The sequence below is a fragment of the Macaca fascicularis genome, chromosome 7 (genome assembly GCF_037993035.2).
Source record: "Macaca fascicularis isolate 582-1 chromosome 7, T2T-MFA8v1.1".
In the NCBI taxonomy this organism is placed as follows: domain Eukaryota; kingdom Metazoa; phylum Chordata; class Mammalia; order Primates; family Cercopithecidae; genus Macaca; species Macaca fascicularis.
This window is the reverse complement of record NC_088381.1, coordinates 40,112,298-40,400,655: the sequence shown is the minus strand read 5'-3', so window position 1 is coordinate 40,400,655 and position 288,358 is coordinate 40,112,298. Positions and strand designations below refer to the sequence as shown.

Genomic DNA, 288,358 nt, shown 5'->3' with positions numbered 1-288,358 from the left:
ATGGTGTGAGGCCGGCCCTGCCAGCCACCCTGCCCTGGCCTTTCCTGGCCTCAGGCAGAGCGCAGGCCACTCCTCACAGGCTCAGATCTCACACCTCCTGATTCACTCCTCTGCTCAGGGCATCTTGCCCTGACCCCTCAGGCCTGATCAACATGAGGAGGTCTGTGACTATGACTTCAGGGTACAACTGTCCTCTTCACAGCCCTGCCCTGCTTCCTGACTCCTGCAATCCCAAAACTAGAAATTTTTCTCTTTGATGCTTCCCTGAACATAAAAACATTTTAAGCCTTCTCCGTCACAGGGAGTAGGATGGGAATGATTCAGGAAGGCTTTTTCCCAAGAGCAAGCTTCTGTGGGGCAAGCAAAGAAGGACACGTATCCAGGAAGTGCCCGGAGGTGGGCGGGAAGAAATACAAGTCACAGAAAGGGTTCCTGAGACCCGTCGGCCTCACAGTTGTGCCCAGGGCCAGATCTGAGTCTGCTCTTCCGACTTCCAGAGTGAAAAAATAGAATGCCCTTCAATGCTTCTCTTTTGTCAACTAAAAGATCAGCAAAGTGCCAAAGGAAGGTGTCTCAGACATCGGGGAGAGCGTGAACTTTGTGATGAGACAGTCTTCATTCTCTTAGGACCTGGTTCTGTCACCAGCTCCATATGCGATAGACAAGTGACTTCACGCTGTTAAGCCTCAGTTTCCTCCTCTGTTAGACTGGGCCTAATGAAACCTACCTTGAAATGCTGTTATCAGAATAAATTGAGAGCATGAATGGGAGGTACCTAGCCCAATGCCTGTACATAGCAGGCCTGCACTAAAAGCTGGCTTCCTTTCTTCCTTTCTCTCTCCTGTTCTCCAACCTGAATGGTGAATCACATGGTTCTTTGGTTGAAAGCAGCAGAAACTGACCGGGCCTAACTTAAAGAAGAAAAAAAACAAGTGTTAGGAATTTACCAGGTAATTCACCAAAGCAAAAGAAATGAACAAACCAGCCTTGAGAAGGACAGTAACTAGGAGATCACAGGGAGGACAGGCAGGCTGGTGATTTGGAGACCAGCTCCTCACCTGCTGGTGGGCTCCGGCATGGGCCTGGGTCCTTTACAAGGTGCACCCGGGGGCGGATGCTTCTCTCAGGGAAAGCTTGTCCTCGTTAACTCTCCAAGGTCTTGTCACTCCCCGGAGCCTGGGCTCTGAAGACTGTCAGGGATAAGGAGAGCCTTCACTAGTCTCGGACTGACCACAAACAAAACCCAAACCCTGCTTTCCAGCCCTGAACTCTGACCACTCAGCACACGCTAATTCAGCCTGAAGGTTACGGGCGCCAGAGACCGAGGAGGTTTCTTCTTAAAATATGTTTATTTAAGTTTTTTTTTTGTGGAGAATTTTTTCTCGTTATAAAAGACAAGATAAAGAAAATTTGGAGAACAGAAAAACACACAAAATCCCCCAAATTTCCACAATTAACACTACTCAGACCTAACCACTAGTAATATTTTAGAACATATTCTTTATTTTTTCAACCCAGACACACAGACACACACACACACACACACAGACACACACACACACACACACACACACACACACACTTCCTAGCAACATGAGCTCATACTATCATAACATTGCAGTACATTTTTATTTTTTTATTTTATTTTATTTTAATTTTTTTTGGAGACGGAGTCTCGTTCTGTCACCCAGGCTGGAGTGCAATGGCGTGATCTTGGCTCACTGTAACCTCCGCCTCCCAGGTTCAAGTGATTCTCCCACCTCAGCCTCCCGAGTAGCTGGGACTACAGACGTGCACGCCACCACGCCCGGCTAATTTTTGTATTGTTAGTAGAGACAGGGTTTCACCACGTTGGCCAGGCTGTGTAAATCGAGCTCCTGTGTGGTCAGATTTATTGATCTGTAAGGTGGAGGGGCCGTTCTGCCCACTTTCCCTTGGTGCCTGACAAGCGTTCATTTATATGATCTGAACCTCTCATATTTGTTTCCCAAAACCAACTGGGATGTGTCTGCCTCGTCTGGGTAAAGGATGTTTCTTGAGCTGTAGGGCAGGGCCCAGAGTATAGCCCTAGCTGTCCATCCAGGGGGCACAGCCAGGTGAAGAACCCTCTCCCCACACAGCCTGGGGTCACTGACCTCAAGTTCAAACCCTGCTTGGTGAAGATGATTCTGCTGCTGATGCCAACATTCTGGTCAGCCTCAGCTGTTCAAAGCATGTCTACCCACAGGCCATGCTGTAGCCAATGTGGTCAAGGCCCGCCCCAGATAACCTGCTGGGAACCCCGCTCTGGACTCCAGCTTTGGTATTAGCCAGGGTGCTCAGAGCTCGGCCCAAGGCTCTCGGCACGGTGGCTACTCTCTAGGCCTTGCTGTGGAGCAGCTATGACAGGGGCAGCCCCCCTCAGCCTGCCAGGCCTGAGGTCCTGGGGAAGGGAGGAAGGAAGGAAGGGAAGGAAGGGAGGGACAAAAAAACCCAAGCAAATATTGGGGCTCAGAACACAATATTCCAAAATATGGCGCTCTAGCACTCTGAATTATTGGAACTGGAAGGGATGGGAAGGGCCCCGAAAACCAAGTCTTCCTGACCCTCTCCCGCCTTCCCTTTTCTTTCCCTCCTTTCTCCTTACCCCATATTGCCTCTGAAAGAGGCCATAGAAACTAGAACTCCTCTCCCCAGTGCAAGCCATGGAACTTAGAGAGGCCACTCTAACCTCTTCCCATCTCCCTGGAAGGCCCTCATACGACGGGAGTCCTGCCCCTTAGGAAGGAAAGAACGCTCCGCAGAGAGGCCATGGAGAATCTGAACAAGAGGCCTTGCTGGGTTCCACCTTCAGTCTATCACCATTAGAGCACACCCTCTTTCCAATCGCAATTCTACATGACTGGCTGGTCTTTATTGGACCTAAGCCTAAAAATACACATCGTCCCTTTGTCTCTGGGTCTTCATTTCTGAACGCTCTCGCATCACGTAAAACTTAGGTTAGATAAATGTGTTATGCTTTTCTCTTGTTAATCTGTTTTTTTGTCACGGGGGTATTGGCCGTGGACCTTGGAATGGGTGAGGAAAAGGTACTACACCTCTTTGCCCTACAAAAGCAGGCTGGCAAGTAGGATGGCCCAGCGCCTATTGCATGCCGAGCGTCTTCACTCAGGCAGCTCCATGCGAGGTCTACACAACCTCGCACTTTTCACTTCCGGACTTCGGGGATGAGGAAGCTGAGGCTCGAAGGGGCAGGTTATTCACCTTAAATCGCTCAGCTGGCAAATGGAAGAAATAGTGTTTGAAACCACAATCTGTTGCAGCCTCCCAGATGGGTACCTGTCCACCAGAAGGTCTTCTGCCTAGTGTTCCATTAATGGAATGCTAAGCAGGTGGAAGTTATTTATAGCCTACGGCTCAAGGTCATCACTAAGGCCCGATTTTTCACACATGTCTACAATTCAAATTGTAACCTCTGGGCCGGGCACGGTGGCTCATGTCTGTAATCCCAGCACTTTGGAAGGCTGAGGCAGGTGGATCATTTGAGGTCAGGAGTTTGAGACCAGCCTGGTCAACATGGTGAAACCCTGTCTCTGCTAAAAACACACAAATTAGCGGGGTGTGGTAGCTTGTAATCCCAGCTACTTGGGAGGCTGAGGCAGGAGAATCGCTTGAGCCTGCGAAGTGGAGGTTGCGGTGAGCTGAGACCACTCCACTGCACTCCTATCTGGATAGAAGAGTGAGACCCTGTCAAAAAAAAAAAAAGGAACCTCTTAAGCTCTTTCCTTAGTTTCTGGGAAAAATGAGTGGGGGAGCTCATTCACATTGGAATTCAAATATAGGTTAATAATGTCCTCTTTCCCAGGGGGCTCCAAGATGTGGACCCAAGTCTCACCTTTCTCTATCTCCCTTACAGCCAGTCATGACCATGTGATGGCCTCGGACCGTAGAAAGTAGTTTAACTGAACTGTTTCTTTTGGGAATTTCCCCTAAAGCTGAGGCATTTCCCTGTAAGTCTTACTGGAAAGTTCCCAAGAGCCTCCTTCCCTATCCCTTCTACCTGGTTGGCTCCAGGTTCAGACCAGAGGTCAAGGCAGGGATGCAGCAGTAGTCTGCCTTAGTATTCTGCCCCTCCCATCTCCAACTTGTCTCTGTGGCATCTGTGATGCTTGAGGGCAGGAGATGGGGGAAATGGTTGGTGTGAGGTGGGGATGGGGAGACTCTTTGTCAGCCTTGTTCTAAGGAGCAGGAGTTAAAGGTACCTTATCCCCCAGCCAGGCCCTGCTGTTGATTCTAGTGGTAGGAATGGCGATGGAAACAAGAGATCCTTCCAAAAGCACTGTGGATCTCCCCGGGGCCGCTGCCATGGAACTCATCCCAGGTCTCCAGGCTTGAGCAGGGAGGGGGAATTCAGGCTTTGGATTCTGGCAGACTGGATTTGAATCCTGGTACTGCCACTTGCCACCGAGTGCTTTAGGGGAGGTGACCTAATCTCTCTGAGCCTCAGCTTCCTCATCATAAAAGGAGAACACTACCCCAAATGGGCAAGAAACTGAGAGATTATCCAGCAACTCCGTGGCAACTTCAGGAACTGGTGCTGTCTGCCCAGAGTGGTGTCAACCAGCTCTCTCTACTGGGTGAGAGTGGTGAGTGGACCCTTAGGTGTGACCAGTTAGACCTGGCGAATAGTAGGTATTCAATAACTAGGAATTCCCTTTTCCCCCTGCTTCTGTGAAGTCACCTTCTCCATTTGTCACTCCCTTTCCCATGTGTCCCCTGTTCTTCTCTGCCCCCAGCCACAAACTCATCTGGCCGCTAAGGGTCTGAGGTTTGCACCCCAAGGGAGCCTGGATTCCTAATTGCAGAAACCCTTTCTTCTGTGTTTGCCTCAGGAGGCATGCCACTAAAAGCCTCAGGATGGCTGAGAGATAACTCACTTCCGATCAAGGAACATGTCTAAATGTACATTTAAAAAACCATACTTGGTGGGCGGGGTGGCTCACGCCTGTAATCCCAGCACTTGGGAGGCCGAGGTGAGCGGATTGCCTGAGGTCAGAAGTTCGAGACGAGACTGGCCAACGTGGTGAAACCCATCTCTACTAAAAATACAAAAGATTAGCTGGGCATAGTGGCGGGCACCTATAATCCCAGCTACTTGGGAGGGTGAGGCAGGAGAATCACTTGAACCCAGGAGGTGGATGTTGCCGTGAGCCGAGATCACGCCATTGTACTCCAGACAGGGTGACAGAGTGAGACTCCGTCTCAAAAAAACAAAAACAAAGCAAAAACAAAAACAAAAACATACTTACACCAGGCACAGTGGCTCACACCTGTAAACCTAGTACTTTGAGAGGTTGAGGCGGGAGGGTCGCTTGAGCTCAGGAGTTTGAGACCAGCCTGGGCAAACTGGCAAAACCTCGTCTCTACAAAAAACACAAAAAGTTAGCCAGGTGGCACACACCTGCAGTACCAACTACTCAGGAGGCTGAGGTAGGAGAATCACTTGAGCCCAGGAAGTTGAGGCTGCAGTGAGCTGAGATCACGCCATTGCACTCCAGCCTGTATAATGGAAGTGAGACCCTGTCTCAAAAAAGTAAATAAATAAATAAAAATAAATTAAAAACCATACTTAGCAAATAACTGCAAGTCTACATGCTGAAATAGTAACAGTGGCATTGTATGTATGCTGTGGGTCCATAAAAATATATGCTGTATATACATACATATGCAGTACTTTATTGTCTTTATGTACATTAATGTATTTTTCAATGAACATGTATTATATTTATAATAAAAAAGAAAATAGCCGGGTGCAGTGGCTCACGCTTGTAATCCCAGCATTTTGGGAGTCAGAGGCAGGCAGATCACTTGAGGTCAGGAGTTCAAGACCAGCCTGGCCAACATGGTGAAACCGCATCTCTACTAAAAACACAAAAATTAGCCAGGCCTGGTGTCGCGTGCCTGTAGTCCCAGCTACACAAGAGGCTGAGATGGGAGGATCACTTGAGCCCAGGAGGTCAAGGCTGCAGTGAGTGATATTTGCACCACAGCACTCCAGCTTGGGTGACGGAACAAGATCCTGTCTCAATAAATAGATTAATAAATAAATAAAATAAATAAAGTACTGAAATCTGTATTGGCAGGGGCATCAAGATGTAGAACCTCTCCTTGTTCATTTTGGTTCTGTGAACTTCCAAGTACCTTTGAGAACCCCCAAAGAATCCGACTCGGTTTCTTTCCTTTCAACTTAACCCATTTGCTAAATACTGTGCATCTCGGTTCTGGGCTAAGGCACTTGGATTGTGCTGAAGAAGTCATAATCGCCATCCTTGAGTGACTGGACAAACGAAGTAAAGAAATAAAAGCCTTTTAGTGGATGGTATTTAGAGATGAAGGAATTCTATACAGGAAGGAAAAATGTAGAGCGAGGCTTCCCAGCTGGGCAAAGGACCCTCACAGACTGTAACTTGGGTCCCCCAGTGTCCTCTCGAGTTTTGCTTAGGATTGGGGTTCCCAGGTGTTCTGTGGGGGACTCAGGCCCCATAAGGGCAGCTCTCTAAAGAGGTCCACTTGTCCCTACTGACTCTGAGGGCACAGCTGTTGAGATCTGGGGTGGGCATTTTGGGAGCTGCCTCTAGGCTACCCATCTCTTGGTGTACTCCCTCAGCATTCCTGGAGTCTGGCTGGGGGCTGGCCCTAAGGAGCCCGCCCCTGCCTGTGCAGAGCTGGCCCAGGGGAAAGCGAACGTATCGTGCTCAGGCCTCAGTAAGAGGCAGCCGTGGCAACCAGAATCCTGAGGGAGGGTGTGCCTGGCAGGTCCCCTGTGGACTCAACCAGCTGCTGTCCTCATCACCAAGGGTTGGTTTGGACACTAGCTGCTCCCTGCTACCAACAAGAGATCAAAGAATCATGTCTAGGACATAGAGTCCAGAGACCTGGGCTCTAGTCCTGGCCCTGCCACTAATTCTTGGGGCAAACTTGGTCATATTTGTTACCTCATATGTGCCAGACACTGTGCAAGATACTTCACACACTTAAGGCCGGGCATGGTGGCTCACACCTGTAACCCCAGCACTTTGGGAGGCTGAAGCAAGTGGATCACCTGAGGTCAGGAGTTCAAGATCAGCCTGACCAACATAGTGAAACCCTGTTTGTACTAAAAATACAAAAATTAGCTGGGCATGGTGGCACGCACCTGTAAACCCAGCTACTCGGGAGACTGAAGCGGGAGAATTGCTTGAACTCAGGATGTGGAGGTTGCAGTGAGCTGAGATTGCGCTACTGTACTACAGCCTGGACAACAGAGGGAGACCCCATCTCGAAAAAAAAAAAAAAAAAAAGATACTTTACACACTTTTTTTTTTTTAAAAGCATTTTCTCGGCCGGGCGCGGTGGCTCAAGCCTGTAATCCCAGCAGTTTGGGAGGCCGAGACGGGTGGATCATGAGGTCAGGAGATCGAGACCATCCTGGCTAACACGGTGAAACCCCGTCTCTACTAAAAAATACAAAAAACTAGCCGGGCGAGGTGGCAGGCGCCTGTAGTCCCAACTACTCGGGAGGCTGAGGCAGGAGAATGGCGTGAACCCGGGAGGCGGAGCTTGCAGTGAGCTGAGATCGCGCCACTGCACTCCAGCCTGGGCGACAGAGCGCACTCTGTCTCAAAAAAAAAAAAAAAAAGCATTTTCTCTCTTATCACCTCTGTCTCTGGACCTCCCATCTCTTCACCCTGCAAAGAGGCTGGACTTGGTGAAAGGAGGAGGCAGGAAGGAAGCCCTTTGGCTGAAGGAGCCTACCCCGTGCCCCACCACCACCCTAGGGGCATACAATCATTGCCAGCAGAGCCACCAGGCCCAGGGGTTCCCCACCCTTTGTGGTTGGGTTTGCCTCGAGGTTCCTGGTTCCTGGGGGGTTCTGGCTGCAGAGTGGCCCCATTGGATGCTCTCAGATGCCCCCTCCCACCCACCTTCAATGGCCCCGGTCCACACACTGTGGGCTGTTTTTATTCTTTCCTGCTCTCCTCTCCTCTCATCTTCTCCCCTCCCTTCCTCTCTCTTCCTGTCTTTCTCTCTCTTTCCCTTTCACCAGCTGGGGCTAGAAAATCAACTTAAGGAGGAAAATACAAATAAAGGGCCTTCCTCAGGGAAAACCCTGATCACAGGAGACTGTGCCTGGAGCCTGTTTTCTGCCAGCTGTCAGGGATTCTCTAAGATTGGCCTCTCCCAGCCGGGAGCTCCCCAAAGCCAGGCTCCTTCTCCCTGCCGCTGCCCTTTGGCTTGGAGAGTGGGGACCTGCAAGTCCTGCCTCCTCCGCTTGATCAGGACGACACAGCCTCTTGGGATTCTGAGGGTGAGCGCTCCCTGCAGGGCCATCGCTCTTTCCCGTTTATTACTTCACCATCCTCACAACAACCCTGCGTCGGCAGAGAGGGTTCAATGGCACACAGTTCCATGACCATTTGACCGATGAGAAAACTGAGGTCACACAGCTACTAAGAGACAGGCCTTCCATCTCTGAGTCCTGGCACTTTGCTTAGGTGAGTAACTTCAGCCATTGATCTGGTTATTCTGTGCCCCTCTCTCCAACCTCCCTGAGGTTCTCTTGCTGAAGCCGTCTGAATTGGGAATGCAGCCTGGCTCCATGGGCTTCCTAGGTTCCTGCCAGAAGCACCCAGGCTAGCTTTACTGCAGGAATGGGAGCTACCCTCTGCTCCATTTCTGCTAACAAGAATGCCTCAGATAGACTGGGCACAGTGGCTCACGCCTACAATCCCAGCACTTTGGGAGGCTGAGGAGGGCGGATCACTCGAGGTCAGGAGTTTGAGACCAGCCTGGCCAACATGGCGAAACCCCGTCTCTACTAAAAATACAAAAATTAGCTGGGTGTGGTGGCATATGCACTTGTAATCCCACCTACTCGGGAGGCTGAGGCAGGAGAATCGCTTGAACCCAGGAGGTGGAGGTTGCAGTAAGCCAGGATTGTGCCACTGCACTACAGCCTGGGCAACAGAGCAAGACTCCATCTCAAAAAAAAAAAAAAAAAAAAAAGCCTCAGCTGAAACTAGAAACCTGTGGGTGTCAGAAATTACTTACCAACCACTTGCTCATGCCCCACTATACCCTAAGGCAGAAACAAGTGTATCCTGGGATGCTTGTGGTGAGAGGTTGGCAGTAGGTCCCTGGAACTGGGGCCTGTTGCAGCCCCTGGGACCAGGTGAATCAAGGGAATCAAATACTTCTGTTCCACTTCCAGATAAGATAAAGGTTTCACTTTCTTCTTGTTGGGGAAAGAGCTGACCTTGCCAGGTGACAAAAATGCTAATGAGGCCCCAAGAGAACACCTGCCTGGTAGAAAGGGTACTGAGCTTGGAGTCACAATGCGCTCTGCTCATTTCTAGAGGAGTGAACTTGGGCAAATACGGTTGCCACTGCGCCTGTCTTGTAAGTTGCTGGGAGGGGTGATGAGGCGATGCTGCAATGCTTATGGCCTTAGAAAGATGCTCATGATATGTTGGTATGAAAAAGCAGATTACAAAAAAGGCTCCCGTTGCTGTGAAATATAGAAAAATAGCTAAGAGCTGTATACCAACTATGCTAACAGCACTTATTCTGGGTGGTAGGATCATGAGTGTATTGTTTTTCCCTCTTCACTTACCTATATTTTTAATTTTTTCTACAGTAAATATATATTATATAATTATTAGCTATTGCCACAGTAATAATGCATAACAGACCAGCCCCAAGTCTCAGTAGATTACAACACAAGGATTTATTCTCAAGCTCACAGGTCTGCAGATCTACTGCAATTTGACTGACTTAGGTTGGGCGTGGAAGGGCTGCTCTGTCTCAGCCCTGCCCTGCCCAACCTAAATCAGTCAAATTGCAGTTGGACGGGGCCTGGCTTCTCAGTGCAGGTCAGGCTGTATGTCCCACGTGCCTTCATTCTGGGGCTCTGGCTGAAGGGGCAACAGCTATAAAAGCTTGCTTCGCTTCGCCTTCCAGCTTGTCAGAGCCCAAGAGACAAGCCAAAATGCATAAGCACATATAAAGCCTCTGTTTACCTCATTTCCTAACATTTCCTTGGCTAAAGCAAGTCCTATGGCCAAGCCCAACACCAATGGGGCAGGGAAGTATATGCCACCCACAGTGGGAGTGGGAGGGGAGTGAGTATATGCTGAGCACTAACCCAGTTTGTTGCTTATTACTTGTATAATAAAGCAAACATGATGTGCTTTATGTTTTTATGTTACCCACTAGAGAGTATCCTATGGGGCTCCCCAAGGTTAAGAAAGTGGGGCCATTGTAGAATTTTATAGTTAGAGGATAGAATTAATGTGTTTTGTTTGTTTGTTTGTTGGAAACAGGGTCTCACTCTGTCACCCAGGCTGGAGTGCAGTGGCATAATCCTGGCTCACCACAACCTCTACTTCCCAGGCTCAAATGATCCTCCCATCTCAGCCTCCCAAGTAACTGGGACTACAGGTGTGCACCCCCACACCTGGCTAAGTTTTTGTGTTGTTCGTAGAGATTGGGTTTTGCCATGATGCCCAGGCTGGTCTGGAACTCCTGAGCTCAGGGCTCCACCCACCTCGGCCTCCCAAAGTGCTGGGATTATAGGCATGAGCCACGGCACCCAGGCCTGAGGATAGAAATAATGTGAAAGGGGTAGGCTGACCCTCTCTTCCTTCTTCTCTGTCCCTTTAAGATAACCAGACACGACCATTTATGGCACCTACAGGCTCATAAAGGAAGTTGGAAAACACCCACACAAGCTCATGGGCCATTCTCGCCAGAGGCCTAGGACCTTGCTAGTTCCCATCCAGATCCATCTGAATTCACTTCCTGCTGACTTCCTTTCTCTTGATTTCTCTCAGTTCATCCAGTCATTCATTCAAGTTCTATTTATTGAGCATCTACTATGTGCTGGCACTCTTGTAGCCCTGGGGTTATGTTGGTGAACAAGGCAAGTGTTGATGAACAAGGAAGTCTTTCCTCACAGGGATTACATTCTAGTGGGGAGGTGAGGTGGGTGCCCGGTAGGGGAGAAATGCTAATATCAAGTAGTGTGAATGCTAAGAAGCAAGTAAGATGGGAGAGTGCAACAGAGTGACAGGGCGAGGGATGGCTACTGTGGATAGTGAGGTCAGGAAAGGATTCACTGAAGAGGTGCTTTTGGAAGTTATTGGAAGATGCTTCTTAGGAACTGATGTTTATGTCTGGGCTTTCCAGACCTTGACTCTTAGTCCCTCTCAAGAATTTGGCTTGGGTTTTCCCTACTGTTCGCTCTCCACTTTGGCCGGCCGTGGAGAGCTCTCCTGTCCTAGCTGTCTTCCAACCAGCTTCCCGCTGGCTGCCTGGTGCCCAATTGGCTTAGCCAGTCCTCAACAAAGAGGAGACTCAAAAAACCCTATTAGATCAAGCCAATCACTTACTGCACTCCTATTGTGTACCAAGCTAGTAGGCATTTATTGAGCACTTTCTGTAAACCAAACCAATAGGCATTTATTGAGCATCTGTTGGATGCCAGATCAACAGTCATTTATTGAGTGCTTACTGCATATCTAAACCAACAAGTGTTGATTTACTGTGTTCCTGGAACTGAGAACACAAATCTATTGCTCTCTAGAAACTTGCAATCAAGTTGTGAAGGCAAATGTTACACAAATGCAGACCTCTAGCTATAAAAGGCAGGACTCATAAGTGCCATGTTGTGCAGAACAGCGTCCCGGGAAGCTAGAGACAGCCTAGAGGCCATTGTGGAATGGGGTAGCCACAGACGTCTTCATGGAGGAGGTGAAAATTGAACTGGGCTCTAAGGGATGGATAGGATTTAGATAGAAAAGAAAAACAGGGGCGGGCCACAGTGGCTCACTCCTGTAATCCCAGCACTTTGGGAGGCTGAGGCAGGGAGATCACTTGAGCCCTGGAGTTTGAGACCAGCCTGGGCAACATGGCGAGACCCCATTTCTACAAAAACTACACAAATTAGCCAGGTGTGGTGACATGTGCCTGTAATCCCAACTACTCAGGAGGTTCAGTTGGGAGGATCACCTGAGCTCAGGAGGCTGAGGTTACAGTGAGCCATGTTTGCACCACTGCACTCCAGCCTGGGCAACAGAGTAAGACCCCGTCTTAAAAAAAAAAAAGAAAAGAAAAGAAAAATAGGGACTAGGGTAGCATGGCCCAGACCTGGGGGCAGTTGTGTTTTGGAACCCTTGGATAGAATTCTGAGCAGTCATCATTTGGGCCTGGTGTCCTCTCCTTTCTGGTTTGTCAGCATTCCTGTAACAGCCAGTTACGCTGTGACCCCTTTCTTCTAGGACATGGCTGGATTCCTTGGCAGTCACAATTTGCCTGAACAATCCAGGGCTGACATAATCTGGCTAATGTCTGAATAGGCTGCCCTGCAGAAAGGTGTTTGTGATGCTCTAAGTGGATAAGGGCATAAAAACCATGAAGGTTGGCCTCAGGATATCCAAGTGCAGTGCGTTTTTAGTCCTGGTGTTCTCGCCTCTCCTCCCAGGAGTCCTTAAAAACACTCACATTTGGCCGGGGCGATGGCTCACGCCTGTAATCCCAGCACTTTGGGAGGCCGAGGTGGGCGGATCACCTGAGGTCAGGAGTTCGAGACCAGCCTGAGCAACATGGAGAAACCCCATCTCTACTAAAAATATAAAAAAGTAGCCAGGCATGGTGGCACAAACCTGTAGTCCCAGCAACTTGGGAGGCTGAGGCCGGAGAATCGCTTGAACCCAGGAGGCAGAGGTTGCAGTGAGCCGAAACTGCTCCACTGCACTCCAGCCTGGGTGATAGAGTGAGCCTCCATCTCAAAACAAAACAAAACAAAACAAAAAAACCAAAACACTCATGTTCATTTCTTCAGCCTGGATCCTTGAGACTGCAGCCTGGGCTATTTAGAATTCATAGATTCAAGATATGGACTCAGTGGCCTCTTTATATATTTCTGAAAGCAGGAATAATTTTATATCATTATTTTATTACTTTGATGATTAATAATATTCATATTATTAACCATGTTATAAGTTCAGATTTTCTGCTTTCCAGAAACCGGTCATGAGAAAATCTGAACTTGTAAAATGACTCCATTAAAGATAATCATTTTTTCACACTAAAAATATTTATCCAGTACCACTCTGTATAGTCTGGGTCTGGGGAAAAAAGGGAATAAGCCATAGGTTCAGGATTTTTTGAGATAGGGAGTCCCTCTATCCCTTGACTATAAAGCTTAATTCGATTTGAGGAAAGAGCTATTTATACAGCTTTTCAGGAAGCTTGCTCTTGCTCCTAGTTGGGGGTGTCTGTACCATTTGTAGGGTTACTTTCTATTTCATTTATTTTCAGGTCACAAAGTCTGTGCAGCACTCAGGAAGCTTGGAACGTTGTCATTGTGGAGGGAATTGTTCAGACCTGAGGCAAAATAAAAACTGAAACTGAAGGCCAGGTGTGGTGGCTCACGCCTGTAATCCCAGCACTTTGGGAGGCCAAGGTGGGTGGATCACTTGAGGTCAGTTCAAGACCAGCCTGGCCTACATGGTGAAACCCCGCCTCTACTAAAAATACAAAAATTAACCAGGCATAGTGGTGTGCGCCTGTAATCCCAGCTACTCACGCGGTGAGGCAGGAGGATCGCTTGAACCCAGGAGGCGGAGGTTGCAGTGAGCGGAGATCACGCCACTGCATTCCAGCCTGGGCAACAGAGTGAGACTCTGTCTAAACAAAAAAAACCTAAAACTGAGAGGCAGGTGTAAAACAGGCTTGAGGATTCATTTCAAGATATAAATAAACCTACGTAGACTTTCTTCCCCACTGAAGTCCCAGGGAAAAGTGAGAAGCAGCCAGGCAGGCACAAAGAGATCCCTGAGATTCCAGAGGCAGCTGGTTACTCCCTCTGGAAGGAAGCAAGGGAGGTGTGGGAGGAGGGAGGGCTAAGGAGTTCTGTCCTGTGCTGTTTAAAGAAAACCAGACAGCAGCTCACATTAGTCCCTGACGTTTGCATGTCACGGCAGGTGGCACATGGTGCAGAAGAAGCCCAGCCAGCTACCACTAGCTGTGTGGCTGTGTTAGCCCAGGTCTTCCAAGTAGCAGACACCAAGACAGGGTTAGACTGCAGGAGATTATTCGGTAAGTGTGCAGAACTGGAGAGGGAGCTGGCAAGGCTGAGAGAGCCATCAGGCTTCAATGCAGGTCTGACCCATGTGATGGAGAGCGGGGAGGAAGGAAGCTTACATCAAAGTATCTTACACCGCGGTGCAGTTCTAAGAAAGGTCAAAACAAGGCCAGTGGATGAGGGGGGTCCTTGAGCTAAAGATTTCCTTCAGAGCAGTGCCCTCAATCTCAACTTCCAGGTCTGCCTTAGTATCCCCATAGGTGGATACTAGTGGGAGGTATGGCCTTAGGGCAAACACCTCAGGCAACTTATCTGAGTGTTGGTTTCCTCAATTACAAAGTGAAAGTTTTTGAGAGGATTATATAAAATAGCATACTTAAATTAATGTGTTTACGGCCAGGGTGCTGTGGCTCATGCCTGTAATCCCAGCACTTTGGGAGGCCGAGGCAGGCAGATCACGAGGTCAGGAGATCGAGACCATCCTGGCTAACACAGTGAAACCCCGTCTCTACTAAAAATACAAAAAAATTAGCCGGGCATGGTGGCAGGTGCCTGTAGTCCCAGCTACTCGGGAGGCTGAGACAGGAGAATGGCGTGAACCCGGGAGGCGGAGCTTGCAGTGAGCTGAGATCACCCCACTGCACTCCAGCCTGGGCGACAGAGACTTCGTCTCAAAAAAAAAAAAAAAAAAAGTGTTTAGAATGGAATCAACTGCCTAACAAATGTTCAATGAACATAAATTCCCTCCCTTGTCTTCTTGTACCCATCTTGAGGCAAGTTTGGCACAGCAATATGACTCCTCTCCCCAGCCCTTGCTTCAATCATCCTTCCTCCCTCTCCCCAGCCAGACACACAGGAGGTAAGTATGTGGCCCTAAAGGCCAGGGCCTGAGTGCTTGTGTTTTTGTGTTTTGGTAGCCAGGCCTTGAGCCTTTATCCTAGATGACATGGGGCTTCAGCTAGGCTGGGGTGGAGGAGGGAGACCTCAGAAGGAGATGCCATTTTTTTTTTTTTTCTTTTTTTTTTGAGAGCGCGATAGTCTCTTTCTGTCACCTAGGCTGGAGTACAGTGGCGTGATATCGGCTCACTGTAACCTCCACCTCCTGGGTTCAAGCAATTCTCATGCCTTGGCCTCCCAAGTAGCTGGGTTTACAGAAGCGCACCACCACGCCCAGTTAATTTTTATATTTTTAGTAGAGACGGGATTTCGCCATGTTGGCCAGGCTGGTCTTGAACTCCTGGCCTCAAGTGATCTGCCTGCCTCAGCCTCCCAAAATGCTGGGATTACAGACATGACTCACTGCATCTGGCCAGATACTATTCTTACTTGGGAGAGGTTACTATGTAGTTGGAAGGATGAGCCACACCCCTTGGGAATACCCTCAGGGAGGACACTTAGGGAAGCTCTGTTCCAAAAATTTTCAGGCTGGGGTCCAGAGGATCTGCTGCCCTGGGACTAATGCACATGCTCCCTCAGAGAGAGGCTTTAGGAATGGCTGTGTAAGGCAGTCCCCAGCCCCACTCTGCCCGCTGTCTCCACCGCACCCTCTATCATCCTCCGCATGCCTCGTGCTCCTGCAGTGCTCTTCTCTCTCTGTCTCTCTCTCCCCAACCTCATAAATCTAGGCTTTGTTCCTGCTGGTCCCTCTCCCTACAATGTCTTTCCCCTCCTAGTGAACACCTGCTTCTCTATCCAGCTCAGATGTCCCTTCTTCTGGGCAGCCTTCCCTGGCACACTGTTCTCACAACTGACTCCAGTCCCTAGGCCTGGCACCCTACCTCTCTGTGCCTCACTTTCTGTAGCAGGAAAATAGGGTGATGATGATAGTACTACTATAGCTAATCACAGGGTAGTGGTAAAAATTAAATGAGATGATAAAAGCACCTTGTGAGGGGGCTGTATCAGTGAGTGTCATGGTCAGTGGTAGGTATGTGTCAACAGATGTATACCTCATTGGTGAGCATATAATACTGTATGTTGCCCACGATGTGAGGACATGAGAGAAGCACTGGACTCAGGGTCAGAAGGCCTGAGTCTCCCTGCTGCAGATGGGCTGTGTGTCCCTGAGCCAAGCCTTGTCCTCCCTGGGCCTCAGTTTCCTCCTCTGTACATTTGCGCATGGCCTCCAGGGGCCCTCCTGGCTATCCTAGCTTGGCTCAGAAGCTCTGGGTCCTGGGCTTTGCAGGCATCGCCTGAGCTGAGGCCCTCCCTGCCCAGTTCCTGTTCTCAGTGCTGGCTCCCTAAGCTGGACAGCTCCCGTGCTATTAATATTCCTGGAGACAGCAAAGGCTCCCAACTCTCAGCATCTGGACAGCACCTCAGGCAGGAGCATGGAGGCCCAGGCACACATCGGACCCGGAGCTCCAGAGTGGGGTGTGGGAGAGTGGGGAGCTCCCTCCTGGAAGAGGAGGTTGGCACTGGCAGCGAGGAGCTCCAGTGCTTCAGAGGGGAAGCAGGAGGGGGTTGGGTACATCCTTAGTGGAGGAGCTCAGAAACTGCAGCTTTTGGGTTTTGCCTGCAATCTTTAGGGCCAAGATCACCAAAATCATTTAGACCCCGACATCCTAATTGGTTCTAATCCACATATAGAATATAGGATTCTCACTTGATCCTACGGAAGAGAAAAATTTTCCATTGTGAATGTTAAGAATCTTCTTAGCAATCAAGGCCTCTATCCCACACATAGCAATTTTGTCACATCCTAGACTATAGGAATTTTTTTTAAGTGCTTCAGTGTGTCTTTGATGCTGGATTTGGTAATTGGTTCTTAGGTTTTAAAGACTTGGTATTTCCATGGTGAGTCATCATTGTTCGTTGACATACCTCATTGCCTAATGCCATTTATAGCCCCAAAAGATAACATACATCATATGAAGATTTTTTAAACTGCCCTTCTTTAAACAGATTCTATATTGCACTGTTTGCTAGGTCACTCATCCATCCAGTATCCTCTCTGCTTCCTCATTTCTCCTGTGTGCTGGAGGCTGTGCTCTCACCTTCACACCCTTCATTTTATTTAATCCTCACAACCGTCTTAGCGAGGCAAGAATTATTATCCCCTTTTCAAAAATGAGAAAAATATGACTCAGAAAGTTGAGTGATGTGCCCAGGGCCACACAGTAAGTGACTGAAATTAGAATTTCAACGTAGGACACTGAACTTTTCATCATAGCAAATTGGCCTCCTCTCACCTCCTAGGCTCTCCACTTCTCAGAGCATTCAAGTTGTCCTCACTATTGTGTGTGTGTGTGTGTGTGTGTGTGTGTGTTTTAGACACAAGGTCTTGCTCTGTTACCCAGGCTGGAGTGCAGTGGTGAGATTATAGCTCACTGCAGCCTCAATCTCCTGGGCTCAAATGACCCTCCTACCCCAGCCTCTCAAGTAGCTGGGACTATAGGCACATACCACCACACCTGGCTAATTTAAAAAAAAAATTTTTTTTAGAGATGGGGTCTTGCTCCATTGCCCAGGCTGGTCTCAAACTCCTGGCCTCAGGGGATCCTCCCATTCAGCCTCCTGAGTACCTCCCCACTATTTTGAAGCAGAGAACACTGGGGAGAATGATGAGTTTTTTTGTTTGTTTTTGTTTGATGAGAAGAATATTGTCCAGGTTGATTTTTTTTTTATTCTTGATGAGAAGAATATCATCTAGGTTGATTTTTTTCATGAGCTTATTTATTCATTCAATACATTTTAATGAGAGCTGGCTAAACAGGGACACTTGGTGTTAGCCCAGAGACCTACAGGTCATGGCCACCTATTACATACCAGGACCCACGGGCACTCCATAACCACCCTGCTCCCACCCTAAAAAAAGAGTCGCAAACAATTAGGACCCAGATAGGGGGTGACTGGTCTTGTAGGAGAGGGTCCAAAGAAGTGAGGACAAAACCCTACCAATTAGAAGTCAAGTCTGAACTCCAGGCAGGAAAAAAGAAAAAAAAAACAAACCCATCAACTCAAAAAACCCTCTGTTCCCATTAAGAGCATAAGCTTTAGATCACAATGTCTTACATAGTGGCGAGAGATCCCTGGGAAGAGGTGTTGTGAGGTGGGGAAATAGAGGCACCAATGTTGGCACCCAGAAAATCTGGGGCCGCCTCTCTAGTAAGTGGCTTGATCTCTCTGGCCTATGCTTCTTTATCTGTAAAACAGAAAGATGCTTTCTGTCTCTCGGGACGAGATGAGTAAATGAGCTGATATGTGCAAAGCCCTCCATTCCTGAAATGTGGCAGCTACTTTAAAATTGTTATTTCAATGCCATGAGTTATGTGTGGAGCAGTTGGTCCAGAATAGAGGGGGACCAAAATTTGGATGAAAGTACAGCCCCCTCCCTTAGGGATTAAGTGTTCATATAAGATAGCCATGAATTGTTGCAAAGGCACACCCTTCTTCCCAACGTGCCAATGAGACTTCGACATCCTATCAAGGAGTTAGTCTAAATGGAAGAGAGGTGGGCTCTAGTTCAAGAACTGTAATAGACCAACCATATGCCATTGACAGATGCTAACGATGATTGCAAACAAAGGGGGATGGCTGCATAAATGAAGGGTCCCCTACATGCTCTGGAGGAATGGGAACATCTCTCTGAGACCCCTGGTTGGGGACTATAGGCTTAAGAAGGCCAATGCAATAGGGGAGACAGCATGGTAGAGAGAAAGAAGCTGAACTTAAAGCCAGAAGAGCCAGGTTCAAGTCCCAGCTCTACTTTCCAACAGGCTTTGAGACCCTGGGCAAGCCACCAAGTGTCCTGTCTTGTTTATAAGAACAGTTGTCTTTTTTTTTTTTTTTTTTTTTTGAGACTGAGTCTGGCTCTGTCGCCCAGGCTGGAGTGCAGTGGCCGGATCTCAGCTCACTGCAAGCTCCACCTCCCGGGTTTACGCCATTCTCCTGCCTCAGCCTCCGGAGTAGCTGGGACCACAGGCGCCCGCCACCTCGCCCGGCTAGTTTTTTGTATTTTTTAGTAGAGACGGGGTTTCACCGTGTTAGCCAGGATGGTCTCGATCTCCTGACCTTGTGATCCGCCCGTCTCAGCCTCCCAAAGTGCTGGGATTACAGGCTTGAGCCACCGTGCCCGGCTGAGAACAGTTGTCTTAGTGTCTGCCTTACCTTGGTCGTAAAATTGTCAGAAAAACAGCAGGTCCCTCAAAAAATTAAACATAAAATTACTAGATGATTCAGCAATTCCACTTCTAGGTATATAAAAGAATTGAGGCTGGGCTCAGTGGCTCACACTTGTAATCCTAGAACTTTGGGAGGCTGAAGGGGGAGGACTGCTTGAGGCAGGAGTTCAAGACCAGCCTGGGCAACATAGTGAGACCCCCCCGTCTCTACAAAAAAAATTTTTTTTTAATTAGCGGGCAAGGTAGCATGCACCTCTGATCCTGGCTACTCAGGGGGCTGAGGTGGGAGGATGGCTTGAGCCTGGAAGGTTGAGGCTGCAGTGAGCTGTGATCCCACCACACTGCATTCCAGCCTGACTGATAAAGTGAGATCCTGTCTCAATAAATAAATAAAATAATTTAACATCGTGAGAAAATATAACCTAAAATTTGCCATTGTAACAGTTTTTAAGTCCATAGTTGATTATATTCACAATGTTCTTTTATTTAATCCCTGTGAAGATGCCATTTTACAGATGAGAAAACTGAGGCTAAGTTAATGAATTTACCTATAGCTACTCAACTAGGAAGCGGCCAAGTAGACTTGCAAACTCAATGTCAAGCTGAAGGCTGGGTGCTTCCCAGCAGGCCAGGTTGCCTTCTATGAGGTAGAGAGGCTCCTGGCAGATCAACCGTCCAGAGTAGCCGGAAGGTGGGCTTGTCGTTGCCTAAAGCAGCCAGGGGAAACCTCACAGCATGCTTTGGCCCCTCATGGCTCCTCACTGACCCTCCTAACTTGACTTTGAACCACAGTGACATGTGCTCTCCTTTGTGCCCTGTCACCTGTTCTCCCTAGAGGGCACAGATGGGCTACCTCCTCCTCCTCCTGGCCAAACTTTTTGAAAGAAGGACCCACAGCTCTCTCTGATTCCTCATTCCTTGTTATTCCTCAATCCACTGAGATCCAATCCCGTCATTCCTCTGATACTACCTGCCCCCGTCGGTGTCACTGAGTGGCCTGGTGACCAAATCTAATGGATCCCTCTCTCGGGGCTGTACTGGCTTTTCCAGTGGCTCACTGGCACCCCACTCTCCTGGTTCTCCCAACTCTCACCACTCCTCTGCTTCCCTCACTCTGTCCTTCCCTAAGATGCTGTGTTTCCTCAGAGTCCGGTCTCTCTTTGGACTGCACTTGCTCGCCTTGTCATTCTCCCATCTTCCTTAGATTCAGAACCATCCATGTGTGGCCACTACCAAATCTCTACCTCCTGCCAGGCCAGACCTCTCATCTGAGCTCCAGCCTCAAGTCCTGCCTGGCCACCCTCCCTGGTCATCCCACAGGCACCTCAAGCGAACCATGTCTAATGGACCTCAGCACTTCTTCCAAAGCAGCTTCTCTTTCCACGTCCCTATCTCAGTGACACGCCCCATCATCTACCCAGTCACCAGAAGCAGAAACCTGGGAGTCTGTCTCCGGAATGTGAACTCATAGGGCAGGGAGTTTTTTCTTACTTGTTTAAAGCCTATATTCCAAGCACCCGGAATTGGCTTAGCAGGTGCCTAATAAGTATTTGTTGAATGAATTCCTTTTTATTTTTTATTTTTTTATTTTTATTTTTTTATTTTTTTTTTGAGTCGGAGTCTTTGCTCTGTCGCCCAGGCTGGAGTGCAGTGGCGCCAACTCGGCTCACTACAAGCTCCGCCTCCTGGGTTTACGCCATTCTCCTGGCTCAGCCTCCCGAGTAGCTGGGACTACAGGCGCCCGCCACCTCGCCCGGCTGGTTTTTTGTACTTTTAGTAGAGACGGGGTTTCACCGTGTCAGCCAGGATGGTCTCGATCTCCTGACCTTGTGATCCGCCCGTCTCGGCCTCCCAAAGTGCTGGGATTACAGGCGTGAGCCACCGCGCCCGGCCCCTTTTTATTTTTTTAATAGAGATGGGGTCTCACTATGTTGCCCAGGCTGGTCTTTAACTCCCGGCCTCAATTAATCCTCCCACCTCAGCCTCCCAGCGTGCTGGGATTACAGGCCTGGGCAACCACACCTGGCATTGAATGAATTCTTGCTTTCTCCCACGTACCAAAACCATCGCCAAGACCTGTCCATTTTGCCCTTTAAACATTCTCTTTCCTGGTGTGGTGATGCACACTTGTAGTCCCAGCTACTCCAAAGGCTGAGGTAAGAGGATTACTTAATCCCAGGAGTTCAAGGCCGGCCTACAGAATATAGCGAGACCCATCTTAAAAAAAGAATAAAATGCAAACATTCTCTCACATACTTCTGCATCCTCCAACAACATTGCTGCTCCCCTAGCCTAAGTCCCCCGCATCTCTTGCCAGGACAAGTGCAACAAACTCCTCCCTGGTCTTTCTGCTTTTGCTCTCCCATTCCCTGGGGCACCAGCTGGCGGATGCTTTCTACGGCCCCAGCATGACCTTGCCCTCACCTGCTTAAAACCCTGCAAAGAGTCCCTGTTGATATGAGGACAAACTGTTTTGGCATTGAGGGGGTTAGAGAATAGTTTCAAATAAATGTTTTTCTACTCCCTGCAGCAGACTGAGGACCAGAGCCCTTGGCACGCCCAGCCCAAAACTTTTTTCCTGATGGTTGGCGGGTGTCGAAGAGCCCTCTAAAATCAGAGACTCTCCCAAGGGGAGTGGTGTCGAGCTCTCTAACATCGGGGAGCTCTGCCAGCTCCTTGCCAAGATGCTGGCCTAGCTTAGGGCTCCCTTGGCCTTCTATGCCCTCCCTTTCCCTTTGCTCCTCCCACTCACTATAGAGTCCATTCAGGGCGCATGACCTGGGTGTTGCTACTAGCAGAGGTGAGAGAAAGAGCCAGGGAGACTCAGACCCTTCTCTCCTGGGATCCTTCTTTCTCACCATCCTGAGTCTGCACCCTGATCTACCTGTGGCCACCACTGAGGGTCTCCTAGGGGCTTGGCAGATGGGGACACTAGGCTGCCAGCAAGGGGCAGAGGCCTTTGTCAAAGTATGTCAGAGTAAGCAGGAGAGAGAGAGAGAGAGAGAGAGAGAGAGAGAGAGAGAGAGAGAGAGAGAGAGATACACCTAGTGTCCTCTCTTCCTGAAGGAAAAGACTCCCGGCTTCATGTGCCTTCCTGGCCTTGGGTCTTGGAAACTTAGAGCCTGAGGTTGAGCCTGGAGTGATGGGGACTGGAGGCACAGGGGTTTCCTGGGGGTAGGACACAGAGGGATTCAGCCTGCAGGGAGGTCAAAATGCTTTGAACTCAGGCTACAGGAATCTTTGAGAAGTGCTCAGAACTCAGTTTCTAAGGACACCCTAGCAAAGTGACTGAACTGAGGCTGTGGGACCTTTGTGGGAAATGCACTAAATTTAGGCTGCAGGGACTCACTGAATTCAGGCAGGGGGTTCTTAGGAAATGTGCTGACTCTAACTGTGAGGCTGTCTTGGGAGGCTGATAAACTCATGTCCAACAGGACATTCTTGAAGACTGCATTGAACTCAAGTTGTAGGAGCTTCTTGGAGAGACCCATGAACTGAGTTTATGGACACTTTTTGGGGAGGTCACTGAACTCTCACTGCATGCCTGGAACTTTGCTTGCAGACTCAAAGTCCACGTGGCTGCCCTCTGCTACACAAACTCAGAGGTACAAGACCTACAGACAGACACGGCCATGGACAGCAGTCACCCAGGGATCATTCACAGTCTCTCCTCTCTCCTCTCTCCACACACACACCCTGTCTTTTCGGTCCCCTGTCCTGGTTCTTCCATATTTTCCTAACCTCTGAACACAGGAATGTTCAGGGTTCAGTCCTCAAACCTCCCCACTTGTTTATACTCACTTTTTTTTGAGACAGGGTCTCACTCTGTCACCTAGGCTAGAGCGCAGCGGCCCGATCTCGGCTCCCTGCAACCTCTGCCTCCCGGGTTCAAGCGATTCTCATGCCTCAGCCTCCCAAGTAGCTGGGACTACAGGCACATGCTACCATGCCCAGTTAATTTTTGTATTTTTAGTAGAGACTGGGTTTAACCATGTTGCCCAGGCTGGTCTTGAACTCCTGACCTCAAGCAATCCCAGCAATGTCTATCCGGGCATTCTTCACTCCTTTACCCAGCTTTGTATTTTCTCTGTAGCTCTTATCACAGTCTGATATACTGTAGATGTATTTGCTTATTTGTTCATTGTCCATCTCTTCCCACTTAAATATAAACTCCATTAAGGCAAAGACTTTGTCTTGCTCACTGCTGTATCCCTCCAATTACAACAGTGCTCGGAAAATAGCAGTGCTCAATAGATATTTGTTGAATGAATGAATGAATGAATGAATGAATGAATGAATGCTGGGAGCCAAGTGAGTATTTGTTGAATTGAGGGGAACTAGACCCACTCTTTTTTTTTTTTGCTTTGAGACAGAGTCTCGCTCTGTGCCCAGGCTGGAGTGCAGTGGTTCAATCTTAGCTCACTGCAACCTCTGCCTCCTAGGTTCAAGCGATTTTCCTGCCTCAGCCTCCCAAGTATCTGGGACTACAGGCATGAGCCACTGCTCCTGGCTAATTTTTGTATTTTTAGTAGAGATGGGGTTTCACATGTTGGCCAGGCTGGTCTCAAACTCTTGACCTCAGGTGTTCCACCCACCTTGGCCTCCCAGAGTGCTGGGTTTACAGGCTTGAGCCACTGCACCCATAATACAGGTAACATAGCCTACATGAGTAATATCTAGTCTGAAAACGAATACCGCCTTGAGTATTTAAAACAGAGAGATGTTAATAGACATCACACAAGCAATGGAAGAATCAAGAAAACACTGGAGAGTATGATGCAACTCAGATCAGCAGCAGCAGGAAACCGTTTCTACTCCTAGGCCAGAGGGTGAGAAGGAAGGTATTCAGGGCACAGGGACCAGGGACACCAACAGATACTTTCTCATAATTCTGACAGCTGCTGTAAGGAGAGGAGTCTGGGGCATCTGGCCGGGTTTCCAAATCCGCTCTGCCCTTTTCTTCCAAAGATGATCTGGTTCTGCTCTTTGATCCAGGGCACTGCTTTAAAGAGCCTGTTCGTGTATGACAGGTACCAGACTAGTATTGTCCACTGGTGCGTGCACTCTGATAGCACCCAGAGGATCCACTGTTCCTGTGGCAGTGGAGGATGACAGGACACACCCTGGGTGCAGCTGGTGTCTTTAATTTAGTACAAGCACCTTTCAAAGATTTCATTACACTTGAAAGCCTCACCTCCGGAAGGCAGTGTGTGGGGGAGTAGCTGTTCAGCCGCAGTAGAGATAGGACCAATGGGTGCATTTCTGAGGAAGTAGGCTTCAGCTAAGGAAGAAGTTTTTAACACAGCTGCCAGTAATGGCCTTGGCTCTCTTGTGAAGGAGTGAGCTTTCTGCTCCAGAAGGTATTCTAGCAGTCTGTCAAAAATCTTGCAGTGAGGAAAGCCTACAGCGGCCTACAAAAGCCTGCCGAATGCCTTCTCCATTGCTTCTAACTTTGCCCAACTCTGAATTCTTTTTTTTTTTTTTTTTTTTTTGAGATGTATCACTGGTGTCGCCCAGGCTGGAGTGCAGTGGTGCCATCTCAGCTCACTGCAACCTCCACTTCCTGGGTTCAAGTGATTCTCCTGCCTCAGCCTCCCGAGTAGCTGGGATTACAGTCATGTACCATGACACCTGGCTAATTCTTTTGGTATTTTTAGTAGAGATGGGGTTTCGCCATGTTGGCTAGGCTGGTCTCGAACTCCTGACCTCAAGTGATCTGCCCGCCTCAGCCTCTCAAAGTGTTGAGATTACAGGCATGAGCCACCATGCCCAGCCTGGCCCTCTATTCTTGACACATCCTTCTGCAGACCAACTCCATGTCTGCAAGTTTCATAACCCCAGTGAGAGAGCATCTGAGGGCAGGGTAGGCATGTTCCACTCAATGGGGCTTCCCTCCTGCCTCACTTCTCACTCCTATGACCAACTCATAGCCTAGCTTTTGGGTTGAGGAAACTGGCACTTGTTGAGTGTAGTAGAGCAAATAACAGCCCCCCAAAGATGTCCACATCTTAATTCCTGAACCTACATTATTTTACGTAGCAAAAAGAGGTCTTGCAGATGTGATTAAATTAGAAATCATGGGATGGGGAGATGATCCCGGATTAGCCAGGTAAGCCCAATGCAATCACTAGAGTCCTTATAAAAGAAAGGCAGGCTAGGGAAAAAAGACAGAAGCAAGGGTTGGAGTGATGTTCTTTGTAAAAATGGAAGAAGCAGCATGAGCCAAATAACGCAGGTGACATCAGAAGCTGGAAAAGGCAAGGGAATGGATCTCCCCTAGAGCCTCCAGAAAGAATGCAGCCCTGCTAACATCTTGCTTTTAGCCCCATAAGACTCATTTTTTTTTTCAGGCTTCTGACCTCCAGAACTGCAAGATAATAAACTTGTGTTGTTTTAAGCTACTACATTGGTCATAATTCATTTTCAAAACAGGAAACTAATATAGAGGACTTCTGATCAATTCCCATGACAATCAATATAGTAGCCTGGTAGTTGACAAAAAAAAAAAAAAGGCCAGGCATGGTGGCTCACACCTGAAATCCTAGCACTTTGGGAGGCCAAAGAGGGTGGGTCACTTGAGGTCAGGAGTTCAAGACAAGCCTGGCCAATATGGTGAAACCCCATCTCTACTAAAAACACAAAATTAACCGGGCATGGTGGCAGGCACCTGTAGTCCCAGCTACTCTGGAAGTTGAGGCACGAGAATCACTTGAACCCAGGAGGCAGAGATTGCGATGAGTCGAGATTGCACCACTGCACTCCAGCCTGGGCAACAGAGTAAGACCCTGTCTCAAAAAAATAAACAAAAAACGTTTTCCATAAGAAGGAAGCAAACATGGTAGTTAAAAGTGTGGGCCTTGGAGGCAGACAGACCTGATTCAAATCCAAGCTCTGCTAGGTTGCGTGATAGCTCAGAGCTTCATTTCCTCATCTGTAAAATGGGAGTGTTACAGCCACCTTGCCCAAGGTGGTTGTGAAGATGAAATAAAATAATGCAGTTAAAGCACTCAGCATAGGACCTGGAACACAGGAAAGGCTCAGTTAAATAGTAGTGGCAGCTATTATTACTCCTACCACCATCTCCACCATTGCTACTACTGTTACATTGCTACTACCAATACTACTGCAGTTGCTACTGCTACTACTACTATTACTGCTGCTGCTATTGCTAATATTACTATTGCTATTTACAACAACAATATCTATGCCTGGGGCCAGACACAGTGAAGCACTCCTGTAATCTCAGAACTTTGGGAGGCTGAGGCAGGAAGATTGCTTGAGCACAAGAATTTGAGACCCACCTAGGCGACACAGCAAGACCCCATCTCTACAAAAAATAAAAATGAAAAAAGTAGTCAGGCGTAGTAGCGCATATCTGTAGTCCTAGCTACTTGAGAAGCTGAGGTGGGAGGACTGCTTGAGCCCAGGAGTTTGAGGTTGCTGTGAGCTATGATCGTGCCACTGCACTCCAGCCTGGGTGACAGAGCGAGATACCGTCTCTAAACAAAACAAATCTATGCCTGAAGAGCAGGGGTGAAGTCACAAAAAGGATGAATAGAGACAGCGGCAACAATAAGGGAGGATGTGCTTAGAAGGGGTCAGAGTCTGGAAGTCACAACCTCACACTGCTGTTTGGGATTGAATTTTGCATCTGAAGCTTGGTCTAAGGGCTCTTGAGGCTGAGGAGGTTAACATCTGTATCCACCCACTCATCTCTGCTGGAGTGTCTGTGTCCGGGGTGCAGCCTCCTGGCTAAGAGACCCTGGCTTGGGATCACCAACCAAGGCCTTCCATCTGTGCTTCTGTCTGGCCCAGTGCCCTTAGGCCAGGCCTGGAATTACGGGATGCTGTGGAAATGCAGAGAGGCGACATAGCCAGAATTCAAGGTGCTGGCCTTTTGATCTTAGAGACAAACCAGGATCCTGAACCCAGTTACACACCCATTTCCTCATTGTATTTCCCAGTTGAGAAGACAAATCAGACAGCAAAAGAATGTGTGGGCAAGGTACAAACGCCTCTTCATTATTTCTGTGATTCTTTTCCAAGGCCTCACTGTTGTTTAGGGGCCTACCCTGCTGCTTTTCTTTGAATGTACAGAAAGGCACCAGGTTGCTTTTCCCTAAGACTCTGGGTTTTGATGAGTAACACACTAAGACAGTATGCTGCAGATATTTTTAGCAGCAATACCACCTAATATGTTGTTAAGAATTCTCCTCTGGAGTCAGATACCATCTGGCCTCACATTCTGGCTTTGCTACTTGTTAACTGTGTGGCCTTGGGCAAATTCCTTAAGTTCTCTGAGGCTCAATTTCCTCATTTTATAATGGTTTTATCGTAGATACCTTCTAGAGTTCTTGTAAGGAGAAATGAGATGATTCATATAATCATACTGAGCACAATGCCTGTACTTTAGCCATTACTCAGCAGATGTGGGTCATTGCTATTAGCGCTATTGTGATGTTACCATTTTCAGAGCATAGCCATAACTCAGGACCAGAGGCAGCCACAAGTCTAGATGCTAATATGGCTTTACCTCTCTGTGTTGTCATAGTGGCCTGAGGCTGCATGCTTGGCAAGGTCTGGGAAGTCAGGACGCTTTCCCTTTCAGCATTCAGGAGGATGAGCAGCTTAAGGATCCACCAGGTGGGTTCAGCCAGGCACAGCTCTACAAACAAGGAAGACATGTTGACATGTTCTAGGGATGCTCCACAGCTGTTGTGGCAGGGATTGGTGTTGTTTATTATACTAAACCATAAAAGAGGCCGGACACAGTGGCTCACGCCTGTAAACCCAGCATTTTGGGAGGCCAAGGCAGGCAGATCACCTGAGGTCAGGAGTTCAAAACCAGCCTGGCCAACATGGTGAAACCCCATCTCTACTAAAAATACAAAAATTAGCCAGACGTGGTGGCAGGCACCTGTAATTTCAGCTACCTGGGAGGCTGAGACAGGAGAATCACTTGGACCTCGGAGGCAGAGGTTGCAGGGAGCTGAGATTGTACCATTGCACTCCAGCCTGAGCAACAAGAGCGAAACTCTGTCTCAAAAAATAAATAAATAAAAATTTTTAAAAAGTAAAAGAAATAAAAGAGGCCAGGTGTGGTGGCTCATGCTTGTAATTCCAGCACTTTGGGAGGCCAAGGTGGGCAGATCACGAGGTCAGGAGTTTGAGACCAGGCTGGCCACCATAGTGAAATCCATCTCTACTAAAAATATAAAAATTAGCTAGGCATGGTGGTGTGCGTCTGTAATCCCAGCTGCTCGGAGAGGCTGAGGCAGGAGAATCGCTTGAACCCGGGAGGTGGATGTTGCAGTGGGCCAAGATTGCTCCACTACACTCCAGCCCGGGCGACAGAGTGACAGAGTGAGACTCCGTCTCAAAATTAAAAGAAAAAAAAAAAAAAGAAATCAGAATCATTGCTGGGAAGTTGATTTCTAACTTTACATGTCTTTGGATGAAATGTTGACTTAGTTGACTGGCTAATTCAGTTCTGAGTGATGAAAACATACCCGAGAAATCTTGACACTTCAGGTTTACTGTCAATGTCATAACTTGGGACAAGATGCCTGAGTACAAACAGGATATAGAGAATGAGTCAAATGACATTTGGCAAGGGCTTCGAATTCACTCCCCAGAGTGACAACAACCGATGGGGGGTAGTGAATTAGGCATTCTCCTTTATCACAGATGGCAGTGAAATCACTGCAGTCTTTGGGGATGTAATTTGGCTGTTCACATCAAACTGTTTATTTCTTTAGGCTTGGTAATCCCACCTCTGAGAATCTATTCTAAAGAAATAGTCCACAAATTTAGAAAGAGCTGTATGTGCCGGGCGCGGTGGCTCAAGCCTGTAATCCCAGCACTTTGGGAGGCCGAGACGGGCAGATCACAAGGTCAGGAGATCGAGACCGTCCTGGCTAAAGCGGTGAAACCCCGTCTCTACTAAAAAAATACAAAAAATCTAGCCAGGCGAGGTGGCTGGCGCCTGTAGTCCCAGCTACACGGGAGGCTGAGGCAGGAGAATGGCGTGAACCCGGGAGGCGGAGCTTGCAGTGAGCCAAGATCGCGCCACTGCACTCCAGCCTGGGTGACAGAGCAAGACTCCGTCTCAGGAAAAAAAAAAAAAAAAAAAAAAAAAGCGAGCTGTATGCATATATTTGTTCATTGGCTCGTTATGTATAAGAGTGAAAAGATGGAAACTTACACGTCAACCTAAAGGTCTAACAACAGGGAGTTGGTTAAATAAGTGAGAACATATCCACTCAGTGGCATATTATGCAGCCATTGCTAATGAGTATCATAAAGGCATAGGAAATGGCGTGTGGAAAAAGTTAAAAGTGAAAAAAGTTATCAAGTGAAAAAGTTAAATACAAAATGGTGAAATTGTAACTGTGTGAACGACTGTAAATAGAAAAAAAGATTGGAAAGACCCAAGAAAGATTTTTTTTTTTTTTTTTTTGAGACGGAGTCTCGCTCTGCCGCCCAGGCTGGAGTGCAGTGGCCAGATCTCGGCTCACTGCAAGCTCCACATCCCGGGTTCACGCCATTCTCCTGCTTCAGCCTCCCGAGTATCTGGGACTACAGGCGCCCGCCACCTCGCCCGGCTAGTTTTTTGTATTTTTTAGTAGAGACGGGGTTTCACCGTGTCAGCCAGGATGGTCTCGATCTCCTGACCTCATGATCCGCCCGTCTTGGCCTCCCAAAGTGCTGGGATTACAGGCTTGAGCCACCGCGCCCGGCCCCCAAGAAAGATGTTATTAGTGATTGTGTTTAGGGTGATGGAGAAATTGTGGGTAACTTTTTTGCACATGTTCCAAGTCTTAAATTTTGTAGTTATATAACTTGTGTGGGAGACAGAATGATGACCTTTCAAAGATCGCCTTGTCTTAATCCCTTGCCCCTGTGAATATGTTACCTTGCATGGCAAAGAGGGCTTTGCAGATGTGATTAAGTTAAGGATTTTCAGATGGGGAGAGCATTCTGGATTATCCAGGTGGGTTGAGTAGGATCACAAAGGTCCTTATAAAAGGCAGTTTGGGAGAGTCAGGGTGAGAGAGCAGTTTGAAAATGCTGTGCTTCTGGCTTTGAAGATGGAGGAAGGGGCTATGAGCCAAGAAATGGAGGCAACTTTCAGAAACTGAAAAAAACAGTGTCCCCTAGATCCTCCAGAAGGAACACAGCTCAACCAACACCTTGACTTTAGTCCATTTAGACCTATTTCAAGCTTCTAACTTCCCAGAAATGTAAGATAAAAAATGTTTGTTGTTTTAAGCCATTAAGTTTGTTATGACAGGGTATTGTGATTGTCCAGGCCTGTGTCACATGCCCACTCCTGCAGCCAGGGACTGGGAGGAATAGTGCACACAGCCAGAAAGAGGGCAATTCCTTAAAGGCATGCAAAAGCAGCAGCTATCCTCATTCCATTTTTATTTTCTTTAACATTTATTACATTTTAATTGAATAAAAGTCATATGTATTTACAAACATAATTTTGTAAAAATAATTTCAACTATTTTATTTTATTTTTTGAGATGGAGTCTTGCTCTGTCACCCAGGCTTGAGTGCAGTGGTACAATCTTGGCTCACTGCAACCTCCGCCTCCCGAGTAGCTGGGATTACAGGTACACGCCACCACACCCAGCTAATTTTTGTATTTTTTTTTTTTTTTTTTGAGACGGAGTCTTGCTCTGTCGCCCAGGCTGGAGTGCAGTGGCTGGATCTCGGCTCACTGCAAGCTTCGCCTCCTGGGTTTACGCCATTCTCCTGCCTCAGCCTTCCGAGTAGCTGGGACTACAAGCGCCCGCCACCTCACTCGGCTAGTTTTTTGTATTTTTTAGTAAAGATGGGGTTTCACCGTGTTAGCCAGGATGGTCTCGATCTCCTGACCTCCTGATCTGCCTGTCTCGGCCTCCCAAAGTGCTGGGACCACAGGCTTGAGCCACCGCGCCCGGCCTTAATTTTTGTATTTTTAGCGGAGATGGGATTTCACCATGTTGGCCAGACTGGTCTCGAACTCCTAACCTCAAGTGATCTGCCCACCTTGGCCTCCTAAAGTGCTGGGATTACAGGCGTAAGCCACCATGCCCACAACTTTTATTTTAGATTCACAGCGTACACGTGCAGATTTGTTAACCTGGGTATATTGCATGATGCTGAGATTAGGCGTATGAATGATCTCATCACCCAGGTAGCCAGCATAGTACCCAACAGGTAGTTTTTCAGTCCTCGTTTCTCCCCCTTTTCCCCCCTCTAGTAGCCCCAGTGTCTATTGTTCCCATTTTTATGTCCATATGTACCCAGTGTTTAGCTCCCACTTATAAGTGAGAACATGTGATATTTGGTTTTCCATTCCTGCATTAATTACTTTAGGATAATGGCCTCCAGTCCCATCCATGTTGCTGCAAAGGACATGATTTCATTCTTTCATGTCTGTGTAGTATTCCATGGTGTATATGCACCACATTTTCTTTCCTTTTTGGAGACAGGGTCTTGCTGTGTTACCCAGGTTGGAGTGTTAATGGCCTGATTGCAGCTCACTGCAGTCTCAAACTCCTGGGCTCAAGAGATTCTTCGGCCTCGGCCTCTCAAGTAGCTGGGACTACAGGTGTGTGCCACCACACCTGGCTAATTAGTTTTTTTTTTTTTGGTAGAGACAGGGTCTCATCACCTTGCCCAGGCTGGTCTTGGACTCCTGAGCTCAAGCAATCCTCCCACCTCAACCTCCCAAAAGTCGAGAGTACAGGCATGAACCACTGCACCTGCCTGCACATTTTCTTTGTCCAGTCCACTGTTGATGGGCACCTAGGTTGATTCCATATCTCTACTATTGTCAATTGTGCTGTGATGAATATATGAGTGCATGTATATTTTTTGTAGAAAAATCTGGATATTAGTCCTTTGTTGGATGCAGAGTTTGCAAATATTTTCTCAAGTTTTGCAAATATTTTGTCAATTTTTGTTTTTGTTGCAATTGCTTTTGAGGACTTAGCCATAAATTATTTGCCAAGGCTGAAGTCCAGAATGGTATTTCCTAGGTTTTCTTCTAGGATTTTTATAGTTTGAGATCTTACATTTAAATATTTAATCCATCTTCATTTAATTTTTGTATACAGTGAAAGGCAGGGGTCCAGCTTCATTTTTCTGCATATGGCCAGCCAGTTATTACAGCACCATTTATTAAATAGGGAATCCCTTTCCCATTGCTTGTTTTTGTCAACTTTATCAAAGATCAGATGCTGTCAGTGTATGGCTTTATTTCTGGGTTCTCTATGCTGTTTGGTCTATGTGTCTGTTTTTCTACCAGTATCATGCTGTTTTGATTATTGTAGCTTTATAGTTTGAGGTTGGGTAATGTGATACCTTTGGCTTTGTTCTTTTTGCTTAGGATTGCTTTGGCTATTCAGGCTCTTTTTTTGGTTCTATATGAATTTTAAAAGAGTTTTTCCTAATTCTGTGAAAAATGACATTGGTAGTTTGATAGGAATAGTGTTGAATTTGTAGATTGCTTTACGCAGTATGGCCATTTTAATGATATTAACTCTTCTGGTCCATGAGTATTGAATGTTTTCCCAACTGTTTGTGTCATCTCTGATTTCTTTCAGAACTGTTTTGTAGTTCTCCTTGTAGAGATTGGTCACCTCCTTGGTTAGTTGTATTCCTGGGTACTTTTCATTTTTGTGGCTCTTGTAAATGGCATTGCATTCTTGATTTGGCTCTCAGCATGAATGCTATTGATGTATAAAAATGATATGTCAATTTTGTATTCTGTAACTTTACGGAAGTTGTTAATCAGATCTAGGAGCCTTGTGGCAGAGTCTTTAAGGTTTTCTAGGTATAGAATGACATTGTCAGCAAAGAAAGGTAATTTGTCTTCTTTTTTATTTGGATGCCATTTATTTCTCTTTTGCCTGGTTGTTCCGACTAGGACTTCCAGTATTATTTTGAATAGGAATGATGAAATTGGGCATCCTTGTCTTGTTCTTGTTTTTATTTTTTATTTTTTTAAATTTTTAAAAAAATTTTTTGAGATGGAGTTTTGCTCTTGTCACCCAGGCTGGAGTGCAATGGCGTGATCTCGGATCACTGCAACCTCCACCTCCTGGGTTCAAGCAATTATCCTGCCTCAGCCCCCTGAGTAGCTGGGATTACAGGCATGCACCACCACACCTGGGGAATTTTGTATTTTTAGTAGAGACGTGGTTTCACCATGTTGGCCAGGTTGGTCTCAAACTCCTGACCTCAGATGATCCGCCTGCCTCGGCCTCCCAAAGTGCTGGGATTACAGGCATGAGCCACCACGCCTGGCCAATTTTTTTTTTTTTTTGAGACAGAGTCTTGTTTTTTTGCCCAGGCTGGGGTACGGTAGGCTCACTGCAACCTCTGCCTCCAGAGTACAAGAGATTCTCATGTGTCAGCCTCCCGAGTAGCCAGGATTACAGGCAAGTGCGAACATACCTGACCAATTGTTAGTAGTAGGGACAGGGTTTTGCCATGTTGGCCAGGCTGGTCTCAAACTCCTGGCCTCAAGTGATCTGCCTGCCTCAGCCTCCCAAAGTGCTGGGATTACAGGCATAAGCCACAGCACAGGCCTTGTTTCTGTTTTTAAAAGGCGTGCTTCCAGCTTTTGTCTGTTCATGATGTTGGCTGTGGGTTTGTCATAAATATTTTGAGGTACAACATGATGTTTTGAAATATGTATATATTGTGATATAGGTAAATCAAGTGAATTAACATATGCATACCTTATCTATCCATATTTTATATCATGATTAATTTGCATATCACTCCATAGTCTTCATAATTACCATTTTAATGGATTTAGGATTGCATCATACCATAGCTTGACTATCCCTTGTGTAATATTGTTGGCTACTTAGATTGCTTTTAAAATTTTTCTGTTATAAATAATGCTGTAATGAACATCTTTCTGCATATCGTTTTCTCTGTGAGTTAGATTACTTCTGTCAGATAGATTTCCAGAAGGGGGGTCACTGAACTAAAGGTGAGAACAATGATTTATTTTGGCAAACTGTTTTCCAGAAGGGCTTTATCAGTGCACAGAGAGTGGTGCAGCTGCTGAGGCAGAGGTGGAATTGTGCTGTCAGGCTTTGCAAACTGAGGTGGGTTGAAAGCATATTACAGATTGGTGTGTCCTGAGGCCATGACTAAAGCAACAAACAGGAAACATGTTTATCCTGCAAACTGACTTGTAGTTAGGTAGTGCATACCTTTTTCATCTTTCAGATTGGTAAAACTTGAAAGACTAATAGATAACATACAATGCTTGTAAGACTGAGAAAACATGCCACATCTTACTGGCTATCAAATACAGAAAAAAAAGGTTATTCTGGAGGGCTCTGTCTCATTCTGTTGTCAAAGGACCAAACCTGAGTTTAATACAGTCCTTGGATACAGCTGCAGATTGTAGGAAATATGGGGGACAGAAAAACCCGTTGAACTGCACCGAGTAAAACAGATGCCCTTGTACTTAGGTGACAGAAATGGAAATTACTACAACCTTGTGGAAAAATAATCTGGCCATATGAATTAAAATTTAAAATACATATAATCTTTGACCTGGGAATCCCATTTTTGTGAATTTAACCTATAAAAAGAAGGTATCAGGTCTGTTTCTTGTTGGTGTCATTTTCTCTCTCTTTATAGCTTACAGCTCCCAGCCTGAGTTGAGGCTATCATCTGTCTTTGGCCTTATCTCTAGGAGGTGCCATATTCTTTGTCTTAAACAACTAAGCATTTGATACGGACTGTGGCACAGGCAGCTGTCTCCAGTAGCCATTTTACCTTTCTTCCTTTTAGGAAGAGCCACAGAACCTGTGATCATCCAGTTAGAGGCCATGAAACCCAGCCTCCCTTACAGCTAGACATAGCCACATGAATAAGTTCTGGCCAACAGGACTTGAGTGCAAGGGATATGTGCAGCCTCTGGGGGTGAAACAATCAGATTTATCCATCTGGAAATTTTGGCCTTGAGAAATACTAGTGAATATCTGCTGTCTCTTGAAGTGAAAGACAGAATTGAGAGCTACAGGATGGCTATTTTCTGCCAGGGGAAAAGAGAAGGGAAAAGAAATGTTTTGCAGAGAAAGGAGAATGGAGCACATGCAAAACAGAAAAATTGAGGCTGGGATCCCATAAGGTCCCAGGGTGCTCAGAGCAGCTATTCCAGTCCTGTCCTTGTGTCCTTATTTTATTTTATTGTTTTTGAGACAGAGTTTCTGTTGCTCAGGCTGGAATGCAGTGGCACAATCATAGCTCACTATAGCCTCGACCTCCTGGGCTCAAGCAACCTTCCCATTCCAGCCTCCTGGGCGTGTACCACCACACCCAGCTAATTTTTAAATTTTTGGTAAACACAGAATCTCACCATGTTGCCCAGCCTAGTCTTGAACTCCTGGACGCAAGCAGTTCTCCCATGTCAGCCTGCCAAAGTCCTGGGATTACAGGCGAGAACCACTGTGCCCTGCCTTTTTGGTCCTTTTAATAGATGTCCTATTTTTCCTTCAGTTAATTTAAATGATATTTCTTTCATGTGCAAGAAAAGTGGCCTTCATAAAGATAAAGCCCTCAAGAATAACCTTGTTTTCCTGTATTTGATAGCCAATAAAATGTGGCAGGAAACTGAGATGTTGTGGTTTGCTTTGCTGTTGTGAAAGAATTAGAAAAGGCTGGGCACAGTGGTTCACGCCTGTAATCCCAGCACTTTGGGAGGCTGAGGCAGGCGGATCACTTGAGGTCAGGAGTTTGAGACCAGCCTGGCCCATCTTTACCAAAAATACAAAAATTAGCCGGGCGTGGTGGCGTGCGCCTGTAATCCCAGCTACTGGGGAGGCCGAGGCATGGGAATCACTTGAACCCAGGAGGCGGAGGTCACAGTGAATCAAGATCACGCCACTGCATTCCAGCCTGGGCGATAGAGCAAGACGCAATCTCAAAAGAAAAAAAGAAAAAAAAAAAGAATTAGAAAGGATAACAGCCATTTATTTAGTTAGTTATTCTTGGGGTTTCCCCCAAAGGTACGCAAGTTTTTAAGTTTCCTGCCTCAGAGGAAGTTTGAACTGTAGGCTGACAGAAGGGGTCACCTGAGGTGGTTTGCTCTCCTGGGTTAGGTTTCCAAAAGTTTGAGCTCTTTGAGGGGATTATTCTGGGGGAAGGGGGAGAGGTTAGATGTTCTAAGATAGGGTAGGCACAAGCCATGAAAGTGAAGGGAGAATCTTTGAGACAAAAGGGGATAGAAGTCTGTAGATTCTGTGACTTTGGGGTCCTGTACTCTAACCTGACTAGTCCCAGGGAGATGGCATGACCTCAGAGGGGACCAGCAGCCTGATGTTTCCAGAGACTATGCCTTAGGTCTTGACTTTCCATGCCTGACTGTTGCTTCCTGACCACAACATTTTGCTTATAGAAACAGGGGAATTTTGACAGATTTGGCCTGCAGGCCATAGTTTGCCAACTCTTGAATGAGAATATCATCATTTAGCAACCCTCATGAATTAACAGATATGGGCATTAGGCACTATAACATGTTAACATGGCTGTTAACATCATAAAAAGGGAGATAACCAGGCATGTGTGTTTGCTGTGGTCTTACCTAACACCTCTTACTCTGTTGTCAAAGGACCAAACCTGAGTTTAATCCAGTCCTTGGATACAGCTGCAGATGGCAGGAAACACAGGGGACAGAAAAACCGGTTGAACTGCACCAAGAATATGCAATCAGCAAAATCTAGACCATGGGAAGCTGTGCAGGTCAAAATGATTCTTTAGCAGATTGGGTAAAGAAAAGGGATAGAGGGTGAGTTAGTCTATTTTCACGCTGCTGATAAAGACATACTCGAGACTGGAAAGAAAAAGAAGTTTAATTGGACTTACATTTCCATATGGCTGGGGAGGCCTCAGAATCATGGCGGGAGGCAAAAGGCACTTTTTTTTTTTTTTTTTTTTTTTAGACGGAGTCTCACTCTGTCACCAGGCTGGAGTGCAGTGGCACGAACTTGGCTCACTGCGACCTCCACCTCCCAGGTTCAAGCGATTCTCCTGCCTCAGCCTCCTGAGTAGCTGGGACTACAGGCATGTGCCATCACACCCAGCTAATTTTTGTATTTTTAGTAGAGATGGGGTTTCACCATGTTGGCCAGGTTGGTTTTGAATTCTTGACCTCAGGTGATCCGCCTGCCTTGGCCTCCCAAAGTGCTGGGATTACAGGTGTGAGCCACCGCGCCCAGCCAAAAGGCACTTCTTACGTGGTGGCAAGTGAGAATGAGAAAGATGCAAAAGCGGAAACCCCTGATAAAAGCATCAGATCTCTTGAGACTTATTCACTACCATGAGAACAGTATGGGGGAAACCGGCCCCATGATTCAAATTATCTCCCACAGGGTCCCTCCCACAACATCTGGGAATTATGAGAGTACAATTCAAGATGAGATTTGGGTGGGGACACAGAACCAAACTATATCATTCCACCCCTGGCCCCTCCAAATTTCATGTCTTCATATTTCAAAACCAATCATACCTTCCCAATAGTCCCCTAAATTCTTAACTCATTTCAGCATTAACCAAAAAGTCCACATTCCCAAGTCCATTTGAGACAAGGTAAGTCCCTTCTGCCTATGAGCCTGTAAAATCAAAAGCAAGCTAGTTACTTCCTAGATACAATAAGGGTACAGGTATTGGGTAAACACAGTCATTCCAAATGGAGAAACTGGCCAAAACAAAGGGGTTACAGGGCCCATGCAAGTCCAAAATCCATCACGGCAGTCAAATTCTAAAGCTCCAAAATGATCTCCTTTCACTCCATGTCTCACATCCAGGTCACACTGATGCAAGAGGTAGATTCCCATAGTCTTGGGCAGCTCTACCCCTGTGACTTTGCAGGGTATAGCTCCCCTCCTGGCTGCTTTCACAGGCTGATGTTCAGTGTCTGCAGTTTTCTCAGGTACACAGTGCAAGCTGTCAGTGGATCTACCATTCTGGGGTCTGGAGGATGTTGGCCCTCTTCTCATAGCTCCACAAGACAGTGTCCCAGTAGGGACTCTGTGTGGGAGCTCTGACCCCACATTTCCCTTGTGCACTGCCCTAGCAGAGATTCTCCATGAGGGCCCCACCCCTGTAGCAAACCTCTGCCTGGGCATCTGGGCATTTCCATACATCTTCTGAAATCTAGGTGGAGGTTCCCAAACCTCAATTCTTGACTTCTGTGCGCTCGTGGGCTCAGCATCATGTTGAAGCTGCCAAGGTTTGGGGCTTGCACTCTCTGAAACCATGGGCCAAGCTGTATCCTGCCCCCTTTTAGCAACAGCTAGAGTGGCTAGGACATACGGCACCAAGTCCCTCAGCTGCACACAGCAGGGGACCTTGGGGCTGGCCCACAAAACCATTTTTTCCTCTTAGGCTTCTGAGTCTGTGATGGGAGGGACTGCTGTGAAGATGCCATGGAGACATTTATCCATTGTCTTGGGGATTAACATTCAGCTCCTTGTTTTATGCAAATTTCTATAGCCAGCTTGAATTTCTCCTCAAAAAATGGGTTTTCCTTTTCTACTGCATTGTCAGGCTGCACATTTTATGAACTTATATTCTGTTTCCCTTATAAAACTGAATGTCTTTAACAGCACCCAAGTCACCTCTTGAATGCTTTGCTGCTTAGAAATTTCTTCTGCCAGATACCCTAAATCATCTCTCTCAAGTTCAAATTTCCATAAATCTCTAGGGTAGCAGCAAAATGCTGCCAGTGTCTTTGCTAAAAATGTAACAAGAGTTATCTTTGCTTCAGTTCCCAACAAGTTTCTCATCTCCATCTGAGACCACCTCAGCCTGGACCTTATTGTTCATATCACTATCAGCATTTTTGTCAAAGCCATTCAACAAGTCTCTAGGAGATTTCAAACTTTCCCACATTTTCCTGTCTTCTTCTGAGCCCTCCAAACTGTTCCAACCTCTGCCCGATACCCAGTTTCAAAGTCACTTCCACATTTTTGGGTATCTTTTCAGCAACACCCCCCTATACTCATACAAATTTGCTGTATTAGCCTGTTTTCACACTGCTGATAAAGACATACCCAAGTCTGGGAAGAAAAAGAGGTTTAATTGGACTTTCAGTTCCACATGGCTGTGGAGGCCTCAGAATCATGGTGAGAGGTTAAAGGCACTTCTTACATGGCAGTGGCAAGAGAAAATGAGGAAGATGCAAAAGCAAAAACTCCTTATAGAACCATCAGATCTTGTGACACTTATTCACTACTATGAGAACAGTATAGGGGAAACCCCCCACAATTCAAATTATCTCCCACCAGGTCCCTTCCACAACAAGTGGGAAATATGGGAGTACAATTCGAGGTGAGATTTGGGTGGGGACACAGAGCCAAACCATATCACAGGGGAAGATATGGGTTGAAAGAAACTTAGGGACATACTAGCTTGGAGAAGAATGGGAAAGTCTGAACCCTAGTTTAATAATGCACTTTGGGTGATTAATATAAAACTCAGGATATGAGGAAGGTTACAATTGGGAAGGAGCTCATGGATGGAACTTCTGGGGTAGGTGGCAAGATATTCTATTTCTTGACTTGGTGCTGACAAGAATCTTCACTTTAGATTGAGCTATGCATTTGTTTTGGGTGGGTTTGTTTGTTTATTTATTCTTGAGATGGAGTCTCATTGTATTGTGCAGGCTGGAATGCAGTGCTGTGAACTTGGCTCATTGCAACCTCTGCCTCCTGGGTTCAAGTGATTCTCCTGCCTCAGCCTCCCGAGTAGCTGGGATTACAGGCACTCATCACCGCATCTGGCTAATTTTTGTATTTGTCAGCAGCGTGAAAACAGACTAATACAGTAAAGTGGTAATTTAGTAGAGTCAAGGTTTCATCATGTTGGCCAGGCTGGTCTCGAACTCCTTCCTGACCTCAGGCAATCCGCCCACCTCGGCCTCCCAAAGTGCTGGGATTACAGGCACTGTAATCCGTGGGCTACCACGGTCCTGTTTTGGGTGGGCTTTTAAAAACTTAATTAATTTTCTGATACAGGGGCTTGGTCTGTCTCCCAGGCTGGAGTGCAGTGGCACAATCATGGCCCACTGCAACTTGACCTACTGGGCTCAAGCGATCCTTCCACCTCAGCCTCCCAAGTAGCTGGGACTGGAGGCACATGCCACCATGCCTGGCTAATATTTTATTTTTTGTAGAGACAGGGTCTCACTATGTTGCCCAGGGTGGTCCTAAACTCCTGGGCTGAAGCAATTCTACCACCTCCACCTCCTAAAGTCCTGGGATTACAGGTATGAGCCACTGTGCCCAGTCTGTTTGTTTTGTTTTTCTGTTTTTTGAAATTGTGTTTTATTTTATAGGTTTTTTTTTAAATTCTTTTTTTTTTTTTTTTTTTTTTTTTGAGACAGAGTCTCACTCTGTCATGCAGGCTGGAGTGCAGTGGCGTGATCTCGGCTCACTGCAAGCTTTGCCTCCCAGGTTCACACCATTCTCCTGCCTCAGCCTCCCCAAGTAGCTGGGACTACAGGTGCCCGCCACCACGCCCGGCTAATTTTTTGTATTTTTAGTAGAGATGGGGTTTCACTGTGTTAGCCAGGATGGTCTTGATCTCCTGATCTCGTGATCCGCCCACCTCAGCCTCCCAAAGTGCTGGGATTACACATAGCGAGAGCCACCATGCCTGGCAATAAAAAAGAATTCTAATGACAACATAAGCCTAGAGCTGCTAGATGCCATGATCCTTCTCTATGCAGAGAGAGAGAGAGCTGCTAGGGAATGAAGCCATTCCAAAGGAATGCAGTGCCTGGAGATAGAGTGTGAGACATAAAGGCTGTGATGATCTTGTTTGATTATCTGCATCCAGCCATTTCTGAAGCTGGATATATCATGGAATTTCCAGTGATGTGAACCAGTAATGTTCCCTCTTGCAACCAAGAGAGTCCATCTACATAATCTGTAGATCCTCATAAGGCTAGTGAATGTTTCTCAAGGAACTGCTGGTTTTGCTGAGTTTTTGGTGATTGCTTTGACTGTCTGCAGTAACTCACATTCACCACCACACACAGGCAGACCTGTTTGTCTTCATTCTCTCAGTGCTCTTGAAAGCTTTATCCCATATTTCACAATGATGGGGGTCACTGTCATTCACTGAGGCTTGGTTCTTTCTGACCTTGTTGGAGGGTCAGCAGAGCTCACTAAGAGAGGGGATAGGAAGGGGTGTTTTGCTCAAGATGAATACAAATCCTGTCACCTGGAACAATTGGCCCGTGTGCTGGGTTAGTCTGAGGCCCAGGGAAAATAAAGTGCAGCTGTATATTTCAGGTAGCATTGATTCATAATATATTTATCAATTTCCAGGCACTGAACAAGACAGCCCCAGTTTCAGCTCTCAGGAAACTCACAGCTGGGGGTGTGTGTGTATATGTTTGTGAAGATCTCTATGGTACAACCTGGTGAACTCTCAGAGGCCTACTTCTCTGTAAACAGCTTTGGTTTTATCCATGTCCCTTTTCCAGGTTCTTACATTTCCATCTTTTGAATTATTTCTTAATGTTGTTCAGTACTCCCAGGAAGTCCAACTTAGAATGCAAAAATGTGTGAACTAGAGAGAAAGGCACATCAATTCTTTACAGTGCAGTATCACTATGGTGAAGAGCAGAATAGGACAGATACATTTGGATGAGAAGATAGTCCTTGGGGAAAGTCTCCAGGCCTGGGCAGCCAGGAGGTGCTGTGTAAGGGGGACGAACACAGGAGAAAGGGTAGGAGAAAGACAGGTTAAGAAGGGCCTATTCTTTCATCAGTTTTCTCAGATTTTGGCAGTACTCATGCCTTGAATATCTCACCCTGGTAAGGAAGTAGGACTTATTTTCTAGTCTAGGCTTTGAAGTGAGACAGACCTGTGTCTGAATCCCAGTCTTGCTACTTAATAGCCGGTGACCTGCAGAAAGTCATTTATATTTTCTTTCTTTTTTTTTTTTTTTAGAGACAGAGTGTCACTCTGTCACCCAGGCTAGAGTGCAGTGGTGCAATCATAACTCACTACAGCCTCAAACTCCTGGGCTCAAGCAATCCTCCTGCCTCAGCCTCCTGAGTAGCTGGGACTATAGGTGTGTGCCACCACACTCAGCTAATTTTTAAAATTTTTTGTAAAGTCATTGTCTTGCTATGCTGCCTAGACTGGTCTTGAATTCTTGGCCTCAAGTGATCCCCAGTCCCAGCCTCAAAAAGTGCTGGGATTAAAGGCATGAGCCACTGTGCCCAGCCTCCTTATGATTATCTTTATTATGATTTCTTTTCTCTAGCTTGCTTCATTTTAAGAATACAGTATAAAATACACATAACATACAAAATACATATTAATAGACTTTAATGTTATTAGTAGAGCTTCTGGTCAACAGTAGGCTATCAGTAGTTAAGTTTTGGGGGAATCAAAAGTTATACATTAACTTTTGACTGTAGGGGTGGGGTGTGGTTAGTCCCCCAGCCCTTGTATTGTTTAAGGGTCAACTGTGTATAAAGGGCTCAGCACAGAGCGCAAACACAATGGATTTTGCCAATGAGTGTTAGTTCCTGTCCTTGGTTGAATAATCTGAGTTGTTTGACAGCATTTAGGTCAAAGACATGAGAACTTTAAATGGCTCTGCTTTACTAATGGGCATTTTTTGGAAAGTTCTATCCTGCAAGAAAAAAGAACCAAAAACCTAGGCCACTCTCATTTGCTTGACATTCCACTACCACACTTCTCAATTTCCTACTTTCTGTTTATTTTTTGGTAGCTCTCCTCCTGACTTATTTTAGTCCCTAATAAGACCTACTCTATCTACCCCCTTCTATATTAGAGATAAGGAGTCACAGAGTCTAGAGTCCTTTCCTTCCATTTGTTTTGTTTTTTCAAAGCTTTTGGTTCCCGAAGCAATCAGGAAATGCAGAGAGTGTCCTTTTTTGGACAACAGATCATTAAAAATTATGATGTATTCAGGGTTGGCTGTGCACCAGGCATCGGTCTATGCATCTGTTTTTGTTGTTGTTGTTGTTGTTTTGAGATGGAGTTTCACTATTGCTGCCTAGCCTGGAGTGCAATGGCACGATCTTAGCTAACTGCAACCTCCACCTCCTGGTTTCAAGTGATTCTTCTGCTTCAGCCTCCTGAGGAGCTGGGATTACAGGCGCCCGCCACCATGCCCGGCTTTTTGTATTTTTAGTAGAGATGGGGTTTCAACATGTTGGCCAGGATGGTCTCGAACTCCTGACCTCAAGTGATCCGCCTGCCTTGGCTTCCCAAAGTCCTGGGATTACAGGTGTGAACCACCACACCCAGCCCAGGCCATGCATCTTACATGGTTTTTTTGTTTTTTGAGATGGAGTCTCGCTCTGTCTCCCAGGCAGCAGCGTGATCTTGGCTCACTACAAGCTCCGCCTCCTGGGTTCACGGCATTCTCCTGCCTCAGCCTCCCGAGTAGCTGGCACTACAGGTGACCACCACCACGCCCGGCTGATTTTTTATATTTTTAGTAGAGATGGGGTTTCACCGTGTTAGCCAGGACGGTCTCGATCTCCTGACCTCGTGATCCACCTGCCTCAGCCTCCCAGAGTGTTGGGATTATAGGTGTGAGTCACCGCGCCCTGCTTTGCGTGGGTTTTAATCTTTACAATAATCTTGTGAATGGGGATTATTGTATCAGATTTATAGAGCCTTATAGGTTTGTTTTGAATATTAAATATTTGAAAAGTGCTTAGAACACCAAGACTCAACAGATGTTAGCTATAATTATTACTATTATTTTTCAGTGAGGAAATCAAGGCTCAGGTTGGCTAAGATGTTCACCTAAAGTCATGTGGCTAGATAAGTGATGAAGGATTCCAGGTCCTACTGTCATTAAGCCAGTGTGAGAGATCCATCTAGTTTCACATCTTGACTGAAATGACAAAACATTAATAATTTGAACAATGCCATAAAATATTCCACCTCATTTTAACCTGGTAGTGCAGCAAATGTTACCGTAATTTTGGGCCAACATGTTTCCTCACCTGTTGATATGCTTCTTGTAAAGTTGCAATCTTTCAGTCCTTATCAATTATCCGAACACAGCCTCACAAGACTCTGCTTTCCAGACCCCATCACCCATTTTCTCTTTTACTATGCCCTGCCCCTCCCTTGGGCCCCCTGCGATTGGTCTAAGGATGAGCACTGATCCAAGCCTGGCCAATTAGCATTCTTCCCGCAGGATTTTTTTTCAAACTTAAGAATGTTAGTCCCATTCTAGGAAGGAAATGGTAAGACATAAAGCTAAGGGGTGCCATATATCCAGCTATATGAAGGAAGCCGGTCTGTGTTCAGATAAATTGAAGCCAAGGCAGCAAGGTGAGCAAAGAAGCAACAGAGTTCCCGGCTCCAGAAGTTCCTGAAGCCTTGGCTTGTTGCCCTATCCTAGCTTGACATTTAAACCCTTTTTTGGATCTCTTGAGCTAATTCTTCTTCACTTTTGCCTAAGCAAGTTCAGGTTCGGTTTCTGTCACTTGCAACCAAGAGTTTTGGAAAACATAAGCATCACAGAGCTACAACTAAACTGGACTGCCTGCTGATCCTGAGAATACTTTTGCTTATCCTGTTTCTTGTGCCTAGAATGTGCCCTGTTCCCACTGTCCAAATTTAACCACTCAACCTTTAAGAACCCATTTCTAGCTGGGTGCAGTGGCTCACACCTGTAATCCCAGCACTCTGGGAGGCCGAGACAAGTGGATCATTTGAGATCAGGAGCTCAAGACCAGGCTGGCCAATGTGGTGAAACCCCGTCTCTAATAAAAATACAAAAAAAATTAGCTGGGCCTGGTGGTGCATTCTCCTGCCTCGGGAGGCTGAGGCAGGAATATCGCTTGAACTTGGGAGGTGGAGGTTGCAGTGAGTCAAGATTGCACCACTGCACTCCAGGCTGGGTAACAGGGCGAGACTCTGTCTTAAAAAAAACCAAAAACAAACAAAAAAACCCATTTCTCATTAACTGTCCCTGATCCAACCTGCTGTAATTTAACTATACCTCGTCTAAGCCCCCCAGTCCCTTTCTGAAAGGAGAAAAAGGGATACATACCTCTTATTGTGCTCACAACTTTCTAACTTGTGTTATGATTATTTATATATCCTGAGGCTTGACAGAGTGTGGAAAAAAGGTAAAACTATTTATACATGCTTCTTATTATTTTCTTTCCAGAACAAAGATGTGCCTAGTTCATCTTCTTCTCAATGTGCTACCACAGTGTCTGGCATGGATAGCACTCTATAACTGTTAGTGCCCTTCTTCTTTCCCTTCTCCCTACATAGTAGGCTTTTCCCCCTGTAGCTTCATTTTCTTTCCCCAGAATCAATATTTCATTCCCTACTGCTGATTGAGAAAATGTTCATCTGTGTCCGCCCCAGGGTATTGTGTTTTGATGAAACAACACTAACTGTTGTAAAAATAATTTATCTAAAAATGGTTATTGCATTGTAGGTCTAAGAAACAGCTAGAAAGGGAAGTCTTTAATACTGTTTAGGTGGTGGGTTGTCCTAGTGTATGTAATATTTGATTTTAGGATATGGATTTCAAATAGAAACCTTAGAAGGTTTGCATTTAGCAAGAAAGAACTCTGTTTCCAAAAGAACCAACTGCCAATCTTCTGATCCTATTTTTAGTATCCTACCCTCCCCTCTTCAAACCTCTTTGGCAGATCAATTATCTGTTAGCAAGATAGGAGGCAATAAATGTGTTTTCATATGTAGATACATTTTAACAAAAATTCTAGGCAACTTTTGTGGCTTGGAGGTTGGTGTTTTGAGAATACCTTATTATCAGAATATGTAACTTTTTGTATTTAGCTGTCAGCTACCCTCTCAAATTCTACCACCTGGATGAAATTCTCTCCAGGAGTCTCTTCCGAGTTCTGGGAATATTTGTTTTTTTTCTGTACTTTCTTTTACTTTATATCATATTGCTTTTTATCAAAGGCTATTTTTTCTGCAAGTCTTTGTCTTCCAGAATTAATTTAAATTAGTCTTTAGGTTTCGCCAATTTCAAATTTTACCTATATCAAGAGAAAATTGTCATGGTTGTGCTCTGTTTAAAGGATGAGTTATTCAAGAGGACCTACTAAAATACCTATTATAGATCTATAACTATCAAGTTAAAATCTTGCCCTTCTTTGATATCCTGCTTCTCTGGAAAAGCAGCAGCGTAGAGTGAACAAGTTTCAGAAGTTGGGCACCTAACTTCATAATTTTGCTCATATAACCAATAGGAAATATAGAGAGACAGAATCAACTATAAGGAAAAAAGGATAGAACTGTTTATTATTTAGCTATCTTTTCATGGATATATATCTCCATCTATAGTTTTCAGACCCCTAAAGGGTATGGACATACTTCATACAGCTTATAGTTCTAGCATAATGTCTTACACATGGTAGGCACTCAATAATTGTGAGAAATGATGGACTGATGCACTCTCTTGGAGTTTCTTTGTAGGGAATATGATTATGAATAAAGTGTTAATAGCTATCTCAAAGCCTTTTGTAAAGAAGCAGAGTACAGATGCTTCTCCACATACCATGGGGTTATGTTCCAATAAATCCATCATAAGTCAAATCAGGCCAGGCGTGGTGGATCATGCTTGTGATTCCAGCATTTTGGGAGGCTGAGGCAGGAGGATTGCTTGAGTCCAAGAATTCAAGACCATCCTGGACAACATAGCAGACCTCATCTCTACTAAAAAAAAAAAAAAAAAATTAGCTGAGTGTGATGGCATGTGCCTGCAGTCCCAGCTACTTGGGAGGCTGGGTAGGAGGATTGCTTGAGCCTGGGAGGTAGAGGCTTCAGTGAGCTGTGACTGCAACAACAACAACAACAACAACAAAAGTCTGTCTCAACAACAACAAAAAAGTCAAAAATGCATTTAATAGAATTAACCTATTGAACATCATAGCTTAGCCCACCCTAATTTAAAGTGCTGACAACACTTACATTAGCCTATAGCTGGACAAAATCATCTGGCAAAACAGGACACTGTAGGATTGGTGACTGCGTGGCTGACTGGGAGCTGTAGCTTGCTGCCACTGCCCAAGACTGTAGGAGAATATCCATATTGCCCAGGAAAAGATAAAAATTCAAAATTTGAAGTACAGTTTCTACTGAATGCATATTGCTTTCACACCATTGTAAGGCTGAAAAATCAGAAGTCAGGGACCATCTGTAAAAATAAACCATAAATGAAAATAAGGTATGTGTTATCGTATTTTGGAAATGCCTCTTAGACTCTGATCTGCAATATTACCTGGATCAGAAAGACTGGCTGAAGGGAACTATTGGGTACCAAGTATGTGAGGTGGAATAAATTCTTCTTCTGGTGTTTAAACACAAGCTGTAACAATAAAATATTTCTAATTAAGATACCACTGATTTTTCTCTCCATTAATTTCATCTTTCTTCAAAGCTAATGGGTGTATATAATGACTCCATATCAAAGACTCTTTTCTAATGGTTTAGGAGATACGAGTTTTTATTAGAACCAAGGAGAATTCACAGCCCACAACAAAGCAATTTGTTGAAGTTATTTTGGAGTTGATTTAGGAATCGCTCTTCATGAAATGTGCTGAATCTTCATTATGGATACTTTTTTTTTTTTTTTTTTTTTTTGGAGACAGAATCTCACTCTGTCACCCAAGCTGGAGTTCAGTGGTGTGATTTCCACTCACTGCAACCTCGGCCTCCCAGGTTCAAGCGATTCTCCCTGCCTCAGCCTCCTGAGTACCTGGGATTACAGGTGCCAGCCACCACACCCAGCTAAATTTTGTATTTTTTAAAATAGAGACGGGGTTTTGCCCTGTTGGCCAGACTGGTCTTGAACTCCTGATCTCAGGTAATCTGCCTGCCTCGGCCTCCCAAAGTGCTGGGATTACAGGCGTGAGCCACCATGCCTGGCCCATTACGTATGTTTTCTAAACCTCCTCCAAAAAAGCTTTCAGCTCTTTTTGTACTTCTTCTGGTTTGCTTGCTCCCTCCCACTGTACCTTTATCACTTGCACTCTCCTCATGTGATATTATAATGATCTATTTTCTTCCCTCTCTCCTCCCATTAGACCATAAGCTCCTTGAGGGCAGGTATTTAAGCTTGTTCAATAGTATATTTAGTGCCTTGCACAATGCCTGACTTATGATATGCATTCCACAAAGATCTGTTAAATGAATGAATCAATGAATAATCATACCTCACAGTTAAATAGTGCTACAAATATGGTTACAAGGTACTTTCCTATGTTATTTGACTCCCATGATACTCTCTGGCAGGCAGTGGGTTTTATTATCACCCGTTTACAGATGTGAGACTAGGCTCAGAAAGACTGTGTAATGAGAGGGCAACTAGGCTGCAATTTCTGGAGCTACCAGAACTCATGTCCATGGATTCCTGCTCTGGAGTTCTTTTCTGTTTTCAGAGTGATTTGTTTCCTGAGCCAAGTGCCAAGGGCAACACAAACTTACTCCCAGTGTACGTTTACCCCTGCTGCTCTGCCTCCACACTTTACTGCTCTGCTGGATTTCTTCACTTCCAACTAAGTCCTCTAGGAGCTGCACATTTCCCATATGCAGATGAAAGATGAAAACCATGTATTCTACTGTTGATTCTCCAGTTCCTTTGCCTGGGACCTCCCAGCTGTGGTGTGGTACTGTGAAATATGAGGCATGAAGTGGGGGTGACATGTGTGAGGGGAGGAAGATGTGGCTGACTGGTATGGCCAAGGTGTGCTGCTCAGAGGGCTATCAGACCAAGGGCTTGTGATGCTGAGGACTTGGCTGTGGCTCTGAATCCCTCTATCCACTCCTCCCATCTCCAACATTTTTCTTTAGGGAAATCTGAATAAAACGAACTGGTGGAGTTGGGAGAATAATGCTGACAAGGTTCTAGGATATGCTGATTTGAGTATGAAACAGTGTTTTGGCACAGTGTGGTGGCTCATGCCTGTAATCCCAGCACTTTGGGAGGCGGAGGCAGGTAGATCATTTGAGGTCAGGAGTTCAAGAGCAGCCTGGGCAACATGGTGAAACACTGTCTCTACTAAAAATACAAAAAAATTAGCCGGGCGTGGTGGAGCACACCTGTAATCCCAGCTACTTGGAAGACTGAGGCAGGAGGATCGCTTGAACCCAGGAGACAGAGGTTGCAGTGAGCCAAGATCATGCCACTGCACTCCAGCCTGAGCAGCAGAGTGAGACTCCGCCTCAAAAAGAAAAAAGAAAGAAACAGTTTTTTGGGAAAAAGTGGTGTGGTCAAGGTGATGGTGGCTAGTAGTTAGGGCTCACTTGCTGACACTAATAGTATTTGCTAATTGTATGCAACTGAACACAATTGTATTCAATTCTCTTTTACACACAGCTCTGAGGGTGGAAGCTAAGGAGAGGGTAAAACAGGGAGTCTCTTGATTGGTCTTATAAAGTAAGCAGTCCTTTTCTTGAAATAGAATGGGCAAAACCAGGCCTGGCACAGTGGCTCACGCCTGTAATCCCAGCACTTTGGGAGGCCGAGGCAGGAGGGTCACGAGGTCAGGAGTTCGAGACCAGCCTGGCCAACATGGTGAAACCCCGCCTCTACTAAAAATACAAAAATTAGCCGGGCATGGTGACACACGCCTGTAATCCCAGCTACTTGGGAGGCTGAGGCAGGAGAATCGCTTAAATCTGGGAGGTGGAGGTTGCAGTGAGCCAAGATGTGCCATTACACTCCAGCCTGGCCAACAAGAGCAAAACTCCGTCTCAAAAAAAAAAAAAAAAAAAAAAAAAAAAAAAGAATGGGCAAAACCAGTACAGTTTTACAAATTCAAGAAAAACAGAATGTCATGATATTTGTGAGTGGCATAGATCAGTATATCAATGAGTTAAAAGGTGGACAAGGAGTGCAGTGGCTTGATCTCGGCTCACTGCAAGCTCCGCCTCCGGGTTCACGCCATTCTCCTGCCTCAGCCTCCCAAGTACCTGGGACTACAGGCGTGTGTCACCATGCCTGGCTAATTTTTGTATTTTTAGTAGAGGCGGGGTTTCACCGTGTTAGACAGGATGGTCTCGATATCCTGACCTCGTGATCCGCCCGCCTCAGCCTCCCAAAGTGCTGAGATTACAATCCTGAGCCACCGCATCCGGCCAGCTTGTTGCTTTTGAGTGAGCTTCACACACAATACCGAGATCATAAAGCACTAGCAACAATGACATCACTCCTCATGTAGCTACTCCCTTACATCGTTTACCAGAAATAGATACACATTTTATACATAGAAACTTAAAAGCTACACACGTAAGACCCACCATTTAATGAGTACTTCATATGTGCCGTATGTGAGCTTTACATATATTTCACTCCTCAGAGGAACCTTGTGATAATAAGAACTGGTATAAAAAATTGACACATAAGGAACTGAGGTTCAGAGAGCTCAAGCAACTTGCCCAAGGTCACACACCTGGGATAAGTGGGATTCCAGAATAATTCCCACCAGTGTCTGACAGTGAAGCACATGGCTCCTAACTCTTGGACTAAACTGCCTCATGTGACACACAAACATATATCTAATTTAACCATGGGCAAGCACTCCCTCGTCTGTCTATACCTTAATTTCTTACATTAGTGACACATTCATGGCTCGTATGTTTGTGTGCTTCTTGCACGCCTCCAATTAGATGGCAAACTTCTGGAACGCAGAGGCCAACTCTATTTTTTGTCCCCATGTCATCGGTCAGTTACACATAATTGGTGCTCGTTAGAATATTTGGAAGGAAAGACACCATGAAGGTGGCTGGAAAGGCGGAAGTCCAGGAGCAAAACCAGGTAGAAAGAGGAAGTTGGAGATGGGGTATTCATTCAACAATTTAATGTCCAGTTGGACCTATGTTAGGCACTGGGGATACGGTGAGGACTCAGCCAGTCCGTGTCCTTCCCCTCATGGGGTTTCACTGTGGAGGTCGAGGTCATGATCAAGGATGTAAGTCACCCAAAGGACACTTTACTCAGTGTTCCCAAACAGAAAAGAAAACCTGGGAGCCAGGCCCTGGCATCTGCAGGGTTCTGGCAGTCCCGTAAGGCGCAAAGACACGAACAAAGTGGAAGAGTAGGTCAAGTGAAACGCTTTTATGTGATTGAACTTGGCCGGCCCTCCGCTGCGATGGGAGATAAAGAGCGTGGGGCGCCGGGTGCGCGGCGGAGATAAAGGGGTGTGGCCCTGGCCCTGCCGCCGGCCGTACCACGTGTCCCCGAGCCGCGCCGGGCAACGGAGTCTTCCCTGCCCACCACCAGGAAAACGGGGCGCACCGCATGGCCCCCCACTCCTCACCATCCTTTGTGAAACGCCCCCAATTGTGCTTCATCTGCGGAGTCAGGTCCCCGCAGGCAGTCGGGGCTGCCCGGATTCCGCGAGGGCTGAAAGGTGAGGGCCGCGCGGTGGCAAAGTGCCCCCAGCACCTAGCTTGGCTCCCCTCGCGCCCAAATCCCCTCCCCCCTTTTCGCTCAACCCCCAGCTCCACCTGAGCAGCGTTCCTCTTCGCTCCCCTTTCACCTCCCGCTCTGGGCCTGCTGGGCGGGGCGAGGGCTCCCGGTTGCGCGAGAGTTCCGCTCAAATCTCGCGAGACTCGCCTGCCGCCGCTGCTGCTGCCGCCTCTTACGTCTTTCCCTTTGACAAGTCGCTGCTGCTGCAGCAAAAATAAAGGACGCGACCGCCGCAGCTTCTGCCGAGCCGGGCTCGGGTCGCCGGAGCCGCGCCCCACCCCGCCAGCTCCAGAGCCGCATACGGTAACGCATCATCTTCTGTCCTCCTGGTCCTGTGTGTGTGTGTGTACTTTGCCAGCCGCGCAGGGCCGGCCGGGACCGTTTCGGGACTGCCGCCGAGCGGTGCTGCTGGGGTCCCGGGTGGACGGCAAGCGAGCTGGGGGAGCCCTCTCGGCGCGGCGCGGCCCTCCCGGGTCCCCGGCTCTAGAGGCCTCCTGCCGCCCGGGCGCCTCCGAGCAGCGTAGAAGCCGAGGCGCCCGAGGAGAGGGCCGAGGGACCCGCCCCTCCAGAAGCTTACAGTGTCTGTGCCTTGGCCCCACGGTGGTCGCGTCTCTTTCTGCCTCATTCCTTTCTCCGCTGACCAGCTCCCCTGCTTCGGCTGGGGCTCGGTCCGAGGGCGGCGGCCGACTCCCTCTCAGAGTGCGGGGAGAGCCGCGACCCCGGTGTCCCCAGGCGCCGGCCGCCTTTAGCGGGGTGGAGGCTGGGACGACGTGTCTTCCTCCTCTCTTCTGCCTTTGGGTGGGGGCAACTCATCATCTGCTAAACCTATCTCCAAATCTCCCGCCCCGATAAAACAACAAATTATAAAGCCTTTGCAACCGGGAGGCGAGGCGAGGCGGGGCGCATTGTTTAGTCTTCAGCGTGAGATGAGGATGATGATGGTGATGACAGGAGCTACCCCGGGGAACATGGTGAAGTCTGTTCTGTGATGGGAGGCAGGTTACTGGGAGACACGAGGAAAACAGGAGCTTGTACCACCTTTCCCAGGAGGTTATGTAAAAGACATGTTATCTTAGAGAGCTGTGAAACACAGGGACAGATTTGTTTTAGTTTAAGAAATGTCTATAATACTTAGAATATAGAGATAATCAAATGATAGGAATAACAAATCTGAACAAACTAACCCATGTTTGTGATTACATCTCCAGAGGTGGCATTTCATGGTTAACATTTTGGTGTATTTCCTAACAGACACATTTTTTTTTTTTTTTTTAAATCCTTGCTTGGGACTTCCTCATTCTATATAAGATCCCAAAATGATTTGTTTTATTTGAATCAGTTCTCTGGCCTGCTTGATTAAAACTGGCTAGTTGTTCATTATCACTGGCTGAACTCTGCCATCACTATCTTTTTCATTGGGCCCTTTTCCAAAATGATTGTTAGCTAAGTGGTTTGAAAAACCAAACGTTAAAACATTGTTTATTTGGATCTAGTACATATGTATGTATTATATTTTTACAATGCTGCTAGTGGTGGTTGCTCAAAATGGGGCAGTATTTGTAGAAGGCGAAGAAACTATGATTATTCATAGTGGGAAGAAACCTATTTACCTCAAGGTTTTATGAAATTGATTTCTACTGGATATTTTTAGACCAAAATTGTTCTGTGACATTGTTTGTTTCATAGTGCCTGTTGTGATTAATGTGGGATGAGTATGTCCCTTTAATATATGTGTTTCCAAAGCCTGTGTTTATACAAGCAAAATTGAGTGTCCTAGGTGCCTGTCTTATGCATTAATGTACATATACATATATATACACATACACGGACACATATACATATGTATTATGCACCTATACACATTTATATATCTTGGAAGTGAGTTAAGATGTATTGCTATATTATTTGAGAAAAGGTAGCATTAGGTAGGGCAAAGAACAGTCATAATATTTCCCCCAAATCACATGACAAGAGTGTATGGCAGAATGAGATATCTAGGGAGGTTGGAAATCTGGAGCCTTTTAAAAATAGGATAGATTGTCATCTCGGGTTGTTGTTATTGGAATGGATTAAATGGCCTATTAAGGCCTCTTGTAATTCTAAACTTTTATGAATTTTGCTTTCCCGAAGGTTCTTATCATTTTGCTTCTTAAATTTCCAGTCATGCTGTTTACATGTGACACATCCATTCATTTGCTGGTCATGTATTCCATTTCCAATGCAGGCACCCTGATGGTGCATGGAAGAGAAAGCAAATGTAAATGCGTCACTTAATCTGCTTATTAATATAAACATCTCTTGAAAATCTCACTTAATTTAAAGGAATTTTGGAGGATATGTTGTTGATTGGACTGGATTGGTTAGTAGAGGGTGCAAATAATAAATAGTAATACAATTCCAATGTCCCAAGCATTTTTCCCCCAAAAAAGTCATGCTAAATACTCCCTAATATTTGAAATAGAAAAAGAAAAAAGGGCTGAATTGTATTGAAGGAGCTGATCTTTTAAAATTCAGATTTTCAGATTTTAAAATGATGGTAATGATGACATTGTGGCTTGGAGAGTGAAACGTTTGTGTTAGGATGAAAAGAAACTTGTGGGCCGGGCGCGGTGGCTCACGCCTGTAATCCCAGCACTTTGGGAGGCCGAGATGGGCGGATCACGAGGTCAGGAGATCGAGACCATCCTGACTAACACGGTGAAACCCCGTCTCTACTAAAAATACAAAACTTAGCCGGGCACGGTGGCGGGCGCCTGTAGTCCCAGCTACACGGGAGGCTGAGGCAGGAGAACGGCGTGAACCCGGGAGGCGGAGCTTGCAGTGAGCTGAGATCCCGCCACTGCACCCCAGCCTGGGCGACTGAGCGAGACTCCGTCTCAAAAAAAAAAAAAAAAAAAAAGAAAAGAAACTTGTGAAACAAAACTTGAATGTTATAGTTGGATAACTGTATAATAACAATATACTATAATCTATTGAAGGTATTTTTAAAACTGTAAATAGAACTTTTGGCCAGGCAGAGTAGCTCACACCTGTAATCCCAGCACTTTGGGAGGCCGAGGTGGGAGGATGGCTTGAGCCCAGGAGATCAAGATCAGTCTGGACAACACGGTGAAACCCTGTCTCTATGGTAAATACAAAGATTTGCTGGGCATGGTGGTGCATACCTGCAGTTCCCGCTATTAGGGAGGCTGAGACGGGAAGATCACTTGAGGCTGGGAGGTTGAGGCTGCTGTGAGCTGTGATTGCACCACAGTACTCCAGCCTGGGAGACAGAGTGAGACTCTATCTCAAAAAAAAAAAAAAAAAAAAAAAACCCACCAACCAAACAAAAAAACAAAAAAATCAACAACAAAGCTCTACACAACTTCGGCTTAACATAACGCATAAAATACATTGTTATGAGCACACATTGCAGATTATCATGATGTTGAAAACATAAAAAGTTGGTCAAATCATTTACAGAGAAATTTGCAAAGCCAGTAAAGTCACATCTGTTAGCATTTTCTTTAACTACAAAAAGTGAAAAAGAGCATAAAGTAGTTATTTACTTACTAGATGCCAGATCCGATTTTTATGATTTTAGTTTGTTCTGATGTCTCCTACTGGGCTCTCTAAATTAATGGGACTTAAATTTCAGATGAGATCCTTGAGCAAGAAGATGTGACAGTTGTATCAGATGACTGGTTAATGGATTTTATTTATTTTTAATGGTTTATTTAGAAATAATGTTAGACGTACAGAAAAGTTGCAGAAATAGTACAGAGTTCTTACATACTCTTCACCAAGCACCCCCTAATGTTAACAACTTACATGTAACCATAGTACAATGATCAAAACCAGGAAGTTGGCATTGGTGTAATTCTATTAACTAGACTGTAGATTTTACTTAATTTCACTGGTTTTTCCCATTAATGCCTTTTTTGTTGTTGTTGTTCTAGGATCTAATCTAGGTTCCCACGTTGCATTCAGTTGTTATGTCTTCTTCATCTTCTCCAATCTCTGACAGTTCCTCAGTTTTTGTTTTTCATGACCTTCACATTTTTGATGAGTACTGTTATTTTGTAGAACTTCTTTCATTTTGGGTTTGTCTAATGTTTTTTCTCATGATTTGATTGAGGCTAAGCATGTTTTGCAAGAAAACTACAGAAGTGATGTTGTATCCTTCTCAATGCATCGTATTAGGGGGTACATGGTGTTGACATGTATTTTTGCTAGTGATATTTTAACTTTGAACCCTTAGCGGTATTCTTCATGGTAAAGTTACTATTCTTCCCTTTATTGTTCATACATATCTTGGGGGAGATACTTTGAGACTGTGGATATACAGTTTCTCCTCAAACTTTCTGCCATTGATTTTTAACATCCATTGGTAGATCTTGTCAGCAACAGTTGTTACTGTGGTGTTTGGCTAATTATGATTTTGTATTTCCCTCATTCCTTCTGCATTTATTAATTGGAATTCTTCTGTAAGGGAGAGATGTCACCTTTCTCTCACTTATTTATTCAATTATTTGTTTATATTAGTGTCTTCTTATGGATCTTTATTTTCTATGGGTTATAATCCAATACTATCATTATTTATTTTGTTGTTCGAATTGTTCCAGCTTTGGCCACTGGAAATTCTTTCAGGTTGGCCTCTACCCTTTTTCAAGCACTTCCTTATATTCTGGGGCCACAGGCTGTTCTTTTTATTTTTCGTTGCACCAGTCCTGTAGTCTACTTCTCCAAGGACTTCTGGTTCCTTTTATTGGAGAATAGTATTTAAAATCAAAATCTGTATACTCATTATGTTTAGTGGAGTTTTATTGCTCTTAGGACTTCAATTGACAGAACTAGGAAATATATCAGTATATTATATATTTTTTTGTATATATATAATATGTGCATACACATATTTTATGTATATATGTATAAACATATATGTGCGCGCACATACACACATACTGATATTTCTTTCTTTTTGAGACAGGGCCTCGCTCTGTCACCCAGGCTGGAGTGCTGTGGCGTGATCATAGCTTACTGCAGCCTTGAACTCCTGGTCTTAAGCCATCCTTCCACCTCAGTCTCCCAAGTAGCTGGGACTACAGACATGCACCCACCATGCCCCGCTGAGTTAAAAAAAAAATTTTTAGTGGAGACGAGGTCCTGCTATTTTGCCTATGCTGGCCTTGAGCTCCTGACCTCAAGTGATCCTCCCGCCTTGGCCTCTCAGAGTGTTGGGATTCCATGCGTGAGCCACAGTACCCTGCCTTTATTTCTATATATGTTTAAAACCGTGGGTTCATATTGACACCTATTCTAATCCAACACCACAAAGTTCATCCTAACCTTCTCCCATTCCTTATTTGTAACTTCTGTCTCTGTCAGAAAACTGGCGTTCATGATGTAGAGTAGACTCACTAATTTGTTGACTTCTAGAATACACATGAAGTGGTTACAGATTGCTAACCTGTACCCTAGTGAAAAACGTATTTACTAGAGTATTTGTATGTAGTTATTTTTGTCTTTAGCCTCATAGTATCTAGTCAAAATAGTTTTCCAAAGTTACTTAGATTAGTTATTTTCTTTCTCACTCCCTTTAGTTTAGTTAATCTTATTCATCCCTAATGCATTAGGTTCATTTGTTATTGTTACTATTCCATTTTGGGTTCCCTCCAACCCTAGATGATTTTAATTATTATTACTTTTTGGCATATGAAACATTACAGTTACTAAACACTGCTACTACTAAACACTACTATATAAAAAGGTGTGCTGGGCTGGGTGCAGTGGCTCATGCCTGTAATCCCAGCACTTTGGGAGGCCGAGGCGGGCAGATCGCCTGAGATTGGTAGTTCGAGACCAGCTTGGCCAACATGGAGAAACCCCATCTCTACGAAAAATACAAAATTAGCCGGGCGTAGTGGCGCTTGCCTGTAATCCCAGCTACCCGAGAGGCTGAGGCAGGAGAATCGCTTGAACCTGGGAGGCAGAGGTTGCGGTGAGCCAAAATCTCGCCATTGCACTCCAGTCTGGGCAACAAGGGCGAAACTTTGTCTCAAAAAAAAGAAAAGAAAAAAGTTGTACTGAAAAATGTCACTCTCTCCTTGTTTTTACTATCTCATTTTCATCCCCCCATCTTTGTTTCTACCTCTTGCCCATGCCCTCTGGGTACACAGTCTATTTAGTTTCTGGTTTGTCCCTTCCTTTATTTCTGTTACACAAATGAAAATATATGTGGGTATTCTCTTATATTCGTTTTCTTCTCATATAATTTCTTATTGCCATACGATTGACATACCATACAACTCACCCTTTTAAAGTGTACAATTCAGTGGTTTCTAGTGTTTTCACAAGATGGTGCAACCATCACAACTATCTAATTCTGGAACACTTTCGTCACCCCCAAAAGAAACTCTGTATCCATTAGCAATCACTTCCCAGATCCCCTTCCCAATCTACTTTCTGTCTGTGTGTGTTTGCCTATTCTGGATGTTTTGTGTTAATGGAATCATATAATATGTGGCATTTTGTGCCTGGCGTCTTTCACTTAGCATAATTTTGTCAAGGTTCGTCAGTGTTGTAGCATGTATCAGTACTTCATTCCTTTTGATAACTGAATGTTATTCCATTGTATGAGTATACTACATTATGTTTTCTACTTATTAGCTGTTATAGGACATTTGGTTTTCTACTTATTAGCTGTTATGAATAATGCTGTTTTGTACATTCATGTACAATTTTTTGTGTGGACATATATTTTTAATTCTCAAAGGTATATATACCTAGGAGTGGAATTGCTGGGTCATATGATTACTCTATGTTTAACTTTTTGAGCAACTGCCAGATTGTTTTCCTAGTCCCTTCTTTTTTATGCGAAGAGTATATTACACTCTTTTGCACTTTTCTTTTTTCACTCAATAGTATATCCTGGAAATTACTCCAAATCAGTTCATTCTTTTGAAGAGATATTCCTTTCATTTTCTTTGCGTTTTTTTTTTTTTTTTTTTTTTTTTTTTGACACAGTCTCACTCTGTTGTCCAGGCTGAAGTGCAGTGGTACAATAATGGCTCAAACTGCAACCTTAATCCCCCGGGCTTAAGCGATCCTCCTGCCTCAGCCACCAGAGTAGCTGGGACGACAAGTGTGCACCACTACACCTGGCTAATTTGTTGATTTTTTTGAGATGGGGTTTTGTCGTGTTGCCCAGGCTGGTCTCACTGCACCCAGCCTATTCTTTTTTACAGCTGTGACTTAACTGTGTAGATGTTTCTTAACCTCTTCAACCATTCATCTATGTATGGGCATTTCGGTAATTTCTTATGTAAATAGTCTTGTACATAGTATTTTGGTATTGTTAGAACTGTTTCTTCAAGGCAGATTTCTGTAAGTGTGATTGCTAGTTCAAAAGTTAAGTGCACATGTGGTTTTGTTAGATATTCCCAAATCCCCAAATTTTCCTTCACAAGTGTACCAATTTGCATTCTCACCAGTAATGTGTGAAAGCACCAACAGAATATGTTGTCATACTTTATATATATATATATATACATATATATATATATATATATTTTTTTTTTAACCAGAGATAAGTGATTTAAAAAATAGTAGTCATTCTGGTGACCCCTTGTGGATGGGCACTTAATGCTTGTAGATGATTGGTTCTTACAGCTTGAAAATGAAATACATTATCCACTAATATTGCATTCATACATGTAGCTTATTATGTGCAGGTGAAGTCCGTTAGTTCTGGCCTAGTCAGGATTGCTCATTTTAACATTTTGCATTTAATGGAAGTGCTACATTGATTCATAGTACCTGTGCTCTAAAATACTTGTGGAGTTTGACAAAGGATAACTGAAATTCTAATAATATTTCTTCCTCTAGAATATGTGATACGGTAGTTATTGGTTCACATTGTACATAGTTATTTTGAACAGTGTATACAGTACATATTGATACCCATGGTATGGTAGTTATTTGGACCAGTAATGGCAGTATCTTGGAACCTGTCATTGTTCCATAAGGAAGGAGGGTAGTTGTAATGAAAAACTGCGAGTTTAAAGTCCTGGGTTAGGGCAATCCTATTAGATTTTAGTGGTGCCAAAAAACTAAGACAACATGAAGAAATCGCCATCTTTTAGGGTAACAAGTGCTGCCCAGCAAGACTGGAAATTTAGGTTCATTCCCAGAAAGAGCACTGCTCCAGGTGGTTGGAACACATTAATTCCAACTTGACGAGTTTATATTCTGTTCATTTTCTTTAAAAAAAATTATTATTTGGCCGGGCGTGGTGGCTCACACTTGTAATCCCAGCACTTTGGGAGGCTGAGGTGGGTGGATCACCCGAGGTCAGAAGTTCAAGACCAGCCTGGCCAACATGGTGAAACCCCATCTCTACTAAAAAAAACAAAAATTAACCGAGCATGGTGAAAGGTGCCTGTAATCCCAGCTATTCGGGAGGCTGAAGCAGGAGAATCACTTGAACCCAGGAGGTAGAGGTTGCAGTGAGCTGAGACGCTCCATTATACTCAGCCTGGGCGACAAGAGCGAGACTCTGTTTCAAAAAATATATATATATATATTATTTTTCTTTTTTTTTTTTAAGTGACTTTCTAATGAACTGATGTTTCCAGGAAAATAGATGCTGAGTGCTGATTGTGAATGGAACCAGTAAAGGCCTGGGATAGTCTTAAAGTACAATCACCTTTGCTGCTATAAAAACTTCAAATAATACTTCATTTTACTGATTGCAAAATAAGCCCACAAAAAGTCACAGGATGGTAACATATTGTTCACCAGTCTCTTCTCTCTAGTTTTATTTGTTTATTTCAGGCTTACTTACTTATTTATTGTATAAATTTAATGTGTACACATGATGTTTTGATATTCATAGTGAAATGATTGCTATAGGTAAGCAATTTAACATACCCATCATCTCACATAGTTACTTTTTTTGTGTGCTAGGAACATTTAAAATCTACTTTTAGAAAATTTCTTTTTTTTTTGTTTTGTTTTTTGAGACGGAGTCTCACGCTGTTGCCCAGGCTGGAGTGCAGTGGCGCGATCTCGGCTCACTGCAAGCTCCGCCTCCCGGGTTCCCGCCATTCTCCTGCCTCAGCCTCCTGAGTAGCTGGGACTACAGGCGCCCGCCACCGCGCCCGGCTAATTTTTTGTATTTTTAGTAGAGACGGGGTTTCACTGTGGTCTCGATCTCCTGACCTTGTGATCCGCCCGCCTTGGCCTCCCAAAGTGCTGGGATTACAGGCTTGAGCCACCGCGCCCGGCCCTCTAGAAAATTTCTAGTATATAATATGCTAACATTAGTTATAGTGCTCATAGTATACTTTATTTATTTTTTTGAGACAAAGTCTTGCTCTGTCACCCAGGCTGGGATGCAGTGGTATGATCTCTGTTGATGGTAACCTCCACCTTGGGTTCAGGTGATTCTCATGCCTCAGCCATCGGAGTAGCTGGGTGTGCACTGCCACACCTAGCTAATTTTTTGTATTTTTAATGAGCCGGGGTTTTGCCAAGTTGGCCAGGCTGCTCTCGAACTCCCGGCCTCAGGTGATCTCCCTGCCTCGGCCTCCCACAGTGCTGGGATTGATTACAGGCTTTAGCTACCGCACCCAGCCCTCATGCTATACTTTAGATCTCTAGATTTATTCATCCTATATTACTCCAACTTTGTTCCCTTGACCTACATCTCCCCCACTCTCCCAGCCACAGTTCTAGTCTCTGTTTCTATGTATTGACTTTTTTTTTTTTTTTTTTTTTTTTTTTAAGATTCCACATATAGAAAAGATGATTTAGTTTTTTAGTTTTTTTTTTTCCGCCCTATGTCTGGTTTATGTCACTTAACACAATGTCCTCCAGGTTCATTTGTTTTGTTGTAAATGGCAGGATCTCCTTTTTGAAAGCTGAATAATATTCCAGAGTGTATTTGTATCACAGTTTCTTTATCGAGCCATCCACTGACAGACATGTAGGTTCGTTCCATATCTCAGCTAGTGTGAATAATGCTGCAGTGAACATGGGAATGCATCTCTCTCTCTGAGGTGCTGCTTTTATTTCTTTTGGGTTGAAACCCAGAAGAGAGATTGCTAGATCATCTGGTTGTTTTCTTTTTAATTTTTTTTGTTTTTTGAGACGGAGTCTTGCTGTGTTGCCCAGACTGGAGTGCAGTGGCATGATCTCAGCTCACTGCAACCTCCGCCTTCAGTGTTCAAGTGATTCTCCTGCCTTGGCCTCCTGAGTAGCTGGGACTACAGGCGCCTGCTACCACGCCTAGCTAATTTTTTTGTATTTTTAGTAGAGATGGGGTTACCGTGTTAGCCAGGATGGTCTCCATCTGCTGACCTTGTGATCCGCCCGCCTCGGCCTCCTAAAGTGCTGGGATTATAGGCGTGAGCCACTGCACCTGGCCCTTTTTAATTTTTTGAGAAACCTACATACTGTTTTCCATAATGGCTGTTCCAATTTACATTTCCACCAACAGCGTTCAAGTATTTCCTTTTCTCCACTCCCTGATCAACACTTATCTCTTGTCTCTTTGATAATCGCCATCCTCACAGGTGTGAGGTGATACCTTATTGTGGTTTTGATTTGTGTTTCCCTAATGATTAGCGATGTTGAGCCATTTTTATGTCCTATTTGGAGAAATATCTATTCAAGTCATTTGCCCATTTTAAAAGCAGGTTATTCATTTTTGTTTTTTGCTATTGAGTTGTATGAGTTCCTTACATATTTTGAATATTAACCCTGTATCAGATACATAGTTTGCAAATACTTTCTCCAAATCCATAGGCTACGTTTTCATTTTGTTAATTGTTCTTTTGCTGTGCAGAAATCTCTCTCATTTTAAATGATTCCTAATAGTAGCAATGGAATAATAATAATGGATTAATGGTAGTATAGTATAGTTCTTTCAACTGTGTTTCATAAGAGAATTAAACCCAAATATCCAAAGACATTTAGACATTTGTTATATGTAAAGAATTATCTTCTCTCCAATGTAGGATGGCACTAGTTATGTACCATCCTTGTGAGAATTGAGAAAGTATCCACTCCGACCATTGTCAATGTTCTGAGGTTCAGATAACAAACCCCAGTTGAGAAAGGTCATGGGCATTGTCGTCAGTTAGATCTGTTCTTTCCCCTACCTCCTTCTTTCTTCTGCGAATTAGCAGAATGATGTTAGGCAAGTCTTAATCTCTTAGCCTCAGTTTTCTGATCTATAAAATGGTAATAATTATAGTTGCTACATCATAGGGCTGATGTGAGGATGAAATAAACAAAATCTTCTACATCTATATTTATTTAGTTCTATGGCTTTAAATACTATCTGTATGCCTATTGACTCACATTTATATCTTCAGCCTGAACCCCCTCCCCAAGATTGAGAGTCATAGTTCATCAGATTGTTCTCACTTATAAAGTGGGAGCTAATGATGAGAAAATGTGGACACACAGAGGGGAGCAACAGTCACTGGGGCCTGTTGGAGAGTGGAGAATGGGAGGAGGGAGGGGATCAGGAAAAATAACTAATGGGTACTAGGCTTAATACCTGGGTGATGAAATAATCTGTACAACAAACCCATGACATGAGTTTACTTATATAACAAACTATCTAATAGACATCTCAAACTAAATTTATACAACACAGAAGGTATGATTCCTATTCTCATGATTTCCTCTGAATCTGCTCTTGGTATTAGTAAATGGCAGGACCATTCAACTAGTTGCTCAGGCCGGAATCCTAAGTGATCTATGATTCTTCTTTTTTCTTTGTACCCTTTAACCAGTCTATTAGCAAATCATCTTGGCTCTATTTTCTGAATACATTTCTAATCTGATCACATTTTGTCATCTCTGCCTTATTATGCTGGTTTAAACCACTACCATCTCCTGTGTGGGTAATTATAATAGTCTCTTATCTGATTTCCTTGTTTTCTCACTTGACCTCTTATAGGCTATTTTCTACTTCATAACTAGAATGACCTTTTCAAATGTTAATCACTCCTTTACTTAATACTTTAGATGACTTCTAAATTAAATTATTATTATTATTTTAAAATAATTTTTTTTTGGGGACAGAGTCTTGCTCTGTTGCCCAGGCTGGAGTGCAGTGGCACGATCTCGGCTCACTGCAACTCTGCCTCCTGGATTCAAGCGATTATCCTGCCTCAGCCTCCCGAGTAGCTGGGATTACAGGCACATGCTACCACGCTTGGCTAATTTTTGTCTTTTTAGTAGAGACGGAGTTTCACCATGTTGGTCAGGCTGGTCTCGAACTCCTGGCCTTGAGTGATCTGCCTGCCTCGGCCTCCCAAAGTGTTGAGATTACAGGCATGAGCCACCGTGCCTGGCTATTTTAAAATAACTTAAAATACAGTTATTTTAAATTAAAAGAACAGCCAAATTCCTAGCTATGGCCTGCAAGGTCCTACATGATGTAGTCCCTGCCTCCCTCTTCTTGTTTATTCCACTTCTCCTACATTGAACTAGCCGTATTCCTTGACCGAGCCAGGCACACTCCCAGGGTTTAAAACTTGTTTATCCCTTTTTTCAAGTTTTTGCACTGCTGGTTCGCTCACATAGTTCAGGCCTCTGTTTAAAGAGAGTGCGTCAGACTTCACCCCTGTAGAGAGATCTTCGGTGAATGCAATATAAAACAGTGGTCCCTCCCTACATCCCCTATCTTTCTTGCTTTATTTTTTTTTATGGCACTTATGCTTCCTGATATTGAATTACTTGCCTACCTGGTTGTTATTTGTCTCCCTCACTAGAATGTAAACTCCATGAAAGCAGGAATATTAGATATGTTGTTTATTCCACTGCCTAGAAAAGTCCCTAGCATGTAGTAAACTAGGAGTACGACTACAGGAAGTTGTCTGTGGAGTAAAACTGTCTCTAAATTAGATTAATTTTTGTAAGACAGGGTATCACTCTGTCTCCCACGCTGGAGTGCAGTGGTGGGATCATGGCTTATTGCAGCCCTGACCTCCCAAGACTCAGGTGATCCTCCCACCTCAGCCTCCCAGGTAGCTGTGACTGCAGGCGTGCACAACCACACCTTGCTGAATTTTTTTTTTTTTTTTTTTTTAAATGGAGTCTCACTCTGTTGCCAGGCTGGAGTACAGTGGTACGATCTTGGCTTATTGCAACCTCCTGTCTCCTTGGTTCAAGTGATTCCCCTTTACATTGTGAAATGTTAGGATTTAGGATTTATAACATTATCAAGAGCATATAATTGTTCATAGAGTGTGCTAAATAATATGTAAAAAAACCCCAAAAAAACCAAAAAACCAAAAACTTGTATTTTTAGCTCTTGTTCTGGTTGCAAGTGTTTAAGCTATTTGGTTGTCCCCTAATGATAATGGTAGTAATGTTAATGTAATAGTAATATTTTCTCTTGTTTCTGGTAAGTTATTTTTCCTCACTCTAAACTCCTGATTTAAAATCTCTGTTAAGCTGGGCGTGGTGGAATACCTATAGTCCTAGCTTCTCGGGAGGCCAAGGTCAGAGGATTGCTTGAGCACAGGAGTTCAACACTAGCCTAGGCAACATAGCAAGACCTCTCAAAAGCAAAAAAAAAGGATAACGTCTCTGTTGGTTTTGATTTTTTTTTGAGATACATTGTTGTTTTTTTAAAAATACGGTAGTATTTATGGAAAGCTTTTTAAAGTTTTGCGGTATTTTAAGACCTTAGTCACTATACCATAAAACTCTTCAGTCATGGCCACTTTTATGTGATATAATTCAAAGTAAGCAGCCTTGATAACTGATAGCATTGGAAATAAGTAGTTAACCTAATTTAGAACTAGGAAGATTATATTTCAGTGTTAATATAATTTAGAAGCATCGTGGGCCATTATCTTATTTATGAGATATCATTGAACTTTCATATATAACCAAATATTCAGTCATGTATAATGAAATTTAGTAATATGATCATAGTATCTGCTTTCTCAAATTTGCTCATTCTTTTGGAAAGAATGAGGGATGGAGAATGATGGAAAGATTTGTGTAATTTAATGATGGTGGTGTGGTGGAAGAGTAGACAGACGCACATATAAAGGAATAACACTAGCACATACTGAACATTTACTGTGCAGTCATTGTTCTAAGCAGTTTCATGTATTTTTTATTTTTAAATTGGCAGATAAAATTGTATGTATTTCTTGTGTGCTACATGAAGTTTTGAAGTATATATACATTGCAGAATGACTAAATCTAGCTAATTTACATATACATTACTTCATTTAGTCATCATTTTTGTGGTGAGAACACTTAACATCCACTCTTAGCGTTTTTCCATGTATTATTTAACCCACATTTAAACTTATGAGCTAAAACCTTATTTGCAGATAAGGAATTTAAAGCACAGAGAGGTTAAGTAACTTGCCTAAGCTCATACTCAGCTAGGAAGTGATGCAGACTGGATGAGAATTCAGAAATGAAAAAGTGTTGGTGGAGACTGTGGGGGACAGAGCATAGAAATGGCCAGCCTCAATGACATAGTTTTGGCTGAGGTAAAACCCCATCCAAGTAGTGTCATGTGGGCAAGACCGTGGTATATGGGTGTTCAGGAATTCATGGTGACAATGAGACAGAACTTTAGAGAACCTAATGCTTTGATTTCTTAAAGCATGTTTCTAGTTCTGTTTTGCCAAGGAGAAGAATAGGTGTTAGAAGAGAACGGTAATTGGTGTAAGGATTGGCTTTGCTATTAAAAAGTGAATCTTAGTGAATCTTTATTCCTTGAAATTTGAAGTTTTTCTTGATAGTTCTTGAAACCCAATGATATTAAGGAGCAAGGTTAAGCAAACTGTCTAGAGTACAAACAAATAGAGAATAACAACTTACATTTATTTATAGCTTTTTAGTTTATAAAATACTTTTGTAAACATTTTCTCAATTGATATAAATAACACCTCTGTGAGACAGGCAGGCAGATGTTCTTCTCCCATTTGACAAACTTCCATGGAGGAGAGGAGGGAACTGCCTTAGGAATGAGCCCCTGAATAATCTCAACCTCTAGTTGTTCTTTTTTATGATGCAACCAGAAATGAACTGGTCTGGTTCTGCGACCAAAGCCTAGAAGTTGCTATTTCTTTGTAAAATTGCCAGAGTATGAGTAGTGGGCTTCTGTATTGTATGGTGCTGCAGGTTTGTTCTCTAAAATAAGTGATTGGAGAGCTACTTAATCTGGAAGCAGAAGAGGTACTTGGCATTAAGAATGGATCAAGATGGCTTATGGTAATTGACATGTTCTTAAATAATGTTTGTTATACCAAAAGCCTAGGTGTTTTACATAAATGTCATTTAGATTAAAACTATAATTCTAATGGCAACACTATAGTATCTTTTAAACCAATATTTTAATTAAAACCTACTAGCTGCAGTAATACTGAAGTGGTTTTGATTGTGTCTATGGATTAGCATAGAGGTGGGGCACTTTACTCTTTAGAAGTTGAAAAAGAAAGTCTGGTAGCTTCTAAAAAGGCAGAAGTGTGGCAGTGGTGAAATGTTGATAAAAGTTTGGTATGTCCCATTTCTCTTGTTCTTTTGAGAATAGTTTGAAATACTTTGGCTAATTTAAATTGGTCTAAGATATTAAGAAGGATTTTTCAAAACTCTCAAAGCTATGCCATATAAAGGAATAAAATCCAATACGAATTCACAGAGTCACTTAGCTTTAAAGTAATTGATTAGTGACAAAATGTGACTTTGTTTTGCAAAAATCTAAGAAATTGGTGAATATTTTATATTATTACATTCATATTTAAGATGTCTTTCAGTTCTTTCTGTTATTTTTTCCTGGTGCTGTCTTGTACTGCCTCCTTATCACCTCCCTCTTCCTTTTCGTCTGCCATCTGTCGGTTTGGCTCCTTATTTCAGAGTAGGCAGGCAGGAAAGGGTTTTTGTACACAAGATAAAACTAGTTCTGTTTGGGAGCTCAGTGAGCTGGAGTGCTTATGCAGTAACTCTGCTGACAATAAATTCCAGAAGTACCAAAGGCCCATAGGGCTAGAAAGACAGCAATGACTCTGCAATATTGTCTGCAGTTTTTTTTCTGTGACTGTTGCTTTATTTAATAAAAAAATTTTTTAAAAATAAATAATACTTAAACACTTTTTTTTTCCACAGAGAGCTATAAATTGGTTAGATACTATTAACAGACTTGCAAATAAGAGTAATTACATAGGAGAGCTTAGCATGTTGATTGCTTGTGAAGTTCATATCAAATGATTGCTTATGGTACTCTAGAAATATAATTTGATCTTAGTAAATTAATACTCTCTTGTGCCTGACTCTGGATTAATATATTATGGGAATAGGTAGATACTATGATAATTCAATTCCCATACAGCATTTTTTCTTATCTTTTTATTATAGTATATTTTAAATATATATTAACATAAAAGTAGAGGGAATAGTATAAAGAGCTCCCATGTACCCAGTATTGAAGTTCAAGAATTGTCAACTCATAGGCAGTCTTGTTTCATCTATATTTCTGTCTAGCACCCCTCATCCCCAATCCTTGGATTGTTGTTGTTATTATTACTTGAGACAGAGTCTCACTCCATCACCCACACTGGAGTGCAGTGGTGCGACCTTGGCTGACTGCAACCTCCGCCTCCTGAGTTCAAGCGATTCTTATGCCTCAGCCTCCCAGGTAGCTGGGATTACAGGCATGTGCTGCCACACCTGGCTAATTTTTGTATTTTTAGTAGAGATGGGGTTTTGCCATGTTGGCCAGGTTGGTCTTGAACTCCTTGCCTCCGGTGATCCATCTGCCTCGGCCACCCAAAGTGTTTGGATTACAGGTGTGAGCCACCACACCTGGCCCCTGGATTGTTTTAAATAAAATCCTTGACATACATAATATTTACCTTTCAGATATTTCAATATGTTGAGTTTTAAAAGATAGAGTCTGTCTCTCTTTTTATACCATAACCATAATAACATTATCATACCAAAAAATGTATAGCAAGTTCTTAATATCAAATATGAATCAGGCTTCATATTTCTCTGCTTTATAGATAAATATAGATCTATAGTTTATTTGCTTGAAGTGACATCCAAATAGGGTTCATATTTTACAACAATTTGGCATGTTTATTACATCATTTAAAGTCTTTAGACTCTCTTCATCTCTTTTTTTTCTTAATTTTTAAATTAAAGAAACCGGGTTGTTTGCCCTGATAAGTTTCCCTTAGTCTCATTTTGCTGATTGCATCTCTGTAATGTCACTTAACGTGTTCCTCCTGTCTCCTGAATTTGTGTACATTGATAGGTTGGTTTGTATTTTTTTTTCTCTCAGTAAGAATACTTCATAGGAGTGATTTGTGTTTCCATCAGGAGATATGTAAGGTCTTATGTCTCTTAGTGGTGTTAGCAGCTATTGATGATAATTGCTTAGACTTCGTAATTCATCAGGGATTGCAAAATAGTGAAATTCTATTGTTCCTTCTTCATTCATGTGTTAGATGGCGCGTTTTCTTTTTTTAGTATTTCTTCAACACTGTAAGTTGTATGGTTAGGACACTATATGCCAGCACTGGTACTGGGTTGATTGGCAAGGTTCTGTGGTGGAATTCCTTTCAAGGAAGAGTGCAAGTCCCCATTATTGAAAATTTGGGAATGTTGAATAAATAGACTTTATTTAAAAGATGTTGGTAAATAGGTTAAAATCTCATCATGAAATAAATACCTTATGACTTAGAATGTGGAACTGGTCACTGATGTTTGTTCTTTTTAAGAGGACAATGTTGATATTCAGAAATTTCAAAAGTAATTTATGCAGGGCAGTAGTTATTAGTTTCTTGAGTCAGATTTCTCAGCATGAACTTGAGAACAGACCTGTTGTGTGAATCAGATTAATAAAATATTGACTTTACATAAGACAGCATATTTTTATTAAAGGTTGTCAAAGAACTGGAATAGCAACATTTCCCAATGTGACTCCTTGACAAAAGGGCTCTGGGGTCAAATAAACTTGGGAAACAATGTGTACTTTATTCTCTCTTGGAATGTCAAGTACATATTAACATGTAAAAGACTTACAGTAAAGAAGCCTGTTTAACATTAAACTCAATATTTTCCAAATTTATTTGATCTCTGAACCTTTTTTCCTCCTTATAACATCTTGAGGAACTAGTGATTTGAGGAACAAATTTTGGGAAATGTTAGGTGATATGGTTTGGCTGTGTCCCCACCCAAATCTCTTCTTCAATTGTAGTTCCCATAATCCCTACGTGTGAGGGGAGGGACCCAGTGGGAGGTAAATTAATCATGGGGATGGTTACCCTCATGCTGTTCTGATAGTGATTTCTCATGAGATCTGATGGTTTTAAAAGGGGCTTTCCCTCCTTTTGCTAGGCACTCTTCTTCTTGCCCCCATGTGAAGAAGCATGTGTTTGCTAACATCTTCCGTCATGATTATAAGTTTTCTGAGGTCTCCCCAGCCCTGTGGAACTGTGAGGCAATTAAACCTCTTTCCTTTATAAATTACGCAGTCTTGGGTATTTCTTCATAGCAGCATGAGACCGGACTAACATGTTAGGTTAGAGGATTTGAACAGAGTAAAAAAAAAAATACCCAACCATGAAGAGTGTGTTTTCCTTCATTACAGTGATGTCGAGAAACTTTTGATAGGTAAATAATAGGACATTTTTCAGTGAGAAAAAGCCAGAGGCAAATGTTAGTTCGTTGTTCCATCTTAGCCTGTAAGCATTACCCTTATAGGCTAAGTAAGTGTGATATAATATACATTCATAGAAATGTATGTGTAGTAAGTGTGCAGCTTCATAAGTTCCACAGGGACTTTGGAAGATCACAAATGCCTCTAATAAGATCATAATCATAGCTCACATTGGATTTATTTTCATATTCTGCTTATTTTTTGTCAACCTGAGAGATTCTCAGGAGGGAGTTAGATACAGTTCAAGATGAGGAAACAAGAAAAACTTCCCATTTTCTTTTGAATCAGATCTTTATAGTGTGACTTCAGTGTGTTGTATGAAAGTGAATTCTCAAGGCAATAGATGTATTCAAAGAAAAGTAAGCACATACGCATTTCCAAAACAGTTTGGCCTTTTAGATTTTCCCTACTAAAACTTACCTGCAGTCATGTTACAATGCAGATTTGCCTAGATGTTTTCTAACATAGGAATTAATACTGTTTTGAAACAATGAAAATGTGGGTTGAAGATTTAAGAGATGGAAGGTTCTGTCTTCCTATAATTTTTGGTGAACCAGGCTATTCGCTGCCCTTTAGCTTCCTTCTGTGTAATTTGTACAAAGGACAAGCCTAAGTAAACTTGTCATCTTGCCGTCTGGATTTTCTCTTACTTGTAGGAAGGGTAGGCAACTTAGTGTCTGTGTTTATGGGAACAATGTTTTTCTGCCAGCTCATTTTTGAGCGAGAGTTACAAATCTAGCTCTAAATTTATAGAGATGGATTCAATGTAATTACTTAAAGAAAAATGATTATGTTGTAAGGAAATTAAAAGTGAAATTTGTTTAATACAGATACTCCTGGGAATGAATGAGTTTATTACATATGCTCCATCAGGAAAAACATGGTTAGTAATGGAAAAACCATGTTTATCATTTAATTCCTAAATATGCTTTTATTGTAAAAGATAACTTTTGGTTTTTCCTTTCCTCTTTTATGTTATGGGGGCTCAGCTGTGCCTGATTTAGCTGTTTCTATACTTCTCCCCAAATTCTGATTTTGAAAATTTCTCAAATTTATAGAAAAAATGAAGAATAGCGCTTTTCACCTAGATTCACAAATTGCGACATTTTGCTACAACTGCTTTTTTCCTCTCCTCTAAATATACATACATTTTGCTTTAAGTGAGAATAAGTTGTGGTCATCATTATACTCCCCATCCTCTCCCAGTACATTGGCATGTATCCCCTAAGAAGGACATTCTCCAGCATAACCACAATACTTTTACCACACCAAAGGAAAATAACATTAATTCATTATCACCTAATATGCAACATATGTGTTTAAATCTTTTTCATTTCCCACTTATATTTTATAATTGCTTTTTGTTTTCTTCGGTTCCAGGATCCAATCACACTCACATACTGCTTTTGGTGTTTATGTTTCTTTAAATCTAGAATAATCCTCAGCCTTTTTTTCCCCAAATGACATTAACTTTATTGAAGAATCTAGGCCAGTTGTCTTATACAATGTCCTACCATGTGAATTTGCCTCTTGGTTCTTTAATATTATATATTCAAGTTAAACATTTACTTCATTAACACTATGTAGGTGATGTTACGTACTCCTTAAATCACCTCAGGAGGCACTTAATGCCATTTTCCTTTATAGGTGACACTAAGTTTGATTGCTTGTTTAAGGTGGTAACTATTGCCAGATTATTTCTTTGCAAATGTACGCATTTTTCCCCTTTGTAATTAATAGGCAATTAGGCAGTGGTATTTTGAGATCACGTGAAAATTGTCTCTCCTACAACCCTTTTCCACTGGTTTTAGCATCCATGGAAAACTATCCTTGCCCTTTTTTTAAAATAAAAAAAAAATTAAGCAATATATACAAATGATAAGAAACTTACGTAGTATAAAAAAGTTTGTAGCAAAAGATATAGCTCCCTTTCATTCATTCATACTGTATCTTCATTTTCCTAGTTTTTCCCAGAGTTAACTGTCATTGGTTTCTTATGTGTCTTCCAGAGATTTTCGACCACTCTAGTAATGCATTCATCTATATAGCCCTTCTTTTTTTTATTTTTACACAAATGGTTTATTTCATGAAACATAATAGTTTAAAGATCTACTCATAGTATATATCAAAATTTCATTTCTTTTTATGGCTGAGTACTGTTTCAGTGTATGCATATATACCATATTTTGTTTATCCATTCATCCGTTGATGGACAGTTGGTCTATTTCTGCCTTTTGATTATTGTGAATAATGCTGCTATTAACATTGGTGTACAAATATGTGTTTGAGTCTCTACTTTTAATTCTTTTGTATATATGCCTTGATGTGGGCGCTTGGTCTGCATCTTAATGTATTTTTAACTTAGTATATCGTAGTTATCATTTTACAACTTAATACATTCCAAATAATTGTAGATCTTCCTCATTCATTTTAATGATTGCCTTGAATTCTAGTTTATAATTTATTTAATCAGTTTATTGTTTGTGGACTTTAGATCGTTTCCTGGCTGGGTGCAGTAGCTCGCACCTGTAATCACAGCGCTTTGGGAGTCTGAGGCAGGAGGACTGCTTGAACCCAGGGGTTCGAGACCAGTCTGGGCAACATAGTGATGAGACTTATCTCTTTTTTTAAAAAGCAAAAAACAAAAAACATCATTTCCCCTTTTCATTGCTTTTATTACTTTTTTTTTTTTTTTTTTTGCTATTCTGAACAAGGCTGCGATGAATAGGGTATTTCTTAGTTTAAACAGTACTTTGTTTCTTGATTAAAACTACACTATGAAAATGTTGACTGAGCCTAGTCCCGCTGAGTATACCTTCTAAATGTCCTTAAAATTCATCTCCTTACAAGCTCAATATATTGTTGCTCTTTTATTTTAGGCCTATATTTCTCAACTCAACTTTTGCAGTGGCCCAGGATTGGTCTGTTGTGTGGTGGCCATTCTTTCCCTTCATTGTCTTAGTGTTATCGACACAGCTCCTGATGTGTAGCCTTGTTATGGGAACATTACCATGTTGTATTGTAATTGCTTATATATCTTTATATGCTTTGAGGTTCTGAGTCTTTTAGGAACACTGCTTTGTATACAGTGGAATTTATTATGGATAAATTTTGCACATTCTTGTTAAGATCTTTGTAGTGGTAAGTCAGAATACCTCTATTAAAATTAACACGTAATTGCAGATTTAGAAAAATGCACAAATAGGACTGACCCTTGGTTCATTAGAATATACTGGGGGTTCATGCCTTTATTTTTGTTTATTTTTTGATAAAGAGGTTAAAGGTAACTTTGAAGCCAGTCAGTGGTTGATACTATTGTGTCTTCCTCCTCCTTCCATATTTCTTTTGATACCATTAACTCTTTCAGATAATCTTTTGAATTTTATTTTTTCTCCTTAAAATCATACTCATATATAAGTATTCTGTGACTATTTGAGGAGCTAGCCAGAGTACCTACTTCTGATATTTTTGCTGTTTCTTCATTTTTTATTTAGGGAGGGCGTAAGAATGAGTTCTTGAAGTATCAATTGGATATAACATTGGGAGTTCTGTGAGGATAAATTTACTAAAAATGTTGATTGTCATGATGTAGGCTTTCCTTTATAGTTGCTAACAGATTTATAGTTCTAAAGAAGTGGGAGGTGATTTTTTTTCTATAGACAATATGATAAGGACCCTCAGGATCTTCACTGCTCTAGAAAGTATACTTCTGTTGACATGTAGTGTCTGCTTCATGGCCACTGGTCAGCTGCAAATTAAGGTATTTGCATGTGCTGATATTTCTGTTTGCATTTCTGGATTAATTGTATCTATTACTATAATAGACTGTTGAACTTGACAAATGGATAACTTACTTTACTCTTTTTTTTTTTTTTCCCAAAGATTCTTTCATTAAGAAGTGCATTGGTGAACAGTGTACAGTGGCTCATGCCTGTAATTCCAGCACTTTGGGAAGCTGGGACAGGAGGATTGCTTGAGGCCAGGAATTTGAGACCAGCCTTGGCAACATAGTGAGACCTTGTCTCTGGAAAAAAAGAAAAAAATTAGCTGAGTGGTAGCATGTGCTTGTAGTCCTAGCTACTCAGGATGCTGAGGCAGGAGGATCACTTGGGCCCAGGAGTTCAAGGCTCCAGTGAGCTATGATTGTGCCACTGCAGTCTAATCTAGGCAACAGAGCAAGACCCTGTTTCTGAGGGAAAAAAAAGTACATTGATGTTCTAAAAAAGAAACACCCAAGTTTGATAGCAGCCATTATTCAGAATCATTACATTGAAAACAAAATCATTAAAAACATAATAAATTTGCTTATAGCTGCTTGTCACAAACTTTTTGTACTAGAACATTGTAGTGATGTATTTTTTTTTTTTTTTTGGTCAACTAGAGTTACTATAATGCTATGCTAAACTTCTATAAAGGAATACAAAAGAAGAAACTTAAAATAACTGATGTTACTTACCTTTACGGGATATATGATGAACAATTAGAGACCATATAGGGCAATAGCTAATATTTATTTTCATAGTTTTCAAAGTAGTTTGTTGTGACAGATACAGAAATTCCAAGATGAGAAAGATAATTGAGGGTTAAGGTTGTTCAAGCAGGATTAATTTGGGCAGGGGGCGGGGGAGGTAGGATTTGAATTAGTAACTGTAGAAAATATAAGTGGAAAGGAAGGTGTGGGCATTACAGAGGACAACAGCATGAGTAAAGGCACAAAGATAGGAGTGAACATATCTCAACTGAGTGTTGTAGGGATTGGTAGGAATTCCTACCTGACTAGAGCAGGGACAATTGGGGAGCATGGGGTGGTAAAATTTATTAGGTTGGTGGGGACAGTTGATTGTGAGCCGTAAGCAGACTAAGTGATTTTAAGCCTGGGGAGCTATCTATATCAGTGAGGGTCCTGGCAGGAAATAAATGTACTAGTTGTAGAGATTTGGATAGGGTTAAGGAGAGCAACAGAGTATTGTCATGTTGCCAAGGCCTAACACTATTGGGAAGCCGTTAATATACTTTTAAGTCTGATGAGAGCTGGAGCAATGGAAGCCAAGCTTGTGGTCAGGACATGTAGCCCTAGAGGAAATGGCTTTGTGAGGTGGGAAGGGAGCTAGAGAAATAAAACCCCCAATTTCTTTTACTTCTCATCCTCCCATTTCCTCTATGTGTGCCTCTCAATGGCCCAGTGCAACTGGAAGTAAGAAGAAAACTTGGGCAGTGTAATCCCAGAGGTCAGCCTCAAAGGGTGCAAAGCAAAGCTTGGAAGGGTAGAGAATAGGCTTGATTTGAGGAGGTTGGGGGCAAATAGAGAATGCCTAGTCCAGCACCCATTTTAAATTATTGCAAATTTATAAAGTAGGGGAGTGTTATAATGAAAATGCTCTTGGAGGAAGATTTGGTTTAGTGGATTTTGAGCCTTAAAAAAATCACTCAGGCCAGGTGCAGTGGCTCACGCCTGTAATCCCAGCACTTTGGGAGGCCGAGGTGGGTGGATCACAAGGTCAGGAGTTTGAGACCAGTCTGGCCAACATGGTGAAACCCTGTCTCTACTAAAAATATAAAAATTAGCTGGGCACGGTGGCGTATGCCTGTAATCCCAGCTGTTAGGGAGGCTGAGGCAGGAGAATTACTTGAACCCAAGAGTGAGCTGAGATCACACCACTGCACTCCAGCCTGGGTGACAGAGCGAGACTCCATCTCGGAGGGGGTGGGGGGAATCTCTCTCTAGGCAGAGTTCCAACTTACAACAACAAAGGCAGAATACAATCTATTATCTGATTTATCCTTATAGCCCCCACCGTAGCTTATTTTGTTATTTCTCTGTAGACTTGTTAGATCAGAATTAATTCCTCTTCCACAATGTTCTGAGCCCTTGCAGTGAGAAAGCTGGGGTGCCAGTGGCTGAAAGGGATAAAAGAGTAGGGCAGAGTACCAGCCTTTCATAGCATGAGTCTGGTTGTGGGGTGGATGGAGCAGTAGTGATGAAGACAGGTACACGAATAATAACAAACCAGGCAGAATATGATAAATGTACATATGTGTAAGCAAAAGAGAGAGGAGAAAGTGATTAAATCTGTGTTGGTGAGCGTAGGGTGATTTCAACATGAAAAACTTCATGGAAGAAGTCACCTTTGAGATAGGCCTTTGAAGGAGAAGTGTGGATTTTGACAGGTAAAGATTACGTAGGTGAGGTGGAAAGATTGCTTGAGCCTAGGAGCTTGAGGGTGCACTGAGCTATGACTGTACCCGTGAATAGCAGCTGCACTCCAGCCTGGGCAACAGAGTAAGACTCTAGCTCAAAGCAAAAACAAAAAACAAAAAACAAAAACAAAACAAAACAAAACAAACCGCTTGTGTTCTGCAGAAATGCTCATCAGAGGTGATTTGGGAGGTATCTGTAGTGATGATGAGTTAAGCTTTAGCAATGAACAGGAAGTGGTTGATGTTAAGAAAACAAATATACTGAGAAGAAAAAGGAGGTTCTAGAACTTTTGGGAATACCAGCATTGGGTGGACAAGAGGCAGGGCCTGCAAGTAATTGGGTTTTGTTTTTTTTTGTTTGTTTGTTTTGAGACAGGGTCTTGCTCTGTTGCCTAGGCTGGATGTGGAGTGCAGTGACATGATCATGGCTCACTGCAGCTTTGACCTCCCAGGCTCAGGCAATCCTCCTGCCTCAGCTTCCCAAGTACCTAGGACCACAGAAGCATACCACTATACATGGCTAACTTATTTTTTGTAGAAATGGGGTCTCCCTGTGTTGCCCAGGGTGGTCTTGAACTCCTGGCCTCAAGCAGTCCTGCTGCCTCAGCCTCCAAAAGTGCTGGGATTACAGGCATCAGCCATAGTGTCTGACCTTTTGTTTGTTTTTGGTCAGCTTTGATGAGGTATAGTTAACACACAGTAAATTCACCATTTTAAGTCAACAGTTTGATGAATGTCAATACAATTATGTAACTACCACCACAATCGTGATATAGTCTCTTTTCATCATACCCAGAAAGTTCTCTTTTACCTCTTGGCTGTAATCTTCTCCACCTGTTCCTTAGCCACTGGCAACAACTGGATGTGCTTCTTATCACTGTGGTTTTTACTCTAGAATTTCATGTAGCTAGAACCATAGTTATGTAGTCTTTGTGTCTGGCTTATTTTGCTTAGCATATGCTTTTGAGATTCATCCATGTTAAATCTCCAAATAATGAATAATAATGCTTATTCATTTTGTTTATAATGAATAAGCAAAGTCAGTAGTTCATTTTTGTTATTGAGTAGTTTGCCATCGTATGCATATATTATGATGTGTACCTATTCATTCATCAGATGATGGACAGTTGAGTTTCCAGTTTTTGGCTCTTATGAATAAAGATGCTATAAATACTCATGACCAGGTCTTTATGTAATCATGTGTTCTCATTTTTCTGGGCAAATACCTAAGGAGTAGAATTGTTGCATATGTGGTACAGCAGTTTCCCACGTCACATTTCTACCAGCAGTGTATGAGAGTTCTACACACTGGTGGTGACATCCTCACCAGTACCTAGTATTATCTGTATCTTTAAATTGAGCCATTTATTGAATTTGTAATAGTGTCTTGTTGTGGTTTTAATTTCCATTTCACTACTGACTAATGGCGTTGAACATCTTTTCATGTGCTTATTTGGCTGTTTATATATCTTTGGTGAAGTGTCTGTTCAGATATTTTGCTCATTTAAAAAATTGAGTTTTCTTATTGAGTTGTAAGGGTTGTTTTTTTATATATTCTTGATACAAGTCTCATTGGATATGTTTTACAAAATATTTTCTTTCATCTTGGGGCTTGCCGTTTCATTTTATTTATGTATGTGTTCATCATATCTAAGCCTTTTCATTTTAACAGTGCCTTTTTTTTTTTTTTTTTTTTTTGAGACAGAGTTTTGCTCTTGTTGCCCAGGCTGGAGTGCAATGGCACGATCTCGACTCACTGCAACTTCCACCTCCTGGGTTCACGTGATTCTCCTGCCTCAGCCTTCCAAGTAGCTGGGATTACAGGCGCCGGCCACCATGCCCAGCTAATTTTTTGTATTTTTAGTAGAGACAGGGGTTTCACCATGTTGGCCAGGCTGGTTTTGAACTCCTGACCTCAGATGATCCACCTGCCTCAGCCTCCCAAAGTGTTGGGATTACAGGCATGAGCCACTGTGCCCGGCCAGCAATGCTTTTTGAAAGACAAAAGTTTTTAATTTAGATCAGGTCTAGCTTATGAATTTTTTGTATGCTATTTTAGAAATCTTACCCAGGATTGCTAAGATTTTCTCCTATGTTTTCTTCTAGAGATTTTTTAGTTTTAGCTCTTAAGTTTAGGTCTGTGAATCAGTTCAAGTTGATTTTTGTATATGGTATGAAATTAGGGTCAAGGTTTATTTTTCCTATTTGCATATTCAGTTGGTCCAGCACCTTTTGTTGAAAAGATTATCCTTTCCCTATTAAACTGCCTTGACACCTTAGATAAGCATCAGTTGGCCATATATATGTGGGTCTATTTCTGTACCCTCAGTTCTATTCTGTTGATCTAGCTTGATGAAAGTACCACTATCTTGTTGTCAATACCGTGTCTTGATTGCTAGTTACTAGTTTTATGTTAATAATAAGCTTTAAAGTCAGATAATATACATCTTTAATGTTTTCTCTATCAATTAGAATTGTTTTGCTCTTCTCAGTCCATTGCCTTTCTGCCTTGCAAGTTTCTATGAAGACTGTGAAAAGTGTTTTGCTTTGTTTTTTTGTTACCCAATTGAAATAATTTAATAATCTTGAAAGAGTGGTTAGGAGGAACGTATTTTATCATAGCAACAAGACTTTTAAGAAGGAACTGAATTGGCAGTTGGTTCATTAAAACCTTCTGAGGTTTTAATTTTTAAAAAGTTAGTGTGGGGCTGGGCGTGTTGGCTCATGCCTATAATCCTAGCACTTTGGGAGGCAGAGGTGGGAGGACAGCTTGAGCCCAGCAGTTCAAGGCTTCAGTGAATTATGGTTGTGTCACTGCCCCTCCAGCCTGAGCGTCAGAAGCAGACCCTGTCTCCAAAAAAAAAAAAAGCATGATATACACCACGATGTTGATAAGAAGCAGCATAATTTAGTGGTTAAGGGGTTACCCGGCAGACTAGCCTGGTTTGAATCCTTACTCTATCAATTACTGGCACTGTGACCTTGGTCAAACTATTTAGCCTCCGTGTACCTCCATTTCCTTTCCTGGAAAATGGGGATAATACAAGTACTTTTTTCTTTTTATTAGTTTTTTTAAATTTAAATTTTATTTTATATTTTGAGACAGGGTTGCTCACTTTGTTGCCCAGGGGCACAATTATGGCTCACTGCAGCCTCTACCTCCTATGCTTAAACAATCCTCCCACCTCAGCCTCCCAAGTAGCTGAGACTATAGGGGTGCACCACCATGCCTGGCTAATTATGTTTTGTAGAGATAGGGTTTCATTATGTCACCAGTCTCAAACTCCTGGGCTCAAGTGAGCCTCCCATCTTGGCCTCCCAAAGTGTTGGGATTACAGGCATGAGCCACTGTACGCAGCCCCTATTTTATTGAGTTGCTCTGAAGAGTAAATAATACATGTATCTTCTGCCACATAGGAAGTGCTTCAGTGAATGTTAACTTCTATTATTGCTTTGTTCACCTAGAGAATGCTAAAAACTTCAGAATTCGGTAAGCTCACTTATAGGAACTTAAACTTACTTTCAGTAACTTATTTCAGTTTTAGAAAGATAGTTGTAGTGCTGATTGGTTTTTTCCCCAGTTCCTTAGTAGTTTTCTAACCTTTTCATTGATGAATTTATTAATTTATGTATGTATATCAGTTTGGATTTGTGCATTGCACCAGGAGTGGAAAAAAGAACAATTGGCTTTTAGTGGTATAAATTTTTACTGTAAATTAATAAACAAAACTGCAGTTTTCCTTTGTCAGTATTTAGCTGGTTCATCAGGATTGTGAACTGGTGGTTCTAGAATACAAGTGAAAACCCATTAGTTTGATTTGATTTTGTCTGTAGTTCTTTACTCACTGAATAGGCACATCTGTTTCTAGGTTTATTTGACTGGTTCTCATTATTGATGTAGCAAAAACAATTTGCCAGCGAACTCATTAAATCTTTTCCTTTTCTAAGTGTACTTTCTTAAATAGCAATAATAACAATGAAAAAGTTTTTTTCTTTTTTATCAGGAGTTTAATTTTGCACAGCTAACCATTGATAATTTGTGTGGTTAATGAATAAGAGTGCCAACATCAATCATTCAGCCTGATGAAGCCTTCTAGAAGTACATGTGGCAGGAGTGGGGAGACCTGGACCACAGTATACATTTAAGTTTCAGTTATAGAACTTTGCAAATGGGCTCTTCCTCCTGCACTTTCAGAAATGCCCTTGAGAAGTCTTTATTGACACTTTCTCTTATGATTCTCTAAGCACTGTGTATGGGGAGAGGCATGGGATGGTAGATGTCGAGAGTTCAGTTTTAAACATGGTATGTTTGAGATTCCTTTGGTATATCTGAGTGGGTGTATCATGCTGGCAGTGGATGTCCAGGTCTGGAGCTCAGGAGAGGTTTCGACTGGAGTCATTAGCATATGAGATAGGTAAAAGCCTTGGGAGTTGCTGGGATCCAAAAATGTATGTACATTAAGAGGAAGAGACTGAAGTGGACTACAGATAGAATCCCTAGGATATATCCACTGTGGTACCACCACACTTGGACTTGCTCACATTAGGTTAGTTCAGAGTAAGATAATATGTGAGATTAACTTATATTCAATATGCGTAATGGACTACCTGGATTCAGATTGCTCAGCTTAATTCAGGAAATATTTATTGAGCTCCCTCTATGCTTTACCTATGCTAATAAACACTAGGGATATAAGCAAAATTGACACTGCCTCTGCCCTCATAGTCTTTATAGACTAGTGTGAGAGATAGTCTTTGCTGTTTTTACTCATGGCACTTCTGACAACACGTCCGTGAGTTTTTACTCACACCAATCAGTTCTTCAACTTTCCAGATACCAACTGTATCTGGAAATGAACCTGCAGTTCATTTCCATTCTGACACTAACTATCTAGAGTTAGCATCAGACTCCACAGGTTTAAGGGCTCAGTCCCACAAGACTACCAGTACTTCAGATGCCAGTTGCATGTATTGAATCCCACACTTCTGACTTGCCTACAAACAGGGGAGTTGCTACACCTACCCCCTCACCTTTGAGTAATTTGCTAGAATGGCTCACAGAACGCAGAGAAACATCCTATTTACAATGACTGGTTTATTATAAATGATACAACTCAGGAAAAACCAAATGGGAGAGATGCGTAGGGCAAGATACAAGGGTAGAGGCTTGGAGTTTCTATGCCTTTTCCTGACATGTCACCCTCCCAGCATCTTGATGTGTTCATCAACCTGAAAGCTTTCCGAACCCTGTCTAGGGGTGTTTTCCGAAGCTCCATTACATAGGCTTGATTGGTTAAATCATTGGCCATTGATAATTAACTTGATCTCCACCCCTTTTCCTCTCCCTTGAGGTCTGGTGGTGGAACTGAAAGTTCCATCCCTTTTATCACTTGGTTGGTTTCTCTGGCGATCAGCCTTCATCCTGAAGCTGTCTAGGGACCCACTAAGAGTCACCTCATTAGCATAAACTCAGGTATGGTTGAAAGGGGCTTGTTATGAATAACAAAAGATGCTCCTTTTCTCCTATCACAAAGGAAATTACAAACACCAAATACATATTTCTTATGCCACAAATGAACATTAAACAAATCGCACAAATTATATGTAATTGCAAACCATGCAAGGTGCTATGAAGGTAAAGTACTGGATGCTGTGTGAACATTTTGGGAGAGACCTAATCTCACATGGATACAGCCAGGGATACCTTCCCAGAGGAAGTGACGTTTAATTCAACTAGTGATACTGTTACTGAGTACCTAATTAATATCTCTGGCATGGTACTATTTAAACTGATATCTTGTGATTAAACATTAACTGGGTGAAAGAGGGTGGAATGGAGAAGGCAGGCTCTAAATAGAGAGAACTACCTGTGCAAAGTTCCTGAAATACAAAGGAGCATAGTGCCTTCCAGGAGTTAAGGATCTCAGGCGTCTATAGAAGAGAGAGCAAGGGGAGAGGTCAGTTCTTGGCCTTCTTGTCAGAGCAGAGATTTTGTTCTTTAGAGTAAACCTATTCAGAAAAATTTTGAACTCTTTTCCCCTTTGAAATAGACTTTATAACTTTTTATTACAGAAAAATGTTAACAAATGCATCAGTGGAGAGAATATTTCCCCCATACCCCAGTTTCTTTCTTCTTCTTCTTTTTTTTTTTTTTCTCTTAAGAGACAAGGTCTCACTGTCACCCAGACTGAAATGCAGTGGCACGATCATAGCTCACTGTAGCCTTGACCTCCTGGGGCTTAAGGGATCCTCCTGCCTCAGCTCCCCAGTAGCTAGGACTGCAGGCCCATACCACCACATCTGGCTAATTAAAAATATATTTTTTTTCTGTAGAGATGGAGTTTCACACTATTGTGCGGCATCAGGCTGGTCTCAAACTCCTAGCCTCAAATGATCCTCCCAAAATGCTGGGATTATGGATGGTAGCCACTGCACCTGGCCATGTTTTAGAGTATCTTGAGTCTGATTTAGGAATGGCTCCTGAAACCTGCTCACAGAATTTCCCTGACCCCCTTTCTGGGTTCTCTGCAATTTTAGTTTTGCTTGCAGCTATCCTTGTTAAGTGTTTACCATTAGTTTTTGGCATTTTATTGTCCCATCATCTTCCATCTTCTGTCTTTTCCTCAAATTCCATATTTTTCTTTGCTTTCAAAGGCTAGTTCCTTAATAACTGATCTCCACTACTACTCATGGAGATGATAATTTTCTTCCCGAAGTTTTGTAGATCATTGCCTCCTTTGGATACTGGCAGAAAGGATCAATATTTGTATTTTTGTTTTTCATTTTTTTTTTTTTTTTTTAGAGACAGAGTCTTGCTCCGTCACCCAGGCTAGAGTGCAGTGGCATGATCATAGCTCACTGCAGCCTTGACCTCCTGGGCTCAAGTGATCCTCCCACCTCAGCCTCCTGAGTAGCTGGGACTACAGGTGCAAGCCACCATGCCTGGCTAATTTTTTAATTTTTGGAGAGACAGGATTTTACCATATTTCCCAAGCTGGTCTCAAAGTCCTGGGCTCAACTGATACTTCTACCTCAGCTTCCCAAAATGCTGTGATTACAGATGTGAGCCACTGTGCCTGGCCAATAGCTACTTTTTGTTAAAGCCTTAAGCATCAGAACTGAGCTGAGGAAAGAGAGGCAGAAGAAGGTGTCCCTGCTAAGCTACACAGTTTATAATTTTGTTGAACAACACTCCATGTCATTGACTGATTTGAAGTTAACTTGTCTGAAAATTAAATGTGCAATTATGACCTATTTCTGAAACGTATCTTAAAAAGTAAGCTCAGAGATGATGCTTTAAAAAAGTCTTCTTTTTTAAAAAAGAAATTATTAGGCCGGGCGCGGTGGCTCAAGCCTGTAATCCCAGCACTTTGGGAGGCCGAGACGGGCGGATCACAAGGTCAGGAGATCGAGACCATCCTGGTTAACACGATGAAACCCCGTCTCTACTAAAAATTACAAAAAACTAGTCGGGTGAGGTGGCGGGCGCCTGTAGTCCCAGCTACTCGGGAGGCTGAGGCAGGAGAATGGCGTAAACCCGGGAGGCGGAGCTTGCAGTGAGCTGAGATCTGGCCACTGCACTCCAGCCTGGGCTACAGAGCAAGACTCTGTCTCAAAAAAGAAAAAAAAAATTATTTGTGCCCTTTTTGCTTTGAGTTTGGAATTGGGACCCCCCAAATCTGATGGTAAAATGTTTTATTTATAAATCCACTGAAGTAAGAAATAGTATGCAACCACTAAATGCTTAGGGCTTATAAAAAACTGACGTTAATATATCTATGAGTTACCATTTTGGTAGCCAAAAATATTTAAATGTAGAAAGTAGTAGTAATTAATTAATTTAACAAACACTATGATGGTCTAGCTTGTATGGCAGAGAATTAAAATAAGGTGGAATCCATCCCTAACAGTGAGGAGTGCGTTATCTATTAGGGGAGTAACAATCCTAAATAATTGTATTTCAAAGTCAGAGGTATCCTATTAGAGAGAATCAGAAAGCACTAGTTTTCAAGTTCTGAAAAGCCCTGTAAAGTTTTTTTTTTTTTTTTTTTTTGTAAAGTTTGAAGATTGAAGAGGAAGGACTTTAGTAAGTGAAGGAGAAGATAGAAGCAATGGTTTGAAGACTTGGAATGACTTGGTGGTTTTAAGAACCTGTAAGATTTTCTTAAGTGGCTGTTATGTCAAGGAGCTGAATAAGGAAGCTACAGCAAGGAGAGAATTTTCAATTAAATTTTATCCTAAAGCACTGATTCTGGGGTTGAAGGGAGAAGTAACAGGTTGCAGTGTCATACTTCTCTAAGTGCTTTAGTGAGGTTGGGTGGGGCTGGGGACTTGGACATGTGTGTTTTGACAAGTTCTAACACTTGATTCTCATTCACATCAACTCAACCTTTAGAGTTAATTTTTACAGGGAGTGATACTATGGGGCAGTGAAAATAGCACTGGACTTCAGAATCTGGGAACTTATATTCAAATCCTGACTCTGCCATTCACCTTGTGTGTAATCTTGTCATACTATTTAATTTTTTGAAAATTGTTTCATGTTATTAATAACTATCTTAGGGATTTTTGTGATAATTCAGTTGAAGTTCTGAAATGTCGTAGGTATACGGTAAAAGTTTTGTAATCTGACAGGTTTTCCCTGCCTGCTGCACAGACAAAATCAATTAACAGAGACCACTACGTTGCAGTAAAGGAAGAGTTTAATTGACAGGAGGCTGGCCATGCCATGCATGAGACAGAGTTATTATTCAAATTGATGTATTTCCCCAAAGGCTTGGAGTTTAGGGTTTTCAAGGATAATTTGGTGGGTGGGGGACTAGGGAATGGGGAATGTTGATTGGCCAGAGAAAAAAATGACTGGAGTGTGAAAAACAATCCTGGTGTGATGAGTCTGCCTCTGGATGGGGCCACAGGATGTTAAGTCTTGAGGCAGGAGTCCAGGTGGAGTCATTCTGAAAGATAACACAAAAGAACCAATCTTAGGTTCTATAATAATGATTTTCTCTATAAGAGTAATTGAGGAAGTCACTAATATTGTGACCCCTGCCCACACGACTCCTAAACAGTAAGGAATGGTAGAAGCTATACCTGTCTCGTGACCTCTAGCCATATGACTCCTGAGCAGTAAGGGATGATAGAAACTATGCCTACATCTTAGCAGAATTCAGGCCTCTCTCATAATCCTAACCTTGTGGCCTTTCATTAGTTTTATGAAGGTGGTTTAGTTTTGGGAAAGGTTATTATCATCCTTGCTTTTAGGTTAAACTATAGATTTCTCTGAAAATCAGCTTGGTCTTGTAAACCAAAAATAAAATTCTAAGCTCTCTAACCATCTGAATGCCCCCCTCCTCTCAGCAAGGGCATTCCTGATAAACTAGTTCCAGTCATGATGGAAAGGGGGATTCAGATATGCCTCATAATACCCTCCTCTCTTTTGGAATTACTGATAGAACAAGACTCTTTAAGTCTGATAAGAAACATTTAAAATCTATTCTCTGAAGCCTGCTACCTGGAGGCCTCATCTGCATGATAAAACCTTGGTCTCCATAACCCTTTATTGTAACACAGACATTTCTTTCTTTAGATAATAATTCTTTCAACCAATTGCCTATCTGAAAATCTTTCAGTGTGTCTATGACCTGAAAGCCTCTGCTTCAAGTTGTCCCGCCTTTCTGGACTGAACTAATGGACATTTTACAAGTGTTGATTGATATCTCGTGTCTCCCTAAAATATATAAAACCAAGCTGTCCCCAACCACCTTGGGTACATGTCATCAAGACCTCCTGAGGCTGATCACAGGCATGTCCTTAACCTTGGCAAAATAAACTTTCTAAATTGATTGAGACCTGTCTCAGCTACTTTTGGTTTACAGTCTACACCCAGGAATGATCAAGGATAGCTTTGCAGTTAGAAGCAAAATGGACTTAACTGTGTCAGATTTCTCTTACTGTCATAATTTTGCAAAGGTGGTTTCAGTTTTGTGAGTTTAAGTTTTAATTTAGAATTTACCTTAGAAACTACCTTAGAAACTACCGAATGAAATAGAAACTTATTAAAAGTTGCAGAAGATGTAACTGTTGGAAAATATGTTTGTTGGCATATGGACTTCGTGACACCCCTTAGTAGTGGACTAAATTTAGTTTTAAAAATATAATTAATTTATTATACTTGTAAAAAATAAAGGTTCCTCTTTGAAGATTTTCCTCCCCATTTAACTAGGAATAAATAGTAACTTCTCTTAGAAGCAAAATTTATTTAAAGACCTGTGCTAACATTCTTAAAAATCTGCTAGCTGTGATAAAGAAATTAATGTACTTTATGTTCTTAGCTCCCACAATTTAGCCTATTTGCCCTGGCATGCTTATACTGGTCCAAGCAAGCATTAGGTCATAGCCTGTTCCTCTTCCTTATTTAAAGATGTTTTTACCTTTCTCAGCATTTCGCAAGTTAACTTCCTCCTTCCTTTATTCTCCTCTACCTTTGCCTCTTTTAAAAAGTTTTGAGTTGCTAGCCAATCGGGACAAATAGAGAATGTGAGGTCCTGTTCCAGTCAACAGAAACCGGATACAGCAGTAGGGTGGACACGTCAGGTTATAAATGACCCTGTCTCCTTTGTTCGGTGTACTCTCGTGTCAGAACTGCTGGTGAGTGTACCCTTTCTGCAGAAAGTATAAAAATGGCCTTGCTGAGTCAATTAAATTTATGTTCAAGTGCTGTTTCTTTATGGCACCAGGAAACAAGCGTTTCAAACATACTGCTGGTTTGCATGGGCAAACATGAAATATCTTCAGATTAATTCAAAATAGGAACCTTTTATATCAGAGCTTTTCTATTTGATTGAAAATAAAATCAACCCACTTTAAATTCCAATTAAATGTTAATTTTCCTATATTAAACTGATATTTTTTCTCTCAATTTTATCTCTACTTCTGTAATCTTAGGTGCTATCAACATCTCTCATTCACATTTCTGAAATATGTTTTTATTGGTTATTTTATTTTAAAAGTATCATTACTGTTTATCTACTTTGAACTCTTATTTCCAATTGATAGATGCAAGCAGAACATTTTAATAAAACCATTGTAAAAGGCAAGCTTTAGTGATTAAGACAATTGACCCACTTTTTCCTTCCTCAAAATTTTAAGATCTTTAAAGCAGAAACTTGTGCTTTAAAACTGTATTGCTATATTTTAAAATGATATAATTTGTATGTCATTTAAATGTTCAATTAGGGAAAAGGATGATTATTCCTTTTTTTTTTTTTTTTTTGAGACGGAGTCTTGCTCTGTCACCCATGCTGGAATGCAGTGGCGTGATCTTGGCTCGCTGCAACCCCCGCCCCCCGGGTTCAAGCAATTCTCCTGCCTCAGCAGCCCGAATAGCTGGGTCTACAAGTATGCGCCACCATACCTGGTTAATTTTTGTATTTTTAGTAGAGAGAAGATTTTGCCATTTTGGCTAGGATGGACTTGAACTCCTGACCTCAGGTGATCTGCCCTCCTTGGCCTCCCAAAGTGCTGGGATTACAGGTGTGAGCCATCGCACCCTTTATGAGTTTTTCTTAAACTGCTCCGGTACGGGGAGTGGGAAAGTAGGGATCTTAGCTGTGCTAATATGAAAGAGTAGCATCTCCTGCTAGAGTCCCAGTTTTAATGGATGGTAGGTGAGATATTGTAAAATATATATTTGGTCTTCCTCATGTCTCCTGGAGTGTAACTCCAAAAATCCTTGGAATCTCCAAAGTGATCTGTGTCTTTGTATGCTAATGAATTGACTGATGGCTGGTCACCTCTGGTTAGCTTCAGGATTGGGGCTGGTCACTGGAAAGACTGACACATGATTAGAGGGTAGTACTTTCAGCGCCATCCCCAACCTCTGGGGAGGGGAGGAAAGAAGGGCCAAAGATTGAGTTGATCACTCAGTGATTCGACCAGTAATACCTAGTAATGAAGCTTCCATAAAACCACAAAAAGACCAGGTTCAGGTGTTACAGGAATGGGGTTCTGATCCAGAGCCCAAGAGAGGATTCTTGGATCTCACGCAATAAAGAATTCAGCGCGAGTCTGTAGAGCAAAGTGAAAGCAAGTTTATTAGGAAAGTAAAAGAATAAAAGAATGGCTACTCCATAGACAGAGCAGCCCCAAGGGCTGCTGGTTGCTCATTTTTATGGTTATTTCTTGGTGATATGCTAAACAAAGGGTGGATTTTTCATGCCTCCCCTTTTTACACCATATAGGGTGACTTCTTGACGTTGCCATGGCATTTGTAAACTGTCGTGGCGCTGATGGGAGTATAGCAGTGAGGACAACCAGAGGTCACTCTCGTGGCCATCGCGGTTTTGATGAGTTTTAGCCAGCTCCTTTACTGTAACCTATTTTATCCAAAGGTCTTTATGACCTGTATTTTGTGCCGACCTCCTGTCTCATCCTGTGACTTAGAATGCATTAACCATCTGGGAAGGCAGCCCAGTAGGTCTCAGCCTCATTTTACCCAGCTCCTACTCAAGGTGGAGTTGCTTTGGTTCACACGCTTCTAACATAGGAAACTTCCAGATAGCTGAACCCATAGAGGTTCTATACTGGAAAGGGGTCCCTATCCAGACACCAAGAGAGGGTTCTTGGATCTCACGCGAGAAAGAATTCGGGGCGAGTCCACAGAGTAAAGTGAAAGCGAGTTTATTAAGAAACTAAAGGAATAAAGAATGTCTGCTCCATAGGCAGAGCAGCAGCAAGGGCTGCTCCACTAAGCATAGTTATAGTTATTTCTTGATTATATACTAAACAAGCGGTGAATTATTCATGAGTTTTCTGGGAGGGGGGTGGGCAATCCTGAAACTGAGGGTTCCTTCCCCTTTTAGACCATATAGGGTAACTTCCTGACATTGCCAGGGCATTTGTAAACTGTCCTGGCACTGGTGGGAGTGTCTTTTAGCATGCTAATGCATTATAATTACTGTGTAATGAGCAGTATGGACTACAAGAGGCCACTTTTGTGGCCATCTTGGTTTTGATGGGTTTGGGCCAGCTTCTTTACTGCAACCAGTTTTATCAGTGTGGTCTTTATGACCTGTGTCTTGTGCCGACCTCCTGTCTCATCCTGTGATTTAGAATGCCTAACCTTCTGGGAGTTGAGCCTGGTAGGTCCCAGCCTTATTTTACACAGCCCCTATTCAAGGTGGAGTTGCTCTGGTTCAGACACCTCTGGCAGTTCCTGGAGCGTGGCATCCCCAGAGACGGCATGAAAGCCCTGGGCCCCTTGCCCCATATCTTGCCCTATCCTTCTCTTCATCTGGTGTTCATTGATACCCTTTGTAATAGTCTTTATTATAAACCCATAAATGTATGTATGAGTGTTTTCCTGAGTTCTGTGAACTGCTTCTAGAAATTAATCAAATCCAAGGAGTGCAGTGTGGGAACCCTGCTCTATAGCTAATTGGTCAGAAGCACACATAAAACAACCTGGGGCTTGCAATTGGAATCAGAAGTGGGAGACAGTTTTCTAGGACTGAGCCCTCAACCTGTGAGATCTGTTGCTATCTCCTGGTAGGTAGTGTCATAACTGAATTGAATTAGAAGACACCCAGCTGGTGTCTGCTGCAAGACTGCTTGCTTGGTGTGTGGAGAAAATCTCCCACACATTTGGTCATAGAAGTGTTCTGTGTTGTGAGAGTCTAATAGGAAGAAACTGAGTTCTTTTGTTCTATATCATCAGAGAAGGTAATATGAAATATTATTTTACATTAAAACCACACCATGTATTATGAAGAAAAATGCCAAAATTGTAGGAGTTTAATTTCTTGCTTAAAAGGGAACAATTAGTTGGGGATACTCCAAACTCCTGGAAGCATGCATTCATTCTGCTTTGCTGATAGGGTTATATCTGGAAAGGGTTTTGAAAAGTCAGTAATATCTTCTGCACTTGAAGTTATTTATATTCTTTTTGTATTCCTTCCAGAGGTGGATAGAATGTAGTAAGAACCAATTTTGTGTATTGAACATTTGGGTTTCATTTTCATATTTTAGAAGTGGAAGGGATTTTGGAGATTATTTTATTCAAATCCCTTATTTTTTAGATGGGGCCTGGAGAAGAGGGTAAGTGTTCTTGCCCAAGATCATTTCTTGGGTATTAGAACCTTAATTTCCTGATTCCATCTAATGTTATTGAATCGCACTGGTCTCTTTGTAGCTAAGGTAAGAGATTATAAACTAGTTTAAGACATTAAGGTTTGAGAATATTGGTCAATTGAATATAAAGCTATCAGTCAGTGAACCTACTATATACTTTATTAGAGTTTTAGGGAAAATGAAAAATTAAGTCAGTTACCAGTTATTACACTTTGCCCCAACTCAGACAGTTGCTGAGAACAAGAATTACACTGGAAAGTAGTTGATTAAATCGATGATTTTGTTTTTGAACAATTGTGTGGGGCATCAACATAGGAGATGCTACTGCCAACAGATAATTAATTAGCTTTGAAATAAATAGTTTGAAAACTTGCTTTTGAAAAATATTTGAAGAAATATCAACTTCTTTATTCTTAGTAAGGAAAAAATTCATTCTAAATTTTCATATTTAGAGAGGGACTGCTGATTATAGTTCATGTGAATGAGCTTACAGCTTAAAACATTTAGACATCGAATTGATTTTAGTTTAAGTGTTTTAGAGCTGAAGGAACCTGGATTTGCAGTTTGAACTCCCTCGATGAATTGTTTTTTACTTTCACTTGCCTAGAGCATAATGTGTTAAAGAAAGAACTAAGCAGAATTTATCCAGTAACTAAAAGTTTTATTGGAAATGTTACTAGTTTGATGTTCTATTTTGTTCTTTAAACTTCCCTCTGCTGATACTGTTTTGAAAAGGATCATCCCTTTATCTTTGGCAAATCTTGCTGCATTGATGATTCATCTTTCTGTTTGTACAAGGCGTCTTCAGAATATACATAACGCTTGTATTTGTAATATATATGTACAGTACATATATACATATAAATCTGAAAATTTTTGAGAAAAATGATGTTTGTAAAAACAATCCTTCTATAAAGATATTTTTCAGTTTTTATATACTCAAAACAGTAATAGGATAGAGATTATAACTTTTGATTATATTGCAATTGAAAACAATATGGTCATACAAACTTTTTTTGTTTTTCCTTTTCTTGAGAAAAATTTAAGACTGAAGAGAAGTACAGATAATTAAAAAAAAGAAACCCCCCCTGTGTTTCTTCTGCCAGCATTTAGCAAGTGTTTGTGCAGTCGTTTTTAAAATTAGAAAAAGGGAAACATAACACAAAGTTGATACCCGCCAACCCCTTGGGCAATCACTATCCTGAGTTTGGGTGTCTATCATTCTAGTATTTAAAAAGTACTTTTTTTTTTTTTTTTTGAGGGTCTCGCTCTGGCGCCCAGGCTGGAGTGCAGTGGCGTGATGTCAGCGCATTGCAAGCTCCGCCTCCCGGGTTCACACCATTCTCCTCCCTCAGCCCCCTGAGTAGCTGGGACTACAGGCACCCGCCACCACCCCCAGCTAAGTTTTTGTATTTTTAGTAGAGACGGGGTTTCACTGTGTTAGCCAGGATGGTGTTGATCTCCTGACCTCGTGATCCGCCTGCCTCGGCCTCCCAAAGTGCTGGGATTACAGGTTTGAGCCACTGCACCCGGTCTAAAAAGTACTTTTATATAAATCTCCATTTATATCTACAACCAGTATTAGTGGTAGAGATAGCAATAATAAAATACTAATGATCATAATAGCAGCATATGTTTGTTGAGTGTGTACTGAGTTCCAGGCGTTGATTCCAAGAACTTTATATGTGTTATATCATTTAGTCCTCATGGCAATGATAGAGGTTCTTTTATTATCCATTATGTTACAGATAAGGAAATTTTACCGATAAGAAAATTGAGCCCTGGGGAAATTAAGTAACTTGCCCCAGTCATCTAGTAAATGGTGTAGCCTAGATTCAAACCTAGCTGTTTTGACAGACTTTTGGGGTTTTCCTTTTAACTTATGTAGTTTGGTTCCTCTAATATTGTTTGTGTGTGTGTGTTTCCTAAACACTAAATGTTGTTTTGAACATTTAAAAATTACACAAACACCAAAAGCATTGTAACAAAAACAAAAATTGATAAATGGGACCTAATTAAAGAGCTTCTGCACAGCAAAAGAAACTCTCAATAGTAAACAGACAATCTAATAGTAAACAGATAATCCTATTATTGTTTTAATTTGGGTATATAAAAACTGAAAGATATCTTTATAGAAGGCTTTTTTTTTACAAACATCATTTTAACAACCAAAAATCCTAAAAAAGTTTTTCAAAGGGTTGATAGAATCTATCACGCTTCTAACTAGAACACATAAAGTTGAAAAAAAATAAAGTAGGTTTAATGGGTTTGTCCTTTCCTTGGACATATAGAAATTTGCAGTTTGGGGATAACTCCCATAGAATGGGAGAAAATAGTTGGAAACTATGCAACTGACAAAAGTCTAATATCCAGATTCTATAAGGAACTTAAATTTATAAGCAAAAAACACCCCATCAAAAAGTGGGCAAAGGACATGAACAGTTTTCACAAAAAGATACATGCAACCAAGAAGGATATAAAAAAATGCTCAGCATCATTAATCATTAGAGAAATGCAAATCAAAATCACATTGAGAAGCCATCTGACAACAATCAGTGACTATTATTTAAAAGTCAAAAAATAACAGATGCCAGGTGAGGTTGTGGAGAAAAGGAAATGCTTATGCACTGCTGGTGGGAATGTAAATTAGTTCAGCCATTGTGGAAAGCATTTTGACGATTTCTCAAAGAACTTGAAACAGAATTATTTGACCCAGTAATTCCATTATTGGGTATATACCCAAAGGAATATAAATCATTCTACCATAAAGATAAATGCATGTGTATGTTTATCACAGCACTGTGCACACTAGCAAAGACATGGAATCAACTTTAATGCTCATCAATGGTAGACGAGATAAAGAAAATGTGGTACATATACACCTTGAAATACAATGCAGCCATAAAAATTAATGGGATCACGTCATTTGCTGCAACATAGGTGGAGCTAGAGGCCATTATCCTAAGCAAACTAACACAGGAGCAGAAAACCAAATACTGCATGTTCTCACTTAAAAGTGGAAACTAAACATTGAGTACTTAACGGAGACAAAGAAGGAAACAACAGGCACGAGGGCCTACTTGAAGTTTGAGAATGGGAGGAGGGTGAGGATCAAAAAACTACCTATCCGGGCTGGGAGCGGTGGCTCATGCCTGTAATCCCAGCACTTTGGGAGGCCAAGGTGGGCGAATCACCTGAGGTCCGGAGTTCGAGACCAGCCTGACCAACGAGCCTGACCAACATGGTGAAACCCGTCTCTACTAAAAATACATAAATTATCTAGAAGTGGTGGTGCGCGCCTGTAATCCCAGCAACTTTGGAGGCTGAGACAGGAGAATTGCTTGAACCGGTTGCAGTGAGCTGACATCACATCACTACACTCCAGCCTGGGTGACAGAGTGAGACTGTCTCAAAAAAACAAAACAAAACTGAAACACAAAAAACTATCTATCGGGTACTATGCTTATTACCTGGGTGAGAAAACAATCTGTATACTGAACCCCTGTGACATGTAATTTACCTGTATAACAAACCTGTACAAGTACCCCCGAACCTAAAATGAAAGAAAAAAAATGGAGCTGTGGAATTATTAAAAAAAAAAAAAAATTCACATTGTTTTTGTTGATTTGCGTGTGGTTTCTTTATAGTGTAAAGTGTATACTTTGGTATCGTGTGAATATATCACATTAGTTGTTTCTTACCTATTGGTGAATATATAGGTCGTTTTTCTATTATAGAGAAAATGCAGTGAACATCCTTAAACAAGTCTTCTTGTACATTTTGGGTTTCTGTGTTAGGTGTAGAACATACACATTCATTTGGAATAGTACCTTTATGATATGTGACATTCATCATATACTAACTTCCTATATGTCTTAGATTTCCATCTGGAATCTTAGTTTTTTTCTATTGATATTGTGTAATGTAAGCTGCCTCTTCTTGTGCCTGAATCACATTGTTTTATTCTGGCATTATAATTTTTAGTATCTGTCAAGCTAGGACTTCTCTCAGTTTGTAATTTTTTTTTTTTTTTTTGAGATAGGGTCTTACTCTGTTGACCGGGCTGGAGTGCAGTGGCACAATCTCGGCTCACTGCATCCTCCGCCTCCCAGGTTCAAGCGATTCTCCTGCCTTAGCTTTCTGAATGGTTGGGATTACAGGTGCGCACCTCCACACCCAGCTAATTTTTTTGTATTTTTGGTAGAGATGGGGTTTCACCATGTTGGTTAGGCTGGTCTTGAACTCCTGGCCTCAAGTGATCCGCCTGCCTTGGCCTCTCAAAGTGCTGGGATTACAGGTGTGTGCTCAGTTTGTAAATTTTTTTTCCCTCACAATTTCTATGTATTTATAGATAATCTTAAGAAACAATTTACCAAATCCAGGTTGATATTAATTTTATACATTAACTGAAGGAGAACTAACTCCCGAAAATGTGGATTCTTTTCAACAAGAGCATTGTTTAGCTCTCCATTTATTACAAATTTTCTTTTGTTCTCTAGCAGGATTTTATTTCCAATAAAATTTCTGCACATTTCTTGTTCAGTTTTTTCTAAGGTATTTTATGTTCTTTGTTGCAACTCTAAATGGAAATTTTGGGGGCTTTGTATATAATTCCTGGTTATTATAGTTGTGTGTAGAAACTTGAATTTTTTTTTTTTTTTGTAATAAGCTACCTCACTGTGCTTCTTTCTAGTATTTAGCTGGATTCTTCTGATGGGTTTTCGAGGTGTTCAGTATCATGTGTAAATAATAAAAATGTCTAGAATACATAACACTTTGTTGTTCAATTTCTTTCCTCTCCTCTCCTCTCCTCTCCTCTCCTCTCCCCTCCCTCCCTTGTCCTCCCCTCCCTCCCCTCTCCTCCCCTCCCCTCCCTCTTTCATTCGTTCATTCATTTGTTTGTTCCCTCCCTCCCTCCCTCCCTGCCTTCCTTTTCTTCTTTCTTTTTTTTTTTTTTTTTGAAACAGGGCTGGCTTGGTCACCCAGGCTGGAGCGACCTGGGTGGCATCATCGTGGCTTACTGCAACCTCCACCTCCTGGGTTCAAGCGATTCTCCTGCCTCAGCCTTCCAAGTAGCTGGGATTACAGGCATGTGCCACCACGCCTGGCTAATTTTTGTATTTTTAGTAGAGATGGGTTTCACCATGTTGGCCAGACTGGTCTTGAACTCCTGACCTTGGGTGATCTGCCCGCCTCTGCCTCCCAAAGTGCTGGGATTATAGGCGTAAGCCACCATGCTGGACCTCAATTTCATTATTGATAATAGTGGTGACAAGTGGGCACTCTTACCTTCTACTTGACTCTAGAGTCAATGCTACTGATGGTTTTGTTTTGTGATATGTAGTTTTAAGTCATTTTAAAAAACCTTTTATTCCTGCTTTATTAGTAGATTTTTTATTAAGAATGGATGTTGCATTTTATCAAGTGTATTTTTAACATCTCAACATAATATGAAATTGGTTAATGTTAGTAGATTTTTCTATGTTGAGCCATCATTATATTCCTGGAATGAACCCCTATTAATGTACTTTCTCGTTTTCCTTGCTAATTTTTTTTTTTTTTGAGACGGAGTCTTGCTGTGTTGCCCAGGCTGGAGTGCAGTGGCATGATCTCCTGCCTCAGCCTCCCAAGTAGCTGGGATTAAGTCACTTGCCACCACACCCAGCTAATTTTTGTATTTTTAGTAGAGATGGGGGTTTTACCATGTTGGTCAGGCTGGTCTCGAACTCCTGACCTCAGGTGATCCACCTGCCTCAGCCTCCCAAAGTGCTGGGATTACAGGCGTGAACCACTGCACCCGGCTGCTAATATTTTTAATTGCAGATTTTAATTAATTGTAGATTATGAAATCCACAATTGTGGTAGTATTACAGTTGTACTTTTTGTGCTTCGTTGAGTTTTGGTATTGTTAGTTTATTGACTGCTTAAAAAGAACTGAGACTCTTTGCTCTATGCCCTAAAACATTTAAAGTAGCTTAGGAATTATCTGTTGAAGTCATAATATATAGAATTCTTCCTTAAAACAATCAGAGCTTTGTTTTGTTGCAAGTATAGTTTCTTTAAATCTCATTACTGATTTATTTCAGTAGTATCCCAACTATATTATCCCCATTCTCCAATTTACAGTAAACAACTGTCAAATTGGGGTTTTTTGAAATGCATCCTTCGTTGAGGGCATATAGGTATCAGATGCTGTGTTAGGTGCAGATAACACTTTTGTTCCCCAAATCAGTCTGACTTGTAATAGATTATAGAATAAAAATCAAAATTCATTTGTTTGTTAACTTTTTCACATTCTGAACTGCTTTCATTTTCTACAATTTTATATTAATGTCTTTACGTATTCTAGCTATTCTGATCTACTTCCTATTCTTTAAATGCACTTGAACTTTCTTTCTTTTGAATTCAATTTGATGAAACTGGCTTGTAAGGTTTTTTTTGTTTGTTTGTTTGAGACAGGATCTCACTCTGTCGCCAAGACTGGAGTGCAGTGGCACAATATTGGCTCATGCAGCCTTGACCTTCTGGGCTCAGGTGGCCTCCCCAGTAGCTGGGACCACAGGCATGCACCACCACGCCTGGTTAATTTTTTGTATTATTTGTAGAGTCAGGATTTTGCCATATTGTCCAGGTTAGTAAGTTTTTTTTTTTTTTTTTTAAAGAGATGGAGTCTTGCTGTATTATCCAGGAGTGATAATAGTGCACTACAGCCTTGAACTCCTGGCCTCAAGTGATCCTCCTGCCTCAGCCTCCCAAGTAGCTGGGACTGTAGACGTGTGCCACCAAGTCTGGCTCTGTAATATTTTGACTCATCAGAGTCATTCTTGATGTAACCAACTTTTTTTATTTGTTTACCCACCATTAATTCTCTCTTCTTTTAGTAACATAACCCTCAGTTCATTTTGGGGAAGCATTAATCTGCCATATATATATATTTTTAATTTAAATGATTTATTGGTCGGCCATCGTGGCTTATGTCTGTAATCCTAGCACTTCGGTAGGCTGAGGTGGGTGGATTACCTGAGGTCAGGCATTTGAGACCAGCCTAGCCAACATGGCGAAACCCCCTTCTCTACTAAAAATACAAAAATTAGCCGGGTGTGGTGGTGCACACCTGTAGTCCCAGCTCCTCAGGAAGCTGAGGCAGGAGAATCTCTTGAATCCTGGAGGTGGAGGCTGCAGTGAGCCAAGATCGTGCCACTGCACTCCATCCTTCGTGACAGAGTGAGACTCCATCTCAAAAATAATAATATAATAATAATAACTTATTGAGGCTGGGGATGGTGGCTCATGCCTGTAATCCCAGCACTTTGGGAGGCCAAGGTGGACGGATCACTTGAGGTCAGGACTTCAAGACCAGCCTGGCCAACATGGTGAAACTCTGTCTCTACTAAAAATGCAAAAATTAGCCGGGCATGTTGGTGGGCGCCTGTAATCCCAGCTACTTGGGAGGCTGAGGCAGGAGAATTGCTTGAATCTGGGAGGCAGAGGTTTGCAGTGAGCTGAGACCATGCCATTATACTCCAGACTGGGCAACAAGAGTGAAACTCTGTCTCAATCAGTCAATCAATCAGTCAATAATCGAGTTGAAATTCACATCGCGTACCATTAACCATCTTAAAATGAGCGATTTAGTGGCATTTAGTACTTTCACAGTATTGTGCAACTACCATCTCTATCTAGTTCCAAAACATTTTCATAATTCCAAAGTAAAATACTCACTAACCAGTTTCTCCATTTTCCCTTCCTATCTAGCCTCTGGCAACTACTATTCTACTTTCTATCTGTATGCATTTGGCCATCCTGTACATTTCTTATAAATAGAATCATACAGTATGTAGCCTTTTATGTCTGACATCTTTCAATTGGCAGAATGTTTACAAGGCTCAAAGTATAGCATTTATCAGTATTTCATTCCTGTTTATGGCTGATTAATATTCCACTGTATAGATTATACGACATTTTGTTTATTCATTCATATCTTGATGGTCATTTGTGTTGTTTCCACTTTTTGGCTATTACGAGTAATGCTCCAATGACTGTGTACAAGTTTTCAGTTTACTTGGGTATAGATCTGGGAGTCGAATTGTTGGGCCATATGGAAACTCTATTTTGAATTTTTTGAGGTAACACCACCAAACTGCTCTTCATAGCTGTCTTTCCATTCTTCCTTTTTTTTAAATTAAAAAAAAAAAAATAGAAACAGGATCTTGCTGTGTTGCCTAGCCTGGAGTGTAGTGGCTATTCTCAGGCACAATCATAGCATACTGCAGCCTCGAACTCCTGGCCTCCAGCAATCCTCTCACTTTAACCTGCTAAGTAGCTGGGACTACAGGCACTCTGCAGTGCATCCAGCTTATCTTTCCATTCTTATTTATAATATTGAGTACCTTATGTTTTGTCTTTTTTTTTTCCCTTAATTTTGTTAGCTAATTGTTTTCATTTTTTCCACTAAAGAATTATCTCTTGGGCCGGGCCTGGTGGCTCACACCTGTAATCCCAGCACTTTGGGAGGCCAAAGTGGGGATTGTCTAAGTCCAGGAGTTCAAGACCAGCCTGGACAACACGGTGAGACCCCAGTCTCTAAAAAAGAAAAAGAAAAATCATCTCTCTGAGATATCCATCCTGTTGTTTTTGAATTTTTCTAATTTACCAATTTCCCTTTTCTTCCCCTTCTGCTTCCCTATTTATTTATTTAGAGACAGGGTATCACTCTGTGCCCAGGCTGGAGTGTAGTGGCATGATCTTGACTCACTGCAGCCTTGACCTCCTGAGCTCAAGGGATCATCCCACCTCATCCTCCCGAGTAGTTGGGACCACATCATGCCTTGCCATGCCTGACTAATTTTTTGTATTTTTTGTAGAGATGGGGTTTCTCCATATTGTGCAGGCTGGTCTTGAACTCCTGAGCTCAAGTGATTCACCCACCATGGCCTCCCAAAGCGTTGGGATTACAGGTGTTAGCCAGCATGCCCAGCTTAATGTTCTTATTTTGTTTTTCTATTTTTGAATTGAATTATTAATATATTTAAATTTTTTTAAAGAGACTTGGCCTCATCCTGTCGCCCAGAGTGGAGTGCAGTGGTGCAATCATAGCTCATAGCTTTGAACTTCTGAGCTCAAGTGATCCTCCCTCCCAAGCCTAAGTTGCTGGGACCACAGTCGTGTACCACCATACGCCCAGATAATTTTTAAACATTTTGTCGAGACAGTGTCTTGCTACGTTGCTCAGTCTGGTCTTGAACTCCTGGCCTAAAGCTTCCTCCCACCTCGGCCTCTTAAAATGTTTGGATTATAGGAGTGAGCCACCACACCTGACTTTCATTTAATTCTTACTTTTAAATGGAGCATTTAAGTCTTTATATATTTATTTGAGTCAACTTTGACTACATTCCCTTTATTTTGATAAATGTTTCCTTTATGTAACTTTCTAGATAATTTGTAACTCCTTTCCCCTTCCTCTCTTTGTCTAAGAAACTTAGTTTCCAAATATTTAGCTTTTGCCTTGTTTTGGATTTCTTTAAAAATGTTTTTTTTTTTTTTTTTTTTTTTTTTTTTTTGAGACGGAGTCTCGCTCTGTCACCCAGGCTGGAGTACAGTGGCCAGATCTCAGCTCACTGCAAGCTCCGTCTCCCAGGTTTATGCCATTCTCCTGCCTCAGCCTCCCGAGTAGCTGGGACTACAGGCGCCCGCCACCTCGCCCGGCTAGTTTTTTGTATTTTTTTAGTAGAGACGGGGTTTCACCGTGTTAGCCAGGATGGTCTCGATCTCCTGACCTCGTGATCCACCCGTCTCGGCCTCCCAAAGTGCTGGGATTACAGGCTTGAGCCACCGCGCCCGGCCTAAAAATGTTTTTTAAAAATTTGCACTGATAGGCCAGGCGCAGTGGCTCACGCCTGTAATCCCAGCACTTTGGGAAGCCAAGGTGGGTGGATCACCTGAGGTCAGGAGAGGGAGACCATCCTGGCCTACACAGTGAAACCCCGACTCTCCTAAAAGTACAAAAAAAATTAGCTGGGCTTGGTGGCAGGCGCTTGTAGTCCTAGCTACTTGGGAGGCTGAGGCACAAGAGTCGCTTGAACCCGGGAGGCGGAGGTTGTAGTGAGCCGAGATTGCGCCACTGCACTCCAGCCTGGGTGACAAGAGTGAGACTCCATCTCAAAAAGAAAAAAAAAATTTGCACTGATAATACATGCACATATAAGAAATTCAAGTTTTTGCAGTGAAGAGCAGATATCTTTCCTACCCCAGCTCCCAGTAACCCAGTTCTCCTTCCCTGAGAGGCAACTAGTGTTCCTAGGTTTTAAAAAAATGTTTTCAGCTTTTATTCCATGCATTTATGAACATGATATATGAATATATAAACCCTTTTCAATATGGTTGTATTACTGTATATGAACTATTACAGTATACAGAAACTGCATATTTTTCTTTTTTAACAGTGTGTCTTGAAGATTGCTTCCTTTTACTTGTTTTGTAAATACTTTTTGGTTTCACTACTTTCTGGCTAGAACTGTGGTCTAAATTATGTGTATATTTTTGAATTATTTGTTGTATAATGGTCAATTTGAAAATATTTTCCACTGGTACATAAAAAGAACATATTTTAGGATATGCATGATATTTTAGATTAGATTTATCATTTTGGATTACATAGATGACTTCAGGACATCCAGGAAACCTTTGGAAATTTGCTCATTTTTATGAGTATGAGCATGAGTTTTATTCTTTGGGGAGTCGGGGTCCACAACTTTTATCAGATTCTCAAAGGAATTCATGGTCTACCAATAGATTTAAGGACTGGTAAGTTTATATACTGTTGTACTTTGCCTTATTTGTCAAGTACTGGCATATACCTTAGAGATACTGTGGTTTAGTTCCAGACCACTGCAATAAAACGAAAAGTACAGCATAGCAAATAAATCACAGTAAAGCCAATGTCATAGTAAAGCAAGTCACACAGTTTTTTTGGTTTCTCAGTGTATATAAAGGTTATGTGTAGCGTACACTGTAGTCTGTTAAGTGTACAATAGTATTATGTCTAAAAAATGTACGTACCTAAATTAAAAAGTACTTTTCTTTTTTTGGCTGAAAAGTGCTGAGAGTCCTCTGAGCCTTCAAAGAGTTGTAATGTTTTTTCTCGTGGAGGGTCTTGCCTTGATGTTGATGGCTGCTGACTGATCAGGATGGTGGTTGCTGAAAGGTTGGGATTACTTTGGCAATTTCTAAAAATAAGACAACAGTGAAGTTTGCTGCATTGATTGGCTCCTCCTTTCATGAATGATTTCTTTGTAGCATGCATTGTTTGATAGCATTTTACCCACAGTAGAACTTCTTTCAAAATTCAAAAGGAGTCAGTCCTCTCTAACTCTGCTACTGCATTATCAGTTAAATTTATGTAATATTCTATTCCTTTGTTGTCATTTCAGTAATATTCACAGCATCTTCACCAGGAATATATTTCATTTCAATGAACTACTTTCTTTGCTCATCCATAAGAAGCACCTCATCCGTTAAAGTTTTATCATGAGATTGCTGCATTCAGTCACATCTTCGGTCTCCACTTCTAATTCTACTTCTCTTGCTATTTCCATGATGTCTGCAGTTACTTCCTCCACTGAAGTATTGAACCTCTCAAAGTCATCCGTGGGGGTTAGAATCAACTTCTTCCAAACTCTTGTTAATATTGATACTTTGGCCTTTTCCCCATGAACCATGGATGCTCTTAATGGCATCTACAATGGTGAATCCTTCCCGGAACATTTTCTATTGACTTTACCCAGATCTCAGAGGAATCACTATCTATGGCAGCTGTAGCCTTACAAGATGTATTTCTTAAATAATAAGACTTGAAAATCAAAATGACTTCTTTATCCATGTGCTGCAGAATGGATGTTGTGTTTAGTAGGCATGAACACAACGTGAATCTGCTTGTACATCTCCAGTAGAGCTCTTGAGTGACTGGGTGCATTGTCAGTGAACAGTAATGTTTTGAAAGGAAACTTTTTTCTGAGCTGTAGGTCTTAACAGTGGGCTTAAAATATTTAGTAAACTGTATAGTAAACAGATGTGCTGTCATCCGGGCTTCGTTGTTGCATTTATAGAGCACAGGGAGAGTAGATTTATAATACTTCTTAGGTGCCCTAGGTTTTTCAGAATGTAAAAGAGCATTGGCTTCAACTTTAAGTCCACCAGCTTCATTAGCCCTTAGCAAGAGACTCAACCTGTCCTTTGAAGGCAGGTATTGAATTATTTCTAGCTGTGAAAGTCCTAGATGGCATCTTCCAATAGAAGGCTATTTTGTCCACATTGAAAATCTGTTGTTGAATGTAACTACTTTCATCAATTACCTTAGGTAGATATTCTGGATAACTTTCTGCAGCTTCTACATCAGCACTTGCTGCTTCACCTTGCACTTTTATGTTGTGGAGACAGGTTCTTTCCTTAAGCCTCATGAGTGAACCTCTGCTAACTTCAAACAATTCTTCATCTTCCTTACCTCTCTCAGCCTTCATAGAGTTGAAGAGAGGGCCTTGCTCTGGCTTAGGCTTTGGTTTAAGGGCATGTTGTGGCTGGTTTGATATTCTATCCAGACCACTTAAACTTTCCCCATATCAGGAAAAAGGCGATTTCACTTCTTTATCATTTATGTATTCATTGGAGTGGCTCTTCTGGTTTCTTTAAGAACTTTCCCTTTGCATTGCAACTTGGGTAACTGGCGAAAGAGGCTTAGCTTTTGGCCTGCCTTCCTCACTAAACTTAATCATTTCTGGCCTTTGATTTAAAGGGACATGGTGTCTTCCTTTGTCTTGAACACTTAGAGGTGATTGTAGGGTTATTAGTTGGCCTAATTTCAATATTGTTGTGTCTTAGGCAATAGGGACTCCCAAGGATAGGGAGACTGGGGAATGGTTGATTGGTGGGGCAGTCAGAACACATGCAATTTATCGATTAAGTTTGCCGTCTTATATGGGTGTGCTTTGTGGCACCCCCACACAATTACAATAGTAACAATCAAAGCTTACTGATTACAGGTTACCATAACAGTTATAATAATAATGAAAAGTTTGGGCCGGGCGCGGTGGCTCAAGCCTGTAATCCCAGCACTTTGGGAGGCCGAGATGGGCGGATCACGAGGTCAGGAGATTGAGACCATCCTGGCTAACCCGGTGAAACCCCGTCTCTACTAAAAATACAAGAAAATTAGCCGGGTGAGGTGGCGGGCGCCTGTAGTCCCAGCTACTCGGGAGGCTGAGGCAGGAGAATGGCGTGAAACCGGCGGGGCGGAGCTTGCAGTGAGCCGAGATCGCGCCACTGCACTCCAGCCTGGGGCACAGCAAGACTCCGTCTCAAAAAAAAAAAAAAAAAAAAGAAAAGTTTGATATATTGTAAGAATTACCAAAATGTGACACAGTTACATGAAGTGAACATATATTTTTGGAAAAATGACACCAATACACTTGCTCAAATCAGGGTTGTCATAAACCTTCAATTTATAAAAAAAAAAAAAAAATGCAGTGTCTGTACAGCACAGTAAAGTCAAGTGCCATAATTGAGGTATGGCTGTATTTAAGTTTCTATTACTGTGGTTGCCATTTTTCCTGTGTTTTCTGTGGTTTCCGCTTCATTGTTTTATTACTCTGCTTGTACATAAAGGTTTGTGATAGTTTTATCTTATTAGTGATTATACTGTTCATCGTTACTAAGTAACCCTTTTTGTCCTATTTATTACCTAATAGATGATACTCTTTTTGGTTGCATTTGTTTGTTATATCATTACCCTACATTTTATCTTCAACATTTTGAAATCACTTGTTTTAGATCCATTGCTTATAGATAAGTAAATCATTTTTAAAATGTATACCCTATTAGATTTATAGTTATATACATTTAATTTATAGCAGAGATTATAAATTTTGGGCCATAACTACTTTCATGTATGTTTTGTTCAGTTAGCATATAGATTATTGTTATTATTTTGTATCAATCTTTGTCTTTTGGTTTTAATAGGTGAATTTTACAGATGTTGATGTAGTAGCTGTGCTTGGTCTTATAGCTGACCTTTAGTATCTGTTTTACCATTTTAATACTTGCTTGTTTTCTTCCTTTGTTTCCTGTTGTTAGATGGCCTCTGTTTCTTTGATTCATTTCCTGTTCTATTTTTGTATAATTTTGGAAAATATATGGATTTACCCAGATGACTATATAGCAGTAATTAGCCAGAAATGGAAATGAGGAAATTCCATTCATAGTAATCACAAAATCAGAAATACTTAAGAATCAACAGAAGAGCACAGGACTTACATGAAGAAAATCTAAAATAGGATAGGAACAAATAGGCACACTTTGTCCTTGGATGAACAAATTTCATAAAAATGTCTATTTTCTGAAAATACATAAATCTAATGCAATTCAGATTAGAACCTCAGTAGTGTGTTGGAAGGGATGGCATATAATTGAATAAAATAATCTTATGTTTGTTTGTTTGTTTGTTTGTTTGAAACGGAGTCTCCCTCTGTCACCAGGCTGGAGTGCAGTGGTGTGATCTTGGCTTTCAGGCAATTCTCCTGCCTCTGCCTTCCAAGTAGCTGGGACCCCAGGCGCGCACCACCATGACCAGCTAATTTTTGTATTTTTAGTAGAGGCGGGATTTCACCATGTTGGCAAGGATGGTCTCCATCTCTTGACCTCGTGATCCGCCCGCCTCGACCTCCCAAAGTGCTGGGATTACAGGCGTGAGCTACCACGCCTGGCCTGAATAAAATAATCTTAAACTTTTGAGACTTTCCTTACCAGTCATCAGAACATTTATACGTTTATAAAGGTATTTTAATCAAGTCGCTGTTGTTGTAAGAATAGACAGGTGGACTGGAATAGAGAATCCAGAAATAGATCCTATTAGTGGTGAAGTGAATTATTTTGTTGTTTAGATCTTCTGTTTTCTTATTTTTGTTCACTTGATCCATGTTGTACTGAGAGTGGTATATTCATGTCTCATGTTATTAGCATTTCTATTTATGTTTCCTTGCATCTCCTGTAGTTTTTGCTTTATAAAAGCTGTTGCTGTGCTATTTTGTTTTAGAATAATGCCTGGCTAATTCTTTTGCTTTTTAAAGTCATTTCATCTCTTTGCTTGGAGGTCTTTAGGATTTTATCTTTATCTTTGAAATCTAATAGTTTTACTAGGCTATTTCTTGGAGTTGATTGTTTGGGTTAATTTTCCCAAGTACTGTATTGATTCAGATATTTTTTTCTATTTTAGAAAGTTTTCTTGCATTATAGCTATAAAACCAGCTCTGTTTTTGTTTGGTTTGGTTTGTGTTTTTCTTCCTCACGTAATCCAATAATGTGAATATTACTCTTTTTTTCTTATCTTCTGTTTCCACTTATTTCTCTCTGATCCTTTTTATTTTTCTTTATGTCATTGAGTCTACTCTTCCTTGAATGCTTTTATAATTCATTCTTCATTGCTGAGATAATTTTGACTTTTTCTTCATATTTCTTTTCTGAGTTCAGTTACCTCTTTCCCTTTCTTCTTTCCTTTCCTTTTCTTCTTTTTCTTCCTTTTTGTCTATTTCTGCTTTCAGTTTTTGAATTTTCGATTCAGGGTTTTTCATATCATCATATGTTTCAGTTTATTTAATTTTGTTTGGATTGTTAACTTAAACTTTCTTTTGCTTTGTTGTTATCAGGGAATTTCCTTCAATTGATAAATGTGAAATTTAATTTTTTTTTTGTTTTCTGCAATAGCTCTGTATGCACTTGAGTTTTCTTATGTTCATTTTTATGGTATTGAGTATTTTATAATATTCTTAATTGCATTATCTTCAGTAAATGTAGCAAAGTCCAAATACAATAGCAGAAATGTTGTTTGTTTTACTTGAGGAAAGGGTTGTTCTGTCTTCAATTTTATGGGTCTATTTTGTCTTGCAGGACACTAAGTATTTCCCCTTTTTCTTCTTTTACCCTTCACCGCTCAGTTATTAAAGCATGCTTCTCTCTTCATTTTTGCTTTTTCTTTCCTCTGCATTTCAACAAATGCTTATTTAACACTCGTCTTTTTAAATTGCACCTGCTCTTTTAAACCATGCCTTCTGCTTTAAATTAAAGGTACTTGAAACCTCTTCCCTGTAGCCTGTGCTCTGATCTGCCCAGATACTTTTCCAGTGTTTTCAGATACGGTGTGGATTTAATCTTTCTGGGAGTCACTACAAATCATTTTTAGGTGCCTTCACTAGCCTTTCTCCTCTGTCTTTTCTGCAGTTTTTCTTAGTCTGCCTTTGCTTGCCACAAAGCCTTGTGGGTGGATGGAGGTGAAAGCATGTACCCTAAATTGGTTGACTTTTTCTCTTTTTATTTGCAATTATTTGCAATTTGGCATTCTATGTCTTCAAGTTATGCTACAGGTGTGGTTTGGTATAGAATTTAATTTTTCCTTCTTGTTTTTTTTTACTGTTTGGGGATGAAATTTTGGGCAGATAGCTGTGCAGCTGCCATTGCCTTCAACTATGTAGAAGTCCTGGATTACTTAATAAATGGTGGTGGCATAACTAGCCTTCTACCTGGAAACAATAAAATTGGACTCAGCCTGTGCCATATAGAGTGTATTAAACTTCCAGATGAATGTAGAATTTATTTTAATTCCAGATGGACTAAAGACTCAGGTGTTTTCTTAAAAAAAAAAACTCTCAAGAATATCAAGGTGGTTTTTATGTAGGTGATGATAATCTAGAATTCATGTGGAATCTGGGTGTGAGAGTGGGGCAGGGATACTCTTGACCAAGAATGGAAAACAGAAGCTATAAAATAAAAGATGTGTGTGTTTGTAAAAGATAGATTTAGAAGAAATATTTTCAATGTTGAGGACAGACTGTGATAAAATACAAAAAACTTTTACAAGTTGACAAGATAACAAAATAGGAAAATGCATGAATAAGTATTTCCCAGAAGAGCATATCCAGATGACCAACAAATTTAAGATGTTCAGATTTATTAGTAATTAGGGAAATACAAATTAGAATAACAACATATCCCTGTACAGCTATTAAACCTTCCAAATTTAAAAGAGCACAATTACATATGGCTTATGTGGGAAGGGATGGAGGTAAATAAGGCACTTTTATGTCCTCTGCACAATGCTGGTGTTTAATACCAAATGAAGTCAGGGTGGGGTGGAGGATCATGATTTCCCCCCTCCTCAGTGCATACTTTCCGAGTATCTTAGGAACATGAATTAAGCATAGTAATCATAAACTTGTGAAGGCAAGTGTCATCAGATTTTATATTTAGAATTTAACAGGACATATTGAGAAATAAGAAACTCCTTTTAATTACTGTAGTCTGGAATCTTTATCACTGGAGTGCTTTCTTGATGATCTGCCTATATCATGAAAATTAAATTCCCTTCAGTGATTGAGGATCTTTCTCTATTACCAGCTATCATAAGTGACATTCTAGGGACTTGCTTGAGAGACACTTTCCCTGCAATATTTTGTAATTAAAAATTTTGTGTATATATAAAAAATATGTATCAATGCATCTTATTTCTGATGCATTTCAAAATAAATTACAGATGTCTATTTACTTCCCTCAAGTATACTTCAGCTTGCATGTCATTAACTATTCAGTATTTGTTGAGGTAAAGTTTACATGCAATGCAATGTAAAAATCTCAAGTGCACTTTCACTGATTTTTTTATTTTTGTTTTCTTATGTAGAGACGAGATCTCACTGTGTTGTCCAGGCTGGTCTCGAACTCCTGAGCTCAAGCAGTCCTCCTACCTCGGCCTCCCTCAGTGTTAGGATTAAAGACGTGAGCCACCATGCCCAGCCCACTAGGTTTTAACAAATGTACAACCTGTGTATTCCACACCACTATTGAGACACAGAATATAACCTCAAGAAGTTTCCTCAAGCTCCTCACAGGCAGTTCATGCTGTCACCCTCTGGAGGCAGCCACTATTTTGATTGAAGTATTTTTATGGACTTGTGTTTTGTTTTGGATAAATCTTTAGGAGAGGAATTTTTGGGTCATAGGGTTAGATATATGTTTCGTTTTATGAGAAACTGCCAGACACCTTTCCAAAGTGGGTGTTCCATTCTACAATTATGAGTCCCAAAGTTTGGCCTAGGGAAGTAGAAGGATGGAGTTACCATTTATTGAGAGGAAGAAGTCTATAGGAAGGACAGGTTTGGGTGGGGTGGTGGTAGTGGTAGATTAGGAGCTCAGTTTTGGATATGTTAATTTTGAGATATCCAGCCATAACCGAAACAGATAGCCATGTGGAGGGGCGAAGTAGGCAACTGTGTATATGAATTTGGAGTTAGGGAGAAGGCCTGGGTTGGAGATAAAAATTTGGGAGTCATCAGCGTGTAGAACCCACTGTTACACTGACAGTGGAATCAGAACTGAATGGAAAAGGTACATCTAAAGAAATTACTGTTTTTTAAAATAAACTTTGTGTTTTGGAATTTTAGATTTACAGAAAAGTTGCAAAGATGGTACGGTTTCCATATACCCTTCACCCATTTATCCCTAATGTTAATATCTTAGTAGATAACCATAGTACATTTATCAAAGCTAAAATGGTAACATTCGTACAGTGCCATGAACTTCCAGACTTTTTTTTTTTTTTTTTGAGAGAGAGAGCCTTGCTCTGTTGCCCAGGCTAGAGTGCAGTGGTGCAATCTCGGCTCACTGCAACCTCCACGTCCCAGGTTCAAGCGATTCTCCTGCCTCAGCCTCCCAAGTAGCTGGGACTAGAGGTATGTGCCACCATGCCTGGCTAATTTTCATATTTTTAGAGATGGGGTTTCATCATGTTGGCCAGGAACATCTTGAACTCTTGGCCTCAAGTGATCAGCCTGCTTCGGCCTCCCAAAGTGTTGGGATTACAGGCATGAGCCACCGCATCCGGTCGCATTTCACCAGTTTGAAATAATTAATTGTAATGTAAGATGAAATTTTAGAACATTTTATGAATCCTCTGTATGTTTTTGACTGTTTTCTCTTCTCCCTTTGCAGGACTAATGGCTGAAGGATAAATCAACATGGCAACTATGATTCCACCAGTGAAGCTGAAATGGCTTGAACACTTGAACAGCTCCTGGATTACAGAGGACAGTGAATCTATTGCTACAAGAGAGGGAGTTGCTGTTCTGTATTCTAAACTGGTTAGCAATAAGGAAGTAGTACCTTTGCCCCAACAAGTTTTATGCCTCAAAGGACCACAGTTGCCAGACTTTGAACGTGAGTCTCTTTCAAGTGATGAGCAGGACCACTATTTGGATGCCCTTCTTAGCAGCCAGCTAGCATTGGCAAAGATGGTGTGTTCGGATTCCCCATTTGCTGGGGCACTTAGAAAACGACTGCTTGTACTCCAGCGTGTCTTTTATGCACTTTCTAATAAATACCATGACAAAGGCAAGGTGAAGCAGCAGCAGCATTCTCCAGAGAGCAGTTCTGGGTCAGCAGATGTCCATTCTGTTAGTGAACGCCCCCGGTCAAGCACTGATGCACTTATAGAAATGGGTGTTCGAACTGGTCTAAGTTTATTATTTGCACTTCTAAGACAAAGTTGGATGATGCCTGTGTCAGGACCTGGTCTCAGTCTTTGCAACGATGTTATTCATACTGCAATTGAAGTTGTGAGCTCTTTACCACCATTATCATTAGCAAATGAAAGCAAGATTCCTCCTATGGGCTTGGACTGCTTATCGCAAGTAACAACATTTCTTAAAGGAGTAACTATTCCTAATTCTGGGGCAGACACTTTAGGTCGTAGATTAGCTTCTGAGTTGCTGCTTGGTTTGGCAGCTCAACGAGGCTCATTGCGGTATCTTCTTGAATGGATAGAAATGGCTTTGGGAGCTTCGGCAGTTGTACATACCATGGAGAAAAGCAAACTACTCTCAAGCCAGGAAGGAATGATCAGCTTTGACTGCTTTATGACCATATTAATGCAGATGAGGCGTTCTTTGGTACGTACTATAAAAATCTCAACTTTAAAGCTCATAACAGTTTTAGGAAAAGTTAATGAAGTTTTTAATGAATTGGTGGTAACAGTGAATGATTTGAGACTTCGGTGGTTGTTGAGTTAAATATTTCATATACTTGGAGTGAAGAAACTTTTATGCATGTTAATATATGTGGTTGGTACAGTGTTGAGACTACTGCATCAGGAGTCAGGTTTGTAGTTTTAGCTTTCTGAATTCTCATATGAACTAGGAAATTCATCTAACTTTATGTTTTAGCAGACTTATGAAAAATGAGATATTTTGGCTAGTGATCAGGAGGTCTTTAGGAAAAAAACCTCTTATTTTCATCTTTCCCAGTTTATATTAAACATTTACTATATGCCAAGTACTATTCTAGGCCCTGGGGCTACAACACTGGGGATACAGTTTCTGCCTCCATGGAGCTAACAGCCTAGTAGAGGAGTCAGATAATAAATATTTAATTTCAGGTAGTGAAAATTTCTAAGAAGAGAAGTAAAAGAGGGAAAGGGAATAGAGACTGGTAGACTTAGGACAGAGGTTGGGAGGTGAAAAGTTGCTGTTTAGTTAATGTGGTCAGGGAATTGACTGAGTTGTGACATTAAAGTAGAGACCTGAATGAAGGGAAGTGATGAGCTAAGCAAAGCTCTGTGAAGAGCGTGTTGTCAGAGGAAATTGTTTGACTATCATAACCTTGGATACTACATTAAAGAATAAATAATAAAATAGTAGAGTGTAATCAATGTCAAGAATTTGTAAGACTGAAAAACCGAGAATAAAAATTCAAATGTTAAAATACAAATTTAGATTGGGTACGGTGGCTCATGCCTGTAATCTCAGCACTTTGGGAAGCTGAGGAGGGTGGATCACTTGAGGCCAGGAGTTCAAACCCAGCCTGGCCAGCATGGTGAAACCCCATCTCTACTAAAAATACAAAGATTAGCCAGGTGTGGTGTTGCGTGCCTATAATCCTAGCTACTTGGGAGGCTGAGGCAGGAGAATCACTTGAACCCAGGAGACGGAGGTCGCAGTGATCAGAGATCATGCCGCAGCATTCCTGGGCAATACAGCGAGAATCTGTCTCAAAAACAAAAAATAAAATACAAATTTAAAATATTAAGACTCAAACACTTAAAAGCTGACTTGTTTTTAATTAGGTTACATTGATCAGTCTTTTTTTTTTTTTTTTTCCGAGATGGAGTTTCGCTCTTGTTGCCCAGGCTGGAGTGCAATGGCATGATCTCGGCTCACTGCAACCTCTGCCTCCCAGGTTGAAGCGATTCTCCTGCCTCAGCCTCCCAAGTAGCTCAGATTACAGGCATGCACCACCACGCCCAGCTAATTTTTGTACTTTTAGTAGAGATGGCGTTTTACCATGTTGGCCTTGGCTCGTCTCGAACTCCTGACATCAGGTGATCTGCCCACCTTGGCCTCCCAAACTGCTAGGATTACAGGTGTGAGTCACCACGCCTGGCTTACATTGATTAGTCTTTAAGGTATCCTTTGTTACCAGATATCAACCAACAAATCTATTTAGTTAAAATAACTAAAAATGTCACTTATAAATGATATATATGTATTTCAAGTCTCCCCCTACCCCCAATAAGTAGAAAGCTTTTGGACAGGAGTGTCCATAAAAACCAATTATGTTGAATTTATTTTCAAACCAGGGACATTTAAGTTTTCACTTACTTTGCTTTTTGCATTTATGAACTGAATGGTAAATATTGGGTCATTTTTTACCATTTTATCATAGGTAAGTACTTGGGGTTTTTAGATCATAAGATCTATGAAAATTTGAATTTCTTACTGTTACATAAAAATTTTTTTTTTTTTTTTTTTTTTTGAGATGGAGTCTTGCTCTGTCACCCAGGCTGGAGTGCAGTGACGCGATCTCGGGCTCACTGCAAGCTCTGCCTCCCCAGTTCACGCCATTCTCCTGCCTCAGCCTCCTGAGTAGCTGGGACTGCAGGCGTCCGCCACCTCGCCCGGCTAGTTTTTTGTACTTTTTAGTAGAGACGAGGTTTCACCGGGTTAGCCAGGATGGTCTCGATCTCCTGACCTCGTGATCCGCCCACCTCGGCCTCCCAAAGTGCTGGGATTACAGGCGTGAGCCACCACGCCCGGCAAAAAAAAAAAAAATAAAATACCGCGGGCGGATCACAAGGTCAGGAGATCGAGACCACAGTGAAACCCCGTCTCTACTAAAAATACAAAAAAATTAGCCGGGCGCGGTGGCGGGCGCCTGTAGTCCCAGCTACTCAGGAGGCTGAGGCAGGAGAATGGCGGGAACCCGGGAGGCGGAGCTTGCAGTGAGCCGAGATCGCGCCACTGCACTCCAGCCTGGGCAACAGCGTGAGACTCCGTCTCAAAAAAAAAAAAAAAAAATAAAAAAATAAAAAAATAAAAAAATAAAAATAAAAGCATGCCATGCTTTGTTTGGGATATGGAATGTTGACATAGGTTCTGTGCTCTTCACTTGAGGTGCCCAGGGATGCAATGATGTAATTAAAAAAGCTTTAGGGACCAGCTGTGGGAGGCACGTAGGCCTCTTTGGGTTTTCTTATTCAATATTCAAATCCTCTCACTTGCACATGTTTTTCTAAATTTATTTTCTGATTCTTAATACTTTCTGGTAACATCCTCTTATGTTATACTTCTTTCAAGTCTGTAAAGCCATTCAGTGACCTAAAATAATGTATCTCTTCATGGTCACATGTTAATATTTCTGTAAGAAGTCACTTAATTCCTCATTTTACGGGCTATTTATTTTGCAGTACCTTTGTTACAAAAAAGATACTAATCATTGCACAATATAGTTATATGATTAAATGGTTGCCAATGGTGTGTTTGAACAAAATGCTAGTCACCTTGAGGCAGAAGCCTCTTCCTCGAGGACCTTACCTTCTAAGGCCTTATTCTACAATATTCCTCCTTAATGGGAAGAGGGTACCCCAGGAAACTAGATTTCTTTTCTCAGTGTCCATTTAGCCTCATTGTCTAGGCTTGTATGCATATTTGATAATTGACTGGATAGTTTAAATACTTTTCCTTTCCCCCCCACTTTTTTTTTTTTTTCAGATGGAGTTTTGCTCTTGTTGCCCAGGCTGGAGTGCAGTGGCGTGATCTCGGCTCACTGCAACCTCTGCCTCCCGGGTTCAAGCGATTCTCCTGCCTCAGCCTCCCGAGTAACTGGGACTACAGGCCCCTGCCACCACGCCAGCTAATTTTGTTTTTGTATTTTTAGTAGAGGTGGAGTTTCCATGAAGGCCTACCTTAAAGTAGATCTAAAATAATTTTTTTTTTAATTACTGGATTTCCAGTTTTCTTTCTACCTAGCCTCTCATTCCCAGACAAAATAGCAAATTCACTAGTCAGGGAGGTGCCTCCCTCCTTCCCCTCTATGGCCATACCCGATAATATAGCTCCTTATTGGGGCAGACATACCTCTAAAAAACTAGATTGCTGGCCAGGCGCGGTGGCTCACGCCTGTAATCCTAGCACCTTGGGAGGCCAAGGCGGGCAGATCACCTGAGGTCAGGAGTTTTGAGACAAACCTGGCCAACGTGGTGAAACCCTGTCTCTACTAAAAATAAAAAAATTAGCCGGGCATGATTGCAGGTGCCTGTAATCCCAGCTACTTGGGAGGCTGAGGCAGGGAGAATTGCTTGAACCTGGGAGACGGAGGTTGCAGTGAAGCCGAGATTGCGCCATTGCATTCCAGCCTGGGTGACAGACCAAGACTGTCTCAATAAAAAAACAAAAACAAAACAAAACAAAAAACTAGATTGCTTTTCTCAGAATTCCAGATCTACTCTGGGGAGGAATATGTGTTTGACTTAATTTAGCTCTCTCAAAGCCACCTCAGGCCTACATTAGATTGAATTTTAATTAAATCTCAGATTGGTTTTAGGGGAAAGGAATGGTTATTAAACCGAATTATATATTTGTTATTTCTTCTTGCACAGTCAGTGATAGTATTTGATGCTTTTGGTCTCCAGGACCCGTGTTTCTTTTCTTTTTTTTTTTTTTTTTGAGGTAGAGTCTTGCTCTGTCGCCCAAGCTAGAGTGTAGTGGTATAAACTTTGGCTCACTGCAACCTCCGCCTCCCGGGTTCAAGCTATTCTTGTGCCTCAGCCTCCCTAGTAGCTGGGTTTACAGGCACTTGCTACCATGCCTGGCTAATTTTTGTATTTTTAGTAGAGACGGGGTTTCACCATGTTGGCCAGGCTGGTCTCGAACTCCTAACCTCAGGTGATCTACCTGCCTCAGCCTCCCACAGTGCTGGGATTACAGGCATGAGCCACGGTGCCCAGTCTAGAACCCACGTTTCTTACACTTTACTGTTGTCTGAGGACTAGGAAATTTGTAGAGCCTCTTCTGATTACACTAGACCCCAACCTGACCTGATCCTCCCTGTCTTGAATTTCTCTATCCTTGAGTAACTGGGCCAGAACTTATCTCCAAGCTATAAGTTAGAGGGAGAGACACATAACCATCTATTGAGTATCTGGTACAAGACCTAACAAAAATAAGTTCAATCTGTAAATTATATTTACTTGTGTGATTCTTAATCTCTGCTGCCTACACATATATAATGAGTTTGGTGGGAACACACAATATATTCATTAACTTACATGAGAATAGGGAAGTAATTTCAGTGTATGTCTTCAAATTATAAAAAATAACCACATGTATGCCATTCGCCTTTGATGCCGCTAGGTGTTTACTGCACGTGGTGTGCCAGATACTGCTAGGTACTGGGTTAAAAAGATGAATAAACTTTGTAGCATCCATCTCTTTAGGCAGCCCACAGTGTAATGAAAGAGGGATGAACAGACATTTTAAATTAATGATAATGGGCTATAGTAGAAGTCTGTACTGGGAGGAGATGATGGGATGAAAGAAGAGGGTGGGAGGCAAAGGGGCAGAAAATGTCTTATGGAGGAAGTACCCCTGAAGTTAGTTGAAAAGTAGGAGGAATTTGCCAGCAATTTTGAGGCATGTGTGTCAGGAGAGCTGGACAAGTTTTCAAATGAGAGGCTTACAAAGCAATTGAGGTGTGGGAGAGCAAGCCCCAGGACGTATGGAATGGAATGAGATGAGATTGAGGCTGCAAGCTAGGCAGAGCTCTGTATCCCATGCTATAGGCTTTGGGGACTTGATCACATCCATATGCAATGTGGATTTACTGAAGCAATTCTGAGTAAAAACAACCAGAATGGAAGGAAATGTACTCCATTTAGTCTTGTCTTTGAATATCTTAAGCAGACAAATGTGGGAGAAAAAATTGTTATTTTGTATAGTAGATAAGAAGAAGGTAACTAAAAACCTGTGAAACCAAAAATTTTATTATTATTATTATTATTATTATTATTATTATTATTATTTGAGACAGAGTCTTGCTCTGATGCGCAGGCTGGATTGCAGTGGCATGATCTCAGCTCACTGCAACTTCCACCTCCCGGGTTCAAGCAATTCTCCTGCCTCAGCTTCCCAGGTAGCTGGGATTACAGGTGGCTGCCACCATGCCTGGCTAATTTTTTTGTATTTTTAGTAGAGATGGGGCTTCACCATATTGGCTAGGCTGGTCTCGAACTCCTGCTGACCTCAGGTGATCTGCCTGCCTCAGCCTCCCAAAGTGCTGAGATTACAGGCATGAGCCACCACACCCGGCTTATTTTTTTGAGATGGAGTTTAGTTCTTGTTGCCCAGGCTGGAGTGTAATGATGTGATCTCGGCTCATTGCAACCTCTGCCTCCCAGGTTCAAGCAGTCCTCCTACCTCAGACTCCTGAGTAGCTGGGACTACAGACATGCACCACCACGCCCAGCTAATTTTTGTATTTTTAGTAGAGATGGGGTTTCACCATGTTGGCCAGGCTGGTCTTGAACTCCTGACCTCAGGTGATCTGCTCGCCTCGGCCCCCCAAAGTGCTGGGATTATAGGCATGAGCCACCACAACCTGGCCCCCAGATTTAGTTTAATTTCCAGTTTATTTTTGGACCATTTAACTTTCTATCTTGTTGACAGTGTGAACAAATGAAGTTATACATTTAATGGGCTATATTTTTCAAAATTTATTTTCTCTAAAAATGCCCAGCTTTAGCCCTGTTTTGTTTTTTATTTCCCCAGTATATTTACAAAATACACTAAGAATTCTGTGTAGAATGTGTGTTTTTTGTTTTTTTTTTTTGAAACAGAGTCTCACTCTGTTATCCAGTCTGGAGTGCAGTGGCAAAATCTCGGCTCACCTCCCGCCTCCCGGGTTCAAGCAGTTCTCCCCACCTCAGCCTTACGAGTAGCTGGGATACAGGTGCCCGGCACCACACCCGGCTGATTTTTATATTTTTTAGTAGAGACGGGGTTTTGCCATGTTGTCCAGGCTGGTTTTGAACTCCTGACCTCAGGTAATCCAACCACATAGACCTCCCAAAGTGCTGGGATTACAGGTGTGAGCCATGATGCCCGGGCTGTGTAGAATGAGTTTTAGATGTGTCTTTCATCGTAATTGACTGAAGCTGGAGTAGACTTATCCTTAAATACTGACTCTTTTGGGAAGAAATTAACAACAGTCATTACAGTGTTGGTAGGATATTTTGTTTTGGTATTGCTACATTTGGCAGTCATTTATTAAAGGCTCCCAGTATTTTCTCTTCTTTCTCAGTATATATACATAATGCAAAATAATAATTATTGCTGTCCGTTTGGAGATCTTACTATGTAGCGGGAACTGTGCTAAGCATGTTTTGCACATAATTTCAGTTAATTATGTAACAGCTCTAAATGTAGGCATCATTCCGGTCTCAAGATGAGACCCTTTCAGTCAGTGCCAGTAAGTGATGGAGCCTAGATTTAAGCCCAAGTTTATCACTAAAAACTTTATGCTGTTTTCAACATTTTTCTCCATACTGTAGAAAGGCATAAAAGAGGGATCATGATGGCCCTGGTGCTAGCTCCTAGAAAGGTACATCAGTCTACTTATCTGTTTTCGTTTTGGTGATCACTAGAGGTGGCTTTTAGATAATGAAGCCACAGATCACAATTGCGTTTTTTCTCAGAAATGCTTCACAGCTAATTAGGGAATTTGGAGAGGTTGCAACCAAGTATTTGTTGGTGTAGCAACACGTTGTATGTCTAGGGACTAGTTACTTTTAAACATTTAGCTTCTGGTATGATTCCATATCTAAGTCTGGACTGTGAAGCCTTACTACTCAAAGTGTGAGCCATAGACAATAGCATTGGCATCACCTGCATTTGTTAGAAATGCAGAATCTTAGGCTTCTTCTATACTTACTGATTAGGATCTGTATTTTAACAAGATCACCAGGTAATTCATGTCAACACTGAAATTTGAGAAGCACCATCCTAAATAATTAAAAAGAAAAACTGACTTGGCAGCAGCAGGTTAATAGCAGATGACCCAGCAATAAGAGAAACAGTCAAATAGAATCACAGATCTGAAGACAATGAGCAATGTGCTATGATTGGAAGGCTCTGATTAGCTAGCATAGTTATTGGAAGCTATCTGAGACGTGAGGGATTTGGGACAGCTGAAGAGAATAATTAAGAATAATGATTATTAATGGGGTGGGGTGATTACAGAGACTATGACAACAGGAAGCTTTACATAGTAAATTTATGAAGATCTTAGAGAGGCCGGGCGCGGTGGCTCATGCCTGTAATCCCAGCACTTTGGGAGACCAAGGCAGGCGGATCATGAGGTCAGGAGATCAAGACCATCCTGGCTAACACGGTGAAACCCTGTCTCTACTAAAGCAAAACAAAACAAAACAAAACAAAAATTAGCTGGGCGTGGTGGCGGGCACCTGTAGTCCCAGCTACTCCGGAGGCTGAGGCAGGAAAATAGCGTGAACCCAGGAGGCGGAGCTTGCAGTGAGCCAAGAACGCGCCACTGCACTCCAGCCTGGGTGACAGAGCGAGACTCCATCTCAAAAAATAAATAAATAAATAAATAAAATAAAAAAATAAAGATCTTAGAGAAAAGGAAGCTATATGAAGAGCCTGAAGATGAAACTTCTCTGCAGCTTTGCTGGGGTGAGGAGAGTGGTGTGAAAGTCAGTCATTTGCGTGGACTTCATCATAGCAGCTTTTGAAGGCCGAGGGGGAACTTGTTAGATGACAAAAAAGTTCTGCCACGTAATAGTCGGCTATTTGGAGGACTCTCCAAAGTGACTGACATTTCAGTGATTTGAGGGTAGCAGGATATTTGCTGTTTTGTTTTGTTTTTGAGATGGAGCCTCGCTCTTGTCTCCCAGACTGGAGTGCAATGGCGTGATCTTGGCTGTCTGCAACCTCCGTCTCCTGGGTTCAAGTGATTCTCCTGCCCCAGCCTTCCCAGTAGCTGGGACTACAGGTGCCCACCACCACGCCCAGCTAATTTTTTGTAGTTTTAGGGGAGACGGGTTTCACTATGGTCAGGCTGGTCTCAAACTCCTGACCTCAGATGATTCACCTGCCTCGGCCTCACAAAGTGCTGGGGATATTTGCTGTTTTAATAATTTGCAATTATGTATAGTTTATTTGCCCAGTAGATACAGATTGATGTAAATTTTACCATTGTTTTATTTACCTGATGGAATAGAAAAAGGATAGATGATTATATAGAGCAACTTAAAACCTATAGGCTGGGCACAGTGGCTCACGCCTGTAATCCCAGCACTTTGGGAGGCCGAGGTGGATGGATTGCCTGAGGTCAGGAGTTTGAAACCAGTGTGGCCAACATGGTGAAACCGCATCTCTACTAAAAATACAAAAAAATTAGCTGAGCATGGTGGCGTGTGCCTGTAATCCAGCTACTCGGGAGGCTGAGGCAGGGTAATTGCTTAAACCCGGGAGGTGGAGGTTGCAGTGAGCTGAGACTGAGCCACTGCACTCCAGCCTGGGCAACAGAGCAACACTCTGTCTCAGAAACACACACACACACACACACACACACACACACACACACACAAATGAAAAACCTATAAAACTTCAGTGTAGGCCCGGTGCGGTGGCTCACGCCTGTAATTCCAGCACTTTGGGAGGCCCAGGTGGGTGGATCACCTGTGGTCGGGAGTTCGAGACCAGCCTGAACCAACATGGAGAAACTCTGTCTCTGCTAAAAATACAAAATTAGCCGGGCGTGGTGGCGCATGCATGCCTGTAATCCCAGCTACTCAGGAGACTGAGGCAGGAGAATCACTTGCATCTGGGAGGTGGAGGTTATAGTGAGCCGAGATCGTGCAGTTGCACTCCAGCCTGGACAACAAGAGCGAAGCTCCATCTCAAAAACAAAACAAAACAAAAAAACACACACACAAAAACCAACCTTTAGTGTATTTCGAAACTTAAGAAATTCTAAGTAAGTGTTATTAATAGTTAATAAGCTTTATTAATGTGCTTGTTTTTTATTTTGAGACGGAGTCTTACTCTGTCACCTAGGCTGGAGTGCAGTGGTGCGATCTGCAACCTCCGCCTCCTGGGTTCAAGTGATTCTCCTGCCTCAGCCTCTCAAGTAGCTGAGATTACAGGCACATGCCACCATGCCCTGAGAATTTTTGTATTTTTAGTAAAGACAGGGTTTTATCATATCGGCCAGGCTGGTCTCAAACTCCTGACCTCAAGTGAACTGCCCGCCTCAGCCTCCCAAAATGCTGGGATTACAGGTGTGAGCCATTGCGCCTGGCCAATATGCTTTTAATGATATTAATTTTAATTAATTACTAATATATAATATAACTAACATAAATCAGCACTAATCAAATTAATCGGATTAATATTGATGAAGTTAATGTTTGACCTACATTATTATATTAATAGTATAAATACAATTTAATATTTATTAATAGTTAATAAGCCTTAATAATAAACTTTATTAATAGATCCTGAGGTGGGAGGATCACTTGAGCCTGGGAGGTCGAGCCTATAGTGAGTTATGTAAACCAAAACATATCTGAGACAGGTCTCAAATCAATTTAGGTTTGTCAAGGTTAAGGACAATGCCTGGGAGATGAGTGTAAACCAAGAAGTTTCTGAGACAAGAAATTGATCTTTCTGAATCAGTTTAGAAAGCCATTGCACTGCAGCCTGGGCGACAAGAGCGAAACTCTGTCTCATAAATAAATAAATAAAGTTTATTTTGCCAAGGTTAAGGACATGCCTGTGACAGAGCCTCAGGAGGTCCTTGTGGCAGGTGCCTGAGGCGGTTGGGGTACAGCTTGCCTTTATACATTTTAGGGAGACATAATATATCAATCAATATATGTAAGATCTTATTGATTTGATCTGAAAGGATGGGATAACTCGAGGTCAGGGGGCTTTCAGGTCATTGGTAGATTTAAACATATTCTGATTGGCAGTTGGTTGAAAGAGTTAGTAGAAAGGAATGTGTGGATTACAATAAGGCGTTGGGGAGAGGTAGGTTTTATCATGCAGATCAAAGCTTCCAAGTAGCAGACTTAGAGAGAATAGATTGTAAATGTTTTTTTCAGACTTAAGGTCTGTATTGATGGGCATAATGCTGGGTGGGTATAATGAGGCATGTCCAACCTCCCACTTCCCGTCCTGGCCTGAATCAGTTCTTCAGGTAATATTTTAGAGTGCCCTCCCATAGGAAGGAGTCCATTCAGATGGTTGCTGGGGGCCTTTGTATTTTAGTTTTGGTTTACAGAGATCTGTGCCTTTCTACAAAGGTGATATTGAGGGCTTCACTATTTAAAGGGGAGAAGCAGGCTGGAGGGGAAAAAAGGAGGGTATGGTCACATTACTGAATCCACAAATTGCAAGAGAAAAGGAGCAGAATAGTGGAATTATGTATTTCTCTGGTGCTCAGTAGATAGGCATTTTATATAAGATAAGGTGAACATAGAGTTACCTGTGAGGATATTCACCCTTTCATCTGTAGCTGTCTACTTTGGAACAAAAGGAAAGGCAGCTTCTTGCATAAGTCAGCCTTCAGCCTAATTTTTTTCTTTTGTCAGGGTGCGTTGGAGTCTCAAGTTTTTATTTCCTTTTCACAGCAATAATCTTTGCCACTGAATTCCAGGCTTGGCAACAGAGCAAGACCCTGTCTCAAAAACAAATAAATCCATAAATAAATATTTAAAAAAACAGGGTTAGGCTGGGCACGGTGGCTCATGCCTGTAATCCCAGCACTTTGGGAGGCTGAGGCAGGCAGATCACCTGAGGTCAGGGGTTCGAGACCAGCCTGGCCAACATGGTGAAACCCGTCTCTACTAAAAATACAAAAATTAGCTGGGCATGGTTGTGTAGGCTTGTAATCCCAGCTACTTGGGAGGCTGAGGCACAAGAATCACTTGAATCTGGGAGGTGGAGGTTGCAGTGAGCTGAGGTTGTACCAGTGCACTCCAGCCTAGGCGACAAAGTGAGAATCCGTCTCAAAAAAAAAAAAAAAAAAAAAAAACCCTTAGAGTTAGGTGTAAATACTGTGGGCATTTGAAGACATTAATTGGAATTTTGTACTTGGTCCAAAATATGCGTTTTTAAATTATTATTTCGGAATCATGTTACTTAAAATAGCCTGATTTGAAAATCAGAGAATCTTAGAGTTGGATGAGATCTTGTGGGTTATCTAAGTCAGTCTTTCTTCCCCTGTAGCGGATATACTTTTCTGTGGTATATCTGTTAAGAGATAATTTAGAATACAATTATTTTTACAATATAGTATCCTTTGAAATAAAGCCACTGATGAAAATTTCACAATTATATGATGGATAAATTATAGAAAGAACTTGACATTTGTGCTCTAAAGACTTAAGGATATGGAAATTTGAGGGACAATGGATATTTAGTTCACTTTCTGATTTATCTTTTTTTTTTTTTTTTGAGACAGAGTCTTGCTCTGTTGCCCAGGCTGGAATGCAGTGTCATGATTTTGGCTCACTGCAACCTCTGCCTCCTGGGTTCGAGTGATCCTCCTGCCTCAGCCTCTCGAGTAGTTGGAATTACAGGCGTGTGCCCCCACACCTGGCTAATTTTTTTTTTGTATTTTTAGTAGCAACGATGGGGTTTTGCCGTGTCGGCCAGGCTGGTCTTGAACTCCTGAGCTGAAATGATCTGCCTGTCTCCTCCTCCCAAAGTGCTAGGATTACAGACGTGAACCACCGTGCCTGTCCTATCATTTTTTGATGAGATAATGATTTCTCCCATTGGGTCCTGTTGTGGAGAGTAGGCAGTAAGTCTCAGAGAGGTGCTGTGATTCCTCAGCTGTGCTAGGAAAAAGATGAACTGATTTCCTGGTGTTAGCAGTGGCAAATCCTTATGAGTCTGCAGTAACCTCAATTCTTGCCTCCTCAGAAAAAGAATTCGACTGAGGGGCATAAAGAGACTGAGGCAAATTTTAGAGCTGGAGTGTAAGTTTATTTAAAAAGCTTTAGAGCAGGAAAGAAAAGCAGTGAAGTACACTTGGAAGAGGGCCAAGCAGGTGACTTGAGAGATCAAGTGCCCGGGTTGACTTTTGACTTAGGCTTTTATATGTTAGCATACTTCCCGGGTCCTGTGTTTCTTCCCTTGGGGTAGGCTGTTCACCTGCACGGTGGTTTGCCAGCCCTTGAGAGGGGAGCATGCGCAGTGTGTTTACCAGAGTTGTACGCATGCTCACTTGAGGCGTTCTTCCCTTACCCATTGAATGTCCCTAGAAGGTCATATACCAGTTGAACTCCTCCATTTTACCTCTTAATGTGCATGCTTGATCCCACTCACCCAGCTCCTGAGATCTTATCAACAAGTTGCTGATCACAAGTTTCAGGTTTTTTTCTGTCTGTTGGGAGACTGCCTTTCCCTGGTACTGGCTGCAATCAATTATTGTTTTAGAGAGACAGTTAACCACTGCCTGACCATCACTTGATGGTCACCTGACATACCTGGTGGTAGGGGTTGGGGGGTGGCCCTCTCCTGCCCTGCTCATGTCTGACTAGCTACCTACTGTAATACTGGGACCTTGGTTGTGGTGAAACTAAGAAGGGAGGGACAGACTTTCTGCTGCTTTGGTCAAGTCATTACTAAAGCTGTCAGGTGGGAGGCAGGTGGGCAATATACCCATGGGGAGTATTTCCTGAGACCACGTTTTCTGGATATTGGTCACCCAAAGAGTGGGTAACTGGCAAAATTCTGCTTCCTTGATTGTTTCTAGAGCCCTATGTCTCTTGGAATAAATCACTTTTTAATAAGGTAATCAGTGAGGGATTGGCATGTAATTTATCATGTGATGCAGTAGCCAGCTCATTTAATAAAACTTCCTTGTAAAAGTTAGTTTCATGACCTAATGTTAGGATTTGGTTTCAGTGCACATAATTATATAAACAGGTCTTCAAATAGGTGTTTTTGTAGACTGTTTAAGTAATTTTAATGCATATGTCTCTCCCCTTCCTACACTGTGTCCCACAATGTTTTAATTATAGGGTTCATCTGCTGATCGGAGTCAGTGGAGAGAACCAACCAGAACATCGGATGGCTTGTGCTCCCTTTACGAGGCAGCATTATGTCTCTTTGAAGAGGTACGTAATAATCATGGCTTTTGTGTTGAAAACTTTGTGTTAAAATGCTATGGCATGTATTTATCCCTTAAAAATAATCCATTTTCTCTGGAAAAGCTACAAAAGGAGGTGGCACCAGTTGTTACCTTTAGAGAGTGGAACTGGGGTATCTAGGGTGGGGGTGGGGTGAGTAGGAGACATACTTTTCAATGTGTATACCCTTTCATTTGTTTTGATTTTTGAATTATGTGCTGGTAACTTCAATTGAAAGAATTTTGTATTAAGTAAAACATAGAAAAATGTACACATATATAGCTTAATTATAAAATACCCTTCTAATATGTACCTAGGTAAAGAATTTTCTTAGTCATTGCAGAAGCCCTTTCACAGCCTTGTCATAACCTGTTTGTCCTCCCCAAAGTAACCACTATTGTGACTTTGATCACTTCCTTGTATTTCTTTATACTTCTGTCAACCAGATGTGCATCCTTAAACACTATAGTCGTGCCCATTAAAAAAAAAAAAAGGAAAGTCTTTTAAATCTTTTAATCTTTAGGTTCCCTCCTCCATTTTTCTTTTCCTTCAATATGTTTGTTCAGGAACCTAGGCTTTTTGGGCTGTAGCATTTCCCACAGTCTGGGTTTTGCTAATAGATTACTCATGATGCAGTTCTGTATGTTTCTTTATCTTCTGTATTTCCTATAAATTGGCAACTGGATCCAGAGGCTTGATCAGTCGCAGGTGTTAGGTCTTTAGCAAGACTGTATACATGTTGTGTTCTTCCATTAGGTTCCATCTGGTTGTCTTTGTGGTATTAGCAGCCGTTGATGGTTAATGACTACATTAATTCATTTGTGCTTGGTTGCAAAATATGATACTCTAATTCTGTCATTTCTTTTTATTAGTGTTGGGGTGATCAGACCCAACACCAGGTCGTGGGGGTGGCAAAGTCCGGTGGAGTTAAAGGATTGAGAAAAAGACAGTTTAAGAAAGGTGGGACACCAGGGGGCCATCCCTATCGTGGAGCTCACGAAGGCCCTGAGCTCTGGGAGCCCACGGTATTTGTTGGTAATCTAACAGAGAAATAGGTGGTGAGAATGTGGAGATCAAAAGGGCAGGCACATGGTCTACAGCTGTGATGGTTTAGCATTTATATGAAACATGTTCTGCTACTTGAGATAATGGGAATAGGAGCCTAGGAGGGCTAGAAGCAAGGAGCCAGCAAGTCTAGACACATTCGAGAGGACATTATATGCAAGCCCTGCCTCAGTTTCCCTCCCAACACTCAGCTTTTTCCCAACATGCCCTCTTTTTGTAAAAGAGAAGGTATCATTATTACTAGCTATCATTATTACAAGAGGTGGCCTCTTTTAATTGAGCAAGGCAGTTGCAGGCTGTGCAACCTTTAATTGCCGGGTTGGTGATCCAGCTTCATTTTTCTTAGCCCTTATTCAAACTGGAGTCACTCTGGTTTGAATGTTTCCTGCATACCTCCCCTTTCCCTTAATCCTAGGGGTTGCAGAAGGATGAAGGTCCTTCTGTAACTTCTTCATGCTGAATAGGGGTGATCATACTCCTGCCTAACTATTAGGGGCTCTTGTATTCAGGGTAGAGAAGAGCTGAGTCAGAAAGCACTGGTCCATTAAGCATCGTGACTCTGGTCGGTCCTCATTCCATCTTTGCATTCAGATTCAGCTGGCTCATGGCCCGTACTGGGGGAACCCGGGCCATGGTTGGGATTCATAGGTCCCTCCAGTCTCCCATTCCATGGTTGTACGCATCTTGAGGGCATCTACACGGTTCGCTCATCTCCTGCAAAAACGCAAGCATACCCTCACCCCCACATTAGTAAATCTACTGAAACAGAAGCAAAAACTTTTGTGGCTGTAGCCAGGAGGCCACTGAGAGTGAGAAATAGGCCTTTTCTGATTAACAGAAGGCATAGAGAAAGCAAATCAAGGCTTAAAAGCAATCCTTAAACCTTCAATTTGCACTGTACGGGTGGGTCCACTAGGTGCTGTGGCTCATGATAGATCTTCAGATGTTTGGTGGGCACCCACATAGGCACCTGATTGTCACCTGGAGAGACACAAGCAAATCATCTTCCCCATAAAATTATCTTTAGGCAGGAATCGGAGGAAGTAGACTCAGAGGTAAGGAGAATTTTGGGGCTTAATGACTTCCTGATGTTTGATAGGTGTTCCCTTGGAAGTTAGGAATTCCCCTTCTCTCCATATTGCTGTGTGGGCATGAAGGACTAGGTAAGCATACTTAGAGTCTGTATATATATGTACCCTTTTTCCTTCTGCTAATTCTAGTGTATAATGGCCCCTGCTTTTGCTAGGATGTCTCTCCCTAACAAAGGAGTGGGGTTTTCAGGCATAATTAGAAAGGGATGTGAAAGAGTAAAGTTCCCCAGTCACAATTTAGTGGCGGGGAGAAGTATCTAGTGACTGACTATCCTAGGACCCTTCGGATAGTGACAGATCTGGAGGACAGTTGTCCGGGACAGGAGAGTGAGAAGGCTGCACCAGTGTCCAGGAGACAGTTAACCTCCTGGCTGTCAATGGTCAAGCATACCTGGGGAGGGTGATGGCTTGGGCTGGCGCTTGCCCCGGGCACCCTCAGTCCTGCTGCTGGATCATCTGGTTAGTGGCTTCTGACTCAGAGGACCTTCGTCCCCTGGGGCAGTGGGCCTTCCAGTGATTCCCTTGACATAAGGGGCATGGATGAGGGGGCGGATTATTTCTATTCAGGCAACCTTTTTTAAAGTGTCCTTGCAGACCACACTGGAAGCAAGCCCTATTAGGCATTTGATTTTCCCAGCCTTTCCCTTTTCCAGAGCCTCCAAAGTCCGCTTGCCTGAGGGTCATGGCTAAAGTGGTGGCCTTTTTTTTTTTTTTTTTAAATCCCATTTGATCTGCTCCTCCTAATCTCTATTATAAAAAACTGAGGTTGCCAAGTTCAACAGGGTTTCTAAGTTTTTTCTGGGCCTAAGGTGGACTTAAGTTTTTTCTAATGTCTGCAACTGACTGAGTGATAGACTTATCCTTTAAGATTGGCTGGCCTTCAACAGAGTCAGGTGACAGAGAGATATGCTTCCTCAGTGCCTCCCTTAGTCTCTCCAGAAAGGCAGTAGGATTTTCTTTCCCTGTGTTGTGGTGGACATCATTGAATAATTCATAGGCTTCTTCCTAGTTTTCATTAGTCCTTATAGCACGCAAGTTAGCAAATGTCTGTGGCACCAATCTCCATGTTCTGATTCTGCGTCCCAGTGAGGATCTACACAGGGAACTGCCTGCTGACCTGTGGGGAATTGTTCTCTTTCCTCTGTTGTCATCCTATCATTGACCTGACTGAGATACCAGAGATCGCCAAACTCTTGGGCTGTAGTTATGGTGGCATTTGGGGTTAGTGTCTGATCTAGCAGTAACATCTCTCCATGTCAGATCAAAGGATTGTCCTAACCCTTGTAAAACATCAGTATAACCATCTGAGAATTTACCTAGGTCTATTTTAATTTGTTTCAAGTCTGAGAGGGAAAAAGGTACATACACTCTTGGTCCAAATTCTCTAGAATACATCTTAGGGGTGTTTTTGCCTTGGAGGGAACGTTTCCCATCTGAAAAAAACATAGGGATGCCAGCACCCCTAGTCATTTTCCAATGAGCATTAGTCCTGGAGCATCCTCTTTGGTCCTAATGCTTATTCCTTTCCAGGGTGCATAACCACCCATGGACCTCTGCTTATCGGATTAGTTACGCTTACTGATGTAGCAGTCCTGCACCTGTTTTCCTGCTTTTCTTGACCACAAAGGGGTCCGGGCTGCTGGATTCTAGTGTTCCTCTACCATCATGCCCAACATTGTCTTTGTGCTCATAGGTGAGTTCTAGAGCTGGGCTGGGTTCCTGAATATTTCATAACAACCCAGCTGCCCCATCAAGATGCATTCCCATAAACAGTTCTTACGCAAATTCGTTTCAGAGAGGATGTAGGTAATCTTTTGAGTCGGGATTGAGATAGTTTGATTCTGTGAGTACTCTAAGACTTGGCTGAGTGCAAACAGCTCCTACGTTTGAGCAGACCAATTATTAAGCAATTTTCCTAACTCTGCTTCTATAAGAGTCTCCCTATCACTTACTGAATACCCATTGTGTGGTGTGTGTGTGCGTTTTGCCCTCTCTCTCCCCCTCTTCAATCTCCCGGGAGGAACCATCTATCCTCCTGTCCTGAAGGGAGTTTCTCCTAGGTCTAGTCGGACCTTTGTATGGTAATTAAGATTTAAATACCTCGTTAGGAAACCTGCTGGGTTAAGGGAATTTTCAGTGGTTAATGTTAAATCTTTTTCTAACAGAATAGCCCCATACTTTGAGATTTTTGAGTTAGTAAGCTACCTTTTTGCTTTTTGATAGCTCTGAACTGGTGAGGTGTGCTCACAATGAGGTTTCTTCTAAAAGTTATTTTTCTACTTGTTAGCAAAGCAATTGCTGCTACAGATCGAATGCATTATGGGCTATCAGGGGTTACTGGGTTAAAGATTTTTGGTAGGAAGGCTACTGTTTGTTAGTGGTCTCAGTGCTTTCCGGCTACTCTCTTGTTTACACTGACAAGGTAGTATTGGAGTGTTATAGGGTCCCGGAGAAGACCTTCAATTATCAATTATAGGTTTTAAGTTTACCCTGGCTTTTAAAGGAATAGTACACTTTTCTTTACTTGTATATCTTTCTCCTTTGTAGACGCATTTTGGAAACACAGTGGAAGGACGTTTGTTGTCCTCCCTGCTGGATGATAGTTACGGGGAATTGCCATGCTTCAAGGTCTCCCTCGGTTCTAGCCTTTTGAATAGAAATTTGTATAGCACCAATTGCTCCAGGTTTTAATGTTGCAACTACAGGAGCAGTAAAGTTTTGTAGCTAATTCATCTTCTCGCCCATTAAGAGGAGAAAGAGGAGGTGGCCTTTCACTTAATTCAGCAGGTGGAGCTGATGGGCTAAAACATACTTTTTTCAGTTTCCCTTTCTTTTATTTCCTCTGGTTTCCTGTTCCTCACACTCAGAATCTGAATTTAGTTCTTTACACTCGTCCTCCTCTTCCTCATCTGAATCTGCCTAATCATCTGTTTGAAATGGCTCAAGAGCTGCTTTTATTAGTGCCCACATTGACCAAACCAAGATTGGAATTTTTGCTCCATCTTTATACTTTTTTTTTTTTTTTTTTAATCTTGCCAATTCTCTCCCATTCATCCAACTCCATAGTCCCCTGTTCCGGGAACCATGGGCAAAACTACTGAACTGCACTAGAGTGAGTGATAAATTCTGAGTACGAACTTTCACTCCCCCCACTTCGTAATAAATGCCTTAAGTAATTTAAGCAGAATGACTGCTTTCACTTTGTTCTATTGTTACCCTGGTTCTTCCAAGTGCTCAGCTTTCCCCCGAGCTGCTTTTAGACTTCCTCGGGTGTCCTTTGATGTTGTATCCTCTGCTTTCACACGCTCTGGTGTTCCTTCACCGGGGTCTTTGTCACCCCACATTGGGCAGCCAGGAATGTGGGGGTGACAAAATCTGGCGGAGTCAAAGGATTGAGGAAAAAAAGACAGTTTGAGAGAGAAAGGTGGGACACCAAGGGGCTATTGCTATTGTGGAGGCTATGAAGGCCCTGAGCTCTGGGAGCCCACGGTATTTATTGGTAATCAAAGAAAGAAACAGGTGGTGAGAATGTGGAGGTCAAAAGGGCAGGCACATGGTCTACAACTGTGATGGTTTAGCATTTATATGGAACGTGTTCTGCTACTTGAGATAATGGGAGTAGGAGCTTAGGCGCCTAGGAGGGCTAGAAGCAAGGAGCCAGCAAGTCTAGACACATTTGAGAGGACATTATGCAAGCCCTGCCTCAGTTTCCCTCCCAACACTCAGCTTTTTCCCAACAATTAGTTGCAATATTTTTATGAAGAGATTCCCTTATTGACTGATTACTCTGCTATGGTTTATATAGGAAAAGCAGACTAAATGCTTGATTCTTTTCATCTGTTCTTTATTTACCAGTTTTCAATTTAATGAATTGTCCTCCTACCATCCTCCAAACTTGGCCAATTAACTTCATTTAAAAAATACCATGGGCTGGGCGCAGTGGCTCACACCTGTAATCCCAGCACTTTGGGAGGCCGAGGCGAGTGGATTACCTGAGGTCAGGAGTTTGAGACCAGCCTGGCCAATATGAAGAAACCTCGTCTCTATTAAAAATACAAAAAATCAGCCGGGTGGGGTGGCGGACGTCTGTAATCCCAGCTACTCAGGAGGCTGAGGCAGGAGAATTGCTTGAACCCGGGAGGCAGAGGTTGCAGGGAGTGGAGATCATGCCACTGTGCTCCAGCCTGGGCAACAAGAGCGAAACTGTGTCTCAAAAAAAAATAAATGAATAAAATAAGTCATTATGAACCCACAGATTTAAGCCTGTTTGAGTTTCAGCACATTGAATTATTATCTGCAGTGAAGGTCATATTGTTTCAATTTTGGCTATTAGTCTCTTCAGGGTAGTTCCTAAGTTATTTTATCATAAGCCTAATAATCTTTTATAGTCTCCTTGCTTTCTGATATGTTTCATTGTTTCTGGCTGATCTTACACATTTCTTGCCCCCAATCTGAAATCATCTAGTTAGTTTTCTGAAAAAAAGTCCTGGTTTCTTTTATTGGAAAATGATGCTTCAAGACCACAATCAGGGTGCTAGAAATGCTTACTGCTACTGAGTTGATCTTATTTCTAGGCTTTTATATTCATAGTGGACAGAGCTAGGATGTGTATACATGTGTATTTAAAGCTAAGATACCTAATGAGTTCATACTGATACTTTCAAATTCACAGCTATAGAATTTTTACTTAACCTTTACATTTATATCTTCTTCCTTTTAAACTAAGATTTCTGATTCCCATAGATACAAGGATGAGAATTAGAAAATGCCATTATTACTCATTTGTTTTAATTACATGTTACACACATATACACATAAACAGTCCTAAAATAAGACAAATAACTACTGCTGTATGGTTACCAAAAAAATTAATTTCTAAAGTATGCTTTCCCTGTTTTTTAGTAATTGCATTACATCTATATAGGGCATATAGTTATTACATACTCTCTGCATTTTTTTTTGTTTGTTTTTTTGAGACAGTCTTGCTCTGTTACCCAGGCTGGAGTGTGCAGTGGTATGATCATAGTGCCCTGCAGCTTCTATCTCCTGGGCTCAAGTTATCTTCCGGCCTCAGCCTCCCAAGTAGCTGGGACTACAGGCATGTGCCATCACACCTGGCTAATTTTTTTTTTTACTAAAATTTTTAGTAGAGATGAGGTCTTGCTATGGTTGCCCAGACTGGTCTTAAACTCCTGAGCTCAAGCGATCCTTCTACCTTAGGCTCCCAAAATACTGGTATTATAGACATGAACCATGGCACCCAGCCTGTCTCTGTTTTAACCTTCATTTGGTATTAGTTCTACAAATGATTACATATTTAATGCTGAATACTAGTCTCTGTGTCAATGTCTATTCTTTTTGATATTTTGAGGGTCATTCTCTAGTAGATTTCTCAATAAAGAGTCATCAGAACAAGATTTCTGAGTTTTTGCATGTTGATAATTGCTGTGCTCTTTATTCTTGAATGTCAGTGTTGATAATATTCTTTAGTTTATCTTTTCTTTAGTTCACATTTTCTTTTCTTGTATATCTTAAATATGTTACTACATTCTCTTCTGGCATGAACTGTTACTGTCAAAGTCCAAAGGTAATCTGATTTTCTCTCCTATGTGAGCCACGCATATTTGCTGAGAAACCCAAAGAATTTTTTTTTCCCCTTTAAAGATCAGTAATTTTACTGTAGAATATGTCTTGATATTATTCATTCTGGGTTGATATTCTTAAGAGATGTGATAATTCAATATGTACTTTCATATCTTTTTTATTTCAGGAAAATGTTCCAAAATTGCAGTTTGTTCTATTATTTTTATTCCTTTGATTGGGTTCTGTTCTTCAGGGATTTCTATTATGTGCGTGTTGATCTTTGCCTGATTTTAATACTTGCCAGTTTTTCTTGAATACTTTGTCTTTTTAAATTTTTTAATTTCTAAAAATGCCTTTTGTCTTTCATTACTCTTAGGGCATTATCTACTGTATTTATTTACTTTTGGGTTTCTTCTAGTTTAGTCTTCAGTTCCAAAATGTTTTTTTTTTCTTTTATTTCTAATTCTTGAGTTATGTTACCTCATTTTTGAGGGTTTGTAATTCAGATTTGTTTTTCCTTTGTGTCTTTTTTTTTTTTTTGAGATGGTGTCTCTGCTGCCCAGGCTGGAGTATAGTGGCATGATCTTGGCTCACTGCAACTTTATAATAACTTCATATGGGATTTGACCTCAATACTTTTTTGTTGCTTATTTCTATGTAGGATTAGTTTTCCTGAACTCTTAGAATGAGGTGGGATTTAAGATGGCTTTTTAAACTCCATAGACTCCCTCCCTCTGTTTTTTTTTTTTTTTGTGTGTGTGTGTGTGTAATGTTAAAAAAAAAAAATGGTTTTCCAGTTTGTTCCCCTTCCCAACTTCTGTCTTGGTATTCTCTTTCCTTTCCATCCTCCCTTTCTATTGTCCCTATCCTGTTCAATTTTTATTCTACTCTCAGTAGTTTTTCTCAGTGTAGGGGTTTTGTCCTGGAAAGGAATCCTGGTTGGCCAGTATCAAGAGGCGTGAGCCACCGCACTGGCTATGATAGACCTTTAGATGAACAATTCTGACCCTCTTGGCCCCACTATCCTTCTTTGTCTCCAGCAAAATTCCAGACCTTTTATTAGGGACTGGCAGCTGTCCTCGGATACTGTCCTCATGTTCACTGGAAAATATTTGTCTAACACACATATTATTCTGTTGTTTTGGATACTATTTAAAGTATCTGACCAAGAGGACCCTATCCTCCCCCATTTCATGTGCTGGCAAACTAATGTGTTAACTTCTTAAGTTTCTTTTATTGTTTTGCTTGATTCAGCAAAATCAAAAAAACTAAAAGGCAGAAAACAAATTGATAGTCACTGTAGTCAGTTAATATCTTTATTGTATTGAGTTCATACCAGTCAATTAAAAAATCTATTAAATTCTAATAAATAAATGAGCAGAAGTTCACGTCACAAAATGTAGTAAACAAATAGATGGAAAAACTTTAGTTTTGCTCACAATAAAGAAATGTGAAATTAAGATAAGGGCCTTTTCCTTTTTCCTCACTTACATTTGCAAAAAAATTTAAAAGCATAATACTCATAATGAGTATGGATCCAGTGAAATTGCTACTGGGATGGCCACCGTGGGTCCTATGCTTTTGGCAGGCAGCCTGGATTTTTAAAAAAGCTTATGAATGGCAACAGACTTTGCCATTATATTCTACAGAAATGGTAAATAAGCCATGATTTTTATTTTATATATTCAGATATATGTGTGAATGTTAATTGCTTTGTGCCTTCGCTGTTTTTAGAACAGCCTTCTTTTGTACATTACTAGTGACGTATTATAGCACCATTTTGAAATACAATTTGATATAGTATGTTTCAAGAATCATAGGATTCTTGTCTTTTTTTGAATATTGAGTCCCATTTCTGAGGTTCTCTACTAAGGAAGCAATAAAAAGTATAGTAACAACTATATCCTTAAAAATGGCCTATATAACAAATAAATAGACTGTAAAGACCCTATTAAAGGAAAGTGGAGCCAGGTATGATTATATGCGGGCCTGTAATCTCAGCTACTTGGGGGGCTGAGGTGGGAGGATTGCTTGAACCCAGGAGTTTGAGTTTAGCCTGTGTAAGATAGTGAGACCCCGCCTATTTAAAAAAAAAGTTGGGGGTGGGGAAGTGGTTGAGTACATTGTGATGTTTTTTACTAGATGGAATATTATCTATTCAATCATGAAGACTAGGTAGACATGGATTTGCATGACTGTTTTGTGCAATTTGTCATTTTTATGTATCCAATGTGGTGACTGTGTTAAAGAATTTGTATATGAAAAACTCTGGAAGGACATATATTTAAAACGTAAAATTTATTGTATTAAGGTGTTAAGATTATCCATGGTGATTTTTTCTACTTTATTTCTTAAGCTTTGTTTTTCTACAGTGTTTTGTATGCAGTAATAAAATGTTTAGCTAAAAGATTGTGTGTCTCCCCTTTCCCACTTTTGCCACTTTATTAGTGTCTTTTAGTGGTTTATTCCATGTGAGTAAATAGTCTAGTTATCTTTATTTAATAGGTTCTTTGAGCATTTAAGAGTGTTAGAAGGAAAGGCAACAGTAATTTCAGAGGATATATATTTAAAAATGCCCAGACCAAAACTGTCTTAACTATTGCGTATTTTAAATTTTTAATAGGTTTGCAGAATGGCTTCCGATTATTCGAGAACGTGTGCTAGCCCAGATAGCATTCAGACTGGTGATGCTCCCATTGTCTCCGAAACCTGTGAGGTTTATGTTTGGGGGAGCAATAGCAGCCATCAGTTGGTAGAAGGTACACAGGAGAAAATACTGCAACCCAAACTGGCTCCTAGTTTCTCTGATGCACAGACCGTAAGTTTTCTAAATAGCTTACAAACTGGTAGATAATCTAGAGTATATTCATGTTTATTTGCATTAAATAATATTGAGTATTTTTTAAATGAGTGAAAATTATCGATGATTATTTCTGATCTATATGCTGCATTAGTTTTTATCATTTTAATAGAACAATACATTTTGGCCGGGTGCAGTGGCTTACGCCTGTAATCCCAGCCCTTTGGGAGGCTGAGGCAGGTGGATCATGAGGTCAGAAGTTCGAGACCAGCCTGGCCAATATGATGAAACCCCATCTCTACTGAAAATACAAAGATTAGCCAGGCATGGTGGCGCATGCCTGTAGTCCCAGCTAATCGGGAGGCTGAGGCAGAAGAATAGCTTGAACCTGGGAGGCGGAGGTTGCAGTGAACCGAGATCGCGCTACTGCACTCCAGCCTGGGTGACAGCGTGAGCCTCCGTCTCAAAAAATAAATAAATAAATAAATAAAAATAAAAATACATTTTTAGTCCCCAGTATCCCTGACAGCATTTCCATTTCCAACTTTTGAATAACTAAATTGGTATCTCGATTTTTAAAAAGTGTTAAGAATAGCAACAGACTTTACCCTTATGTTCACCACAAATGGCAAATAAGAGTAAATAAAGGCCAGGTATGGTGGCTCACACCTGTAATCCCAGCACTTTGGGAGGCCGAGGTGGGTGGATCATTTGAGGTCATGAGTTTGAGACTAGCTTGACCAACATGGTGAAACCCTGTCTACTAAAAATACTTAACAAAAATTAGCCAGGCGTGATGGCGTGTGCCTGTAATCGCAGCTACTCGGCGGGACTGAGGCAGGAATTGCTTGAACCTGGTAAATGGAGGTTATAGTGAAACAAAATTGCACCACTGCACTCCACCCCAGGTGACAGAGCAAGACTCTGTCTCAAAAAAAAAAAAAAAGTAAATAAAAACTGGAATTTCTTTTTGCTAGATTAGCCTTTCATTTTCTTATGATCACTTTTTTTTTTACATTTATAGCCCAGCTAGAACTTTCTATTTGTTACTTTCATTAAAATGTATTTTTTTCAAATAGGTTTACAATACATTTTATATGGTTCTTGCCATAATGTACCCTAAGGAATTTATAGGAAGGAAAATTTTATGTCTTGCCATTCTCGGTTATAAGAGGATATTAAACATTTTACTTTGTTGTTTCATTCAATCATAATCTGGACAATAACCTGAAAAGATAACATATAAATGAAGAATTTGAACTCAGCAACAAAGTCATGAGCATGAAAAGGCCATTCGTGTTCTCTTCCATTTCTGTATATTCCTTAATCTCTCTCGAGAATCATGCCATATTCTGCTATAAGACTTCCTTTGAGGCTTTTTGATAAAACCAGCCTTAAATATTATACTTTGATACTCACAGAAGTATTTTATATTTACGATTCTTTGTTTATAGATTGAAGCTGGACAGTACTGCACTTTTGTCATTTCTACGGATGGCTCTGTTAGAGCTTGCGGGAAAGGCAGCTATGGGAGACTGGGCCTTGGAGACTCCAATAATCAGTCAACTTTAAAAAAGTTAACATTCGAGCCTCACAGATCCATTAAAAAGGTTTCATCTTCTAAAGGATCTGATGGTCACACTTTAGCTTTTACGACAGAAGGAGAAGTCTTCAGCTGGGGAGATGGTGATTATGGGAAACTGGGGCATGGAAATAGTTCAACACAGAAATATCCCAAGCTTATTCAGGGACCTCTACAAGGAAAGGTATGTGCTTTCTTTTTGGTTATAAAAATAACTAGATGCATTGGTGTTGTAATTGACAATATTTTTCAGATTTTGATGTGGTCTTTCTGCTGTTGCCCGTTCAACCCTTTGGCTTAATCTTTTGTATATCTGCTTTATAATTTACAGAACACCTTTTTATATACATTATTGAATTTTAATTCTTATATTCTTATAATTAGTCTTGTAAGGTAGTTATCCCTATTTCACAGATAAGCAAACCGAGAGTCATTCATTTAACAAACATTTAGCACTTTTCAAGTGTCAGGCAGTATTTTAGGCATTAGATGTGTAGCAGTGAACAAGACAGGTGAGGTCTCTACTTTAATCCTTTAGTCTTCAGGATAGAGATAATAAGTTAACAAGCATGTGAAATAATTTCAGATAATATTAAAGAAAAAAATGAGCAATAAAGATTACCTTGGGCAGGATGTGGTATTAGGTAATGAGGTAGGTCAGAGAGCGCTTTTAAAAGAGGTGGCATCTTAATAGAGACCTGAATGGTGAGGCATTTAGAGTAGCTAAGTAATTGCCAAGGACCCACACAAATAATTGAAACCATTAGAAACTGAGCCCGTATCTTCTCTTTTTATTAATCTCCTCTCTCCTCCCCTCCTCTCTTTCTTTTCTTTCTTTTTTTTTTTTTTGACAGGATCTCACTTTGTCACCCAGGCTGGAGTGCAGTGGCGCTATCTCAGCCCACTGCATCCTTGATTTCCTGGGGCTCAGGTGGTCCTCCCAACTCAGCTTCCTGAGTCGCTGGGACTATAGACATGTGCCACCATGCCTGACTAATTTTCATATTTTTTAAAAGAAACGGGGTTTTGCCATGTTGCCCAGGCTGAACTCGAACTCCTGAGCTCAAGCAGTCTGCCTGCCTCGGCCTGCCAAAGTGCTGGGATTACAGGCATGTATTTCAGCACTTACTTGAACGCTTAGCCAGTCATCCTTGTCCTGAGCATAGCCTCCACAACTGTACATGGAAATTCCTGGATGGGTTTGAATATTAGTATCTGTGAAGTCCCTGAGTACAGGATCAAATATGGACTATATGTTTTAACGTGCATGCTCATCGTATTTACTTGTGTGCAATGCAGGTAGTTGTTTGTGTGTCAGCTGGATACAGACATAGTGCTGCCGTCACGGAGGATGGGGAATTATACACGTGGGGTGAAGGAGACTTTGGAAGATTAGGTAAGATTTTTTAAAAATGGAAGTTATTCTTCCAGAAAAATAGAAATGATTAAGTTACTGAGAAGCCATGAGAGTAGATTTACTAGGCCAAAGACTGTCATTTATTTTGTTAGTTTAAGCTCAGAGGAAGATAATTTTATATAGGTAAGACTAAGACCTAGATTTTAGTGCTGATATTTAAGATGTAATTAAATCTAGCAAGCATTTACTGAGTGTGCCCTATTACGACCAGACACTGTAGGGTTTCTGGGATAAAACATTACCATCATGATCCTGAAGTTTATAATCTAGTAGGTAATGAAAACAAGTCAACATGAGCATGAAACAGGACAACATAAGGTAAGTGGCTGTGAGAAGAGCATGAAAAGAATATTCTAATGGTTCACTGAAGTGACTATGACCCAGTTTAGGAGCAGCTTGGAAGATTGAGAAGATGTTAGAAATGATTCTCTTTTTCATATTGCATTGCATTTTAAAAAAATCTCAATTCTATTTTAAAGTTATAACATTTATTCTACTTGTGAAGTCAAGGCCTAGAGAAAAAGAGTTAACATTGTTTCTTTGTTGTTGTCTGTGTTTTATCCAAGGTCATGGTGACAGCAATAGTCGAAACATTCCAACATTAGTAAAAGACATTAGCAATGTAGGAGAGGTTTCTTGTGGCAGTTCACATACTATTGCTCTGTCTAAAGATGGGAGAACTGTATGGTCTTTTGGAGGAGGAGACAATGGTATGTAAAAAATTATTTATCAGTAGCTTTGGCTTTTTTCTTGAGTTTTAAAAAAATTTATTTTTCAGTTATATATGCCTAGTGTAGAAAGACTCAAATACAGATGAGCAGAAATTAAAAAATGAACTGAGCTTTCACAAATGTTACTTTAACCATTGTTAACATTTTGGTAATAGACTTCTAAATAAATATACATTTATACAAGTATTTACATATATTTCTACTTAGATGTCTTTTAAAAAACCAAAGTATAGCTATATGTGTATGTTTTATATAAGTTTACATACGTTTTGACATATATATGTTTTACTCTAATAGTTTTTTTTTTTGAGACAGAGTCTTGCTTTGTTACTCAGGCTAGAGTGCAGTAATGCAAACCTAGCTCACTGCAGCCTCAACCTCCTGGGCTCAAGAGATCCTCCTGCCTCCGCCCCGCCAAGTAGCTGAGACTACAGGCACGCACCACCATGCCTGACTAATTTTTATATTTTTTTTAGAGACAGGATTTTGCTTTATTGCCCAGGCTGGCCTCGAACTTCGGGGCTCAAGTGATCTGCCAGATTTGGTCTTCCAAAGTGCTTGTATTACAGGCGTGAACCTTTGTGCCCGGCATGAGTATCTTTTTTATATCAACAAGCATGACTCTGAATCATTCTTTTAAGTGGCTCAAAGTGTTCTTTTATTTGATGGTGGCACAATTTATAAAACCAGTTTCTTATTGTTGAATATCTAGATGGTTTTAATTTTTTTCAGTATTAACAACAACACAATGAATGACTAAATCTTTGTCTACTTTAGTCACTCCTACTAGCATTGTGAATGCTTACTTCCCCAAAGTCTTCAACAACAGCATGTATCTAATTTAATTAAATAATTTCAATAGTGAAAATGATATTTAATTTATACTTTTTTTATTCCTGGTGTGGTTGGATTTGTAGATTGTTGGACGTTTGTTTTTCTTCTTTAATGATTTGTCAGGTTTTCAATTTCATGAGCTATTGATTCTTTTTAAAAGTTTATGAAAAATTATATGCATGTACATTCTTATATCATACCTGTATATTATGTCAGCAAATTCGAAGTTAGAAATATAGCCATTAAAGGGGGAGAAAGACAGAAAAATAGTTTTCTGTTTCTTTTAAAGTGATTTTAAATTGCTTGATTTTAGTTGCTTGAAATTAAGATATAAAAGGCTATCAGTGGATGTTTGTTAACTTTCTTGTAATAAAAATGCTCATTTGTTAGCATCCTCAGCTATCAGAAACATAGCTTTTCATATCTGTCAGGTTAGTGATGGAAACATTAGAGCACTTTATCAACTTTGGTAGTGTTAAAAAGAGTAGAGATTCTTTAAAACAAGTAAATTATTTAATGTGTTTGTTTTTATAGGTAAACTTGGTCACGGTGATACCAACAGAGTGTATAAACCTAAAGTTATTGAAGCTTTACAAGGAATGTTCATTCGCAAAGTTTGTGCTGGGAGCCAGTCTTCACTTGCTTTGACATCAACAGGGCAGGTAGGACTAAGGGATGAGTATAAAAGACTTAGAGTATTTCAAAGGATGAGGTGACTAAAAAGTAATAATTGTATTTAAATTTTAAAGTTCAAATAAATACATTTTTAGGCAACATGCTGAAATGAAATATTTTCTTCTGTTTGAAGTAGAGTATCTGAGAAGGAACCAAGTTTTCTAACCTGGCCTGTGTGACCCATGTAAACCTTAGTGGAGCCTCTGTTCTTTGTATTAAACTGATTTTCTAAAATGTTTTAGCATTTAGCTTCCCTTAAACCTTTTCCAAAACATCATGGATAGTGGGGGAAAGCTGAACTAGATCTTGATGGAACCAGTGATATGAATTAAGAAGGCAAGAGGGTGATCAAAAAGGAGGGTAAAGAGAACACTTAGGTATGGAAAATAATCTGAGAGAGTTAGTTGTTTCTGAGAAACAGCATAAAGTCAGGCTTAGGATCGTCAGAATTTTATGAGCCTTTATAAAGGCTCATAAGCTTTGCACTTTAATAGCTTATAAGCTTTGAACTTTTTACATGTGTGTTTTTACTCTTACCCTATTTGTTTGTTGAGGATAGGGAGGAGCCAGGTATAGTTATAGACTGACAATATTTGTCCCTGTGTATCCATCAGTGATGACAGTAAAAAAGTGAGCTGACCACTTATTCTGTCATGTATAGGAGGCCACCTTGTGTCAGGCAGTGGTATAAAAGTGTTTTATGACTAATTCACAAGGCAGATGAGCAGAAAAGCTGAAATTAGCATATAATTTGATTATTCTTTGAGAAACTAGAATGCCTTGCGTCCTAAAAATCTTCAAGCTATTCATCATTACATTAGCTAGTTGCTGCCTTAAAAATATCTCTTCTATGTATTTCTCACTATTGGTTTTGTAGTAAGAATCCATGAATTGAAGTTAGCTTATGTATTTGATGTATACACACAGGCAAATAACACATCCCTTGAACATCATGTGCTTCTTTTTTTATGAGGGAATAATAATTTCTGCTTTGCGTACACATGATCTTATAAGATAATCATTAGAATTGAGAGTTTTGTAGAGTATCAAGTACTATTCAACTATTGGTGGTGGTAGTAATAATAATAATAGTAATAAATCCATTACATTGAATTCCAAGTTCCAAGAGAACTTGTACATTGTTTACTGTATAGAATAGTTGTATTATGAGTACCTTAAGTTATATGAAATCAAATATATATTCATGGAAAAAAGTAAAGTCAGAAATACTTTTAAAGGGTAAGAGTAGTTCTCTTTACCATTAAACTTGAGCGTGAAATAACGATCAACATTTGCTTTTCCCTCAGTCTGTCTCAGCCCTTTCAGGCCTCTTCTGTGCTTACTTCCTACCATGCTATACAGTATGGTCCAGTCTCTAAAGGCAAGCCAAGTATTTCTCATCTGGTGCCGAACCGAAGGAACACTGCAAGAGAAAACTCTTTGTAGGCCTTACTGAGTGACAGTATTACAGTGATGTGTCACTCAATGGGATATGTTCTGAGAAATGTGTTATTAGGCCATTTTGTTACTGTGAGAACATTGTAGAGAGTACCACACAAACCTAGGTGGTGTAGCCTACTATGCTCCTAGACTATATGGTACAGCCTATTGCTCCTAGGCTATAAACCTGTACTGCATGTTACTGTACTGAATACCTTCAGAAATTGTAATATAATGGTAAGTATGTATCTAAACATATCTAAACATAGAAAAGGTACAGTAAAAATACTGGCATCAAAGCTCCGTTAGATCTTACGGGACCACTGTTGTATAATGTGGTCTGTTATTGACCGAATGGTACATGACTGTATATTATACTTCATGAGTAATTTAGGAAAATTTTCTGTGATGATTTTGACTATATGTTATTTCATTGTCCTTATCTTTAGTTCCTAACATCTCCTAAAATATGCCTTATGTACTGGAATTTTGTTGTATTCTATACTTACGTAAGTTATCTGGAAACAAGTATAAATATATGTTCTCATTTTGTTTTATTTTGAAGTCAGGGTCTCACTCTATTGCTCAGGCTGGAGTACAGTGGCACACACATGGCTCACTGCAGCCTTGACCTCCTGGGCTCAAGAGATTCTCCCCGCCCAGGCTCCCGAGTAGCTGGGACCACAGGTCTGTGCCACAATGCTTGGGCAATTTTTAAAATTTTTGTGGAGATCGGGTCTTGCCACCTTGTCCAGGCTGGTATTGAACTCCTGAACTCAGGTGATCCTCTTGCCTTAGCCTCTCAAAGTGCTGGGATTACAGGCTTGAGCCACTACACCTGTACAGTGCTCTTTATTTTTAATTGAAGTGGTTTAATCTCTCAGCAGCAGTCTTTCCTAAAATAATTGCAAGACAAAGACAAATTCTCAGATTTGATGGCATAAAGATAACAGTCTATATAATCTTACCAAAATCTATTGAAGATAAAAAAAATCATTCAGATTGCTGATTGTTTTGATTTTGTTGATTTCGGGTTGCCAGATTGGCAGTCACTCACCTATTTGTCTTGCCAAAGACAAAATTTTTTTCCCCCCCACCTAACCCTTTCCCCAAGCATCTTAAATCAGTTAGTGCTTATTTTGGTATTGATTAGTCAAAAATGAAGATGATAAAGGGGAACTATCTTGCTACTGCTTCACATGACCCTCTTTGTAAGTGATGATTATTGTAACAATGAGGTGAGGTATTTCTAAAACTAAATAATAAACATCAGTTTTGTGATTTATATAATCCATTTTATATTATCATACCTTGTTCTGATCTTAAATCTCACCAGAATAGTGAGAAACACATAAAGGAGAAGTTTTTAGACAGTATTTTCAAAGCTGGTAAGATGGGGCAAATATAACAAATTGCAAGCCAATTAGTAGTTTAGCAGACCCTCTCTGAAAACCTTTCTGTTTTTTCTATGACCAATTATTTTTATTTTCAGATCAGCTGTTTGCCTATACAGTGAATGCCTAAAGGCAGCATGATAAATTGCTGTAACAATCTTTAAAATGATCAAAATGATTTTAACATCAGAAAGTTCTATCAAACCATGCTTTAGTTTCATAGATTTTGTTTCTCCCTAAACCAACAATCTAATCATCTCAGGAAGTTATGTGTAGTGTATTTCTGTTTTTTTCAGGTCTATGCTTGGGGCTGCGGAGCTTGTCTAGGTTGTGGTTCTTCAGAAGCTACTGCTTTGAGACCCAAGCTTATTGAAGAACTGGCTGCCACAAGAATAGTTGATGTTTCTATTGGAGACAGTCATTGTTTGGCTCTTTCTCATGGTAAAGTCATTTGTTTTTAAGGAAATAGTATTAACTGTTGTCTTGTGAAATGTATTACATTTGAATTTGGCTTTCCTTTTATATAATACTTTATATTTTGTTTTTAGATAATGAAGTTTATGCCTGGGGCAATAATTCAATGGGGCAGTGTGGTCAGGGAAATTCCACAGGTCCTATTACTAAACCAAAGAAAGTGAGTGGCTTAGATGGCATAGCTATTCAGCAGATTTCAGCTGGAACATCACATAGTCTGGCATGGACTGCTCTTCCTAGGGACAGGTAAGAGTGCCTATGTTTAAAAAATCTTGTGCATTTTAACCCAAGAGACACCAATAGAAAGTAGAAACACTAATAAAAACAGAAATAATTGTGCTTTGTTCATAAAATACTCTTATGGACATATATAGTGTTGCTTTTTCTCTATCATAGAAATGACATTGGATTTCTTTTGATTTGAATGTTGAGGTTAGACATGTTTCAGAAACAAGAAGTCATACCCAGTATTGAAGACATTGTCTTTTAAACATTTTGAATTCTCTCTCATCTCTACATGCTGATTTAAAAAAATTGAATGGCTGCATATCAAGAGGAACTTAAAATAATCAAAATCAGAACTAGGCTTTAATGATTTAATGTTTAACCGCAGTTAACATTATCTGGTTGCTTTTTGAAATTTAAAAAAAAAAAAAAAAAAAAAAAAATTGTCATACTTTTAAATCAAGGAGGTTACTTTTTGCAGAAACTTAGCTTTTTCCTAAAGTGCTAACTGTGTGTGTTAAGTCAATCAGGTAGGTAAGTTTTAGTTACTATTAGGAGATTGAATTTTAAAGAATGTTTGGGTTATTTCAGATATTTTCAGATACACATGGGCTAATCTATAGCTTAGAATGTATTTTATTTGCATTCTATGCCTTTGACTCAGAGGGTTTTTAAATGATATTCTAACCAATTAAAAGTATTTATCGAAAGTTATTCCTCTAACGCAAAAGTCAAAATAAATAAGTTGAATATAAATAATTTGCTGTTAGCATTAAATATCCAACTTCCCACTTCATATGTAGAGAGTTGGGTCCCAAGATCTTAAAAGTATTCACAAGAAATTTCAGGATTTTGTCTTTTAATAGATTTCAGTATATCACTCTATAGAGTCAGGATATTTTTCTTAATATGAAGTATACATCTTCTGGACTCTTAGAACCAGAGGGGCTTTAATAGATCATGTGACTCAGCCCTCTGCTTTCAGGTGAGTGGACATCCAAACCTTCCAAAACAGGTGGTGGTTGTATGTTTTCTTCTTAAAGATGGCAAATTCTTGGTTCTCCGTAGTCACTGAAATGAAAGCTTTTATCACTTTCATAATCAATAATGTCTTTGTATCTTGTTGAAATCATTTAGCTTTAATGTATATATGTATATATGTACTTTTTGAGATGGATTCTGACTCTGTCGCTCAGGCTGGAGTGCAGTGGTACAATCTCTGCTCACTGCATTGTCTGCCTCCCAAGTTCAAGCAGTTCCCCTGCCTTAGCCTCCCAGGTAGCTGGGACTACAGGCATACACCACCATGCCCGACTAATTTTTATATTTTTAGTAGAGATGGGATTTCACCATGTTGGCCAGGCTGGTCCTGAAGTCCTCACCTCAGGTGATCTGCATTCCTTGGCCTACCAAAGTGCTGAGATTACAGGCATGAGCCACCATGCCCGGCCAATATATGTTTTAATATTCGTTTTTGATTATGGATAAAAATGTCAATTTAAGACTGTTTTATTATTTTCTTATGTGTCCTTCTAGACAAGTTGTTGCATGGCACCGACCTTATTGTGTAGATCTTGAAGAGAGTACCTTCTCACACCTGCGTTCTTTTCTTGAGAGATACTGTGATAAAATAAACAGTGAGATTCCCCCACTCCCTTTCCCTTCATCAAGGTATGTTATATGTATGTTTTGTATGTGTGTGTGCATGTGTATAAATTATTCCTTTTGAGTTTTGACTTACTGTTCTTTCTTGTTTGTTTTCCCAAATTATGTGGAACTTTTTTTATAATCTAGAAAAGAGCTAAACTTAGTTACTTATTGATAATAACTTCTAGGAAAAAGTTACTCATAATTTCACAAATCATGTTTTAAAAATTACTGTTGTTCGTGACTTGACAATTTTTTTTTTTTTTTTTTTTGAGACAGAGTCTTGCTCTGTCGCCCAGGCTGAAGTGCAGTGGCATGATCTCAGTTCACGCCAACCTTTGCCTCCCAGGTTCAAGTGATTCTCTTTCCTCAGCCTCCTGAGTAGTGGGGATTACAGGCACCTGCCATCACACTGACCTAATTTTTGTGTTTTTAGTAGAGACGGGGTTTCACCATGTTGGCCAGGCTGGTCTCAAACTCCTGACCTCAGGTGATTGACCCACCTTGGCCTCCCAAAGTGCTGGGATTACAGGCATGAGCCACTGCATCTGGCCAGCAAAATTTTTGAAGTGAAAAAAATGTTACCCAAACTGGATAGCACATGCACTTTTATGTTCCAAAAATTCATAGAAATTTATTTGGTTTCAGAGAACACCACAGTTTTCTCAAGCTGTGCCTGAAGCTACTTTCAAATCACCTTGCTCTTGCACTTGCGGGAGGGGTAGCTACCAGCATTCTCGGGAGGCAGGCAGGTCCACTTCGAAATTTGCTCTTCAGACTGATGGACTCAACTGTCCCAGATGAAATCCAAGAGGTAAGAGAATAGGACTTGTGAATCTATCTCAAATCACATCTTTCTCTGAGATTTTAGCTATACAATATATTCAACTGTACGTTGAACAATTTCAATTGGATGTTGTTTCTCTTACTCCTGTTTTCTTGGTGAGAGTATTTTTGGTTAACTCATCCTTTGAGACAAAGGTCAGATGCCATCTCTAAGAAACTTTTTATTCCTGCCCTCCCACCAGATTTGGTTTTTCTTGTGTATGTTCTCATTACATCACATTGTATTCTAGTTGCTTATTTATAAACATGTCACTCTTTTTTCACGAGAAGATGAGTTCCTGAGGGCAAGGAGCTAGTGCATGGGCTTGGTCAGTAGTAGTAACTGAATAAGTGGACTGGGTCATCTACTAGAACTGTTCACCAGAGCTAAGGAGAGAAAGGTCAGGTTAAGGAGGAAGAAGTGGCCTAGAATAGAATACTGATTATAAATAAGGAGAGTATAGTTTGAAAAAGAATATTTAGTATTATAATACAATATTAAATTTGGGGGAAACTTAAAAATAAATATTTGTAATACAAAATACAGAAAATAAACTCTTTTGGCAGGTAATAATAGAAAGTACAGTAATTTTTAAACCAGTGCACTCCTAAATTATCAATGGATCAAATAAAGAAATTACAAGATAAATTTTTAAATACTTAAGATTAATGAAAACAAAATTTGAACATACCAAAACTCATGAAATGCAGCTAAAGCTGTGCTTGGAGGAAAATTTATAGCTTATAAACATCTGTATTTAAAAAAAAAGAAATATATCGAATCAGTAGTTTAACCTTCTACCTTAAGAAATTAGAAAAAGAAGAGCCAACTCAACCCAAAGCAAGTAGAAAGAAGGAACTAATGTAGATTAGAGTGAAATTTAAAAAATGAAGAATAGAAAAACAGTTGAGATCAAGGAGACTAAATGTTCGTTCTTTGAAAAGACAAAATCAACAAATCTCTGGTTGGACTAACCAAGAAAAAACAGAGAGGACTTAAATTACTCAAATCAGGAATGAAAGATGAGATATTACTACTGACATTACAGAACTCAAAAGGGAAATTGAGAGGCAGAGTAAGATGGTGGAATAGAAGGCTCCACTGATCATTCCCCCTGCCAAGGGTACCAGTTTAACAACTCTACACAGAAAAAAGCACCTTCATGAGAACCAAAAATCAGGTGAGCACTTACACTACCTAGTTTTAACTTCATATTGCTGAAAGAGGCGCTGAAGAGATAGAAAAACCAGTCCTGAATTGGCAGTGCCACTCCTCTCCCTGCAGCAGTGGCACTGTGGTGCAGAGAGTGTCTCTGGGTGCTGGGGGAGGGAGAAAACGGCAATTGTGAGGCATTGAACTCAGTGCTATCCTGTTAGAGAAGAAAGGAAAACGGGACCAAACTCAGCTGACACCGGTCCACAGAGGGAGCATTTAAACCAACCCTAGCCAGAGGGGAATTGCTGATCTCAGTGGTCTAAATTTGAATTCCTGCAAGGCTCACCACTGAGGGCTATAATGCTGTGTGTCTCCAAATAAACTTGAAAGGCAGCCTAGGCCAAAAGGACTGCAACTCTTAGGCGAGTCCTAGTGCTGAACTGATCCCAGAGACAGTGGACAGAGGGGCACGTGACATACTGAGACACCAGCTGGGGTAACCAAGGGAGTGCTGGCTCATCCCACACCACCCCGACCCCAACGCCAGGCTACACAGCTCATGGCTCCAAAAGAGACCTCTTTCTTCCACTTGAGAGGGAAGACTGGGCAGGACTTTGTCTTGCGTCTTAGATACCACTTGATCACAGCAGGATAGGGGACCAGTCAGAGTCACAAAGCTCCCCGTTCCAGGTGCCAGCTCTCAGATGACATTTCTAGACATACCCTGGGCCAGAAGGGAACCCACTGCCTTGAAGAAAAGGACTCAGTACTGGCCACATGCATCAGCTGCTAACTTAAGATCCCATGGGCTGTGAATAACTAGCATTGATACCCAGCTACTACGTCAAGGACTTTGTGTGAGGCTCTGAGACTTTCTGGCTTCAGGTACCAGCACAGCCACGGAGGGATAGAGTACCAGATACACTCTTGGGATCCCTGATTCCAGGACTTGATTCTTAGATGGCATTTCTAGACCTGCCCTGGACTACAGAAGAACCCACTGCCCTGAAGGGTGAGTCCCGGGCCAGGCAGTATTCACCATAAGCTAACTTAAGAATCCCTGGGCCTTGGAAACATTGATGCTTGTCTGGCAATACTCCTTGTGGCCTGGGGTGGTGGTAGCTATTGGGGTGAGGCTCGTCTAGCTTTGGAAGGGGAGGCACGAATGAAAAAGACTGTGTTTTGTGGTTTGAGTGTCAGCTCAGCCATAGTACAATAGAATACTGGGTAGACCTCTAAGGTTTTTGACTCTAGTCCCTGACTCCCAGATGGCACCTCTAGACCCACCTGAGGCTTGGGGGACCTTGCTCCCCTGAAGGAAAGGACATGGCCTCGCTGGCTTTTCCACTGGCTGATTGTGGAACCACAGAGCCTTGAGCGAACATAGGCAATAGCCAGGGAGTGCTTACGGCAAGCCTTGGGTGAGACCCAGTGCTGTGCTGGTGCTTTGCTGGATTCAGGTCCGACCCAGTGTAGTCATAGTGGTGGTGGCCGCAGGGGTGCTTGTGTCACTCCACCCCCAGCTTTAGGTGGCTGAGGAGAGAGAGAGAGAGAGAGACACTGAGACTGTTTGGGAGAAAGTAAGGGAAGAGAACAAGAGTCTCTGCCTGATAATCCAGAGAATTCTCCCAGATCTTGTCCAAGACCATCAAGGTGGTACCACTACGAGGCTGCAAGAACCACAATGTTATTAAAGCAGATACAGTTTAGATCACAACACCCAAGTCCTTTAAAATATCTGGAAAGCCCAAGGTATATCTGGAAAGCCCAAGAAGGATGGGTACAGATAAGCCCAGACAGTGAAGACTACAATAAATACCTAACTCTTCAATATCTACTAGCATCCACACCATCCATGACCTAACCAAATGAACTAAATATGGCACCAGGGACCAATCCTGGAGAAACAGATTTGTGACCTTTCAGACAGAAAATTCAAAATATCTGTATTGAGGAGAGTCAAAGAAATTCAAGATAGCACTGAGAAGGAATACAGAATCCTATCAGATAAATGTAACAGATTAAAATAATTTAAAAGAATCAAGTGGAAATTCTGGAGCTGATAAATGCAGTTGGCATTTCGAAGAATGCCTCAGAGTCCTTTAATACTGGAATTGATGGCAGAATAAATAATTAGTGAGCTTGAAGACAGGCTATTTGAAAATACACAATCAGGCTGGGCACGGTGCCTCACGCCTGTAATCCCAGCACTTTGGGGGGCCAAGGTGGGCGGATCACAAGGTCAAGAGATAGATGCCTTCCTAGCCAACATGGTGAAACCCCATCTCTACTAAAAATACAAAAAAAATTAGCTGGATGTGATGATATGAACTGATGTGGGGAAAGTTATAGCCTTCAATATTAAAAAATTATCTTGGCCAGGAACAGTGGCTCATGCCTGTAATCCCAGCACTTTTGGTGGCCAAGGTGGGCGGATTACTTGAGACCAGGAATTGAAGATCAGCTGGCCAATATGCAAAACCCCTTCTCTATTAAAAAATACACACACAAAAAAATCTGGAAATGTTTTGTCGATTGCCTCTTCATTGTTTTCTGTGTTCTTTCTTTCTCTCTGGAACTCATTATTGGGATACTTGACCTCCTGAGCCAGTCCTCCTAATTTTCTTGTGTTTTCCTTCCTGTTTTCCGTCTTTTTCCCCCCTCTACTTTATAAGAAATTTAATTCTATGTTCTACCCCTTCTATTGAGATTTTTCTCTTTCTTTTATCTTTTTAATTTATAAGAGCTCTTCATTCTCGAAGTGTTCCTTTTTTAATAGCCTTCCATTCTGACTTACATTTTTGAAGATACTATTTTTTGTTCTTGTTTCTCCCTGTGTACTTTCTTTGTTTAATTAGACCATTTCTGTTAGTTTTAGTCTCTTTCATAATAAAGGCTTTCCTCAAATTTCTAATAACCTTTGACTTCCCAATAATGGGTAAGAGTGTGATGCTATCGCTGGGCGTGGTGGCTCATGCCTCTAATCCCAGCACTTTGGCAGGCTGAGGTGGGCAGATCACCTGGGGTCAGGAGTTCAAGACCAGCCTGGCCAACATGGTAAAACCCCGTCTCTACTAAAAATACAAAAATTACCTGGGCATGGTGGCGCATCCCAACTACTTGGGAGGTTGAGGCAGGAAAATTGCTTGAACAGAGGTGGAGGTTGCTGTGAGCCGAGATCGTGCCACTGCATTCCAGCCTGGGAGACGAGAATAAGACTCCATCTCAAAAAAAGAAGTGTGATGCTGAAAGGCTGATTGATGCTAAAAATTCTCTACACAGGGATGAGGTTTATCTAATTTATTGTAGATTGATGTGGCTGGGCTGTATTTTAGGGGAAGGTAACATTTCATGCCTGTCACTTAAAGTCTTTTCTACTGGGCTAGTGAGATTCTTCAAAGGAAGGCTCTTCTAAGCTACTGCCAGAAGGTATAAACCTGAGTGACAATCATCTGGTGGGGAAAAAGTTTAGGAGTCTCAATATTCAGAATGAACACTTTGTCTTAAAATCACCCAATTTTAGTTTGGTATTCCTGCCTTCAACTGTGCCTGTTACCTTAACCAGTTTTCAACCAATCCTGTTTTGAGCTCTTCCTTTGTTCCCTCTTGCAGAAGTGTATGAGCCTCTAGGAATTCTACAATATAAATCAAAGTGTTGTTTGGTTTTTCTCATTTTTGACTTAGGGTGTAGCCATTTCAGGTCTTTTAAGTCAGTTACCCTTAATCTGTTCCTTTCTGTTTCCAAAATTTTGATGCTGATTTTCCTTTACCATTTTGGGCAGGGGAGTCTTTTTGAATTATCTGCCCAACCCTTGCCCATTGTTTTAGATGGCCTTTTGGAAACAGAATATGTGCACTCAGTTCTTAATACTTAGTCACCTTTGTTGAATTTCCACAGCTAAAATTTGATTTTACTTTTGATTTTAGCTTTATTTTAGTTTGAGTAGAGTAACCTGAGAAAGTCATTAAAGATTTGTTCTGTTCTTAACTGTGTTAGAGGACACATGCTTTTTGATGGAAGGGTTATTCTTCTTGTGTACTTGAATTTTTCAATCATTATAGTAATTCAAAGAATTATTAATAGAACATTGACTTATAGAAAAATTGAGTATTAGAACTGACAGGCACTATGGATTTTATCTAGTCCAACACTGTTTTTACTGATAAAGAAGCCATGACCCAGAGAAGTTATGAGGCCTACGATAATGCAGCTACTATTCCTTATGCCGTTCCCACTACCTGGACCTTTGTCTAGCCAGGTCCTACTAATTCTGTAATTCTTAAATGCCTAATCCTCAGGGAGATCTTCCATGAGCCCATAGGCCATGTTAATTGCCATGTTTGTGTGTTCAGGCAAGTTCCTGCACCCTTTTACTTTCCCTATGTGACTCCTTTCACATTTATACTTTCTTGCTCAGGGTCTTTCTTTCCCATTAGACTGTAGGCTCATGAAAGCAGAGATTTTGTCTGTCTTACTCATTTCTGCACCCGAATCATTTTACACAGAGCCTTACCAGGCTGAATGCTATAGAATCAACACTAAATATTTGTTGGTTGATGATTAGTTATTTAGTGGCAAATCCAAAATATTTATTCATAGCTTTCTTAAAGGCATCTGAAGGAGGACTTACATGCTTTCTTTTTTATCATGCCATCTTTTTTAGACTTAACATGATCCTAATAGTGAATTCACTTTAAGTGTGTTTTTATTAAAAACTAAGAACCAGGCCAATCAGTACACTTTTCTCTCTTGATTTTAGGTGGTAATTGAAACTTTGTCAGTGGGAGCAACCATGCTGTTACCTCCATTACGAGAACGGATGGAATTACTTCATTCTCTTTTACCTCAAGGGCCTGATAGATGGGAAAGCTTATCTAAAGGACAGGTAGGCCTTTGCTTACTATGTAAGTAAATCAGCAGTATCATAAAAATTTGAACTGAGAAGGAAATAAAACTAATCAATTGCCATGTGTTCATGGAGCATAAGTACTTGATGGGCCTAGTAAATCCTGGTTATTTAATGTTTTATGCTGGAAGAATTCCCAGGTGTCTAACAACCTTAGGTGAAGCAAGTGATAATTTATTATTTGGGGCTAATTATTAGAATAAGGACTAATTTTTCCAGTGTTTCTTATGGTACTAAGCCAGACACTGTGGTTTATTTGTAGTATGCTGAGTTGAAATCAATTGCATGTGCTGCTGTTGGTTCCATGCTGAGAACTTTGTCTGAAATTGTTTGTATAAAAAGTATAGATGACCATTAGGAAAAAGTATTTGATGATATGAGTATACTTATTTTTTCCATTTTTATCTTTGAGCAATAGTACCTTTTGCTCAACCAAGTAGAAGTTATCAGATTCAGAGATACAGATTTTAGGAAAAAAAATTGGTACTTATTTGCAGTAAAATATTTATTGATACTTTTCTTTCTTTTTAAATCTTTTTTAGGGACAGTCTTGCTCTGTCATCCACGCTGGAGTAGGGTGGTGCAATCATGGCTCACTCTAACCTTGAACTCCTGGAGCTCAAGGGATCCTACTGCTTTTTCCTCTGGAGTAGCTAAGACTGCTGGCATGTGCCACCACACCTGGCTTATTTTTTTATTCTTATTTTTATAGCTGTGGGGTCTTGCTGTATTTCCCAGGCTGTTCTTGAACTCCTGGCCTCAAATGATCCTCCTGCTTTGGCTTCCCAAAGTGCTGGGATTATAGGCATGAGACCACTGTGCCTGGCCCACAGATGATTATTATTATTATTATTTTTTTTTGAGACAGGGTTTTTGCTCTGTCATCCAGGCTAGAGTGCAGTGGCATGATCACGGCTTACTGTAGACTCAACCTCCTGGGCTCAAGTGATTCTCCCACCTCAGTCTTCTGAGTAGCTGAAACTACAGGTGTGCACCACCACGCTCAGCTAATTTTTGTATTTTTTGTAGAGGGGGTTTCACTATGTTGCCCATGCTGATCTTGAATTCCTGGACTCAAGTGGATCCGCCTGCCTTGGCCTCCTAAAGTGCTGTGATTACAGGCATGAGCCACTGCACCCAGCCTACAGATGATTTTTAACGAGTATTTTGCATTAGTTTAGATTTCAAGTGATTTATTTTAAATGTTAGGATAAGTAGTTGTCATTGGTAATGTCACGCTGTAGAATCGTGTGTCATACTATTTATTGGCATTTCGTACTCCTCTCTACTTATAGTACTAAAATATTATGCATAGTATGCTATGTTAGCTTAGAGATTTAGGTATTATAATGAAGACTAAAATAAAAACCTATAAATTGTATTTTCCTAAATCCCATTTCCTAAATGGGATTAATTGGGTAGTTTTTATAATTACGTACTTCCTGAAGATGATTGTTTAATAAGATACTAAGTGGATTAGTGTAGTTTTTTTCTGGGATCCTTTTGTTTTATTTTCTAGTGCATATTATGTTAGTTACTTGTGCATATTTTATTGTTCTTTAGAGAATGCAACTGGATATCATTCTGACAAGTTTGCAAGATCATACCCACGTAGCCTCCCTACTTGGCTATAGTTCACCCTCTGATGCAACTGACCTGTCTTCTGTGTGTACTGGCTACGGAAATCTGTCAGATCAACCTTATGGCACTCAGAGCTGCCATCCAGATACCCACCTGGCTGAAATTTTGATGAAGACCCTCTTAAGAAATTTAGGATTTTATACAGTAAGTTGTTCTTTCGTTGTAGTAAAAGAAGAATAAAGGGGTAGGGATCTCTTTAGTCAAGGTAATTTGACATTTAAACACCTTTGATAGAAATTAAACTCTAGACCTCTCTCCCCCAAGGGGAAAAACATGTCAGGTTTTCTGAAATATTGTGGGTACCAAATAACATGTAATTGAGAAGTTCAAAGGGATTTATTTTAGAATTTTACCAGATTTTTCTGATATTGTAGAATAATATACAGAATAAAATAGTCAAGAACATTTTTAGAGAGAAGAATAATGAGCAAGGCATTAACCTTGCCAGACATAATCTTATAATGAAACAATGTACATAGTACTGAATGAGAATAGGTTGGTCAGTAGGATAGAGGACAGTGGAGCTTATAGCTTTCCCTGTATTAGGATGCCATTAATTCTGAATCTCTAGTGTTTCTTAAATTCATCTTTTTTTCCTGCCATTTCTTTGAGTTCTAAGCCAGATCATTATGATTCAGTGCTAATGGTGTTACAGCTGTTGTCACTATTGCTGGTCTCTTCTCAGCATCTCACTGCTGGAATAACTTTGTATTAAATAACTTCTTTATATTAAAGAATACAACTTCTTTGTATTAAATTAAAACTCCTTCAGGCCAGGCGCGGTGGCTTATGCCTATAATCTCAGCACTTTGGGAGGCTGAGTTGGGTGGATCACCTGAGGTCAGGAGTTTGAGATCAGCCTGGCCAATATGGTGAAACCCCATCTCTACCAAAAATGCAAAAATTAGCCAGGCGTGGTAGCTGGCACCTATAATCCCAGCCACTCAGGAGGCCGAGGTGGGAGAGTTGCTTGAACCCGGGAGGCAGAGGCTGCAGTGAGCTGAGATCGTGCCATTGCACTCCAGCCTGGGTGATAGAGCGAGACCCTGTCTCAAAACAACAACAACAACAACAACAGCAACACCCTTCAAACCCTTTATCATTGGCTCACACACCATTCTTATCTGAGCTCATCCTTTTCCAGAATTGTACATTGTACACCTATTTCCTGTTGTTTTTCTCTACCAATCTGTGATGTAAGACTTGACTATTCTAGGAAACCTTGCCCAAATAACCCCATCTAGCCAGAGATGTGTATAACTACACATCTCTGTACTCATCAGCACTTACAGGATCAGAGTGTACTGTGCAACTTAACTTTGAATTGTTTGTGTATCAATTCATATTGTTTCCTATGGCCCTTCAGGGCTTGGTCTATGTACTCTTTTTCTTCCAATACAAGTCTTAGCGCTCTGTCCCACCCACATTAAAAGGCTAATCACTAAGTCAGAGTGAAAATTCTTCCTACAAAATTCTTTTCTTTCAGGTTTAAGAATGTAAATTTAATCTGATGTTAAGGAGTAATGGCTGCAAATGGATAAGAACAATGTTGTGTATATAGCCATTTGTTAATGACCAAAACTTTTCCCCAAAGTTACAGGGAATGTTACAACAAAGTTGTAAGGAATATTAGGGCTGAGGCAGATTTATATATTAATGGAAATGGAAATAAAATACTAACTGCTTTTGGGTTGAAATAATAAATTAATGTCTCTTTCTGATGTGATTTAAACCAAATTTGTTCTAAGATTTTAAAATAACAGTACTAATTAACAACTTATAGCAAGGGCCCTACAGTTTTCCCATATTCTATCTTGTATAGTGTATACATAGACCAAATTTTCTTCTAAAGGTATTCAGCACATGATTATTTACAGGAAATAAAGTTGGAAATAGCAGAAATATCTAAAAATAGAGGAGTGGTTAAGTAATTTATGGTATATGTGTTCAATGGAATATTATATTTTGTATATACATGGTTTATGAAAATGGGTTATGATTCCATTGGAAAAGAGCAGATTAAAAATAGAATATGCAGTACAATATTATGAAAAATATTTTAAAAGGACAAAATCAGGAAAGAAATACACCAAAAAATATTATAGTAGCAGCCATTTTCTTTGAGTGGTTGTTTAAATGGTGCTTTTAACTTCTTTTTTTTTTTTTTGAGATGGAGTCTCGCTCTGTTGCCCGGACTGGAGCGTGCAGTGGCACCATCTCGGCTCACTGCAAGCTCCGTCTCCCGGGTTCACGCCATTCTCCTACCTCAGCCTCCAGAGTAGCTGGGACTACAGGCGCCTGCCACTACGCCCGGCTAATTTTTTGTGTTTTTAGTAGAAACTAAAACTGCATTAGCCAGGATGATGTCAATCTCCTGACCTCGTGATCTGCCCGCCTCAGCCTCCCAAAGTGCTGGGATTACAGGCGTGAGTCACTGCACCCGGCCTCTTTTAACTTTTTAAAATAGAGTTTTGATATTTTCTAAATATACTAAGCATCTCTTTTTAAAAAATATTTTTAACTTGAAGTAATTTAAAACTCACGAGGAGTTACAGGAATCATTCAAAGAATTCCCCTGTGCTCTTCAGCCAAATTTGTTTTCTCTCTCTAAATCATTTGAGAGTAAATTGCAGATGGCTGGCTGCCCCTAAGTATTTAAGCATATATTAAGTATGTATTTTTTAAAAACCAGGACATTTTCTTACGTAACAGCAGAATAATTACTGAATTAGGAAAATTTAACATTGATACCGAACTGTTATTTAATATATAGTCTACATTTACATTTCTACAGTTGCCCCAATAATGTCCTTTATAGCAGTTTCTGATCCCAGCCCTTCCCCTTCATGATCTGGTGCAGAATCACACATATTTAGTTGTCATATCTCTTTTTTAATTTTAATTTTATTAGAGACAGGCTTTCTGTTGCCCAGGCTGGAATACAGTGGCACCATCATAGCTCACTACAGCTTCGAACTCCTGGGCTCAAGTGGTCCTCCCACCTCAGCCTCTCAAGTAGCTGGGACTAGAGGTGTGCACCACCATGCTAAGCTAATTAAAAACAAACAACAAAAAAAAATTTGTAGAGATGAAGTATTGCTGTGTTGCCCATGCTGGTCTTGAACTCCTGGCCTCAGGCAGTCTTTCCACCTCGGCCTCCCAAAGTGTTGGGACTATAGGTGTGTGCTACCGCACCCAGCTGCTTTTATTTTTTTTAATGGAAAAAAATAGAAGTAGCTTGATGAATTTTACCATCTAATAGCTAGTATCATAAGGATTATAGCAAATATTTAAAAATTGGTAATGGGTGAAAGGATATAATGCTTTTGTTTTGTTTTGTTTGAGACAGAGTCTCATTCTGTCACCTAGGCTGGAATGCAGTGGCACGATCTCTGCTCACTGCAAGCTCCGCCTCCTGGGTTCACACCATCTTCCTGCCTCAACCTCCCAAGTAGCTGGTACTACAGATGCCCGCCACCACCCATGCCAGGCTAATTTTTTGTATTTTTAGTAGAGACGGGGTTTCACCGTGGTCTCGATCTCCTGACCTCGTGATCTGCCCACCTTGGCCTCCCAAAGTGCTGGGATTACAGGTGTGAGCTCCTGCGCCCGGCCCTTTTTTTTTTTTTTTGGAGACATAGTTTCACTCTTGTCATCCAGGCTGGAGTGCGATGGCGCAATCTTGGCTCACTGCAACCTCTGCCTCCTGCGCCCGCCACCATGCCCAGCTAATTTTTGTATTTTTAGTAGAGACCGGGGTTTCACCATGTTGGCCAGGCTGGTCTCAGCCTCCTTACTACAGGTGATCTGCCTGCCTCAGACTCCCAAAGTGCTGGATTACAGGCATGAGCCGTTGCACCTGGCCCATATAATGCTGCTTAAATCAGATTTATGGTAGGTTGTGTGTGTCATTTTAGGATCAAGCATTTGGCGAGCTAGAAAAGAATAGTGATAAATTTCTACTTGGAACATCATCATCAGAAAACAGTCAGCCTGCTCATCTTCATGAACTGCTATGTTCACTACAGAAACAGCTGCTGGCATTTTGCCATATCAATAACATTAGTGAGGTATGTGATTATTTGTCTTTTATGGTGATCTATCAGGACCTTGAAACTCAGATATTTGGATAGGCCATGGTATTTTTGTATGTTGAATCTTTCAAAGTAGTAATTTAGGAACTTTTTTTCTCCTTAGAACTCAAGCAGTGTGGCATTGCTTCATAAACATCTTCAGCTTTTGTTGCCTCATGCCACAGATATTTATTCACGTTCTGCAAATTTGCTCAAAGAAAGTCCTTGGAATGGCAGTGTTGGACAAAAGTTAAGAGGTGAGTTTGGTATTTCATTTCAAATTTAATCAGTCATTAAGAAGCAAGAATACTTGCCTTTCCAAAGTCTTAAGAGGACCAGAAGCCTCTGACGAATAGGAACGGTCTTGAATCTCCTTTCTATTGAAGATTCCTTTAGTCTTGGTTTGAGGGTAGTGTTAGCAGTGACTGCTCTTGAAAAGAGTCTACTTGGCATGACAGAGGCCTAATTTAAAGGCACTGGATGATATAAACTCAAAAAGATTAATTTTAAATGGCATAAAGTAAGATTTTTTAATCTCTCTTTTTTTTTTTTTTAAACCTGTTGTTTCTTTACCTTTCTCTTCAGCATTTACCATTTTTTCACTTTCCTTCTTGAAATTCTTTGGGCTTCTGTGTAGTCACAGTCCTTTTTTCTCTTTCCTCTGACTCCTCTTTTTCGGTGGGTTTCTATAGGCTCCTCTTCCTTGGACATGCCCTCTAATGTTGAGCATCCTCCGAATTTTGCCTTCAATTCTCTTTCCTCCCCCAATGGTCTTATCTAGTTTCAGTGTCTTTAACAACCATGTATATATTAATGACCCCTGTATTTCCATCTAGCTGAGAACACCTTTCCTGAGTCCTAGAGCCATTCTTTAATTGCATACTGGGTGTCTTTTCTTTGTTATCCAAAAGACAACCAAAATTTAATGTTTATATAAAACCAGCCACCTCTGAAGTTCCCCCACTAAAAAAAGAATGAAAGGAACAAGCTGTGAAACTGAAACCATTCCACATTAGATACCTCCATTTGGCTGTTCCACAGCAACTAAAATATGTTCAAACTGAGCTCATTTCTGAATGGCCCTCTCTGCCCTGATATACAATGAAATATTGAAACAAAATTGATTTAAAACCAATACGGATTATAAAAACACATGTTTTAAGGTGATCTCGATTTTTAAAAAAGTAAATTTAGTTTAAAAAATATGAAAACTTTCCCTCACTAGCAGGTAAACACCTAGAGGACAGGAAGTTTTGACTGCTTTGCTCATAGCTGTATCCCTCTCACCTAGAACTGTGCCTGGTATGTCAGTAAATATTTCTTGGGTAAATTATAAAATGAAGATAAATTAACGAATGAGAAATTGATAATGCATTTTAAGGAAAACATTTATAATCCTTTCAATTTGTTGGTATGGAGGATGCATATGCTTTGCTATAAAGTGTTTGTTGGTGTACTTTCTGAAAGTGAATAAACACTGATACTACATCAGCTACCAGGTGGGTGTTCAACAGATAATTATTGAATGAGTCTACTCTAGTTCCAGGCTAAAATAATATTTCTTAGGTTCCTTTTTTTAAAGTTCATTTGAAACGATTGTCCCATGTTTAATTTCTTTCCCTTCATAGATGTGATATACGTCTCAGCTGCTGGCAGTATGCTCTGCCAGATTGTTAACTCGCTGCTGTTACTCCCTGTGTCAGTGGCTCGGCCTTTATTGAGTTACCTCCTCGACTTGTTGCCACCTCTTGATTGCCTTAATAGACTCTTGCCAGCTGCTGATCTTTTAGAAGACCAGGAGTTACAGTGGCCTCTTCATGGTAAGTAAAGACAATAAAAGAGCAAATAATGCCCTTGACAAAAGTTGTTCCTGTTGCACACATCACTGTGTTTTTCCATTGGAGTCTATCTATCCCAAGGCTATCAAAGGAGTTTCGTCACTGAAATCTTAAAAACTTTTCAGGTTTAAGTAAGGCCTCTTATTTTATTGGAAGGAATCCTGGACTGGAGCATAAAAGGAAAAGCGCTGGGGTTGTAAAGATGACCTTGAGGGCCTATCTTATTTTAACATTATACAGTTCAGTGATCAAGTGTCAATTAGTCCAAGTGTCAAGTTTACAGCCATATCAGGATGTTGATTAGGCTTTATATGGAGTTTTTCCAGGTTTATTCTTTTCTTTTTTTTTTGAGGTGGAGTCTCGCTCTGTCACCTAGGCTGGAGTGCAGTGGCACGATCTTACCTCACTGCAACCTCTGCCTCCAGGGTTCAAGCAATTCTCCTGCCTCAGCCTCCCGAGTAGCTGGGATTACAGGCATGCACGACTACGCCTGGCTAATTTTTGTATTTTTAGTAGAGACAGGGTTTCATCATGTTGGCCAGGCTGTTCTTGAACTCTTGACCTCGTGATCCGCCCACCTCAGCCTCCCAAAGTGCTGGGATTACAGGCGTGAGCCACTGCGCCTGGCCAGTTTCTTCTTTTTTAAAGTGTCTCAGAACTTGCTAAGATTCGGTCTATTTCTATCAGGTGAGTAAGGTGTCATTTTATTTTATTTTTTTCATCTGTGTTTATAACTGATATTTTTCTATAATTTCATTTTTTCATGCTATCCTTTCCTAGTGTTTACTATCAAAATTACACTAATCTCATACCATGAAGGTGGAACTTCCTTTTATTCCTGTTCACTGAAATAATTTGTGTAAGGTAGGGGTTATCTCTTCCTGAAGGTTTAGAAGAATTTATCTATGAAACTATCTGGCCCTGGTGTTTTGTTTGTAGACAGACTCTGACAATTTTCATTCTTTAGTGGTTAATGTTCCCTTCCATCTTATGTTTCTTCTCCAGTCCATTTTGGAAATGTATATTTTTCTAGGAATGTTATTTTGTTGGTTTCAAATTTATTGGCATAAAGTTGTTTATAATCTTCATGGTTTTAAAAAATCTCTAGTATATCTGTGGTTATATCTGCTTTATTCCTATTTTTTGAATTTGTGCCATCTTTTTTCTTGAGTAATTTTATTAATCGTTTATCCATTTTCCTTTTAGATAACTTATCCATTATCATTTCAAATAACTACTTTTTGGATTTGTTAATCTCTTTTTATTTCATTGGTATGGGTTCCTTATTGCTGTCATTTTGTGAAGTCAAGAACTTCTAAGAACAAATGTACAATAAGAAAGCATGGGTCTGGGCCGGGTGTGATGGCTGACACCTGTATTCCCAGCACTTTGGGAGGCTGAGGCTGCCAGATCACCTGAGGTCAGGAATTCAAGACCAGCCTGGCCAACATGGTGAAACCCCCCTCTACTAAAAATAAAGAAATTAGCCATGTATGGTGGTGCACGCCTATACTCTCAGCTACTTGGGAGGCTGAGACAGGAGAATTGCTTGAACCTGGGAGGCAGGGGTTTCAGTGAGCCAAGTTCACGCCACTGCACACCAACCTGGGTGACAGAACGAGACTCTGTCCCCACCCCCTAAAAAAAGGAAAGCATGGGTCTGGAGCTTAGTATTAAGACAATTCTGAATTCAAGCCTTAAAAAGCATTAAACAATCTTGAATGTCATTTTAATGGATAAATTTGTATGTTGATTTTGGAGGAAAAAACTCAGAGTACTCCCTAAAGATAGTGAATTTTGGTCTGGATAATGAAAAGTAGGAATATAATTGATCGGAATAATGTTGTCATATGTTGTTTTAATGTTTATCTTAAAATTAGTAACTTTACCAAGGAAAATTTTGTTTGATAGCATAACTTCTCTGGATATTATTTTAAATCAGTCTGGTAAAGAGAAAAAATACAGAAAGTATTATAATTTGTGTTTTCATCATAAAGTATTTTACATCAGTATCTTACTGCATTACAGTAGGTGACCATGAGAAATATTCTGAATCTTAAAAGTACTAGATAAAGACACAATAACTAATGATTTTGTCTTTAGGAGGGCCAGAACTAATTGATCCTGCTGGTCTGCCATTACCTCAGCCAGCTCAGTCCTGGGTATGGCTTGTGGATCTAGAAAGAACAATTGCTCTCCTTATTGGGCGATGTCTTGGTGGCATGCTTCAGGGCTCACCCGTGTCTCCAGAGGAACAGGACACTGCATATTGGATGAAAACGCCACTGTTCAGTGATGGTGTAGAAATGGACACTCCTCAATTGGGTAATGTGCTTCTCTGCAGCATTTAAAATACATGCCTGTTTGTACCTCAGTTGAAGATTTCTCTATTCTGAGTTTGCTGAATAGAGAACTGACAGGCACCAATTGCAACATGAGCAGTGTAGGGAATCTGGGGCTATGACTTGGAGCCCTAAGAAAAATGGTTAAATTCTGCAGCACAGTATGGTGAAAAGAGCCCCCAAAGGAAATAGAAATTGTAGGTCTGGTCCTACTCTGTCATATTTATCACTCATTTTGAGCAAGTCATCTAACTCAATGCTTCATCACTTATCTTCCAAGACTTGGAGGTTATGAAACTGCTTCACAGAATGTAAAGCCCTGTAAGAGTACTTAACCATGACTTATCAGTGCAGCACCCCTCACATGTGAGTGGCAGCCTCTTTTCCTCCCAGCCTGTCTTGCTTTCATGCTGACATTATATTATGTCCTAATTTTTTCTTCGCCACTTAAAGTGCCTTTAAGATTTCCCTTCTGCATCATCTTCCATTTGTATATATTGCTGGCAGACTAGTTCTTAGACTGAACATGAAGACTTACCTGGTACCCCAGGTAATCCAGTTGTTTTATCTAGAATTGGTCCTTTAATCTCTCTAGGCTTCTCATTTTGGTTCTATAAAATAATGATTCGGATTAGACAGGCTACATGATATTATTAGTTCTAAAATTTATTATTTCTCTGATAAGAGAAAGAGACTCAATATGTCCATGAAGGAAAGTCTAAGAGAGATTGAGAGGAAAGGAGAAAAGAAGGAGAGCTGAAAAGAAAAGAAAAAACAAAAAGAAAGAGTATGCTTTGGGATTTGGAGGGTTGGAGAGAGGGAGTGAGGGAAGCAGTTGAGGATTTTCCTCCGTTTCCAAATATGAGTGTACATTCATCATTTCATTTATGAACCAGAAAGTGATTTTGGCCATGGCTGATGATGCTGGACTGGTGTTTATGAAACATTTTGTTAAAGACAGTAAAATCATGGTTTTTCAAGGGGGTATTTAACATGATAAAGATAGTTCCACTGCTGTCAGTGTTTAACCTTGTGACAGTCCTAAAGGACCTCCTGAGAACAAAAGTATCTCTATCTCTACCCTCCTCATATTTCTTCTATATTTACTCAATTAAACTGGCCTTTAATATGAATAAAATTAATTTCTGTTTAATGTTATTTTCACTTTTTAAATTATAAAATCATGAAACTATTAAAATTTTGTTTATTTGTATGTATTAGAAAAAGGTATTATCCCTTGTAAAATTATAACAATACAGTAATTTAGTTATATTATGGGTTAAATTGATTTTTGATACTAGCCCAAGAACCTCATCATCACTTAGAACATGGTTTTCTTTGTTTTTTAAATGTGAAATGAATTCTGAATGTCAAATGTCCCACTGGAAAGTTAGGAACCACCTGTACAAATATCAGTTGAGAAATTGTTCATGGTATCTTTTACATGGATCAATTTTTAACTGATTATTTTTACTTAAGTCTATAAAAAAATGCTCTAGTCTCTTTTTCAGTGTTTCCTCGTTTCTCAAAGAGGGTATCATTCCGTTTTGAACAAGGTGGTTTTTTGTTACACAAGACTGTTGCATGTGTAGGACATTTAGTTTCTTTGGCCTCTGCTTGCCAAAATGCCAGAGCTTGGGGGTATAGCTCAGAGGTAAAACATTTGACTGCAAAATGCCAGAGTTTTTTTTGGAGTGTCACAGTTGGTGGAGTGTCACATCCTTCTGGAGAATGTAAGAGGGTTGTTACCACCTCCAACTGTAAAACATTAAAGGACTTTACCTTGGTAACGTTTACTTAAAATGGTTTGAAGTTTATCATTTCATAATCATTAAATAAATGTGGTAAGATTTTATTTGTAGCACCAAAATTTATGATGTTAAAATTGGTAACGTGAGTATTTTTTTTAGATAAATGTATGAGTTGCCTGTTAGAAGTAGCACTTTCTGGAAATGAAGAACAGAAGCCTTTTGATTATAAATTGCGGCCTGAAATTGCTGTCTATGTAGACTTGGCGTTGGGTTGTTCTAAAGAGCCTGCCCGAAGCCTTTGGATCAGCATGCAGGACTATGCTGTTAGTAAAGGTAAGATAAATAAGCTAAAGGGAGTAAATTTGTGGTTAGCTCATAGTGCTCACAAATATATTTGCAAGATATGTAAGTGAAACTCATAGGGATCGCGTAGGAAAAGGTATTTTATGAATAACACTTTTAAACAATTTGTTTTTCCCTTTGTGGAAAATAGTGCAACTGTTTTTTTATATACATGTATTCCACTTAAACCTACTGTGTGAAAATTGAGATTTATATAATACATTTGTAGGTAATCATTTTACTAAAGTATAGTAGTCTCCGTATATCTGCGGGTGACATGTTCCAAGACTCCCAGTAGGTTGCCTGGAGCCACAGGTAGTACCGTACTCTATATACATTACTTATTTTCCTGTGTGTACATACTTGCCCATGATAAAGTTTAATTTGTAAATTAAGCATAGTAAGACATTAACAACAACAATAATAAAATAGGACAATTACAATAATATGCTAACTGAATTACTACTCTTGCATTTTGGGGCCAGTATTAAGTAAAATAAGGGTTACTTGAACACAAGCACTGTGATACTGCGGCAGTAGATTGTATAACCAAGAGGGTTACTAAGTGACTTGGTGAGATTTCATCATACTACTTAAAAGGGCATGCAATTTAAAAGTTAAGAATTGTTTATTTCTGGAATTTTCCATTTAATATTTTTGGACCACAGTTGACCGCAAGTAACTGAAACCATGAAAAGCAAGACCATGGATAAGGGAGGACTGTTGTATTCCATGCTATGTAAATGGATCTGTTAACGATTAAGAGTCTGTTTAACGATTATCTTCCCTTTGCAAGCCTTGGTTTAATTGAAAGGATGTGTACTTAGAAGTCTTAGCTCTAGGTGTGGTCAGTATTTCTTCATCTATAAAACATTTTGCCTACTCTAGAGTACTGGTGAAGATACCAGTTTGAGATAACATATACTATTAAGTACCATGGTAAAGTACTATGCAAGTTTGTGGTGGTATTTCAGTTTCTAATATTATTTGATTAAGAAAATTAATTTTATAGGCTGGGCACAGTGGCTCACGCCTGTAATCTCAGCACTTTGGGAGGCTGAGGTGGGAGGTATCACTTGAGGCCAGGAATTCGAGATCAGCCTGGCCAACATGGCGAAACCCTGTCTCTACTAAAAATAGAAAAAAATTAGCCGGTCGTAGTGGCGTGTGCCTGTAATCCCAGCTATTCGGGAGGCTAAAGCACAACAGTCACTTGAACCCAGGAGGTGGAGGTTGCAGTGAGTCGAGATTGTACCACTGCATTCCAACCTGAGTGACAGAGTGAGACTCTGTATCAAAAAACAACAACAACAAAGAAAATTAATTTTATGTACATATTTTCAAAGAATGTACCTGATTTGTTTTTAGCTCCTTTTTTTTTTTTTTTTAACAATGATCAGAATTGTTCAGAATCGCCTGTCTCTAGTTTTCTTTCTCTGTGTCATTCTCTTATCCTGTCATTAGTTTTGTCCCTTTTTTTTGGATTTTCTTTCTTGTGTGATAAAAATGGCAAAAATAAATACATTTTTACTTTTTATTGGCCTTTATTTTTTATAAAGAAAATGAAATGAGATATGTATTATTCAGATCTACCAGTAAGATGACACCTTTGAATGTTTAATCTCATCCATTTTGTTTCTTTTTTTTTTTTTGAGACAGAGTCTCGCTTTTGTCACCCAGGCTGGAGTGCAGTGGTGTGATCCCAGCTCACTGCAGCCTCTGCCTTCCCAGTTCAAGTGATTCTCCTGCCTCAGCCTCCCAAGTAGCTGGGATTACAGGTGTGCACCACCACACCCAGCTAATTTTTGTATTTTTAGTAGAGATGGGGTTTACACCATGTTGGCCTTGGCTGGTCTCGAACTCCTGACCTCAGGTGATCCACCCGCCTCGGCCTCCCAAAGTGCTGGGATTACAAGTGTGAGCCACAGCACCTGGCCCCGTTTTGTTTCTTAATCATTTATTCATTCATTCTGTTATGGTGACTCCTACCAGAGGTGAAATAGTAAAGTAATGAGGAGGAAAAAAGTTTACTTTCTGAGGTGTATTTTCTGATATTTCTTATTTGTAACATTTTCTTGGGATATGCAGTTAGGTTTTCTATACCACGTTATCACTTATTACCTTGAAGTGAGAACTTAAAAAAAAATCTAGATATAAGGTGAATAAAAACTTGTTGTATGGGTCCGTTTGTTGTATTGCTTGTACATTGCAAGCATAGACTTTATTCCTAATTAGTGGAAACGTTCTTTGTTTTTTGGTATGAAATGAGCATAACTTTAATGAAGGTGTTTTAAAGGAACCCATTATTTTTAAAATGGCGCAGGAGAATAATACCTGCTAAATTTAAAACACAACAAAGGGTGTTATTTTAGTGTGCTTTTAAAATTGAATATTAGGTTCCTTGAAATGGAGTCTTGTTGGATTTTTTAGTCATAGCAGTTCTCAGAATAGCAAGCAATTCCATGGAACAGATGATTTCTTAAGAGCCTGATGAGGAAAAAATTAGTACGTAATACAGACTGTCATTCTAAGATTCTCTGTGGGCTGTAAGATTTTCTTAAAATCTGGCATATTTGTCCTTGTCAATTTTTTTTTACCAATAAAGCAGGATAAGTCTGAACTTAAATTTCTGACTTAGGCATACTGAAATGAAAACCAACATATAACATTTTTATCTCTGGAGATGAGAGTTTTAAGAAGGACTTAAGAACCAAAATTAATTTGAGGTTGGTTTTGTTTTGTTTATAAGTAGCCCAGACATTTAGCAAATCTGTCAAATGAACAGAGACTAGCAGTCCCTCTGGGAGCAGAGTGGACAATAACTCTCCCACCCCCATTTGAAATGTACTACGTTGTTAAATGTACATTGTTAAAGTACAATACTAGTGTGCCAACATAGAATTAAAGAATGAGAAGAGGCCAAGTGTGGTAGCTCACACCTGTAGCTCCAGCTACTTAGGAGGCTAAGGCGGGAGGATCGCTTGAGCCCAGGGTTTTGAGACTGTAGTGAGCCATACAGTCACCACTGCACTCCAGCCTGGACCACAGAGTGAGACTGTCTCTTTAAGAAAAAAAAAAAAAAAAAAAGAATGGGAAGAAAAAGCGCCTGACTAGTCCTCATCATCTAATGTTGTTTGGGTTTTCAACTACATGTCTTTGTTTCTATTTGAAGAAATGTTGTTTCATTTCTCACCCACTTAAATGTACTTGTATTCACAGTATATACTTTTATGGCTTCAAATACCAGATATGTGTATACGCGATTAGTTTACTCGCTATCTCCTCTAGAATGTCTAATGGGAAGTATTCAAAACTAGACTCCTGATTCCAGCTTCTTACCCTCAAAACTGCTCCTGTGGTCTTCCTTTCTCAGTAAATGCCAACTACATTTTAAATATATTTAGTATCACCTTTGACTTCTCTCATATTCTCACATCACACATCTGATCTATCAACAAATCCTGTCGATTCTACCTTCAAAATACATGTGGACTCTCCAGCCACTTTTCATTACCTTCGCTGCTGTTACCTTTTTCTGAGCCATTATCATTTCTCCCTTGTATTGCTGCAATAATTACTTCTGCTGTTGCTGTTCCTATAAGTCAGTTCTCCACTCAGCAGAGCGAGCTGTCAGAAATACAAGTCAGATCATGTCGTATCTCTGTTCAAAGCCTTCTAATGCTGCTTCTCATTTTTCTCAGAGTAAAACCTGGAGGACTTGTACTGGCCTGCAAGGCCATTGGGATCTGGTCCTCAGCCAGCTCTCTGATGTCTTCTACCCATTCCGTGCATGCACGGTTTGCCCTAGCCACACTGGCCTCCTTGAACCCATCCCAGATCCTCTGCACTAGGTTTTTCTGAGGGGACCCAGTTTCACATGGCTTCTTCCCCCAGTTCATTTAGATCTCTGCTCAAATGTAACCTTATCAGAAACTTTCCCAAACCACCCTATATAAAATAGTAATCCCACATATACAGTAGTGCCTGTTCTTACCCTGCTTTATTTTTCCTCATAGCGCTTACTGTCATATTAATGTTTTCTTTTTAATATTCTCTCCCGCCCCCCTCCTCCTAAGAATATAAGCTCTGTTAGATCAGGGATTTAGTTTTGTTCACTGCTGTATCCGCAGCACTTGGAACAGTAAGTGGGATCTAATGAGGTGCATTTGTTAAGTAACTGTTTAGAAAGATGATAAAATTCAGGTGTTGGATGACTAAAGCTATAAAAATTACCTCTGAACTGTTTTCTGAGCCCTTTTAAATGTCAATGCATCATTTTTATTTTCAGATTGGGACAGTGCAACTTTAAGTAATGAGTCACTCTTGGACACTGTGTCTAGATTTGTTCTTGCAGCTCTTCTGAAACACACAAACTTACTTAGTCAAGCATGTGGAGAAAGCCGGCAAGTAACTTAAAACTATCCTCAGACAAATATTTGCTCTCATGATGTTAGAAATTAGGTAACTTTTCTATTTTGGTTCTTCATTTAGATATCAACCTGGTAAACACTTATCAGAAGTGTACCGTTGTGTATACAAAGTTCGAAGTCGTTTACTTGCTTGCAAGAACCTTGAACTTATTCAAACCAGGTCATCATCACGGGACAGATGGGTAAAGTTTGAAATCAATTAATTTCTATGTTTTTCTGCAAGCTGTGAGAGCTAGCTCTAAATTGGTTTATGTGAGAAAAAAATGTGCCTTGGTCGTTGCATATGTTCAATACATGTTAAGTAGTTCTTTTTCTAGTAGAAAAAAAAAAAAGGAAAGGATTTGAGATTTACTTAACCTCACATTTACCAAGTGCGATCCGGATTCTAAGAAAGTTTAGTTGGCTACATAAATATTAATAACAAATTGAATGATTCAAATCATAGGAATTATTATTCCTCTCTTTGTGCTGATCAGGCCACATTTGAATTACCCTGTTTAATTTGGGGTGCCATAATTTATGAGGGACATTAAGAAATACCTTGGATTGATAAAGTCCAAAAATTATGTCATATAAGTACTAGAAAGTATCAAAAATGTTTAGCTTAGAGAAGTGAAAACCAAGGAGGGGGTTGTGTGTGTGTGTGTGTGTGACATAATAGCTGCCTTAAAAATACTTAAAGAGCTTCTCTGTAAGAAAAGAAATAAATGTGTTTCTTGTACCGGAGGACACAACTAGGACCAAAGGGTAACAATCAAATGGGGAATCATTATTAGCTGGATATAAGGAAAGTAGGCCTGATGATGATTAGAGTTGTCTACCATTGGAAATGAAGATTGAAACTACTTATTTTTTTATTTTATTTTTGAGACAGAGTCTCGCTCTGTCGCCCAGACTGGAGTGCAGTGGCACGATCTTGGCTCACTGCAACCTCCACCACCCAGGTTCAAGTGATTCTCCTGCCTCAGCCTCCCGAGTAGCTGGGATTACAGGCATACACCACCACGCCCTGCTAATTTTTTGTATTTTTAGTAGACACGGGGTTTCACTGTGTTCACCAGTCTGGTTTTGAACTCCTTAAGTGAGGAGTTTGAGCACCTCAAGTGATCCTCCTGCCTCGGCCTCCCAAAGTGCTAGGATTATAGGCGTGAGCCACCTCACCCGGCCGAAACTACTTACTAAGAACAGTCCAGAAGTAATTCTTGCAGCAAAAAGGAGATAATTTCTGAAGTGCTTGGTAATCTTGATAACATGATCATAAAATTATAAATGCAAGCCTGGATAATAAAACATCTTCGTAGTGCTTACTTTGAAACTTAACTAATCAGATGCTTTGCACTCCATTATTTAGTCCTTAGATTTAAAAAACCAAGCTCTGTCTCTCCATTTGTAGACTTTTGCCATGTACTGACTTAATATTTGTGGATCTGTTTGTTGGTGACCTTGAAAGTCCATGAAATGTATTAATTTGCCATTTTGTTGAGGCTCAGATTTGAAACTTGTATATGGGGATAAATGACGTACTATGTGAGTCTGACTACTCAGTTTCCCCGTCTCTGTAAAATTCTTGTTATTTAATGGTCATGAGTCACAGGTAACTTTTATGATGGATCTGAGGATATAATTAAAGTTTTTCATTTGTGCTTTATATTGAATGATATTTATGACTGAGTATCTGTTTTAAGGATTCTTTCCTTTATCTAGATGACTGCTAGGTAGTAACCACTGTGGGAAATAAAATCGACATTGTCCTTAGCAGATTTCTAATTTTTGGTTTGTTCAGGGGCAAAGTTAAAGAAAAAAAGAAAAGAAAACTGATACTGTTTTAAATTTAGAGTTATTAAACATGTATGCAGAGTAATAGTAACATAAACAACTTGAAGAGAATGGAATGGAATGGAAATTCTGTGCTTTAATTACCTTTTATGCTTGGTATTGTGTTCATCACAACTTACTAAGTTGCAGCTCTGTAGGAATTTATAGCTGAATAGCAATATAGATATGAATAAATTTACAGCATGACATTTTAATCAAAATAATGAGGAAGGAGGAGCGTATATGTGTCCGTATATATTTTGTGTACATACATTATTTCTAATCTTTAAGAGTGTATCTTTTGGGTTTTTGTAGTAAAGTTTGTTGTTATTACTGATATCAATGTTTTCCATGATAAAAAATTTAAGGTTTTTTAAAGTTTTAAAAAGATTTTGGAAAAAATGTAGTTAGTGTAGTTTCTGATAATTTCTTTAAGATATCAGAAAACCAGGACTCTGCAGATGTTGATCCTCAGGAGCATTCATTTACTCGAACTATTGATGAAGAAGCTGAAATGGAAGAACAGGCTGAGAGAGACCGGGAAGAGGGGCATCCGGAGCCAGAGGATGAAGAGGAGGAACGGGAACATGAAGTGATGACAGCTGGCAGTGAGTATACCCTTCTTACTTTCTAGATACAAACGGTGGCATGCTTTTTGATAGGGGAACTAACTTGAAAGAGAAAGGCAAACTTTCTCCATAGTTTTTCTAAAAGGACTTTATATTCTGCTGGTGATCTCAATTTGTATTAGCTGACATTTCAGGGGCTCCTACAACTGTGCTAGTACTATTCTGATGCTTTTGGATTATGTATTTAGGGCTGAGAAGCTCTGGAAGCAGGAATGTCAGTACCTGCTTCACTGAGCCTCATGCGTAAAATGAAACCCATGAGTCATCGGATAGGGCCATTCAAAATATGTCCTCTGAGGCAACAAGTTGTCCATCAGCCTCGAAGACCTCTGAGCGGTGAGGAAGAGAGCCCCTTTCTATGCCTATTGGGAGAGCCATATTGTTTTCCATGTGTGGAACTTTTAAAATTAAAAATTTCACCCACTGACTACACTGCTCTTTCGATAGGGAGCAGGAATATACATGAGACTGCTATTGACTGGGTGAATAAAACTTTTCATACCTTTATGGCTACAGATAGTTTTTAAAGGTAATTATTTATATGTTTAAAGAGAAGTGTCAAAGCTTTTAAAACATTTATTAGTATCTTTTGAGTGATTTGGCTATTTCAGGTTAAAGTGTGCATTCAATCTGTACCCTAAAACATTATGGTCAGCAATGCATTTGGTTTTGAGATTGTCTGTATCTGTGAATTAACTTGGCACTTACTTTATTATCAACTTATTTGTGTTCTGCATACTTCTAAAAATGATTTTCGAGGGGGCTTGAAACAAGACTAAACATGATTTAAACAAAAGGAAAAAGGTCCAAATGGAGTAAAGGGAGTTGGAGATGGGGAAGGAAAATAATTGTATTTTACAAACCTAGGCTGAGGGAACTTTTGCAGTTGAATATAAACTTAGTTTAGAAATTCCTGGAAGCAGACTGAAGGTGAAAATGTAGTAAAGTATAACCCTCAATTACAGTAAAAAATGATAGTCATCTGGGAACTAATACTTTTTAAACTAGCTGTGCTTTTAGAGCATCTGTATATGCTGGGCACTGGTCAAGTTCTTTACATAGAGTAGCTCATTATCACAGCTGTCTAAAGTTCTAATATTACCTCATTCTAAAGATGGATGAACTAAGGTTTAAGGATGCGAAATTGTATGACTTGGGCCACAGTTAGTAGCAGCTAGAATTAGAACCAGGTCTGCCCCAAACACCAATGACCATTCTCTTAACCCTTTAATTGATTTCTAGTTCTGGACTCTTGAGAGGGCTTATTGCTTTGCTTTTTGTGGAAATAAGGGACTTTTAATAGCATAACAAAAATATTGTCACAATTTTATAAAATATACAGATCAATTTTTAAAGTTTGTACTTCCATATTAACTGATGAATTTAGTATTTTACCAACTTTTTTGGCCTGGGTTTCCCATTAAGAATACTGTCTTTGGGCTGGGTGCAGTGGCTCACACCTGTAATCCCAGCACTTTGGGAGGCCGAGGCAGGCGGATCACAAGGTCAGGAGTTTGAGACCAGGCTGGCCAACATGGTAAAACCCCGTCTCTACTAAAGATACAAAAAATTAGCCTGACCTGGTGGCGCGCGTCTGTAATACCAGCTACTCAGGATGCTGAGGCAGGAGAATCGCTTGAACTGAACCTGGGGGCGGAGGTTGCAGTGAGCCGAGATCATGCCACCGCACTCCAGCCTGGGCAACAGAGTGAGACTCCATCTCCAAAAAAAAAAAAAAGAAAAAAAGAAGAAGAATACTGTCTTCACTCCAAATTTGTGCAAAAAATTTCTAATGTGAAATATCTACCACTGCATCAGAACCTTGTTAACTCCACTGATGTTTTGCACTTTGAAATAGGGAAAGGCTGGAGTCAGATGGGTATTCCTGGTGATGCCATCTCTCTCTGGAGGCAATCTTGCCCCATATATTAAAACTAAATTCTGTTTCAGCAAAGACCTTTAGTGACAGTGCTTATTTAATGTGTTTAAGATACAGCAAAGTGTAGATGTTAGGGATTATATGGACTTTGGAAAGGGAAAGGGAACTTTTGTTGTAACTAATATAACTTAAATTTTGTCTCTCTTTTTTTTTTTTGAAACGTCAAATTTTTCATACCAAGCTTGTGAACGTTTTAGAAATAAGCAGTTATTTTTATCTAACCTTGTGCTTCACAGGCTTTTGTGGGCTTCAAAATCAGCTGAAGGGCCTTTAAAACACAGATTGCTGAGCCCCCGCTCCTAGAGGTTCTGATTCAGAAGGTCTGGGGTGGGCCTGATAATATGCATTTCTAACAAGTGCCCAGATGATGTGGGTGCTGCTGGTCTGGGACCATACGTTGACAATAACCGATCTAATTCATTAATAACATTTGAAATATGATCACATTTAAATTCTATAAAGGCAGATTAGTATTTCCTAATGTAATTTTTAATGAAAATACAGTATTTTAATGTATTTTAAATGTAATTTTAACTAAGTTAACTATGTTGTATATCATGTCTAAAAAATAATTTTTCCCTCTTTCAGTAAGTTTTTGGTCCAAACTTTTTGACTATTTTTATTGTTATTTTCTTTGCTCTTCTCTCCCCATGTGTTAAGACCTTGTTTTTGTGTTGCATGTTACAGAAATCTTTCAGTGTTTCCTCTCAGCCCGTGAAGTAGCTCGTAGCCGAGACCGAGATAGAATGAACAGTGGGGCAGGGTCTGGGGCTCGAGCTGATGATCCACCTCCTCAGTCTCAGCAAGAGCGAAGGGTCAGCACAGACCTTCCTGAGGGTCAGGATGTGTACACTGCTGCGTGCAACTCTGTGATCCATCGGTGTGCCCTGTTAATATTAGGAGTAAGTCCTGTGATAGATGAGCTTCAGAAGCGAAGAGAAGAAGGACAGTTGCAGCAACCTTCAACAAGTGCCTCTGAAGGGGGTGGACTTATGACCAGGTGGGACTGACTAGACACTGAAAACATGACCTACTCACATCCCTGTGTTACTTAATGCACTGAAATGGTTTGTTTCCATAGTTACAGTGTTCTGATGTTAACATAGACATGAAAGAAGAAATGCAAATTGAGTAGGATGAATTTAAAGTAATGTAAATACTGATACTGATTCAGCATGGACTGTAAATTTCTGATTAAATGAGGCACAGTTTTTCATACGTATAAACAACAGCAGTGAAAAAGCATGTGAAGTTACTTGCATCTCTCTGTAGTTTAGTGATATGCAAATTATTTTGAAAGGGCTTTGTGCTTAGATAAGAGTCAGAATTTCCTATCAACTGACATTACTCCTCACTGTGTATATATTATCTCTGTGCTCCAGTTCCATTCAATTTTATGTTCACTAACAGTCCTATATCAAAAAACTTTTTGTTTTGTACATGTGAGACAGGAGTGAAAGTCTTACTGCAGAGAGCCGGCTAGTCCATGCAAGTCCAAATTATAGACTGATGAAATCGAGGAGTGAATCTGATTTGTCTCAGCCTGAATCAGATGAAGAGGGTTACACACTGGTAGGTATACCCAGATTCAGTAAAGAAAGATTTTTGTTTTCAAGGTATAGATATGTAAGGCTTTGGTTAGAGTAAGTAATATGTTTGTTTTAGACATATAAAAACTTTTTTCAAAAAGAACTTTAAGAGAAATAACTATATTGCATAGATGTTTACCACATAGGTGTTAATGGTTTCAATCTCTTGCTCTGACTTCTTTCTAAACTCTAAATTCATATATCTGACTCTTTGATGGACATTCCACCCAAATGAGTCAGGTTACCCCAATCTTAACAGTAACCTATCTACAAGTGAACTCTCTCCAAACCTGTTTCTCTTCTATTCCCTATTTTAGTCGATGGTACATTAACTATCCAAGCAAGAAACTTGGGATCATCCTTGACTCTTCTTTTTCTTATCTCCTGATCCCTTTATCTTTCACCCCTTCCCAATCCAGTTAAGTCTTAAAAATTTTACCATTAGTGTGTCTCCAATGTCCTCTCCTCTCCCTTTCCTTCTTCCACTGCTCTGTTTTAAACTTTCTCATTTGAGTGGACGTGTGCAGAAGCCTTCAAACTGGTTGCCTCACCTCTTGCCTTGTGCCCACCTTCCACACTTCACTAGACTAGTATATTTAAAGTACAAATCTGTTTATACCTCCTCTACTTATAATCTTTTTTTTTTTTTTTTTTTGAGACGGAGTCTGGCTCTGTCGCCCAGCCCAGGCTGGAGTGCAGTGGCGCGATCTCGGCTCACTTCAAGCTCCGCCTCCCGGGTTCACGCCATTCTCCTGCCTCAGCCTCCCGAGTAGCTGGGACTACAGGCGCCCACAACCGCGCCCGGCTAATTTTTTGTATTTTTAGTAGAGACGGGGTTTCACCGTGGTCTCGATCTCCTGACCTTGTGATCCGCCCGCCTCGGCCTCCCAAAGTGCTGGGATTACAGGCGTGAGCCACCGCGCCCGGCCTACTTATAATCTTTTAACAGCTCTGTTAACTATCAAAAACGCCTCAGAACTTGGACTGTAGGCATTTAGGGTAAAGATAAATAAGATGCTAATTTATATAAAAAGGAAGTAAGGTAAAGGTATGCTACAGTGTCACTGGTAAAATATAAAGCAAAAACTATTTAGAAAATTGCTTCTACTTGAGCAACTTTGGACTTGGAGTTCATTGATAGCTAGGTTTTCAATTTGGCTGTTCCTCTGCCTTATGTGTGATTCTATATGTGCTATGACCTCCCTGGGCTTTAGTGTCCTATTGTGTAATACAAAGATGGTAGTGTCTGTTGTGTATATGGTGATGTGTCAGACTTGGCTTCTGGTCCCGATTCTACTGTTAAAGAGCTGTGGGATCTTGGTCATATCATGTGACAGCTCATAGAGAAATGCTAGCATTTGAGATGGACTTATCTATGAGCTCCATGTTTAATTCTGAAATTCCTCTATTTTGTGAACTGAGATAAGGTATATGAAAATATTTTTGAAAAAGTATGAAGTGCTACATAAAGAATAAGTTACTGTTTAAAAAAAGCTTCCATGAAGGATTCCTCATCTAAGGAAAGTTGAACAGTGTCTTTATGTTTCATTGTATCATGACATTTTGTTTATACTTCCTCCTTTTCTCCTTCATCTGCATTAATATCCCTGTGCTTCCACTTCACACTCCCAGTCTTATAGTCTAGTGAGATTCCTCTGTGTTCATTTATTTTTCTGTCAATTAATTTTTAAAATCTGATCAGTCTGACTCATTATCTAGTCTCCTAACTCTGTGATAATTTACCTTTTTTTTGAGACAGGATCTTACCCTGTCACTCAGGCTGGAGTACAGTGGTGCGATCATGGCTCACTGCAGCCTCGAACTCCTGAGCTTAAGCAATCCTCCTGCCTCAGCCTCCTGAGTAGCTGAGATTACAGGCATGTGCCACCATGTCTGGCTAATTTTTTGAATTTCTATGTCTTACTCTATTGCCCAGGCTGGTCTTAAACTCCTGGCCTCAAGTGATCCTCCTGCTTCAGCCTCCCAAAGTGTTGGGATTACAGGTGTGAGCCACTGCACCCAGTTCCCAACCCTGTGATAATTTTAAAACATAGATCATGTCATTTCTCTGCTCAAAGTCCTGCAATGACTTCCCTTTTCTCAGGCTAGAAGCCTAAGTCCTTTCAGGGGTCTGTAAGGCTCTACATGGTCTGGTCCCACTACCTCTCTGATCTCTTCTGTTATTCTCCTCAATGATTCTCCTTCTGCCACACTGGACTCTTAGCTGTTCCATGAATCTACAACACAAGTTCCCTTTAGGGCCTTAACTGGCTGTTTCTTAGGACTGGAATGGTATTGCCTGCATGGCTAACTCCCTCTCTTTCTTCAAGTCTTCCTTCTGATGTTACTTTTTTTGTGAAGCCTATGCTGACCACCCTATTTAAAATGGCAGTTTTCCTTCTTTTCCAAATAGTCACTCCCTGTCCTCCTTTCCTTGCTCTGGTTTTTTTTTTTTTTTTTTTCTGGGGCATCGATCACTTAATGTATAATGTAGTTATTCATTGATCAGTTTGTCTTAGTCTACATTACAATAAAAGTTCTTTAAGGACAGGATTTTTTTGCTGTTTTATTTACTTCTGTATCCCAAGCACCTATAATAGTGCCTAGCCCATGGTAGGTAGTCAGGAATTTTTTTTTTTTTAATTTATAAATAACTGTCTAATCTATTTTGGCAAAATTTCCACATGTATTTGGTTTTTTCCATTCTTTAATTAAAGCACCCTATTACCTTTTTATGGAGCAGGTATTTTCAAATTGGTCCCCCTTTTTCCAGTTTTGCTCCTTAGATACTTCTCTCCAAATTAGAACTCTTGAAAACACACACAACAACAAAACACCTACCTGCTGGTTGTGCTACTTTCCTACTCAAACATCTTGTCTTACTGCAGAGAACCGGCTAGTCCACGCAGTCCAAATTACAGACCGATCAAATGTAGGAGTGACTGCACTGCCTACTCGGAAATCAAAGATTCTGGGAAGTGTCACCTGTCTGCTTTTGGAACCAGTATTATTCTCCATTTTTGCCATCGTAGTTCATCTTCCAGACCCCAAAAATACCTCTTGAGGCTTTGCTAAAGCACTATTTGCCTTAAAAATTCTCCTAGCCTTCCTTGCTGATGTCCTGTCTTTCCCTGAAGGACTGTCTAAAATGTTACCTCTTCCAGAAAGCTTTCCCAGCTCCCTTACTCTCCCAGTTGTCCCATAACAACTTGTTAGGATCTCTAATAATTAACTGTTTGTCTTATGGTGGATTCATTTATGTATTATTAGTATGTCTTCCCAGTAAACCCACTGAAAAACTAGGATTTTTTGGTTTTTATTTTTCCTAAATGCCCCTGATATCTCCTACACAGTGCTTTACATATTGTAAATGATTGATAACTCATTTCAGTTGAAATGAAAATATAAAAAGGAGGATGGGTAAAATTAAAGTGGCATACTTTTGGGAAATGAGCAATGAAATGTGACTTAGAATAGGGTTAAAAACTCACTATGGACTTTGACCTGTATAAGACATTTAACCTTCCTGAGCTCCAGTTTCTTTATCTTTGAGATGGAGAATAATGCCTGTTGTACTTGCCTCCACTGTGTTGTGAAGAATAAATTTGGTAATACAATTTAAAACATTTGGAAAATTACAAATGGGAACAACAGATCAATGGAGGAGGATTGAGCTTAGATTTAATTGGCAAGATTGTTCATTTAGGTTTTCTGGTTGTTCATTTAGTTTTTAGAAAATTTTTAAAAAGACTAAAAAAGTCCATTTTTTAAAAAGACTGGGCCAGGCTCAGTGGCTCACGCCTATAACCCCAGCAGTTTGGGAGGCTGAGGTGGGAGGATTGCTTGAGTCCAGGAGTTCGAGCCCAGCAGTTCAAGACCAGCCTGGGAACAAGATGAAACCTTGTCTTTACAAAAAAATACAAAAAAAAAAAAAAAAAAAAAAAATTAGCTAGGTGTTGTGGTGAGCACCTGTCCCACCTACTTGGGAGGCAGAGGTTATAGTGAGCCGAGATCGCGCCATTGCGCTCCAGTCTGGGTGACAGAGTGAGACACTGTATCAAACAAAAAACACCAGATTGACTTTTGATTATCTTTCCTTATGGAATATTAGAAAGACAGTGTCATAAAAGAGGGAAAGGCAAGAACTAGAGAGAAAGCAGATTCCATTTCAGATGAAGGGAGATCTGGGCTAAGCCTTCAACTTCAGAGAGCCTGGGGTGGATGAAGAGGAGCAAGCACTTGGGACAGTTTGGGTTTTCCAGCTGAAATATGTTACCCTTCTATACTATATGAGGTTATTTAAGATATCTTTGATACCTCATTTACTCTGAATTTTTTGTGAATGAAATGCTTTTTAAAAATGTTTTAAGTTAACGACTTTAATGTCAAATCTTTGTTTTAACCTTCTTTCATAAAATGTATTATATGATGTGTTATCTACTTCTCTGTTTTAGCAGAGAATATACCAACCCTAAGTTTAACTGTTTGACAGGTGTCATTTTTACCAACATTTCTTGCTACACCCTTCTAGTCTATTCCCTAGCTCCCTTGTTTCTCGCAGGATTTGATTTAGCGTGTGAAAACAGATACTTTACAAAAGGATAATTTAGATGAATGAATTAGGACTGAAAAAGGCTGAGAGAGGAAAATAAAGCCCTGGGTAAGATATTCTTATCTTGGCTCATATCGTGTGGTGTTCTGCTAGAGGTTGGTCACCACGCAGGAAAAGCATAATGAGTTACATAATTCACAGTGTCTAAAAGATAAAAAACAATTGTTCAAGAGAACCAGATATTTCTGGTTCTGAGGCCTGAGATTGTTTTCTTCCATGAGCCCTCATGGCAAAAGTACTATGTAATGAAAATGTTTTATTACCTGACACAGTGATGCCTTGAGGAGCTTTGTGATGACTATTTGGTGTTTTATCCAGCACCAAATGGTCCAAGAATAATACTTATTTCTATTGATACATAGGTGGGTGAATATAAGAAAAAGTGTGTTTATCTGCAACATGGGTACATGTATCTATATATGTGACGAGGTAAAGATTTTCTACAACATTTTTCAAATGAATCTGTTTTGACACTTTTTTTTTTTTTTTTGAAATGGAGTCTTGCTCTGTCACCCAGGCTGGAGTGCAGTGGTGCAGTCTCAGCTCACTGCAACCTCTGCATCCCGGGTTCAAGTGATTCTCCTGCCTCAGCCTCCCAAGCAGCTAGGATTACAGGTGTGTGCTACCACACCCAGCTAACTTTTGTATTTTTAGTGGAGACGAGTTTCACATTGTTGGCCAGGCTGGTCTCGAACTCCTGACCTCAAGCGATCCACCCGCCTCGGCTTTCCAAAGTGCTGGGATTACAGGTGTGAGCCACCACTCCCGGCCTTGTTTTGTCACTTCGAGCCTTACTTCTTTGACACAAACTTTTTGGATTGTATGATAGAGTACAATTGAAACTGCTAATACCATAATGTCAAGTCTATGCGTAAGCTTAAGTCATATATGATTTGTTTTATGGGCCAAGTAGGCAGTTGTCTACACCCCACCCCCAACCAGATACACACATAGCACACAGAAATATACTTCCATTGTTCTTGTAAACCTTCACTGATTTATTAAACTCTGTAGTTTAATGAATTTGAGATTTGTCTATTTTAATAGGTTTTATAAAAAGACATTTAAAAATCTTTTCAAATACTACCAGAAGATTTAGGACTATTATTTTTCTGTTAGTACGGAGACTATCAGATTTTCTTCCTCTAAACACCTAGAGAAGCTAGTGGAAGTTTTGAAAAGAAAGGAAAGTGAAGCTAGAGGAAGGAATAGTAATTTTGGAAAATAGGGCACTACTTCAAGGCTTGAGGCATCCAGAAGGTGTTAATAAGATCATCCTGTGTCTGGAAGATAAAAGACAATGGAAAAAAGGTAACGAAAACTACTGCTCTTCTGCAATGTTAATTAATCTGACTTTTTTGAGTTAGTGTTTCAGTTATATGTGCTTGAGCCTCCTTATAGCTATGTTCAGTGAGTTTTTAGGGACATTTTGTTATTAGTTGGACTTGAATGATGAATAAGACATTGCTGTAATTATGTAAATTTCTATTCGAATACTCTATTAAATCTTAAAATACTTTTCACGACTAAATTTTACTTACTTACTTTTTACTTTGAATAGAGTGGCAGACGAAATGTTGATTTGGATTTGGCAGCATCTCAAAGAAAGAGAGGTAAGTATAAGTATTAAGAACATAGTAAACATCTTAATGAGACCCTGTCTCAAAAAAAAAAAAAAAAAGAACATAGTAAATATCTTAAATCAAGTAGCTGTTTTTATATCTGATGTATTTGGATCTGATTGTCTTTGAAATGTAATTGCAAAAAAATTCAGAATCATTTTATCAGAAGAGTTAAAAGGAAGACTATTTTCATTAAAATACACACCCTTTAAAAATCTGGGAATGTTTAGGAGTTAGTGATCAGTTATTCTCTCATTTGTCCTGTATTTTGACTTTTTAAAAGTCCTATAGAATTCTAAAAACAGTACATTCCATTATGGTGGAAAGGGGTTGTTTACATAATTTTCCATGTTTTAGCTCACAGAGTTGCTATAGTTTAAATGGTGTTACAGGGAGAACTTCTTACCCCATATACATGCATACACACTTTGAAATGGAAAGTTTCTATTTTTTTCCCTCTTGGCCTATTAAGATAAAGCATGTAAGAGATGCTTTATCTCTTACATGAAGAGAAACTATATCTCTTACATAAAAAACTGAAAAAAAAATTTCATGAGGAACAACTTAGAGTGTCATTGAGAGTTAAGGTCTTTTGTTAATGAATAATATAATTAACTCATGGTTATGTGTACAAATTGAGGAAAAACAAGCAGTTTTAGATAATATAAATCCAAGGATAACTAAAAATTCTCTTAAGTATTTTTCTCTATTAACTGGTACTGCTTTTTTGTTTTTTGTTTTTGGAGACAGGATCTTGCTCTGTTGTCCAGGCTGGAGTGTAGTGACACCATCATAGCTCACTGCAGCCTTGGCCTCCTGGGCTCAAGGGATCATCATCCTTCCCCAGCCTCCAGAGTAGCTGGGACTACAGTTGTGCACCACCGTGCTCAGCTAGTTTATTATTTTTGTAGAGATAAGGTCTCCCTGTTTGCCCAGGCTGATCTCGAACTCCTGGGCTCAAGCAGTCCTCCCACCTTGGCCTTCCAAGGTGCTGGGATTATTGTATGCTTGAGCCACCATGCCTGCCCTAACTGGTACTTTTGTTTAAAACCATTTATTAAGTGGTTGTGAAAATGTAAAGTGTTAAAAATTGCCACTAGTGACAGTTTTCTGAAAGCCTGTGAAAAATTTTTTTTTCATGATATTAAATCTTTTGTATTTCAGAATGAAACCCTTCTTTTAATAGCTTACTTGACAGAATGTTAGGTTTCTCATCCATAGAAGAAAAACTGAGAGATGAAAAGAAATGCACACATAATTTTTTCATTTTCATGTATATAGCCCAAAAGAATAAATGTTGTTACTTAAAATTTGGCAATATTTAATCATTTAATTACAGTTAGAATAGAAAGAATGGGCCAGGTGTGGTGGCTCACACTTGTAATCCCAGCACTTTGGAAGGCTAGTCTGGGCAACATAGTGAGACCCCTGTCTTTACCAAAAAGAAAAAAAAAAGCTAGGCATTGATGCATGCACCTGTATTTCTAGCTACTCAGGAGGCTGAGGTGGGAAAATCACAGGAGCCCAGGAATTTGAGTTGCAGGGTACTGTGATCATGCCACTGCACTCCAGCCTATGTGACAACAGTGACACCCTGTCTCAAAAAAAAGAATACAGAGAATGATTTCTCTGAAATATTAGGAATAATTAAGCCAGAGCTTGCTTTTTGAAAAATCTTTTGAGGCCATAGCATACCAAAGCTGCTGAGTTTCTTTAAAAAAAAAAAAAAAAATTACAGAGTATTTGTAATACCAAAAAAATGAAGTGTTTAGTATAATGTGCAATATGCATTTTATTATTTGGTAATTCTTTGAAAATTGGTAGTTCTGTTGACTTAAGAATTAAATTTTTGGAACAGATTTACTTTCCTAATTTTGTTTAGCTCAGGTGAATATAGTTGCTAAAAGTTGTATGTTATATTAATAAATGTATATCATTTGGTGCTAGAGAGAAAATGGCTCCAGACTTACAGAGTAGCGTAAGAGATCCAATTTATAGTTTATACTGTATTACTTAAGTTTATATTTATAAGTAATAGTTCATTGGTTAAAATTGTTTTTTTCTCTCAAATCTCTATCATGTTTATGGAACTGTAATTTGAGATTCAGTCTCTTCTTAACCAGGTCAGCGTGTGGCAAAATAATGTCTTTGGAATAAAAGTAGAATCTTCATCTTTGAACTAAGAAAAAACTAATTTGGATGTGAATTACTTAGGCATGGATATAACATATTTAGGAGATTATATTTTCAAAGAGATTTTACAAAAATACTGTGTATTTAGTGACTGCCCTTTGACACAGTGGGTTTTTTTTGTTTGTTTGTTTTGCTTTTAAATGATAGTAAAATAAATGACTCTGTTTTTTTTTTTTCTTTTCTATCAATATGGACCAGATGCCTTAAGCCATAATATCTTCAGTTAGGCAGTTGAACCTGCCAAGTCTGAGAACTGTTTGGGAGCCATTCAAACTGTTGAGTGTTCTGATTCTGACTTGAGCCATGAAGGACAAAAAAATGTCCAGCCAAGTGAGAATTCTGTTTTTTTTTCCTTTCCTTTTTTTTTTTTGAGACAGTGTCTTGCTCTGTCACCCAGGCTGGAGTACAGTGGTGCGATCACAGGTCACTGCAGGCTCAACCTCCCCGGGCTCAAGTGACCCTCCCATCTCAGCCTTTCAAGTAGCTGGGAGGGACTACAGGCATATGCCACTATGCCTGGCTAATTTTATTTATTTATTTATTTATTTATTTTATTTTTTTATTTTGTAGAAACGGGGTTTCGTCATGTTGCTCAGGCTGGTCTTGAACTGGGCTCAAGCAATCCGCCCACCTTGGCCTCCCAAAGTGCTGGAAGTACAGAAATGAGCCACCGTGCCTGGCCAAGAATTCTGTGTGCTTGTTTACCCCTTCCAATATTTTGAGGAGAAAATGTAAAATTTTTTCCCTCGTAACAGCATTTGCAGTTTCTAGTCTCAGTGGTCTTGAATTACTAAAAGTCTGATGAGAGGAAGAGGAGAGAGATAATGATGTTGATTATATCCTGTTTACTGAAGTTAAATGGATGTGTAAATGACAATGGGGTTGTACACATTTTCAACTGCTCTTTCCATGCCTGCAAAGGCTCCTCCTTGAGAGGGCCGATTACCTGTAATCTCAGTATTTGACAATGGGGATACTAAGATTCACACTGTTGAACCACGATTGCGCCTTTTTCTCCCCTCACTTGAGTTAATGTTTCACAATTGGTCTAAGCCCTTGGTCTAAGAAAGTGAATATGTAGGAAGGGGCAGAGAAATGTGGGCAGATGCATTTAGTTCAGCCACCGTGCTCAGCTATTTAGAGGCACCAAAGCTAAATGTACTTTTTTTTTTTTTTTTTTTGAAACAGTCTTACTCTGTAGCCTAGGCTGGAGTGCAGTGGCGTCATCTCGGCTTACTGCAGTCTCCTCCTCCCGGGTTCCCATTCAAGCAATTCTCCTGCCTCAGCCTTCCGAGTAGCTGGGATTACAGGCACACGCCACTATGCCCAGCTAAGTTTTGTATTTTTAGTAGAGTTGAGGTTTCACTATGTTGGCCAGGCTGGTCTTGAACTCCTGGTTCAACTGGTCTTGATCCCCCCGCCTTGGTCTCCCGAAGTGCTAGGATTACAGGTGTGAGCCACTGTGCCCGGCCAGCTAAATTTACTTCTAAAAGAGGTAGATGAAACATTTCTTCTGCTTAGCACCTCAGGCAATATGAAATTTGTATTTAGTAAACATTTATAAACTACTTACTATATGGGCATTATTCTAAGCCCTTCACAAATATTATAATAACTCATTTAATTTTCATAACAGCCTGATAAAATTCTTGATGAAACCTGTAAAAATATGTTAGTAATTTGGTACTTTGATAAATCTTAAAAGATTTGCTGTGGTTGTACAAAACTAAGCTGATTGTTCACAGAAAGACAGTACCTTTTTGCAGATACTTGATTTTAGTTTTCATATTTAAGCTGAAGATGATACAGTGAAAAGTTGTGGGGTATCAAAGCAGCAACTTAAGAAGCAACATCAGAAATCTTATTAGTTAAAATACTGTGTGGTTTGATTTTCACCCCTAGGTCTTTAAATATTTTGTTAGGGTTTTATTGCTAAAATAATACTGGAAACATTTATCAACATGTGTGTTTCATGGTATAACATGTATGCGCGAAATGCTGTTTTGTCTGTGCATTTCAAATTAGATGATATAAAGAAAATTAAATGTAAATGTTTCTCTCCTGTATCAAATTTCTCCTTTTGTTTTCTGATTCTTGTGTGGTAGTGTATTTACTCCTTTTTGGCCAGTTGAGCCCCAGAAAAAAGAAGAGCTTCAAGCAAGTACATGATGGCATGTTTAATTTTTTTCCCCTTTTAGCTTGCCTACATATTTTATGGTTTATAAAGTATGTATTGCAGCTCTGCCATGTTCATTTTGAAAATTCCATTTAAAAACCAAACTTGTAAGGACAAGTAAACAATCTCAAAAATTTTTTGTTGGATTTTGCATTTTCTTTATATAATAGGTGATTCTGAAATAATACCAAGATTTGGGCTTAGTCTTAATTGTTATGTAGAAGCTTTTAATACCCCTTTCAGATATAATATTTTCTATATTCAGATAGTACAGAGCAAACCAAAGTTATCATATTATTATACTTTAAAAAAAATTTAAGTTCTTTCATCTCCCATTTCCAAATTACAAGTTTTTGTGTTTCAAGTATTTTTCATGTCAAACTAAATATTTTGTTGGAAATTATTTATCCTGATGCTTGTGTATAGTGTGTTTCCTGTTCTTAATATTTTATTTATACTAAGTTACATTTGGGTTTATTTCATCTGTTAGGGCTCAGCGTACTACAGCTGGGAAGCCAAGACTGGCCTAGCACCTATTTTTGTTTATCAGGTTTTATTGGAACACAGCCACACTCATTTGTTTAAGTGGTTGCTTTCATACTACAACAGCAGAGTTGTGTAGTTGTGACAGAGACCTTATGGTCTGCAAAGCCTAAAATACTTACTATCTGGCCCTTTACGGGAAAAGTTTGCGGACCCCTGCTTTAAATTGCAGAGGATTTAATTTTGGGCTTCGTCAGCCATTCCATAGAATATTTTGGTTTATATGAAGACAGTTCAGTATTGGTAGATTCATGAGTGAACCTTTATATAGGAAGGCAATTGAAATTTCCTTCAGTGATTTGTGAGTTGGTTAATAATGAATATGTAAGACTACCTCCCATAAAATTAAGGAATTAATGTCATTATTTGACAAACCAATTTTTTTGTGCCTGTTTCCTCAATTGTGAAAATTGGACTAAATAATCTTTAAGGTCTCTTTTTCTTCTGCAGTTCTAATGCTAGTTCCTTGCACATTTTGTATTCATTTTGAAAAGTAATTTATAAGTATTAGTAACTAGAAGAACCTTTTATTCTGAAATTTTATTATTAAAAATAAAAAACACCCCCCAGAAAACAAGTTCAATGTGAGGAGTCAGAAGCTGTCATTTGTAAGTTAAGGCTAAATACAGATTCTGAATTTGAGGTGCTTTAAGGAAATGAAAAAAGAATATATGTATTTTGTGCATTAGTCTCTGCTTTATTCTTTAAATATTTTCAACGTAATGCATTATGCATCTGTGATATTATTCTTTGGATTTTCAGTCTTTTCTGTGTTACATGAAAGAATATTCAGCTCTACAATTTGGGGAAATTGTTTGCTAGGTTATTTTTCATGTTCAGCAAGACTGAAAATGAAGGTTTTTTTCTTTGGAGGCAGGGTCTCACCCTGTCACCCAGATGGAAGTGCAGTGGTGAAAATTAAGGCTTTTTTAATCTTAATAATTCTTACTAAAACACAGAAGGCAGATAAACCATATATTCTTTGCCATTCTACATTATTTTACTAGGATAAATATAAATTATTTGATAGTTACTTTATAATATTAGCTCCCTGTTATGAATTTTGAAGTCCTAGGGTTTGACACCAGTATAGTAATTCAAAAATAAGATTATACATTGAATATTGTGTTAGTTTGTTTTCTCTGTGGGCATTAGTGTTTAAGTAGTTACCTTCCCAAACTTTTCTATCTAGTTATATAACTGATATAATTTGTATCATGCATATTTAATTGGGTGCCTTAAGATGGTTTCCTAATTGAGAAATTTAGTATATTCACATAATAGGATATTATACAGCAATCAAATAAATGAACCATGGTTACACATAGTAATATGGATGAATGTTAACAATATTATATTGAATGAAAAGAGTATGTCCAAAAAGTTGATATAAAATGATACTCTTTTAAAAGTCAGTGACAACTAAAACCATTATTCATCTCAGGAATACATTAAAACAATAAAAACAAGGAAATAACAAACCCAGGCTTTAGGATAATAAAACTTTAGGTAGCAAGAGATGGGCTGGAGGAGGAGTAAATAGATGGAAGTTACTGTTAGTTTTCTAGTTCTTGTGTTCACAGATATTTATTATAAATATGTGATTTCAAAATTGGGCCATGCATGGACCAATGATGAGAGGATGTCATGAACAAAAGGATTGTAGTTAATCAAATTCATGTACCTGAGATCAGTTAAATTATAAAGATTTGTAAGAATTGGACATTTATGTATTTATTTAAAGCTAATATTGACATATGACTTGGACAGTTGCCCTTGTATTCAAACATGTTAACATTTTGCTGTCTAATGTAAATATTTTAGCTTAAAAAATACCCACTGGCAAGTCTAATGGTATTATATTTAGCAACTATTTTGATGCCACTTGATAGTTTTATATAGGTATCATTTTACAGTAAATCTCATATATTCTTGTCTGTGAAACTTTGCTTCCTCTATATAGGAGTTTCACAACCTGCAGTAAATATGCACATGACACAGTCAGTGAGAATGTTCCTTATATTAATGAAACCCAAAGGGTGATGTTTGTGTCTCCTTTTTGTGTAAGTTTACTTGCCCTTCTATATTCATTTTTTGGTAATGTTTCATTGCAGATATGTAGAGACTTTGTTCAGTCTTAACTTGCTCTTTGTAATAATAGTGTTGAATTAGATGAAATCTTTCTGTTTTGAGTAGGTCTTACCAGCAGTGTCTTAAGTGCCTAGTTCCTTTTTGTTCATAAATGATGATCTGGTTTAATACTGCAGAGCATTTTAAGCTAAGCATTTTGAGAACAGCTTCTGCCTTTCTTTTTCTTGTGGCAGCGTGTTGCTAAAGCGCTTACAGAGACACTGGTACATCAAACAGGGCTTTCCCTTTATTTTCTTACATTGCTGTAATTTTTGTTTGTTTGTTGTTTTTACCAAAGCATTTTGCTCAGAATCACTTAATGCATGCGTGTATTCAAACATGAGTATCCATTTTTCACCAGTTGGTTATGGTAGCAGCACTCAGCCTTATCTAGTTTCAGAATCTATGCTCCACTTGATTGCTGTTGATATATGTTTATTCTGTTTGTATATAGGTCCTATGCACAGTCAGTTGGAATCCCTGAGTGACTCTTGGGCTCGCCTGAAACATAGCAGAGACTGGTTATGCAACTCCTCCTATTCCTTTGAGTCTGATTTTGATCTTACCAAGTCTTTGGGAGTTCACACTTTGATTGAAAATGTTGTAAGCTTTGTGAGTGGAGATGTGGGGAATGCCCCAGGTTTTAAAGAGCCAGAGGAAAGTATGTCTACAAGTCCCCAGGCCTCCATCATTGCAATGGAACAGCAGCAGTTAAGGGCAGAAGTAAGTCTTTGATATTTACTCCTTATGAGAGCTCTGGAAGCTTAAACTGAACCATTGAATGTATAGTTCTAGGGAAAACCTTTCCTTTTCTTCTATTTCTTGCCTTCACCTTTCCTCTACCTGAGCTTTTAAACATAACTTTCTTAACTAGAACAGCACATTATTTTGTTTGAACTAGACAAAAGTGCATTTTAAAATTGTCATCTTTCAGAACAGTATACTCAGAAGTCTTCACATGTCTCCTAGAAACTAGGGTGAGACTGGCTGATGACAATAGGTCATCAGAGCCGTGTTTTTTTCTTTTTTTTGGAGATGGAGTTTAGCTCTTGTTGCCCAGGCTATAGTGCAATGGCGAGATCTTGGCTAACTGGAACCTCTGCCTCCCGGGTTCAAGCGATTCTCTTACCTCAGCCTCCCGAGTAGCAGAGATTATAGGTGTGTGCTACCATGCTTGGCTAAATTTTTTGTATTATTAGTAGAGATGAAGTTTCACCACCGTGACCAGGCTGGTCTCGATCTCCTGACCTCAGGTGATCCACTTGCCTTGGCCTCCCAAAGTACTGAGATTACAGGCCTCCTTAGCCACCGCTCCTGGCCCTGAGCCTTCATTTTTGACCCATTTGTCTCAGTTTGAATTAGACACCTGCTTTAGATTAGAACCTCACAGAAATAATTGCTGCAATCAAGTCCCACTAATGAATGCTAAAATGAGTAAGCAAAACTTGAAAGAGACATGAGATGTTTGCATAGCCTTAAAGTTTCTCCCCCCAAATATTTATTAATTATTGTGGTTTTAACATGTCCACAATTCTTTCATAGTTCTCCCTGCGGGAAGTGGAGATTAATTCTTCGCTCCTTGAGGGTGGGCTGGACTTAGTGGCTTGCTTCTAACAAATAGGCTATGGGAAGGAGATAAAATTGTAACTTTACATTGCAGAAACCTGGCAGGTATCACCTTAACTAAATGATTAAGATTGGCTGGGCACGATGGCTCACGCCTGTAATCCCAGCACTTTGGGAGGCTGAGGTGGGTGGATCACCTGAGGTCAGGAGTTTGAGACCAGCCTGGTCAACATAGTGAAACCCTGTCTCTGCTAAAAATACAAAAATTAGCTGGGTGTGGTGGCAGACACCTGTAATCCCAGCTACTTGGGAGGCTGAGGTGGGAGAATCACTTGAACCCAGGAGGCAGAGGTTGCTGTGAGCCGAGATCGTGCCACTGCACTCCAGCCTGGACAAGAGTGAAACTCCATCTCAAAAAAATAAAAAAAATAAAGATTAGCATTACCAGTATTGGTGATGTGTGCATGTTGAAATCGTGTACCCTTGATATAGTATGATGAGAACACTTTATGTGGTATTCTTCCCCCAAATCCATAATTCCCGTGTAATCATGAGAAAAAAAATCAGACAACCCAAAATTTGGGGACATGTACAAAATACCTGAACAGCTCTTCCAGAGTGTCAAGGTCGTGAAAAATAAGGAAAGACAGAATCTGTCACAGGGTAGGAGAGACTGAAAAGTCATGGCAACTAAATGCAATGCAGTATATAGGATTAGCTCCTGGAACAGGAAATGAACATTATGGAAAAACTAAAATCCAAACAAAGTATTTTAACTAATACTGTTTTACTTTAGGTTTAGTTAATAGTATTATACCAATAGTATTATACCAATGTTAATACAAGAACTCTCTGTGCCATCTTTACAACTTTACAACTTTTCTGTATATTTAAAATTATTTCAAAATAATGTTTTAGAAGAAGAAGGATAAGCTGATCAGCTACAGTGATGGGGAGTGTCTTCCTAGGGAAAATAGGGGCAGAAGTTCAAGAAAACCACAGATAAATAGTTCAGAAGTATTTCTCATTCCTAGGCTGAAGAGTATTCATTCTATGTAAACTTAATTAAGAAAGCAATAGCAGTGCTACCTTATAGTTTTGAAACCTTCACGTACATCTCCTTATGAGCTTCACAGTAGCTGTGTGAATAGATTAGATAAGGTGTTATTAGTCTTATTTTATATATGAGGAAACAAATTCAGTAAGTTAAGAGACTTTCCCAAGGCCACACAGTAAGATAAAAGAGTCTGTCCTTGAAACTATGTCTCCTACATCCAAAGCTACTACTTTTCCTATTGTACTCTAACCTTTTTTATTCTGAAGTATGTTTATAGAATTTTTAGAAATATCTTCATAAAAAGTAATAATAAAATAAATGTTTATCGTAGAATAGATTCATATGAAATGTCAGAATTTTCTAAGTGTTAAAAATACTGTCTTTGGCATCCAGAGTTTCTTTGTGTCTGAGTTCAATGAAGAACTCTAAAATATGTTTTTTTCCTCAAGCTTCGTTTAGAGGCACTTCATCAGATCCTCGTTCTATTGTCTGGGATGGAAGAAAAAGGTAGCATCTCACTGGCAGGAAGCAGGTTGAGTTCAGGCTTCCAGTCATCCACACTACTCACGTCTGTGAGGCTGCAGTTCCTAGCAGGGTGTTTTGGTTTAGGCACTGTTGGACACACAGGATCCAAGGGAGAGAGTGGTCGATTGCATCACTATCAGGTAGGTGACACCTTGCAGTATATACAGATTTTAACTGTCATTTTACAAAGCCACTTTAATAATGTGAAGCTTTTTGGTATTTATAATTTAGTTTAAAAATACAAAGACTTTAAATTTTTTAAGATAGCTCATTGGTTTCATTTCCTAAATATTGTGGTTGAGATTAGGTGAGCCATGGTACTATTGTACTATTGTAGATTATTTGCTGGCTCAGTTTTATTATTCAGTTTGGATGGGAATGGATCCAAATTAGGATAGGGATTGGAGTTTGGGAGGATGGGTTTCAAGAGCTTACATTTTAGATTTGATCATTTACCTAGTTTGTGTGATTCCTTTGATAACTTAGGGAAAAAAAAGTGTTAATATGTCTTTCATATTTAGGCAGGAAAAACTGCTTTGTGAGGAAATAGAAAGATTATACAGACTCGGCTGGGTGCAGTGGCTCACACCTGTAATCCTAGCACTTTGGGAGGCTGAGGTGGTTGGATCACCTGAGGTCAGGAGTTCAGGACCAGCCTGGCCAACATGGCGAAACCTCATCTCTACTAAAAATGCAAAAAATTAGCTGGGCGTGGTGGCAGGTGCCTGTAATCTGAGCTACGCAGGAGGCTGAGGCAGGGAGAATTGCTTGAACCCGCGAGGTGGAGGTTGCAGTGAGCCGAGATTGCGTCACTACACTCCAGCCTGGGCAACAGAGCGAGACTCCATCTCAAAAAAAAAAAAAAAAAAAAGATTATGCAGACTCAAGAATTATCAAGCATTTAAAATTAAATTTGGAGGCTGGGCATGGTGGCTCACACCTGTAATCCCAACCCTTTGGGAGGCCGAGGCTGTTGGATTGCTTGAGCTCAGGAGTTTAAGACCAGCCTGGACAATATGGCTAACCCCTGTCTCTACAGAAAATACAAAAAATTAGCCGAGTGTGGTGGTATGTGCCTGTAGTCCCAGCTACTTGGGAGGCTGAGATGGGAGGATTGCTTGAGCCTGGGAGGTGGAAATTGCAGTGAGCCAGGATTGCACCACTGCACCCCCGCATGGGTGATACAGTGAGACCCTGCCTCAAAAAAGAAAAAAAAAATTATTATATACTTTTATATAGTGAAATATAGTAAATAATTAAAAACCATCGTAAGGCTCTAGCATAGACTAGAAATAAAATGTTATTACTTCTTTTTGCAAGCAGGTATTATTGTTGCTAATAGAAAAAGTAAATCTTTATGTGTAATTCAGGATGGGATCAGAGCAGCCAAAAGAAATATTCAGATTGAAATCCAGGTAGCTGTGCATAAAATTTATCAACAGTTGTCTGCTACCCTGGAAAGAGCCCTGCAAGCAAACAAGCATCACATTGGTAAGTAAACTGTCCCTGCAAATACGCAGTGTAGGTTACATTTTACCCTGAGGTTATGGTACTAGTTACGTTCTATGTTTTGTGTTTAATGTTAGTAGATAAACCTATAGGTAAAGAATAAATAATTAAAAATAGTGTTTCATGTTATTAATATTTTAGAAAATGATTCATTTTAATATTTTGTTTACTGAAAGGAAGATTCTTAACTGTCTCTTTGTCTTTTAGAAGCCCAGCAACGTCTCCTTCTGGTTACGGTTTTTGCCCTAAGTGTTCATTATCAACCAGTAGATGTTTCTTTGGCAATTTCCACTGGTCTGCTAAACGTATTGTCACAGTTGTGTGGCACAGACACCATGCTAGGACAGCCCCTGCAGTTGTTGCCAAAGACGGGTGTTTCCCAGCTTAGCACAGCTTTGAAAGTGGCCAGTACAAGGTTGCTCCAGATTCTAGCCATCACTACTGGGTAAGTATGGTAGATGTCTTTGTAGAACTGTATGAGGCCTGGTCTTCCTCCATTTTAGAATCCCCCCTTTCTCTCTATTCTGCTTTATGTATTTAAGTACTATGTTTGCCCTTCTGTGTTTTTGCCGCTTATTTTTTTCTTTTATTTCACGTAGGACCTATGCAGATAAACTGAGTCCCAAAGTAGTTCAATCCTTGTTGGATCTACTCTGTAGTCAGTTGAAGAATTTATTGTCCCAAACTGGTGTACTTCATATGGCCTCTTTTGGAGAAGGGGAGCAAGAAGAAGGTGAAGAAGAAGAAAAAAAAGTTGACTCCAGTGGAGAAACTGAGAAGAAAGATTTCAGAGGTAATGTAAGCCTCTTTCTCTGTCTTTACTTACAAGCATTTATTAAATCCCCATTGTGTGCATATGATTAGAATGTAGAGTTACTCTTAAGAACTATGACGGGATTTTTATTTGTTTATTTACAAATCCCTTTTCTCTTCACATATATATGGTTTAGATGAGCTTCTGACCAAACATCCTCTCCTTAGAGTCTGTTACCCCTGATGTTGTGACCATACTGCCCATTCTCTAGGTTCAACCTTTCCTTGGCTGTCTGGGCTCTGAGACCTAGATTTTAGATGACTGATTTTCCCCAGGTTGTATTTTGCCTAGGGGGAAACTCAGATATTTTCTTATCGTTTGTTCCTGACAAGCCATCTCTAACCTTGATCCTGACAAGCCATCTCTAACCTAAGTCCTGACCTAAATTTTCCCCCAGGCCAGGTGCACTGGCTCATACCTGTAATCCCAACATTTTGGGAGGCCGAGGCGGGTGGATTGCTTGAGCCCAGGAGTTCAAGGTCAACCTGGGCAACATGGTGGAACCCCATCTGTACTAAAAAAAAAAAATTAGCCTGGCATGGTGACCCATGCCTGTAGTGCCAGCTACTCCGGAGGCCAAAGCACGAGAATCGCTTGAACCCAGAAGGTGGAGGTTGCAGTGAGCTGATATCACACCACTGCACTTTAGCCTGGATGACAGAGCTGGACCCTGTCTCAAAAAAAAAAAACAAAAAAAAACACAAAAATTCCCCCAGCACCAAGGGTTTTGGTATCTGTTTGTTTTCTGGGTTTTTTTTGTTTTTTTTTTTGAGACAGTCTCACCCTGTCACCCAGGCTAGAGTGCAGTGACGTGATCTGGGCTCACTGCAGCCTCTGCCTGCCAGATTCAAGCGATTGTCCTGCCTCAGCCACCCGAGTAGCTGGGGCTGCAAGCATGTGCCACCACACCCAGCTAATTTTTGTATTTTTATTAGAGACAGGGTTTTGCTATATTGGCCAGGCTGGTCTTGAACTCCTGATCTCAAGTGATCCGCCGGCCTCAACCTCCCAAAGTGCTGGGATTACAGTTGTGAGCCATTGCGCCTGGCCTGATACTTGGGAACTGGATTATAATTAGGAGGAGCTCGACTTCTTCCTAGGCTGTTCTGTTCTCTAGTCACCAATAATTCTTTATTTTACTTAGTCATCATAATCATAGCATATTCATTTTCATTCTACAGAGATGTAAAAGATGTTTCACGTTTAGGCTTTATTTTCTGACCTTTCTCCATTCTATTCTTTAAGTTTTCAGAATTCAGTAGCTGACAATCTAAGATTTTGAGTTAGATTTGTGCTTACTGTGGTTTCCATGTAAATTATGTGATATAAGACTATTTCTTGTTGGCTCTTGGTTGTAACTTAAACTTGTCTCTTCACTGTAGCTGCTCTTAGGAAACAACACGCAGCCGAACTCCATCTAGGGGATTTTTTAGTTTTTCTTCGCAGAGTTGTATCTTCAAAAGCGATTCAGTCAAAAATGGCTTCCCCAAAGTGGACAGAAGTGCTTCTAAATATAGCGTCTCAGAAATGTTCTTCAGGTATATGTCCTTTGCCTTTGTCTTAGAGTATTTGTAGATATTACTTGTATTTTATTAAGATAATGCCAGACTTTAGCAACACTCTATGAGTAACCTTGCTTTGAAGACTTTTCTTTCTTATTTTCTGTGTACCTATTTGATCAAAAGAAAACTAATTTCAGAAGTAAAAATTGGTAGAAAATAAATAATGTAGCTCTGGAGAAGATCATGGAATTTATCTAGAGAACTTCATCCTCTTTGTTCAGATTACAAAACTAAGAGTAAGGAGAGAACATCGTGTTTAATATGATATTTTAGCACAGATTCTGACCTTGCTTCTTGGATTATCAGGATGCAGATCTGAATTTGTACAGTCTCTCTTAACATGTTGTGGTTTCTGTTGCCTTGACTGTGACTTTTGATTGTTTGATATTTATCACAGTTCTATAGAATAAGCTTAATCCCTGGTCCTTACCCTAAAAGGTCTGCTTACATAGATTACAGTCAGTCCTTTCCTGTTCTCTGTTGCTAAAATTGTGGTAAAATGTACATAACATAACATTTACCATTTTAATCATTTAAATGTACAATTTAGTGACATTAAGCTTACTCACAATATTATACAACAATCACTGGCATCCTTTCCAGAACTTTTCATAATCTCTAGTCTGTTTTAAGTATGCCAAAACATAATGTAAATCTTCTGTGGCACATGGTATTTTGTATGTTTACATACTCAATATACTTTTTTTCTTAATTAGTATAACTTACAACTGTAAGGTAAGGCTAATATTAAGTTTTAAGAAGATAAAGAAAAAACAGATACTCATTTATTTTCAACTGATCTTATTACAGTTATATGTATTTTTAATTACATATTTATGTATCAATATCCTATTTTCTACCTTGGATTACTTCATTTATTTATTTATTTTTTCTTATTTTGAGACAGAGGCGCTCTGTGTTGCCCAGGCTGGAGTGTAGTGGTGTGATCTCAACTCACTGCAACCTCTCACTTCTGGGCTCAAGCGATCCTCCCGCCTCAGCCTCCAAAGTAGCTGGGATCGCAGGCATGCACCACCACTCCCAGCTAATTTTTGTATTTTTAGTAAAGGCAGGGTTTCGCCATGTTGGCCAGGCTGGTCTTGAACTCCTGGCCTTAAGTGATGTGCCCGCTTCAGCCTCCCAAAGTGCTGAGATTACAGGCATAGGTCACCATGCCCGGCCCTTGGCTTACTTTAGAAAAGTACAGTCTCTTTACTGCCCGTTAACCCTAACAATCCCTGTGAGACAGTCAGTGCATGGACGGTGATAGGCAATGAGAGGGAATAATAAGCATGAGCTTTGGAGATTAACAGACCTGTTTAAAACTCTACCTCTATGAACTTGTGTGGCTTTGGTCAAGTTACATAACTTTTCTGAGCCTCATTTTTTTTCAACAGTAAAATGGGGCTGTAGTTCAGTTTGTGAGGATTAATAGAATATATGTGTGTGAAAAGGGTAGCATAGCATAGTATCTGGCACAGATACTTTTTTACAATGCTTTTTCCATTATGTATACAGAAAAACTGAGACATAAACATGAATGTATTCCTACACATTCATGGGTACAGGATGGATCCAGAATTCTTGTGATAATAGTTTGAAATCAAGTTTGTTCCACCCATAAATGTTGAGCAGCCTCAGGAATTTTTTTCCCAGAAGTTCATTTTAACTTTGAATTTAAGTCACATTGATAATAAGAAAATGTCTTTTCCCCTCCAGGTATTCCTCTGGTTGGTAACTTAAGAACAAGGCTCCTTGCACTTCATGTCCTTGAAGCTGTGCTGCCAGCTTGTGAATCTGGTGTAGAAGATGATCAAATGGCCCAGGTTTTTATTTTTAAAGTTATTAGAAGATGTTTTCCATATTTGCAAAATGATTCACCCAAATCTGTACTTAACAGTCTCTTCAGTTGTAAATATGTCTTTTATTCAATAGCATAACGTTTACGTTTAGGACTGCTTTCTTTGTTATTTCACCCCCAAGGAGAGAGCAAAAAATAAGTTATGGGGTGTGAGAAGTAGAGGGATAGAGAATACTCTGCAAGCTCAGAAGGAAAGAAAAATCTGGAATTTCTTACTAGGTTTGGACCTCTATAGGAGGAAATATGTGAGAGTGTTTGTCCTAACTAGAGGTCTAAATAGTAAGGCAAAATGGGACCCACTTTCTTATGAGTTAATATTTCTTTTTTTTTTGAGATGGAGTCTTGCTCTATCGCCCAGCCTGGAGTGGGTGCAGTGGCACCATCTCAGCTCACTTCAGCCTCCGCCTCCTGGGTTCAAGTGATTCTCCTGCCTCAGCCTCCAAGTAGCTGGGACTACAGGCACATGCTACCATGCCTGGCTAATTTTTGTATTTTTAGTAGAGATGGGATTTCACCATGTTGGCCTGGCTGGTCTCAAACTCCCAACCTCAGGCGATCCACCCGCCTCAGCTTCCCAAAGTGCTTGGGATTACAGGCGTGAGCCACTGTGCCTGGCTTTAATGGGTTACTACTTCTAAAAAGTGATATTTAACTTATAACCACTAAAAGTAGCTGTTGAATACTGGTATAATCAAACTTCGCATGTGACTTAATATTACAGTTAACATGATACAGCTTTTCTAAAAATACTTAAAGTACTTTTTACAAATTTTATCCTTTTTTCTTCAATAAAATAGATTGTTGAGCGCTTATTTTCCCTTCTATCCGATTGTATGTGGGAGACACCCATTGCTCAGGCCAAACATGCTATTCAGATAAAGGAAAAAGAACAACAAATAAAACTACAGGTAATTGGTTTTTCCTAAAAGGTGTTTCTCAACAGCATAAGTGAATATTCTGTCATTTGTCTCTGAATGCCTGTTCCTCTAAGGCACCTTGTTCTATCATTTATTCCATCTCCTCTCTCAGTATTCTGTCTCCCTCTCCACTGATTCCCTCCCCTCAGCTTATAACCATGCTTAACTCATTTCTCCTCTCCTGAATCACATTTTTATCTGTGAAGCCTTCTTTGTCTTCTCCCTTGTCCTGCACTACTAAGCTTCTTAGAAGAGTAATCTGCATGTTTCAGTCACTTTGTTTCAGTCACTTTCTTCTTCTTATCTCTTCAACCCGACCATTTATCTTCTATCAAAATGCAAAATTAAACAACAAAATAAGTGTTTGTTGCTAAATATAGTGTATCCTTTTTTTTTTCCACTTCTTACTTTACTTCTGGAAACTCTAGCCTTCTGTTATTTTTAAAGCGCTTTCTCCTGGATCTCTTTATATTCTCTGCCAATCCTGATTCCTTTTGAAAGCAACTCTTTTTTGGTGCCACTTTTACCTTGCCTTCATCCCAAAATGTTGGTGTCCCACAGAGTTTGATCCTTAGCTTTTCCAGCAGTCTCATCCATATCCAAAGCAGGGGACCAATCAAAGCATGTTGATGCTTTGATTTATGGTTTTAAAAAATCACTCTGCAGTGTCTTCCAAACTTAAATGCTAGCCTGGGTGTCTCCCCCTCAAACCCTTCCCCCCGCCCCTTTTTTTGTCCCATTTCTGATCGAAAGCACCACCATTCACCTAGTTTCCCAAACCCAAGTTCCTGGGAATTTTAGATTATCCTAATGTCCCCATGCATGTAGTCACTAGCCTCCATTGATTTATAGCTTGTGAATTCATCTCTCCATTTAACTTAATTCCTATCTTGGTTTTTATGATTCCACACTTTTCCTGGTTCTCCTTCTACTTTGATGGAATGAGCTGTTCTCATTTTCCTTTATAAGTTCTTCTTCTTCTATTCAATTTACGTGTTGGATTAATCCCCATTCCTTCTCAAAGACACCTTATTCAGACTCATATGCCCATTTCTTATTCAGACTCATTAATCCCCATTTCTTCTCAAAGAAATGTTATTCAGACTCATTTAAGACTTGATTCCCAAGTTTTAAATTCAAGTTCTGGCATTTCTCCTGAATTCTACACTTATATCCCCATCTTCTACTAGTCTTATCACTTAAATGTCTAATAGGCATCTCATACTCAGTATGTCAAAAATGGCGCCCTTAGTTTAATCACATTCCGTTTCTTCCCCCAGGCTTTCCCGTCCTCCTAGTGAGTTACTCAAGTGAAAAACCTAGGAGTCATCTTGATTCCTCACCCCCATTTCTCCATCCATACAATCTCTAGATTCTGTTGGCTTGTCTTTAAAATGTAACTTGAATTTGCCTACCTCCTCATCTCTTCTGTCATCACCCTATTCCTAGCCATTATCGTCTCTGGCCTGAACTATGCAGTAACCTCCTAACTGTTCTCTCTGCTTCCATTGTTATGCCCTAAAGTCCATTCTCTACACAGGGTCCAGAATGATCTTTTAAAATTGTAAATCAGAGCATGGTGGTCCCCTGCTTAAAATACTCCAATGGTTTCTCATCATTCTTGGGATAATATCTAGGGTTCTTTGTCGTCTCCCCTTTGCTCACTATAGTCTAAGCAACTTGCCTTCTTCTTCTTGTATTTCTTGAATACAGTAATCCTGCTCATTCCTTAGGGCTTTAAACTGGCTATTACCTCTAGATGTTTCTTAGAAATTTCTTGTCATTCAGGTCTCAATTATTGCATCCTCAGAGAGTCCTTCCCTAATCAATCTAGAGAGTTGCCACACACTGTTTGTCATGTCACCTGCTTTAATTTCAACATATCACTTAATCTTTGTATGATCTTATTTATTTATTTTTTTCTCTCTCTTCCAAAATAAGTTCTATGAGAGCAGAGACCTAATACCCTGCTGAATATGGAGGACCTGATAGGATACCTGGCAGAGAATAGATGCTTAATAAATGCACATTGAATGAATGAATTCAGGCCCTCACAATTTTTTTTTTTTTTTTGAGACAGAGTCTTGCTCTGTCACCCAGGCTGGAGTGCAGTGGCACGATCTCGGCTCACTGCAACCTCTACCTTCTGGGTTCAAGTGATTCTTCTGTCTTAGCCTCCTGAGTAGCTAGGATTACAGGTATCCACTACCACACTTGACTAATTTTTGTATTTTTAGTAGAGACAGAGTTTCACCTTATTGACCAGGCTGATCTCAAACTCCTGACCTTGTGCTCTTTCCGCTTTTGCCTCTCGAAGTGCTGGGATTACAGGCGTGAGCCACCACACCGGGCCCCCTTACGATTTCTTACCTGAACTTGCAGCTGATTAGTCAGTCTCTCTGCCTTCATCCTATATACCCTTGGTAAAATGATATTTATAAAGCACAGATGTGATCAGAGATCTCCTATATACATCATTCTGTATGGGCTTCCCTAATGTCAGTAGAGTAAAATTCAAACAAGGACACACAAGGTTTTCCATGATTTGATTTCTTCTTCTCTCTCTGGACTTGTTTTCAGCCAGTTTCGTCTTCCAGTCATTACATACTGCTTGTCTTTAAATCACTGAACTCTGTTGTACCTCTCTGCCTTGGAACATGCTGTACACACTGCCTCTTAAAATGCCTCTCTCCTTTGACCAGCTGCTTACTGCCTTCTCATCATTCAGGACTCAACTTAGAAGTCACCTCCTTTTGAACATTACCTTGTCCTTCTCAAGCGTGGTTAGACACACTTTTATGTTTCTACTATACCTATTATGTAATTTTGGTTATTCTCCCACTGTAATACTAGCATTATGTATTTGTCTTCTGTCCACTAGTGACCTTAAGCTCTTTATGGGAAGGGACCATGCTCTATTTATCATTGTGTTCCTGTAGGCCTGCACAGTAACTGATTCATAGTAGATACATAATAAATATTTGTGGAATAAAACCAAGGAGCCTCAGAATGTATCTTACCTGAGATGTGGGTTACTCCAAAATACTGACCCAGCTTCTTTTCTGGTAGAAGCAGGGCGAGTTGGAAGAAGAAGATGAGAATCTTCCTATCCAAGAAGTATCCTTTGACCCAGAGAAAGCTCAGTGTTGCCTAGTGGAGAACGGACAGATTTTAACTCATGGCAGTGGAGGGAAAGGATATGGATTGGCATCTACAGGAGTAACTTCTGGGTGCTATCAGTGGAAGGTATGTAGAAAATCTAAGTAATTTTTAGCATTTTGTCTTTTAGTCCTTTTTTCCCCCAGGTTCTTATAATAAATGTGTAGAAAGACTGAAAAAAAAAATCATGATATGTAAATGTTCTATTATTATGTAAGATAATATAAATGGAAACCAAGTGAAGGATATACAGGAACTCTGTGCTATTTTCGTAACCCTTATAATTCTAAAGTTATCTCAAAAAAATTTTTTTTTGTTTTTGTTTGTTTGTTTGTTTGTTTGTTTGAGACGGAGTCTGGCTCTGTCACCCAGGCTGGAGTGCAGTGGCCGGATCTCAGCTCACTGCAAGCTCCACCTCCCAGGTTTACGCCATTCTCCTGCCTCAGCCTCCCGAGTAGCTGAGACTACAGGCGCCCGCCACCTCGCCCGGCTAGTTTTTTGTATTCTTTAGTAGAGACGATGTTTCACCATGTTAGCCAGGATGGTCTCGATCTCCTGACCTCGTGATCCGCCCGTCTCGGCCTCCCAAAGTGCTGGGATTATAGGCCTGAGCCACCGCGCCCGCCCAAAAAATTTTTTTAATGGATGTTTAAAATCATGCTGTAGCCCTCCCATAAGGAGTCACACAGAACACATTTTCCTCTACCAATGAAAATGAAGCAACGTGTGTGATGTTTTTGTCTAGGAAAGCCCGTTAGAGATTCAGTGCCCACAGTTTTTATAGGGAACTGTTCATATTGGTGCCCTCTGCCTGACATGTACTAAAATTTTAGATTCCCAGAAGGAAAGCTAGTATTTAGCATAAACCATATTGTTCGTACAATCTAGATACAATAAGCCAGCCTGTATCAGTTGGGTAAAATTTTTATCAGTATAGGGGACTGTTTACCAGTCAAGTTCCCCCATGCCAGCCCAAGGGCCAACATTGCAAGCAGGCATTTCTAAGGATAGTAGTCTCTGTTGTGTTAACTCCTCCTTTTGCACAGTCTACTCCTTTATCTCTTGGGCATGGTGTATATACAGTAAAACTATCAATAGGACCCCATGCAGCAGGATAAGACAGACCAGTAATATTGACTTCGCTTATGCCTTTTAAGGGTCCTAGACTTAGCCAGTTACAACAGATCTCATTAACCAACAGATCTATCTTAAAAAGCCATGTGGCTTCATTCTTAAGCTTTTGTCTTAACTTTTAAAATGTAGATTAGGCATCATTTTAGCACAGGACAACTCTGGCCAGTCCAGGACTGAGGTATTATCATGATAAGGTGCACACACAAGAAATATAATCCCTTAGGGCATATGTGTTGTCCTTGGAAACAAAGAGTTTATAATTATTAGGGCATCTCTAATCAGAACATATAATAGGCAGCACAGGTTAACATGACACCAATGTCACCTGCCCCCATAGGGCCTCCCACTCTGTGCTCCCAGTTCAGTCTGAATAATTAAGTTGAGTCTTGGTTTCAGAGGGACCGTCTGAAAGCAGTCAGTTTTAAAGGATTTTGTTTTCTGTGACATCATTCCTATCTCAAGAGTGTGGATGACATCTCGAGGTGTTCTGTGGAAATTGTGGGAACTGGAGCCACCCACTGTTGTCTTTTGACAGACTTGATAAATTTGATGAGAAGCTCAGCAGTCAGTTTGAATTTAAAGTGCTCACAGCAGCTTTTAAGACAAAATAGTTTTGTTTTCTTTTGTTTGTTTTTGTTGAGATGGAGTCTCACTCTGTCGTCCAGGCTGGAGTGCAGTGGTGGTCTGATCTTGGCTCACTGCAACCTCCGCCTCCCGGGTTCAAGCGATTCTCCTGCCTCAGCCTCCCAAGTAGCTGGGACTGCAGGCACCTGCCACCACGCCTGGCTAATTTTTTGTATTTTTAGTACAGACAGGGTTTTGCCATGTTGGCCAGGCTGATCTCAAACTCCTGACCTTGGCTTCCGAAAGTGCTGAGATTACAGGTGTGAGCCACCACACCTGGCCCAATAGATTTTTTTTCCCCCTAGAAGATAGAGAACTTTTAGGAACAGTTCTGAAAAACAGATCATTAATGCCCTCCCTACTCCTCCATATTTTCCCAAGTCTTGAGTTTTTGTTTTTTCTCTGTATGAAATTGAGTGTCCCATTTAGTAATTACAACTTTAAATTTTTTAATTTTTAAACATCATTTTTAATTTTTATTTAGACCTTTTGTCCAGAAGGATTGGATGCAAGAAGAAGAGTTTTCATACAAAAACATTTGCATATACAACTTAACCAGAAAGGTTAGGAATTGGCCAGGACAAAATTTCAGTTACAGTTTATTTTTTTCAAAATAGGTTTATAAAACTTTCTGCGTCTTTCATCCTAATCATTTATCCAGTGAGCAGTCTGGAAAAGATGAGTTTCTTTCTGGAAACAGTTTTATTTAATAAACTGCCTTATTGGTATGTGTTATCAGGAGAAAAGTGAGGGATGCAGAGTCAAATGATCAGTCCCTTGTTGCAGACTGCAACTATTCTAGAAAGCTTAACATGTTGGGATGTCACCTAGGGGGTGTTGAGAGTACAATCTCTTAAAGAGTGGATGGAAGTATATTGCTCCCAGAAAACAAGCTCTTTTCATGGATACCTGCAAGAGACCTGGACAGTCCAGCCAGCATCCAAGATGTTTTTCAGACTTTGTGGCCCCACAGAGGGGGAGTGTTCCAAATCCACAACAGTCCCAGATATTGAGTTGTGTTCATTCAGCTCGTGCCTGCTTTTAGCTGAGCACAACTCACTTTGGGTTGAAATAACCTAGAGCACACAGTGTCAGGTTTTAGCTTAGAGTCAGGTCCAGGCAATTAGAATGTGTGAGTTCAGGATTCCAAGCCATCAGCTTTTTGGGGCAGCAGTTAAATCTAGATGGAGCCAGTTATGGGGGCATGTGCCTGTAGTACCAGTACTTGGAAGGCAGAGGCTGGAGGATTGCTTGAGCCCAGGATTTTGAAGCCACTGTGAGCTCTTGTTTACACCACTGCATGCCAGCTTGAGTAACAGAAGGAGACCCCATCTCTTAAAAACAAAAACAAACCCTAGATGGTGTAGGACCTGACAATAGTGTTTTAAGTCCAGCCTTGTAAACAAGGCTTTTCTAAGCTCTGTTTGCTTGTCAATCTTGGAGTCCAAATTGACCCACTCAAAAATATGTACCTAGGCTAGAAAGTCATCAGCCTGTAAGTGTTAGACATATGATTTTATAAGAACTCATTGGCCACTGAATGTTTTTTAAAACTAAAAGCACATCTCTATATCTCCATCTAGAGCTTGCCTCTCTTTTATTTTATCTCCATTTTCCCAGAGGCTCCAATAGGAAAAAATCATAGCAAAAACCCACCAGTTATAGACACTTGTTTTGTTTCTAAAATAGAGTTTAAATTCCAATCCACCCACCGGTGACAAAAAAGCAAGTAAGTTATGTCCCACTAATATGTTTTTCTTTTGGAGCTTTCTCTGATCAGGATGATACTTTAGCACTTACGAAGTTACAAGTTTGTAACATTTTGCATCTTAATTTTTTTTTTTTTTTTTTTTGAGACAGAGTCTAGCTCTGTCACCCAGGCTGGAGTGTAGTGGCACAAGCTCGACTCCCTGCAACCTCCACCTCCCAGTTTCAAGGGATTCTCCTGCCTCAGCCTCCCCAATAGGTGAGACTGGAGGCCCGTATCACCATGCCTCGCTAATTTTTGTGTTTTTAGTAGAGATGAGGTTCCACCGTGTTGGCCAGGCTGGACTCGAACTCCTGACCTCAAGTGATCCGCCCCCCTCGGCCTCCCAAAGTGCTGAGATAACAGGCGTGAGCCACTGTGCCCAGCCTTTGCATCTTTTTTTTTTTAAATCATACTTCCAGATGTAGTCGCCACAAAACAAAGCTGTTTTTAAAAGTTTTCTTCCTCTCTTCTCACATCTTAAGTTTACTCAAACCTCTAGCAATCAATTTAGCATTTACAAGGTCCATTGTGGCAGGGGGAGAACCTGCTGTAGCAGTAGCAGCAGCCCAGCTTAAGAAAATAGCTGGAGTAGTTCCTTTTTATTCTTGTTTGTTTGTTTGTTTTTGTATATTTTGTAGAGATGGGGTTCTTGCTGTCTTGCCCAAGGTAGTCTCAAACTCCTGGCCTCAAGTAGTCCTCCCTCCTTAGCCTCCCAAAGTGCTGAGATTGCAGGTGTGAGCCACTGCACCCACACTCAAAGCTGTCAGGGATTTTTGAACCCTTTCCCCTCCCACTGGAGGAGAGAGCAACTACAAGCTAATTTTTCTACTCTGGTTCATCTAAAGCCCACTTGTGGGAATATTGGGGCCCTTTCTCTTCAGGAAAGAAGTTGTTCCTGGAAGAAAGAACAGCACAGTTTCTACCTGAGCTGCTCTTTTTTCCTAACTTTAGCTAGCAAGACCAAGAGCATCCGGGGTAGCAAACCAACTCTCTTGTGGTTGGATTTATCTTAAAAATTGATAGGTAACTTTTCCCCTTCACAACAGATAGCAGCTCACCTTCTGTTTCACACTATGTGTAACTACATAGCCACCTAGGTACCAGAGTTTTATCTTTTCCTTTCGTCTCTTTCTTTTTCCCCAGCAATATTTAACTATATTCTAGTGCATCAGGGTTGTTCTAGTGAATCTCATTGCTGCCACTGCTAAGTCATGAGTCCCCAAGACCACCCTCACATTCAGAGATTCACTAGAAGGACTTGTCAGACTCCACATGTTGATACACTCATGACGGAGACTTGCTGTAATGCTGCAGTAAGGATATACCCAGATAATAAGGGAAGGACACAGGTGAGGTATGGAAGAATCCATGTATAGGCTTCCTTCTGTTCTCTCCCTCCCATGAGCACAAGTGCACAAGCTTTCCCCAGCAAGAAAAATAACGTGTGTGATGTTTCTAGAGAACCCCATTAGAGATTGAGAACCCAAGGTTTTTAATGGGGGCTGGTCACGTAGACACCTTCAACCTGACATGTACCAAAATTTCATACTCCCAAAAGGAGAGCAAGTATTCAGCATAGACCACATTGTTTGTTTAAATGTTCTAGGTTAGTGAGTCATGTTTGTCACTTAGGGGAAGTTTTTTTATTTTGTTTTTTTTTTTTAAATCAGTGTAAGAAACTTTACTAGTCAAATTCCCAGATACTAGCCAAAGACCAGTGTTACAAGCGTGACTTTTTGAAAATAGTAGTAGTCACACTAGGTGTAGTGGCTGATGCCTGTAAACCCAACACTTTGGGAGGCCGAGGTGGGAGGATTGCTTGAGGCCAGGAGTTCAAGACCAGACTGTGTAACAAGACCTCATCTCTACAAAAAATAACTAGCCAGGCATGATGGTGTACACCTGTAGTCCTAGTTACTCAGGAGACTGACGTAGGAGAATTGCTTGAGTCCAGGAATTTGAAACTTCAGTGAGCCATGATCACGCTACTATACTCCAGCCTGGGAAACAGAGTGAGATCCCATCTCTTTAGAAAATTAAAAACAAAACAAAACACCTAGTCTCAGGCTTGCCATATTAACTCTTTTTCTAAACCAAAGTATATGCAAGAGAGTAGTTAAAATCTATATATAAAGAGTTAAAATTTTTCGTTAATTTCTGGACTAAACATACTTCCTCAGCTTCATTATTAAATTGTAAGTTAGAATTGCTTATTTTAAATACTGTAGATATTCAAAGGTTATTCTAAGTATTCTGCAAGATAAAGAATAAGTTTGTTTTAAAATCTTTCTAAATTGATGCGATTATTTTCATGTTATTTTCACTTATGCTGAAAAGAACATGTTTCCATAAATGCATTAGTATTATTTATAAACATATTCTCAGTATTGGTTAATGCAGTTAATAGTATATAAATATATTTTTTGAGTATTAATGAATATCCCACTTTTATTTTAGTTTTATATTGTGAAGGAAAACAGAGGGAATGAAGGCACCTGTGTTGGAGTTTCTCGCTGGCCAGTACATGACTTTAACCACCGCACTACCTCGGATATGTGGCTCTATAGGGCCTACAGTGGTAACCTCTATCACAATGGAGAACAGACTCTCACATTGTCCAGCTTTACTCAAGGAGATTTCATTACCTGTGTGTTAGATATGGAAGCCAGGACCATTTCTTTTGGGAAAAATGGAGAGGTACCGACACCCATTCGCAAGCATTACATTTTTCTTGTTTCTATTTATAGTCAACTTGGTTATTTAAGTGCCATTTATTCAATTTATAGATTATCTACTCATCTCTCCTTTCTCTCTAATACTTTCTGGTTCTTAAAATATTTATTAACAATAAACAGAAGATAGTTAAATGCCAATAAGATTTTTCAAACAGATGAACACATTATGATAACTTATTATATGTAGAATTTTCTTGGTTAGCAAGGTTAATTGAGAATTTGATCTAGTAACTTTTGTTCTGTCTCGTAAAAGCTTTCAGTTCTAATGTGGTTAGATACTATCAATTTAAACAATTTCTATTTCCTTTTTCTTTTCCTCACCACTGCCACACTGTAGGAACCCAAATTAGCTTTTGAAGATGTGGATGCAGCAGAGTTGTACCCATGTGTGATGTTCTATAGTAGCAATCCAGGGGAAAAGGTAATGAAGTCTCAAACCTTTATTTAAGAATATTTGTTACTTTATTGTTTAGCATCAGATGGAGTTTATAAATATAATAAGGTATTTCTTCTGCCATTAAAAGTACCTGACTTAGGTAATCCATTCTTCTAGAAGAAGGTTACTTTCAGAAATTGACTTTATGGTGTATTAATATTAAGACACTATTTCACGTTCTGGCAATTTGAATATAGTGAGTCAACTTTCAAACATATGTGCAGTCACAAGAACTATAGGAACTAGTTTAGAGATAATCTAATTCATTGGCAATTATGGATATGAGAGAGAAATCTAGACATAATCTTAAATGTAATAAGATGCTATCAGCTGAATAATAGAAGTTCTAGTCATGATGAGGAAACTACCTTTCATGCAGCTGGGGGAATTTTCAGGTGTTGTAGATGGTGTGAATTTGAACTTCATGACAACAGTATTAATAGGATACCCTCCATTGTAAACTTTCTTTTTCACCTCATCTAAAACCCAGGCAGAGAAAAACTGTGATCTCCCTGTGCTGGTGGGTGGATTTTTTTTTTCCCTACTCCATCCTTTCACTTGCGGATGCATAGTACAGCTTAAGTCAAGTCTCGAGAATTTCTAACCATTATGTGGTAGAAAGCTTTCAAGTTATATCATGTGTAATATTTCCATAATGAAATTGCTGGACCTGGTAAATTCTAACAAAAAAAATTACCTTTTCTGTGTTTTTAAAAATACATATTTTTAATGTCAAGGAATTATAATTTAAGGCTGGCTGGGAACTGTTTCTTAGACAGCCAGGCAACCAAAACTGAACTGGAGATGAAGTAAAGATGCAGCCCAGTGCCTGGTATCATCCATTGCCCTATGTAGGTTTGCAGCCCAAAGTAGTTTATGTCATGTTCTGGTTCAAATTTTCATGTTATTTTCACTTATGCTGAAAAGAACATGTTTCCTTAAATGCATTAGTATTATTTATAAACATATTCTCAGTATTGGTTAATGCAGTTAACCAATGATGGCCTGGTGCTTTCTGCCGTCTGTGAACCTTGAAAAGATTCATTCAGCCTTAGACTATGTATCAATCAATTTATTCTGTCTAGAAGGCATTTTTGATAAATTTTAGAACCTTTGAGAAACAATACTAACAGTCGTTAACTTTTTTTTAACATTTACAGTGTGACTGGCACTGTACTAATAGGCACTTTATGTGCATAATCTCATTTAATCTTTAACTGTAGGAGACAGATGCTATTATTAGTGTCAGTTTTTAAATGAAAAGCTAAGACTTAGAATGATTAAATAATTTCCTAAGATTATACAAAGTTATTACTTGAAGCCAAGTGTTGCTGCTCTTTTAACTTCTGTGTCTTATTTGCAGTGTGTATCCAGATTGTGACTATTCCAAATGTTCAGATGTATGATTTTACTTTTGCACCCCTTGAACAATGTAAAATGTCCAGGACTCATTATTCTAGAGTCTTGAGGATGAGAAAGAGTATATCCTTAAGGCTTATTTTAGACTAAATTGAGTCAGTCACATAAGGCTTGGTCTCTATATTCATCTTTCAAATTGTCCTAGCATCTCTGGAATTCATGAGTTACAGGAAATTTAAACAGGGCAGCTTATTCCAGTGGACCATACTACTACTAACTTCAGTGTATCTGTAACATTTCCTTACTCTTTGGGGGCAAGTTGGTGTATAATTCACAAGTATGAAGAGACCAAATACTAGTTCAACATGGGATTCTACATGTTAGAATTTATAGTGTCTAAGAAGAACTATTAATAGCATATGTTTTCCACCCTCTTTACTTTTATATAGGTGAAAATTTGTGATATGCAGATGCGTGGCACACCCCGAGACTTACTTCCAGGAGACCCTATTTGTAGTCCAGTAGCAGCAGTGCTGGCTGAGGCCACTATTCAACTCATCCGTATCCTTCACCGAACAGACCGTTGGACTTACTGCATTAACAAAAAAATGATGGAAAGGCTGCACAAAATTAAGATATGTATTAAAGAGTCAGGTCAGAAGCTAAAGAAAAGCCGCTCGGTTCAGAGCCGAGAGGAAAATGAAATGAGAGAGGAGAAGGAGAGCAAAGAGGAAGAGAAAGGTAAACATACTAGGCATGGCCTCGCTGACCTCTCAGAGCTGCAGCTGAGGACTCTTTGCATAGAAGTGTGGCCTGTGCTGGCTGTGATAGGAGGAGTTGATGCTGGTCTTAGAGTTGGAGGTCGGTGTGTTCACAAGCAAACTGGGCGCCATGCCACGCTGCTGGGAGTGGTCAAAGAGGGCAGCACGTCTGCCAAGGTCCAATGGGATGAAGCAGAAATTACTATCAGGTATGATCTGTTGAGTTACACTTTTAGCAAACGAGTATATAATGGTGAAATAGACCATTGCCTGTCGACAGTGAGTAATTACGTATTTTAGGTGAGCTGCCAGTTAACTTTTAAAAATATTTCTCGTGCAACTAGGTGTTTGTACTGTAATTTCTTAAAGGAGAATTTCCTAAACCCATGTTCTTTGAAATACTAGTGGGTTTTAAAAATACATAGTCGTTTTGTTTTGTTTTGTTTTGGGGAAAAAATGGTAAGCTCATTAGTTTATATGTTTAAGTGGGATTCTTCTTCAAATTTTTCATTTGGTTTTTTGCATTTTGATCATTTCCGTTACACACTGGCATAGTAAAAAGCCAGCCAGCTAATCTGTTCATTGCATTTTGTGGTTGCAAGGCTCTGAATATTGGATATGAACGTTTGATGGACTGAAATTAGGCTTTGCATTATCAGTAATTTTAAGTATTCTTACTTTTTGTAAAACCCCTTATTTCTGTCCCCTTAATGCAAACATTTTGAATAGATGTGAAAATTACATTTACTTGACTCAAACAGGGTATTTAAAAGCATTTGGGTGTGTTTGCATTCAGAGAGGATTTGTGCAAAGTACAAATTTCGTATGTTTACAAGGAAATGCAGGGTGAGCATCCCAAATCCAAAAATTTGAAATCCAAAATGCTCCAGTGGGTATTTCCATTGAGCATCATGTTGGTGCTCAGAAAGTTTCGGGTTTTCACTCGAAGGAGATGCTCACTGGGGCATTTCAGATTTTGGATTTTTGGATTTGGGATGCTCAGCTGGTAAGTACAATGTAAATATTCCAGAATTTGGGGAAAAAAATTCTGAAATCCAGAACACTTCTGATCCCATGCATTTTGGATAAGGGATACTCATCTTGTCAAGTATCTTCTTTGATAAGGAGGACTCATTTATCTAATGACTCTACATAATTGTATCATTTGAAAATATGGATTTATCGGTGATATTATATAACTGTTCATTACACTGCCCAATGTGATTCCTGTAAAGTTACATGTTGATATGACATAGAACAATATCTTTTTAAATTTTATTTTATTTTATTATTTATCTTTTTGAGATGGAGTCTCGCTCTGTTGCCCAGGCTGGAGGGCAATGGCACAATCTTGGCTCAGTGCAACTTCCGCCTCCCGGGTTCAAGCAATTCTCCCACCTCAGTCTTCCGAGTAGCTGGGATTACAGGCACCTGCCATCATGCCCAGCTAGTTTTTGTATTTTTGTAGAGATGGAGTTTCACCATGTTGCCCAGGTTGGTCTTGAACTCCTGACCTCAAGTGATCCATCTGCCCTGGCCTCCCAAAGTGCTGAGATTACAGGCATGAGCCACTGAGCCTGGGCAGAACAATATCTAAAACAGTGGTTCTTTGTGGTTTGGGAGTGGTACTGTTTCAGAATTTAGTGAACGCTATGGATCATCTTAGCCAAAAAATACATATACGTAAACTTTACACACAATTTCAGGGGTTAATGGACTCTACCTTCCTCTCCATTCTACCAAGCTAAGAAACCAATGACAACTTTACAGAGTGACATGGAAGTGTCTACCTTTCCTCTCATTCTTTGCCTTGTTTCAGAGAGGATTTATGATGCCTTGTTAAGATGCATACAGTAGGCAGGGCTTGCTGGCTTAATCCCAGCACTTTGGGAGGCAGAGGCAGGTGGATCACCTGAGGTCAGGAGTTTGAGATCAGCCTGGCCAATGTGGCGAAACCTTCTTTATACTAAAAATACAGAAAATTAGCCAGGCCTGGTGGCATGCGCTTCTAATACCAGCCACTCAGGAAGCTGAGGCAGGAGAATCTCTTGAACTTGGTAGACAGAGGTTGCAGTGAGCCGAGATCATGCCACTACGCTCCAGCGTGGGTGACAGAACGAGACTCCATCTCCAAAAAAAAAAAAAAAAAAAAAAAGATGCATACAATATAGCAAAATAAGTAAATTAATAAATTAAAACAAGAAAAATGAGCCTAGAGGAAAATGTGATTAGGAAGGTAACATAGAACCAAGATTTTAGGTTAGAACAACAAAACTTTTTTTTTTTTTTTTTTTTTTTTTTTTTTTTTTTTTTTTTTTTGGAGACGGAGTCTCACGCTGTTGCCCAGGCTGGAGTGCAGTGGCGCGATCTCGGCTCACTGCAAGCTCCGCCTCCCGGGTTCCCGCCATTCTCCTGCCTCAGCCTCCTGAGTAGCTGGGACTACAGGCGCCCGCCACCGCGCCCGGCTAATTTTTTGTATTTTTAGTAGAGACGGGGTTTCACTGTGGTCTCGATCTCCTGACCTTGTGATCCGCCCGCCTCGGCCTCCCAAAGTGCTGGGATTACAGGCTTGAGCCACCGCGCCCGGCCAGAACAACAAAACTTTATACTAGCAAAAGCTTTTTATTACATTTTGTATAATTATATCATTCTTAAACTTCAGGAAATTCTTGCCAATATCAGGAAATATGTAATTATATTTTGGCTTAAACTATAGAGACATTAATTGAGACTACAAAGTAAACTTTTTTATGAAATGAAGTCCTCTCTGAAATAAGTTACAAATAACCGTTTATAAACTAGATTTATTATACAAATTTTCTGAATAGCTTACATCAAATTCTATCCGACAAACCTCCTGTTTTTGTAAGTAAAGGTGTACAGCCACACCCATTTGTTTAGTTATATCAGTGGCTGCTCTTGCACTATGATGGCAGGGTTGAGTGGTTGTAGCTGAGACTGTGTGCCCTGCAGAGTCGAAAATATTTCCTCTCTGGCCCCTTACGGAAAGTTTGCTAACTCTTGACATACGTTATATATTAATGAATATTCTTATTTGAAAGCACATGCACATCTCATTGCTTCTGCATTTAGCATCACATCTCCCCATTTTCTCATAGTAGACTCATTTTTCTCTGTGTTTGTAATGATTTCTCTAGTTTGTGTAAATTATTCTCTGTATTGTGTACATGATGCACCTTATTTTGTCTACTTTATTTTCTGTACCTTCCTCCTGTCTTTCCCTCACTTGCTTCTTCCTGTGTCATTCTGATCTTTATTAAAGCTTCCCAACTTTTTGGTCGCCTAGTGATACTCCATTGTATAATCTGGAACCCTGTGAACCATTGCCGTTTGATGTGGCGCGATTCCGAGGCCTGACGGCTTCTGTGCTGCTGGACCTAACATATCTGACTGGCATTCACGAAGACATGGGGAAACAGAGCACCAAGCGCCATGAGAAGAAACACCGACATGAATCTGAGGAGAAAGGGGATGTTGAGCAGAAACCTGAGAGTGAATCCAATTTAGATATGCGAACAGGCCTAACATCTGATGATGTCAAAAGTCAGGGTACCACAAGCTCCAAATCAGAAAATGAAATCGCTTCATTTTCTTTAGATCCAACACTGCCAAGTGTGGAATCCCAACATCAAATAACAGAAGGGAAAAGAAAAAATCATGAACATATGTCCAAAAACCATGACGTAGCCCAGTCAGAAATCAGAGCAGTCCAGCTGTCATATCTTTACCTCGGTGCTATGAAATCACTTAGTGCCCTTCTTGGCTGTAGTAAATATGCTGAGCTGTTGCTGATACCAAAAGTTCTGGCTGAAAACGGCCACAACTCAGACTGTGCAAGTTCTCCAGTTGTTCATGAAGACGTGGAGATGCGAGCAGCCCTGCAGTTCTTGATGCGACACATGGTGAAGCGAGCAGTCATGCGGTCACCCATAAAGAGAGCATTGGGATTAGCTGATCTCGAACGAGCTCAAGCCATGATCTATAAATTAGTGGTTCATGGGCTTTTGGAAGACCAGTTTGGGGGCAAAATTAAGCAAGGTATGTTATCTGATTTTTTTTTTTTTTTTTTTGCTTTTGTGCTGTTTAGATTATGTTCATAATTGTCAGAAGTGATACATTCTGAAAGTGATTTGTAAAAAAAATCTTTGGTCAAAGCAATTTTCACATCACTTTTTCTTTAAGGAAAACAGTTCTTTTTTGTTATTTTTATATTAGTAATCTTCTGTCTATAATTTTGCTATTTTAAACCTGTACCACTGTTAGGACACAGCAATTATTACTACATTTTGTAAAACAAAATTTAATTCATACCAAAAAATGTATTTATTGATCTGACTCAAAATACATAGTATTCTGGCAAGCGCAGTGGCTCACGCCTATAATCCCAGCACTTTGGGAGGCCGAGGCGGGCAGATCACTTGACGCCAGGAGTGCCTGGACAACATGGCGAAACCCTGTCTCTACTAAAAATACAAAAATTAACCGGGCATAGTGGCGCGTGCCTTTAATCCCAGCTACTCAGGAAGCTGAGGCAGTAGAATCTCTTGAACCCGGGAGGCAGAGTTACAGTGAGCCAAGATTGTGCCACTGCACTCAAGCCTGGGCGGCTGAGCGAGACCCTGTCTCAAAAAACAAACAAAAGCGAAATAAAATACATGGTATTCTGATATCTTCTCAGAGACATTTTAAAGGAAATTTTAAAGTCTCTACTTTCATAGACTGCATATTGCATGTTAAAAAAAAAAGCCCCTGTTTTATCTTGTATCCTCACATTTGGGGAGAATGTGAATTGATAAATAAAAATGAGATTCATTCAGTAAATGTTTATTGAGTGCCTACTATGTGTTGGGTACTTTCTTAGGTTCTGGAGAGGCAGCAGTTAAAACAAAGTCCCTTGCCTTCATGGAGTTTATATTGTTCTTCCTTCTCTCCCTTCTTCTTTCCCTTTTTGCTCATTCCTTTTCTTCTTGACTTAGCTTAGACAGTAAGTAGAGAGAGAGAGAGAGAGAGAGAGAGATACATGGTGTACATAAGTAGGAATGTGAAGATCATGATGATTGTGAAGTAGTGTGGCTTTTTATCAAACTTAATAGAATTACTTGTCTTTGTAGCAACTCATATTTTAGTTATGTTTATTTGTAGGCTTCCTTAACAGATTAAAACATACGTATATATGTATAAATACTTTGTAAACTTTTAGACATGTTAACTAAGTGGGTTTGTTAATGAAATTGTCCTTTTTAAAATGTGAAGTTTCTATCTAGGTTTTTGCTCTTCTTGTATTTATATGCCTTTATCTTTGCCTATTTGTAGATTAAAGATAGGCATCAAAATGAAAGTGTGAAGGAAACACAGTTTTAATGATTGGATACCTTAGAGAACCTCTTGTCAGATCTTACAACCAAAAGTGAGACTTTTTTTGTTTTTAAGAGAACCCTCTTCTCTAAAAACAGAAATGTATAATTACAAGGGCTCATTACAATACTGCCTGTAGAGTCTGGAACTAATGAGTACAATAGTGAATACAAAGATGTATATATGTAAGAATATTTTTTTCTGTCAGTCTTTCATAGAAATTGATGCTTGTGAAATATATTTAGAAACTTTTAAATTAAAAAGGTAGAAGTTTTTTATTCCCACTGTTATTTTTGAAAAAACAAATCCTTACTACTTTCTTAACCTTTATTTTGGTTTCTAGAGATTGATCAACAAGCCGAAGAAAGTGACCCTGCCCAGCAGGCACAGACACCGGTTACTACTAGCCCATCAGCCTCAAGCACGACCTCCTTTATGAGCAGCTCTCTGGAGGACACCACAACTGCCACCACTCCAGTCACTGACACAGAAACAGTGCCTGCATCCGAGTCCCCTGGAGTGATGCCTCTTAGTCTTCTCAGGTAGAGAAGTTGATCTTTAATGTCTGCCATACTGATGCCTGTGTTTCTGAAGGCACAGTTGTCCTCTTATGAATAGTATGCCCAGCTGAATCTTGGTGTTCTAGAGCTAGAAAGAACCTAAGAGATCATATAGTCAAGCTCATTTTACTGAAGTTGGAAATGTCCCTCAGAAGTTTAATAACTTACCCAAAATCTCACAGCCAATTAGTGGTGATCCCAGGTCTAATCAACTGTGGTGCTGACCAGCAAATACTCTAACATTCTCTCTCTTACCATGATCTTTTTTTTTCCCCTAAGTTTTTAAGTATTTTTTTTTCCTCAAAAAGTAAATACTTGTATTTTATTCTTTTTTAAAAAATTTTATTTATTTATTTTTTTGACAGAGCCTTGCTCTGTTGTCCAGGCTGGAGTGCAGTGGCGTGATCTTGGCTCACTGCAAGCTCTGCCTCCCACGTTCACGCCATTCTCCCACTTCAGCCTCCTGAGTAGCTGGGACCACAGGCGCCATCCACCATGCCCAGCTAATTTTTTTGTATTTTTAGTAGAGATGGGATTTCACTGTGTTAGCCAGGTTGGTCTCGGTCTCCTGACCTCATGATCCACCCGCCTCGGCCTCCCAAAGTGCTGAGATTACGGGCATGAGCCACCATACCTGGCCTGTATTTTTATTCTCAAAAAAATTTCAAGCAACTCTGCTTTTCAAACAAAAGAGCATGTCTTATGATGCTTCTTCAGCCAACTCTATTTTAATAAGTTTGTAAGTTTCAAGTGATGCTTACTTACTTAAATTTATTTTTGCTTTAATTTGCCAAATGTATACACAAATGAAAACTTTTGAGAGAAGAACCTTCAGGGAGAGACTGTTTTGTGAGCTCTCTTAACTATGACTTAAGTGAAATAAGGGAAGCAGAATGGTTAGCCTCCCTTTTTTTCTTTCCCCTCTTTCCTTAGTTGAGAAGACATTATGATTCCCACTGTGTAGACTAACATCTTAAACAGTGGAACAGGGTAATGTCTTTTGTAGTGATTCTCAATTTTTGGTGTGCCCAAGAGCCAACTGGGAAACTTTTTAAAGCTCTAGGGCTGTATCCTTTAGCAACTCTGATTCAGTAGGTCTGGTGGGGCTCATAGTTTACATTTTAATTAAGTTTCCCTAGTGATTCTGATGTAGTGGCTTCAGTGTACACTTTGAGAATTACTGCTGTGGTCTTGTGCAGGAGTACAATCCTAGTAGCATTTTCAGTCCCCACATACCTCCTACTTCTTAGCTCTGTCACTGGAATAACAGTTTCAGGAGGTGCATCTGTTCAAGGAATAAGGAAGATAGAGGAATAATAGGTCATTCTTTTTTTTCTCTCTCTCTCTTTTTTTTTTTTTTTTTTTTTTTAAGAGACAGCATCTCACTCTGTCACTGAGACTGGACTACAGTGGCATGGTCATAGTTCACTGCAGCCTCAAAGTCTTCTAGGTTCAAGCCATCCTCCTGCCTCAGCCCCCTGAGTAGCTGGGACTACAAGTGTACCACCATACCCGGCTAATTTTTTTTTTTTTTTTTTTTTTTTTTTTTTTTTTTTTTTGGAGACAAAGTTTCGCTCTTGTTGCCCAGGCTGGAGTGCAATGGCATGATCTCGGCTCACCGCAACCTCAGCCACCTGGGTTCAAGCGATTCTCTTGCCTCAGCCCCCTGAGTAGTTAGGATTACAGGCCTGTGCCACCACGCCCGGCTAATTTTTTGTATTTTTAGTAGAGATGGGGTTTCTCCATGTTGGTCAGATTGGTCTCAAACTCCCAACCTCAGGGGATCCACCCACCTTGCCTTCCCAAAGTGCTGAAATTACAGGTGTGAGCCACCATGCCTGGCCCCTGGCTAATTTTTAAAAATTTTTTTGTAGAGACGGGATCTTGCTTTGTTGCCCAGGCTTATCTTGAACTCCTGGCCTCAAGTGATCCTCTGGCCTCAACCACCTAAAGTATGCTGGTATTACAGGTGTGAGACACTATGCTTGCCTGATAGGACATTCTAATATGTTTTTTAATCCCTTTGGCAATTACGGAATTCAAGGCGTCCACACAAAATCAGTAGCATCAGTGACTCCTTGTAACCTTTTCAGCTCTTACTAGTGGGGACATGGGATTCAGTGGTAAAATCATGCCCCCTTGCTCCCATAGGCATTCACCAGGACTTTTGACTTCTCATTTCTTCTGTCTTCATTTCCCTGCTATTGGCTGGGACTTCATTAGAGTTGTACTTGGCTCTTACTGGGCAGACATCATTTAGTAGAGGAAAAACCAGGGAACTGCTGCTTCCTGTGTGTATACCATTGTATTACTGACTTGGTAGACAGTACATTTTTGATACTTAGAAAGTTCCTAGTTCTTTTGGACAAATCTGAGGAGTAGTCAGTGTGGATCTTCCTGGACTTTATTCTCTAACCACTGTTCACATTTCTCAACTGAAGAGGGGTTCTCCCCCCATACCTTTCCCCGACTGTGCTCCACATTCTCAACTGAAGAGGGGCTGCCTGCCTGTACTTTTCCCCGACTCTGCAGCTGGCATATCATTCATGTACTGTTTTGCAGTTGTGCTAGGTAACTAGACAGTTACCTTTTCTTTCCATAACTTGCCTGTAAACCATTACTTTCAATCCACGTGAATAATTTCATGACTAGCTTGTGAGTTTATATTAATATTTAAAAGTAACTGCAGGTTACCTATATTTAAAAGCCTTCTTTGCACTCTATGTATACCAAAATAGCCCTCTCATCTTGGTATTATAATCGAAGGAAAGCTCCATGAAGGCAGGCATTTTTCATCTATTTTGCTAATGGCTATATTTCCCCTATCTGCTGTGTTGCTGGCATTTTGCTGAAAGAATCATAAGGTTTTATTACATTTATACTGAAAGTACCATATGAGATAATCATTTTTAAAACTGAGGAGTTTTTCTCCCCACCCTCCATTAAATTATAGCTAACCTGTTTAGTCTTCCAGGTTGCATATTCTTATTAAACTATAGCTGACCTGTTTAGTCTTCCAGGTTGCATATTCTTCTACAGGAAGATTGTGATATGTATTATTTTGTAAATTGGATTTTTATGCTAACCACTGTTATTTTCTTAAAGGCAAATGTTCTCCAGTTACCCAACTACCACTGTACTTCCCACACGTCGGGCACAGACTCCTCCAATATCATCGTTACCCACCTCTCCTTCTGATGAAGTAGGAAGGAGGCAAAGTTTAACTTCTCCTGATTCCCAGTCAGCAAGGCCAGCTAACCGCACAGGTGCGTGTGCTGATATGCATTATGATATCCAAAAGTTGACATTCCAGATGTGTGGGATTTCATTATGTGGGCATTTTGTTTTGTCTTCACAGAAAGTAAAATAGTGATTTTAATGAAGGGGAACTGCCCCTTTAAACTGAGCTATCATCTTCATTTTGAAGCTGTGGATTGAATTATGGCCATTTGGGAGAGAAATAATGTGCTGTACATTAGTCATATCAGCTCCTCATTTTTCCCAATCTAGCCATTTTTAGTGTTGTAAATTTCCCTCTAAGTACTGCTTTAACTGCAACCCACACATTTTGAAATGCTGTGTTTTCATTTTCATTTAAAGTACTTTCTAATTTGCCTTTGATGTCTTCTTTGCCCTCTGGACTATTTCAAAGTATGTTATTTAGTTTTCAAATATTTGGGTGATTTTCTAGATATCTTTTTATTATTGCTTTCTAATTTTATTATTATCAGAGAACATATCTTGTATAATTTGAATCACTTTAAATTTATTGAGACTTCTCTTATAGCCTAGAATATCATCTGTTTTGGTAAATATTCCAAGTGCATTTGAAAAATACGTGTATTGTGTTGTTGTTGAGTGTTCTATAAATTGTTTAGCAGGCTCAAATTGGCTGATAGTGTTGTCCAAGTCTTCTAGTTACTGATTTTTTTGTCTACTTGTTCTGTCAATTATTGACAGAGTGTTGTTGAAATCTGTGATGATAGCAGTGGATTTTTCTATTTCCTCTTTTCAGTTCTTGTTTCATATATTTCAAAGCTCTGTGTGTAGGTTCATAAACATTTAGGATTCTTATATACTTTTAATGAATAGACCTTTTGTTATTACGAAATGTCTTTATTCTTGGTGATATTTTTTTGTCCTGAAATCTGCTTTGTTTGATGTTATTATAGCCACTCATGCTTTTTAAAAATTGTTAGGATGGTTTATCTTTACTCATCATTTTACTTTTAATCCATTTGTGTCTTTATATTTAAAATGGGTAAAGTCAGCATGTAGTAGTTAGGTTTTGCTTTCTTTTTTTTTTAGGAGGCAGCCTCTTGCTCTGTCCCCCAGGCTGGAGTGATCTTGGGTCACTGTAGCCTCAACCTCTTGGGCTCAAGCAGTTCTCCCACCTCAGCTTCCCAAGTAACTGGGACTACAGGTGCATGCCACCACACCCAGCTAATTTCTGTATTTTTTTTTGTAGAGACAGGGTCTTACTATGTTGCCCAGGCTGGTCTCAAACTCCTGGCCTCAAGGGAGTCTTGCTTTTTTTAATCCAGTCTGCTGTTCTCTACCTTTTAATTGGAGTGTTTATGCCTTTTACATTTAATGTGATCATTGATATGGTTGGATTTAAATCCACCTTTTTTCTATTTTGTTCCACCTGTTTTTTGTTCTCTTTTTCTTTTCTACTTTCTTTGAATTAAATGAGTTTTATTATTCCATTTTATCTCCTTTGTTGGCTTATTATCTATACCGTTGACCCTTGAACATTGCAGGGGTTGGAGCACCAACCCCCTGAACAGTTGAAAATCTTTATATAACTTTTGACTCCATAAAGATGAGAAAATATATTTACTATTCATTAAGTGGAAGTGGATCCTCATAAAAGTCTTCATTATAGTCATATTCCCATTGAGTAGGCTGGGAAAAGGAGAGACTAGTCTTGCTCTCCCAGGAGTGGCAGAGGCAGAAGAAAATCCATGTATAAGTGGACCCAAGCAGTACAAATCCATGTTGTTCAAGGGTCAACTGTACTTTGTTTTATATTTTTAGAGATTACCTTCTGGTTTATTGTATACATCTTTAATTATCAGAGTCTACCTTAAAGTGATATTGTATCACTTCATACATAGTTAAAATAATAATTTTACCACAGGATGATTTTATTTTCCTTTTCTCATCATTTATACTTTTGTTATCATACATTTCACTTTTACACATGTTATAAGCTCCATAATAAATTATTATTTGTTTTGGATAGTTTTTATAGCTATATCTTGTAATTCATTCATCTTTTCTTCTGCAGTGTCTAATGTTCTGTTAATCTCCAGTGTATTTTTCTGTTCAAACACTGTAGTTTTCATCGGTAGACATTTGATTTGTTTTGTTTTTAAATCTCATCTTCCATGTCTATTTCACATGCTCAGTCTTTCCTCTAACTTACTGAATATGTGAAATAATAGTTGATTCTCATTAGCAATAGTTATGTTCTAAAAGGTCATTATGGACACTGAATTAGCAAATACTGAACCGTTGCTCCTAGGAGAAGTACAGGATTAAGTTCCTGTGAACTCCTAGTTACATTTCTGTCATCTGATCATTATACTGTATAATCTTGTTTTATGCATCCTTCTGTTTGAAGATACCACAATTAACATATACTGTTTATTCACTAACAGTGAGCTCATGGCCACCAACACTATAGCTCATCATGAATGAAGGTTATCTAACATATATATTTTCTCCATAAGGCACATTACAGCTTCCTTGTGCTTAGAAACACTAGACAACACTTTAGCACTATGCTTGGGGCCATTTTAATCAGGGAAATCACCGACCAAAAGCACAAAAATGCAAAGAGTGTAGCATTAAGTAGACTATGAGAAGGACACTTGTTTTTCACATAAGAGCTGAAACATGAAGGCAGAGCATCACCTTGTTGAACCTTAGCTGTGAACACATGTGTTGAGGGACTAAACTTTTTAGTCCCTCTGCATATGTCACAAATGACTACAAAAGTACGTGAGTATTGATTTTGAGATTACAAATAAATTTTATTGAGTACACAAATTTGCAAATATGGAACTTAGACGAGGAGTGGGATATTTACATATTCTTATAGTACCTCTACACAAATCTTTACTAAGTATAACATAAATGGATGTTAGTAAAACTGGAATTACAGGCATGAGCCACAGTGCCCAGCCACATATTCTGAGTAGAGGAAAATTTCATTAAACTTGAACAATACTAGGAAATTGAGGACTGTGAAGACACTTTTTATTCATGGTATCTAGTGATATTTAGGTTCTTATTTCTCTTCCTTTTGTCTCAGCGTTGTCAGACCCAAGCAGTAGACTTTCAACTTCTCCTCCTCCTCCAGCAATTGCAGTTCCCTTGCTGGAAATGGGGTTCTCTCTTCGGCAGATTGCCAAAGCCATGGAAGCTACAGGTACGATAAGTTTTTATATATCAGTGTATACAGATATGAGAAGTCCTAGCTTATTAAAGACAACATAATTTTTAAGAGGCTATGAAACTTGGTAAGATTTTTAACACTATATTTTGTTACAAGAGCATCATAGCAAACACTCTTAAACTGGTAACATAAAGACCTAATTCTTTGCTCAAAGTCAGCATCAGACTGTTTTTCCCCTGTATAGGTGCTCGGGGAGAGGCTGATGCCCAGAATATCACTGTCCTTGCCATGTGGATGATAGAGCACCCTGGGCATGAGGATGAAGAGGAGCCCCAGTCGGGCAGCACAGCAGACTCCAGGCATGGAGCAGCCGTTCTAGGCAGTGGCGGGAAGTCAAATGATCCCTGTTATTTGCAGTCACCTGGAGACATACCATCAGCTGATGCTGCTGAAATGGAGGAAGGTTTTAGTGAAAGGTGAAATTCCAGTTCCTGTACTTTTGTTCCATGTGTTATAAATTTCAAAGCCCCATTTATTATATATCCCTTCATAAATGCTTCTAATTGTATGTAAAGTTGATAAATATAGTTATATGAAAAGATGGGCATTTTAGTTACAAGTTTATATTTCTGTGAAGGGTAGAAGTGATATGACAAGTTTTAATTTGAACAGGTGTTTTCATGCCAGAAGGAATTTCATAATTTTTGTATAAAATTGTACTGAAAAAGGAAACAAAACAAGTTTATTTTGAAGTAAACATGCTAATAAAATAATTTTATCTCATACAAGTGATATTAAATCGAGTATTCATTTTAATATTGGACCTTGATTTAATGTATTTGATAGAATTGAACTTTTTTTTCTTTTTTTTTTTTTTTTTTGAGACAGAGTCTCACTCTGTCGCCAGGCTGGAGTGCTGTGGCACGATGTTGGCTCACTGCAAGTTCCACCTCCCTGGTTCAAGCAATTTCCTGCCTCAGCCTCCCAAGTAGCTGGGACTATAGGTACCTGCCACCATGCCCGGCTCATTTTTTGTGTTTTTAGTAGAGACAGGGTTTCACCGTGTTGGCCAGGATGGTCTCGAACTCCAGCCCTCGTGATCCACCCGCCTCAGCCTCCCAAAGTGCTGGGATTACAGGCATGAGCCACCGTGCCTGGCGTAGAATTGGACTTTTAACTCTTCTCTGTGTAATATTTATATTTTCATCTCTTGTATAGTTTTCAATATCTGGTAGAAGATGCCCCTTTAAGTGTAAAAAGATTTCTGTGATAATGCCTATCCTAAAATGAGATGTAATAGAATCTCTTATGAATTCTCCCTAAAAATCTTCTTTCCTTCATCACTTCTTATGACTTTAGATCTTTTATTTTTCATTTTAACTATGGAGCCATATAGTAACCAAGGCTTGTGTCCTGTATGGCATGCAAGCTTTTTCCAACAAGCTCAGTGAATGTTTTCATAACATATTTCGAAATACCTGTTTTTCCTAGGCAAGGATTCTCAATCATTTCAAATTTTAAGTATTTAATCATTTAGAATTTAGTTAAGGTCATATTTGATCTCATTTAAATTTGAGCTGCATTAAACATCATTTTGTTGTTGGCAGAATTCAAAATCAGATAGTTATTGCTCAGGTCACAGGAAATGATATGTGTATAATTGAACTGTACAGGGATAAAGATGTGTTTCACATTTTATCATAAACATATTTTATTCTCAGTGAGAATAAAGTAACACTGCAAGTAAGCTTATACCTATGCTTTCTTTTCATAATGGTTTTTAAAAATTTGTGTTGCTTTCTCACTTGCACTTGTAGCCCTGATAATTTGGATCATACAGAGAATGCAGCTTCTGGAAGTGGACCATCAGCTAGAGGTCGCTCAGCAGTAACGAGAAGGCACAAGTTTGACTTAGCTGCTCGCACATTGCTAGCAAGAGCAGGTAATTGTATGTTTCATATCCTTTTCTTTGTGAAAGATCTTATTTTGAAAGCAATATAAAGGCACATTAAAGAAGATGCAAACTAATGATACTAAGTGCTCAGTCCCTCCACATTAACAGAATAGCTATTTGGATATCATTTTCTATGCATTTACATAATTTTATTTAAATCATAGCATACATTCATAGGCTTATTTTAAGTTCCCCCGGGTGCAGAAGTCTATACTGGCCACTTGTAGATTTTGAGAAATTATATAAATGCTCTTCCTTCTGCTCTCAGTCAATTATAATTTAAGAAGTGATGATGCATGTTTAATATTTAGCATCAGTGGTAAGAAGGAGCTGGAAAGGGCACTGTGCCAAAAAAAGTAGGCACTGGCTTTTCAGATGTACTACTCTGTGGATGTTAGGGCTTCACTGCTAGGTAAGGACCAGATTCCCTCATTACATTAGTAAAGTCTAGGATTATGTTCTGGGCATGTAAAATATAAATTATAAGGAATATATTTTCCAAATCAAAAACTTGAATATGTGATTTGTCAAAACAGAATTTGATCATTGAAATCCTAGAACATAAGTAATGATTCAGTAATTTACGGGAACAGTGAGAGAACTTGAGACCATCCTAGAAAATATAGGATGTATATTTCTCATATAATTAAGGTGACTGATAACGTGTAGGTGAGAACCTATCTCAATTGGCTTATTGGATCTCAGACCATAAAACATCATATTATACCTATCACACGTGTTTCCTCTCTTGCAAATGGGGATAGTAATAGCACTCATATCTCACTGGGTTATTGAGAGGTTTAAGTAAGAGAATCCATGCAATGCTTTATAATGTTTTTGTTGCTGTTGTTAGAGATAGGATCTGGATCTGTCACCCAAGCTGGAGTGCAATGGCACAATCCTAGGTCACTGTAACCCTGAACCCCTGGGCTCAAGACATCCTCCTGTCTCAGCCTCCTGAGTAGCTAGGACTACAGGCACATGCACCATACCCAGCTAACTTTTTAAATTTTTTTGTAAAGACAGGGTCTTACTATGTTGCCCAGGCTGGTCTCAAACTCCTAGCCTCAAGTGATTTCTCCTGCCTCCACCTCCCAAAGTGCTGGGATTGTAGGCATAAGCCACTGCTATAATGATAATCATATAGAAAAAAAACTTCAATAAATATTGGCTGTTACTACATGTATGGCAATTAAGAGCTGGCGAAATACTCAGAATTATTTTATGCATTCAAATAAAATGCCTTTTTGTTTTGTTCTGAGCGGGATTATACCGCTCTGTGCAGGCCCACAGGAATCAAAGTCGGAGAGAAGGAATATCTTTGCAGCAAGACCCAGGGGCGTTGTATGACTTTAATTTAGATGAGGAATTGGAAATTGATCTTGATGATGAAGCAATGGAAGCTATGTTTGGACAAGACCTGACCAGTGACAATGATATTCTGGGAATGTGGATCCCAGAGGTACTGGATTGGCCTACCTGGGTGTGTGTGACTGCAGCGGGGGCTGCTCTGACTTATTTTCCTGCCCTCCTGTTCATATAGCTTACTAACAGCAGCCTTGCCTAGAGTTGAAACACTCTAAAAAATCTTGTATCTCATCCTGATGTTTGGGGATTTAAAGCCTGAGGTTACTTTGATACCTACAAACTAATAAGGAAAAGTCTCTCTTGCTTTCTCTGTGGGATTTTATTGCTTCTCTCCCCAGACAAGATGAATAGAGCCATACTGTGGTAATATTTGATTCTGATGTCAAAGATAGATTACAAAACAAGCATCAGGTTCCAGTAGATGTTGACAGGTTATATAACATGGCTGTTATACTCACATTGCTATCTGAATGCATGTTCTTCTCCTTCATAGGTTCCATTTAATCAATGTAATGCCTAATTCTAGGAACCAGTGCTCACCTAGATCTTGTCAATACTTCCATCTGGGGGAAGGGTACATGGTGGGTTTGTATGTATACATTGTTTAGCATTACATTTTTGTAGTAGGGAGACCAAAAAGCTCATAGGTGTAAGTCCTACAGGAAAGAGAATCTGCTATATAAATAAGTGAATCGTAATGATTTTTCTCAAAAATTTATAAAATAGTTATGCATTTTGTGACCAGATGAAAAATAATTCTTTTCACTATTTTTTTTTTTTAAACTCATTTCGAGATAGGACACATTGTCATGTTTATTAACTTTTCTCAGTAGGATACTCAGTTACTTGTATTATTGATATAACTTACTAGAGTGAGAGAGAGCAAAGAACACCTTCAGATTGTGTTATCTGAATTCTGATTTGAAAGAAATATTTATGTAGCGTTAATGAACGTGGAAATATTCTAGCATCTGTAATAAAGTAGTGAATTTAATATCATAAATAATCTACTTGGCACTTCTTGGTTTTATGTTAAATTGACTGTAATCATTTGGTATGAAATCCTTTTGTGCAGCATGTTTGCGAGTCTGAAGACAGGGAAGAAGTGGTGGTGTGTGAACTGTGTGAATGCAGTGTTGTCAGCTTCAATCAGCACATGAAGAGAAACCACCCAGGCTGCGGGCGCAGTGCAAACCGCCAGGGCTATCGCAGCAATGGTTCCTATGTGGATGGCTGGTTTGGTGGTGAATGTGGGAGTGGAAATCCATACTACCTGTTATGTGGCACCTGCAGGGAGAAGTACTTAGCCCTGAAGACCAAATCCAAGACAACAAGTTCTGAAAGGTACCTTGAAATTGTCTAGATATCCAGACCTCCTGAAGATACCTCATACCTTAAGTCTTGGGAACTATAGATTTTTCATGTGAGGAGTTGCATTTAACCTTCCCTGAAATCCCATGATTCCTACACTTTGGGCAGAAGGGATGGATGGGGTTTCAGAAATTCATGTTCTCAGGAATAGTGGCATGGCAACATATCCTTCCCTGGAGTTTGACCGTGTTAACCTTTGACTTGTTGGCAAGTAATGGTCAGGACCCTTTCCTTAACCCTCAGGAGGCTTCTACTCAATTCTTTTCGTTGGTGTTTTCTACCATATTTCTGGCATTTTAATTAAGATCTTTTTCCTGATTAAAAAAAGAGACTTTTGATTAAATGAGTTCCATAAAAATATTATCTCTTTACATCCTTAATTCCTAGAGAGTAGGTTTGTTGCCCTTATTGTCACCTATTAAAATCTTTAAGGTTTTATGGAATAGAATTTGGTTAAAAGAGTTGTTTTAGGTAACCCAGAAATCTCCCCAGTAGTTTGGTTAAATAATCATTGATGTTGTAAGCATGTATGTACCTACATACCAGCAGTTTTTATTATGTTAGCCTATAACATGAAACATACTTTTTTATTTTGTGCTGCTTTATTAATGACCTCTTAAAATATTCTAATGACTTAATTTGCATTTTGGGGTACTAACTGTTTTATATAAAAATGCAATGTTCTTCATGTTTGGTGCAGGTACAAGGGACAAGCTCCAGATCTAATTGGCAAGCAAGACAGTGTGTATGAAGGTAGTTTGTTTTGAGAGCCTCTTTATTTTACATGTTTTTTTAATATATCCTCTCTGCTTAACATCTGTTACTAAAATTCACCTTCGTGTGTGTGTGTTTGTATTTGTGTACATGTTAACTTAAATTTTCCCTTAAAAACTCAAGGTAGTTTAATAGCAACAACCCTGGTTTAAAAGTCAAAGGAAGAGAACCTGGTTTCAAACATCAGCTTTACCACAGAATATTAATTTCTATTTGGTGTATTTTTTTTTCAAAGTAGGGAAAGGATGTGGTATATTTTGAATTTCCACCCTAATTGTGGAAAGTAAAAAATAAATACAGATGAGCATTGATGTTCCTGGAGCACTCATTGTCTTGAAATAACTCATTCCCTAATGATTACAGACAGCTAAGAACTCTTTGTTAGACCCATGACAGTATTTTTAATTAGTTTAAACCTTTATTACCAGCTATAGCATTTGCTATTGCTGTCAATTTATTTAACTACATTGACTCCCTTTCCCTGAGAGTCTCACTTATGCTTCAGGAGTGCAGTTTGGTTAAGTTTGCAGGAGATGGTGCCGTAATTCATTATGTGGTCACTGGACTTTCAGTCTATCTGCATTTTATTTATTTATTTATTTATTTATTTATTTATTTATTATTTTTATTTCTTTGAGATGGAGTCTCACTCTGTTGCCCAGGCTGGAGTGCTGTGGCGTGATCTCAGCTCACTGCAGCCTCCGCCTTCCAGGTTCAAGCGATTCTCCTGTCTCAGCCTCCTGAGTAGCTGGGATTACAGGCGCACACCACCATGCCTGGCTAATTTTTGTATTTTTTGGTAGGGATGGGGTTTCATCCTGTGGGCCAGGCTGGTCTCAAATTCCTGACCTCAGGTAATCCACCCACCTCGGCCTCCCAGAGTGCTGGGTTTACAGGCGTGAGCCGTCGCATCTGGCCGCTCATCTGCATTTTAGATGTATTTTCAGAATAACCATTGCCAGCAGATTTATGTAATATTTATACTCACATACTATACATTTATTTATTTAAATTCCAGAAGACTGGGACATGTTGGATGTTGATGAAGATGAAAAGCTAACTGGTGAAGAAGAATTTGAATTGCTTGCTGGACCGCTTGGTTTAAATGACCGGCGCATTGTACCAGAACCAGTTCAGTTCCCTGACAGTGATCCACTAGGAGCATCAGTAGCAATGGTCACAGCCACCAACAGTATGGAAGAGACTCTAATGCAAATAGGTAAACTGAAATGCTGATTTGCATTGATTTTATAGCATCTACTGTAGTTTGTTTCTTAGGTAAATAATAATAAAGTAAAAGTAATTAAGACTAATGGTTCAACATTATCTCACCCTAACAAGTCTCTTTAGCCAGTTGTTTTAACATTTTGAAGGTATAATGTGATATTAAGTTTTGGCTGGGCGTGTTGGCTTATGCTGGTGATCCCAGCACTTTGGAAGGCTGAAGAAAGAAGGTCGCTTGAAGCCAACAGTTCAGGACCAGCCTGGGCAACATGGTGAGACCCATTTCTATAAAAAAAATGAAGAAGAGTAGCTGGGTGTGGTGTTGTGCACCTTTAGTCCCAGCTACTCAGGAGGCTGAGGCAGAAAAATCGTTTAAGCCCAGGAGTTTGAGGTTATGGTGAGCGATGATTGAGCCACTGCACTCCAGCCTGGGTGACAGAACCAGACCCTGTCTCAAGAGGAAAAAATAAACTTTAAAAATTTTTTTTGTCTTTCATGATACCGAAGCAATAAAAAGATTTATAAGACTTATTATTTAAAAAAAAAAAAATTGGTGTTAAGAGAATCCTGTAACCAACTCAAAATTATTGTGCAGTCTTCTTTTTATTTGGGTGAGAGGGTGTGGTAAATTTTTGGTATAGGGAATACAAAATAAAGAATTGGGTGATATTGGTAATTCAGTCCTTTATAAATTCTCAAAGCATGTTTTTAAAACTTTCTTATATCTTTCTTATCAGTAGATGTGATATATGGACAAAATGAACAAAACAATACTTAATGGAAAAATTTCTCCTGTGGTAAATACATTGTTAACATAGAAATATCTAAGTTAGAAATATCCAAGTTTAAACTTAGAAATGTGTGAGTTTCTCCTAAGAAATTTTCTATATAACCAAGTTCCAGATGAGCGAAAGACATTGGTTTGTTATGGAACCTCTGTAGAACAGGAAATTTTTTTAGTAGTTCAGATATATTTTTTTTCTTACCTTGTTGAGAACGAAACAAAATTATGTTTTTCAGGTTGCCATGGCTCCGTAGAAAAGAGCTCCTCTGGGAGAATAACGTTAGGAGAGCAGGCAGCTGCCCTAGCAAACCCTCATGACCGTGTGGTGGCTTTAAGGAGAGTGACTGCTGCTGCTCAGGTTCTTCTGGCCAGAACCATGGTCATGAGAGCACTGTCTCTTCTCTCAGTCAGGTAAGTGTTATTTTATGTCATATGATGCTAAGTTAACTTCTAATGTACGTTAGCTGGGAGTCTGGTGGTGTTTGGGAGGGTGAGAGAGAATTTGAGAAGCTTGAATATGTACTGTTGAATGAAAGATGTTAGACATAGTCATCATTGTTATTCACTCAATTGGTCTTTCAGTTAATACTTGGCTCTTTTTAGGTAGAAAATAATGCCATTATCACAACTGAGTAAACTGCATACATTTTATTTTGTTGCTTGAAATGGGAAACTAAGGCTGTTGATCCAAATGGTGCTGGATTAAAAACTAAAGGTCAAAATGTATCGACCGTCTGTGTAGCTAAGTCAGCCTGCAGATACCATCATGGGGATCCTTGCTGTTTTCATACTGTGGATTGTAATGTAAAAAGGGGGTGAGAACCAGAAATACCTAAAAGGTAGCCATTTAAGAAGTGATAAAGCAGGAGTATTTAATGGCAAATCAGTGAAGGCAGAAGGATCCTGAAAGGAAAACAAAATTTCCATAAGACTGTGTGCTATTGGCTCAAGGATAGGCAAATAGGATAGGACAGAAGAGAGTTCAGAAACCGACCCACACATATAAATAAACACTTGATTTATGACAGTGGTTCACACTGTAGAGCAATAGAGAAAGGATTTTTTTTTTCAATAACTGAAGCAGGGTCTGATGGTTTATCCACATAGGAAAAAAAAAAAAGCCGGCCGGGCGCGGTGGCTCAAGCCTGTAATCCCAGCACTTTGGGAGGCCGAGACGGGTGGATCACGAGGTCAGGAGATCGAGACCATCCTGGCTAACATGGTGAAACCCCGTCTCTACTAAAAAAAAAATACAAAAAACTAGCCGGGCGAGGTGGCGGGTGCCTGTAGTCCCAGCTACTCGGGAGGCTGAGGCAGGAGAATGGCCTAAACCCAGGAGGCGGAGCTTGCAGTGAGCTGAGATCCGGCCACTGCACTGCACTCCAGCCTGGGCGACAGAGCTAGACTCCGTCTCAAAAAAAAAAAAAAAAAAAAGCCTTGGTCCCAACCTCATATTATATAAAGCAAATAATTATAAAGTGGCCCTTAGATTTAAATATGACAGAAAAATAAATCAGTAAAGTTTATTGAAGGTAACATAGAAGAATTTCTTCTTGATCTTGGGACAAGCAAAAATTCCTCAAGCAGGTCACAAAAGGAATCTGCCATAAAAGATTGATAAATTGGAATACAATAAAATAGAAAACCTCTGTTTAGCAAAAGTGATTTGAAAAATAAGAAAGTAAAAAAGCAAGCCATAGAATGGGAGAAGATATTAGTAATGCATCTAACCAATAGAATGTGTAAATAATTCCTATAAGTTAACAAGAAAAAGACAACCCAGAAGAAAGTGGGCAAAACACATTAAGAAGTGTTTCACAGAAGAGGATCCCCAAATGGCCAATAAACATGAAAAGATGTTCAACCTCATCGAGTCTTCGGAGAAATGAAAATTAAAACCCAATGTGATTGGGAGGCCAAGACGGGAAGAACCCTTGAACCCAGGAGTTTGAGACCGCCCTGGGAGACATAGTGAGACCCTGTCTCAAAAAACAAAACAAAAAAAACACCTAGGACAAAAACCCCACCAATGAGATACTACTGTACACCCACAAGAATGGCAAACATTTAAAACACTAGGGAGAAAAAAGTGACTGAAACAGCTAAAACTCTCATACATTGTTAGTGAGAAAATAAGTTGGTATAACCACTTTGGAAAACTGTTTGATAGTATCAACTAAAGCTGAACATGAATATACTTTGTGACCCAGAGATCCACTTCTGGGTATATATCCAACAGAAATACTTAAATATGTGCCCCCTAAAGACATCTCCAATCATTCTTGGTAGTATTATTCATAATAGCCCCATGTTGGAAACCACCTGATTGTCATCTGTATGGATAAATGAACTGTGGCAGATTTCATGTATATGTCAATGAAAATGAACTGCTCAATGCTACAAGATTTGGATGAATCTTACAAACATAATATTGAAGAAGCGAGACACAAAAGAGTACATACATTATTATTCAATTGATGTAAAGTTCAAAAGCAGGCAAAACTAATTTGTAGCTTTAGAAGTCAGGATAGTGGTTGCTTTTGAGAGTATCGTGACTGAGAAAAGCCCAAAGCAGGTTTCTGAGGTACTGGCAATGTTCTGTTTCTTGATCTGGAGAGTGGTGACATGGGTTTGTTCAGTTTACCAAAATTTATGCTTTGTGAACATTCCTGTTTTACTTTGGCAGTTCAGTTGTACTTCAAGTATATGCCAATATTTATTAAAAGCAGAGAAAGTTTAGATGCCAGTTTTCAGCTTGGTATCTTTGGCAACTCTTAGCACATGTATTGCTAATGATAGTGCAGCTTACATTTTATTATGGTTGTTGATGCTATGAATGATATGTGGGACTGCAAATGGTCCCTTAAGAAATCCATTTTCTTTATCCATCTGAAGTGTTTTTCTTTACTGGCAGTGGTTCCAGTTGTAGCCTCGCTGCTGGTCTTGAGTCTCTGGGGCTAACAGATATCCGAACACTGGTTCGATTAATGTGCTTGGCAGCGGCAGGGAGAGCTGGCCTCTCCACCAGCCCTTCTGCCATGGCTAGCACCTCAGAACGATCACGAGGTGGGCATAGCAAGGCTAACAAGCCTATCTCTTGCCTGGCCTATCTGAGCACTGCAGTGGGATGTCTGGCATCAAATGCTCCTAGTGCTGCCAAACTGCTGGTACAGTTGTGTACACAGGTAAGCTAGTTTCAGAACTTTTCCCCATTACATTGCTTATTTCTGACTGATTCTTGAGCCTTTTGAAATGAAATATTTTTGTTCCAAAATTACATGTAAAAATTAAACCTGTTTTTCCAATTGCTTCTTCAGAACTTGATTTCTGCTGCAACAGGTGTAAATCTAACCACAGTTGATGACTCAATTCAGCGAAAGTTTCTACCCAGCTTTCTCCGAGGAATTGCTGAAGAGAACAAGCTTGTGACCTCCCCAAACTTTGTTGTAACACAGGCCCTTGTGGCATTGCTAGCAGACAAAGGGGCCAAACTAAGACCTAACTATGATAAGTCAGAAATTGAAAAGAAAGGTAGGTTTCATACTTCTGAAAGATACAGTCTTCTAGTTGACTTTATTCGTATTTTTAAATAATGTTTTTACATTGTTAGTATATGATAAATTATGACATGTGAGTTTCTTAAGTTTAGAACATAAAAGAAGTGCATGGATACTTTTTCCACTGTGTATGGAAACAAATATTAGAAAATGTACCATGTTATTTTAGTTACAGATTATGATTTGAGTTGCCATAGATAATAATCCTGGTAGAATTCTTTAATAAAATTTAGATGAAGGTAGTGTTATTTTTCTCTTTGTTTTAAGATTGTAACACTTTGAAGGGACTACTTATCACTACTATCTGCCTTTCTCTTCATCAGGACCATTTAGCCAAGAGATACGGCTTTTGTTTTTTGTTTGTTTATTTTCGAGACAGTCTCACTCTGTCGCCCAGACTGGAGTGCAGTGGCATGATCTTGGCTCAGTACAACCTCCACCTCCTGGGTTCAAGTGATTCTCCTGCCTCAGCCTCCCAAGTAGCTAGGATTACAGGCACATGCCACCACGCCTGGCTAATTTTTGTATTTTTAGTAGAGACAGGGTTTTGCCATGTTGGCCAGGCTGATCTTGAACTCCTGGCCTCATGTGATCCGGCCACCTCGACCTCCCAAAGTGCTCAGATTACAGGCATGAGCCAACCACGCCTGGCCATCACTGGCTTTTGGATCTGTCAGCCCAGTTCCTTGACTGGCTACAACACCATCACTTTTGAGCAACAAAAGCCAAGCTGTTTTTCTTAAAGGCATGCTGTCTCTGTCCTGGTTTTAAAATTATTCCTGCTGCTTTCTTAGTCTACTGAGTCCTTGGAGCAAAGACTACTGATTGTTGTGTAATAAAATTTATGTATTTATTTATTTTTGAGATGGAGTCTTGGTCTGTCACCCAGGCTGGAGTGCAGTGGTGCAATCTCGGCTCACCGCAGCCTCTGTCTCCCAAGTTGAAGCAATTCTCTTGCCTCAGCCTCCCGAGTAGCTGGGATTACAGGCGCGTGCCACCACACCTGGCTAATTTTTTTTTTTTTTTGTATTTTCAGTAGAGATGGGGTTTTGCCATGTTGGCCAGGCTGGTCTCGAACTCCTGACCTCGGGTGATCCTCCCACCTTGGCCTCCCAAAGTGCTGAGATTACAGGCATGAGCCACCGCACCTGGCCTAAAATGTATATTTTAAATGAATCAGATTTCTTACAGAATTTGATGTGAGATAAATGCTTTATTTCTTATGTGTATATTTTAGTGAAATAATTACTGGGAAAAGTGCTAATTCTTAAAAGATATGGGTTAACCCATTTGCTTGTTCACCACCACCAGATCTCACCTGAGCATCATTTCATGTTTTGTTTAAGCAGGTTTAATTGCCCAATTGTATGCCCATCCTTCCTATGATCCTTCTGCTGTAGGCCCTCTAGAGCTGGCTAATGCCCTGGCAGCCTGCTGCCTCTCCTCCAGGCTGTCCTCACAGCATCGGCAATGGGCGGCTCAGCAACTCGTGCGCACTCTTGCTGCACACGACCGTGACAACCAAACTACTCTGCAAACACTCGCCGATATGGGAGGAGATCTTAGAAAATGCTCCTTTATCAAGTTGGAGGCTCATCAGAACAGAGTAAGTATTTTGAGTATAAAGTGTGTTAATCACCTTATGTGAGATGAAATAGTCTCTGCCCTTCTCAAAGAGCTCAAAGTTTAGGTCTCTCTCTTTGTGTCACTCTCTTTCACACATGCACACATACACACACATGCACACAATTACAAAAATGTTCCTGGCAGTTACCAACTCTGCTTTCTCTGTATGCTGGTTTGATATAATAGTATACAAACGGGAGAATTGGATGGGGGATGAGAAGAAAACCAAAGGAATAGCTTCACAAAAGATGAAGGCTTTTGCATTTGGCCCTCTGTTATCTGTGGGTTCCACATCCATTGATTCAACCAACTACCAATGCAAAATATTGGGGTAAAAAATAATGATCCAATACTAAAAAATAATACAAATAAAAAGTACAGTATAACTTTTGTGCATAGTATTTACATTCTATTAGGTATTTAAAGTAATCTTGAGATGATTTAAATTACATGGGAGTATATACATATGTTATATGCAGATACTACCCCTTTTTTTTTTTTTTTTTGAGATGGAGTCTCGCTCTGTCACCCAGGCTGGAGTGCAGTGGCCGGATCTCAGCTCACTGCAAGCTCCGCCTCCCGGGTTCACGCCATTCTCCTGCCTCAGCCTCCCGAGTAGCTGGGACTATGGGCGCCTGCCACCTCGCCCGGCTAATTTTTTGTATCTTTTAGTAGAGACGGGGTTTCACCATGTTAGCCAGGATGGTCTCGATCTCCTGACCTCGTGATCCACCCGTTTGGCCTCCCAAAGTGCTGGGATTACAGGCTTGAGCCACCGTGCCCAGCCTACTACCCCATTTTTATAAGGAATCTGTCTGCAAATTTGGGGCAGGGGATCATGGAACCAATCACCCACAGATACTGAAGGACAACACGCAAGAGGAAAAGAAATTGGCCTCACTATTTTAATCTAACCCACGGGATCTCTCAGCTATAACAAGAAATGAAGATTGAATTGTATTACTTAAATAAATCTTTTTTTTTTTTTTTTTTTTGATGGAGTCTCACCCAGGCTGGAGTACAGTGGCGAGATATTAGCTCACTAGAGTCCCCGCCTCCCAGATTCAAGTGATTCTCCTGCCTCAGCCTCCTGAGTAGCTGGGATTACAGCTGTGCACCACCACACCCAGCTAATTTTTTGTATTTTTAGTGGAAACAGGGTTTTTCCATGTTGGCCAGGCGGGTCTCACTTCTGACCTCAGGTGATCCACCTGCCTTGGCTTCCCAAAGTGCTGGAATTACAGGTGTGAGCCACTGCACCCGGCCTACTTAAACAATTTTTAAAATTATTTCTTAGTCTGTGTTATTTATTTTATAGAATATAAAATGTTAAAGTGCTTACTAAGTAAACATATTTAGTAAAGATTATAATAGTTCTCAGATAATTCAAATGCGTTAGTGCATAGTACCTTAAAGCTATACGCCAAATAAGTATAGCTTCAAATATATTTGCAAGCCATTTAGAAAAGAATGGAGGCTGGGTGTGGTGGCTTATGTCTATAATCCCAGAACTTTGAGAGGCTGAAGTGGGCAGATCACTTGAGGCCAGGCATTCAAGACCAGCCTGGCTAACATGGTGAAACCTGTCTCTACTAAAAGTATAAAAATTAGCCAGGCATGGTGGCACATACCTGTAATCCAGCTACTTGGAGGCTGAGGCACGAGAATTGCTTGAACATGGGAGGTGGAGGTTGCAGTGAGCTGAGATTGAGCCACTGCATTCCAGTCTGGGCAACAGAGCAAGACTTCATCTCAGTAAAAGAAAAGAAAAGAATGGATGCTTTTCCTTTAATTTCATGGTAGATTTTTTAAAATTGGATACGACTTTTTCAAATAATAAAATCATTTGAATCAAGTATTACTAGACTTACCCGTTTCAACTTTTCTAGGTAATGACATGTGTTTGGTGTAATAAAAAAGGTCTTTTGGCTACAAGTGGCAATGATGGCACCATCCGCGTATGGAATGTTACCAAGAAGCAATATTCACTGCAACAGACCTGTGTGTTCAACAGATTGTGAGTGCTAACATTACATGTATACCATTTAAAATAAGAGAATCCTAAACATGCCTCATCTTGGTTGTGTTAATGTAATCATATTGTCACTAAAAGTTTTTGAAATTTTCTTTTAGATTACTATTACTGTATCTTCAGTGTGTATTTTTAGCTTTCCAGGATAACAATTCAGAAAACATAATTTTAAACCATCCGTATCTGGACTTAGAATTAAATCAAGATCTACTGGTAAATAAACATTCAGCTATGTAAAACAGTAGGCTAATTTGCCATAGGTCTTTAAGAGTTGTTTAGGAATTAGAGTAATTATATTGCTTCTGTATCAGAATGTAGCATTTTTAACAGTTTTTTTTTGTTTATTTTTTGTTTTGTTTTGTTTTGTTTTGTGACGGAGTCTCACTCTGTTGCCTAGGCTAGAGTGCAGTGGTGCAATCTTGGCTCACCACAACCTCTGCCTCCCGGGTTCAAGCAATTCTCCTGCCTCAGCTTCCCAAGTAGCTGGGACTACAGGCACTCGCCATCATGCCCAGCTAAGTTTTGTATTTTTAGTAGAGATGGGATTTCACTATGTTGGCCAGGCTGGTCTCAAACTCCTGACCTCATGATCTGCCAGCCTCAGCCTCCCAAAATTCTGGGATTACAGTTGTGAGCCACTGCGCCCGGCTGCATTTTTAATAATTTTATAGCCAGCTGTAGCTATTTCTTTTCTGAAGACCTCCCAAGAGATTAGGCAAATAAGAATCAATGTCTTCTGAATAATAACCACCTGTACAACCCATACAAAATTCAAATGTGTTTATTGACAAGTTGTGTACTAATTAAATGAGGAAAAGTGTAATATCACTTTTTCATAATTCATTTTCACATGATGACAAATATTAATGAATGTGTAACTGTTAAATACTGCTAGCCAAGGTTTTGAAACAGAAGAATCAGTTATACACTCTAGTCTATGTGAAACCCTTATTTTAAGGTTTGAGGTTTAATTTACTTTTGAACGATGGGGATTAGAATTGCATACTTATCTGTTATATTCTAGGGAAGGGGATGCTGAGGAAAGCCTGGGATCACCCAGCGATCCAAGTTTCTCACCAGTTTCCTGGAGTATCAGTGGCAAATATCTAGCAGGCGCTTTGGAAAAGATGGTGAATATCTGGCAAGTTAATGGTAAGAGTCATGTAAACACTAGTAAACTGCTGAAACTAGTTTTTTAAAAACCTTCCTCTTAGGCTTCTGAACAGTGGTTTCTCTTCACCTTGAAACTCACAAGCCTTCCAACAACTTTGAAAATCTATGCCCTGTGTGCTTCAAATTAGAGAGGAAGTGCTCATTTATTGACTTTTCTTTCTGGGACTGTCAACTAACCTAGTAGTTATAAACTTAAATTTTTTTTCATGTACTACTAAGTATTCAGAATAGGGTTTGAGGAGATGTAGTCGTCACTGAATTTTAAGCTATATATTCTTTTGAATTGCTTGAAATATTTCTATTATGTTTATTTTGTAGGTATAAATTCTTGTCAGTTTTTATTATTCCTCTCTGGAAAGTAAAAATAATTATTGTAATATTGAGCTTTTTAGTATTTTTGTTTGTTTTTTACATATTTGAGGAATAGCTGTTCTGTGTCACATATTTGAGGAATAGCTGTTCTGTCACATATTTGAGGAATAGCTAGCCTTAACTGCAGGTAAGTTTCTTATGCTAATCTGGTTATCAGTAATTGTTGAGAAAGGACTTAAGTGCTTGACATCTGTACATTCAGTGTTTTTTCTTTACACTCTCTTCTATAAAGGTACCATTTTGTCCTATTAATAGTTACAGATAGCCAGGCGTGATGACATGTGCCTGGAACCTTAGGGAATCAGGAGGCTGAGGCCCAAGGATTGCTTGGGCCTGGGAGTTTGAGGCTGCAGTGAGCCGTGATCATGCCACTGCACTCACTCCAACTTGGGCAATACAGCAAGACCCTCTCTCAAAAAAAAAAAAAAAAAAAAAATCAAAAAACAAACAAAAAAACCAGTTACAGAAAAACATTAATTTTATTTATTTATTTATTTTGAGATGGAGTCTCACTCTGTCACTCAGGCTGGAGTGCAGTGGCGTGATCTCGGCTCACTGCAGCCTCCGCCTCCCAGATAGCTGGGACTACAGGCGTGCGCCACCATGCCTGGCCAATTTTTTTTGTAGTTTTAGTAGAGACGAGATTTCACCATGTTGGCTAGGCTGGTCTCGAACTCCTGACCTCAGGTAATCGACCTGCCTTGGCCTCCCAAAGTGCTAGGATTACAGGCATGAGCCACTGTGCCCAGCTGAAAAAGTTTAATTTTATGATCATATATAGTATATAAATGAAGGATCCTGCCTTCACAGTCTTATTTATTAGCAGGCTATTATGAAATTCGGAACTGCTTTGAGTGTGTTTTAGAATTAAGTAATATTTATTTTTGTTCCTTTTTTTTCTTTTTAATAATTAAGTAACAACTAGTCAACATTTTTTCCCTCTTTAGGAGGAAAAGGATTAGTAGATATTCAGCCTCATTGGGTATCTGCCCTGGCTTGGCCAGAAGAGGGTCCGGCTGCAGCCTGGTCAGGAGAGTCTCCAGAATTGTTGTTGGTGGGACGGATGGATGGATCTCTGGGACTGATTGAAGTTGTTGATGTGTCCACCATGCACCGTCGAGAATTGGAGCATTGCTATCGAAAGGATGGTAAATGACTGCACTTATGTCTAGTTGACAGAGTCTCCAACTTCCTTTCTAGACTTAGCTTTTTGGCACTTACTTTTAAAAATGCTAAGTGAATATTATCTTTGGTTTGTTTTCAAAATTTTCCAGTCATGTTTTAATTCTAATTAGTTGCTGAATTGAAAGATATTTATCTCCCAGCCCCCACCACACATCTCTGCCAAAATGAGATTTAATGGTATTATATTAGTCATTCATCTTTTGTGTGACTTAATATTTATAGCAGATTCCAAGTCTCCTTTGAAAGTTAGGACTGTCCAAGAGAAAAAAAGATCATCATCATTATTGATGGAGATGAAATTTTGTGTGTGTGTGTGTGTGTTTTTTTTTTTGTTTTGTTTTGTTTTGTTTTGTTTTGTTTTGTTTTGAGAAGGAGTCTCACTCTGTTACCAGGCTGGAGTGCAGTGGTGTGATCTTGGCTCACTGCAACCTCTGACTCCCTGGTTCAAGCTATTCTCCTGCCTCAGCCTCCTGAGTAGCTGGGATTACAGGCATTCACCACCACGCCCAGCTAATTTTTGTATTTTTAGTAGAGACAAGGTTTCACCATGTTGGCCAGGATGGTCTTGATCTCCAGACCTTGTGATCCCCCTGCCTCGACCTCCCACAGTGCTGGGATTACAGGCGTGAGCCAATGCGCCTGGCTGAGATGAAATTGTCTTTAAAAAAATTAGTAAAATTGAAGTAATGGAGGAAGGGGGAAGAGGGGAATTCCTGGTCTGACAAGAGAGTAGGAAGTCTGCTTTCTTCTTACTGTGGTGTTCCTTTGAATATGAACGCATCTCACTAGGTTTTGTTGGTTGTCTGGGGGAAGTTGGGTAATTCAAAGGTCATAGTGCCTGCTTACATGGTATTCCATTAACAGAAGAGGTTTATTTTGTTTGTTTAGAAATAGGTAATACTTTGATAGGGTTGAAAAATTTAAGTTTTAAAACATATACAGTGAAAAGTCTTTCTCCCATCTGCTCAGTTCCCACACTCCCATTCTACCCTCACAGATACTGTTTTTACTTCTTTTGTAGCCTTTCAGTGTTACATATACTTAAAGAAGCAAATAGAAATATAGATAGTTAGAACAGAACATTTTGATAGAATGTGGAAACATACTGAATAGGGAATATTAAATCAGCAGAAAAAGAGATGTAATTTTCTTTCTGTGATTTGAATTATTTCACTTCTTAGTATCATGGTAGATTCTGGACCAAAAGGAAAGAACCTACGGTGACTTAAAATCAGCAAAGCAATTTAATTTTTGTCTTTATTTTTCAACAACCGCCTGAAAAAGAATGAAAGATTATAAATTAGGTAGTCCTTGTCACAGTTAAGTGACACTTTTAAGAAGTATGTTACGTGGAATCCCCACTGTACGCCTACATTTTGTCTAAATGCATTAAAGAGCTATTTGGAAACTTACTTGCAGTGGTTACATTATCATTATTTGTTTCAGTCTCTGTCTTTTAAGTCAGACAATGACAAATAATTCTCTTTTTCTTATTCTTTTTCTTTTGTTTTTATCATGTTAGTGTCTGTTACTTGCATTGCATGGTTCAGTGAAGACAGACCATTTGCTGTGGGATATTTTGATGGAAAATTATTACTGGGAACAAAGGAACCACTTGAGAAAGGAGGCATTGTTCTAATTGACGCACATAAGGTAAATGCATCTTTAAGAAACATAATTTTATGGGATACAAGTGCAATTTTGTTACATGCATAGATTACACAGTGGCGAAGTCAGAGATTTTAGGATATCCATCACCCAAATGACATACATTGTACCCATCAAGTAATCTCTCATAATCTACCCTCCTCCCAGCCCTCACCCTTCCAAGTCTTCTTTGTCTACCATTCCACACTCTAGGCCCATGTGTACACATGAGTTCCCTTTTCCCCACTTTCTTGCCAACAACTGTTTTTTTGTCTTTTTAATAATAACCACTTAAAAGTGAAAAAAATCTAATATTTGTCTTTCTGTGTCTGACTTATTTCACTTAAGATAATGGGGTCCAGTTCCAACCATGTTGCTGTAAAATACCTGATTTCATTCTTTTTATGGCTGCATAGTATCCCATTGTTTATGTATACCACGTTTTCATTATCTGGTCATCCATTGATGGACACTTAGGTTGATTCCATATCTTTGGTATTGTGAGTGGTGCTGTGGTAAACATATGAGTGCAGGTATCTCTTTGAGGAAATGATTTATTTTCCTTTGGGTAGACACTCCGTAGTGGGATTGCTGGATCCAGTGGTAGTTCTGTTTTTTGTTCATTGAGAAATCCCCATACTGTTTTTGATAGAGTTTGTACTAATTTACATTCCCACCAACAGTGTTTAAGAGCTCCCTTTTTGCCACTTTCTTGCCAGCATCTGTTGTTTTTTGTCTTTTTAATAATAACCATCCTGACTGGGGTGAGATGATATCTCATTGTGGTTTTATTTTTTTATTTTTTTTAATTTAAATTTTTATTTTTTTAGACGGAGTCTAGCTTTGTCGCCCAGGCTGGAGTACAGTGGCGCAATCTTGGCTCACTGCAATTTCCACCCCCCAGGTTCAAGCAATTCTCCTGCCTCAGTCTCCTGAGTAGCTGGGATTACAGGTGCCCACCACCATTCCTGGCTAATTTTTATATTTTTGGTGGAGACAGAGTTTCACCATATTGGTCAGGCTGGTCTTGAGCTCCTGACCTCAAGTGATCTGCCCCCCTCAGCCTCCCAAAGTGCTGGATTACAGGCGTGAGCCAACGCTCATGGCTCATTGTGGTTTGAATTTGCTTTTCTCTGATGATGAGTGATATTGAGCATTTTTTCATATGCCTGTTGGCTATTTGTATATATTCTGGTAAAAGCATCTTTACCAGATAGTTGCTTTTTCTTGTTTCTTTTTTCCCCCTCCTGAGACGGAGTCTTGCCCTGTCACCCAGGCACAACCTCGGCTCACTGCAGCCTCCGCTTCCTGGGTTCAAGCAATTTTCCTGCCTCAGCCTCCTGAGTAGCTGGGATTACAGGTGCCTGCCACTACTCCCAGCTAATTTTTTTTTTTTTTTTTTGTATTTTTACTAGAGACGGGGTTTCACCATGCTGGCCAGGCTGGTCTTGAATTCCTGACTTCATGATCCGCCCACCTCAGCCTCCCAAAGTGCTGGGATTACGGGCATGAGCCCCGGCACCCAGCCTTCTTGGTTTTTTTTTTTTTTTATTACTCTACTATTGCTTGATACTAGTTTCTTTTAAAAATTTTTTAACGTCAGTCAGTTATACCTTAATGTTCTATTATTGCACAAAATCTTTGGACAGTGGATATACATGGATAAGTCTGTGCAAAAATAAATAAGCCATGAAAGAGTAAAGCCAACACCCTGGGAATGATGGCTTTAAAGGTAAAGCCAATACCTCCCAAGGTGTCAGAATGCCTCCCAGTAATGTCAGAAATTCCATTCATGAAGAATGATTTTTTTTTACCTTAAACAGAAGTTACCAATTCAGATATTTACAGGACCATCTAGGCGAATAGCATAAATGCATGAAACCAGGAAGCTGGAAGGTGTGGAAGAGGATTGAAAAATAAAAATAAAATCAGAAGAGCACAGTGATCACAACCATATAAACACAAAACATATCCCAGATTCTTATAAGTGTTTGCTGTTGAGGTGTGAGGGGTGCTTTTGTTTTAAGTCTCTTCTTTTTCATACTGTAATGATTACCAGTCATAAGGATAACTCTTAATAAATACACATGCTAATGAGAGATAGCATTAGTCAGAATTTATCTGACTAATCCCTTTTTAGTCAGAATTTCATAATTTGTTCATCCTACTAACATTTGTTGAGCTTTAACAGCAGCAAATATATATGACACAGACTATATTAAAGGGTAAGTTGGTCTAGTGATTGGGAATGATATGGTAGCATCTGATTTGCATAAAATATTGATTTCAAAATAATTGAGTTATAGAAATATAGATGCTAAGAAACATAGGTTATATATTACTGAATTTAAAGTATTTGTGAAGGAAACATTACTCTGATTTTTTTTTTCTCTTCCTTCCATTTTAAGGATACTCTTATTAGCATGAAGTGGGACCCTACAGGTCATATTCTTATGACATGTGCCAAAGAAGACAGTGTGAAACTCTGGAGCTCTATTTCAGGATGCTGGCGCTGTCTACATTCACTCTGCCATCCCTCTATTGTAAATGGCATTGCTTGGTGCCGCCTTCCAGGGAAAGGATCCAAGTTGCAGTTACTGATGGCTACGTATGTTGTCAATTTGCATCTATGCGTCTTAGTTTTTATATTGGTATAGACTGTTATTTGCATTAAGTGTGGCTTCTCAGTAGTCTTAAAGAGTTTATTGCCAGTTACTATTCTTATAACGTGTAACATTATAAGATTACCTTGCTGGGCGCGGTGGCTCACGCCTGTAATCCCAGCACTTTGGGAGGCCGAGGCAGGCGGATCACGAAGTCAGGAGATCGAGACCATCCTGGCTAACACGGTGAAACCCCGTCTGTACTAAAAATATAAAAAATTAGCCAGGCGTGGTGACGGGCGCCTGTAGTCACAGCTACTCGGGGGGCTGAGGCAGGAGAATGGCGTGAACCCGGGAGGCAGAGGTTGCAGTGAGCAGAGATAACACCACTGCACTCCGGCCTGGGTGACAGAGCGAGACTCCGTCTCCAAAAAAAAAAAAAAAAAAAAGATTACCTCAGAGAAAAGAAAAAGCAGTAGTTGTCCAGTGTGAAACTTGGTATGTTATCTCCTTATCTCTGGGTGTGATGTTGTTAGAATATTGGCCTCGGTTATATTTCTTGTAAAAGATTGTATGTACTACAAGTAAGTTTAAAAAATAATGTAGTGGTTCTGTCAGATCTTAATTGATTGCAATTTGGAAATATTTTTACTTATGCATATTGACTTGTTTTGGTTTTATGTAATCAATTTTTTTAAGTGGCTGTCAGAGTGGTTTAGTATGTGTTTGGCGCATTCCGCAAGATACTACACAGACCAGTGTGACTAGTGCAGAAGGATGGTGGGACCAGGAATCAAATTGCCAGGTAACATTCTGATGTTTTTGAAGACTTTATCTGAAACTATGGAAAATATATTACATCAAAGTAATTCTCCCTTTGTTTACTAAAAAAATCATTACCATATCCCAAAGGGCAAGATCCATTGGGAAATATAAGTAATTGTCATCCTGAATTAGCTTAATTTTTTATAAATCAGAGATACCATAATTACTTAGTCAAATGAGATATTCCATACATATTAAGTGGTGAGTGTTACTGTGATAGTGGATATAATTAATACTACAGATAGACAAGTCATAAGTTGTTAGTACATTAAAGCAGAAACTCCATGGGAGCACATCCATCCAAAGAATCTCCAGCTGATGCCAGAATCCTTGCTATGGAGAATGATTTGTTTACATTAAACAGAAGTTACAAATTTATATATTTAGAGAGCCCTCTAGGCAAGTAACATAAATTCATGAGGCTAGGGTCAGAAGGTTTGGAGAGGGCAAAAAAACAAAAACAGAAAAAAAACGAAGAAGCATACATGCTTTATATAAAGGCACACAGCTGATTGTCAGTTTCCAGAATTAAGAGCCTGTTGTTACCAGATTATTTTTTTTCTGTAGATGCTAAGAATCCAGTGTTTAAGTAAAATCTCCCAATAGTGAACATTGGCACCTAACTTAAAATTGTTTAAAACACTGAGTGGCCAGTCAGATTGCATCTCTGAGCTACCAGTTTGTAACTTCTGTTGCCTTCCTTTTGCTCACGATACCCTTGGAAGAAATACACTTTACATCATCTTTGGGTAATGAATATATCTAGTATTATGTTGTCATAACTGAAAGGAAGAAGGAGCTTAAGGGTGGAGAGAAAGGGTGAAGAGGGAGGGAAGGAGTAGCCAACTCACTAATAGGAGAATATCACAGAATATCACAGCAGTGGAGGTAGGAGTACTACAGATAAGTCTGGTTTTACTCTTTGTGCTGGAGGGTAACCCTATAGACAGGCCTTACCTATGTCACTTCTAAAGCCTGCAGAACAAATGTGTGACAGACAGAACCATCAGCCGACAAAAAGAGAAATCTATTTATGTAGAGTCAGCATGTGCAGTTCACAAATGTTAGGGTATAAAAATGAAAATTACATGAAGTGAAAATTAAAAAAATAAAACACTGGTTACAAAGTAGTCAGAATTTTCCTGTCTCTGAGGGATAATTAGAACTTTGAGATGTTATTTCTGTAGTTTGAAGACTGGAAAACTAGTTTAGAAATATATTTTTTTAAAAAAGATGAAAGTCAGCTTCAACAAAGGAGAATCAGATATTTTATTATTGATTCAGTCAAGCTAACGATCCTTTATGAGGAAAATTCTCTCCCCCTTGCCAATTTTATTCTGAAATATAAAATTTCCAAGAGTGAATGATAAATCTTGAACTTATAATTTATCTTTATTTTAATGCATGTTAAAAATAATGAATTTCAGGATGGATGTAGGAAATCGTCAGGAGCCAAGTGTGTTTATCAGCTGCGGGGACACATCACTCCTGTTCGGACTGTTGCCTTTAGTTCTGATGGGTTGGCCCTGGTGTCTGGTGGACTAGGTGGGCTCATGAACATTTGGTCTTTAAGGGTAAGAGCATAGATTTTATTTATATGTTAAGGAATATTTTGACATTAACTTAAACACATATGATAAAAATTAACCAATCCTAGAAACATTTTATATAGTAATCTCTTGAATGCTGAAGAAACTTCTTTCAGAAAGCTCTGCCCTTACATTTTTCTTACTAATGATAAGTATTTTTAAAATCAGCTGGGTCCTAGAAAATGAGGTAGTAGGTATGTGATTGGACATTGCTGAATTTAGCTAAAATGTAGACTTTAGAATATGTTTTTGTCAATGTGAAGTATAAACTTAAATGTAAATTATACCTAAAGTTCAATGATCTGTATTGGTAAATATATCTCATTTTAGGATGGCTCTGTCTTGCAAACTGTTGTGATAGGCTCTGGAGCTATTCAGACCACAGTATGGATTCCAGAAGTTGGAGTAGCTGCTTGCTCAAATAGATCAAAGGTAATATTGTAGTTATATCAAATGATGGGGTGTAACCTTGTAAGGAACTTTAGAAATCATAATATAACCCCCTCACTTTATGGAGGAGAAACCTGATATCCAGAGGGATTACTGCTTGTCCAAAACAGTCCAACTATTTAGTAGCAGAAGGAGAATTAGAACTTAAGTCTTCTGCTTAACTTTTTCTACTGCACCCCATGCTTCGGCGACAGTGCTTAGATGTTGAACAATTTCATTTCCGTTGGAAGTGATGAAGTAGATTTTGACTTTCTGCCATGATTTTTGACAATAGCACTAAACTATCTCAAGGCTGGGCACAGTGGCTCATGCCTGTAATTCCACCACTTTGAGGAGGCCGGGGTGGGCAGATTGCCTGAGGTCAGGAGTTCAAGACCAGCCTGGCCAACATAGTGAAACCCATCTCTACTAAAAATACAAAAATTAGCCAGGCGTGGTGGCAAATGCCTATAGTCTCAGCTACTTGGAAGGCTGAGGCAGGAGAATTACTTGAACTCAGGAGGCAGAGGTTTCAGTGAGCCAAGATTGCGCCATTGTACTCCAACCTGGGCGACAGAGCGAGAGCCCATCCCAAAGGAAAAAAAAACGATCTCAAACAAATTTTCCCTGGAAAGAAGCAGCATTGCAAAGCCATTTAACTAAGCATACAAAATATATCTTGGCTTTCGAATTTAATATTCTAGGAAAAATGCTGGTCCCCTGCTGTGAAGTAATTCTATGATACAACATTATTCCCTACAGTATTATTTTTCATACCCTTAAAGATTAGAGCCAATGTGCCGATTTAATTTACATTTTATATGGTTAAATGATGTTAAAATAAGCTGTAAACCTTCATGAAAGGTTCTACTGAAAGTAAAATGTAGAATCAGACCCTAGGCAGTAGTGGCCTGTGCAGAATAAGCCATAGAGCCAGAGTTAAAGCAGTGCTACCTCTTTTGCAGCTATCCTTGTAGTCATGTCAGACATGACTTTTGAAATATACTAGATACCTTATTCTGCAAGTTCTGAAGAAATAGTTAATAATTGACGTTATTTCCTTTTAAAGTACCAGCTAATCTGAGGTAGTTCACAAATTTTATTATATCTCATTATTTTTTACTTAGACAAAGTTTAGGATATTTTGAAGTTCCATAGGCATTAAAAGTATAGCCTTTTTGGATATACAGTATCCAAAAAGCAAAGATGTCCCAGTTACTAGAAGGAATTTCACAGATGAAATGGTGATAGCATTATTTTTTATTTAAACAAATTTATCATGTGGCATGATTTATTTTCAACCAGGATGTTTTGGTCGTGAATTGTACAGCAGAATGGGCAGCTGCCAATCACGTTTTGGCAACCTGTCGGACAGCACTGAAACAGCAGGGTGTTCTGGGATTGAACATGGCTCCCTGCATGAGAGCATTTCTGGAGCGGCTCCCCATGATGCTTCAGGAGCAGTATGCCTACGAAAAGGTAACTCATTACACTCACTCCTAGAGATCCACAGATACTCAGTGCTTTCAATTTGATTATAACCTTGAACTTATCCCTTAAGAGCATGAGGTCTGAGGAAAATAAGTGGGGCTATTTGGGCAGAATCAAATGAAGGTAAGTCATGCCTAAAAGAGTTGTTCAGCAACCCTAAGTCTATTCTTGCTTTATTTTCACCAGAGTAAAATAAGGAAACAAACAAACACCAAGTTTGTATTACTGTTTTTCAGATTTATTCACTCCAAAGCTTCTTAAAATACCTATGCAGCAGAATACCATCTTCCCTTTTCTGACCCACACATATATCTATTTTTATATGGCTTGGCCATTCCAAAGTTGAGGGATAGGGATGGATGCGGGTATCAGAGTGAACATTGTCTCCACTTGTCGGATAAATCTTTGTGGAAAATTTAGTGGAAGAGCTATGTTGAATTAATTGAGTAGGGTCATTGAATACTGGAATGAGGAATTATAGCATTTGAACTTGTCCAGACAGAGATCCTAAAGTAGCCTGTCTTCCAGCCCTCAGTAGTCACAGTGTACTGACCCCAGCAGAACTCTTTGATTTTTTTTTTCTTCTTTTTTTGCCAAACTACATTAATGTAATCAGCTGTTACCACACCCAGTTAATTTCACTAACCTATTTGCTCAAGTTTTCTTTTCTGAATCACTCAGGCTCCACAACTAGGGAATGCCATGGAAGAAGAAAGGATTTTCCTTTGATAGCTACCAGGATTCTTTTGTAAAGGAGGAAAGTGAGAAGAACAGATCTCTGTAGTTTAATAGTTACCTGCTTTTTTTTCCAATCAAGAAAAACCGTGATGAAAGTGTACTATATGCAGTGTGATATCTTAGATTGGATCCTGGAGCAGAAAACGAGTATTAATGGGAAAAGTGAGGAAAACCAAATCAAGTTCTGTGGTTTAGTTAGTATTGTACCAATGTTAGTTTGTTAGTTTTGATAAATGTGCCGGGGTTGTATAAGATGTTAACATTAGATAAAGTTGGGTGAAGGGTATACAGCAATTCTCGGTACTGTCTGTACAACTCTAAATCTAAATTTATTTCCTAGCAAAAAGCTTAAACAGTAAACTTCAAAAATAAGACTCCAGACTTTCAGACTACAGTAGGTTAATTTAGAATATTTGGCACAAACTTTTCGACATAACATCCTTGTATTTTCTTTTAGCCTCATGTGGTTTGTGGCGACCAGCTTGTTCACAGCCCCTATATGCAATGCTTGGCTTCCCTTGCTGTGGGACTTCATCTGGATCAGCTGTTGTGTAACCCTCCAGTGCCACCACACCACCAGAACTGTCTCCCTGACCCTGCATCCTGGAATCCAAATGAATGGGCCTGGTTAGAATGTTTCTCAACCACTATAAAGGCTGCTGAAGCCCTGACCAATGGAGCCCAGTTTCCAGAATCTTTTACTGTTCCAGATCTAGAACCTGTTCCAGAGGATGAACTTGTATTTCTAATGGTAAATGTACTGTGAGCTGCTATTATTTGCAGCTGAGATTTTATCATGGGTATTTGGCATATAGCAGACCCCTAGTAAGTCTTTGCTAGTATGAATGGCTAGAAGTTAAGAGAAGTGGAAAATATTTTTCTTTCAGATAGTCACTTTCAATCTGATGGCAGGCCTCTATAGTGGCAGGAATTGGTAATGTAAGCACTGTTGAACTCTTGTAAACCTGCCAGCTCTCAATGACATAGTCCCATGTTTTCTCACTTTCTTTTGTCCATAGGTACTTTGTTAGTGCCTTACCTGTAAATATCTTAGCATCTTTTCCTGGTCATCTTGTGGGTTATATGCCACATATAGATTCTAATTTGTTTGGCATTTCAAGCAAGTCTTTAATTAGCATCAAATAAAATATAAAAGAGCATCCTGATTGTCATTTCATTCTGATTGTATTTGAGAGTATATACTGTAGAAACTGTGACATAGATAAAATACCTGTGTAGACTACAGGCCAGCACATGATCTAACAACCTCTTTGTATACTTAAGATTTATGTATACAAACATTTGGATAGATAACTATTAACACAATGTGGAACAGATAAATATAAATTGAGTAAAATTATGTAACTGTAGTCATGTATCACTTAATGACAGGGATATGTTCTGAGAAATGCATTGTTAGGCATTCTTGACACTGGGAATATCATAGAGTGCATAGTACTTACCCAAATCTAGGTGATATAGCCTACTTACACAAGACTATATGGTATAGTCTGATTACTCCTAGGCTACAAACCTGTATGGAATGTTACTGTATTCAGTGCTCTAGGCAGTTGTAACACAATGGTAATTATTTGTGTATGTAAACATAGAAGGTGTAATAAAAATAAGGTTTTATAATCTTATGAAACCATCTTCATACATGCAGTTTGTTGTTGACTGAAATGTCATGTGGCACAAAAGTATAGAATATTGTAATCAGAAAATGTCCTTCTAAGCCCATTTGGCCCAACTCTGTAATTTTGTAGATGAGGAAGCTGAAGCCCAGAAAGGTGAAGTGATTTGCCCACAGCTACACAAAGAGTTTATAGGGGTGTGGGGTCCTGCTCATGACCTTTTACCTGTGGGTGTTCAGAAAACACATGGCTAGCTTTGAATCACCAGTACTGTAGTGATAGTGATAGTGAAAGTGTTTATAATAAAGGGAAATACAATGCATAAAATCAAGTTTGACATAATTATAAAACTGCTCTTAATTTCTCATGATATTACCATGTTCTTTTTTGGAAATAAGACTTAATAATTAGAAGAGCACTTTCTTGTTAATAGCCGCTGAATCTTGCCTAAGCAGAATTGATCATTATGTATCCCCTGTTTTTCAGGATAACAGTAAATGGATTAATGGCATGGATGAACAAATTATGTCTTGGGCAACTTCCAGACCTGAGGTCAGTAAAGATGAAGATAACTGTATGATGATTCTCAGTTAGTGTTTTGATTCTAAATGCTTGTGCATTTGTACCCTGGTGTCTCCCATACAGGCTGGCACACACTTGGTACTTAGTACATGGCTGTTTTAGTGAATGGATGACTCTAATTTTGAGATGATTGTGGTTTTCTAGGACTGGCACCTGGGAGGTAAATGTGATGTCTACTTATGGGGTGCTGGTAGGCATGGACAGCTGGCAGAAGCTGGAAGAAATGTAATGGTACCTGCAGCAGCTCCCTCATTCTCACAGGCCCAACAGGTAACTAACAGGGTAAAAAATAGAAAAGAAACATGGGAACTGAAAATTCTAATTCTTTTGCTTGTCTTATTGTGGGATAAAGCTTGTCCGTTTCGTAATCTATTGTGAGGAATCATTAGAGAAAGTCATGATATATAGCTTTCAAATAAAAACTTGCTGTGGTTTTTATCAGACTTAAGAAGTTAACAAATTTCTAAATTTTTCTTTCAAGTTTAATGAACTAACATCATGATGCATTAGGCCTGCCCAGTATGTATTTCTAGCAGTTCAGATACTCCTAATTAGTGATTTTCTCTTTGGGGCTATAAACTTCCTAGGATCTTTAGCCAGATTTTATCGACCACTCCCCTTTTCTAATAATCCTGGTACGACATAGCGCCAAACCCTTCTCGAGGTCACTGCTTTGTCTTTTGCTCTTCTCTACCTCAGCTAGTCCCAGATTGCATGACTCATTCTTATGTATGAGTTTCTGCTTCTTTCTAGCCCAGTCTTTAATATTTCTCCATTACCCCTTCCTTTTTCTTTCGTCCATTTTGTTGTTCTAAACTCTTTTAAATAGATGAATCTCATACATCTTTTGGTTAAATAAGCAGTTTTGTAGTCATCAAGGAGTTAAGGGACTACATGGTTATATCAACTCTTCCCTTTCAGTAAAAGGATAAAAAAATTATAAAGGCATTCTATGTATATGTGGAATCATTTCAAGTGCTTGCATGTTGAAGCAATATAATATAATAAAAAAATATTTAATTCTGTGTTTTTGTACTAGGTCATTTGTGGTCAGAATTGTACCTTTGTCATCCAGGCCAATGGCACAGTGTTGGCTTGTGGGGAAGGAAGTTATGGCAGATTAGGACAAGGAAATTCAGATGACCTTCACGTACTGACAGTTATTTCAGCCTTACAAGGTAAAATTGTCCTTAGTTAAAAGATGGTTAGAACCTATGGCCTAATGTAGGTTTGGTCATACAAACCTTTGCCCTTCTCCAACCTTTGCTAGATAAAATCATATTATCGGGTCTTCACTTACATTTAAATCCTTGTTTAGGCACGTGTACAGCCTTAATTTCCATATTTTAAGCTATATTGCAAGTTACTTATCATACAATGCTAGAATTCAATGAAATATAAATAACACTTTTTGAGACCCACTGAAGATTGTAAACAAATGCTTAAAAATTGCAAAAGTGTAAGTAGGCAGATGTTAATAGCAGTAGCAATCATGCATGTGTTTCATTAAAATTAAATATCAGTTTATATGGAAATCTACAAATGTGCTAAAGACTTTAAAGGACATCTTTATCAGAGTTCTGTGTGACTTGGAGAAAGAACACTTTGGAGAAACCACCGTACATGCTCCCGGCTTGCTCATTAACTGAACTCATAGTGACTCTGAAGCCTACAAAGAGAGCACAGACGGTTTTTTACGTAAAAGCATACAAGTAACTGAGTTCAAAGCAAGTTCCTGGAAGCTCAGGTTCTTTCTATTGTGATCTGGGTGTGAAGAGCACAGCAGTAGAGATGAGAATGTGTGCTGGGTTCCTGTGGGTTCTACTGGTCCTTGGCTCTGGGACATTGCACAAACTACGAGACCTCTTTGTGACTCAGTTTTCCCAATTGTAAAAATGGGGTGTTAGTATCTGTTTCATAGGTTCTATGTGAAAGTAGAAAATGAGATAAACCATGTAAAGCATTTATGGGAGTGGCTAGAGCATAGCCAGTCATTAATGACTGTAACTATTGCTGTCATCCTCCTTTTCCTTATCATCATCATTATTTTAGGTGACTATTCCCAGTTTTGCCAGGTTATGGCTACAAATTCAATTTAAAACTAAAGAAATTGGGTCAGGCACTGTGGCTCACACCTGTAAACCCAGCACTTTGGGAGGCTGAGGCGGGCAGATCATTTGATGTCAGGAGTTCATGACCAGCCTGGCCAACATGGTGATACCCTGTCTCTGCTAAAAATGTAAAAATTAGCCAGGTGTGGTGACACGTGCCTATAATCCCAGCTACTCAGGAGGCTGAGGCAAGAGAATTGCTTGAACCCGGGAGGTGGAGGTTGCAGTGAGCCGTGATCACACCACTGCACTCCAGCCTGGGTGATAGAGTGAGACTCCGTCTTAAAAAAAAAAAAAAAAGGAATGAAATTATTCTTATTTTCATAGTACCATTTCAGTGCTTTTTGATTGAGGGCATTCAGTAGCAGCTGCAAGTAAAGAGGAGCGTTTTAACATCCAGTGACTCCTATTGGGTTTCTGTTTTGTTTCAGGCTTTGTGGTGACCCAGCTGGTGACTTCCTGTGGTTCTGATGGGCACTCTATGGCCCTAACTGAAAGTGGTGAGGTCTTTAGCTGGGGAGATGGTGACTATGGTAAACTTGGCCATGGGAACAGCGACAGGCAGCGGCGGCCCAGGCAGATCGAGGCCTTACAAGGAGAAGAAGTGGTGCAGGTCAGGCAGGAAATGGATAAGCTTGCCTTTCATTGTAAATATACTAGTTATTGAATAGGTTTCTTAAAATTAGGTAACAGAAAATATAGTAAAAATACGTTACACTGTCATTATAAGAGATCCATTGGTTTTGGATGTTCAGATTCATTCTTGAGCTTGTCAGAAGTTTGGATGGGCTTTGGTGTTAGCATTGGTCTTGTTAGTATGGGTTAGAATGGTCTTTTTCCTGAGCCAACTGGTTGGCCCAGACTGAGGTGCTGCAGGCCCTTGGAAGGAATATTGTGTGGTTTAACTTCTGCCACACAGTTCTTAATACACAGATAAGTGGAAAACTTTGCTTTTAACCTATTATTTTTGTTACAAAAGCTAAGTTCATTTGCATTTTCTGGAAAATAGTGTTCTAAAATAATACTGTAAAATGGCATAGCACCTTATAGTTTACAAACGATTTCCCCATTTATTATCTCATTTAGTGTAGGTCATCTGTACACAGCTGAAGAGTAGCAGTAGTTATTCCAGGGTATGCTGTTCAGCTTGGGCTTCCTGAGACTGTTGAGACAGATCAGACTTGGGAGAGCAGGAGAGCAACTTGGGCAGATAAGTGTACCAGTTGACCGGATGCAGTGGCTTATCCCTGTAATCCTAACACTTTGGGAGTACAACACAAGAGGATTGCTTGAGGCCAGGAGTTTGAGACCAGCCTAAACAACATAGCAAGGCCCTGTCTCTACAAAAAAATAAAAATAGAAATAAATAGCCAGACGTGGTAGCACATGCCTGTAGTCCCAGCTACTTGGGAGGCTGAGGTGGGAGGATTGCTTGAGCCCAGGAGTTCAGGGCTGCAGTGAGCTGTGATCATACCACTGCACTCCAGCCTAGGTGACAGAGTAAGACACTGTCTCTTTAAAATTAAAATTTTTAAAAAAATTTTTTTAAAAAGCGTTGGGCTTTGAAGATTCAGTTTTCAGTGAAGTTTATGTAAAGTTTATTGCTACATTAATACCAAAAATGGCAGATCTACGTTTTTCTTAGTTTCCCTTCTTAAAAGTTTTTTTTTCTCCTTGGTTCTGTCTTAGATGTCTTGTGGCTTCAAGCACTCAGCAGTGGTCACTTCAGATGGCAAACTGTTTACCTTTGGGAATGGTGACTATGGTCGTCTGGGTCTTGGAAATACCTCTAACAAAAAACTTCCAGAGAGAGTGACTGCACTGGAGGGATATCAGATTGGACAGGCATGGAATAAATCAAGATATTCTAGCTGATCATTGTTTCTCAGTTCTTCTGTGTTCACTTAGATACCCTCAGGAAGATCAGGATCACCAGTTGTACCTAACCTCATGTACATTTTGTTATGGTCTAATTGATAAGTTTAACTGTTTCCCAATGTGAAATTCATGTTTTAAGTCAATTTAAGTTTGTTTGTATGACAAACCAACAAATGTAACCCTTATTTCAGGATGTGAATATTTTTAAACCCCCCTTCATAACATACTAATACCACTTGCTATAAAACCCTTAAAAAATACAGGTACTAATAGCTCCTGTCTGGTAGCCTTGAGTTGAATGGCTGAATTGCAACATCACTGGTAGCTACTGCTCCTAAGTAGTAATTATCTCTGTCTTGTATACATCAAGAGTGTCCTTTAACAAGGAAATATTTTTGGCTTTTTCTATATCATTCCTTAGATACTTTTTGATATGAATGAGTATTTTTGAGTTAGGTATATTTTCCCCCTACCGTTCGTACTGATTATGGTTTAGCCACAGACATTTGAAGGATTTCACTTTGAAGAAAAAAGTTATATATGGACATTAAGAATTATTTCTTGTTGACTTATTTTGGTTAACATTTGTAGTATGCTCTGAAACCATTGTAGGTATTTGGAAACATAGCCAAGTTTGTCACTGAAGTAGAGAAAAAGGGTCCCAGAAACGGGGGAGTGTGTTTTAGGTCTTGTGATTTGCCTTACTGAGTACTGTTATTTCCTCAGGTGGCCTGTGGATTAAACCACACTTTGGCAGTGTCAGCAGATGGTTCCATGGTGTGGGCTTTCGGAGATGGAGACTATGGAAAACTAGGCTTAGGAAATTCCACTGCAAAATCTTCACCTCAGGTCAGTACTGCCTTGAATCTAGGTTTTCAGACAACATAAATAGTTTTCATCTATGTCAGTAGTTATTTTTATTTGGAAATAATTTACCTTTAGTACTTTTGGTAATTCATAATGAAGTTTAGAAGCTTCTGTTGTGCATTCTTGAATGCCCACATGCTAGGTCTTGATTTTAAATAAGCTATTAATCCAGATAAACTGGATTTAAAATTCTGCAAGGATAAGCTTCTGTCTCCCTAAACGGGTTTCACACTGTAGGACCTCTGATGTAGAGAAGAAATAATTAGAAACATATCTCCAGGGTGTCATGGAAGGAACTATGAGTAATCCTTTGTAACCCTCTGCATGCAGCTGTCATTTTTGCTTATTATTACCACTGAATTACACAGGTACACATCTCCTTTTAAAAAACAATACAAAGGAAATCTGAGTCCATAAAGAAAGAAATTAGAAGCTGTTATTCACACTATAGAAGATTTCTTGACTCCACAGAAGACTTTCTATATGATTGTTTTATGGGGTTTTCCTGACACATTTCACAAGCAGTGTGGTTTATAAAGCTTCAGCTTATATTCAGATTCACCACCATTTATAGTCTGTGACATCCTGATAGCTGTCTAGTGAATATTCAGTTAGGTATGCAGAGAGGCAGGAAAACCCACTCTGGAGAACATATACAGCAGTTATTGTCACCCATGAAAGCTAAAATGTTAAACTAAAATGGTCTTCTAGTGTTCTTTAAAAGGTCCTGGAATTCCCTGTGGTCTCTATTACCCAGAGGAATGCTTCTACTTCACATAAGGCCCTGGAGACTTTAGTCAAACTGCCCCTGCCTCTGCACACTCCCTCCCCCAAATTCAGTTAGTTTGCAGAGCAGTAGGAGAAAATAACATTTCAGGTTTGGATTTGGGTCGAATAGGTAAGTGACAATTAGTATTTTTTTGGAAGATAGTTCTTGATACATGCCATTCGGCAAATTCAAGAGTGATTTTTTTTCTTCTTCTTAAAGTTGTGTGCCTTACACTTTTGTTTTGCAGAAAATTGATGTCCTTTGTGGAATTGGAATAAAAAAGGTTGCTTGTGGAACTCAGTTTTCCGTTGCTTTGACCAAAGATGGTCATGTGTATACCTTTGGTCAAGGTAAGACATTTTTCAGCTTATTTGCTTGGGTACACATCGTTATAAACATTGGCCTTCCAGTGTTATAGAATGTGTTCTAAATTGAGTCCTTTTTTTGTTCTAGGTGGTGAGTAGTCACTATGACCTTCTTTCACTAGATAATTTTCCACTCCTCTTTCATGTACTTTATTATAAAGACAGACTTCCCTCTCCATTAAGACCCCTTATGCCAGAGCCTGCACTCTTGCTAGAAGAGTCCCTGCCAAGGGCCGTCCCCTCTTCTTTTCTACTGTCCTTGACATGCTGCCACAAATACTGCCTTGACCACCAGAGCTCCTCTGTGTCCTGCCTCGTTCTTCATCCCTTCTAGGGATTGGGGCTGCAGATCTTAGGAACTGGAGGAATTCATAGGCACTCTGGGTTCAAATCTTGAGTCGGTTCATAAGCCTGGCATTCATAGTGGGACTGAGATTCTTGGCAAGGGTCGTTTTTGAGGGGTATGTGAGGCAGGTGTGAGGAAGAGGAATTAAACCATGACGGAAGTTTCTAGTTGTGGGAGAACATCGACGTCTCTGACTGAGGACATGAGCTGTTTTGTGGGGAATGTAAGGAGCTTAGTTTTAGTTATGTTGAATGGACCCATTTGCCCTAAATAAATGTGGGGAAATGTCCACTTAGGCTATTGAGAATTTAGATCTGGAACTGAACTCCAGAAGGATTGGTTATGGAGATGTAGGTTTAGGACATTAGCTGCATAATGGTAGTAGTTAAATCCTTATTCGTATCATCTAAAAAACCCAGAATGAGAGTATAGAATGAGAAAAGAAAATAGAGCTCTGGGGCATTTGATGTAAAGGGCAGGTGGGCACAGGAATAAGACTTGCGAGGGCCGGGTGCCGTGGTTCACACCTGTAATCCCAGCACTTTAGGAGGCTGAGGCGGGTGGATCATCTAAGGTCAAGAGTTCGAGACCAGCCTGGCCAACATGGTGAAACGCTGTCTCTACTAAAAATACAAAAATTAGCTGAGCATGATGGCAGGCGCCTATAATCCCAGCTACTCGGGAGGCTGAGGCAGGGAGAATTGCTTGAAGCCAGAAGGCAGAGGTTGCAGTGAGCTGAAATTGTGCCATTGCACTCCAGCCTGGGCAACAAGAGTGAAACTTCATCTCAAAAAAAAAAAAACAACAACAAAGATTAAAAAGAAGAATTGGCAGAGCTGGCTTTGAAAGGAGTGGGTAGAGGTTACTGGTGAGCCAGTAACCTCACAGTGCAGTCTCTGAGAGGCAGGAAAAGCTGAGGCCACATTATTAGAAGGTTGCATGATGTTCCCATGGGCTGGAGCCTGAAAAGAAGCCACTGCAGTAGGCAATTAGGAGCTGACTCATGGCTTTTGAGAGTAGAATTTCAGTGCAGTGGAGAGAGTGGAAGTTAGGCCACAGAAGGTAGGCAAGCCAAGTGGACCTAGCAGGCTTTGTGCATCAGGAGCTGGCTAGCACCCTCTAGAAGTCTGGCAAGGTAAGGGCAGAGGTTGGTTGGAAGTTAGAGGACAAGTTGAATGATCTCTCATTTTAGAATATAAGAAACTTAAAATTACCCAGGCATGGTGGCATGTGCCTGTGGTCCGAGCTACTCAGGAGGCTGAGGTGAGGTTGAGGCTACAGTGAGCCAAGATCGCACCACTGCAGTGTACTCCAGTCTGGGCAACAGAGTGAGACCCTGTCTCAAAAAAGAACTTAAGAAACTTGAGAGCCTGAACTGTGTCAGTCAGACCCTGTCTTTTCAAAGATGTGGATATTGGAGAAGCCTCTTATTTTGAAACAAGTTACCAATTTTAGATATAACTTTTAAAAAAAAATTTTATGAATAAAGAGCCTGTGATGTTTTCCAGAGAAACAGCTTCACACTTTTTATTTATTCAGAACCTGGTGTACCTTTCCGGAATAGCAGCTTTAGCCTCAGTTGAGTTTTATGTGTCATTGCCATTCCACCATAAGAAGCTAAATGACTGATCAGAAAATATAAAAGCACTGTGGTGTGTGGTGCATAACATTTCCACATGTTTTTGTTTTGTTTTTTCAGATCGCCTGATAGGCTTGCCAGAGGGGCGTGCTCGCAATCACAATCGACCGCAACAAATCCCTGTCCTGGCTGGAATGATCATTGAAGATGTGGCAGTTGGAGCTGAACACACACTTGCTTTGGCATCAAATGGAGATGTGTATGCCTGGGGGAGCAATTCAGAAGGGCAGGTAAATATTTATATTGCTTGCTGCTGTCTCATATTCTAGAAATCTCACAGTGTTCCTCAGTTGGGGAAAGAGATAGGCTAGGAAATTCATGGTCTACTAAAATACTCCAAGCACATCACTTTGCCATGGGACTGATTATTTTGTAAGTCTAGTTATGTCTTTCTCCCTCGACTGTGGCCAAAGAAGTGTTACAGGGTTTAAAACAATTCTGGCAGTACAGCAAAGTGATTAAGGGGATTAACTGAGTATATATGTGTGTGTCCTCACACATTATTAAGTGCCTGGCATGTAGTAAGCTGCAGTATGTAAGGATTTGCTACTGTCAACATTATCATCATTACTACAGCAAGATGTGAGGTTAGGTCCTGGGAATATCAGTTGATCTGGAAAAAGGAATGAAACAATAATATTTTTATATTTTATAATATGATGGTATACAAAGTATCTTTAGGTTTATGCAGGAGTCTTGTCATCCGCATTATTTATAGGATTAAACTGAGCCTTTGAGATATTGATAAGAGACTCAAAAGGTGGATGTGTTCACCCTCCTCTATTTATGAAGTAGGGCGAGACCTTGGTGTGAGATGTCTGAGGTGCTGTGACGGTGACTTTGGGATCCACATGCAGAGCCACCTCCCCTTCCTCCATAAATCCTCTCTGGGTCGGCTTCCCCTAGTGCCAGGGACCCTTAAGTTCAAGGTCTGGCATTATTCATAGTAGCCTCAGTTTGGCTTCTGTGGTTTCCTCATCCCTATATTAACAGACAAGGAAACCGCTCATCATTGTAGTTGCAGTCTTACTGAGAGGAGAGTTAACTTTGAAGGCCCCTTTGGGAGTTTCCTGGCAGTGGCTTGACATGATACTTCCTAATGATGTTGATTTGCTTAGCTGCTGAAACACTGGCTCTCCCAGTCAGACCCTAAGTATAGAGATTTGGAGATTAGAATTTGCTTCCATATATGTTTTTATATATGTTTATGTATCGTTACACAGAAATCAGTGTGTTTTAAGTAAAAGCTCCATACATCATTCTGTTATTACTTAACTTTCCAAGAATTCATTTCCTTTCCATAAGTGGAATCCAAGGATGTGTTTAGTCATTAAGACTCATCTGCTAGATTTGGAATGTCCTTATTGCAGGTTAGTTTTTAGCAGTCTGAACTGTGAGGACTGTTATGATAGAGAAAATCAGAATGTATTTTATTACTGGGGGCTGGGTGTGGTGGCTCACACCTGTAATCCCAGCACTTTGGGAGGCCGAGGCAGGTGGATCACAAGGTCAGGAGTTCAAGACCAGTCTGGCCAAGATGGTGAATGCCCGTCTCTACTAAAAATTTAAAAATTAGCTGAGTGTGGTGGTGGGAGCCTGTAATCCCAGCTACTTGGGAGGCTGAGGCAGAAAATTGCTTGAACCGGGGAGGCAGAGGTTGCAGTGAGCTGAGATTGCGCCACTGCACTCTAGCCTAGGTGAAAGAGCAAGACTCCATCTCAAAAAAAAAAAAAAAAAAAGAATGTATTTTATTGATGCTGATGCATGGTACAGTTATTAACTTACTTATATCTGCCACTTTCTAAGAAAAATTTCATATTGACTTCTTCTTTTCCTCTTTCTAATTGAATCTCTGTATATTTATGATTTATGCCCAGCTCGGTCTAGGCCACACCAACCACGTTCGAGAACCAACCCTGGTAACAGGTCTGCAAGGGAAAAATGTTCGGCAGATCTCGGCCGGCCGCTGCCACAGTGCTGCGTGGACAGCACCACCTGTCCCACCAAGAGCACCAGGTGAGGAAGGGAATCTTCACGCTCTTGCAGCTTCTCTTTCAGCAGTACCCCATGGCACTGTCTGCTTGCCAGTTCCAAACTGTATCCAGCATCGTTGTGAAACCATCAAGCCTTCTGCCACACAAAGCATTATTTGTGCTACCAGCACTGGAAGTGTTTTCATAGCAGGCATTTGTCCTGCTGACATCAGTATGAACCAGGTCCTCTCTGCACCCCCCAAAAGAGAATACATATTACTTATGCAAGCAAAAATTTATAATTTTAGCAGCAACTAAGTTCTTTTTTTTTTTTTTGAGGTGGAGTCTCGCTCTGTCACCTAGGCTGGAGTACAGTGGTGTGATCTCAGCTCACTGCAACCTCCGCCTCCCAGGTTCAAGTGATTCTCCTGCCTCAGCCTCCCAAGTAGCTGGGACTACAGGCGTGCACTACCATTCCTGGCTAATTTTTGTATTTTTAGTAGAAACGGGGTTTTGCCATGTTGGCCAGTCTGGTCTCAAATTCCTGAACTCCAGTGATCCGCCCGCCTCAGCCTCCCAAAGTGTTGGGATTACAGGCATGAGTCACTACACCTGGCCAGTATTTTTAATATATAAAAGAAATGACAAATTATAGCTTTCTAAGGCCCACTGTTAGAAATAAAGATTAAAAGCCCTGAGACCATTTGTCAAATTCCTCACCTTAGTTAACCATTAGAAACACGATGCCTGTGCATTGGCACAGCCGTCACCTTGCTGCCATTTTATTCTTATGTTTAGCGAGACTGGTGGGCTACTTCTAGCTTTTTGTTGTTTGTTTTATTTTTAATTTATTGTGAAATTTTTGTATAGCTACACAAAGATTTAAATAAAACTGTAATATATACTTGTGTGCTCAACACCCAACTGTGGGCCCTTTCTGATTTGATCTATCTTCCATTCATTTCAGATGTAGCTATTACCTTAATGTTGTGACATTTGTCGTTCTTACACATTTCTTCATAATTGGGCGTTTCTTTTTTTTTTTTTTTTTTTCTCCCCCGAGACAGAGTCTAACTCTGTTGCCCAGGCTGGAGTGTAATGGCACAATCTCGGCTCACTGCAACCTCTGCCTCCCAGGTTCAAGCAGTTCTCCTGCCTCAGCCTCCCAAGTAGCTGGGATTACAGGCATGCACCACCACGCCCAACTAATTTTCATATTTTTGGTAGAGATGGTGTTTTGCCATATTGGCCAGGCTGGTCTTGAACTCCTGACCTCAAGTGATCCACCCACCTCGGCCTCCCAAAGTGCTGGGATTACAGGTGTGAGCCACAGTGTCCAGCCATTGGACAAGGCCCTCAGACCTTGTTTTTCTACCATCTTCTGGTGTCTAAGGCACAAGAATTTCCCTGAAGCAAAGTTGTGCCTAAGAGCTCAGCATTCTCTTCTGGTTTTGCTAACCCCTCTATTTCTTAGGGAGTCCTAAAGTTCCCCATAGGGATTTTTTTTCTTAGATATCTAAGAGAGAAAAGTGGGAATTCCAGGTAGATTCCAAACAAGCAGGAAATGGTTTCTATTAATGGAATCTAGAATGAGCAGAGCTGCCTACGCACTGACAATTTCAGGTACTCAGTGGCTTCAGAGGGATTTCACTTCCACTTCAGGGCAGAAGTTATCCAACGTGACAGGTAAAGGTTCAAGCTCTGGGGCCACCTTGCTGGGGCTGAATCCCAGCTCCTCCACATGTGATCTGAGTGACTTTGAGACTCAGTGTTTTGTCTGTAAAATGAGGATAATAATAACTAACCTACTGCAAAGAGCTATAGAAGTAAGTGGACCCATTCATGTAAAGCTCTTAGAATAGTGCCAGGCACATAGAAGGGACTCAGTGAATGTTAGTTTTTACTAGGAACAAGCATAATACCTCTGGGAATTGCACTGTACCAGTCTTTATTTACAGGAAACTCAAGGGAGTTGGTATCTTGTTTTTACTCTGTGTTTTTGTGGGAGGGTAGCTGTGGATGCAGGCCTTGTAGTCTTTGCTTCTTACAGAACTCTTATTCTTATAGTAAAAGCCTTCATGAATCATGCACCTGTATGTTTCTGTCATTAATACTTTGTGTCAGATCCCTAGCGAATATGGAGTTGGCTCTGCTAAGTTTCCCATTTCCATTTTCCAGAACTGCCTACCTCGTCCTTGCCCACATTTGCGGTATTACGAAGATGGCAATTATTAAATATGAAAGGAAAAACTTGGCTTTATTTACTTATTTTTGTGAAGGAACTGCCTAAGTTCTATTGTTAAATAAATAGGAAATGAAAAGAGAAAATACCAGGTTTCATTTCCATAATGATAAAGACATTTTATTTTATTTTTTTCTCCGCCCCCTGATAAAGACATTTTAAAAACCAACACAAATGCACACAGAAAACTAAGATGAATCGATGGATAGAGGTTGGAATGGGTGTCCATGAGCTTCTCTATATGCTTGAAATTTTTCAAAATGTGGAAAGTGAAAGCAGTGCTGTTTCCTTCACAAGTGCCCATTTGCTTTCTGGACAGGTGTGTCAGTACCTCTGCAGCTGGGCCTGCCTGACACACTGCCCCCCCAGTACGGGGCGCTGAGAGAAGTCAGCATTCACACGGTGCGGGCCAGGCTCCGGCTGCTTTACCACTTCTCTGACCTCATGTACTCGTCCTGGAGACTGCTGAACCTTAGCCCCAACAACCAGGTAACCGACTGGCATGGTAAGCCGCCAGGCACAGACTGGCGTGGTAAGCAGTGCCCATGACATGCTCACCAGGCCCCAGGGCTTTTCCCTCTGCCTGTGGAAAATGCTTTCCTGGCTAATAAGATGACAATTCTATTCCCATTTTATTGCTGTGTTAGGGACAGTCTAGAGTTTGGTCATGATGCTGCTAGACACAGAGTGGTGTTCCTTCTGTGTTTTGGTTTGTTCAAAAATCGAGTAGAATGGCTAGGCATACCATTCCTTTTTTTGAGATGGAGTCTCGCTCTGTCGCCCAGGTTGGAGTGCAGTGGCACAATCTCGGCTCACTGCAACCTCTGCCTCTCAGGTTCAAGCAATTCTCCTGCCTCGGCCTCCTGAGTAGCTGGAATTACAGGCCTGCGCCACCATGCCTGGCTAATTTTTGTATTTTTAGTAGAGACGAGGTTTCAGCCTATTAGTCAGGCTGGTCTCGAACTCCTGACTTCAAATGATCCCCCCACCTCCACCTCTCAAATTGCTGGGATTACAGGTGTGAGCCACCGCACTCAGCCACTAAGCGTGCCATTTCTGCAAAGTCTAGAATATGATTTTAAAATGTAAGCACACAAAGCTATTAGAACCACAGTCAGGGTTGTTACATAAATGAATCTGAGAAGTTTCAGATACTTTTTTCTCTTCTTACAAATTAGCATTCTGGGTCCTGGGGAAAGGGAGGTCAGGGAAATAAAGTAAATATTGCTGATTTGTCTCTTTATGGACTAGTCTAGTAACAAAGTGGCTAGCTATCGTGTGTGTGCGTGTGCATGCGTGTGTGTGTGTGTGTGTGTGTGTGTGTGTGTGTGTGATTTGACAATTAGGTAGCCAGGCAGCAGAGTCCTGTGCAGCACTAAACAGAGTGTTAGCACACTGTAATTCGTGGGAGAAATGTTTATAGTGTAAAGTGAATTGAGAAAGGCAGCTCAAAATGATAACAGTGTGAGAAACATTGTGTATACATACACAGAAAAGAACTGGAAGGAAATAGATGAAATTACCAATGGGGCATCTCTATATGGTAGGATTTGGAATCACTTAATTTGTGTATACATGTGTGTATCCTTCTCTGTATTTTCTAAGGTTTTTAAAAATAGTAATTATATATTTTATCAGAAAAAAAAATTTTAAAGGTTACTAATAGTTACTAATCCTGAGTTTATGCTCTTAAAGTGCATTTTTAAAAGAATGTATGTTCTGTTTTTCAATTTTTAAAATAATATTGAGACAGGGTCTCACTGTGTGCCCAGGCTGGAGTGCAGTAGTGTGATCTCAGCTCACTGCAGCCTCAACCTCCTTGGACTCAGGTGATCCACCCACCTCAGCCTCCCAAGTAGCTGGGAGTACAGGCACATGCCACCATGCCCAGCTAATTTTTATGTTTTTGTAGAGATGGGTTTTGCCATGTTGCCTAGGCTAGTCTTGAACTCCTGGGCTCAAGTGATCCGCCCACCATAGCCTCCCAAAGTGCTGGGACTATAGGCATGAGCCGCTGCACCCAGCCAAAATAATGTATGTTCTACAAGTGAAAATTGTTATTTCTTTTAAGCCTAGATTATACCATTTCTGATACCCGTACCTTCTGTTACAGAACAGCACATCCCATTATAATGCTGGAACTTGGGGCATTGTACAGGGACAACTTCGGCCTTTGTTAGCCCCAAGAGTCTACACTCTGCCAATGGTGCGCTCCATAGGAAAAACCATGGTTCAAGGCAAAAACTATGGACCTCAGATAACTGTAAAGAGAATATCAACCAGGTTAGCATATGTATGTATGTTTCACTAACGAGTGGGATTTTTTCAGATGGATGTTATTACTAATTTCTGTGAATCTTAGTTTACTCACTTCTAAGGCAGTGTAGATAGTAATAGTACTTACATTAGTACCCAGTGTGGTTACAGTGGGCCTAGCACAGTGTTTGGCTGTTAAACTAGCTTTTTCACTCACTGATGGGAAGATGTCATGTGATTTTGGGGAAATTGGTAAGAGTTGTATTTCATTGCTTTCTCTCTTTCTTTTAAAGAGGACGGAAGTGTAAGCCCATTTTTGTCCAAATAGCGAGACAAGTAGTTAAGCTGAATGCATCAGACCTCCGTCTGCCTTCCCGAGCGTGGAAGGTTAAGCTGGTTGGAGAAGGGGCTGATGATGCTGGAGGAGTGTTTGATGACACCATCACAGAGATGTGCCAGGTATATTCCTGCAGTGTCCCCTGCTGAGTTACCTAGTCTGCTAGTGGCCATTTTGCTGTTTCCAGTGATCACTCTGCCAGGCTTGTTTTCATAAATGTAGCAAGGATGCATTTGTGAGCCTCATATAAAGTCATGCTGTTAGTGATACGTAGGCAAATTAGAGCAACAGTTTTTGAAATGCTTTGTCAAGATACCTTACTACATAAATATCAGTTCTTAGGCATCTACCAGTGACTCACCATCTGTTGTGTTATAATATTGGCAGAACAAACAGAAATGGCATATATGTACATTTACATAACAGACAAATCCAGGAGCACCCATGTGCTCTGATTTATTCTGGTGCTTTTAGAACAAAGTAGAACTGCCAGATTCCAGGGGAGTTAGAAAAATAAATGTTAAGAACTGGTCTTAAAATTAGACCAGTTCTAATTTTAAGATCTGCATTGGCAGCTTTGCTTCCAGATCAGCTCTGTCCTTTCCAGCATTGCCTAGTATCAGGATTTTTCCAGTAAACCCTGTGACTAAAATAATGCTTGACTATCATTATTGAATCTATTTGAAACATCACTACACTCTTTTCATAGCAACCACTACTCCTGCCCTGGATTGATTTTCTCATTCCTTTTGGTTCTTCATACATGAGTGCTTTCCATAAGGGGGATTTCCTAATCTCATTTTAAATTGAAACCACGAAAATGAAGTATGAAATCATCAGTTGTCACACGGCATTATAAATTCCTCAAAATACGCTCTTTTTAGTATGATCTTTAATGTAATTGGTTTGTTCTCTTCATGCATTTGATTGTCATTTCTCAAAAAATTTTTTCTTTCTTCTACAGGAACTTGAAACTGGTATTGTTGACCTTCTTATACCCTCTCCCAATGCCACTGCAGAAGTGGGTTACAATAGGGACAGGTATGCAGTCAGCAATGTTCATTATATGTCTAAAATAATAATAATAGCTCACGTTTATTGAGTACTTACTATGTACCAGGCACTGTTTTAAGTGCTTTACACCTATTATCCCCTTCAGTCCTCATTATAACCCTAAGGAGTAAATATTATTGTTATCCTCTTGTCAAAGATGAGGAAACAGGCCAGGCGCAGTGGCTAATGCCTATAATCCGAGCACTTTGGGAGGCCGAGGCGGGTGGATCACCTGATGTCAGGAGTTTAAGACCAGCCTGGCCAACATGGTGAAACCCCGTCTCTATAAAAAATATAAAAATTAGCTGGGCATGGTGGCACATGCCTGTAATCCCAGCTACTTGGGAGGCTGAGGCAGGAGAATCACTTGATTTGAACCCAGGAAGTGGAGGCTACAGGGAGCTGAGATCGTGCCACTGCACTCTGGCCTGGGCAACAGAGTGAGACCCCATCTCAAAAAAAAAGGGAAACAGGCGCATCCTTCAAGACTTGGTATTTATTGAGACCAAATCAATGATAACATAGAGGGGGAGAGGAAGCTCAGACTTGATCATGAAACCTGATTTATGTTTCTGAAGGCCCACATGGCCTCCCCATAATGAATTTTCTACACCAAAATTTGTTTAAAAGTTTTATTATGCTAGCAAGTCACAAAAGTTAGTATTTGCAATTACATATTATCTTTATATTTGCAAAATTTTGAATTTTGGATCCTGTTTCATGGACTTGTAAATTAAAAACAGAATGATTTTAGAAAACAGGGCATTCTGGAGCAGGTAGCTTAAGATCCTTACATAGTTCTTCTAAAAATAGTTCAGAATACAGTCCATGTGCTGTGTGAAACAGTAACTACATGTGGTCCACATGTGGCTTTTGAGAACTCAACATGTGATTAGGGAAGCTGAAGAACTGAATTTTTAGTTTTATTTAATTACTTTAGCCTCATGTGGCTAATGGATGCCATATTGAACAGTACAGGTATAGACTAACGCTATAGCTGTCGTTGCTAACTTATTTCTAACAGAAATGAGGAAAATACTGTTTGAAATATTCCCTTTAATTTTGCAGGTTCCTTTTTAACCCTTCTGCCTGCCTCGATGAACACTTAATGCAGTTTAAGTTTTTAGGAATTTTAATGGGGGTTGCCATTCGCACAAAGAAGCCTCTGGACCTTCACTTGGCCCCTCTGGTGTGGAAGCAGCTGTGCTGTGTCCCACTCACCTTAGAGGACCTGGAGGAGGTGGATCTGCTCTACGTGCAGACTCTCAACAGCATTCTTCACATTGAAGACAGTGGGATTACCGAGGAGAGTTTCCATGAGGTAAATCCTGGCCAGTCTATGTTTCTACTGGTGTTCACTTCCTATATGCACAGACTAGAATTTTTCTGTGTAAAATTGAGATATAGTCTTTCACTTGCTGTCTGGCTGAACCATGCCATATCTATGCCATTGCTGCCCTTAGCAGCTCAACCCCAGTAGTTTAAACAGCTTCTGATAGATAGAGCAGGCTCCTGGCCTTAGCTGCTCCTTCCCCCTTAATTTTTTTCTGCCTGTTAGCGTGAAGAACCAAAGTGGAAAGGGAGGCCTGGGGTCACCAGAGTTCAACAGGCCTGGTTTGGGAACAGAGAGATTTGGTCCCATTTTTAACAACAGCTTGTTGAGTGATCACATTGCTGCTGATCAAGTAGCCGGATCAGTCCTACCTGTCTTGTTTTCCTTGTTTTTATCCTTAAAAATTGTGAGTTTGTTATTGCTGTGCCATATTTGTATGTAAAATACTTTTTGCTGTCATTTCTACCTTGTAATAAAAATTCTTTTTTCTTCTGTTCCTAGATGATTCCTCTTGATTCTTTTGTTGGCCAAAGTGCTGATGGTAAAATGGTTCCTATAATCCCTGGCGGAAATAGTATCCCACTCACATTTTCCAATAGGAAGGAATATGTGGAGAGGGCCATTGAATATCGACTTCATGAGATGGACAGACAGGTAAGATGAAACTTAACAGGAGGCACACATGAATGCTTGGGTTTCTTTCCAAATGAGAGCTGACTGGTTATGCCAAAATCTGATATGTATTTACTGTGTTAATTCCTCTGTATGTATGTATGTATGTATTTATTTATTTTAATTTACTTATTTATTTTTGAGATAGCATCTCACTCTGTCGCCCAGGCTGGAGTGCAGTGGTGCAATCACAGCTCACTGCAGCCTCTGCCTTCTGGATTCAAGTGATTCTCTGGCCTCAGCTTCCCCAGTAGCTGGGACTACAGGCACGTGCCATCACTCCTAGCTAATCTTTTTATTTTTTGGTAGAGACAGGGTTTTGCCATGTTAGCCAGGCTGGTCTCGAACTCCTGGCCTCGAGTGATCCAGCTGCCTCAGCTTCCCAAAGTGTTGGGATTATAGGCGTAAGCCACCACACTCAGTGATTCCTTTGTATTTATATTTCAAACCCTATTCGGAGACTTTTCAGGCCTTCTCCTTATCCAGTGCCTTAAATCGGTTCTGAATTGGTCTTTGGTTGGATTGAGACCGTTTTCATCTGGCATTCAGACCTTGCCTTCTTACTCCTCCTTAGTCCTGTTTGTCCTCATGTCTTACTGCTTCCCAGCTCAGCTGCTTACTGCTTACTGCTTCCCCCCACTCTAGTTGGGTTAGTCAGGGCCCACGTAAATGAACCCCCAAATGCTGGTCTTACGACCTCACATGCATTTCCCTTTCCCTCTCTTGCTGCTATTCTTTAAACCTCAGCTAAGAGGGCATCTCCTGCACACACAAGCTTTCCTCCAGGTCACCAACCTGTAGAGATCTTTTTCCTTACTTTGAGGTTCATTGAAGTTCCTCAAGATATATCACGTACTTCTATGTTATGGTCTAAGAATTAGGCCCCAGAATTTAGGTCTTGTTTCCTCAGCTTGCAAGAAATTGAATGAAGAATGCATTTTCTATTTCATTTGAGTTACCTTGTTATGTGCTGACGGGTAGGTAAGCATTTAATAAATAATGGGAGTGTGAATGAGTGACCACAGAAGTAAATATCATGTCCAAAAATGGTTCTTTTGATAACACAATCATTAATAGCATTTCAACAATACTTTATTTGCAGAATATGTTGGGGTCTTCTCAAGATCTGGACTCAGGCTGTGAAGCTATAGAAGTTTAATAATTTGAAGTATACATATTCCATACCCCTCACTCCCGGCTCCTTCTTAGACTTTGGGTTTGGGCCAAGTCCAGTCAGAAAAATGGTATCTTTAGCCTAATGAAGTTGGGTCTTGTCAGTGATGCTGTTTACACAGCCAGGGATTTGTTGTCTCCAGTTCATGAATATTTTTAATCCCCAGAGAATAAATAACTGACTAGAAATGTGTTGTTAACCTCCTGCATGCCAGCCATGGTGCCAGGCACTCTTGCCTGCCATTTTTCCCATAGGTACTCTGTGAGGTTAGGATTACCAGCACTGTTTCACAGAAGAAAGCACTGAGTGCCCACGGCAGAGCCAAGACCCCAAACCAGGCTCCAAGATGGTGTCCAGGCTCTTCTGATGACCCTTCTTCTGAGGGTTGGATGGGCACTCCCTTTCCACAGCTGTGCTCTGCTCTGGCTTTGTTCTGTTCTCAGTAACAAGCCCTTCTTCCTCTTTCACTTCTTCTTCATCTCTTAGAACTGTTTGTCCCAAAGCTGTCCTCAGTTGTCCCCCTGCCATCTCCAAGCAGCCAGTCCCGTACCTCAGCCTGATTTTTTTTCCAAACAGCTTTTGTTTTGTGTTCCGCCAAGCATAACAGCTTGTTTGTTCGTTTTTGTTTTCGGTTGGCAGACTTTGGTGGGGTATTGACCTTTACAGTAGAGCCTGCCTTTACTGCCAATCTCTGATCCTTATGGGCCAACCTTAGTGCCAGTTTTTTATTTATTTTTTAAGAGAGGGTCTTGCTCTGTCACCCAGGCTGGAGTGCAGTGGCACAATGATAGCTCACTGCAGCCTTGAACTCTTGGGCTCAAAGGATCTCCTGCCTTAGCCTCCCAAGTAGCTGGGATGACAGGGCAAGCCATTGTACTTGGCCTAGTTTTTTTTAATATAATAAATTTTATTATATATATTTAAGGTGTACAATACGATAATATAGGATATGCATATAGATAGTAAAAAGGTTATTATAGTGAAGCAAATTAACATATCCATCACCTCACGTAGTTACTCACTTCCTTAAGCTATGGTCCCTCTTCAGATTCTCAGACTTTTTACATGGTGGTAGATGGTTTTGAGTTGGCCAGGAGCAAAGAAGTATTTATGAAACCTTGAACAGTGGTGAGTCTATGCGTAGGATATGCACTACTGTATAATCTTGGAGGAGACATTTTTCTAAACAAGCTGTCAAGGCAGCCCCTGGTTGCACCCCACTTGGCACTCCCCAACTTGCCTGTGCCCAGCACTATGATGCTAAGAGAACAGTGCAGTGTAGAATTACCCAGTCACACAGAATTTCATGTGGTTACTCATATATAGTTCTCATCAGAGCCACTTGAGAGCAGCAATGTCTGCATTTTTCAGATGGAAAAATTAAGAGAGTTAATAATCGGTAGAGCTGGGAGTTAGAACCCAAGTCTCTTGACTAAATTTGTTGCCTTTTCTATTGCCTTCCTAAAGAAGGACTTCCCATTTTTACTTTCTTCTTTGTACTTTTCGGATTTTTTTTTACAATGAGCATAATTTTTACAAAAAGGATATAACTATTTTCAAAAGACAAATATAAATTTAAAAAGCAGTAGACAACTAGATGAGTCTCCCAAGAGCTTCTTACCTTTATGAGATGAAGGGTCCACACATGCATAGTTTGACAGCATATGGCCACATATGATTAGGAATGTGAGTGAGCGGGGCTGACATCAGGGAGGGCCCCAGTGGGCTGGGATTTTGTGGTAGAGGGAAGTCAGGCTCCTAAATTGGACTTGAAGTGGAACCAGGAGTGTAAGAATCCCACAGCAGGGAGAGGCTCTAAGAAGGGTTGTGAGGGAGGGAGGGTGGGCCTTTTTGACTGACTCTCATAGAGCCTGGCGGTCTGAGAAACAAGTGGAGGGTCTGGGGAGCAGATGAGCAGGCAGCAGGAGGCGCCTAGCCCCACGGGGCCCATAGCGGATGCCAGGTTCCCGCACACTCATTGAATGAGCAACCTCTCCTGGGAGCAGGTAGCCGCAGTCCGAGAAGGGATGTCCTGGATTGTTCCTGTGCCGCTGCTGTCCCTCCTCACGGCAAAACAGCTGGAGCAAATGGTGTGTGGGATGCCCGAGATCTCTGTGGAAGTCTTGAAGAAAGTGGTGCGGTACCGTGAGGTGGATGAGCAGCATCAGCTGGTGCAGTGGTTCTGGCATACGCTGGAAGAGTTCTCCAATGAAGAGCGGGTGCTTTTCATGAGGTTTGTGTCGGGAAGATCTCGGCTACCAGCCAACACTGCTGACATTTCTCAGAGATTTCAAATCATGAAGGTTGATAGGGTAAGTAAGCTATTCTTTCTTTCTTTGTCATGTCTGCCTTATTGCGTCATTGTTGTTGAGACAGGGTCTCATTCTGTAGCCCAGGCTGGAGCACAGTGGCGTGATTTCAGCTCACTGCAACCTCCACTTCCTAGGTTCAAGCAGTTCTGCCTCAGCCTCCCGAATAGCTGGGACTACAAGTGCGCGCCACCACGCCTGGCTAATATTTTTGTATATTTTGGCAGAGACAGGGTTTCACCATGTTGGCCAGGCTGGTCTTGAACTCCTGACCTCGGGAGATCTGCCCACCTCGGCCTCTCAAAGTACTGGGATTACAGGCCTGAGCCAACATGCCTGGCCCTCTGCCGCTTGTTGCTTTTATGTTGGGGAAACCAAACTATGACCTTCAAGTAGGCCTGCCGATTCATGCTTAATACTTGGAATTTCCATATTAATGAGAAAATCAAGCAATAAAATTTGTTTAGAAATATCATTTAGCTTCAGTGGGAAGAATCCTAAGTGGATGTAGAGAACATACTACAACCAGCAACCTTCCCTACATCTTCCAGCATCTTCCTGAGTTAAAGCTGAACTTGGCACAGGGATCATCATACTGCCTGTTCCTGCACTGAGCCATGGCCTTGTTTGTTTTCATGAAGATATTAACCATTAACTGGTGGGTGTGTGCCCCAGAAGGAACCCAAAGATGCGGGGAGCAGCGATAACAGTCTGTGCCCGCTTGTGTGGCATGCATTGTGGGGCAGGCAGGGCTGCATCTCTGCCATCTAAAGGCCCCAGCTGCAGAGCCCCAGCCCAGCTGCCATTTTGACAGATGGCTTAGGAATAAGAGGGCTTAAAGTCTGAAAAGCACACTGCTGCCAGAGTCATCTTTCTTAAGCACCCATCTGACCGTGTCATTCTCCTTCCTTTAGACCTCTCAGAGGCCCCCTATGTTGACTCCGAAATAAATGCCAATGACCTTAGCTGCCTTAAACACTTCCACAGTCTGGCCTCTGCCCCACTTTCTGATGTCACATCTTGATACTTCTCATGTTCTGGTCACAATGGGCTGTTTGCCTTTCTCCCCAGTAGACCAGGATGTTTTTAAAACTCTGTGCTTTTATGTAACCTGTTCCCTCTGCTTTAGTAAGTCCTCCTTCGCACCCCTTTCCTTCGATCTCTGGCAAGCACTTACTCATCCTATAAGCCCAATGCCAGTCAACTCCTCCAGGAAACCCTCCTAGATGCTTTCCAGGAGTGCCCCTACCATGCTGAAGGCAGACCTAGCCAGACTCCTTCTCTCCACCTCCTGAACACTGGGTACAGCCCTCAAACCCAGAACTTACTGCATTCAGTTAGGAGTGCCTCTCCTCCCTCTGTCTCCATCCCCAGTCCTCACAAGCCCCCTCTTCCATATGAGCTGGGCAGTTCACTGAGCAGGGCCCATGATGTTTGTTCAGAAAACAGTAAGGGAAGTGGGGCCTCTTCACACACAGGCCCTTCCTGCCAGTTTAAGTGTCTGGCTTTCTGGTGTTTTTCCAGTAGCTACTCTTGGAAGTTGCTGTAGCCAAAGCTACTCCTCCCTGTGCTGCCTCCTGAGGCAGCAGGCCGCTGCTCTGCTCCTGGGCTAGGCTTGCTGGAGAAGCCACGTGCAGGAAGGGTTATAAAAAGCCTTTCCATAAATTTTCTGCATGACTTGCCAAGAACTGTAAGTTGTAAATCTGTTTTCTTGCTTCAGAGAGAAGTAGGGAGGAGGAAATGGCTCCTTTCTATTCAGCTCTGGAAACAACCCTTGCCTTATGTCTGTCCTGGGCTACCCCTGCCGTTTTAGGAGGCCTTAGGGTTGTCAGCCTCAGCAACTGACTACTGTGGTCATTTCCTCTGTGGCTTTTAGATCTTGTCTACAGTACTCACATTTAGGTCATCAGAGCCACCTAGTGGCACCTCCCTTCCTTGCTGCTTTCAGTTTTTCTGCGTTGAGCTCTATGTCATCCCTGGCTCTGGTGCATTTGGGCTACTGGGCCGTCCGCCTCCCCTAGCAGGACACGCGGCTCACCTAGGCGTGGGCTCTGCGGAGGAGGGCTGCTGTCAAGAGGATGTTGAGTGAGGGAAGAAAGGTTCTTTTTTTTTTTTTTTAAGCGAACCTTTTAAAAATGTATAAAAACAGTATAATGTCATTACTTTTATTACGAATTGTTTAGAAAATAGTTGTATTTGCAAGGAGGGATAAGGAACATATATAATCCTATCTCTCCAGTAGTAGCTGTTTTTACCTTTGTGAAATTCCTCGTAGTCTTTGCCTCAATTGTACAATTTTTTACACGATGTATGTAGAATTTTTTCTGCCTTTTTTTAACCTCCTAATGTATCCTGAACACCTGTTTTGCTGCCAGCCATAATTATAATTTTAAAGGATGCACCACCATCAGTTAAATGGATGGGCTGGGGTTTAATTGACTGCCCCTTCCTTATGTGAGCTGTGCGAGGCGGCCAGGACGCCGCAGAGGAGGCAGAGTGCACATGAGGACAGGGAGAGGAGAAGGGGCAAAGAGGCTCCCAGAGCCGGCTGCACCTCACAGCTGTTCTTTCCATTCTGCCTGCTCTGTTGGGGGATTCCTGCAGCTGGCTTCCAGTCTGTACCCTCTTGATGGATGGGTACGAACGACAGGTGCCTTCTTACTACGCTCTCATCCTGTGCCAGGCGCTGTGTGTAGTGTATTCTCTCAAGCAATCCTGCCAGTCAGAGCTTCTCCTCGCTTTACATACGCAGACACTGGAGGAGGCGAGGAGAGGAAGGAACATTTTCACCCAGAGCCTTGAGGGCCACGGAACAGTAGGGCCTTGGCTCATTCTATGTGGCCCAGTCTCTATGTCCACTTGACTTAACCATGTGGCCATGTTAATTCCATCTTGAAGGCAGGGAGAGGTCATGGGCAGCCCCACTCCCCCTTATGGCACTCTCATGTCCCCAGTCACAGCTCTGGGTCTCTCTCCACAGCCTTACGACAGTCTGCCTACCTCACAGACCTGCTTCTTCCAGCTGAGGCTGCCCCCGTACTCCAGCCAGCTGGTCATGGCCGAGCGCCTGCGCTATGCCATCAACAACTGCCGCTCGATCGACATGGACAACTACATGCTCTCAAGAAACGTGGACAACGCCGAGGGCTCCGACACTGACTACTGACCGCGCGGGTGCTCTCACCCTCCCCTCTGTCCCTCAATAATGCTCACTTCTGATTTGATGTTGATATACTTTTATGGTAACTACGTAGATGTTTTAGGAACATAAACCAACATTATAAACAGTGGCCACATTTAGTTATTCTAAATGTAACAAAGAAATTAGATGTTTTTATTTTTCTGTGATTGTACAAAAACAACAAAAACAAAGTGCTCTCAGTCAGGTTTTTCCCTCCATATTTTTGGTCACTTTTGATAAGTTTGCATGAAACCATTTTGGTGCATTTTTAGTTGGGAATGGTACCTTTTTGTAAACCCACCCAGTGAACATGAAATTGTACATTGTGTATAATTGTTCATTAGAAAGGACAGTTTTACATGAATATTCATATATTTATTTTGTTTTAATTTGAATTGCCTGTTCAGGGTTCCTTATGCAGAGAAATAAAGCAGATTCAGGAACTGGAGCGTGGCTGTTGGTATTGCTTCCTGCGGAGCTTCTGACTGGGGGCTACCATTGAGGCAGACATGAGCCCAGAACACAATGAGCTTCCAGGCTGGTCTTGCTCTCACGGCTTTTTGACCCGTTCAGAAACATTCCTTTACATTGAGGGTGGGCTTTACTTGGAAATAACATAGCAGGGAACCATGTGGTTCTAGGAGACCCCTCTGGGTTGGAAGCCCCTATTTTCCATTGTTCTTCTGTCATCCTGGGTCTCTCTCACTTTGTTCCCTCAGCTGCTCCGCCCCTCTCAGCACCACCCGTCCTTCTCTGGACAGCCCCAGCTACCTAATGTGGAGGGCGACTCTACCAGACAAGGAGGAAGGGGACCACAGTGATGTCGTCTGGCCCTTCCTGTGAAGAACCTACAAAGACAAAATGAGCACGTGATGGAATTAAAGAACAGGGCAGTTTACAACATGTCTCTGTGGGGAGGGCAGCCAAGGGGAAGGTGTTACAGAAAGGCCAGCTACCGCTAACAGGCACTTAAGCATGTATCAATGAGTGAATGAGTGGGTGAATGTGGGAATTAGCGTGAGAACTGATGAGTGGCTTTCACATCCTTGAATGATGGAATTGTGCAGAGGGCTGGGGAGGGGGTTACATTCTTGGTGCTTAAACTCAGCCAGCCCCTGCGGGCCCTCAGTGCTGTGTGTGTGTTCAGCAGCGTCAGGGTGAGCGTGTGTGAGCATGTGTTTCTGGGGGAAGGGGCCGTCTTGAGAGCAGCTGGGAGGGCTCTGGCTTCTTGGAGTGTGTGCAGGAAGACGGGCAGGCCCGTGGACAGCGTGTCTCCCTCACCTACAGGAAGTTCATGCCACAAGCTGCTTGCACTGTACTTCGTGGACAGGGTCTTTGCCAACAACGTGCTCAAATGACGTGCCAGCCAGCCAGCCCTCTGCAGGCAGTTATTTTTTTCCACAAGGAAGATAGAAGGTGTATATTTTCAAAGAGAAATAGAAAAATAAGGTTTTGCCAGCTAAGATAATGTGGTAAATGGATCTTTCCTAGTGAGGATATCTAAATATTTAGAATGGTGACATCTTTGTTTTATTGAAAAAAGGCTTCAGCTAGAATTGGGTCTCAGGGAGGGACTGCAGCTTTTGGGGGAACCCCCAGAGGTCTGGGTAAAGATGGGCCTTTAATACCGATCTAAGAGTGTAGTCAGTAGCATCGTCGAAGGGCTCTGGGCTTGAAGCCCTCCTGCTGGGGGTGGGAAGGTCCTGCCTGGGTCTCTGGACCAGGAGAGAATTTCTCTAAGAAAAGAAAGGCACCTGTGCTGCCAAGATCCTGGACGAAGCCAGGAGAGGCCTCTTAGGGTCTTCTGAGCCGCTTCCTACGTCCCTCTTGCTGAGGTGGGCTAAGGACATGCAGAGCAAAGGATATATCTGCAGTCTCTAAATTCAAAATAATGCCTCACCCTGTGCCGCTGCCACAGTTTGCTCTGGACTGAGGGGCAGGAGCACCCCCAGAAGACCGGCACTCATGGTTGCAGGTCCTGGGCTCAGGACTAACAGACAGCTGCTCAAGTTTGACCCTGTGAGGGGAATCTGCACAGTGCCATGGTTTTACAACGCACACTGTTTCTTTGCCAGAAACCTGTTATTTCCTCATTGTCTTGACTTTTTTCATTTTTGCTAGTTGCCCAGGCTGGTCTGGAACTCCTGGCCTCAAGCAGTCCTTCCACCTTGACCGCCCAAAGTGCTGGGATTATAGGCGTGAGCCACTGCGCCTGGCCTCTCTTGACTTTTTGAAAATTCTGGAAGAGGGGGAAGCACAAGTCTCTGATCTGAGGAGTTGAAGTGGGCCTGGTCAGGCGCTTCCCTTGGTTCACTTTCAGCTCTTACAGAGGCTTAGGCAGTTGTTTGCTGGCCTCATTCACTTAACAAATACTTGGCAGTTTTTATGACCCTTAAGCAGTCTCAAGAAAACTTTGACCATCAGTTTTTAAAATTTAAGATTTCTGGCCAGGCGCGGTGGCTCACGCCTGTCATCGCAGCACTTTGGGAGGCCGAGATGGCCAGATCACGAGGTCAGGAGATTGAGACCATCCTGGCTAACACGGTGAAACCCCGTCTCTACTAAAAATACAAAAAATTAGCCGGGCGGGGTGGCGGGCGCCTGTAGTCCCAGCTACTCGGGAGACTGAGGCAGGAGAATGGTGTGAACCCGGGAGGCAGAGCTTGCAGTGAGCCAAGATCGCGCCACTGCACTCCAGCCTGGGTGACAGAGTGAGACTCTGTCTCAAAAAATAAAATTTAAGATTTCTCCTGGCATCCTTCAAAGTACGGCTTTGTTCTGGGCCTCCTAGCTTTGTGGCCTTTGCCCAGGACTCCTGGCCGGATGAAGCCTACATCTGGTGAGTTTGGTTTTTAGCCAAAAGCAGATCTTGGGCATTGAATCCTAGAGCTGGAGGGAAAGTCTCTAAGGGGCCAGATGATCTCTGCCTCCATAAACCAGGAATCCAAGGTCAGGAGAGGGAAAGCTGGATCATAGGTGTGCCCTGGCTAGAACTGGGAGCCTTTGCGTCCTGTCAGTGTGCCGTGGTAGAGCCAGGGGGCTAGTCACTTCCCCTCCAAACACTCATCCTGTGCAGAAACAGGCCAGTGTGTCCCTGCAAGACAAGCCTCAGAGCACCACCTCCTGCCAGCAGCCTGCTGCCTCCTGGGAGGGATCTGGAACCCTTGACCTAACAGCGTGTGGCCCTGGTCTCTCTGCCGGCACTGGGGCCCCTGTGCAGACCAGCAGTGTGGTCACAGGTCAGCCTCCAGCCAGGGAGCAGTATCCTGCCCCAGTGGTGAGGTTCTTCCTGTTCTCTCCCACCACCTTATCCTGCATGTGACCATTCGCTGCCTTGGCCAAACCTTAGAAAGAGCATTCCAGGAGTTGAGGGAGAGGCTGTGAGGGCACAGAAAATCCCAAGCCATTTCTGGGTGGCTCAGGAATACAATCAGGCTCCCATCAGCCCTGGCTCACCCCTTCCCTGGAAATGCCTAGGGCTTCTTGACCTTTGCCTTTGCTGTGCCATGCCTGCCAATGGGAATATCCTCCTTACGGTTGGAACCTGTGGGAGCTGGGGTCAGCCCACAGGCCCAACTCAAAAGCTCTGACTGCCACAAAGGGTGCCTGGCTTACCCACAGATAGACCTGGCTTGCTTTTTCCCAGTGCCTGGAATTTGTGCGTTGTACCAGGCACTCAGCTTTTCTAGCCCCCCAAGGATATGAGGATACCTCCCTCTATCCCTGTCTTCCAGGCAGTGCACATTTAGACATAATCTCTTTTTTTTTTTTTTTTTTTGAGACGGAGTCTCACTCTGTCACCCAGGCTGGAGTGCAGTGGCCGGATCTCGGCTCACTGCAAGCTCCGCCTCCTGGGTTCACGCCATTCTCCTGCCTCAGCCTCCCGAGTAGCTGGGACTACAGGCGCCCGCCACCTCACCCAGCTAGTTTTTTGTATTTTTTAGTAGAGACGGGGTTTCACCAGGTTAGCCAGGATGGTCTCGATCTCCTGACCTCATGATCCGCCCGTCTCGGCCTCCCAAAGTGCTGGGATTACAGGCTTGAGCCACCGCACCCGGCTGACATAATCTCTTAACAATGTCACAGAGAGGGTAATGGTCCCATTTTACAAATAAACTGAGGCTCAGAGATGTCATATCTTGTCAAAAGCTATGGATGACAAAGCTTGGAGATCACTCAAGAACCCCCTTCAACCTCAGCTACATGTCTCCCAACTAGGGCTGAGTCCCTCCAGGTAGGGCCTGGCCCAGCCTATGGCCAATACCCAGTAAATACTTGTGAGATGAATTAGTTGGTGGATTAAGCCTGCAGGGGGCCTTATCTCTATGCTAACCTGAGTTTGAAAGGGTTGTTTTTACTTTTTAATTTAGTGGGGAAGGGGCACAGAGATTCCATGCCCTCCCTGGACATACCACCCTCCCTCCAGGAGCCTCCATGCATGTAGCTATCTGGAAGCTCCAAAAGTGGTTTTGTGATTGAGGTATTGCGCTCTGTTAAGTGCTTTGCTCATGCCTGGTGGTGGTGAACAGTGTCTGTTAGAAGGCAGAGTGGAGAGCCATGTGTCTCCATCAGTGCCCACCCTCTGGGGGCACCTAAAATGACCCTTCGCTTCAGAACCCAAAGCTCCTCTGGCTAAGGTGGGGGCCAATTTGGGTCCCTAGAAACAGCACTGGACACAGTAGCACTGCTTGAGTTCTGTGATCACTATGCCTTGGGATGCAGGGGAGTTACTAGGCATTGGAGGGTTAACTGGGAACTTAACCCTCTCTACAAAAGAGCTTCCATGGGAAAGGGGGGTCACCGGGGAACGCAGGTTGCCCCATTCTAGCTCAACCTACAGTGACCTCTGCTTTACATAATCACAATCCTTACAAACACCCCAAAAGCAAGGTTCCCTTGTTATCCTTAGTACTCAGATCAGAAAACTGAGGTTTGCAGAGGGCCAACCTGTCCTTGGTCACAGGGCTAGAAAGTGAGGGACATGGGATGGAAACCCAGATCCATTAGATCCTGAAGCCAGGATCCTGTTGTTCTCCAGGCTAAGCCACCAATTTAGGACAAATAGAACATGCTGGGAATTGGGGCTTATTGGAGATGATGAAAACAAAGGCCTGAGGTTTAAGTGGCTCTGTTGTAGACAAACATTGAACCCCCTGGAAGCCTGAGGTTTCTTTCAACAGTGTTCAGAGTAATGAGAGAAAAATTAATTCCCAACAAGGCCTCTCCGAGTGCAAAGCAATGGTGAGCAAACCGGGAAATCACCAAAACGCAGCCTGGGTCTCACAGGCTAGTAGCAGGGTCCTGCCACTCCGCCGCAGCTGGTGGTGTGACAGAGCTGGCTCTCCTGACATAGGGATTAGAAGGGATTATGCTGGGCCAGGGCTTACTGTGGCTACCCTGTTTCTGGAGTAAGCACTGCCCCAGCCAGGAGCCCTTTGGCAGTCCCCAGAGAGGCTGGGGTGGGACAGGGTGCTGCTTGCCTGTCCACATGTTCTGCCTGGAACAAAATCCAGGGCCTCTGGGACTTCACCTGACTCTCATCTGTACATGGGGCCCTGGTTCCTTCTGGGGGTACATTGGGCTGAGGGGGAACGTTCATCTCTTGTTTCATCCTCACATTAATCTGTCCATCCACTGCTACCCCCATCCCTTACCATAACCAAACAAAGCAGGTGCAGATGTTTGAATTAACAAGAGCAAAGTCGGATAACAAAAAGCAAATTTATTACCCAAAACTAGTAAAGGGGGAAATAGCCAGATTGCTATTTAAAGTAACTGCTTCAATTTTTAGTGGGGAAAGCAATTTTGGGGGGTTTTAAAAGGGAAGACTTGATAAGGAAGGCATGCAAGAACTGGGCTGAGTATGATGTGTGTGTGTTTTGTCCTGGTGGCTAGCTTGGGTTTCAGTCCACCTGGACTTCGGATTGACATTATTTTAACAATGGCCAGGTTGTTAATTAGCCATTTTGAAGTAATTTTTGGAGGTTTGCAGCTGGGTCTCCAGACTTGGTCTGTCTCAAGACTAGCCCCTGAAACTTCTAAGACATCACACAATTAAATAGTAGCATACAGTTAGATAAATGAAAAGGGAGCATATCCGGTGAGAAAGGGGAGGAATGTGGAGTCGATTTTAAGGCTAAGGAGAAAGGCTTCTGAGTTGCCTCAAGGTTACATTTTGAAACCCAAGAGAATGGGGAAAAAAAGGTTTAAAATGCATGAAGTTAAGCTGCGGGCTACATTGCTTCTCTGATATCTGCTACTCAGCTTCCCTGCTCATTCACTCTGCACCAGCCACCCTGACCTCCTTGCTGTTCCCCTAACACATGAGCCGTGCCTGTAGTCCGCGGCCTCTGCACTGACTGTTCCTCTGCTAGGAGTGTCTTGGCCCCCTGGCTCACTTCATACCTTCAAATGTCATCTTCTCAGTGAGGCTTACATTGGTCAATCCTTTCTCAGAGGCTTCACTCCACCCCCCAATCTCTTGCCAGCAATCCCTAATAGCCCTTGTTACAGCCTGCACTTTTTTCCAAATACTTTCTACCTTTTTTTTTTTTTCTTTTTTTTTGAGACGGAGTCTCACTGTGTCGCCCAGGCTGGAGTGCAGTGGCGCGATCTCGGCTCACTGCAAGCTCTGCCTCCCGGGTTCACTCCATTCTCCTGCCTCAGCCTCCCGAGTAGCTAGGACTACAGGCGCCCGCCACCACGCCCGGCTAATTTTTTGTAATTTTTTAGTAGAGACGGGGTTTCACCGTGTTAGCCAGGATGGTCTCAATCTCCTGACTTCGTGATCCACCGTCTCGGCCTTCCAAAGTGCTGGGATTACAGGCGTTGAGCCACCGCATCCGGCCCTTTCTACCTTCGTATATACCAGTTACCTGTTGTCTCTTCCCCCACTAGAAGGTAAGCTTCATGAGAACAGAAGTTGTCTTTTTCCTTGCTGTTTCCCTATTTAAGCAATGAATTCAGGAACCTGTGAGTAGGGATCAAGCTCCTCTTTCACACAAAGAAACACCTGGCCTTGGATGGGTGAAGGGCTTTATCGCAGCTGGTGCTGGGTGGAGCCGGAGTGTGAGCAGCGCCCATAGTGCTCCTCGCCTCTTCCACCCACCCAGAATCCTCCCCAGGGACCCAGGACCAGGCGGCTGCGGGGAGGCCGAGAGCCTTCACTAAATGTGACCCATCAGTGACTACAGCCCTGAAATTGAAATTGGAAGCCCAGGCTTGTGTTCACGTCCAGCAAATCCAACAGGTGAAAAATCTAGCTTGTCATCAGCTTATAATAGTCCCATTATCAAAAGCTTAGCCAGGGCTGCTGATTTTGCTTTTAAATGTTTGAGGCTTTTTTTCTTCCAAATCATTTATTTTTCTCTTATGATATGAGAACAGTAGAAAATATGGATAACTATGCAGTTTATGTAAGCATTCAACAATTGGGAGCGAATTTTCTACAATCCCGAGTGCGGTCACTCCGGGAGCGCATCCGCCCCAAGAAAGGTGGGCAGGCAGCCGCGCGTGCGGGCAAAACCTCAAAGAGGAGCGGCTCGGTGGCTCTTTCTGCCCCTGCTTCCCCTCCTCCTGCTTTACCGAGATCACTACCGGGGGCCCTGGAGACGGCGGTCCCCAGGGCACTCCGGGAGCCGACCGAGTCTCGCGGGGTCGCTCCGCCCGGAGGCTCTCCAGACCCCTGCGCGCGGCAGCCCTGGCCCCAGTCACCCCTGCGCGCAAGCCCGCGAACTCCGAGTGGTCAGGTCCTCCCCACCGAGGTGATTTCGATTCAACGGCGATCGGAGTCCCCGAGAAAGGTGCAGGCGCCTCCCGCCGCCGTGGGGAGCGCACAGCAGAAAGCTTGGGGCGTAAGCAAGAGGGGAAAGGAGGTGGTGTTGAGTGAGAACCAGCCGAGTGTTTTCCAAACATCCATTTAATCTTGGGTTTATCCTATGTATAAAATCTTAACGTGAGGTAGGCTTTCTTATTCCCACTGTGCAGACAGGGAAAATGAGGCTCAGAAGATGCGGTGGTGGTCTGCAAGGTGGAAGAGCTGGGTTCGCAGCCAGGACGGTCTGAGGCTGCGCTCCTTCCCCGGGGGCCGCAGCGGGGCGGCGTCTAGCGCGGCAGAAGCTTGCCGAGGGCCGCGGCAGGCGCGCGCGGGCGCGGGGGCTGGTCGGGCAGCATGGCGGCGCTGTGCTCTGCCCGCAGGGCTAGGCGCGGGCACGCGGCGCGCAGGTGGCGCAGGCCGGCCGCGCTCACGTTGCGGCAGAAGTCCACGTGCAGTGTCTGCAGCGCGCGCCCGTCCGCCGCCACGGCCGCCAGCGTGCGGTTGGTGACGCGCGCGCAGTTCTCCAGGCGCAGTGCGCGCAGGCGTGGGCAGCAGCGCAGCAGGCGGGCCAGGCAGTCGTCGGTGACGTGGCCGCAGCCCGACAGCGTGACAGACGCCAGGTTGGGGCACCTGTGAGGAGAGTGCGGTGACCGGGGGCTCACTGGCTTGTTAAAGCCACCCAACCGCCCCGGGGACTGGGTGGACTCATTTACCGAGGAGGACTCGGGCCCTGCGAGGTGAAGACACTTGGCTGCGATGACACGGCAGGGTTCCACGTCGACTTTCTGGCCGACCCATTTTCCCTGTTCTTTCTGCCCCTGCACCCCACCGTACCTTCATTTGCGTGGGTTCTTGGCTCGTAGCCTCGGGAGCCCTAGTGGGAAGCCCTGACCCCGGCCCAGCAGAGTTCTGGGGCGGCTGTGGACAGAGGGAATGCCGGTTCTGGGAGCCACAGCCCTTGTCTCTTTGTTTCACTCTGGATGTGCTGCCTCGCAGGGGAGCGGTGCGTGGCGACTGACTGCTCCAGTCTAGCTTCAAGCCTGAGGCCCCTGAATGTCCCGGCGGGACGTGAGTGGGAAGAGGGATTTGTTTCCTTGGAGGTGGCTTAGTGACAGGCCCATCCCAACCCTCGAGGCGGTGGGGGCACGCGTCAGCATTGAGTCCGGGTTCAGCTTAGTTGACTAGAGCTGTTTCTGCATCCCCTGGGCCACCAGCCTGGAAAAGGGCAGGGATTGGAGGCAGCTAGACGCAGGCCCTGAGCAGGTACAATCAGGGACACCCACCCAGGTGGCTTGCCCAGAAAGCTTGGGGGAACTCTCTGCTGCAGCCTCACCAGCCCCTCCCAACAAAAAAAAGATCTTGAGCCAAGTTAGACTTGGCTTATCGCCGTGTCAGTCACTCAGAGAGCCTTCGTTTGCTCTGCATGGGGGAATAATGTCTACCACTGGGGTTGGGAGGAGCCTGCAACGGGGCCTTCCACAGGCAGTCATAACCCGCTTTCCCTGGAAACAAACGGGACCAGCCTGCTCCCAGTCCAGAAGGACCGACTAATGGGCCGGGGCCTTGGCTCCGCGCAGCCAGAGGGAGCTAGAGTCTGGACTGGGGAAGCGTTTCCCTTTCCCCGTCAGCACCCCCTGCAGCTCCGTGACTGCCCCTGGCTGGGCCAGCTCAGCTCCTTTGTGCCTGGGGTGGGAAGTAAGGCACTAAAATACGCTGGGCGCAGCCAGGTGTCACACCGAGCCCAGGCCTCCTTCAGGTTCATGCGCCTTCGTTAGTCACCCCGTCAACCTCTGCACCCCTAGTTTTGTAAGTGGAGAAACTGGCCCAGGGAGCTCAAGGGACTGGCCGGTGACTGACTTGCTGTCAAACCCAGGACAGATGTCTGAACCTTGCTGAGCGCCACTTTCTCATTTGTCAAGTGGGAGGAATTGTTACCTTCAAGGTGGTTATAAGGATTAGCTGTTTAAGCCTCAAAGGTGTTGGGTGATCTTTTCCTCTAAGAATCTTGGAATAATTCTGATACAGGGAAAAAACAAAGAGCGGACTGTCTCCCCGCCCAGCCATCCTCAGCCGTTCCTCCCGACCTGAGCCGAGCGCCAGAAGAACCAGATTCGGTAGACGTTCCTCCGTACCTACTGTGTGCCAGGTGCCACTGTGTCATTCTCTTATCGGATAAGAAAAATTTAGCACATTTTACAGAAGGAGAAATTAGGTTGCAAGAGTTTAAATATTTGAGCTGGGATCACATGGTTGGACGAACTGGGTGACCCAGCAGAGCCCTGACAGCAAAGCCTTTTGCTTTTTATGTGACAGCAGGGCCCCTTGCTTGATCAGTACAGTGGCCTGGGAGGTCCACTTCACACCTGCAGGTTTGGAGCATTAAGCTCGGTTCTCTTACAGTAAGAATGGGACAATTTCAGGACATGTTCTGCCATTCGCACCCTGCTCCGCCGCCGCCCCGCCGCCCCGCCCCTCGCCATATCACTCTCTAGTCTGATTCTTGGGCCTTGTTAAGCCCATGAAAATGGCCTTGTCCAGTCAGGGCCCAGCCCCAAGTCCATCTTCTGTTTTCTCCCAGCTCAAAAGAAAGGTGGGGTCACGACGCTGTTTCCTTCCACTCCTGTAGTGCTGCCAGCAAATAGCAACTATGAACTTGGGTGGCAGTAAACTGGCTGAGCCTAGTTTTCCATGAGCAGCAGGCCCAGTTTGCTAAGTGATCAAGGGGGTGTTATTCCTCAAAGGCAGCACAGGACTGGCAGAGGCTCAGTGAGAGGCTGGTTGAGTAGCTCCGTGTTCTTGCCTGGGTCACTATACCCATGAGGCTGGGGCCGTGGGGGGAGCCTGGCCTAGTGGTTCAGCGTCTATGTCTGTGTCTGGGGTGGGGTTAGCAGATGAACACAAGATGTACTTGGGATGTACTTATACTAAAATATTATTCACTGTTTATCTGAAATTCCTATTTAACTGGGCAGCCTATATATTTGCTAAAACCTGGCAACCCTAGACTGGGCAAATCACACCACCTCGGGGAGCATCAGTTTGCTAATTTGAGAAATTAGGCTAAGTCACCCTCCTTAGGAGTACTGTGTAACTCAGTAATTCATCTACTCGTGGAGTCTGGTTTGGCTTAGCTGACCCCAGCACCCTGGCTCCCCCACCTCTCCCCTCCGCATCGTTTCCCAGGCCTCGGGGGCTGCTTGCTAGGCCTAAGGGAGGGGTGAGCTGATTGCTGCATCTGGAAGCCTTTTCCCAGAGCCTGACCTTGAAAATCCAGGCCCAGCTGGACCCACCCAGCACTTAATGACTAGCAGTATGGAGGCCCCACTTCTTGGTGTTTGCATGAAGCAGCTCCAGGACCTGTAAGGCTAAGAGGAGGATTAGCAATTGTTTCCCTCTTGATTTTATCATCTCCTGGGGACCATGCTTTGGGCGGGTCTGGATGTCCGCCTTGGGCCTGCCTAGTCTGAGGCACCCCAAAGGTGGAGCCATCTTGGTCTCGTAATTTGCTCTTCCCTGCCCCCCAAGAGGGAAGCCAGAGCTAGCGGGGCCAGCACTGCTCAGGAGGCAAGGTGGCCTACCTGTCGCACACCTGGAGGAGGAAATCATTGACCAGGCTCTCGTGCCGGCTGCAGATGCTTCTCTGGAAGGCACTCTTGAGCCAGTCCTCGATGCTGCACACCTGCACGCGGCTAGAGTGCCAACAGATGGAGAGGCTGCGGAGGGCCGGGCCCAGGAGGAAGTTGTCCTTCTGGAGTTCAGTGAGGGAACGGAAGTGCAGCAGGGACCACAGTGCGGGGTCCTCAAACACGTCGTGGAGCTGGGAGCAGGTCCTGGCGAGGCTCTTCCTGCTGTCCTTGTCTAGGAAGGAGAAGAGGTGCAGCAGGCACTCCCGGTTGAGCTGGGTTATGTGCATGGTGAGCAGTGGCCACATGTGAGTGCAGCTGCAGCCAGGGGACGGGCTGACCTGCCTGCTCTCCTCCTCCCCGGCTTTGGGCCGGTGGACATATATGGTTGAGGAATGGTGTTTATTTTTGGCTAACAACTGGTGCTGCAGCTCTGCGGAGGGGTGAGGGAAGAAAAGCCAGGACCCAGACATACGTGCGGCAGTCTGTGGTTCGGCTTCTGTTCAGAGGGATTGGAGGTCCTGGCAGAAAAGGAGCCTATTGAAGTTACTTTCCTTAAAAGGGATTTTTTTTCCCTTTAGCTGACAATGGTGTTTAGCGGCAAGCACTTTTGGCTTTTCCCAAGGCATTTTCATTGGCGGTGGCAGTGGCGGTGGCCCGGCCAGCTCCGTCTGGCTTTGCAGTCTCTACTCACGGGGAAGGAGTCTAACTGTAAATGTTAACTGTGTTGATTTTCTAGTACATCAGTGTGGAATCTTTTGCTCCACCCTTACTAGGAAGAAACCTGTGTGTGAAGAGCTAAGGGTGACAGCTGTGAGTTGTGAGCAGAGTACATGGCTGCTGCCTCATTCCTGTGGTTTTGTGCCATACAGTAATTGTCTCCAGGCGAGGCTGGTTGGCCTTCAAGTCCTGCTGCCTGCCACTAGGCAGGGGGATTTTCCTGGCCTCCCCAACAGCTAGATTTTTACCCTGAGTTGTTTCATAAAAGATTTTACTGAAGTAGCTTCTTTCCAAAGTTGTGTGTCTGTGTTTTATTGGTGTTTTGTGGTTGATTGTGTAGTTTTGGTCAAGCAGTACTGAGTGTGTGTTTTAAATTTAAATTTACTTGGCTTTACATTTTCTCACTGGTAAGGCCTTCTACTATGTGTGTATAACCTGTATTTCCCAAAATGTCAGGATGGATGAGGTAGCTCTTAATGTGAAACTGCTTGAAACAATTTTAGTATTTTAGTCCATCTTTGCCTTTAAGTTGACCACACACCATCCGCTCTGAGTGCCCTCTGTTCCCTCTTGGAGAAGCCAGTGGGGCCACCCCTGCGCTCTCTGACTCAACTCTAGGCCAGGTTGCCTGGAGGTACTGTCCTTCCTGAGTACCCGAGGCCTCACGATACGGCAGACCCGTTTCCTCATGCTGCTCCACTCCCAAACCCAGGACCCAAACTTAACTCCCTTCTTTGAATCCCAGGCGTTTTTTGGTTTGCTTGGGGGATGCTGATATGGTGCAGCTGTACAGGCCATGTTCTGCCTAGGCAATAGTGAGAAGAGAACGGTTTTTCCTCTGCCAGCCCAGGGAC

The 288,358-nt window shown here is 41.1% G+C and overlaps 3 protein-coding genes and 1 long non-coding RNA gene across 22 annotated transcripts in view; 1 reads left to right on the top strand and 3 right to left on the bottom strand.

The window, feature by feature from the left end:
* The window catches only part of LOC141407208 (uncharacterized), a 2,356-nt gene extending 1,159 nt beyond the window's left edge, over window positions 1-1,197 (bottom strand). The window contains exons 1-2 of the long non-coding RNA XR_012415034.1: window positions 1,059-1,197; window positions 1-911 (exon numbers count right to left, since the gene is read on the bottom strand). The exon at window positions 1-911 is cut by the window's left edge and continues 1,159 nt beyond it. This is a non-coding gene — a long non-coding RNA (uncharacterized lncRNA). The remainder of the gene's footprint in view (window positions 912-1,058) is intronic.
* A 50,299-nt stretch (window positions 1,198-51,496) lies between these two features.
* Window positions 51,497-275,793, top strand: HERC1 (HECT and RLD domain containing E3 ubiquitin protein ligase family member 1). 18 transcript variants are annotated; one of them, XM_073995967.1, is made up of 78 exons: window positions 51,497-51,662; window positions 109,761-110,716; window positions 124,153-124,248; window positions 134,623-134,817; window positions 136,254-136,565; window positions 137,681-137,777; window positions 138,365-138,508; window positions 139,898-140,025; window positions 143,169-143,313; window positions 143,421-143,592; window positions 145,108-145,242; window positions 145,867-146,032; window positions 151,960-152,085; window positions 153,670-153,891; window positions 157,665-157,817; window positions 157,945-158,077; window positions 159,449-159,640; window positions 161,762-161,983; window positions 163,911-164,084; window positions 168,382-168,496; window positions 168,585-168,705; window positions 170,775-170,946; window positions 173,594-173,906; window positions 174,358-174,478; window positions 180,669-180,720; window positions 188,226-188,494; window positions 190,844-191,059; window positions 192,290-192,410; window positions 192,636-192,873; window positions 193,028-193,221; window positions 194,625-194,780; window positions 196,524-196,630; window positions 197,463-197,573; window positions 200,652-200,828; window positions 206,707-206,946; window positions 207,322-207,405; window positions 209,229-209,749; window positions 212,824-213,599; window positions 215,260-215,458; window positions 218,582-218,742; window positions 221,799-221,915; window positions 222,127-222,358; window positions 223,700-223,824; window positions 225,099-225,319; window positions 226,280-226,552; window positions 227,280-227,328; window positions 228,368-228,568; window positions 229,594-229,768; window positions 232,272-232,542; window positions 232,675-232,888; window positions 234,264-234,520; window positions 236,430-236,557; window positions 237,597-237,724; window positions 239,065-239,265; window positions 240,825-240,955; window positions 243,358-243,557; window positions 244,252-244,357; window positions 245,805-245,951; window positions 246,297-246,398; window positions 247,701-247,874; window positions 249,082-249,375; window positions 250,745-250,810; window positions 250,985-251,110; window positions 251,880-252,018; window positions 253,383-253,564; window positions 254,641-254,796; window positions 255,556-255,678; window positions 256,713-256,815; window positions 258,876-259,045; window positions 260,693-260,831; window positions 263,350-263,519; window positions 265,144-265,313; window positions 265,580-265,745; window positions 266,588-266,664; window positions 267,745-267,997; window positions 268,511-268,663; window positions 271,862-272,167; window positions 275,145-275,793. In XM_073995967.1, the coding sequence occupies exons 2-78, from the start codon at window positions 109,787-109,789 to the stop codon at window positions 275,328-275,330; spliced, it is 14,637 nt and encodes a 4,878-aa protein (XP_073852068.1). In that variant the 5' UTR covers window positions 51,497-51,662; window positions 109,761-109,786; the 3' UTR covers window positions 275,331-275,793. The 18 variants fall into 18 exon arrangements, 17 of the variants coding, with proteins under 17 accessions (XP_073852068.1, XP_065404091.1, XP_073852073.1 ...); XM_065548019.1 differs by having other exon boundaries at window positions 173,567-173,906; XM_073995972.1 differs by lacking the exon at window positions 51,497-51,662 and adding an exon at window positions 51,860-52,024 and having other exon boundaries at window positions 200,655-200,828; window positions 212,848-213,599.
* A 6,891-nt stretch (window positions 275,794-282,684) lies between these two features.
* LOC102128741 (F-box and leucine-rich protein 22) lies at window positions 282,685-283,533 on the bottom strand. Its single transcript, XM_015452915.3, is given in 2 exon segments — window positions 282,685-282,905; window positions 282,907-283,533. Coding segments are annotated over 2 exon segments (450 nt in total). The 5' UTR covers window positions 283,260-283,533; the 3' UTR covers window positions 282,685-282,808.
* FBXL22 (F-box and leucine rich repeat protein 22) lies at window positions 282,685-287,100 on the bottom strand. Of its 2 annotated transcripts, none has more exons than XM_045397287.2 (2): window positions 286,740-287,100; window positions 282,685-283,791 (listed from the first exon to the last, which is right to left on the bottom strand). In XM_045397287.2, the coding sequence occupies exons 1-2, from the start codon at window positions 287,090-287,092 to the stop codon at window positions 283,449-283,451; spliced, it is 696 nt and encodes a 231-aa protein (XP_045253222.1). In that variant the 5' UTR covers window positions 287,093-287,100; the 3' UTR covers window positions 282,685-283,448. The 2 variants fall into 2 exon arrangements, with proteins under 2 accessions (XP_045253222.1, XP_073852090.1); XM_073995989.1 differs by lacking the exon at window positions 282,685-283,791 and adding an exon at window positions 284,227-284,376.
* Window positions 287,101-288,358: the final 1,258 nt, after the last annotated feature.

Bases quoted from the DNA above. Each gene is read 5' to 3' on its own strand.
- HERC1 (XM_065548019.1), top strand. From the start codon at position 109,787: ATGGCAACTATGATTCCACCAGTGAAGCTGAAATGGCTTGAACACTTG. The intron at 227,329-228,367 runs GTAGTTTGTTTT...TTTAAATTCCAG, and splicing joins GCAAGACAGTGTGTATGAAG to AAGACTGGGACATGTTGGAT. The intron at 239,266-240,824 runs GTAAATGACTGC...TTATCATGTTAG, and splicing joins GCATTGCTATCGAAAGGATG to TGTCTGTTACTTGCATTGCA.
- FBXL22 (XM_045397287.2), bottom strand. From the start codon at position 287,092: ATGTGGCCACTGCTCACCATGCACATAACCCAGCTCAACCGGGAGTGC. The intron at 283,792-286,739 runs GTAGGCCACCTT...CTCTCCTCACAG, and splicing joins CTCCTCCAGGTGTGCGACAG to GTGCCCCAACCTGGCGTCTG.